The 285,585-nt window shown below is 43.2% G+C and overlaps 2 protein-coding genes, 1 long non-coding RNA gene and 1 pseudogene across 3 annotated transcripts; 1 reads left to right on the top strand and 3 right to left on the bottom strand.

The window, feature by feature from the left end:
* Positions 1–73,068: 73,068 nt before the first annotated feature.
* LOC117512873 (solute carrier family 26 member 9-like) lies at positions 73,069–137,814 on the bottom strand. The gene is made up of 21 exons (XM_034173112.1): positions 137,791–137,814; positions 137,186–137,319; positions 136,863–137,002; positions 125,763–125,873; positions 125,461–125,636; positions 125,195–125,359; positions 124,961–125,113; positions 124,768–124,850; positions 124,510–124,657; positions 124,312–124,425; positions 116,536–116,613; positions 93,104–93,199; positions 92,911–93,017; positions 92,722–92,791; positions 92,549–92,641; positions 89,727–89,873; positions 89,402–89,638; positions 89,253–89,307; positions 88,439–88,566; positions 85,189–85,257; positions 73,069–73,352 (listed from the first exon to the last, which is right to left on the bottom strand). The coding sequence occupies exons 1-21, from the start codon at positions 137,812–137,814 to the stop codon at positions 73,341–73,343; spliced, it is 2,340 nt and encodes a 779-aa protein (XP_034029003.1). The 3' UTR covers positions 73,069–73,340.
* Positions 137,815–167,880: 30,066 nt separating this feature from the next.
* Positions 167,881–212,572, bottom strand: LOC117511515 (solute carrier family 26 member 9-like). The gene is given in 21 exon segments (XM_034171527.1): positions 167,881–167,906; positions 172,690–172,744; positions 172,852–173,076; positions 173,192–173,338; positions 173,436–173,528; positions 173,609–173,678; positions 173,789–173,895; positions 173,983–174,078; positions 182,394–182,471; positions 191,243–191,356; positions 191,441–191,588; positions 191,699–191,781; positions 191,892–192,044; positions 192,126–192,290; positions 192,383–192,558; positions 192,686–192,741; positions 192,743–192,794; positions 208,665–208,887; positions 208,982–209,098; positions 211,303–211,758; positions 212,276–212,572. Coding segments are annotated over 21 exon segments (2,937 nt in total).
* An 11,171-nt stretch (positions 212,573–223,743) lies between these two features.
* On the top strand, positions 223,744–249,221 carry LOC117511514 (annotated as a pseudogene).
* Positions 249,222–252,158: 2,937 nt separating this feature from the next.
* LOC117511707 lies at positions 252,159–254,025 on the bottom strand. The gene is made up of 3 exons (XR_004561049.1): positions 253,938–254,025; positions 252,300–252,302; positions 252,159–252,171 (listed from the first exon to the last, which is right to left on the bottom strand). It is a non-coding gene; the product is annotated as an uncharacterized LOC117511707 (long non-coding RNA).
* Positions 254,026–285,585: the final 31,560 nt, after the last annotated feature.

The following is a 285,585-nucleotide window of genomic DNA, read 5'->3' as shown; positions in this document are numbered from 1 at the left end:
CTTGGGGTACTTTTTGATCCTATGTTGTCCTTTGGCCCTCACATTAGAGACATTACGAGGACTGCCTTCTTCTGCGAAACATAGTGAGGATTCGTCCCATCCTGTCTATGGCTGATGCTGAGACTTTGATACATGCATTTATTTCTTTCAGATTGGATTATTATAATGCTTTATTTTTTGGTCTACCACAGTCTAGCTTTCAGGGTCTTCAATTAGTGCAGAATGCTGCTGCCAGACTTGTGACACAAAGTGGAAGGTTTGACCACATTACACCCATTCTGGCGTCCCTTCATTGTGAAGCAGCAGGACCTTCATGGCCGGGATGACGGTGGAGATCGAACCCACGCAGCTCACACAAAAGACCGTTTCTCTACCAGGTCAGCCAAAGGGGAACTCCCCGTTAGCCAAGCTAGCGGGAACGTCTTTTCAATTGGGACCCGGCACTTTCATCCCGCTACACATCTCCCCACCATTTTTGACTTCGTCCCGAAGTCACAGGTGCATGTTAGCATACTCTCTGATCCACATCCTGTTCTGCGTGTTGTATTTTAACATAATATCTTTTTAACTTTTCCCCTCCTTTTGTTGTTTTACTTGTGTAGTGTGTGTGGGTTATAACATTCCTGGCTACATTCCTTCTTGGCATAACATACGGAATGGCGATTGGAGTCGGCTTTTCCATGTTGGTTGTGGTATTCAAGACCCAGTTGTAAGTACACAACATATGTATAAATCTCACTGCAATGGAAAAAAAAAAGTTCATCACAGAGAGGGTTGAAAGGTGTTTCTTAATGTGTTACACATGATAATAATGTGTTCCTCACAGTCGGAATGGTTCAGCACTGGTTCAGATCATGGATACAGATATCTACAGAAACCCCAAGATGTACAGTCAGGTATGACAATAAAATATTTCTGTGTAAACTGGTCAATAATCACAGTGTAAAAGGAAGTTATTCATGTTATCACTCCTCAGGGTGTTCATGTAACAGGTGTGAAAATTGTGACCTACTGCTCTCCGCTCTACTTTGCAAATGCAGAATTATTTTTCCAGAAGGTCATCAAGAAGGTAACAGTGACCAAATATGTGCACTCAACATATAATTCTGCTGATTTTTTTCTGCTGATTTTTTCTGATCTGGATATCAATGTTATGTATTTTCTTTTCATTGATAATAAGCAACAAGCACTAACTGTTACACAGCTATTATCACACACCCTCAAGTTTCAATTTCCTCTGCCAGAGTAATCCCTTAAGTGATGAAAGGGGAAACTGCTAGATAAACTTTTCCCATGGGGTTGAGAATTTTTGCTCCCTGGTCCCCAGGGGCGTGCTGGGAACATTTTTTCAGCCCGGGAGTTTCATATCCAACCGGCCCAAAAACCGCCAGCGCACAGCGATAATAAGAGTTCTGCTGTGGCATTTAAATCCAGCATTTATGTGCTGAGTGACTGTGAAAATTGGGTGGCTTATAATGAAAAGTAAAAGCTAGTTAGTTAAAACAAGAACGGTATTGTTAACTCACCATTTTTGGCCCCTTTTCAGCCAATTTTTTACTCCTGCGAGAATTTTTTGGATCGCGCCGAGTTTCAGCTTAATCGTGCGTCCTGCATCGTGCAGACTACATGGAGTAACGAGCTGCGTTTAACATCTCACAACCACCTCCCGATGGGGAATCATATGGTCGGATGAATATCAACCCTGTTTGATATTTTGGTCGGCCGTCGTGACTCGTGAGGGTTCTACAAGCGTCTACGTGCTGATTACGTCGCGCACTGTGCATGTGCAAACACCTGAGAGAGCAAACAGTGATCTCATGTAAAGTCTTATGTTTTTTTTTTGTTTTTTTTTTATTGCGTTCCCTCGCAATAACCTAATATCATATTAAAGTTCATGCCTATCAGCGCGTACAGTGAGTGGAATCAGGTGGGGGGAGAGTGAACGTATATGAACGCGCGCACACACACACACACACACACACACACACACACACACACACACACACACACACACACACACACACACAGCAGACAATAACAGGATTCACGACAGATGAGGGAATAAGTTGCTACACCTTGCGCAGCTGTATGACTCCGTATGAAATATAGTTTATTTATACAACAGTGTAAGTAGCAACACTTGTTATGAATGTTTGTTTTCTTTTTGTCCTCTCTCACGTTGCTGTCTGCTGTGTGCACGCGCGCGCGTATGCGCTCAGTCTCCACCCACCTGATTTCACTCACTGTGCGCGCTGATAGGCATGAAATAAATAAAAAAAAAAGAAAAAGAAACGCGACCCCGACGTGTGGTTTTTGAAGGTACAATGTGAGCAGTCAGATCGGATCATTGCATCGGGCCGTACAGTGTGACAACATGAATCGTGCGCTCTGAACTTTTAAACCCTGCGGTTTTGTCGCACAGTTTGAGCTGGAGCCGAGTACAACGATTAAAAATATCGTACAGTGTATGCCCAGCCAAGTCAGTGTCTTTTTCTTTTTCTTAATCTAGCTTTTTCAGCTCCACCTGGCTTTTTTCTGTCCATCTTTTCCTTCACGGCCCACTCCTCCTGTACTTACGAGTAGCGCAAGTCCCATCTGAGCGCACAGGGCTGGTTGGACTGAACTAACTGTAATGAATGCATAGGGGTGTTAAACGTGTAATGGGATGTCCCTACCTCGGGCTTTGGAAAAAGATAACGTTGCAAAAGAAGCAGTCTTAACTTATTTTCTTGTGAATTTTCGTGATTGTAAGACATTTATAACACTTAATGTCTTCTCTTTAAGATACAGCAGCCCAAGTGTCTTGCTGTGTAGCCTAACAGTGGTGGTCATATATGTATGTATATATAAACACCCCCTCACAACGGCTCCAGGTTGGACCAGCCCACCGGGAAAACTCCCGACTCTCCCGATTACCCAGCACGTGGTAGCTGGTCCCTATCCTCCTCTGATATCAAACAGATTAGTAGGCTTGTAAATACCCATGTAGACACACAATTACACTTGTCTCGTTTGTAAAAACATGTTTGTATGTATAAGCTGAGAAATAAAGGGAGCTTCTCCTTCCTGTTGCAAATACTGTAAAGGTGCAAATATTTGCGTGGGATTTATTATGCGAATTTTGCGAGTTAAACAAGGTCACCAAATTAAATAGCGCTATTTTAATACATAACGTACATATACGTACATATTCATAATGCAAACGCTAATATTAATACCGCTAAATATGAGGTCTGTTAGAAAACTATCCGACCTTTTTGTTTTTTGCAAAAATTATATGGATTTGAATCATGTGCACTTGCATCAGCCAAGCTTGAACCTTCGTGCACATGCGTGAGTTTTTTCACACCTGTCAGTTGCGTCATTCACAACCGACAGGCAGGTATAAAGTTTGAATGAATGTTATCTTGGTTCTTCCTGGGTGGTTCTTATGGCAACTGATCCAATCCCAAGCAAGGACTATTTGTATATAAAAATGTATTTCCTAAAATGATACATTTTGGGTTTCAAATGAAATTTATGTAGCTTTTTACCCCTCGAAATCCTCAAAAAGCTTCTGCTTCGGGGAGCTTCGCCACCCTGATCCCCCACGAGGGTGTTGCCCCTCGACCCCACCGGGGGCCCTGTGGCCCACTGGACCCCCAACTCAAGGATTTGAACCCCCCCTTTCACATTCCTATATACGGCCCTGCTCAAGGTGGGCCAGGTTTCTATGAACACATACATATGGTGCACAAGTTTTTACTTTGGCCTGGTTGTGTTTAGACTGGATTGGACCCTGGAAAACTTATCATGGCCAGACAAAAACTGTTAAAGAAACAACAGAAAGAGAAAGCAAAAGAAGAGAAGAAACAGGCGGCGGCAAGAAAAAAACAGAAGAAACACACCTCGGTGGGTCAAATGAACACTCAGGTGGGATGAAGCAACACATCAAACACTCTTTTGTTCCAAAAAGCATTAATTTGTGCATATACAGAGTATGTTTTCAATTTAATTGAAGACCACATCTCAGCTTGAGCTGCAGGAAGACGTCAATAGGACAGATGACGGTACCAACCAAACAGATGCGCCCATCAGCTACATCAACATGAGCTACAGTGCCTCTGAGCCAGACGAGCAGACACCCAGTCCCCCAGCAGACACACTGGAATCCCCACCAGTGCCCTTCCACACCCTCATCCTGGATCTGTCAGGGGTCTGCTTCATAGACCTCATGGGTATCAAAGTACTGATAAAGGTTGTAAACCTGTCATCAGAAATAAATCTTTATGATTAACATAATGAAATATTGCTGATTTTTTTTATCTTGTTTTCTTAATTCTCCACACAGATGAACTCACACTACTCAAAGCTTGGCATTAACCTGTACCTGGCTCACATTCAAGGTAAACACAGATGTGATTAAAAGTAGAACGCCAGTGCTACTAGTTATTATAGCTGAATCAATCTCAACTATACTGACACATGGCAATGTTACTGTTGTCATTTGGTGGGCAAAAAACTGCTGAATTGAAACATGCAATTGAATTTTAATATTTTTAACAATCTCATGAAAACAGGAAACAGCAAAGTGTCAGGTTCTGTGATCAGGAATGGTTGGACACACACGCAGAACACAGACACCAAGGTTTGATTTTCAAAAGGCTTTAGTGAGTACACAAGCAAAGGTTGCCACACAAAAAGGCAGTCCAAAAATAGCAACAGTGTCAAGATAATTGGGCTAAAGGCAAGGTCAAAAAACAGGCAGGGTGGTCACAAAACATAGCAAGGCAATCAAAAAGAGGACTATGAAACATGCTTAAAGCAAAGGCGGTGAAGCACAAGGATCACACAAATGAATTTTAATATTTTACACAATCTCATGTGAAAACATGAAACAGCTAAGTGCATCTGCACTGTGTCACTGTTCGTCTTCAATCATCTTTGAGGGCTCCTTCACAAATAGTACGAATAAGTGCAAATCAGGGCGAATCACAGAGGAACAGGTCGTATGAGCGAACCACGAAAACACTGAGCTGAGGGGCAGACATGAATGATGTGGGCATGATACATGCTGTGATCTTGTCTGCAGCTCAGGTCTATGAGGATCTGGAGGCCGGAGGGGCCTTTGATGACGGCAATATTGTTCGCAACAACATCTTTCCCTCTGTGCATGATGCCATTCTCTACGCTCAGCAGCATTCTGCAGTCTCCCAAAAAGTAAGTATGACTGTATCAAAGTGTATCATCTTTAAAGCTCCTGTGGTTAATCAGAGGGGCGGAGTGATTAAGAAGTGAAGAAAACAGGGTTTGTTTTCAAAGCAATAAATCTTTCTTTTGTTTGTGGCTTTTGTCACCTTGTCTGGTTCAACAAATGACTTCACAAATATGACACAGGTGTTTGTGGCACATGACCAAAAATGCTGCAACTAACAAAGTTCCAAATCCCTGCAAAGTAATGCTGTCTGTTGTATGTAGTGTTGATTGTGTCTGTTGAACGTGGGCGACCTTTTTGGCGAGTCGACAGCAGCATGAAGAGTTTGTAATAGGGGGATTGCATATCCGCCATATTGGACTTTGGTCACACAGGGGATTGTGGGAAATTTGTGCACAGACACGCTCAAGAAGTAAGCAAAAGTTCAGAATGCTGGGGATTACTTGTTGGGTCCCTGGATGCGTCAATAACCACCTCAGGGATAAACATGTTGTGAAAGTGTAGGAACACGGACCCACAACAGGGGGCGCTAAATGAACGGACAATGGATAAGCCAAACAGTAACAATTTAATGTTGTGAAGTGCACAACGGAATACAGACAAACACAGTTTTGGTACCACAGACAATTAAATGTTAAGTGACGTGTGGGCAGGCTTTAGGATAGGAGACGTCCGTCTAGAACCGAGCCGGATCCCACACAGCCTTCACCGCCAACGGATCTGAAGAACACCGGAGCCGCCAAGTCCTGAAGCCCCAGGTGGCCACCGTCTCCAGCTGTCAGACCGGGTACTGCTGGCAGAGAACAGAAACAGTTTAGATGAGTGTGAGTTCGCACATTCAGTAATTCCACCGTCTGTGTTCTTTAGGGAGGGAGCACCTCCATCTCCAATCACACACTCGTGCAGCTCCTGTCTAATCACTTATCTGGTTGGAGTGTGAAGCGAAGCCGTCGCTGATCACACCAAACGCCAATTCCCCAAATAAGGCAACACCACAGGAAAACGGCTGCAAAAAGAGTTCAGACTATTTGTCAGAGTTGAATACAGCAGAGAAGTTACCTCCAAGGTAGCTGATTTCTTGGCGGGGAGGTGGAGTTGCAGTCCGGCCTTTATGGTGGTGGTGGTATGATGTGAATGAGTGACAGCTGGTGCTGATGAAGGGTGACAGCTGTCACTCCCGGTTGCTATGACGCCCTCCTGCTTGAAGCCCGCACTTCAAGCAGGGCGCCATCTGGTGGTGGTGAGCCAGCAGTACCTCCTCTTCAGCGGCCCACACAACAAAACATGTGAACTTCTATGTTTTTCCTAAGAATGCAACACTTGTGGAAACAAGTGGATTCACAATATTGGACAGACTGGAAATGAGGGAACGTTTAGTAAGTTCAAAACAACATTAACTCAAGTCTGCAGCAGTCAGAAATCCTACATGGTCGACACACCATTATAATAGTTCTGTCCATAACTTGTGGTGAAATCGTGGCCACCATTTGATGCAGTTAGTAAATTCCTCCTGAAATCCCCCAACCCCCTTCACCCAGAGCAGCTTCCTCCTGCTGCATTTTCGTGCAGAATAAATTCTTACTTTCTTTCTTTCTCCGAAGGTTCAGAGTCCCATCCAATGAGAAATGTTTTTGCAGAGCACATTTACTGATCTGAAAGATGTGTATCCAACATTATATCCATTACATCAGTTATTTAAAAGGCCAAATATTAAGCATTTTATGACCATTTGATATAAAACTGCTAAATATGTGTAATTAGTCAGAACCTACCTCGATCAGATCCGTTTTCTTGCCTTTTCAAGTTGAAATTCTGTATTTTAACCATCTTGAATGACAAGACAACCAAATGACAGACATGCAGTGAATACAACAGCTAGCAGCCTGTGTAGCTGCGGGGCTCTGATCACTTCCTCTCTCACTTGTTTTATGATGAAATAATAATTATATCTGTTGCTGAGATAGATGATGACTGACCTTAATTGTGGGAAACGCCTTGAGGGAACTTTGTTGTGATTTGGCACTATATAAATTACAATACGAGGTCTGTCCATAAAGTATCGTACCTTTTTATTTTTTTTTAAACTATATGGATTTGATTCATATGTTTTCACGTCAGACAAGCTTGAACCCTCGTGCGCATGCGTGAGTTTTTCCACGCCTGTTGGTGACGTCATTCGCCTGTGAGCACTCCTTGTGGAAGGAGTGGTCCTGCCCCGTCGTCGGATTTTCATTGTCTGGAAATGGCGGAATGATTTGGGTTTTTTTCCATCAGAATTTTTTCAGAAGCTGTTAGAGACTGGCACCTGGAAACCATTCGAAAAATTTATCTGGCTTTCGGTGAAAATTTTACAGGCTTCACAGAGAATAAGGTCTGTTACTACAGCTTTAAGGACCCCTTTAAGGACGCTCGGCGCACCGCACTCCGAGCTGCGACGACGCGGCACAAGCCACCAGATCATTTCTAAACGGATGGCTCTGTGGATACGAGACCGTCATGTGCTCTTTCTCTGGTTATCACAAGAGCTGGACATCAGCCATTTTCCGGCAGATTTCACTTTTAACAAGAGATTTTGTCATGGAAAGCCGCGCGGAGGCTTCGCGCGTCACGACCGATTCGCTTTGGAAGTGAGACAAAGGAACACCTCCGTTTCGGCGTGTCAGAGGACAAGTTTGGACATGTCTATCTCGGCTTTTAATGCTTACCAGGCCAGTAAGTATCAGTGAAATTGTGAAGAGCTCATTATAATACTCTCCATGCAAGCATGTGTTGTTGGGTGTCATAGCTATGTCATCTAATGTTGGAACATCTCTCTCTCTCTCTCTCTCTCTCTGTCTCACTCACTCACTCTGTGTGTGTGTGTGTGTGTGTGTGTGTGTGTGTGTGTGTGTGTGTGTGTGTTGTGTGTGTGTGTGTGTGTGTGTGTGTATGTGACATCTGTTCGGTGACAACAAAAAGCACTCTTTTAGGAGTGTTTTTTTCTTGTACAATAATATTATATTGCTGGTTTGTCCATCTGGAGTTAAAAGATGAACCTCAAAACGTCTGGACACAAAGCCCAAGTTGAAACATGTCAGAGTTTCCCTTTCAATGGTCTCGCTGTGTCACTGATCAAGTAGTTTTCTATTATGATTTCAATGTCACTTTTTTGTTCACTTTTTAGCCACTGGAGCAAATAACAGAAACAGATGAACTTGCTCTTACCATTAATGATGACAACGATGGATTGCAGGTATTTCTGCCTTTTCCAGACTGATACAAAATGAGTGTTATAATTATTTTTATCCATCATCAGGCCATTACACTCTGCACTACTCACATTTATTCAAGGAGCAGGTATGTTTCAGTACTGTTGACAGGATTATCAGAACTTCGCCAAATTGATGCCAGGGGTGAATAAATGCAAGAGGGGTGTAGCAACCGATGATATAATAATGGCCAATAATGGAATACTTGCCAATAACATAATAATTGTGGCCATTTTAAATGTAATAAAGCCAGTAACGTAATAACATTTTGCCAATATATTCCATTTTTGGCAGGTTATTACATTATTGGCACAGCATTAAAAAAATCCTTTGGAATGTAATAACTACAGCCAATAATGTAGTAATACATAAATATGACTACATTTCTTAGGGGAAAAAAAAATTATATATATATATATATATATATATATATATATATATATATACATATATATACATACACACACACACACACACTTTTTTTTTACTTATTTATTTGGCATACAACTCGTCAATAACAAAAACTGATATACAAGACAATTCCACAGTGACATGTGTGACCAAAAAGGGGGTGAGCAGAAGGAAAGCTTATAAACGCCCACCCCATATATACACATTACCTACTCCCTCTGATGTATTGACGAAGAAACCTCAAGCAGACCAGACTCTAAGGGGTGACCCTCTGCTTGGGCCATGCTACAAACACATTTAACAACACAAACTCAAATCCCATTATCATAAACATATCAAGTGAACACTGTCTGTTTGTCTACATACATATTTAGTATACATGTACAGTGAGGAAAATAAGTATTTGAACACCCTGCGGTTTTGCAAGTTCCCCCACTTAGAAATCATGGAGGGGTCTGAAATTTTCATCTTAGGTGCATGTCCACTGGGAGAGACATAATCTTAAAAAAAAAATGCGGAAATCACAATGTATGATTTTTTAATAATTTATTTGTATGTTACTGCTGCAAATAAGTATTTGAACACCTACCAACCAGCAAGAATTCTGTCTCACACAGACCTGTTAATTTTTCTTTAAGAAGAGAAATATATTATTCTTTAATGGAGTAAGGATGATTCTGAGAAAGCTCAGAACTACACAGGAGGTCCTGGTCAATGACCTGAAGAGAGCTGGGACCACAGTCACAAAGATTACATTAGTAACACATGATGCTGTCATGGTTTAAAATCCTGCAGGGCAGCAAGTTCCCCCTGCTCAAGCCAGCACATGTCCAGGCCCATTTGAAGTTCACCAGTGACCAACTGGATGATCCAGAGGAGGCATGGGAGAAGGTCATGTGGTCAAATGAGACCAGAGTAAAGCTTTTTGGAATCAACTCCACTTACCATGTTTAGAGAATGAGAACAACCCCAAGAAAACCATCCCAACCATGAAGCATGGGGGTGGAAACATCATACTCTGGGGGTGCTCTTCTGCAAAGGGGACAGGACGACTGACCGTATTGAAGGGAGGATGGATGGGGTCATGGATTGCGAGATTTTGGCAAACAACCTCCTTCCCTCAGTAAGAGCATTGAAGATGGGTCATGGCTGGGTCTTCCAGCATGACAATGACCCCAAACACACAGCCAGGGCAACTAAGGAGGGGCTCTGTAAGAAGCATTTCAAGGTCCTGGAGTGGCCTGGCCAGTGTCCAGACCTGAACCCAATAGAAAATCTTTGGAGGGAGCTGAAACTCCAAACCTGAAAGATCTAGAGAAGATCTGTATGGAGGTCCACAAATTGAACTCTTTATTTGACTGCCTGTCACAGGTGAAGAAGTGGCTTAATGGAAACCGTCTACAACTAAACTCTGAAAAAACTGAGACACTTATTGTTGCCCCTGACAGTGCTGTACCTGTTATCAGGAGCCTCCTTGGTGACTTGGGCTTAACGGCAAAAACAAGCCTTAGAAACCTTGGCGTTATTTTCGATGAAGGAATGTCTCTTGCTCAGCATGCAAGCAAGCCTGTGAAGAATTGCTTCTTTCAACTGCGAAATATCGCCAAACTTAAACAATTGGTGTCACAGAAAGAATTAGAGGAAATCATCCATGCCTTTGTCTCCACGCGGTTGGACTATTGCAATAGCCTGTTCACTTGCCTGGGTAAGAAGGAGATAAATCGGTTGCAGTATGTCCAGAACTCTGCTGCGAGGCTTCTGACCTGCACCAACAGGAGAGCCCACATCACGCCTATCTTGGAATCCCTCCACTGGCTCCCTGTTGCCTCCACAATTAATTTTAAAATCTTGGTTTTGACTTTCAGAGCACTACATGGTCAGGCTCCTGATTACATTGCTGACTTGATTCAGCCCTACACCTCAGCCTGCAGCCTCAGATCTTTAGGTCAGAACCTGTTGATGGTTCCTCGAACCTGCTTTAAAACTCGAGGAGACCGATCTTTTAAAGCCGTAGCGCCTCATCTCTGGAACGAACTCCCTCTGTCCCTGCGATCCCTGGACTCTGTTGAGATGTTCAAAAAGCAACTAAAGACTCTACTTTTTAAACAGGCTTTTCATGGCCAATAATCATTTAGTACTGAGTGTGTATTTTTACTGTATATTTTTATTGTTTTACCTTGTAAAGCGCTTTTCCCCTGTCTGTGAAAAGCGCTATATAAATAAAGTTTACTTACTTACTTACTTACTTACACAATATCACCATTTCCCGCAAATATTGTTCACAAACCAGTCTAAATCTGTGATAGTGAGCACTTCTCCTTTGCTGAGATAATCCATCCCACCTCACAGGTGTGCCATACCAAGATGCTGATTAGACACCATGATTAGTGCACAGGTGTGCCTTAGACTGCCCACAATAAAAGGCCACTCTGAAAGGTGCAGTTTTATCACACAGCACAATGCCACAGATGTCGCAAGATTTGAGGGAGCGTGCAATTGGCATGCTGACAGCAGGAATGTCAACCAGAGCTGTTGCTCGTGTATTGAATGTTCATTTCTCTACCATAAGCCATCTCCAAAGGCATTTCAGAGAATTGGGCAGTACATCCAACCAGCCTCACAACCGCAGACCACGTGTAACCACAGGCCCAGGACCTCCACATCCAGCATGTTCACCTCCAAGATCGTCTGAGACCAGCCACTGGGACAGCTGCTGAAACAATCGGTTTGCATAACCAAAGAATTTCTGCACAAACTGTCAGAAACCATCTCAGGGAAGCTCATCTGCATGCTCGTCGTCCTCATCGGGGTCTCGACCTGACTCCAGTTCGTCGACGTAACAGACGTGAGTGGTCAAATGCTCACATTCACTGGCGTTTGGCACGTTGGAGAGGTGTTCTCTTCATGGATGAATCCCGGTTCACACTATCCAGGGCAGATGGCAGACAGCGTGTGTGGCGTCGTGTGGGTGAGCGGTTTTCTGATGTCAATGTTGTGGATCGAATGGCCCATGGTGGCAGTGGGGTTATGGTATGGGCGTCTGTTATGGACGAAGAACACAGGTGCATTTTATTGATGGCATTTTGAATGCACAGAGATACCGTGACGAGATCCTGAGGCCCATTGTTGTGCCATCCAAGAACATCACCTCATGTTGCAGCAGGATAATGCACGGTCCCATGTTGCAAGGATCTGTACACAATTCTTGGAAGCTGACAATGTCCCAGTTCTTGCATGGCCGGCATACTCACCGGACATGTCACCCATTGAGCATGTTTGGGATGCTCTGGACCGGCGTATACGACAGCGTGTACCAGTTCCTGCCAATATCCAGCAACTTCGCACAGCCATTGAAGAGGAGTGGACCAACATTCCACAGGCCACAATTGACAACCTGATCAACTCTATGCGAAGGAGATGTTTTGCACTGCATGAGGCAAATGGTGGTCACACCAGATACTGAATAAAACAAAACTGCACCTTTCAGAGTGGCCTTTTATTGTGGGAAGTCTAAGGCACACCTGTGCACTAATCATGGTGTCTAATCAGCATCTTGATATGGCACACCTGTGAGGTGGGATGGATTATCTCAGCAAAGGAGAAGTGCTCACTATCACAGATGTAGACTGGTTTGTGAACAATATTTGAGGGAAATGGTGATATTGTCTATGTGGAAAAAGTTTTAGATCTTTGAGTTCATCTCATACAAAATGGGAGCAAAACCAAAAGTGTTGCGTTTATATTTTTGTTGAGTGTATATATATATATATATATATATATATATATATATATATATATATATATATATATATATATATATATATATATATATATATATGAAACTGCAGCTCATTCAGCTGCCTTATTATAGCAAATATTTCCTTGCAACAAAGACTGCAGACTCCAGCAGCCAGCTGAACTCAGCACAGATGTATGGAGAGACATCCATGCTGTTAATGTCTGAAAGGAAATGCTTTTGAAAAAACTATAGATTTTTTTCAATCTATATCCAGAGATCAAGGATCCACCATGTCGAGTTTATTTATGTCCAGATATTAAGGATCCACCATGTCGAGTTTATTTCTGTCCAGATATCAAGGATCCACCATGTAAAGTTTGTTTATGTTCAGATATCAAGGATCCAGTGACCAATTTCATATTTATTTACGTTAAGACTCAATAAAATGTTGTTGACATAGAAAACCTCTAAAGCGTACTTGTAGCACACAGAAAATTCACAGGCGGTATCGCTAAGGGGAATCGATAAGCAATCAGATTGATAAGCGGAATCGATAATGGTATTGATATTAATCGTTTTATCAATATCGATAAAATGTATAAGCTGCAATTTACGGATGATCTGACTCCTCGACAAATTGCAAAAATAATCACTGACTAGTCAACTATCAAAATAGTCATTTGTGGCAGCTCTAGCATGCAGACTCACAGAAACTGGAGCTGGAGTAACAAAAGGCTTTATCTGGAGAAACTGGCACAGATTCAGTAATCAGTGTGGCGGAGTAAATAGGTAGACGTAATTTTGAGGATGGTCAAAGCAAGCTGGGTTCAGTGGCACAGAGTAGCAATGTTGTCAGGACTGAGGCAGAATCAGTCAAAAAAACAAGCACAGGTCAAAAAAGCACAATGAGTCCAAGTATACAAGGGCTGAGGCAAAAAACGGTCTAACACAAGGCAAGGTCTTACACAGTTAAGCAAAAGGTCAGGAGCAAAACAAAAACATGCACGGCTTAAATAACAGTGTGTGATTAAGGAAAGTGAAAACAGCTGTGTGAGAACGTTCAGGAAGGAGACAAAGCTGATGGAAGCAGGAGCAAGAGAGCGCAGTAAAATAAACACTAAGCAGACAGAAACAGAGGCACAGAAGAAAGAGACAAAGATGAAGCAAACAAGGTGCAAGAGAGTGCATTAAAGTAAACACTAAGCAGATAGAAATAAAGTGGAAGGTGAGTTCCAAACATAATGCAAAAAAAAAAATCTACACATGGAAGAAGCAAAGAAACAAAACCAGGAAAATAAAGGTGAGAACTTAATAGTGATCAACAAGACAATTAAAGGCTGGGGTTGAAAGTACAACACAATTAAAATGTGAAAAACAGAAATTACAAGCAATGACTACAGTGGTAGAAATGCAAAATTAAACCAGTGACTAAAGTAATCCTAAGAAGAAATCAAAGACAGGGAATCAAGGCTGGGGTCTTGGACACAGACAAAACCAAGATGAAAACCCAGACAACGGGGCAGATCATGACACATTTGCAGCCACTTAAAGGTTCATCTCATCAGTCAAGTCAGTCACATGGCTTTGCTAGCTTGACGTGAATTTGCTACTCCATTTCCATTTGGTAGTCAAATGCGAGTGCTGCAGAAAATATTTCCCTTTGTGCATGCAACATTTTATGTGGTTCCTGCACAGAAAATAAAACCCAATCAACCCAATTTAGTCCCATCAGTTGCTCCCTTGTCGTGGTTGCCACAGCAAATCCGAGGTGGATCTGCATGTTGAATTGACACAAGTTTTAGGCCAGATGCCTTTCCTGATGTAATCCACATTAGATGGAGAAATGTGGCAGGGGTGGGATTTGCACTGGGAACCTTCTGCACTGAAACCAAGTGCATTAACCAACTGGCCACCAACCCTGCGAAACATGATACTATTTTAGAGATAGTATTACCTTATCAGCTCCAGCAGCCGGTCTGCTCTGTCTGAGCCTGATCCCGTCAGATCTCAAAAGCTAAGCAGTGCGACATCTGGTTAGTACTTGGATGGGAGACCTCTTTGGAACAGTGGCTGTGTGTTTCTCCAGGTAAAACTAGAGTTGCGTCAGGAAGGGCATCCGGCGTAAAACTTGTGCCAAATACCAGTGCGGATCTGGCTCTATCTGCTGTGGCGACCGCGAACAAAAAGGGAGCAGCTGAATGGACAACAACAACATTATCTTATCAGCTCCAGTTATTACATTTTCATCTAACACCAAGCAAACACACTAATAAGATTATCAGAATTCTAAATATAGATTTAGATATAAATATGATGACTATGCCATCCACTATACTTATTTTTGATGAACAAATGGCACAAAAACTACAAAAAAAAAAATATTTCCAAGAAATCCAGTCCTATTTATGTGTTACATTTTACACATTACATTATCGGTTACTGTTATTACATTTCAAATTATTTTTTTATGCTGTGCCAATAAAGTAACAACCAGCCAATAATGTAATGACATATAACATTATTGGCAAAATGCTACCACCTTATTGGTTCATAAACTTTACATTATTGGCAAGTTATTACGCTATTGGCTTTATTACATTTAAAATACCCAAAATTATTTCATAATTGACAAGTATTACATTATTTGCCCTTATTACATTATTGGTTGCTACAAGCTTATTGTGAAATGTTTAAATTTGGTTTAATAAATGTTTTATTGGCATATTGAGCTGTTTTGTTCTGGAGTAATTTTCAGACTTCATTAATTGGGGTTAATTTGTGGATTTTAATTGCTAAACTGCTCAAGAATACTCACAAGTGTCAAAACAAACCAATTTATACACAATTATGTCCATTCACTTGCAATTATATAACATAACCTAACATTTGCATGTGCTCCATAATTAAATGTGAGTAGAATATTTACAAGTACTTTTATTTTTCCAGGAAATGATTTGAAGAGCAGCTTTTCACTTGAAGAAGAGCTGACGAGGACTCGGTAAAAAAATACTGCACTATCATTTGTTATGTATGGAACGTAATCATTGTCAGAATGTATATTTTGCATGTTTGTATTTTATTTATAATATGTTTGTCCTTGCGAGCCTCTGCTGTCAAGAGTCAGTGGCTTCATCAGCGAGGAGCGTTACAGACCTGTTCCAGAGTGGACTCATCAATAAGCTGGGGGTGAATGAGTGGGAACATATTTGTGGTGTGAGACCGCTGAACGTGCAGACACACAAAAGTGTAGCTGTAATTAACTGAGCCACAGCTGTGAGGTGCAGGCAGACGCATTCTGCCTTGGACCCTGTAAAAGAGGAAATAAGGCAAAACAGAAATAAAACAAGGAAACATCAGCATCACTTTATTGTCTCGTGAAAACTGCTGCAGACCACAAATACAAATTCAGTAAGGAAGAATGAAGTGACAGCCACATAAACAGTGGTGGGCACAGTTCCGCTAATCCGCTAATTATCAAAGATAATGTTTTCATTATTGGATTAGCTTTTCAGATAACTGTGAAAACCATCATCGGAAATTTTGGTCCAGTAATTTTTAAATCGCTAACATTTTTGCTGGTTAAGTAAATAAAGCTTTAACAGATAAAAATCTTTGTTAAATCTGATATCAAATATTTCAGCACTTAGCTGTTTTGTAGGAGATAAACAGCTCTGTTCTCTATAAACCAAGAAGAGCTGGTTTCAGAATAAACTGCTTTATCCTCTAGCATGAGCATCAAACTATTCACAAGATCATTGCTCCTGACACCAGCAACATCACCCAAGTCATCCAGAGGCATACAGTTTTAACTTATGGTTAAAATTTTAACCAAACTAATTTCGGGCATGTTTTTTAAATTAACATCATTTCTGAAGTTTTAGAATGTGAAAATATCAGCTATATGTTTTAGTTTTAAAATACTGCACTAATTTTGAAGGTATTAGTGTGGACATGCTCTGCCCAGTGCATTATGGGTACAGTCACAACAGGAGAAATGCATTTGAGACGCTTTGGTCAGGCTCCACAAGGACAACAGCATTAAACTTTTTGTATATTGTGCCTAAAACTCTCATGAATATATTATCTGGGTTTTTAGACATTGTTACTTGTTATTGTGTTTATTTTAAATGTCAGAAGAAGCTCAGGTTGCTTTTCCATTATTTTCCTGTTTGCTCTATGGTCTCTACTGCCATCTACTGGCCAGTAGTTTTCATGGCAGAATTCGCCCTAAGTATTGAGATATCCCATAAATTACAATTCTTTGCACACCTGAGAGCTGTTGCAGCCTCTTACTGCAGCTAAAGAAATAAAACTATACATTTTGGTTGTGTAATGTATAAATTATATATTGTGTAGCACTTTGAGATTTCTTTGAAATGTAAGGTGCAATACAAATAAAATGTATTATTATTATTATAATGTTCATTTACAATTGTCGTTGTGGATTTTGTTGCTTAAAAAAAGGTACACAAAGGATTATGGATAAGGGGCTGAGTGTCTGGGTGCCTTGTAGATGGCAGTGTTTTATACATTTTGACCCCGGTTACATCAGACGGTTTTCAAATCACAGCTTTACTTAGTTGGCTTTTGCAAATGGCTTATTTTTTTTTACACATAAATAAAATGCCATATTTTACAAAAGCACATTTAAATACCAACACACACGTCACGTCATACTCACATGTTGATTTTTACATAGAATAAAGAAGTCAACCAATCAGTGTTAGTGGAGGCTCATTTCCCCATAATCCCTTTGTCATCTGTCTGTGTTTGTTACAAAACTTCAGAATTACTGCATTATTTAAAATTAACAGATATGTGTTATATTTTAACATGGTTGATGTTGACCCAGGGGGCATCCTGGGTCAACACTTTTCCAGATGCCCCCTGGAAGCCTTGCTGGAGAGGTGTTCCGGGCACGTCCCATTGGGAGGAGGCCCCGGGGAAGACCCAGTACACGCTGGAGGGACTACATCTCTCAGCTGGATTGGGAACGCCTTGGGGTTCCCCTGGGGGAGCTGGGGGAGGTGTGTGTGGATCGGGAGGTCTGGGCGGCTTTGCTTGAGCTGCTGCCCCCGCGACCCGACTCCGGATAAAGCTGAAGAAAATGGATGGATGGATGGATGGTGTTGACCCAGCTGTTATGCCTACTGGCATTAGTAAAGAGGGGCCGGCCGGGGAGGATGGTTTTCGGACTGTCATCGGGTGGAGGAAGTCACATGGGGCTCGACGGAAGTCACGTGGGGCACAGTGCCCGGTTGTGGCACCCAAATTATATTCGCCTGTGCGAACTATGTACCGATTTTCTCCTGTGGATATGCCTGATGTCAGTCTTTTGAGCCCACGGACTTCCACTCCTGTCCCCAGGCTGAAACGTCTGTGTTAGTGATAGGGGATTCCACCACCCGTAAGGTTGAGTTGCAAACGCCAGCTGATGTTCAGTGTTTTCCTGGGGTGAGAGCTCCTGACATTTCCTCTTACCTCAGGATACTAACACTGCAAAATGGTAAACAGACCAAGAAACATGACATGAAATACAGTCATATAGTTATTCATGTTGCCGCAAATGATGTTAAGATGAAGCAGTCAGAAATCACAAAAATGAATATAGAGAGGACTTGTGGCCTTGCTAGAAGGTCATGTCAGCATCGATTAATAGTTTCTGGTCCCCTCCCCTCCCGGGGTGGTGATGAGGTTTTTAGCAGGCTGTTATCCTTAAATAAGTGGCTAGCACAGTTTTGTACACAACACGGTTTTGGTTTTGTCGATAACTGGCCTTCGTTCTGGGACCGGCGTGATCTCTTGATGCCGGATGGCTTTCACCCTACTAGAGAGGGAGCTGCCATCTTGTGCGGAAATATAGATAGGGCTCTGTAGGGAGGGTAACACTTGGAGTATACAGCAGGTCGCAGAACATGGGATGAATGTGGGTGTGGGATCCACTAGTTTAGCGAGGAATTTAGTGTGGACAATCCAAGGTGCTGAAAGTGTTTTTTTTTTTTTGGGAGGGAGATTTATCAGATTGAGACTGTGGCCTGCTCCTGTAGACGTGTTCGTAGAATTTACAGAGGGATATGTTTTTCAAATTTAGTACCTATTACTACATTGGATGACATTGGAGTCGAGGCCTGCTGGATGTTCCTGCTGTATTAAATATTTCATGTCTGATGCCTGCTATCTGTGTGGAGTGTATCAGGCCTAAACCTATTTTTAGGTACCTTAGAAGTGTTATTTTGGAACCACCAATAAACCCAAATAGTCCAATTGTCAACTCTGCCGAGGTCCTTAGTTTGGGTCTTATAAATGTTAGATCATTGTCTTCAAAAGCTATGTTGATCAATGATTTCATTGTGGATCATCATTTGGATATGATTGGTTTGTGTGAAACCTGGCTTAAACCTACAGTTGTTTTCCCCTAATTGAAGCATGCCCACCGGCATACACATTTAGTCATGTTTCCTGTGGTATGAAGCAAGGCGGGGGTATTGATTTTATTTATAAGTCTAGGTTTACGTTAGTAACTGTTGGGGGTCACAGGTATGGATCGTTTGAGCATCTGATTCTCTGCTCTGCCCATGATGTTACATATTGTTTGGGTCAGAAGTATGGAGATCAGTCGTGTTGTCATTGTTTATAGGCCCCCTGGCCTTTATTCTGAATTCCTGGATGAATTTGGTGAGTTTATTTCTAACTTGTCAACTAATGCTGATAACATTTTGATTATGGGTGATTTTAACATTCATATGACTCGGCCTTCTGATCCCCTCTGTAAATCATTTATGGAGATTGTAGATGCGTTGGAATTTCAGTGTATTCAGGGCTCGACACATATTAGTGGTAATACCCTGGATTTGGTTCTGGTACGTGGTATTGCTGTCATGAATATTGGTATACTGCCCCTTGCATCGGTGGTCTCTGACCATTCACTTATTAAGTTTGCATTTACATTACTGCGTTTAGTGGAGCAACAACCTGGCCTATTACTGCGGCGATGTATTAAACCTTCAACTAGGACTGAACTTGAAGCCAGATTGCTTGGTCTTTTAGCTTCAACTTTGCAGAATGCTCAATCAGTGGACAGTCTGGTGGATGGTTTGAATTCGGGACTCAAAACTACACTTGATGAGATTGCGCCTCCTTTATTAAGGCCTTGCCTTCCCAAAGTGCAGTTGCCTTGGTTTAATGGTTACTTGCGGGACTTCAGGCAGAAGGCTAGATTTCTGGAACAGAAGTGGCATGGCTCTAAATTAGAGGTGTTCCACTCTGCATGGCATGATGCAGTTGCAGAGTATAAGCATGCACTATGGACTACAAAGCAGGCTTACTATTCGGATTTGATCAATTAAAATAAGCACAACTCAAAGTTTTTGTTTGATACTGTAGCATTTCTTATCCATGGTCAATCACCTGTTAGTCCTTCTCCATTTATAGCTCAAGACTTCTTGGAGTACTTTGAGAAGAAAATAGAAGACATTAGATTGAGCATATCTAAACATGCTTTGGCTCAATCTCTGCACCCTGCTGTGGAGGTGGGTGTTACAAATGAGGTGACACCTAGATTTACAGAATTTGATACTATTTCACTAGACACGGTAGCAAAGCTTGTGACGTCTACAAAAAGCACAACCTGCCTATTTGATCCTATACCAACAAAATTGTTTAAGGACCTGTGGCCCGTTCTTGGGCCGACTGTGCTGGAAATTGTTAATCTTTCATTAAGCTCTGGTTCTGTGCCTGGGTGTTTTAAATCTGCAGTGAGCAGTAACCATTGCTTAAGAAATCTGGTCTTGACCCTGGTATATTGAGTAATTACAGGCCGATATCAAATCTGTCATTCTGTTCTAAAATTCTGGAAAAAGTGGTCTCGTGGCAGCTTGTAGACCATCTTACTGAGAATGATCTTTTTGAGCCACTTCAGTCTGCTTTCAGAAAACATCACTCCACAGAGACAGCGCTTACCAGAGTGGTGAATGATTTTCTGTGTGCAATGAATTCAGACACCAGAATGGTTTTAGTGCTTTTGGATCTTAGTGCTGCGTTTGATACTGTGGATCATCATGTTTTACTTGATAGGCTGGAAAATCACTTTGGGATTAATGGAAGTGTTCTTGCTTGGCTGACATCATACTTGTCCAGTCGATCTTATTGTGTTGTGTATAATAACACTACTTCTGGTCTTGGTAAAATGAAATTTGGGGTTCCACAGGTGTCTGTGTTAGGCTCCTTGCTTTTATCACTTTATGTAGTGCCCCTTGGGCATATTCTGCGACATTACGGGATTGCCTTTCATTGTTATGCTGATGATACTCAATTGTACATGCCGGTAACTGCTGGTAATCGTGCCCATATAAAAGCCTTGGAAGATTGCTTTATATCTGTGAGAAGTTGGTTGGATGGTTCTTGGTCCAGCCAGACATCGGCATCATTTTGACCAGTTGGCGCTTAATTTGGGTTTGTGTGTTGTGCATCATACGGACAAAGTGAGAAATCTTGGAGTACTTTTCGATCCTACATTGTCTTTTGGCCCCCACATTAGAGACATTACAAGGACTGCCTTCTTTCATCTGCAAAATGTGGCGAGGATTCGTCCCATCCTGTCTATGGCTGATGCTGAGACTTTGATACATGCGTTTATTTCTTTCAGACTGGATTATTGTAATGCTTTATTTTCTGGCCTGCCAGACTTTTGACACAAAGTAGAAGGTTTGACCACATTACTCCCATTCTGGCATCCCTTCATTGGCTACCGGTTTCTGCCTGATCGGATTTTAAAATTTTATTGGTGGTTTATAAAATTGTTCATGGACTGGCACCTTCCTACCTGGCGGACTTGGTTAAGCCCTACGTACCTGCGCGGCCCTTGCATTCGTAGGTCGCAGGGCTTCTGTGTGTTCCGAGGATGAACAAGAAGTCTGTGGGGTATAGAGCCTTCTCCTACCGTGGTCCGACTCTTTGGAACGATCTACCTGCTGTTATTGGGCAGTCTGACACGGTGGAGACTTTTAAATCAAGACTGAAGACCCACTTTTTTAGACTGTCTTATCATTAATTTAATCTGTTTGTGTTTGTTTTGTAATTTCTTTTTATTCTACTGTGTTTAATCTTTTTATTGTACTTTTCTTGTTTTTAATTTTGATTTTAGATAATTTGTGTTGTGAATTGTGTGAAGCGCCTTGGGGCGACTTTGTCGTGAGTTGGTGCTATATAAATTAATAAATTGAAATTTAATTGAATTAACTTTGTACAAATGACGGAATTGACATTAATGGAATTATTCTATGAATTATGAATTTTATTTGTAATTCAAAAACCATAAGTCAGCACAACTTTATTTTCCAAGACCTCCGCCTCATGGCAACACTGCTATTGAGTAGAGAGTTGACCTTTGTGGTTTCTCCAAATGGTTTCACTGCTGCAAGCTATGTAGTAAACAGGAGCTTCCACCAGTGGGCAGGACACTGAAAGACAGAAGTACTGTCTCATTGTTTGGGTCTGTGATTACTTTAATGCTACCAGAAGCGATTGTCGTGTTAAAACTCAAAATCAGCTTGTTAGTAATTGCAAGTGTACCGGAAACAGTACTGAAAGTTATCTGTAGCTTCCGATAAATTTTTGGGTGGTTTATCGGTTTAGCCTTATAAAAGATAACTTTTAAGTTAACTAATTATCTGTTATTAAAGCTGTATCGAAGTGGTTAGCTGTGCACACCACTGAACATTAATAACACCAGAACTTAACAGCGTCGGGACTCTTTGAAATACATGGTTATAGTCAAATTATATTTGGTCAACACGTGCTCAAATTACAGCAGTGTGAGTGCATTCATTGATGTGAAGTTGTGGTCTTATAAGAAATGACAAGCTTTGAAGTTGTGGTCTTATAAGAAATTACAATCTTTCTCTGGCCACCAGGCTTAATTTGGAGCACGGTGAAAGTCTCTTATTACTTAATGAGTTTATTGTAAAAGCAGAAATACCATTGGTGAGAACATATAATGCAAAATATAAAAACAATTAAATGCAGTGACCATATTATATTAGTCAGATAATTAATTATTTGAAAAAGACTGTAAATTATTTCTATGGGTGCTGTCATTTTGTGTGGGAAAATAGAAGCTGAAGAAATTAAAACATCAAAATACATGTCAGATTGAATCCAGTGATATAATTTAAATATGTATTTTTTGTATTTCAGATATCAACGTCATCATCATCACGTTCACAATCCAACAAAGTCCAGTTCTAATATAAACGGGATGTGGCCACATTGAATGACAGCTCATGTATTCTCTTGCTTGCTTCTACTGGTGGTTGGCTCTCACTGCGGTATTGTATCACTTCCTGTTCCGGAGCACAGCGGTGTTTTTCTGTATCTGTTAGCTGTTTAATCTGCACAGTTAGATTGATCTTCTTATCTAGATTACGATTTGTTTCCCAGTGTAATCTTTACATGCCTTAACTAAAGCACTCCTTCTGCTGAATCACCTCTAAATTATTTACACATTATTCACTTTGCGTGTTTTTAGGAATCCGCTAGCTTAGCGTAGCTACTAGCTCTTAGCCGATTTAGCATGGCGGCTTCTCCTGTCTCTCCCGCACTTTTCTGCTCTGGGTGTGAAATGTTTAGTTATTCCTCGGCCTCCTTTAGCAGTAACGGTACTTGTAATAAGTGTAGCTTATTCGTAGCTTTGGAGGCCAGGCTGGGCGAATTGGAGACTCGGCTCCGCACCGTGGAAAATTCTACAGCTAGCCAGGCCCCTGTAGTCGGTGCGGACCAAGGTAGCTTAGCCGCCGTTAGTTCCCCCCTGGCAGATCCCGAGCAGCCGGGAAAGCAGGCTGACTGGGTGACTGTGAGGAGGAAGCGTAGCCCTAAACAGAAGCCCCGTGTACACCGCCAACCCGTTCACATCTCTAACCGTTTTTCCCCACTCGACGACACACCCGCCGAGGATCAAACTCTGGTTATTGGCGACTCTGTTTTGAGAAATGTGAAGTTAGCGACACCAGCAACCATAGTCAGTTGTCTTCCGGGGGCCAGAGCAGGCGACATTGAAGGAAATTTGAAACTGCTGGCTAAGGCTAAGCGTAAATTTGGTAAGATTGTAATTCACGTCGGCAGTAATGACACCCGGTTACGCCAATCGGAGGTCACTAAAATTAACATTAAATCGGTGTGTAACTTTGCAAAAACAATGTCGGACTCTGTAGTTTTCTCTGGGCCCCTCCCCAATCGGACCGGGAGTGACATGTTTAGCCGCATGTTCTCCTTGAATTGCTGGCTGTCTGAGTGGTGTCCAAAAAATGAGGTGGGCTTCATAGATAATTGGCAAAGCTTCTGGGGAAAACCTGGTCTTGTTAGGAGAGATGGCATCCATCCCACTTTGGATGGAGCAGCTCTCATTTCTAGAAATCTGGCCAATTTTCTTAAATCCTCCAAACCGTGACTATCCAGGGTTGGGACCAGGAAGCAGAGTTGTAGTCTTACACACCTCTCTGCAGCTTCTCTCCCCCTGCCATCCCCTCATTACCCCATCCCCGTAGAGACGGTGCCTGCTCCCAGACTACCAATAACCAGCAAAAATCTATTTAAGCATAAAAATTCAAAAAGAAAAAATAATATAGCACCTTCAACTGCACCACAGACTAAAACAGTTAAATGTGGTATATTAAACATTAGGTCTCTCTCTTCTAAGTCCCTGTTGGTAAATGATATAACAATTGATCAACATATTGATTTATTCTGCCTAACAGAAACCTGGTTACAGCAGGATGAATATGTTAGTTTAAATGAGTCAACACCCCTGAGTCACACTAACTGTCAGAATGCTCGTAGCACGGGCCGGGGCGGAGGATTAGCAGCAATCTTCCATTCCAGCTTATTAATTAATCAAAAACCCAGACAGAGCTTTAATTCATTTGAAAGCTTGTCTCTTAGTCTTGTCCATCCAAATTGGAAGTCCCAAAAACCAGTTTTATTTGTTATTATCTATCGTCCACCTGGTCGTTACTGTGAGTTTCTCTGTGAATTTTCAGACCTTTTGTCTGACTTAGTGCTTAGCTCAGATAAGATAATTATAGTGGGCGATTTTAACATCCACACAGGTGCTGAGAATGACAGCCTCAACACTGCATTTAATCTATTATTAGACTCTATTGGCTTTGCTCAAAAAGTAAATGAGTCCACCCACCACTTTAATCATATCTTAGATCTTGTTCTGACTTATGGTATGGAAATAGAAGACTTAACAGTATTCCCTGAAAACTCCCTTCTGTCTGATCATTTCTTAATAACATTTACATTTACTCTGATGGACTACCCAGCAGTAGGGAATAAGTTTCATTACACTAGAAGTCTTTCAGAAAGCGCTGTAACTAGGTTTAAGGATATGATTCCTTCTTTATGTTCTCTAATGCCATATACCAACACAGTGCAGAGTAGCTACCTAAACTCTGTAAGGGAGATAGAGTATCTCGTCAATAGTTTTACATCCTCATTGAAGACAACTTTGGATGCTGTAGCTCCTCTGAAAAAGAAAGCTTTAAATCAGAAGTGTCTGACTCCGTGGTATAACTCACAAACTCGTAGCTTAAAGCAGATAACCCGTAAGTTGGAGAGGAAATGGCGTCTCACTAATTTAGAAGATCTTCACTTAGCCTGGAAAAAGAGTCTGTTGCTCTATAAAAAAGCCCTCCGTAAAGCTAGGACATCTTTCTACTCATCACTAATTGAAGAAAATAAGAACAACCCCAGGTTTCTTTTCAGCACTGTAGCCAGGCTGACAAAGAGTCAGAGCTCTATTGAGCTGAGTATTCCATTAACTTTAACTAGTAATGACTTCATGAGTTTCTTTGCTAACAAAATTTTAACTATTAGAGAAAAAATTACTCATAACCATCCCAAAGACGTATCATTATCTTTGGCTGCTTTCAGTGATGCCGGTATTTGGTTAGACTCTTTCTCTCCAATTGTTCTGTCTGAGTTATTTTCATTAGTTACTTCATCCAAACCATCAACATGTTTATTAGACCCCATTCCTACCAGGCTGCTCAAGGAAGCCCTACCATTATTTAATGCTTCGATCTTAAATATGATCAATCTATCTTTGTTAGTTGGCTATGTACCACAGGCTTTTAAGGTGGCAGTAATTAAACCATTACTTAAAAAGCCATCACTTGACCCAGCTATCTTAGCTAATTATAGGCCAATCTCCAACCTTCCTTTTCTCTCAAAAATTCTTGAAAGGGTAGTTGTAAAACAGCTAACTGATCATCTGCAGAGGAATGGTCTATTTGAAGAGTTTCAGTCAGGTTTTAGAATTCATCATAGTACAGAAACAGCATTAGTGAAGGTTACAAATGATCTTCTTATGGCCTCGGACAGTGGACTCATCTCTGTGCTTGTTCTGTTAGACCTCAGTGCTGCTTTTGATACTGTTGACCATAAAATTTTATTACAGAGATTAGAGCATGCCATAGGTATTAAAGGCACTGCGCTGCGGTGGTTTGAATCATATTTGTCTAATAGATTACAATTTGTTCATGTAAATGGGGAATCTTCTTCACAGACTAAAGTTAATTATGGAGTTCCACAAGGTTCTGTGCTAGGACCAATTTTATTCACTTTATACATGCTTCCCTTAGGCAGTATTATTAGACGGTATTGCTTAAATTTTCATTGTTACGCAGATGATACCCAGCTTTATCTATCCATGAAGCCAGAGGACACACACCAATTAGCTAAACTGCAGGATTGTCTTACAGACATAAAGACATGGATGACCTCTAATTTCCTGCTTTTAAACTCATATAAAACTGAAGTTATTGTACTTGGCCCCACAAATCTTAGAAACATGGTGTCTAACCAGATCCTTACTCTGGATGGCATTACCCTGACCTCTAGTAATACTGTGAGAAATCTTGGAGTCATTTTTGATCAGGATATGTCATTCAAAGCTCATATTAAACAAATATGTAGGACTGCTTTTTTGCATTTACGCAATATCTCTAAAATCAGAAAGGTCTTGTCTCAGAGTGATGCTGAAAAACTAATTCATGCATTTATTTCCTCTAGGCTGGACTATTGTAATTCATTATTATCAGGTTGTCCTAAAAGTTCCCTAAAAAGCCTTCAGTTAATTCAAAATGCTGCAGCTAGAGTACTGACGTGGACTAGAAGGAGAGAGCATATCTCACCCATATTGGCCTCTCTTCATTGGCTTCCTGTTAATTCTAGAATAGAATTTAAAATTCTTCTTCTTACTTATAAGGTTTTGAATAATCAGGTCCCATCTTATCTTAGGGACCTCGTAGTACCATATCACCCCAATAGAGCGCTTCGCTCTCAGACTGCAGGCTTACTTGTAGTTCCTAGGGTTTGTAAGAGTAGAATGGGAGGCAGAGCCTTCAGCTTTCAGGCTCCTCTCCTGTGGAACCAGCTCCCAATTCAGATCAGGGAGACAGACACCCTCTCTACTTTTAAGATTAGGCTTAAAACTTTCCTTTTTGCTAAAGCTTATAGTTAGGGCTGGATCAGGTGACCCTGAACCATCCCTTAGTTATGCTGCTATAGGCATAGACTGCTGGGGGGTTCCCATGATGCACTGTTTCTTTCTCTTTTTGCTCTGTATGCACCACTCTGCATTTAATCATTAGTGATCGATCTCTGCTCCCCTCCACAGCATGTCTTTTTCCTGGTTCTCTCCCTCAGCCCCAACCAGTCCCAGCAGAAGACTGCCCCTCCCTGAGCCTGGTTCTGCTGGAGGTTTCTTCCTGTTAAAAGGGAGTTTTTCCTTCCCACTGTAGCCAAGTGCTTGCTCACAGGGGGTCGTTTTGACCGTTGTATGGCCTTGCCTTACAATATAAAGCGCCTTGGGGCAACTGTTTGTTGTGATTTGGCGCTATATAAAAAAATTGATTGATTGAAATTGATTGATGTATTCTGCTTTTATTTTTTTTGTGTGTGTTGTTGCTCAGGCTGCAGCTCCTGTGAAGGCCTGTATTTTTTGCGCGTTATTATTAATGTTGTTGTCGTACATTCGGCTGCTCCCATTCTGTTTGGGGTCGCCACAGCGGATACAAGCAGATCCGCATCTGTATTTGGCACAAGTTTTACACCGGATGCCCTTCCTGACGCAACTCCAGTTTTACCTGGAGAAACACACACCACCGCTTGTGTTCCAAAGAGGTCTCCCTTCCAAGTACTAACCAGACCCCACAGTGCTTAGCTTCTGAGATCTGACGGGATCAGGCTGACACAGAGCATTATTGTTAATATGTGTAATAATATAGCCTGTGTTGTGGTTAATTCTACAAACTGATCATCTAAAGACATGTATGGGCCTGGAACTGTCATGTGAAATTAATAATGTGTGGCAGAGCATGTTGACATCTAAGATAAGATAAGACTTTATTGATCTCACAGTGTAGAAATTCACGTTACGTCAGCTCTTAAAAAAACACACAAGATGGGTGCGAGTAGAGGAAAATGTGCAAGGAAAAGCAATAATAATACTTGTAACAATACAATAAAATAAGAAAATGAGGTAGAAATAGTATATATATATACATATATACATTCAATTATTCTTAGTAAATAATGATTAATAAGCTTACTTTTTAAGTGAACACAGCTTGATTATTGCACATTTTCAAGTGCTAGAATAGTGTTTTGCAAGTGACCTGAACTAAGTATGACTTTACATTTTAGATCCCAAATTATTAGTAACTCATAAAGTAAGTGTTTTTGGCAGATTGATCAAAACTAAGATAACCACACTTATTATTTAAAGTTAACTCATTATGGGGTAATGGGCTCTTTGCGCCAGGAAGAGAAGATGCAATACTTAAAACATGGGCATCCAGAGGACTTAAATCAATTAATTTGCAATGTCTGATGTATTTAGGTCCTTTTGGGAATTACAATCTAAGTTTAATCTGGATAAAAAAAACACTACTTTACTTGTGTACATATGTTACACCTGTGCAATTAAAGAAATACAATAAACCATACTGGACATATGGACAAAGTGTGAGTCAAGAGTAACATTAATACATTGTATGTGGGAATGCAGGCAAATGCAAATATTTTGGGAGGAGGTAAAGAATATAATTGAAAAGATCATTTTTCAACAAATTATATGAGACCCAAAATTATTTCTGATGGTTCTTTACCCAGAGAAGCATAACTACAGCAAAACTGAATGTGCATTTATAGATCTCAGTGTTTTGACAGCAAAAAACGTGCACCACCTTGACTTGGAACGTCAGGAGACCCAGCGCCTCCCTGTGGTTAAATCAGATGTTATCTAACTTACCATTTGAAAGAATAACATACGAGGTCTATTAGAAAAGTATCTGACCTTATTATTTTTTCAAAAACCATATGGATTTGAATCACGTGTGATTGCGTCTGACAACCTTGAACCCTCGTGCGCATGCGTGAGTGTTTCCACGCCTGTTTGTTGCGTCATTCGCCTGTGAGCAGGCTTTGAGTGAGGAGTGGTCCACCCCTCTCGTCGTTGTTTCATTGCCAGGAAATGGCAGAATGATTTGGGCTTTTTTTTCCATCAGAATGTTTTCAGAAACTGTTAGAGACTGGCAGTTGGAAACCATTAGAAAAATTTATCTGGCTTTCGGTGAAAATGTTATGGGCTTGGTAGAGAATAAGGAGTGTTACTGTCGCTTTAAGGACGGCCCCCAGCGGCTGTGGGGCGCGCCGTGCTCCGAAGCCAACATCAACAGGCTGAACGACCATTTCATTTCTAAACGGATGGCTGTCTGGATCCGTGATCATCGTGTGCCATTGCTCTGGTTATCACAAGAGCTGGACATGAACCATTTTCTGGCAGATTTCACTTTTAACAAGAGATTTTGTCATGGAAAGCCAAGCGGAGGCTTCGCGCGTCACATTGGATTCGCTACTGGAGCGAGACAAAACCACCTCCGTTTTGGTCTCACAGGACGGCTTTGAGATGGCGTTCAGACAGCTGTCAGTGGTTTTTCCGTCGAGTGATTATCCGAGAAATTGTGGATGTGCCTGGACATGCCAGAACATGTCCCGTGAGGCTTCATCACGGCGTTGCTTTGCGCCATGCGGCACCACCGCGACGCGCAAAGCCTCCGCTCCTCTTTCCATGACAAAAACTCCTGTAACAGTGGAATGTGCCGTTCATTTCCAAACTGGACGCTGTGTTTTATCCAGGGCGTCGTCTGACTAGCACAGGAATTGTGAAAAGACGTGGACATCAGCACTTTTTCGACACATTGAGACAGACGTGTGGAGGAATTCCGCGCATCACGGCGGTGCCGCATGGCGCAAAGCAACGCTGTGATGAAGCCTCACGGGACATGTTCTGGGGTCCTGATTACTCAAAACCTTATAAGTAAGAAGAAGAATTTTAAATTCTATTCTAGAATTAACAGGAAGCCAATGAAGAGAGGCCAATATGGGTGAAATATGCTCTCTCCTTCTAGTCCCCGTCAGTACTCTAGCTGCAGCATTTTGAATTAACTGAAGGCTTTTCAGGGAACTTTTAGGACAACCTGATAATAATGAATTACAATAGTCCAGCCTAGAGGAAATAAATGCATGAATTAGTTTTTCAGCATCACTCTGAGACAAGACCTTTCTAATTTTAGAGATATTGTGCAAATGTAAAAATCAGTCCTACTTATTTGCTTAATATGAGCATTGAAGGACATATCCTGATCAAAAATGACTCCAAGATTTCTCACAGTATTACTAGAGGTCAGGGTAATGCCATCCAGAGTAAGGATCTGGTTAGACACCATGTTTCTAAGATTTGTGGGACCAAGTACAATAACTTCAGTTTTATCTGAATTTAAAAGCAGGAAATTAGAGGTCATCCATGTCTTTATGTCTGTAAGACATTCCTGCAGTTTAACTAATTGGTGTGTGTCCTCTGGCTTCATGGATAGATAAAGCTGGGTATCATCTGCGTAACAATGAAAATTTAAGCAATGCTTTCTAATAATACTGCCTAAGGGAAGCATGTATAAAGTGAATAAAATTGGTCCTAGCACAGAACCTTGTGACTGTAATGTCACGCCATGAAAGACGTGGCGCGTAATATTGTAAAATTTATATGTTCTATAAATGAACTGCTTGCACGCACATATCACTGTATGTCTGTCAATTGATCAAAACTAACGTGACACCAAAGAGGTTATATGTGAAACCCACCTTCCTTGTCGTCATTACGAAGCCAGTGGAGTAGCAATTTCTCATCCCTGCTTACCAAATATTCTGCAATATCCACAGTTTCAGACTCTGGACTTCGTCTAACCATCCATCAGTTGCCTTCAAGGGGTCAGAAATTTGTTTGTCTCCAATTATCAACAAGAACTGGTCATTTTCAACAGCAGCTCACTCTTCTTCCTTTGTCGGCACCAGTGGCAGTTTCTGTAACAATGCAGCACACCCAAGTGCAGCCAGCTCTTCTTTCCGTTTCTGTCCACTGCCGTACGTAGTCCTGGTTGTAACAGACAATCCACGGAGCTTACAAAAATGCTTTAAATCGTCAACTTTCCAGCAGTTAAAATGATCCAAATCACAGCACTCCTCACTGCTTTCCGCCGTCATAGCATGTGGGTTGGTAGCTGAAAAATTTAGCATACCCATAATGCACTGCGCGGCCCAAGATGTGCACTTTGCTTATTGTCCTTATAGGGAGGAAATGTCCATGCATAAATGTCCATTATGGAGAAGGATGTAGGTAAGTCAGTGTTCAGTCGGAAGAAAGAGCTCGGCTTCAGCTCAGCAGTAAACAGAACAGAGAACATGCAGCAGTAGTTGAGAGGTTTCACAGACATGGCTTCTCTCCGGTATCAGAAAACATAGCAGGCTGTATCAGTATTTTCCGGTACTTGAATTATGTTGGTATCAGAAGCCGATACCGATAATGAATCGGATCGGTCCCAACCTTAGATTGTATGTTTACAGTGTTATTGTATGAGTTGTTTAACGTGTTAGTATTTATGTTAGTTGTCTATTGAATTGTATCAGAATTAGGATGACTAGATGTAAAAATGGGAACAAATATGTTGTGTGGGCCGCTGAAGAGGAGGTACTGCTGGCCCACCACCACCAGTCGGCGCCCTGCTTGGAGTGCGGGCTTCAAGCATGAGAGGGCGCCGGAGCCATTGGAAGTGACAGCTGTCACTTGTCAACCACACCAGCTGTCTCTCATCAACCACCTCATAAGAAGCGGATTACAACTCCACCTCCTCGCCGAGAAATCATCTACCACTAGAGGTAATCTTCTCTGCTGTATTTTCTGAGTGTTTTTTCAAATTGTGATCTGTGTGCAGCCGTACACCTGTGAAGTCTGTTGGAGATTGGATTGGCGGATAGTGAGAGGACGACGGTCTTCGTCTCTCACTCCATCCAGAAGAGGGACAAACAGGAGCTGCACGAGTGATAACGTATCTGGAGGTGGAGGTTTTCCCTCCCGGAGGAATTGTGTGTAAAGATTGCTGGGCGTGAGGACTCACACTCACCGTCATCTGTTTCTTGTCTGCCAGCAGTACCAGGGCCGACAACGGAGGACAGAGACCACCTGGGGACTCAGGACTTGGCGGCTCCAGTGTTCTTCAGGCCGTTGGTGGTGGAAGCAGTGTGGGCCCCGGCTCTTCAATCACCAGAGGTCTCCTATCTTCGAGCCTGCCCACAGTCCTCTTGTGTACAATTGGCATCCATTATTTTTCTGTCTGTATTCCGTTGTGTGCCTTCACAACATTAAATTGTTACTCCTTTTCTTATCCATTGTCCGTTCATTTGCGCCCCCTGTTGTGGGTCCGTGTTACGACACCTTCACAACAGGATTTCTCGGCCATTCGTCATGGATCCCGAGGGGCGTCAACCACAGCTTGAACAGCCAATGGGAGAACAAGGAGCGCAGGCGTCAGCAGGAGGCGTGGTAAGTGATCTGCAGCAAATCCTTACCGCTTTCACCGCTCAGTTACATCTGGTAACCAAGCAAAATGCAATCCTCAGTCGGAGGATGGAGGCTCTCACCGCCAGAGTGGAAGCACGCGAGTCGAGCGTCGCTGCAGTGTCTCCTCCTGCTGGCCCGGGACCTAATACAGACGTTCCACTGGCCGTTCAACAACCCCCCCCACCATCCCCTGAAACTTACATAAGCCCTCCCGAACCGTACGGAGGCTGTGTCGAAACGTGCGCAGACTTCCTAATGCAGTGTTCGCTCGTTTTTGCACAGCGTCTGGTTATGTACGCATCAGACGCCACCCGGGTGGCTTATGTAATTAATCTGCTTCGAGGTGAGGCACGCGCTTGGGCTACAGCACTCTGGGAACAGGATTCATGGCTTCTGACATCATACGCTGGGTTTATACGGGAATTCAAACAAGTGTTTGATCATCCCAACAGAGGCGAGACCGCCTCGACCGTGCTGCTGTCAATGAGACAGGGGCGTCGGAGCGCAGCTGATTACGCTGTCGACTTCCGCATCGCGGCTGCGAGGTCTGGCTGGAATGACGTTGCGCTCCGCGCTGCCTTCATAAGCGGACTGTCTCCAGTACTGAAGGAGCATTTACTGGCTAAGGACGAACCGCAGGATTTCGACGGGCTTGTCAATCTGGTTATACGCTTAGACAACCGCTTAAATGAACACCGTCGGGAGCAGGCCGGGGGGCGTGGCCGGGCACAAGCCGTCCCTCTCTCTTCCGGGTCCGAAGGGGTGACGTCGTCCCCACGTTCCATTGCCAGAGGGCTCCGTGTGGCAACAGCTCCCCCTGCTGACGAAGCTATGGACACGAGCAGGGCCAAAGTGAGATCTGATGTCAGACAAAGGAGGCTGGCCCGCGGGGAGTGTTTTTACTGTGGCTCATGTGAGCACATGTTAAAAGACTGCCCCAAACGGTCAAACACCAACGCCCGTCCTTAGAAACTGGGCTAAGGGTGGGCCATAACATGTACACGGGGAAACCCCGCAGATCAGCACAAATCCCAGTGATAATCCTGAGCGGGGATTTAACCCTTCACGCCCCAGCACTGGTAGACACGGGGTCAGAAGGGAATCTGTTGGATAGCAGATGGGTAAAGGAAGTAGGGCTCCCTCTAGTGGCTCTGCCTTCGCCTTTGAAGGTACGGGCACTAGATGGCACTCTACTCCCGTTAATCACACACCGGACACAGCCCGTGACTCTGGTTGTGTCTGGGAATCACAGGGAGGAGATCGTGTTTTACGTGACACCTTCTATCTCCCGAGTGATTTTGGGTTTTCCTTGGATGGTGAAACACAATCCCCGGATCGATTGGCCGTCTGGGGTAGTGGCGCAGTGGAGCGAAGCCTGCCACCGGGAGTGTTTAGGATCCTCGGTTCCACCCGGGATCACGGCTAAGGAGGAGGTTAAAGTCCCTCCCAATCTGACGGCGGTGCCCGAGGAGTACCATGATCTGGCTGATGTTGTCAGCAAAGATCTGGCACTCACTCTTCCCCCGCACCGACCGTACGATTGTGCCATTGATTTGATTCCGGACGTTGAGTATCCGTCCAGTAGACTGTACAACCTCTCACGTCCGGAACGCGAATCAATGGAGACCTACATCCGGGACTCCTTAGCCGCCGGATTGATCCGGAACTCCACCTCCCCGATGGGTGCGGGCTTCTTTTTTGTGGGTAAGAAAGACGGCGGACTCCGTCCATGCATCGATTACAGGGGGTTGAACGAGATCACGGTTCGCAATCGATACCCATTGCCCCTCTTGGATTCGGTGTTCACGCCCCTGCATGGAGCTCAAATATTCACCAAACTTGATCTTAGGAATGCGTACCACCTGGTTCGGATCCGGAAGGGAGACGAATGGAAGACGGAATTTAACACCCCGTTAGGTCATTTTGAGTACCTGGTCATGCCGTTTGGTCTCACCAATGCGCCCGCGACGTTCCAAGCATTGGTTAACGACGTCTTGCGGGACTTCCTGCACCGGTTTGTCTTCGTATATCTGGATGATATACTCATCTTTTCTCCGGACCCTGAGACTCATGTCCAGCATGTACGTCAGGTCCTACAGCGGTTGTTAGACAACCGGTTGTTTGTGAAGGGCGAGAAGTGTGAGTTTCACCGCACTTCTTTGTCCTTCCTGGGGTTTATCATCTCCTCCAACTCCGTCGCCCCGGATCCGGCCAAGGTTGCGGCGGTGAGGGATTGGCCCCAACCAAAAAGCCGTAGGAAGCTGCAACAGTTCCTCGGCTTTGCAAACTTCTACAGGAGGTTCATTAAGGGTTACAGTCAGGTTGTTAGCCCCCTGACTGCCCTGACCTCCACTAAGGTCCCCTTCACCTGGTTGGACCGGTGCGAGGCCGCATTTAGGGAGTTGAAACGCCGGTTTTCGTCTGCGCCAGTTCTGGTGCAGCCTGATCCTACTCGCCAGTTTGTAGTGGAGGTGGACGCCTCAGACTCAGGGATAGGAGCCGTGCTGTCCCAGAGCGGGGAGTCCGATAAAGTTCTCCATCCTTGTGCCTACTTTTCCCGCAGGTTGACCTCCCGCCATCCCAGGGCAACACTGCCATACTGACGATAGTGGACCGGTTCTCCAAGGCGGCCCACTTCGTGGCCCTCCCGAAGCTCCCAACGGCCCAGGAGACAGCAGACCTCCTGGTCCACCACGTCGTGCGTCTGCATGGGATACCGTCGGACATCGTCTCGGATCGTGGTCCCCAGTTCTCCTCGCAGGTCTGGAGGAGTTTTTGTAAGGAGCTGGGGGCCACCGTACGTCTCTCGTCTGGGTATCACCCACAGACGAACGGCCAGGCAGAGCGGGCGAACCAGGACTCAGAACAGGCCCTTCGCTGTGTAACCTCCGCGCATCCAGCCGCCTGGAGTAACCATCTGGCCTGGATCGAGTACGCTCACAACAGCCAAGTGTCATCTGCCACCGGCCTCTCCCCTTTTGAAGCATGTCTGGGCTACCAGCCCCCATTGTTCCCACTTGTGGAGGGAGAGGTCGGGGTACCCTCGGTCCAGGCCCACCTGCGGAGGTGCCGCCGGGTGTGGCGGACCGCCCGTTCTGCCCTGTTGCGGGCCCGGACGAGGGCTAAGGCCCATGCAGATCGCCGGCGATCCCCGGCCCCTGCATACCAACCGGGGCAGGAGGTGTGGTTATCCACTAAGGACATCCCGCTCCAAGTGGCATCCCAAAAACTGAAGGACCGTTTCATTGGACCATTCCCCATCGCCAAGATCCTCAGTCCGGCCGCAGTGAAGCTGACACTCCCGGCTTCACTGCGGATCCACCCGGTTTTTCATGTCTCTAGACTCAAGCCATACCACGCCTCACCACTCTGCACCCCTGGACCTGAGCCACCTCCTGCCCGAATCATCGACGGGGAGCCGGCATGGACTGTTCGTCGGCTCCTGGACGTCCGTCGGATGGGCCGGGGTTTTCAGTACTTGGTGGACTGGGAGGGGTACGGACCCGAAGAACGCTCCTGGGTGAAGAGGAGCTTCATCCTGGACCCGGCCCTCCTGGCCGATTTCTACCGCCGACACCCGGACAAGCCTGGTCGGGCGCCCGTTGAGGGGGGGGTCCTGTTGTGTGGGCCGCTGAAGAGGAGGTACTGCTGGCCCACCACCACCAGTCGGCGCCCTGCTTGGAGTGCGGGCTTCAAGCATGAGAGGGCGCCGGAGCCATTGGAAGTGACAGCTGTCACTTGTCAACCACACCAGCTGTCTCTCATCAACCACCTCATAAGAAGCGGATTACAACTCCACCTCCTCGCCGAGAAATCATCTACCACTAGAGGTAATCTTCTCTGCTGTATTTTCTGAGTGTTTTTTCAAATTGTGATCTGTGTGCAGCCGTACACCTGTGAAGTCTGTTGGAGATTGGATTGGCGGATAGTGAGAGGACGACGGTCTTCGTCTCTCACTCCATCCAGAAGAGGGACAAACAGGAGCTGCACGAGTGATAACGTATCTGGAGGTGGAGGTTTTCCCTCCCGGAGGAATTGTGTGTAAGGATTGCTGGGCGTGAGGACTCACACTCACCGTCATCTGTTTCTTGTCTGCCAGCAGTACCAGGGCCGACAATGGAGGACAGAGACCACCTGGGGACTCAGGACTTGGCGGCTCCAGTGTTCTTCAGGCCGTTGGTGGTGGAAGCGGTGTGGGCCCTGGCTCTTCGATCACCAGAGGTCTCCTATCTTCGAGCCTGCCCACAGTCCTCTTGTGTACAATTGGCATCCATTATTTTTCTGTCTGTATTCCGTTGTGTGCCTTCACAACATTAAATTGTTACTCCTTTTCTTATCCATTGTCCGTTCATTTGCGCCCCCTGTTGTGGGTCCGTGTTACGACACCTTCACAACAAAATAAGTGAAAACTTCTTGAACATGTAATTTGCAATATGTAAATTGTTAACTATTATTCAATTTCAATTTATTTCCTTTATATAGCGCCAAATCACAACAGAGTTGCCTCAAGGCGCTTCACACAGGTAAGGTCTAACTTACCAACCCCCAGAGCAACAGTGGTAAGGAAAAACTCCCTCTGAGGAAGAAACCTCAAGCAGACCAGACTCAAAAGGGGTGACCCTCTGCTTGGGCCATGCTACAAACATAAATTACAGAAATAATTCACAGAACAATTCACGGACGAATATACAAGAAATTGCTGTTGGTGCACAGGACAGGAGGATCGCCAACACAGACACAAATCCCATCTCTGGATGGAGCTGCACCTTAAACAGAGAAAAAACAGAATCAGGCATCAGAAAGACAAAAAAATACTGTATAATTTGCCAGCATTAATCAACAAGAAAAACAGAAGAAATACTAAGGTGATTGCCGGCAGCTAGCCATAAGATTCACTAAAAGACCAAGAATTTAGGTGAAGTTGAGGCCGCGGCCCACTTCAATTACTAATAACATGAAATAAAAGAGTAAAAAGCGTTAAACAAAACTGTACCAGTATGCTAGCCATATGAAAGAGAAAATAAGTGCATCTTAAGTCTGGACGTGAAAGTCTCCACAGAATCTGATTGTTTTATTGACGCAGGGAGATCATTCCACAGAACAGGGGCACGATAAGAGAAAGCTCTGTGACCTGCCGACTTCTTATTCACCCTAGGGACACAAAGTAGTCCTGCACCCTGACAATGTAAAGCCCGGGCCGGTACGTGAGGTTTAATTAGTTAAGCTAGGTAGGGAGGTGCCAGTCCATGAATAATTTTATAGGTTAGTAGCAGAACCTTAAAATCTGATCTCACTGGGACAGGAAGCAAGTGAAGAGATGCCAAAATGGGTGTAAATGTGGTCAAACTTTCTACTTCGTGTCAAAAGTCTGGCTGCAGCATTCTGAACCAATTGGAGAGCCCTAATGCCAGACTGCGGTAAACCAGAAAATAGAACATTGCAGTAGTCCAATCTAGAAGAGATGAACGCATGGATCAGGGTCTCAGCATCAGCCATAGACAGGATGGGATGAATCTTCGCTATATTTCACAGGTGGAAGAAAGCAGTCCTAGTAATATTTCTAATATGGAGACCAAAGGACAACGAAGGACCAAAAATTACCCCAAGGTTCCTCACTTTGTCAGTGTGCTGTATGACACACGAGCTGAGGCTGAGTGTTAACTGGTCAAATTGATGCCGATGTCTCACTGGACCAAGAACCATCATTTCAGTCTTTTCAGAGTTTAAAAGTAGGACGTTTCTAGACATCCAACTTCTCACTGCTGCAAGGCAATCTTCTAAGGATTTTATGTGAACGAGATTACCAGCAGTTATCGGTACTGCTATGCAGTATCATCTGCATAGCAGTGAAAGGTAATCCCAAAATGCCGCAATATGTGCCCAAGGGGTGCTATATAAAGGGAGAAAAGCAGGGGGCCTAAGACAGACCCCTGAGGAACCCCAAATTTCAAGGCACTAAGGTTAGAGGTAGTGTTACTGTACAAAACACAGTGAGAACGACTGGTCAAGTATGACGTCAGCCATGCAAGGGCACTCCCAGTAATCCCAAAATGATTTTCCAGCCTATCAAGTAGAATATGATGATCCACTGTATCAAATGCAGCACTGACATCTAACAGCAGCAGAACCGTAGTGGTGTCTGAATCCATTGTAAGCAGAAGATCATTCACCACATTAGTGAGAGCCGTCTCTGTGGAATGATATTTTATAAAGCAGACTGCAGTGGCTCAAAGAGATTATTCTCAGTAAGATAGTTACTTATAGATAGATATTACAAGCTGCCGTGACACCACTTTTTCCAGAATTTTAGAGCAAAATGATAGATTTGATATCGGCCGATAGTTTGTCAATACACTAGGGTCAAGATTAGGTTTCTTAAGTAATGGTTTAATCACTGCAGATTTGAAAGGTTTAGGAACAGATCCAGAAGTTAAAGAAAGATTAATAATTTCCAGTACAACTGGCCCAAGAGTGGGCCACAGGTCCTTAAACAGTTTTGTTGGTATAGGATCAAATAAACAGGTTGTGCTTTTTGTTGACGTTACAAGTTTCATCAGCATGTCTAGACAGATACTATCAAATTCTGTAAATCTAGGTAATACCACAGTAGTGGTGCCCACCTCAATAGCAGGGTGTAGTGGCTGGGTTAAGGCATGCTGGGATATGTTCAACCTAATGTCATCTATTTTCTTCTCAAAGTAATCTAGGAAATCTTGTGCTGTAAAAGGACAGCGAGCTACAGGTGGTTGTCCATGAATAAGTGTTGCCACCGTGTCAAACAAGAACTTTGAGTTATGCTTGTTTTTGTTGATCAGATCAGAGTAATAGGTCTGCTTTGTAGCCAATAATACATGCTTATAGTCTAAGATAGTATCACGCCACACAAGGTCAAATGCTTCTAATTTTGAACAATGCCATTTCCATTCTAGACCTCTTGCTTTATGCTTGAGGTCACACAGGTAATCATTGAACCAAGGAGACTGCGATTTGGGGGAGCGCGGTTTCAACACAGGTGGTGCAATCATGTCGAGTGTTGTTTTGAGCACTGAGTTTAAACTATCCAGAAGTCTGTCTACTGACTGGGTATTGGTCAAAAGTGAGGCTAAGACATCAGGCAGTCTAGCTTCTAGTTCAGTCTTAGTTGAGGAGTTGATGCATCGCCGTAATGATAAAAAAGGTTGTTGTTCCACTAAACATGGCAGTGAAACTGTAAACTTAATAAGTGAGTGATCAGAGACCACTGATGTAAGAGGCATGACGTCAATATTTGTGACAGCAATACCACGTGCGAGAACCATATCCAGGGTATTTCCACTAATATGCGTCGAACCCCGAATGCATTGCCGAAATCCTAATGCATCCACAATTTCCATAAATGATTTGCAGAGGGGATCAGAAGGCTTATTTATATGAACGTTAAAGTCACCAATGATCAGAATGTTATCTGCTCTCATTGACAAGTTAGAAATAAACGCAACAAATTCATCTAAGAATTCAGGGTATGGGCCAGGAGGCCTATATACAGTGACAATACAACTGATTTTTATTCTTCAGACCTTGGCAATGCGTAATATCCTGAGCGGAGCGGAGAATCAGATGCTCAAACGAGTTATATTTGTGACCCCCAACAGCTAATAAGCTAAACCCAGATTTATAAATAAGAGCTACACGAGGGACGTGACTAAATGTATATGCTGGTGGGCAGGCTTAATTTAAGGGGAGGACAGCTGTAGGTTTAAGCCAGGTTTCACATAACCCAATCATATCTAAGTGATGATCAATAATTTAATCATTAATCAACAGTGATTTTGAGGACAGTGATCTTATGTTAATAACGCTGAATTCCTCCGCACGTCTGTCTCTATGTGCCGAAAAAGTGCTGATGTCCACATCTTTTCACAATTCCTGTGCTAGTCAGACGGCGCCCCGGATAAAACACAGCGTCCAGTTTGGAAATGAATGGCACATTCCACTGTTACAGGAGTTTTTGTCATGGAAAGAGGAGCGGAGGCTTCGTGCGGTGCCGCATGGCACAAAGCAACGCCGTGATGAAGCCTTACAGGACATGTTCTGGCATGTGCAGGCACATCCACAATTTCTCGGATAATCACTCGATGGAAAAACCACCGACAGCTGTCTGAACGCCATCTCAAAGCCATCCTATGAGACCAAAACGGAGGTGGTTTTGTCTCGCTCCAGTAGCGAATCTATCGTGACGCGCGAAGCCTCCGCTCGGCTTTCCATGACAAAATCTCTTGTTAAAAGTGAAATCTGATGGAAAATGGTTGATGTCCAGCTCTTGTGATAACCAGAGAAATTGCACACGATGGTCACGGATCCATACAGCCATCCGTTTAGAAATGAAATGGTCGCTCAGCCTGTCGATGGCGGCTTCGGAGCGCGGCGCACCACCAGTTGCTCTGGGCTGTCCTTAAAGCGACAGTAACACTCCGTAATCTCTTTGAAGCCCATAAAATTTTCACCAAAAACCATCTGAATTTCTCGAATGGTGTCCACTTTGATGTCCCTCACAGTTTCTGAAAAAATTTTGATCAAGCAAAGCGGCAGTCTCTGAGCCATTCCTAAACAATGAAAAAAACGACGAGAGGGGTGGACCACTCCTCACTCAAAGCCTGCTCACAGGCGAATGACGCAACCGACAGGCGTGAAAAAACTCACGCATGCGCACGAAGGTTCAAGCTTGGCTAACGCAATCACACGTGATTCAAATCCATATGGTTTTTGAAAAAAATAATAAGGTTGGATACTTTTCTAATAGACCTTGTACGTTTAGATTAAACTGCAAGTTCATCTTATAAAAATAATGTAATGAGCCTTTTCATGAAAATGATGCATTAAAGCTGCCTCCACATGCCCTGAAATATGATGCTCAGATTTGATGTAGCGTCACCAAATGGAGCAGAAGATTCATAATGAAACATTTAATTGCTTTGATACTTTAAGTGTAACCCATCAGAAACCACTCTGATGTTTCACTTTATTTTTATTTGCCAATAATAACATTACATCCGGATGGCTCTCTCTGATTCCACTGTAAGCAAAGCGAAATGAAGCAGTGTTTCATAAGCGTCAGACTCTGCATGCTTCAGATAACAAATCAGTTTTTGCTGCAGCAGACAGACTTGAAGGAGAACCTTGAGTCCAAGTTAAGTATCAAGTCTTTGAATTCTTTTCACAAGTCAAGTCTTAAGTCACTGTTTTTGGGACTTAAGTGTAACTTGATTCCAAGTCTCAAACTTAAGTCCTTATGTCAGGATCATATTCACACATTATGTCCTCTTAGTGATGCAGTAACCTTATTTTAAGGAGGTTTTTTTATTTTATTTATTTTTGTACTCTTGATGACACTGAAAAATGAATAAACTGGATAAAAAAACAAGAGCATTTATTTTCTTCATACTTTAGTTCATCTTTGGCAGGAAAGACTAAGATCTTTGTCGTCATTTGAAATATGTTCTTCAGTCACGTTTGCCACATAACGAGGTCATGAAGGACATTCACATGCAAGGCAGCACTGGATGAGGACAGAGATGAAAAAAAAATGAATATAAATGAAGTGCGAAAAGATTGTATCAACATCACAAGATTTCAGTATGACGTTAAAAGTACATTTTTTTTCATCTAACTCAAAGGACACCCCTATAAACAAAACATATTTTACAAGACCTGTCGCCCCATTTTGATCACTGTCTTTCTCTCTGTCACACGTGCACATCAAAATGTCCACATTCAGGTCAAATCTGTGAGAAACAAGGCTGTACTGAGACTGTGATAAAACACAGCCCTGGCATTCGGCCACAACAAATGCACAGATGTCGAAAGGTTTATGAACCCTTGACCTTTAACATGTTTGAGGGTGTTTTTGTGGCATCACAAAAATGAATAAATAACAAATTTAAAAAATCTGGCTTTTTGAATTTAAAAATGTCAACATAATGCCCTTTAAACTCACAATGAAAAGTAATCTATACATAATGATGGTGTGGATGAGTATCTGCACCCTTTCGTGTAACCATCACTTTTACATCCAGTTTCCGTGTACCATCATCATCATCATGTGTGCATCAAGGGGTGGATACATGAATATTTCAAGACACTGATTATGTGTTGGACTTCATTTCACTGTTAGGTTTGCATCTCATGTGCTTTCTGGCAAAACGTGGCTGAACTCTCCAGTATTCTTTTTCAGAAAATCCTTCTCTATACATTTTCATGATGAAGTTGTATAACTGTATCAACCCCAAAGAACAACAGTGGCATGTGAAGTTGGTCCTGTGCCTGTCCTGTCACAACACTGCCAACTGTCCAGTGAGATCAGGATGACTGGCAAATTGTTCCCACATTAAGTTCACCACCATCCATTCAATCATCCCTCCAATCCTGCACATGCCCTCAAGGTCCCTGGAGTTAGGGGTCCAATTCAGCGAACTTGAGGATGAATGTTTCATTGAACAACATCTCAGTCTGCAGTTCATGCTCCCCCTGGGAGAACTCATCCAGGCGAATGCCTCGGACAGCCGGCATTTGGCTCTGTTGATACACAGGACTGCTCCTGTCCATGTCTGTCTCCCAGGGAATCACATGGAACACATTCAGTAACACATAGCTGACGCCATTAAACCATTTTGTTCCAGGCTATCCTGAGTGAAAAGTCTCAAATCACCCTCAAATCATAATCTGGTCTACCTGCTGCAAGCTGCATAATAAACTTTCCCTGCTATGGTTCTCCACACCTGTCCTTGCTGGAGTACCTCTCAAAAATATGGATCTGAAGGAGGTCTTCAGTAAGACTTGGGCTACTGCTCTGACACAACACAACACATAGACTATCACCCAGGGCCAATTTCACCCTATGGACATTGTAGTAGCTTCTCTTCAGAAATGAGCTCCAGTGACCATCAAAACAGGTAGCCCCTTCCTTTTCTGTCTTCATCATTTGATGTTTTGCAGGAAGCTCCTATTTTCACAAAACTAGAGTTGAGAAATGCACATTATCTACTGAGAATAAAGGAAGGAGACAAATGGAAGATGGATTTAACACCCATGGTGTGAATATTTGGTCATGCCGTTTGGGCTCTCCAGTATCCCAGGCCTTTTCCAGAAGCTTGAGAGCTCTGTGTTTTCTGACAGTTTGTAAATTTTTGTATTTGTGATTTTAAATGGCATTTTCATCTTTTGCAAAGAAAACAGAGCATGTCAACTTTGTCATTTTGGACTATCAGTTATCTATGAAAGCAGGGAAGTGCAAATTTCACAAGAATACTGTTTCTTTCTTGCTGGTGTGGTGTCATCTGAAAGACTGGGGCAGATCTGGCTTCAGTGAGCGCTGTTATGGATTGGCCCATTTTAGGAAACCTGAAGCAACTGCAACGCTTCTTAGGGTTTGTCAATGTCTATCACTGGTTTGTTCAACCAGTTCAGACATTGACAAACCAGTTGTTCACAGTTGCATTGTTGCTCCATTACACCAACTAACCTCAACTCATGTCAAAGTTAAGTGATCTCCAGCCACAGGCCAAGTTTTCTCCTTTGCCCCAGTCCTGATCATGATGTACCATCTCAGCAATTTATTGTTGATATTAATAATAATATGTATAGCATCTTAACAAGAACAAAGTGCTTCACAAACCAAATGACACTGCCACAAAGTAATTTAAAATGAATTACATAAAACAAAATCAATACACTGAACATTTTAAACCATCAAGAGTTGTAGGCAGCCAAGAAAAGGTATGTTTGTAATCTGGATTATAAAGTGTCAGTAGAACTCGACAGCCTAATCTCAGCCGGCAGTTTATTCTACAGCCACAGTGCATGAAATAAAAATGATCGACCGCCCGCTGATTTCTTTCTCACCTTACAGACACATAGCAGGTCACCCTCCTGTGATCACAGGACACGTAACGGCACATGTGCCGGAATCAAAGTGGCCATATAGGACGGGGCACAGCCATGAAAAATCTGAATTCAACAACAAAACCATGAAATTAGCACTTGCATGAACACACAATCAATGAAGAAATGCCAGCACTTTGTTCAAGTCAAAACATAACGATGCATCCGACATGGGAATTTGGTCCAGTTTGCCTCAGCATTATGTTGTGGAAAACAAAGTGTTGTTCAGGAAGAGATTATGATGTGGAGAATCAGGAGCTGCTGGCAGCTACACTGGCATTTGAGGAATGGTAACAATGGTAACAAGGGGGTCACTCAGCCTTTCATCACGTGGACTGATCATAGGAAGCAGCAGTATTTACACTCGACACACAGACTGAACTCTCAGCAGGCCAGATGGACACACATTCACTTGAAATTTGTTCTTCTGTCACATTTGCCACATCAAGAGGACATGAGGGAGATTCACATGTAAGACAGCACTAGATCAGGGCAGAGATAATGATGAACATGAAGCGTGCAGGGGTGTGTCATTGCAAGAACAAGAATTCAGCAGAAAGTCACAAGTACATTTTTTTCAGCCACCCGAAAGGACACCAACATAGTTTATGAGAGGTGTTTATAAATCTGAATCACTGTCTTTCTATGTTACTTCTGCATATCAAAATGTCCATCTTCAGATCAAATCTGTGAGAAACAAGGCTGGACAGAGACTGTGAGACAAAAAAAAATAAAATAAAATAAAAAACAGCCATGGTATTTGGCCTAAACCAACCCACAACAAACAGTCAAACCATGTGCACACCTTCAATCCATGTGGTGTTAAGTGTCTTGGCTGTCTTTGTCTAAAAGGCCGTCTTTGCCCATGAGGTTTGGTGGATGAGACACAATCATCAGGTGGCTGAGGAAAAAAATCTCATCGAGAGGAAAGCTGCAGTTGTCATAGCTTTCAGTGGGAAAAGAAGAGAAAGAGATTAATTATTGAGCCTCACAAACACGATCACCATCATAAATCCAGAAAACTACAAAACTGCTGAATAATTCTGAATTGTATTATAATAATAATTAGTTGTAGTAGTTGTAGTAGTATTCTCACCTTGTTAAAGAGCAGCTTTTTCATCATGACCCTGCAAGTTTGTCAATGAGAGTGTCAGAGGTCAAGGTCATCAGAATGTCTTTTTATTGGCCTCCAATTTTCTCCTGAGTCTGTCAGAGTGTGAGTGACAGTGTCAGATGAACTTGAACACAAGACCAAGTATATAGTATCCATCTGTGAGCAGATTGAACAGTCTTATAGTACGTATGTAGAACTAGAAGCACTCAGAGAGTGCAAACCTCCGCCAAGGCCATGGGGTCACTGACGCCATAACATCTACACGCTGTGGAATCATTGAACTTAAAAAAGTCTAACAATGATGTTTGCTCAGTAGTAAAAAAAAGTTTCATCTGCTGTGACTGGATAGCATGTATCCTTAGCGCTTGGCATCCCAGTTTATTGCAACTTGCACCTTTCCCAGAAGCTGCTGTCATCTGAGCACTGATATTGATATTGCATGTGCTTATAGACAAAAACAAATAAGAGACAAAATTCAATTTATTATTCAACTAAACTGCAAATATATGAATTTTTGAACATTTATGAAACACTTCTCTAAACAAGGCCATACGGTCACTGACCGTAAAGAGATTCCCTCCTTGGCACAGTGATCTATTTCTTTTTGTCTCTTTCTCTAAAATTGTATATAATAATCATTAGATTATTAATATATAAACAAAAAACAAATTTAAGAAATATTACAATTTGAAAACAAATGCACCCAAACGTGATGACAGCTGCAACTGCTTAATGCTAACTTTTAACATTGAAAATGCCATAGACATGCTAACGCGTTAGCATCGTGATCCGGATCACCACTAAAATTTAATCACTTGTTCCTCTTGTCATTTCCAACCACTCCACAAAATTTCATCAAAATCTGTTCAAAACCTTTTGAGTTATCCTGCTGACAAACAGACAGACAGACAAACAAACAAACGCAACCGAAAACATAACCTCCTTGGCGAAGGTAATGACACTTGGAACAGGAGGTACAGGTTTTGGTGATAACCTGTTAACCCCAAAACGTGAATCAGCTGCAAATCATGAATTTTACACAAAACGTTAATTGCAAAACGTGAATATCTCCCAAAACATGAACGTGGGTCTCTCAAGATGTGAAAATCATTTATGATATACATGTTTTTTTTTTGTTTTTTTGTTTTTTTTGTTTTAATTAGTTTATGGATTTCAGTTTACAGATCAGTTACTGCAGGAAACCTTGCTCGCAAATCCTATCACCACAAAAATTATTTTTTTTTGGGGGGGGGGGGGGGGGGGCACTACAACCGGTAAGGTTGGGAGGTGATCCTAGCGGGCTTTCACTTCTTATGTCAAGAGCCCGGTCCCGCTGGGTGCGTCCCGCTCCGGGAACATCGGGTGAATAGTTTGACTGGGATGGTCCACCTGTCAAATAGTAATGAAGGTGTCAAACTCACAGAGGACAGAAACCTCCCCCTCTGGTAAATGACTCAGTAATCTTAAGAGAAATGTTGTACAAAAACAAACACTAGTTTCTAAGCTCGGGAAGGTAGACAACGAGCTACAATCTTATTTTTATCCATATGACCCATCCTCTCAGCTGAAAAAATAACATTGATCTGAATGAGCAGACCGCTGAGAAACAGAAGCGTAGGGACCGTCTACAAAGTGCAAAAATGAAAAGAGACATCAGAAAAATATTGAATACATTCAGGTGTGGTGTCATCAAATTCACTGAACATATCAGTGCACTCCTGCTGGTTATACTACAGCACTCAGTTTAGAAAAATGTCATTGTGAAAAACTTTGGAGAATTTTTTTTACTGTATAAATTTTCATTGTTACTGTATAACGTGTCATGACACAAAACCTTCTGCACACATCAGTGGGGTCCTGCTGGTTATATAACAGCACTCAGTTTGGAAAAATGTGCAAAAATTTAATTTACTGATTTTTTATCATTAAAATTGTTGTGTGTTGGAGGGTTTGGCTGGATGTTTTTGTGTTGTTTTCTTTTCTTTGCTCTCCAGGTGGTATGCAAACTGGTTTTTGTCTGTGGAGATGGTGCTGGCAGAAGCATCCTTCACCCTCATCAACATTATTGGCTGCACTTGTGGAGGATGTCCACATGCAGGCCTAATGACTCGCAGCACCTGTGGATGATGCTCACGTGCAGACTTAAGGACTTTCAGCTGAAGCAGATAATTAGATGGCGTTCTGCATTTAAGCCATGAGTGGTTCAAGCAGAATTGCCGGGAACTCGACTTTGTGATGTTCGTTTGTGAGACGCTGAGGACCGCGCCTGGGTTTGACACATCGTGCCTGTGAAGGAGGATGGGTGAGGGACACATGCTGTCAGCACACATCAGAGGTGATTGATTGTCTGAATAAGTGTTAATAGTAATTTGGTATTTTGTTACGCAGTATATTTGAACATTGATGAGAATTGTGCAGCTCGCTTCTCACGCCCATGGCGTGCGGACTGATGATCCTCCACCTGTTGTGAGAAGCTGCTCATTTACATAAAGCTTAAAGTCAGACCTGAATGTGTTGCTGATAGTGTGTGCCTTTGAAGGATATTAGTTGTAGCTGTTGACTTACCTCACCTCTTCTATCCTTCACAGAGTCAGTTTGTCGTGTCCACCTGGGGGGTGTTTGGCGGTGAATTTGAGTCCAGAAGCGCCAGGCTTTGATCCCTTTGGGCGCTGGAGAGCGCGCCATCCTTCACTCCGCCAGACAAGCTATATATTATGTTGTACACACTTGTTGCACGGAAAGAGAAATAAATGTTTTGTTTTTGGAACCGCTTTCTGGTTATTTAGCGCTGGGTTCAGTCAGACACAGGTCCGCTCCTCAACCCGCGTCGGCACATAACAGTAGTTCCCGGCCATTCTAAAATGGACCCAGCGGCAGAAGCGATTCCATTTGCCGAAAGACTCCAAGAACACTTGGAGAAAATATGGGAGCAATTACAGCATCTCGCAAACCAAATTAAACAAACAGATGCCCGCGTTACGGAGCTTGCAGCGCAAGCCGTTCTGCTTCCTGCTGCTCCAGCTGCGGTACCAGCGATACCGGTGCAGATAACTCCGTCACCCAGAGATTCGGCTTCCGAACCAATTATTTGTCATTTGGAGCCTTATGCGGGAAACACTGAAGCCTGTGCTCCGTTTTTGATGCAATGTTCTCTGGTTTTTGCTCAGCGACCAGCTTCCTTCTCTTCTGATGGTAGCCGTGTCTCATATGTGACAAATTTGCTCCGATGTGACGCCTTAGCTTGGGCCACTGCGTTGTGGAGTAATAATTCTCCATTGTTAGGATCCTTTAAGGATTTCTCCCGGGAGTTCCAATTGGTTTTTGACCATCCGGTGAAAACAAATACCGTTGCTCAACGGTTGCTGAATCTCAGGCAGGGGAGGCGGAGTGCGGCGGATTATTCCGTGGATTTCCGAATTTTTTCTGCTCAGTCCGGTTGGAATACCGCAGCTTTAAGAGGAGTATTTGTGGATGGTTTGAACGAGTCATTAAAAGATGAGCTAGCAGTCCGTGACGAACCAAATGATTTAGATGAGCTAATATCTTTGGTTATTCGTCTAGATGATCGGATAAAGGAGTGTGGACGCGAGAGAGGGCGGACATCAGAGCGGGTCTTTTTGTCTCGGGGCTTTCCCCGACACAGATCTGGGCTGCCTCTTCTTCGCCCCACTGAGACTCCTCCGACGGGACCTCTGGCTCCTCTTGTGGATGAGCCCATGCAGCTCGGAAGAGGTGAAGCCGCCATATTGCCCCGTCACACAAGCGTCAAGAAAGATAGTGATGACGTATCTCCAGGTGTTCTGGGACAGGCACAATAATGGACACACACACACACAAAAAAATTAGTTATATGGGCTGTTTTTGTTGTTTTTTTGTGAGGGGTTATAAATTGTTTGGGTGTTTAGAGGCGTTTCTGGTGGAGTGAACGACTGGCGGGTCGAAGCTCGGCTGGACTCAGCCAATCGTCGTTTTTTATCATTTGAACTTAGGTATTTTCTGTTTGGGATTGGGTCATTTTGTTTTGTTGTTTTTTATTTCCCTGCTTCCCTAACCCCAACCTCACTTGCCCTAAGACCGTTCGTCTTGTGGGTTGTGGGGTGGTGCAGGTTGGTCACGCTGAGTGTTTCTCAGAAGACCTCTGCACCTGGGGGGGGGTTGTCAGGGGCGTTTTTTTTGGGTTTGGTTGGGGCCCGGTTCCACTCCAGCCTCGGTGGGCCTTTGACCGTTCGTCATTGGTGTTACCGGGGTGTGGTGCAGCGGGAACATACCTCAGTCGGAGGGGTGGGCTGATCTGTTGCTGTTCGCCATTTCGGTAGTTCCGCCCCTCCCGATAGGCTGGTGGTATGGTCGGGTAGGGGCACCGGACGTATTTCCGGTTTTCCGCTGCGCTTCGGGGTTGGGACCGGCTTAGTTTTTCCTGTTTCCTTCCCCGACTTAGTAATTTTGTGCCGTTCGTCAAAATGGAGCTAACGACTGGCTCTGGGAGTGATCTGGGGTCTTCCGGGGTGCTGGGGGAGGTAACAGGGTTTTCTAGTTGTTTTATTTGCCCCTGGGGTGTTTTAATGAAGTCCGCCGGGGGTTGGATTTTTGTGTTTTTGTGCTTTCTTCCAGGTTCCACCTCCAGGGTTGATGGGACGGTCCTCTGGGGGGGGGGGGGGGGGGGGGGGGGGAATTAATTGTGGGGCCAACTCACCAAGTGTGGCCGGGTCTGGGGTTCCTGGGTTGTGGGGAGGGGGCCTCCTGGGGTTGATGGTACGGTCCTCTGGGGGGCGCTGCTCCTCCATGTAAACCTGGGGACCTCTGTGGGATTCCGGTTTTGGTTGTCTCTCCTAGAACTGGCGGTAAAGGTCTTCTGGGGGGGGTTGGGCTGCATATCGTTCTGGGGGGGTTGGTTGTTATTTTTCTTTGTGAATTTGTTTTTGTATTGTGTTGTTGGGGCTGTGTTGGGTTTTTGCATTTGGGAGTTTTTCTTTTCTTCCCGGGGTTGGATGGGATGGTCCCCTGGGGAGGTTTTGGGTGGGTTTTGTGTTTTTTTTTTTGTATGTTGGGTTGTATGTGGGACTTTTTTGGGGTTTTGTTGATGCCAGCCGGCCTTCCAGCCACGGTGCCCTGTCCTGCTGTCTGCTGTGGACCTTGGGAGCGTTACGCCGTCTGCTTGCTGTCATGGACCCCGGAGGGGGGTGCTGTTCTCGGGCCTGGTCTGTTCGGTCGCCGGGAGGCTTCCCGTTGATGGGGGGGTACTGTTGTGTGTTGGGGGGTTTGGCTGGATGTTTTTGTGTTGTTTTCTTTTCTTTGCTCTCCAGCTGGGTGCGTCCCGCTCCGGGAACATCGGGTGAATAGTTTGACTGGGATGGTCCACCTGTCAAATAGTAATGAAGGTGTCAAACTCACAGAGGACAGAAACCTCCCCCTCTGGTAAATGACTCAGTAATCTTAAGAGAAATGTTGTACAAAAACAAACACTAGTTTCTAAGCTCGGGAAGGTAGACAACGAGCTACAATCTTATTTTTATCCATATGACCCATCCTCTCAGCTGAAAAAATAACATTGATCTGAATGAGCAGACCGCTGAGAAACAGAAGCGTAGGGACCGTCTACAAAGTGCAAAAATGAAAAGAGACATCAGAAAAATATTGAATACATTCAGGTGTGGTGTCATCAAATTCACTGAACATATCAGTGCACTCCTGCTGGTTATACTACAGCACTCAGTTTAGAAAAATGTCATTGTGAAAAACTTTGGAGAATTTTTTTTACTGTATAAATTTTCATTGTTACTGTATAACGTGTCATGACACAAAACCTTCTGCACACATCAGTGGGGTCCTGCTGGTTATATAACAGCACTCAGTTTGGAAAAATGTGCAAAAATGTAATTTACTGATTTTTTATCATTAAAATTGTTGTGTGTTGGAGGGTTTGGCTGGATGTTTTTGTGTTGTTTTCTTTTCTTTGCTCTCCAGGTGGTATGCAAACTGGTTTTTGTCTGTGGAGATGGTGCTGGCAGAAGCATCCTTCACCCTCATCAACATTATTGGCTGCACTTGTGGAGGATGTCCACATGCAGGCCTAATGACTCGCAGCACCTGTGGATGATGCTCACGTGCAGACTTAAGGACTTTCAGCTGAAGCAGATAATTAGATGGCGTTCTGCATTTAAGCCATGAGTGGTTCAAGCAGAATTGCCGGGAACTCGACTTTGTGATGTTCGTTTGTGAGACGCTGAGGACCACGCCTGGGTTTGACACATCGTGCCTGTGAAGGAGGACGGGTGAGGGACACATGCTGTCAGCACACATCAGAGGTGATTGATTGTCTGAATAAGTGTTAATAGTAATTTGGTATTCTGTTACGCAGTATATTTGAACATTGATGAGAATTGTGCAGCTCGCTTCTCACGGCCGTGGCGTGCGGACAGATGATCCTCCACCTGTTGTGAGAAGCTGCTCATTTACATAAAGCTTAAAGTCAGACCTGAATGTGTTGCTGATAGCGTGTGCCTTTGAAGGATATTAGTTGTAGCTGTTGACTTACCTCACCTCTTCTATCCTTCACAGAGTCAGTTTGTCGTGTCCACCTGGGGGGTGTTTGGCGGTGAATTTGAGTCCAGAAGCGCCGGGCTTCGATCCCTTTGGGCGCTGGAGAGCGCACCGTCCTTCACTCCGCCAGACAAGCTATATATTATGTTGTACACACTTGTTGAACGGAAGGAGAAATAAATGTTTTGTTTTTGGAACCGCTTTCTGGTTATTTAGCGCTGGGTTCAGTCAGACGCAGGTCCGCTCCTCAACCCGCGTCGGCACATCACAAAAATAAGTCATAAAATGAGCAATAAAATTCACCAATTCACTAAAATTCAATTTTAAACATTTTGACAAGAAGCAGAAAGTTTCTTCTTTGGCTTTGTGTCTCTGTGAGGTTTGATTGTACAGTTCTGTTTCTAACATACAAATTATTTACAAATTATTTGTCCTGAAGGTTAAAAAGTCTGCAGGCCAGAGAGCCTTCTGTTATCGTACACCTGTCCTGTGGCATGAGCTCCCTGCAGAGACCTAAAGCAGTCAGATTTTGTGAAGACATTCAGCATAGCAGGCTGACATCATTAAATAGGTGGCTGGCGCAGTTTTGTAGACAGCAAGGCTTTAGCTTTATTGATAACTGGCCTTCATTCTGGGGCTGCCATGGCCTGCTGATGCCGGATGGCCTCCACCCTACCGGGGAAGGCGCCGCCATCTTGTCTGCGAACATAGATAGAGCTTTACAGGGAGGGTAACATTAGGAATCTACAGCAGGCCACGGAGCAGGTGATTAGAGACCCTGCAAGGCTTATGACAAATGTGGATGTGGAATCCATTAGCTTAGCGGGGAAATTAGTGCAGAAAATCCACTATGGTGATAGTGCAGTTTATCTGCCAGGGAGGGAAATTCAACAAGTTGAGACTGTGGCCTGCTCCCGTAGACGTGTCCATAAAAATCATAGAGGGATATGCTTTGCAAACTTAATACCCATTACTATATTGGATCATGTTGAAATTGAGGATGGCCCAGTGGTTGTTCCACTAATAGCAAAGATTTTGTGTCTGCTACCTACAACGCGCGTGGAATGTCTTAAACCTAAACCTACTTCTAGGCATCTTATATATGCCACTCTGGAACAACCCCTAAGCCCAAACAGCTCAACTGTCAACCCCAATTGATTTCCTTAGACAGGGTCTCATTAACATAAGATCACTGTCCTCAAAATCACTGTTGATTAATGATTAAATTATTGATCATCACTTAGATATGATTGGGTTATGTGAAACCTGGCTTAAACCTACAGCTGTCCTCCCCTTAAATGAAGCCTGCCCACCAGCATATACATTTAGTCACATCCCTTGTGTAGCTCTTATTTATAAATCTGGGTTTAGCTTATTAGCTGTTGGGGGTCACAAATATAACTCGTTTGAGCATCTGATTCTCCGCTCCGCTCAGGATATTACGCATTGCCAAGGTCTGAAGAATAAAAATCAGCCGTATTGTCACTGTATATAGGCCTCCTGGCCCATACCCTGAATTCTTAGATGAATTTGGTGCATTTATTTCTAACTTGTCAATCAGAGCAGATAACATTCTGATCATTGGTGACTTTAACGTTCATATAAATAAGCCTTCTGATCCCCTCTGCAAATCATTTATGGAAATTGTGGATGCATTAGGATTTCGGCAATGCATTCGGGATTTCAATCAATCAATCAATCAATCAATCAATTTTTTATATAGCGCCAAATCACAACAAACAGTTGCCCCAAGGCGCTTTATATTGTAAGGCAAGGCCATACAATAATTATGTAAATCCCCAACGGTCAAAACGACCCCCTGTGAGCAAGCACTTAGCTACAGTGGGAAGGAAAAACTCCCTTTAAACAGGAAGAAACCTCCAGCAGAACCAGGCTCAGGGAGGGGCAGTCTTCTGCTGGGACTGGTTGGGGCTGAGGGAGAGAACCAGGAAAAAGACATGCTGTGGAGGGGAGCAGTGATCGATCACTAATGATTAAATGCAGAGTGGTGCATACAGAGCAAAAAGAGAAAGAAACAGTGCATCATGGGAACCCCCCAGCAGTCTACGTCTATAGCAGCATAACTAAGGGATGGTTCAGGGTCACCTGATCCAGCCCTAACTATAAGCTTTAGCAAAAAGGAAAGTTTTAAGCCTAATCTTAAAAGTAGAGAGGGTGTCTGTCTCCCTGATCTGAATTGGGAGCTGGTTCCACAGGAGAGGAGCCTGAAAGCTGAAGGCTCTGCCTCCCATTCTACTCTTACAAACCCTAGGAACTACAAGTAAGCCTGCAGTCTGAGAGCGAAGCGCTCTATTGGGGTGATATGGTACTACGAGGTCCCTAAGATAAGATGGGACCTGATTATTCAAAACCTTATAAGTAAGAAGAAGAATTTTAAATTCTATTCTAGAATTAACAGGAAGCCAATGAAGAGAGGCCAATATGGGTGAGATATGCTCTCTCCTTCTAGTCCCCGTCAGTACTCTAGCTGCAGCATTTAGAATTAACTGAAGGCTTTTTAGGGAACTTTTAGGACAACCTGATAATAATGAATTACAATAGTCCAGCCTAGAGGAAATAAATGCATGAATTAGTTTTTCAGCATCACTCTGAGACAAGACCTTTCTGATTTTAGAGATATTGCGTAAATGCAAAAAAGCAGTCCTACATATTTGTTTAATATGTGCTTTGAATGACATATCCTGATCAGAAATGACTCCAAGATTTCTCACAGTATTACTAGAGGTCAGGGTAATGCCATCCAGAGTAAGGATCTGGTTAGACACCATGTTTCTAAGATTTGTGGGGCCAAGTACAATAACTTCAGTTTTATCTGAGTTTAAAAGCAGGAAATTAGAGGTCATCCATGTCTTTATGTCTGTAAGACAATCCTGCAGTTTAGCTAATTGGTGTGTGTCCTCTGGCTTCATGGATAGATAAGCTGGGTATCATCTGCGTAACAATGAAAATTTAAGCAATACCGTCTAATAATACTGCCTAAGGGAAGCATGTATAAAGTGAATAAAATTGGTCCTAGCACAGAACCTTGTGGAACTCCATAATTAACTTTAGTCTGTGAAGAAGATTCCCCATTTGACGCACAGTAGTGGAAATACCCTGGATCTGGTTCTCGCACGTGGTATTGCTGTCACGAATATTGTCACGAATATTGCACTTGACCGAGACGGACGCACTTTTCTCTTTTCCCTCCCTCCTTATCTTTCCTGCTTTTGTGGCGTGTTGTCTGTGAGGCTGCAGCGTTGCTCTTCTGGAAACGACAAAAATGGATCTGTTAAAGTGGTCTCTGAACGCAATTGACACTATTTTTTCTACAAGATCTTCGGGAGCGGAGGACCCGACCTGTCCTGCTGGGACGCATGTGATGGGTTACGTGATGGACTCGTGGAGGAGATGGCAGGTCATGTGCCTTTACATGCTTTCTGTGGAGGACGTTGAAGATGTGTACATATTTGTCTTGGTGGTGACCGGCTTTCTGATGTGTGGAGCGGGGCACTTGCTGGTTTACCGGAAAATCAAGAAAGTGGAAGCAGCTTTGATTGGTCGTTCCAAGCTGCCCTATATGATTGATTCGATTGGGAAGGCTGTGGCTGCGCAGTCGGCGGGGGTTAACCGCGCATTGGATGACATCTCTGGGAAGATTGCAGCCCTGGAAACCCGCTTTGACCGTCTGTGAAGACCACATTCTACATTTCAGATGCATTGGGAGCCACTCTGTTCTCAGAACTGTGGAATCTTTCAGGCGTCTGTTAATCTGGCTATTCATTTGGCTTCCCCAAATACAGCTGCACTTCAAGGTCACTGTGATAAGATACCTCCTCAGAAGAACAACACTCTTATGCCTCGCTCCCTGGTCTTCCCCCCTCCCCTCAGCTTCTCCAGCCCTGACGTGAACTGTGGACTGTCCAGGACTTTCTCAGCCTGCGCAGGGCTGTTCCCTCCCCCCCCCCCGACTGCCGAACAAGGCTGTCGACGGCGCCGAAACTGGCTGCCTTCCGGAGTGTTCTGATAAACTGGTCCTTTCAAATCTCGGTTGTCGTCCTGTGTCCTTGTTTTGTCTCTGTGATTATTGTTTTTTTGTGCCGATGGGATTTGTTTTTTCCTCATTGCCGCTGTGTAATGCAGCGGCTATGAGGGGTTTTTTTTCTTCTCCTTTTCCCTCGTGTTTTGCTTCATATATATGTTTTATGTACTGGGCCGGCCTATGTGTTGTGTGTTATGTGTGTTGTTTGTTATGGGTCGGTGTTGGTTTGCTCAGCCCTGCTGTTGACCAAGGCAGGGATGTACATCTGGAGCTGGTCCCCGGGCGCCTAATGGCGACCTCTGCTCCTACTGGCAAATAGGATGGGTTAAATGCAGTAGCCACATTTCATTGTGCAGGAAAGTTCTTCTGTTCTGTGCATATGACAATAAAATTTCCTTGATCCTTGATCATGCCTCTTACATCAGTGGTCTCTGATCACTCACTTATTAAGTTTACAGTTTCACTGCCATGTTTAGTGGAACAACAACCTTATTTATCATTACAGCGATGCATCAACTCCTCAACTAAGACTGAACTAGAAGCTAGACTGCCTGATGTCTTAGCCTCACTTTTGACCAATACCCAGTCAGTAGACAGACTTCTGGATAGTTTAAACTCAGTGCTCAAAACGACACTCAACATGATTGCACCACCTGTGTTGAAACCGCACTCCCCCAAATCGCAGTCACCTTGGTTCAATGATTACCTGTGTGACCTCAAGCATAAAGCAAGAGGTCTAGAACGGAAATGGCATTGTTCAAAATTAGAAGCATTCTACCTTGTGTGGCGTGATACTATCTTAGACTATAAGCATGCATTATTGGCTACAAAGCAGACTATTACTCTGATTTGATCAACAAAAACAAGCATAACTCAAAGTTCTTGTTTGACACAGTGGCAACACTTATTCATGGACAACCACCTGTAGCTCGCTCTCCTTTTACAGCACAAGATTTCCTAGATTACTTTGAGAAAAAAATAGATGACATTAGGTTGAACATATCACAGCATGCCTTAACCCAGCCACTACTGTGGTATTACCTAGATTTACAGAATTTGATAGTATCTGTCTAGACATGCTGATGAAACTTGTAACGTCAACAAAAAGCACAACCTGTTTATTTGATCCTATACCAACAAAACTGTTTAAGGACCTGTGGCCCACTCTTGGGCCGATTGTACTGGAAATTATTAATCTTTCTTTAACTTCTGGATCTGTTCCTAAACCTTTCAAATCTGCAGTGATTAAACCATTACTTAAGAAACCTAATCTTGACCCTAGTGTATTGACAAACTATGGGCCGATATCAAATCTATCATTTTGCTCTAAAATTCTGGAAAAAGTGGTGTCACGGCAGCTTGTAATATCTACGAGGTATCTTATAAAACTAACCGGCAGTTTTATAAAAAAAAAAAAAACTATATGGATTTGATTGACATGCGATTACACCAATCATGCTTGAACCCTCGTGCGCATGCGTGAGTGTTTTCACGCGTGTCGGTGACGTCATTTCCCTGTGGGCAGGCCTTGAGTGAGATGTGGTCTAGAAACGTCCTACTTTTAAACTCTGAAAAGACTGAAATGATGGTTCTTGGTCCAGTGAGACATCGGCATCAATTTGACCAGTTAACACTGTGTGTCATACATCACACTGACAAAGTGAGGAACCTTGGGGTAATTTTTGGTTCTTCATTGTCCTTTGGTCTCCATATTAGAAATATTACTAGGACTGCTTTCTTCCACCTGTGAAATATAGCGAAGATTCATCCCATCCTGTCTATGGCTGATGCTGAGACCCTGATCCATGCGTTCATCTCTTCTAGATTGGACTACTGCAATGTTCTATTTTCTGGTTTACCGCAGTCTGGCATTAGTGCTCTCCAATTGGTTCAGAATGCTGCAGCCAGACTTTTGACACAAAGTAGAAAGTTTGACCACATTTACACCCATTTTGGCATCTCTTCACTTGCTTCCTGTCCCAGTGAGATCAGATTTTAAGGTTCTGCTACTAACCTATAAAATTATTCATGGACTGGCACCTCCCTACCTATCTGAACTAATTAAACCTCACGTACCGGCCCAGGCTTTACATTCTCAGGGCGCAGGACTATTTTGTGTCCCTAGGGTGAATAAGAAGTCTGCAGGTCACAGAGCTTTCTCTTATCGCGCCCCTGTTCTGTGGAATGATCTCCCTGCGTCAGTAAAACAATCAGATTCTGTGGAGACTTTCACGTCCAGACTTAAGATGCACTTATTTTATACAATATATATTATATTTTATACCATATACTTATTGCAAATTACATGTTCAAGAAGTTTTCACTTATTTGTTCCCATTTTTACATCTAGTCATCCTAATTCTGATACAATTCAATAGACAACTAATATAAATACTAACACGTTAAACAACTCATACAATAACACTGTAAACATACAATCTAAGGTTGGGACTGATCCGATCCATTATCGGTATCAGCTTCTGATACCAACATAATTCAAGTACCGGAAAATACTGATACAACCTGCTATGTTTTCTGATACCGGAGAGAAGCCATGTCTGTGAAACCTCTCAACTACTGCTGCATGTTCTCTGTTCTGTTTACTGCTGAGCTGAAGCCGAGCTCTTTCTTCCGACTGAACACCGACTTACCTACATCCTTCTCCATAATGGACAATTATGCATGGACATTTCCTCCCTATAAGGACAATAAGCAAAGTGCACATCTTGGGCCGCGCAGTGCATTATGGGTACGCTAGATTTTTCAGCTACCAACCCACATGCTATGACGGCAGAAAGCAGTGAGGAGTGCTGTGATTTGGATCATTTTAACTGCTGGAAAGTTGACGATTTAAAGCGTTTTTGTAAGCTCCGTGGATTGTCTGTTACAACCAGGACTACGTACGGCAGTGGACAGAAACGGAAAGAAGAGCTGGCTGCACCTGCGTGTGCTGCATTGTTACAGAAACTGCCATTGGTGCCGACAAAGGAGGAAGAGCGAGCTGCTGTTGAAAATGACCAGTCCTTGTTGATAATTTCTGACCCCTTGAAGGCAACTGATGGATGGTTAGACGAAGTCCAGAGTCTGAAACTGTGGATATTGCAGAATATTTGGTAAGCAGGGATGAGAAATTGCTACTCCACTGGCTTTGTAATGACGACAAGGAAGGTGGGTCTCACATATAACCTCTTTGGTGTCACGTTAGTTTTGATCAATTGACAGACATACAGTGATATGTGCGTGCAAGCAGTTCATTTATAGAACATGTAAATTTTATAATATTATGCGCCACGTCTTTCTTGGCGTGACATTACAGTCACAAGGTTCTGTGCTAGGACCAATTTTATTCACTTTATACATGCTTCCCTTAGGCAGTATTATTAGAAAGCATTGCTTAAATTTTCATTGTTACGCAGATGATATCCAGCTTTATGTATCCATGAAGCCAGAGGACACACACCAATTAGCTAAACTGCAGGATTGTCTTACAGACATAAAGACATGGATGACCTCTAATTTCCTGCTTTTAAACTCAGATAAAACTGAAGTTATTGTACTTGGCCCCACAAATCTTAGAAACATGGTGTCTAACCAGATCCTTACTCTGGATGGCATTACCCTGACCTCTAGTAATACTGTGAGAAATCTTGGAGTCATTTTTGATCAGGATATGTCCTTCAATGCACATATTAAGCAAATAAGTAGGACTGCTTTTTTACATTTACACAATATCTCTAAAATTAGAAAGGTCTTGTCTCAGAGTGATGCTGAAAAACGAATTCATGCATTTAGTTCCTCTAGCCTGGACTATTGTAATTCATTATTATCAGGTTGTCCTAAAAGTTCCCTGAAAAGCCTTCAGTTAATTCAAAATGTTGCAGCTAGAGTACTGACGGGGACTAGAAGGAGAGAGCATATTTCACCCATATTGGCCTCTCTTCATTGGCTTCCTGTTAATTCTAGAATAGAATTTAAAATTCTTGTTGTTACTTATAAGGTTTTGAATAATCAGGACCCCAGAACATGTCCCGTGAGGCTTCATCACGGCGTTGCTTTGCGCTATGCGGCACCGCCGTGACGTGCGGAATTCTTCCACACGTCTGTCTCAATGTGCCAAAAAAGTGCTGATGTCCACGTCTTTTCACAATTCCTGTGCTAGTCAGACGACGCCCTGGATAAAACACAGCGTCCAGTTTGGAAATGAACGGCACATTCCACTGTTACAGGAGTTTTTGTCATGGAAAGAGGAGCGGAGGCTTTGCGCGTCGCGGTGGTGCCGCATGGCGCAAAGCAACGCCTTGATGAAGCCTCACGGGACATGTTCTGGCATGTCCAGGCACATACACAATTTCTCAGATAATCACTCGACAGAAAAACCACTGCCAGCTGTCTGAACGCCATCTCAAAGCCGTCCTGTGAGACCAAAACGGAGGTGGTTTTGTCTCGCTCCAGTAGCGAATCCATCGTGACACGCGAAGCCTCCGCTTGGCTTTCCATGAAAAAATCTCTTGTTAAAAGTGAAATCTGCTGGAAAATGGTTGATGTCCAGCTCTTGTGATAACCAGAGAAATTGCACACGATGGTCACGGATCAAGACAGCCATCCATTTAGAAATGAAATGGTCGTTCAGCCTGTCGATGGCGGCTTCGGAGCGCGGCGTGCCCCACAGCCACTGGGGGCCGTCCTTAAAGCAACAGTAACACTCCTTATTCTCTACTAAGCCCATAACATTTTCACCGAAAGCCAGATAAATTTTTCTAACGGTTTCCAGCTGCCAGTCTCTAACAGTTTCTGAAAAAAGTCTGATGGAAAAAAAGCCCAAATCATTCTGCCATTTCCTGGCAATGAAACAACGACGAGAGGGGTGGACCACTCCTCACTCAAAGCCTGCTCACAGGTGAATGATGCAACCGACAGGCGTGGAAACACTCACGCATGCGCACTAGGGTTCAAGCTTGTCTGACGCAATCACACATGATTCAAATCCATATGGTTTTTGAAAAACATAATAAGGTCGGATACTTTTCTAATAGACCTCGTATGTTATTCTTTCAAATGGTAAGTTAGATAACATCTGATTTAACCACAGGGAGGCGCTGGGTCTCCTGACATTCCAAGTCAAGGTGATGCACTTTTTTTGCTGTCAAAACACAGAGATCTATAAATGCACATTTAGTTTTGCTGTAGTTATGCTTCTCTGGGTAAAGAACCATCAGAAATAATTTTGGGTCTCATATAATTTGTACAATGTACAATAAGCAAAAAGCTGCAGCCTGAGCAACAACACACACACAAAAAATAAAAGCGGAATACATGAGCTGTCATTCAATGTGGCCACATCCCGTTTATATTAGGAGAACTGGACTTTGTTGGATTGTGAACGTGATGATGATGACGTTGATATCTGAAATACAAAAAATACATATTTAAATTATATCACTGGATTCAATCATACATGTATTTTGATGTTTTAATTTCTTCAGCTTCTATTTTCCCACAAAAAATGACAGCACCCATAGAAAGAATTTACAGTCTTTTTCAAATAATTAATTATCTGACTAATATAATATGGTCACTGCATTTAATTGTTTTTATCTTTTGCATTATATGTTCTCACCAATGGTATTTCTGCTTTTACAATAAACTCATTAAGTAATAAGAGACTTTCACCGTGCTCCAAATTAAGCCTGGTGGCCACAGAAAGATTGTAATTTCTTATAAGACCACAACTTCACATCAATGAATGCACTCACACTGCTGTAATTTGAGCACCTGTTGACCAAATATAATTTGACTATAACCATGTATTTCAAAAAGTCCCGACGCTGTTAAGTTCTGGTGTTATTAATGTTCAGTGGTGTGCACAGCTAACCACTTCGATACAGCTTTGATAACAGATAATTAGTTAACTTAAAAGTTATCTTTTATAAAGCTAAACCAATAAACCACCCAAAAATTTATCAGAAGCTAAAGATAACTTTCAGTACTGTTTCCGGTACACTTGCAATTACTAACAAGCTGATTTTGAGTTTTAACACGACAATCGCTTCTGGTAGCATAAAAGTAATCACAGACCCAAACAATGAGACAGTACTTCTGTCTTTCAGTGTCCTGCCCACTGGTGGAAGCTCCTGTTTACTACATAGCTTGCAGCAGTGAAACCATTTGGAGAAACCACAAAGGTCAACTCTCTACTCAATAGCAGTGTTGCCATGAGGCGGAGGTCTTGGAAAATAAAGTTGTGCTGACTTATGCTTTTTGAATTATAAATAAAATTCATACGGATAGAATAACTCCATTAATGTCAGTTCCGTCATTTGTACAAAGTTAATTAAATTGAATTTCAATTTATTAATTTATATAGCACCAACTCACGACAAAGTCGCCCCAAGGCACTTCACACAATTCACAACACAAATGATCTAAAATCAAAATTAAAAACAAGAAAAGTACAATAAAAAGATTAAACACAGTAGAATAAAAATAAATTACAAAACAAACACAAACAGATTAAATTAATGATAACACAGTCTAAAAAAGTGGGTCTTCAGTCTTGATTTAAAAGTCTCCATCGTGTCAGACGGCCCAATAACAGCAGGTAGATCGTTCCAAAGAGTCGGACCACGGTAGGAGAAGGCTCTATACCCCACAGACTTCTTGTTCATCCTTGGAACACACAGAAGCCCTGCGACCTGCGAATGCAAGGGCCGCGCAGGTACGTAGGGCTTAACCAAGTCCGCCAGGTAGGAAGGTGCCAGTCCATGAACAATTTTATAAACCACCAATAAAATTTTAAAATCCGATCAGGCAGAAACCGGTAGCCAATGAAGGGATGCCAGAATGGGAGTAATGTGGTCAAACCTTCTACTTTGTGTCAAAAGTCTGGCAGCAACATTCTGTACCAACTGAAGTCCTCAAATGCTAGACTGCGGCAGGCCAGAAAATAAAGCATTACAATAATCCAGTCTGAAAGAAATAAACGCATGTATCAAAGTCTCAGCATCAGCCATAGACAGGATGGGACGAATCCTCGCCACATTTTGCAGATGAAAGAAGGCAGTCCTTGTAATGTCTCTAATGTGGGGGCCAAAAGACAATGTAGGATCAAAAAGTACTCCAAGATTTCTCACTTTGTCCGTATGATGCACAACACACAAACCCAAATTAAGCGCCAACTGGTCAAAATGATGCCGATGTCTGGCTGGACCAAGAACCATCCAACCAACTTCTCACAGATATAAAGCAATCTTCCAAGGCTTTTATATGGGCAAGATTACCAGCAGTTACCGGCATGTACAATTGAGTATCATCAATCAATCAATCAACTTTTTTCTTATATAGCGCCAAATCACAACAAACAGTTGCCCCAAGGCGCTCCACATTGCAAGGCAAGGCCATACAATAATTATGAAAAACCCCAACAGTCAAAACGACCCCCTATGAGCAAACACTTGGCCACAGTGGGAAGGAAAAACTCCCTTTTAACAGGAAGAAACCTCCAGCAGAACCAGGCTCAGGGAGGGGCAGTCTTCTGCTGAGACTGGTTGGGGCTGAGGGAAAGAACCAGGAAAAAGAGATCGATCACTAATGATTAAATGCAGAGTGATGCATACGGAGCAAAAAGAGAAAGAAACAGTGCATCATGGGAACCCCCCCACAGTCTACGTCTAAAGCAACATAACCAAGGGATGGTCCAGGGTCACCCGATCCAGCCCTAACTATAAGCCTTAGCGAAAAGGAAAGTTTTAAGCCTAATCTTAAAAGTAGAGAGGGTATCTGTCTCCCTGATCTGAATTGGGAGCTGGTTCCACAGGAGAGGAGCCTGAAAGCTGAAGGCTCTGCCTCCCATTCTACTCTTACAAACCCTAGGAACTACAAGTAAGCCCGCAGTCTGAGAGCGAAGCGCTCTAATGGGGTAATATGGTACTACGAGGTCCCTAAGATAAGATGGGACCTGATTATTCAAAACCTTATAAGTAAGAAGAAGAATTTTAAATTCTATTCTAGCATTAACAGGAAGCCAATGAAGGGAGGCCAACACGGGTGAGATATGCTCTCTCCTGCTAGTCCCCGTCAGTACTCTAGCTGCAGCATTCTGAACCAACTGAAGGCTTTTTAGGGAACTTTTAGGACAACCTGATAATAATGAATTCCAATAGTCCAGCCTAGAGGAAATAAATGCATGAATTAGTTTTTCAGCATCACTCTGAGACAAGACCTTTCTGATTTTAGAGATATTGCGTAAATGCAAAAAGGCAGTCCTACATATTTGTTTAATATGCGCTTTGAATGACATATCCTGATCAAAAATAACTCCAAGATTTCTCACAGTATTACTAGAGATCAGGGAAATGCCATCCAGAGTAACGATCTGGTTAGACACCATGCTTCTAAGATTTGTGGGGCCAAGTACAATAACTTCAGTTTTATCTGAGTTTAAAAGCAGGAAATTAGAGGTCATCCATGTCTTTATGTCTGTAAGACAATCCTGCAGTTTAGCTAATTGGTGTGTATCCTCTGGCTTCATGGATAGATAAAGCTGGGTATCATCTGCGTAACAATGAAAATTTAAGCAATACCGTCTAATAATACTGCCCAAGGGAAGCATGTATAAAGTGAATAAAATTGGTCCTAGCACAGAACCTTGTGGAACTCCATAATTAACTTTAGTCTGTGAAGAAGATTCCCCATTTACATGAACAAACTGTAATCTATTAGACAAATATGATTCAAACCACCGCAGCGCAATGCCTTTAATACCTATGACATGCTCTAATCTCTGTAATAAAATTTTATGGTCAACAGTATCAAAAGCAGCACTGAGGTCCAACAGAACAAGCACAGAGATAAGTCCACTGTCCGAAGCCATAAGAAGATCATTTGTAACCTTCACTAATGCTGTTTCTGTACTATGATGAATTCTAAAACCTGACTGAAACTCTTCAAATAGACCATTCCTCTGCAGGTGATCAGTTAGCTGTTTTACAACTACCCTCTCAAGAATCTTTGAGAGAAAAGGAAGGTTGGAAATTGGCCTATAATTAGCTAAGATAGCTGGGTCAAGTGATGGCTTTTTAAGTAATGGTTTAATTACTGCCACCTTAAAGGTCTGTGGTACATAACCAACTAACAAAGATAGATTGATCATATTTAAGATTGAAGCATTAAATAATGGTAGGACTTCCTTGAGCAGCCTGGCAGGAATGGGGTCTAATAAGCATGTTGATGGTTTGGATGAAGTAACTAATGAAAATAACTCAGACAGAACAATCGGAGAGAAAGAGTCTAACCAAATACCGGCATCACTGAAAGCAGCCAAAGATAACGATACATCTTTGGGATGGTTATGAGTAATTTTTTCTCTAATAGTCAAAATTTTGTTAGCAAAGAAAGTCATGAAGTCATTACTAGTTAAAGTTAATGGAATACTCAGCTCAATAAAGCTCTGACTCTTTGTCAGCCTGGCTACAGTGCTGAAAAGAAACCTGGGGTTGTTCTTATTTTCTTCAATTAGTGATGAGTAGAAAGATGTCCTAGCTTCACGAAGGGCTTTCTTATAGAGCAACAAACTCTTTTTCCAGGCTAAGTGAAGATCTTCTAAATTAGTGAGACGCCATTTCCTCTCCAACTTACCGGTTATCTGCTTTAAGCTACGAGTTTGTGAGTTATACCACGGAGTCAGACACTTCTGATTTAAAGCTCTCTTTTTCAGAGGAGCTACAGCATCCAAAGTTGTCTTCAATGAGGATGTAAAACTATTGACAAGATACTCTAACTCCCTTACAGAGTTTAGGTAGCTACTCTGCTCTGTGTTGGTATATGACATTAGAGAACATAAAGAAGGAATCATATCCTTAAACCTAGTTACAGCGCTTTCTGAAAGACTTCTAGTGTAATGAAACTTATTCCCCACTGCAGGGTAGTCCATCAGGGTAAACGTAAATGTTATTAAAAAATGATCAGACAAAAGGGAGTTTTCAGGGAATACTGTTAAGTCTTCTATTTCCATACCATAAGTCAGAACAAGATCTAAAATATGATTAAAGTGGTGGGTGGACTCATTTACTTTTTGAGCAAAGCCGATAGAGTCTAATAATAGATTAAATGCAGTGTTGAGGCTGTCATTCTCAGCATCTGTGTGGATGTTAAAATCGCCCACTATAATTATCTTATCTGAGCTAAGCACTAAGTCAGACAAAAGGTCTGAAAATTCACAGAGAAACTCACAGTAACGACCAGGTGGACGATAGATAATAACAAATAAAACTGTTTTTTGGGATTTCCAATTTGGATGGACAAGACTAAGAGACAAGCTTTCAAATGAATTAAAGCTCTGTCTAGGTTTTTGATTAATTAATAAGCTGGAATGGAAGATTGCTGCTAATCCTCCGCCCCGGCCCGTGCTACGAGCATTCTGACAGTTAGTGTGACTCGGGGGTGTTGACTCATTTAAACTAACATATTCATCCTGCTGTAACCAAGTTTCTGTTAGGCAGAATAAATCAATACGTTGATCAATTATTATATCATTTACCAACAGGGACTTAGAAGAAAGAGACCTAATGTTTAATAGACCACATTTAACTGTTTTAGTCTGTGGTGCAATTGAAGGTGCTATATTATTTTTTCTTTTTGAATTTTTATGCTTAAATAGATTTTTGCTAGTTATTGGTGGTCTGGGAGCAGGCACCGTCTCTACGGGGATGGGGTAATAAGGGGATGGCAGGGGGAGAGAAGCTGCAGAGAGGTGTATAAGACCACAGCTCTGCCTCCTGGTCCCAACGCTAGACAGTCACAGTTTGGAGGATCCCAAAAAATTGGCCAGATTTCTAGAAATGAGAGCTGCTCCCTCTAAAGTGGGATGGATGCCGTCTCTCCTAACAAGACCAGGTTTTCCCCAGAAGCTTTGCCAATTATCAGTGAAGCCCACCTCATTTTTTGGACACCACTCAGACAGACAGCAATTCAAGGAGAACATGCAGCTAAACATGTCACTCCCGGTCTGATTGGGGAGGGGCCCAGAGAAAACAACAGAGTCCGACATTGTTTTTGCAAAGTTACACACCGATTCAATGTTAATTTTAGTGACCTCCGATTGGCGTAACCGAGTGTCATTACTGCCGACGTGAATTACAATCTTACCAAATTTACGCTTAGCCTTAGCCAGCAATTTCAAATGTCCTTCGATGTCGCCTGCTCTGGCCCCCGGAAGACAATTGACAATGGTTGCTGGTGTCGCTAACTTCACATTTCTCAAAACAGAGTCGCCAATAACCAGAGTTTGATCCTCGGCGAGTGTATCGTCGAGTGGGGAAAAACGGTTAGAGATGTGAACGGGTTGACGGTGTACACGGGGCTTCTGTTTAGGGCTACGCTTCCTCCTCACAGTCACCCAGTCAGCCTGCCTTCCCGACTGCACGGGGTCTGCCAGGGGGGAACTAACGGCGGCTAAGCTACCTTGGTCCGCACCGACTACAGGGGCCTGGCTAGCTGTAGAATTTTCCACGGTGCGGAGCCGAGCCTCCAATTCGCCCAGCCTGGCCTCCAAAGCTACGAATAAGCTGCACTTATTACAAGTACCGTTACTGCTAAAAGAGGCCGAGGAATAACTAAACATTTCACACCCAGAGCAGAAAAGTACAGGAGAGACAGGAGAAGCCGCCATGCTAAAACGGCTAAGAGCTAGTAGCTACGCTAAGCTAGCGGATTCCCAAACAGGGAATCCGACACTAGACAGGCTGTGGAGCAGCACAGGTAACGCACGACAACAGTGCTAAAATAAAATAAAAATCCACTAGACAGGCTGTGGAGCAGCACAGGTAACGCACAACAACAGACTTATCATCAGCATAACAATGAAAGGCAATCCCGTAATGCCGCAGAATATGCCCAAGGGGCACTACATAAAGTGAGAAAAGCAAGGAGCCTGACACAGACACCTGTGGAACCCCAAATTCCATTTTACCAAGACCAGAAGTAGTGTTATTATACACAACACAATAAGACCGACTGGACAAGTATGACGTCAGCCAAGCAAGAACACTTCCATTAATCCCAAAGTGATTTTCCAGCCTATCAAGTAAGACATGATGATCCACAGTATCAAACACAGCACTAAGATCCAAAAGCACTAAAACCATTCTGGTGTCTGAATTCATTGCACACAGAAAATCATTCACCACTCTGGTAAGCGCTGTCTCTGTGGAGTGATGTTTTCTGAAAGCAGACTGAAGTGGCTCAAAAAGATCATTCTCAGTAAGATGGTCTACAAGCTGCCATGAGACCACTTTTTCCAGAATTTTAGAACAGAATGACAGATTTGATATTGGCCTGTAATTACTCAATATACCAGGGTCAAGACCAGATTTCTTAAGCAATGGTTACTGCTCACTGCAGATTTAAAACACCCAGGCACAGAACCAGAGCTTAATGAAAGATTAACAATTTCCAGCACAGTCGGCCCAAGAACGGGCCACAGGTCCTTAAACAATTTTGCTGGTATAGGATCAAATAGGCAGGTTGTGCTTTTTGTAGACGTCACGAGCTTTGCTAGCGTGTCTAGTGAAATAGTATCAAATTCTGTAAATCTAGGTGTCACCTCATTATTAACACCCACCTCCACAGCAGGGTGCAGAGATTGAGCCAAAGCATGTTTAGATATGCTCAATCTAATGTCTTCTATTTTCTTTTCAAAGTACTCCAAGAAGTCTTGAGCTATAAATGGAGAAGGACTAACAGGTGACTGACCATGGATAAGAAATGCTACAGTATCAAACAAAAATTTTGAGTTGTGCTTATTTTTATTGATCAAATCCGAATAGTAAGCCCGCTTTGTAATCCATAGTGCATGCTTATACTCTGCAACTGCATCATGCCATGCAGAGTGGAACACCTCTAATTTAGAGCCACGCCACTTCTGTTCCAGAAATCTAGCCTTCTGCCTGAAGTCCCGCAAGTAACCATTAAACCAAGGCAACTGCACTTTGGGAAGGCAAGGCCTTAATAAAGGATCTCATCAAGTGTAGTTTTGAGTCCCAAATTCAAACCATCCACCAGACTGTCCACTGATTGATCATTCTGCAAAGTTGAAGCTAAAAGACCAAGCAATCTGGCTTCAAGTTCAGTCCTAGTTGAAGGTTTAATACATCGCCACAGTAATAGGCCAGGTTGTTGCTCCACTAAACGCAGTAATGTAAATGCAAACTTAATAAGTGAATGGTCAGAGACCACCGATGCAAGGGGCAGTATACCAATATTGATGAGAGCAATACCACGTACCAGAACCAAATCCAGGGTATTACCACTAATATGTGTCGAGCCCTGAATACACTGCTGAAATCCCAACGCATCTACAATCTCCATAAATGATTTACAGAGGGGATCAGATTCATATGAATGTTAAAATCACCCATAATCAAAATGTTATCAGCATTAGTTGACAAGTTAGAAATAAACTCACCAAATTCATCCAGGAATTCAGAATAAGGGCCAGGGGGCCTATAAACAATGACAACACCACTGATGTCCATACTTCTGACCCAAACAATATGTAACATCATGGGCAGAGCGGAGAATCAGATGCTCAAACAATCCATACCTATGACCCACAACAGTTACTAACGTAAACCTAGACTTATAAATAAAATCAATACCCCCGCCTTGCTTCATACCACGAGAAACATGACTAAATGTGTATGCCGGTGGGCATGCTTCAATTAGGGGAAGAACAACTGTAGGTTTAAGCCAGGTTTCACACAAACCAATCATATCCAAATGATGATCCACAATGAAATCATTGATCAACATAGCTTTTGAAGACAATGATCTAACATTTATAAGACCCAAACTAATGACCTCGGCAGAGTTGACAATTGGACTATTTGGGTTTATTGGTGGTTCCAAAATAACACTTCTAAGGTACCTAAAAATAGGTTTAGGCCTGATACACTCCACACAGATAGCAGGCATCAGACATGAAATATTTAATACAGCAGGAACATCCAGCAGGCCTCGACTCCAATGTCATCCAATGTAGTAATAGGTACTAAATTTGAAAAACATATCCCTCTGTAAATTCTACGAACACGTCTACAGGAGCAGGCCACAGTCTCAATCTGATAAATCTCCCTCCCAAAAAAAAAAAAAAAACACTTTCAGCACCTTGGATTGTCCACATTAAATTCCTCGCTAAACTAGTGGATCCCACACCCACATTCATCCCATGTTCTGCGACCTGCTGTATACTCCAAGTGTTACCCTCCCTACAGAGCCCTATCTATATTTACGCACAAGATGGCAGCTCCCTCTCTAGTAGGGTGAAAGCCATCCGGCATCAACAGATTACGCCGGTCCCAGAACGAAGGCCAGTTATCGACAAAACCAAAACCGTGTTGTGTACAAAACTGTGCTAGCCACTTATTTAAGGATAACAGCCTGCTAAAAACCTCATCACCACCCCGGGAGGGGAGGGGACCAGAAACTATTAATCGATGCCGACATGACCTTCTAGCAAGGTCACAAGTCCTCTCTATATTCATTTTTGTGATTTCTGACTGCTTCATCTTAACATCATTTGCAGCAACATGAATAACTATATGATTGTATTTCATGTCATGTTTCTTGGTCTGTTTACCATTTTACAGTGTTAGTATCCTGAGGTAAAAGGAAATGTCAGGAGCTCTCGCCCCAGGAAAACACTGAACATCAGCTGGCGTCTGCAACTCAACATTACGGGTGGTGGAATCCCCTATCACTAACACAGACGTTTCAGCCTGGGGACAGGAGTGGAAGTCCGTGGGCTCTAAAGACTGACATCAGGCATATCCAGAGGAGAAAATCAGTTCATAGTTCGCACAGGCGAATATAATTTGGGTGCCACAACCGGGCACCGTGCCCCACATGACTTCCGTCGAGCCCCATGTGACTTCCTCCGCCCGACGACAGTCTGAAAACCATCCTCCCTGGCCGGCCCCTCTTTACTAATGCCAGTAGGCATAACAGCTAGGTCACCATCCATCCATCCATCCATTTTCTTCCGCTTTATCCGGAGTCGGGTCGCGGGGGCAGCAGCTCAAGCAAAGCTGCCCAGACCTCCCGATCCACACACACCTCCCCCAGCTCCTCCGGGGGAACCCCAAGGCGTTCCCAAGCCAGCCGAGAGATGTAGTCCCTCCAGCGTGTACTGGGTCTTCTCCGGGGCCTCCTCCCAATGGGACGTGCCCGGAACACCTCTCCAGCGAGGCGTCCAGGGGGCATCTGGAAAAGTGTTGACCCAGGATGGGTCAACATCAACCATGTTAAAATAAAACACATATCTGTTAATTTTAAATAATGCAGTAATTCTGAAGTTTTGTAACAAACACAGACAGATGACAAAGGGATTATGGGGAAATGAGCCTCCACTAACACTGATTGGTTGACTTCTTTATTCTATGTAAAAATCAACATGTGAGTGTGACGTGACGTGTGTGTTGGTATTTAAATGTGCTTTTGTAAAATATGGCATTTTATTTATGAGTAAAAAAAAAAGCCTTTTGCAAAAGCCAACTAAGTAAAGTTGTGATTTAAAAACCGTCTGATGTAACTGGGGTCAAAATGTATAAAACACTGCCATCTACAAGGCACCCAGACACTCAGCCCCTTATCCATAATCCTTTGTGTACCTTTTTTTAAGCAACAAAATCCACAACGACAATTGTAAATGAACATTATAATAATAATAATAATACATTTTATTTGTATTGCACCTTACATTTCAAAGAAATCTCAAAGTGCTACACAATATAAAATTTATACATTACACAACCAAAATGTATACTTTTATTTCTTTAGCTGCAGTAAGAGGCTGCAACGGCTCTCAGGTGTGCAAAGAATTATAATTTATGGGATATCTCAATACTTAGGGCGAATACTGCCATGAAAACTACTGGCCAGTAGATGGCAGTAGAGACCATAGAGCAAACAGGAAAATAATGGAAAAGCAACCTGAGCTTCTTCTGACATTTAAAATAAACACAATAACAAGTAACAATGTCTAAAAACCCAGATAATAAATTCATGAGAGTTTTAGGCACAATATACAAAGAGTTTAATGCTGTTGTCCTTGTGGAGCCTGATCAAAGCGTCTCAAATGCATTTCTCCTGTTGTGACTGTACCCATAATGCACTGGGCAGAGCATGTCCACACTAATACCTTCAAAATTAGTGCAGTATTTTAAAACTAAAACATATAGCTGATATTTTCACATTCTAAAATTTCAGAAATGATGTTAATTTAAAAAACATGCCCGAAATTAGTTTGGTTAAAATTTTAACCATAAGTTAAAACTGTATGCCTCCGGATGACTTGGGTGATGTTGCTTGTGTGGTGTCAGGAGCAATGATCTTGTGACTAGTTTGATGCTCATGCTAGAGGATAAAACACTGTCTTCTGAAACCAGCTCTTCTCGGTTTATAGAGAACAGAGCTGTTTATCTCCTACAAAACAGTTAAGTGCTGAAATATTTGATATCAGATTTAACAAAGATTTTTATCTGTTAAAGCTTTATTTACTTAACCAGCAAAAATGTTAGCGATTTAAAAATTACTGGACCAAAATTTCCGATGATGGTTTTCACAGTTATCTGAAAAGCTAATCCAATAATGAAAACATTATCTTTGATAATTAGCGGATTAGCGGAACTGAGCCCACCACTGTTTATGTGGCTGTCACTTCATTCTTCCTTACTGAATTTGTATTTGTGGTCTGCAGCAGTTTTCACGAGACAATAAAGTGATGGAACTGCTGATGTTTCCTTGTTTTATTTCTGTTTTGCCTTATTTCCTCTTTTACAGGGTCCAAGGCAGAATGCGTCTGCCTGCACCTCACAGCTGTGGCTCAGTTAATTACAGCTACACTTTTGTGTGTCTGCACGTTCAGCGGTCTCACACCACAAATATGTTCCCACTCATTCACCCCCAGCTTATTGATGAGTCCACTCTGGAACAGGTCTGTAACGCTCCTCGCTGATGAAGCCACTGACTCTTGACAGCAGAGGCTCGCAAGGACAAACATATTATAAATAAAATACAAACATGCAAAATATACATTCTGACAATGATTACGTTCCATACATAACAAATGATAGTGCAGTATTTTTTTACCGAGTCCTCGTCAGCTCTTCTTCAAGTGAAAAGCTGCTCTTCAAAGCAATTCCTGTAAAAATAAAAGTACTTGTAAATATTCTACTCACATTTAATTATGGAGCACATGCAAATGTTAGGTTATGTTATATAATTGCAAGTGAATGGACATAATTGTGTATAAATTGGTTTGTTTTGACACTTGAGTATTCTTGAGCGGTTTAGCAATTAAAATCCACAAATTAACCCCAATTAATGAAGTCTGAAAATTACCCCAGAACAAAACAGCTCAATATGCCAATAAAACATTTATTAAACCAAATTTAAACATTTCACAATAAGCTTGTAGCAACCAATAATGTAATAAGAGCAAATAATGTAATACTTGTCAATTATGAAATAATTTTGGGCATTTTAAATGTAATAAAGCCAATAGCGTAATAACTTGCCAATAATGTAAAGTTTATGAACCAATAAGGTGGTAGCATTTTGCCAATAATGTTATATGTCATTATATTATTGGCTGGTTGTTACTTTATTGGCACAGCCCTTCCTAACGCAACTCCAGTTTTACCTGGAGAAACACACAGCCACTGTTCCAAAGAGGTCTCCCATCCAAGTACTAACCAGATGTCGCACTGCTTTGCTTTTGAGATCTGACGGGATCAGGCTGAGACAGAGCAGACCGGCTGCTGGAGCTGATAAGGTAATACTATCTCTAAAATAGTATCATGTTTCGCAGGGTTGGTGGCCAGTTGGTTAATGCACTTGGTTTCAGTGCAGAAGGTTCCCGGTGCAATCCCACCCCTGCCACATTTCTCCATCTAATGTGGATTACATCAGGAAAGGCATCTGGCCTAAAACTTGTGTCAATTCAACATGCAGATCCACCTCGGATTTGCTGTGGCAACCACGACAAGGGAGCAACTGATGGGACTAAATTGGGTTGATTGGGTTTTATTTTCTGTGCAGGAACCACATAAAATGTTGCATGCACAAAGGGAAATATTTTCTGCAGCACTCGCATTTGACTACCAAATGGAAATGGAGTAGCAAATTCACGTCAAGCTAGCAAAGCCATGTGACTGACTTGACTGATGAGATGAACCTTTAAGTGGCTGCAAATGTGTCATGATCTGCCCCATTGTCTGGGTTTTCATCTAGGTTTTGTCTGTGTCCATGACCCCAGCCTTGATTCCCTGTCTTTGATTTCTTCTTAGGATTACTTTAGTCACTGGTTTAATTTTGCATTTCTACCACTGTAGTCATTGCTTGTAATTTCTGTTTTTCACATTTTAATTGTGTTGTACTTTCAACCCCAGCCTTTAATTGTCTTGTTGATCACTATTAAGTTCTCACCTTTATTTTCCTGGTTTTGTTTCTTTGCTTCTTCCATGTGTAGATTTTTTTTGCATTATGTTTGGAACTCACCTCCCACTTTATTTCTATCTGCTTAGTGTTTACTTTAATGCACTCTCTTGCACCTTCAATCAATCAATCAATTTTTTTTTTTATATAGCGCCAAATCACAACAAACAGTTGCCCCAAGGCGCTTTATATTGTAAGGCAAGGCCATACAATAATTATGTAAAACCCCAACGGTCAAAACGACCCCCTGTGAGCAAGCACTTGGCTACAGTGGGAAGGAAAAACTCCCTTTTAACAGGAAGAAACCTCCAGCAGAACCAGGCTCAGGGAGGGGCAGTCTTCTGCTGGGACTGGTTGGGGCTGAGGGAGAGAACCAGGAAAAAGACATGCTGTGGAGGGGAGCAGAGATCGATCACTAATGATTAAATGAAGAGTGGTGCATACAGAGCAAAAAGAGAAAGAAACAGTGCATCATGGGAACCCCCCAGCAGTCTACGTCTATAGCAGCATAACTAAGGGATGGTTCAGGGTCACCTGATCCAGCCCTAACTATAAGCTTTAGCAAAAAGGAAAGTTTTAAGCCTAATCTTAAAAGTAGAGAGGGTGTCTGTCTCCCTGATCTGAATTGGGAGCTGGTTCCACAGGAGAGGAGCCTGAAAGCTGAAGGCTCTGCCTCCCATTCTACTCTTACAAACCCTAGGAACTACAAGTAAGCCTGCAGTCTGAGAGCGAAGCGCTCTATTGGGGTGATATGGTACTACGAGGTCCCTAAGATAAGATGGGACCTGATTATTCAAAACCTTATAAGTAAGAAGAAGAATTTTAAATTCTATTCTAGAATTAACAGGAAGCCAATGAAGAGAGGCCAATATGGGTGAGATATGCTCTCTCCTTCTAGTCCCCGCTAGTACTCTAGCTGCAGCATTTTGAATTAACTGAAGGCTTTTTAGGGAACTTTTAGGACAACCTGATAATAATGAATTACAATAGTCCAGCCTAGAGGAAATAAATGCATGAATTAGTTTTTCAGCATCACTCTGAGACAAGACCTTTCTAATTTTAGAGATATTGCGTAAATGCAAAAAAGCAGTCCTACATATTTGTTTAATATGCGCTTTGAATGACATATCCTGATCAAAAATGACTCCAAGATTTCTCACAGTATTACTAGAGGTCAGGGTAATGCCATCCAGAGTAAGGATCTGGACACCATGTTTCTAAGATTTGTGGGGCCAAGTACAATAACTTCAGTTTTATCTGAGTTTAAAAGCAGGAAATTAGAGGTCATCCATGTCTTTATGTCTGTAAGACAATCCTGCAGTTTAGCTAATTGGTGTGTGTCCTCTGGCTTCATGGATAGATAAAGCTTATTTAAACAATACCGTCTAATAATACTGCCTAAGGGAAGCATGTATAAAGTGAATAAAATTGGTCCTAGCACAGAACCTTGTGGAACTCCATAATTAACTTTAGTCTGTGAAGAAGATTCCCCATTTACATGAACAAATTGTAATCTATTAGACAAATATGATTCAAACCACCGCAGCGCAGTGCCTTTAATACCTATGGCATGCTCTAATCTCTGTAATAAAATTTTATGGTCAACAGTATCAAAAGCAGCACTGAGGTCTAACAGAACAAGCACAGAGATGAGTCCACTGTCCGAGGCCATAAGAAGATCATTTGTAACCTTCACTAATGCTGTTTCTGTACTATGATGAATTCTAAAACCTGACTGAAACTCTTCAAATAGACCATTCCTCTGCAGATGATCAGTTAGCTGTTTTACAACTACCCTTTCAAGAATTTTTGAGAGAAAAGGAAGGTTGGAGATTGGCCTATAATTAGCTAAGATAGCTGGGTCAAGTGATGGCTTTTTAAGTAATGGTTTAATTACTGCCACCTTAAAAGCCTGTGGTACACAGCCAACTAACAAAGATAGATTGATCATATTTAAGATCGAAGCATTAAATAATGGTAGGGCTTCCTTGAGCAGCCTTGTAGGAATGGGGTCTAATAAACATGTTGATGGTTTGGATGAAGTAACTAATGAAAATAACTCAGACAGAACAATCGGAGAGAAAGAGTCTAACCAAATACCGGCATCACTTAAAGCAGCCAAAGATAACGATACGTCTTTGGGATGGTTATGAGTAATTGTTTCTCTAATAGTTAAAATTTTGTTAGCAAAGAAAGTCATGAAGTCATTACTAGTTAAAGTTAATGGAATACTCAGCTCAATAGAGCTCTGACTCTTTGTCAGCCTGGCTACAGTGCTGAAAAGAAACCTGGGGTTGTTCTTATTTTCTTCAATTAGTGATGAGTAGAAAGATGTCCTAGCTTTACGGAGGGCTTTTTTATAGAGCAACAGACTCTTTTTCCAGGCTAAGTGAAGATCTTCTAAATTAGTGAGACGCCATTTCCTCTCCAACTTACGGGTTATCTGCTTTAAGCTACGAGTTTGTGAGTTATACCACAGAGTCAAGCACTTCTGATTTAAAGCTCTCTTTTTCAGAGGAGCTACAGCATCCAAAGTTGTCTTCAATGAGGATGTACATACAGAGTTTAGGTAGCTACTCTGCACTGTGTTGGTATATGGCATTAGAGAACATAAAGAAGGAATCATATCCTTAAACCTAGTTACAGCGCTTTCTGAAAGACTTCTAGTGTAATGAAACTTATTCCCCACTGCTGGGTACTCTATCAGAGTAAATGTAAATGTTATTAAGAAATGATCAGACAGAAGGGAGTTTTCAGGGAATACTGTTAAGTCTTCTATTTCCATACCATAAGTCAGAACAAGATCTAAGATATGATTAAAGTGGTGGGTGGACTCATTTACATTTTGAGCAAATCCAATAGAGTCTAATAATAGATTAAATGCAGTGTTGAGGCTGTCATTCTCAGCATCTGTGTGGATGTTAAAATCGCCCACTATAATTATCTTATCTGAGCTAAGCACTAAGTCAGACAAAAGGTCTGAAAATTCACAGAGAAACTCACAGTAACGACCAGGTGGACGATAGATAATAACAAATAAAACTGGTTTTTGGGACTTCCAATTTGGATGGACAAGACTAAGAGTCAAGCTTTCAAATGAATTAAAGCTCTGTCTGGGTTTTTGATTAATTAATAAGCTGGAATGGAAGATTACTGCTAATCCTCCGCCCCGGCCCGTGCTACGAGCATTCTGACAGTTAGTGTGACTCGGGGGTGTTGACTCATTTAAACTAACATATTCATCCTGCTGTAACCAGGTTTCTGTAAGGCAGAATACATCAATATGTTGATCAATTATTATATCATTTACTAACAGGGACTTAGAAGAGAGAGACCTAATGTTTAATAGACCGCATTTAACTGTTTTAGTCTGTGGTGCAGTTGAAGGTGCTATATTATTTTTTCTTTTTGAATTTTTATGCTTAAATAGATTTTTGCTGGTTATTGGTGGTCTGGGAGCAGACACCGTCTCTACGGGGATGGGGTAATGAGGGGATGGCAGGGGGAGAGAAGCTGCAGAGAGGTGTGTAAGACTACAACTCTGCTTCCTGGTCCCAACCAGGAAGATTCTTGAGAGGGTAGTTGTAAAACAGCTAACTGATCACCTGCAGAGGAATGGTCTATTTGAAGAGTTTCAGTCAGGTTTTAGAATTCATCATAGTACAGAAACAGCATTAGTGAAGGTTACAAATGATCTTCTTATGGCTTCGGACAGTGGACTTATCTCTGTGCTTGTTCTGTTGGACCTCAGTGCTGCTTTTGATACTGTTGACCATAAAATTTTATTACAGAGATTAGAGCATGTCATAGGTATTAAGGGCACTGCGCTGCGGTGGTTTGACTCATATTTGTCTAATAGATTACAGTTTGTTCATGTAAATGGGGAATCTTCTTCACAGACTAAAGTTAATTATGGAGTTCCACAAGGGTCTGTGCTAGGACCAATTTTATTCACTTTATACATGCTTCCCTTAGGCAGTATTATTAGACGGTATTGCTTAAATTTTCATTGTTATGCAGATGATACCCAGCTTTATCTATCCATGAAGCCAGAGGATACACACCAATTAGCTAAACTGCAGGATTGTCTTACAGACATAAAGACATGGATGACCTCTAATTTCCTGCTTTTAAACTCAGATAAAACTGAAGTTATTGTACTTGGCCCCACAAATCTTAGAAGCATGGTGTCTAACCAGATCGTTACTCTGGATGGCATTTCCCTGATCTCTAGTAATACTGTGAGAAATCTTGGAGTCATTTTTGATCAGGATATGTCATTCAAAGAGCATATTAAACAAATATGTAGGACTGCCTTTTTGCATTTACGCAATATCTCTAAAATCAGAAAGGTCTTGTCTCAGAGTGATGCTGAAAAACTAATTCATGCATTTATTTCCTCTAGGCTGGACTATTGTAATTCATTATTATCAGGTTGTCCTAAAAGTTCCCTAAAAAGCCTTCAGTTGGTTCAGAATGCTGCAGCTAGAGTACTGACGGGGACTAGCAGGAGAGAGCATATCTCACCCGTGTTGGCCTCTCTTCATTGGCTTCCTGTTAATTCTAGAATAGAATTTAAAATTCTTCTTCTTACTTATAAGGTTTTGAATAATCAGGTCCCATCTTATCTTAGGGACCTCGTAGTACCATATTACCCCATTAGAGCGCTTCGCTCTCAGACTGCGGGCTTACTTGTGGTTCCTAGGGTTTGTAAGAGTAGAATGGGAGGCAGAGCCTTCAGCTTTCAGGCTCCTCTCCTGTGGAACCAGCTCCCAATTCAGATCAGGGAGACAGATACCCTCTCTACTTTTAAGATTAGGCTTAAAACTTTCCTTTTCGCTAAGGCTTATAGTTAGGGCTGGATCGGGTGACCCTGGACCATCCCTTGGTTATGTTGCTTTAGACGTAGACTGTGGGGGGGTTCCCATGATGCACTGTTTCTTTCTCTTTTTGCTCCGTATGCATCACTCTGCATTTAATCATTAGTGATCGATCTCTGCCCCCCTTCTCGGCATGTCTTTTTCCTGGTTCTTTCCCTCAACCCCAACCAGTCTCAGCAGAAGACTGCCCCTCCCTGAGCCTGGTTCTGCTGGAGGTTTCTTCCTGTTAAAAGGGAGTTTTTCCTTCCCACTGTGGCCAAGTGCTTGCTCATAGGGGGTCGTTTTGACCGTTGGGGTTTTTCATAATTATTGTATGGCCTTGCCTTGCAATGTGGAGCGCCTTGGGGCAACTGTTTGTTGTGATTTGGCGCTATATAAGAAAAAAGTTGATTGATTGATTGAACCCTGGATAGTCACGGTTTGGAGGATTTAAGAAAATTGGCCAGATTTCTAGAAATGAGAGCTGCTCCATCCAAAGTGGGATGGATGCCGTCTCTCCTAACAAGACCAGGTTTTCCCCAGAAGCTTTGCCAATTATCTATGAAGCCCACCTCATTTTTTGGACACCACTCAGACAGCCAGCAATTCAAGGAGGACATGCGGCTAAACATGTTTGCTTCATCTTTGTCTCTTTCTTCTGTGCCTCTGTTTCTGTCTGCTTAGTGTTTATTTTACTGCGCTCTCTTGCTCCTGCTTCCATCAGCTTTGTCTCCTTCCTGAACGTTCTCACACAGCTGTTTTCACTTTCCTTAATCACACACTGTTATTTAAGCCGTGCATGTTTCACTGTTTGTTGCCAGTTCGTTTGACCTTGTCTGCGTTCCAGCCTTGTTTTGCTCCTGACCTTTTGCTTAACTGTGTAAGACCTTGCCTTGTGTTAGACCGTTTTTTGCCTCAGCCCTTGTATACTTGGACTCATTGTGCTTTTTTGACCTGTGCTTGTTTTTTTACTCTGATTCTGCCTCAGTCCTGACAACATTGCTACTCTGTGCCACTGAACCCAGCTTGCTTTGACCATCCTCAAAATTACGTCTACCTATTTCCTCCGCCACACTGATTACTGAATCTGTGCCAGTTTCTCCAGATAAAGCCTTTTGTTACTCCACCTCCAGTTTCTGTGAGTCTGCATTCTAGAGCTGCCACAAACGACTATTTTGATAGTTGACTAGTCAGTGATTATTTTTGCAATTTGTCGATGAGTCAGATCATCCGTAAATTGCAGCTTATCACATTTTATCGATATTGATACCACGATTAATATCAATACCATTATCGATTCCGCTTATCAATCTGATTGCTTATCGATTCCCTTAGCGATACCGCCTGTGAATTTTCTGTGTGCTACAAGTACGCTTTAGCGGTTTTCTATGTCAACAACATTTTATTGAGTCTTAAAGTAAATAAATATGAAATTGGTCACTGGATCCTTGATATCTGAACATAAACAAACTTTACATGGTGGATCCTTGATCTCTGGACATACAGTAAATAAAGTCTACATGGTAGATCCTTGATATCTGGACATAAATAAAGTCGACATGGTGGATCCTTGATATCTGGACATAAATAAACTCGACTCGATCCTTGATCTCTGGATATAGATTGAAAAAAATCTATAGTTTTTTCAAAAGCATTTCCTTTCAGACATTAACAGCATGGATGTCTCTCCATACGTCTGTGCTGAGCTCAGCTGGCTGCTGGAGTCTGCAGTCTTTGTTGCAAGGAAATATTTGCTATAATAAGGCAGCTGAATGAGCTGCGGTTTCATATATATATATATATATATATATATATATATATATATATATATATATATATATATATATATATGTGTGTGTGTGTGTATGTATGTATGTATGTACGAGGTCTCTTAGATAATAAACCGACCCTTTTATTTTTTTTTTAAATATATGGATTTGAATGACATGCGATTACACCAATCATGCTTGAACCCTCGTGCGCATGCGTGAGTTTTTTCACGCGTGTCGGTGACGTCATTTCCCTGTGGGCAGGCCTTGAGTGAGATGTGGTCCCGCCCTCTCGGCTGAATTCCTTTGTTTCACACGCTGCTCGAGACGGCGCGCGTTGCTTTATCAAAATTTTTTCTGGACCTGTGAGGAATATCCGAGTGGACACTATTCGAGAAATTAAGCTGGTTTTCTGTGAAAAGTTTAACGGCTGATGAGAGATTATGGGGTGTTTCTGTCGGTGTAAGGACTTCCCACGGAGCGGGACGTCCTGCAGCGCTTCCAGGCGCTGTCGTCGGCCTGTTTCGAGCTGAAAACATCCTAATTTAAGGCTTAATTCACCCAGGACATCGTGAGAGAACAGAGAAGATTCAGAAGAGGCCGGCATGAGGAATTTATGCGGACATTCCACTGTTTAAGGACATTTTTTTAATGAAATTTTAATGAAATTCGCCGAATCGTTTCCGTGACGACTCGGCAAATCTGTGTGCGCCGCGACAGGAAAAACACCTCTGTGTTGAAAACCATTTGTAGAATTCAGGCGGCTTTTAATGGCTTTCAACAAGTCAGTAACTGAGAAATTGTTTAACAGCTTGGGCATGTTCCAACTTGCCCGTTAAGATTTCCAACGGAGGTGTTTTTCCTGCCGCGACCCCCCGCGGTCGGGTCCAGCCCGACATGCGACTCTGCCCGCACGTTCTTTCATTACAAAATGACCGTTAACAATGGAATGTCCGAATAAACTCCTCATGCCGACTTCTTCTGAAAGTTCTCTGTTCTCTGATGACTTACTGCGTCAACAGAGCCTGAAATGTGGAAGTTTTCAACTTGAAACGGCGAGACGCTACCGCCTCGAAGCGCAGATCGCCGTCAGGCGCCGTGGACCGTCCTTAAAGCGACACTACCAGACCAAAATCTCTCATCAGCCGTTAAAATTTTTACCGAAAACCAGCTGAATTTATTGAATGGTGTCCACCCAGTTGTGCCTTACAGTTTTGAAAAAATTTTTATCAAACAAAGCAACAGTCTCTGAGCCATTCCTAAACAATGAAAAAATCGACGAGCGGGTGGAGGACTCCTCACTCAAAGACTGCCCACAGGCGAATGACGTAACCGACAGGCGTGAAAAAACTCTCGCATGCCCACGAGGGTTCAAGCATGTCTGATGTAATCACACGTGATTCAAATCCATATGGTTTTTGAAAAAAATAATAAGGTCGGATACTTTTCTAATAGACCTCGTATGTATGTATGTATATATATATATATATATATATATATATGTGTGTGTGTGTGTGTATGTATGTGTGTATATATATATATATATATATATATATGTTAAGTAAGTAAGTAAACTTTATTTATATAGCGCTTTTCACAGACAGGGGTCACAAAGTGCTTTACAAGGTAAAAAAATAAAAATATACAGTAAAAATACACACTCAGTACTAAAAGATTATTGGCCATGAAAAGCCTGTTTAAAAAGTAGAGTCTTTAGTTGCTTTTTGAACATCTCAACAGAGTCCAGGGATCGCAGGGACAGAGGGAGTTCATTCCAGAGGAGGTGCTACGGCTTTAAAAGATCGGTCTCCTCGAGTTTTAAAGCAGGTTCGAGGAACCATCAACAGGTTCTGACCTAAAGATCTGAGGCTGCAGGCTGAGGTGTAGGGCTGAATCAAGTCAGCAATGTAATCAGGAGCCTGACCATGTAGTGCTCTGAAAGTCAAAACCAAGATTTTAAAATTAATTCTGGAGGCAACAGGGAGCCAGTGGAAGGATTCCAAGATAGGCGTGATGTGGGCTCTCCTGTTGGTGCGGGTCAGAAGCCTCGCAGCAGAGTTCTGGACATACTGCAACCGATTTATCTCCTTCTTACCCAGGCAAGTGAACAGGCTGTTGCAATAGTCCAACCGCGTGGAGACAAAGGCATGGATGATTTCCTCTAATTCTTTCTGTGACACCAATTGTTTAAGTTTGGCGATATTTCGCAGTTGAAAGAAGCAATTCTTCACAGGCTTCACAGAGCAAGAGACATTCCTTCATCGAAAATAACGCCAAGGTTTCTAAGGCTTGTTTTTGCCGTTAAGCCCAAGTCACCAAGGAGGCTCCTGATAACAGGAACAGCACTGTCAGGGGCAACAATAAGTGTCTCAGTTTTTTCAGAGTTTAGCTGCAGACGGTTTCCATTAAGCCACTTCTTCACCTGTGACAGGCAGTCAAATAAAAAGTTCAATTTGTGGACCTCCATACAGATCTTCTCTAGATCTTTCAGGTTTGGAGTTTCAGCTCCCTCCAAAGATTTTCTATTGGGTTCAGGTCTGGACACTGGCCAGGCCACTCCAGGACCTTGAAATGCTTCTTACAGAGCCCCTCCTTAGTTGCCCTGGCTGTGTGTTTGGGGTCATTGTCATGCTGGAAGACCCAGCCATGACCCATCTTCAATGCTCTTACTGAGGGAAGGAGGTTGTTTGCCAATATCTCGCAATCCATGACCCCATCCATCCTCCCTTCAATATGGTCAGTTGTCCTGTCCCCTTTGCAGAAGAGCACCCCCAGAGTATGATGTTTCCACCCCCATGCTTCATGGTTGGGATGGTTTTCTTGGGGTTGTTCTCATTCTCTAAACATGGTAAGTGGAGTTGATTCCAAAAAGCTCTACTGTGGTCTCATTTGACCACATGACCTTCTCCCATGCCTCCTCTGGATCATCCAGATGGTCACTGGTGAACTTCAAATGGGCCTGGACATGTGCTGGCTTTTTTTTAAGATTATGTCTCTCACAGTGGACATGCACCTAAGATGAAAATTTCAGACCCCTCCATGATTTCTAAGTGGGAGAACTTGCAAAACCGCAGGGTGTTCAAATACTTATTTTCCTCACTGTACATGTATACTAAATATGTATGTAGACAAACAGACGGTGTTCACTTGATATGTTTATGATAATGGGATTTGAGTTTGTGTTGTTAAATGTGTTTGTAGCATGGCCCAAGCAGAGGGTCACCCCTTAGAGTCTGGTCTGCTTGAGGTTTTTTCGTCAATACATCAGACGGAGTTTTTCCTTACCACTGTCGCCTGTGTGCTTGCTCTGGGGGTAGGTAATGTGTATATATGGGGTGGGCGTTTATAAGCTTTGCTTCTGCTCACCCCCTTTTTGGTCACACATGTCACTGTGGAATTGTCTTGTATATCAGTTTTTGTTAATGACGAGTTGTGTGCCAAATAAATTAAAAAAAAAAAAAGTGTGTGTATGTATATATATATATATATATTTTTTTTTTTTTTCCCTAAGAAATGTAGTCACATTTATGTATTACTACATTATTGGCTGTAGTTATTACATTCCAAAGGATTTTTTTAATGCTGTGCCAATAATGTAATAACCTGCCAAAAATGGAATATACTGGCAAAATGTTATTACGTTACTGGCTTTATTACATTTAAAATGGCCACAATTATTATGTTATTGGCAAGTATTCCATTATTGGCCATTATTATATCATCGGTTGCTACACCCCTCTTGCATTTATTCACCCCTGGCATCAATTTGGCGAAGTTCTGATAATCCTGTCAACAGTACTGAAACATACCTGCTCCTTGAATAAATGTGAGTAGTGCAGAGTGTAATGGCCTGATGATGGATAAAAATAATTATAACACTCATTTTGTATCAGTCTGGAAAAGGCAGAAATACCTGCAATCCATCGTTGTCATCATTAATGGTAAGAGCAAGTTCATCTGTTTCTGTTATTTGCTCCAGTGGCTAAAAAGTGAACAAAAAAGTGACATTGAAATCATAATAGAAAACTACTTGATCAGTGACACAGCGAGACCATTGAAAGGGAAACTCTGACATGTTTCAACTTGGGCTTTGTGTCCAGACGTTTTGAGGTTCATCTTTTTACTCCAGATGGACAAACCAGCAATATAATATTATTGTACAAGAAAAAAACACTCCTAAAAGAGTGCTTTTTGTTGTCACCGAACAGATGTCACATACACACACACACACACACACACACACACACACACACACACACACACACACACACACACACACACACACACACACACACACACACACACACACACACACAGAGTGAGTGAGTGAGACAGAGAGAGAGAGAGAGAGAGAGAGATGTTCCAACATTAGATGACATAGCTATGACACCCAACAACACATGCTTGCATGGAGAGTATTATAATGAGCTCTTCACAATTTCACTGATACTTACTGGCCTGGTAAGCATTAAAAGCCGAGATAGACATGTCCAAACTTGTCCTCTGACACGCCGAAACGGAGGTGTTCCTTTGTCTCGCTTCCAAAGCGAATCGGTCGTGACGCGCGAAGCCTCCGCGCGGCTTTCCATGACAAAATCTCTTGTTAAAAGTGAAATCTGCCGGTAAATGGCTGATGTCCAGCTCTTGTGATAACCAGAGAAAGAGCACATGACGGTCTCGTATCCACAGAGCCATCCATTTAGAAATGATCTGGTGGCTTGTGCCGCGTCGTCGCAGCTCGGAGTGCGGTGCGCCGAGCGTCCTTAAAGGGGTCCTTAAAGCTGTAGTAACAGACCTTATTCTCTGTGAAGCCTGTAAAATTTTCACCGAAAGCCAGATACATTTTTCGAATGGTTTCCAGGTGCCAGTCTCTAACAGCTTCTGAAAAAATTCTGATTGAAAAAAACCCCCAAATCATTCCGCCATTTCCAGACAATGAAAATCCGACGACGGGGCAGGACCACTCCTTCCACAAGGAGTGCTCACAGGCGAATGACGTCACCAACAGGCGTGGAAAAACTCACGCATGCGCACGAGGGTTCAAGCTTGTCTGACGTGAAAACATATGAATCAAATCCATATAGTTTAAAAAAAAATAAAAAGGTACGATACTTTATGGACAGACCTCGTATTGTAATTTATATAGTGCCAAATCACAACAAAGTTCCCTCAAGGCGTTTCCCACAATTAAGGTCAGTCATCATCTATCTCAGCAACAGATATAATTATTATTTCATCATAAAACAAGTGAGAGAGGAAGTGATCAGAGCCCCGCAGCTACACAGGCTGCTAGCTGTTGTATTCACTGCATGTCTGTCATTTGGTTGTCTTGTCATTCAAGATGGTTAAAATACAGAATTTCAACTTGAAAAGGCAAGAAAACGGATCTGATCGAGGTAGGTTCTGACTAATTACACATATTTAGCAGTTTTATATCAAATGGTCATAAAATGCTTAATATTTGGCCTTTTAAATAACTGATGTAATGGATATAATGTTGGATACACATCTTTCAGATCAGTAAATGTGCTCTGCAAAAACATTTCTCATTGGATGGGACTCTGAACCTTCGGAGAAAGAAAGAAAGTAAGAATTTATTCTGCACGAAAATGCAGCAGGAGGAAGCTGCTCTGGGTGAAGGGGGTTGGGGGATTTCAGGAGGAATTTACTAACTGCATCAAATGGTGGCCACGATTTCACCACAAGTTATGGACAGAACTATTATAATGGTGTGTCGACCATGTAGGATTTCTGACTGCTGCAGACTTGAGTTAATGTTGTTTTGAACTTACTAAACGTTCCCTCATTTCCAGTCTGTCCAATATTGTGAATCCACTTGTTTCCACAAGTGTTGCATTCTTAGGAAAAACATAGAAGTTCACATGTTTTGTTGTGTGGGCCGCTGAAGAGGAGGTACTGCTGGCTCACCACCACCAGATGGCGCCCTGCTTGAAGTGCGGGCTTCAAGCAGGAGGGCGTCATAGCAACCGGGAGTGACAGCTGTCACCCTTCATCAGCACCAGCTGTCACTCATTCACATCATACCACCACCACCATAAAGGCCGGACTGCAACTCCACCTCCCCGCCAAGAAATCAGCTACCTTGGAGGTAACTTCTCTGCTGTATTCAACTCTGACAAATAGTCTGAACTCTTTTTGCAGCCGTTTTCCTGTGGTGTTGCCTTATTTGGGGAATTGGCGTTTGGTGTGATCAGCGACGGCTTCGCTTCACACTCCAACCAGATAAGTGATTAGACAGGAGCTGCACGAGTGTGTGATTGGAGATGGAGGTGCTCCCTCCCTAAAGAACACAGACGGTGGAATTACTGAATGTGCGAACTCACACTCATCTAAACTGTTTCTGTTCTCTGCCAGCAGTACCCGGTCTGACAGCTGGAGACGGTGGCCACCTGGGGCTTCAGGACTTGGCGGCTCCGGTGTTCTTCAGATCCGTTGGCGGTGAAGGCTGTGTGGGATCCGGCTCGGTTCTAGACGGACGTCTCCTATCCTAAAGCCTGCCCACACGTCACTTAACATTTAATTGTCTGTGGTACCAAAACTGTGTTTGTCTGTATTCCGTTGTGCACTTCACAACATTAAATTGTTACTGTTTGGCTTATCCATTGTCCGTTCATTTAGCGCCCCCTGTTGTGGGTCCGTGTTCCTACACTTTCACAACATGTTTATCCCTGAGGTGGTTATTGACGCATCCAGGGACCCAACAAGTAATCCCCAGCATTCTGAACTTTTGCTTACTTCTTGAGCGTGTCTGTGCACAAATTTCCCACAATCCCCTGTGTGACCAAAGTCCAATATGGCGGATATGCAATCCCCCTATTACAAACTCTTCATGCTGCTGTCGACTCGCCAAAAAGGTCGCCCACGTTCAACAGACACAATCAACACTACATACAACAGACAGCATTACTTTGCAGGGATTTGGAACTTTGTTAGTTGCAGCATTTTTGGTCATGTGCCACAAACACCTGTGTCATATTTGTGAAGTCATTTGTTGAACCAGACAAGGTGACAAAAGCCACAAACAAAAGAAAGATTTATTGCTTTGAAAACAAACCCTGTTTTCTTCACTTCTTAATCACTCCGCCCCTCTGATTAACCACAGGAGCTTTAAAGATGATACACTTTGATACAGTCATACTTACTTTTTGGGAGACTGCAGAATGCTGCTGAGCGTAGAGAATGGCATCATGCACAGAGGGAAAGATGTTGTTGCGAACAATATTGCCGTCATCAAAGGCCCCTCCGGCCTCCAGATCCTCATAGACCTGAGCTGCAGACAAGATCACAGCATGTATCATGCCCACATCATTCATGTCTGCCCCTCAGCTCAGTGTTTTCGTGGTTCGCTCATACGACCTGTTCCTCTGTGATTCGCCCTGATTTGCACTTATTCGTACTATTTGTGAAGGAGCCCTCAAAGATGATTGAAGACGAACAGTGACACAGTGCAGATGCACTTAGCTGTTTCATGTTTTCACATGAGATTGTGTAAAATATTAAAATTCATTTGTGTGATCCTTGTGCTTCACCGCCTTTGCTTTAAGCATGTTTCATAGTCCTCTTTTTGATTGCCTTGCTATGTTTTGTGACCACCCTGCCTGTTTTTTGACCTTGCCTTTAGCCCAATTATCTTGACACTGTTGCTATTTTTGGACTGCCTTTTTGTGTGGCAACCTTTGCTTGTGTACTCACTAAAGCCTTTTGAAAATCAAACCTTGGTGTCTGTGTTCTGCGTGTGTGTCCAACCATTCCTGATCACAGAACCTGACACTTTGCTGTTTCCTGTTTTCATGAGATTGTTAAAAATATTAAAATTCAATTGCATGTTTCAATTCAGCAGTTTTTTGCCCACCAAATGACAACAGTAACATTGCCATGTGTCAGTATAGTTGAGATTGATTCAGCTATAATAACTAGTAGCACTGGCGTTCTACTTTTAATCACATCTGTGTTTACCTTGAATGTGAGCCAGGTACAGGTTAATGCCAAGCTTTGAGTAGTGTGAGTTCATCTGTGTGGAGAATTAAGAAAACAAGATAAAAAAAAATCAGCAATATTTCATTATGTTAATCATAAAGATTTATTTCTGATGACAGGTTTACAACCTTTATCAGTACTTTGATACCCATGAGGTCTATGAAGCAGACCCCTGACAGATCCAGGATGAGGGTGTGGAAGGGCACTGGTGGGGATTCCAGTGTGTCTGCTGGGGGACTGGGTGTCTGCTCGTCTGGCTCAGAGGCACTGTAGCTCATGTTGATGTAGCTGATGGGCGCATCTGTTTGGTTGGTACCGTCATCTGTCCTATTGACGTCTTCCTGCAGCTCAAGCTGAGATGTGGTCTTCAATTAAATTGAAAACATACTCTGTATATGCACAAATTAATGCTTTTTGGAACAAAAGAGTGTTTGATGTGTTGCTTCATCCCACCTGAGTGTTCATTTGACCCACCGAGGTGTGTTTCTTCTGTTTTTTTCTTGCCGCCGCCTGTTTCTTCTCTTCTTTTGCTTTCTCTTTCTGTTGTTTCTTTAACAGTTTTTGTCTGGCCATGATAAGTTTTCCAGGGTCCAATCCAGTCTAAACACAACCAGGCCAAAGTAAAAACTTGTGCACCATATGTATGTGTTCATAGAAACCTGGCCCACCTTGAGCAGGGCCGTATATAGGAATGTGAAAGGGGGGTTCAAATCCTTGAGTTGGGGGTCCAGTGGGCCACAGGGCCCCCGGTGGGGTCGAGGGGCAACACCCTCGTGGGGGATCAGGGGGGCGAAGCTCCCCGAAGCAGAAGCTTTTTGAGGATTTCGAGGGGTAAAAAGCTACATAAATTTCATTTGAAACCCAAAATGTATCATTTTAGGAAATACATTTTTATATACAAATAGTCCTTGCTTGGGATTGGATCAGTTGCCATAAGAACCACCCAGGAAGAACCAAGATAACATTCATTCAAACTTTATACCTGCCTGTCGGTTGTGAATGACGCAACTGACAGGTGTGAAAAAACTCACGCATGTGCACGAAGGTTCAAGCTTGGCTGATGCAAGTGCACATGATTCAAATCCATATACTTTTTGCAAAAACAAAAAGGTCGGATAGTTTTCTAACAGACCTCATATTTAGCGGTATTAATATTAGCGTTTGCATTATGAATATGTACGTATATGTACGTTATGTATTAAAATAGCGCTATTTAATTTGGTGACCTTGTTTAACTCGCAAAATTCGCATAATAAATCCCACGCAAATATTTGCACCTTTACAGTATTTGCAACAGGAAGGAGAAGCTCCCTTTATTTCTCAGCTTATACATACAAACATGTTTTTACAAACGAGACAAGTGTAATTGTGTGTCTACATGGGTATTTACAAGCCTACTAATCTGTTTGATATCAGAGGAGGATAGGGACCAGCTACCACGTGCTGGGTAATCGGGAGAGTCGGGAGTTTTCCCGGTGGGCTGGTCCAACCTGGAGCCGTTGTGAGGGGGTGTTTATATATACATACATATATGACCACCACTGTTAGGCTACACAGCAAGACACTTGGGCTGCTGTATCTTAAAGAGAAGACATTAAGTGTTATAAATGTCTTACAATCACGAAAATTCACAAGAAAATAAGTTAAGACTGCTTCTTTTGCAACGTTATCTTTTTCCAAAGCCCGAGGTAGGGACATCCCATTACACGTTTAACACCCCTATGCATTCATTACAGTTAGTTCAGTCCAACCAGCCCTGTGCGCTCAGATGGGACTTGCGCTACTCGTAAGTACAGGAGGAGTGGGCCGTGAAGGAAAAGATGGACAGAAAAAAGCCAGGTGGAGCTGAAAAAGCTAGATTAAGAAAAAGAAAAAGACACTGACTTGGCTGGGCATACACTGTACGATATTTTCAATCGTTGTACTCGGCTCCAGCTCAAACTGTGCGACAAAACCGCAGGGTTTAAAAGTTCAGAGCGCACGATTCATGTTGTCACACTGTACGGCCCGATGCAATGATCCGATCTGACTGCTCACATTGTACCTTCAAAAACCACACGTCGGGGTCGCGTTTCTTTTTCTTTTTTTTTTATTTATTTCATGCCTATCAGCGCGCACAGTGAGTGAAATCAGGTGGGTGGAGACTGAGCGCATACGCGCGCGCGTGCACACAGCAGACAGCAACGTGAGAGAGGACAAAAAGAAAACAAACATTCATAACAAGTGTTGCTACTTACACTGTTGTATAAATAAACTATATTTCATACGGAGTCATACAGCTGCGCAAGGTGTAGCAACTTATTCCCTCATCTGTCGTGAATCCTGTTATTGTCTGCTGTGTGCGTGTGTGTGTGTGTGTGTGTGTGTGTGTGTGTGTGTGTGTGTGCGCGCGTTCATATACGTTCACTCTCCCCCCACCTGATTCCACTCACTGTACGCGCTGATAGGCATGAACTTTAATATGATATTAGGTTATTGCGAGGGAACGCAATAAAAAAAAAAACAAAAAAAAAACAAGACTTTACATGAGATCACTGTTTGCTCTCTCAGGTGTTTGCACATGCACAGTGCGCGACGTAATCAGCACGTAGACGCTTGTAGAACCCTCACGAGTCACGACGGCCGACCAAAATATCAAACAGGGTTGATATTCATCCGACCATATGATTCCCCATCGGGAGGTGGTTGTGAGATGTTAAACGCAGCTCGTTACTCCATGTAGTCTGCACGATGCAGGACGCACGATTAAGCTGAAACTCGGCGCGATCCAAAAAATTCTCGCAGGAGTAAAAAATTGGCTGAAAAGGGGCCAAAAATGGTGAGTTAACAATACCGTTCTTGTTTTAACTAACTAGCTTTTACTTTTCATTATAAGCCACCCAATTTTCACAGTCACTCAGCACATAAATGCTGGATTTAAATGCCACAGCAGAACTCTTATTATCGCTGTGCGCTGGCGGTTTTTGGGCCGGTTGGATATGAAACTCCCGGGCTGAAAAAATGTTCCCAGCACGCCCCTGGGGACCAGGGAGCAAAAATTCTCAACCCCATGGGAAAAGTTTATCTAGCAGTTTCCCCTTTCATCACTTAAGGGATTACTCTGGCAGAGGAAATTGAAACTTGAGGGTGTGTGATAATAGCTGTGTAACAGTTAGTGCTTGTTGCTTATTATCAATGAAAAGAAAATACATAACATTGATATCCAGATCAGAAAAAATCAGCAGAAAAAAATCAGCAGAATTATATGTTGAGTGCACATATTTGGTCACTGTTACCTTCTTGATGACCTTCTGGAAAAATAATTCTGCATTTGCAAAGTAGAGCGGAGAGCAGTAGGTCACAATTTTCACACCTGTTACATGAACACCCTGAGGAGTGATAACATGAATAACTTCCTTTTACACTGTGATTATTGACCAATTTACACAGAAATATTTTATTGTCATACCTGACTGTACATCTTGGGGTTTCTGTAGATATCTGTATCCATGATCTGAACCAGTGCTGAACCATTCCGACTGTGAGGAACACATTATTATCATGTGTAACACATTAAGAAACACCTTTCAACCCTCTCTGTGATGAACTTTTTTTTTTTTCCATTGCAGTGAGATTTATACATATGTTGTGTACTTACAACTGGGTCTTGAATACCACAACCAACATGGAAAAACCGACTCCAATCGCTATTCCGTATGTTATGCCAAGAAGGAATGTAGCCAGGAATGTTATAACCCACACACACTACACAAGTAAAACAACAAAAGGAGGGGAAAAGTTAAAAAGATATTATGTTAAAATACAACACGCAGACTATGGTTTTGACTTACAGAGTCTAATTTGTTCTTCTTCCAGAGGTAATAGGGGTCAGACAGCTGGAGGAATAATTTCTTCATAGTGACGACAATCATAACTGCCAACACCGACTGTAGAAACACACAACTCACTACGCTTGTCATTCTGCATTTTTATAGATTACACTCAGATCGGTAAATAGTTTGCCTCTGTACAGCACTGCAATAGAATTCAAATGAGACAATCAACGTGTACGGTGCATCTGGAAAGTATTCATAGCACTGCACTTATTCCACATTTTTTGTTTCAGCCTTATTCCAAAATGAATTAAATGAATGATTTCACTGATTAACTGATTCCATCTGCTCAAAGTGATATTAATCAGTGAGATCACCTGGTGGAGTCAGTGGCTGCAAAGAAAAACTGCACCCTCTTGGCCTTTTCTAGAACGAGTTGCCCACCCCTGCCTACAGTGAAGCATGATTTGAAAAAAAAAAAAAAAAAAAATTCATGTTGTCTTTGTAGGGTGTTGTGAGTAGAATTTTGAGGAGAAAAAATATTTCACTCCATTGTGGATTAAGGCTGTAACAGACCAAAGTGCGGAAAAAGTGAAGTGCTGTGAATACTTTTGAGATGCACCGTACTTGTTCTTTTGACTTAGGTTTTATTCAAGGGATTTACAGTATCCGACTGCTTTATGTGCACCGGGAGATCGTTCCACAGAGCAGGGGCACAATAAGAGAAAGCTCTGTGACCGGCGGACTTTTTATTCACGCTAGGAACACAGAAAAGTCCTGCACGCTGCGAACACTGGACCCGAGGCAGTATGTAGGGCATAACCAGGTCAGCCAGGTAGGGAGGTGTAAGTCTGTGAACAATTTTATAGACCAGTAACAAAACCTTAAAATCCAATCTCGCAGAGATGGGAAGCCAGTGAAGGCATGCCAAAATGGGTGTAATATGGTCAAACGTTCTGCTTCGTGTCAAGAGTCTGGCAGCAGCATTGAAACAGCTGAAGCAGCTGAAGACCCCTAATGCTGGCCTGGGGTAGACCAGAGAATAGAACATTGCAATAGTCCAGTCTAGAAGAGATAAATGCATGTATCTGAGTCTTAGCATCAGCCATAGGCAGGACGGGACAAATCTTGGCTGTATTTCGCAGATGGAAGAAAGCAGTCCTCATCATGTCTCAAATATGGAGGTCAAAAGACAATGTAGGATCAAAAATTACCCCAAGGCTCATCACTTTGTCCATAGGATGTATAACACATAAACCTAGGCTAAGCGCTAGCTAGTCAAATTGATGCCAATGCCTCACTGGACCAAGGACCATCATTTCAGTCTTATAAGAGTTTAAACATACGAAGTTACCAGACATCCAACTTCTCAATGATGCAAGGCAATCTTCAAAAGATTTTTTTTATGTGAATGAGTTTACCAGCAGTTATCAGCATGTACAATTGAGTATCATCAGTATAACAATGAAAGCCAATCCCAAAATGCCGCAGTATATGCCCAAGGGGTGCGGCATAAAGGGAGAAAAGCAGGGCACTTAAAACAGATTCCTGTGGAAACCCAAACTTCATGTCAGTAAGACTTGAGGTAGTGTTATTGTACAAAACACAGTGAGAATGACTGGACAGGTATGACGTTAACCATGCAGGGCACTTTCAGTAATCCCAAAATAATTCTCCAGCCTATCAAGTAAAATATCACCACCTTCCTAAAATAATGACCTAAATCGTGTTTTGGAAAATCTGACTTAAGCCTCAGTCACAACCCATTTTAGGAGTTTTTAATCCTGCAATCACCTGGTTCCTGTAGGTCCTACATCTCGTATAAGATTTATTTTTTATCTTTGTAGTCTTACTACGATGGTACAGACATTGTAAGGCCATTGTACAAGTGGCAAGATGATTGTGCATTTGTCTTGAGATAAACCGGTGGACTTGATGCTACCTGTTGTACAGACATTGTACTATGATCTTGAGATTGTAGTAGGCAGTGTTGTGAAAAGTAACTTTGAGAAGTTACTTTTTTAGTTACTTTTTTAGTTGCTTTATACAGTTGCTCTATGCAGTTAGTTCATTAGCGGCATTATGCAATTACTTTATTAGAATCTGCCGAAAACTTGCAACTAATAAGGTAACGAGTAATGTAACTTGGTTAGTTATAAGATTGAGCAATCAGCAAAGTAACTCATCAGCAAAGTAAGTAATAGTTACTTTTCTGAGTACTAAATCTTAAAAATAACCAAATTAGATTATGAGTAACTTTATTAATTACATTCAGCAGCTGCCAACAAGGTGTCCGCAGCTGCTAATGAACTAACTGTATGAAGTAACTGTAAAATATAACTGTATAAATTAACTAATGAAGTAACTTTCCAAAGTTACTTTCCCCAACACTGGTAGTAGGACTGTTGTAGGAACTGCCCAATTGCCTTTTATGTCTTACATTTATTGTAGCTATCTCACGTTGCCTGTACTTACATAGTACAAAGACCATACATGTCTTACAACCTTTGTACTGCCATCCTGCAATAAGACTGACATATTGTCGATGGTGTGTATATATATATATATATATATATATATATATATATATATATATATATATATATATATATATATATATACTCAACAAAAATAAAAACGCAACACTTTTGGTTTTGCTCCCATTTTGTATGAGATGAACTCAAAGATCTAAAACTTTTTCCACATACACAATATCACCATTTCCCTCAAATATTGTTCACAAACCAGTCTAAATCTGTGATAGTGAGCACTTCTCCTTTGCTGAGATAATCCATCCCACCTCACAGGTGTGCCATATCAAGATGCTGATTAGACACCATGATTAGTGCACAGGTGTGCCTTAGACTGCCCACAATAAAAGGCCACTCTGAAAGGTGCAGTTTCATCACACAGCACAATGCCACAGATGTCGCAAGATTTGAGGGAGCGTGCAGTTGGCATGCTGACAGCAGGAATGTCAACCAGAGCTGTTGCTTGTGTATTGAATGTTCATTTCTCTACCATAAGCCGTCTCCAAAGGCGTTTCAGAGAATTTGGCAGTACATCCAACCAGCCTCACAACCGCAGACCACGTGTAACCACACCAGCCCAGGACCTCCACATCCAGCATGTTCACCTCCAAGATCGTCTGAGACCAGCCACTCGGACAGCTGCTGAAACAGTCGGTTTGCATAACCAAAGAATTTCTGCACAAACTGTCAGAAACCGTCTCACGGAAGCTCATCTGCATGCTCGTCGTCCTCATCGGGGTCTCGACCTGACTCCAGTTCGTCGACGTAACAGACGTGAGTGGTCAAATGCTCACATTCGCTGGCGTTTGGCACGTTGGAGAGGTGTTCTCTTCACGGATGAATCCCGGTTCACACTGTCCAGGGCAGATGGCAGAGAGCGTGTGTGGCGTCATGTGGGTGAGCGGTTTTCTGATGTCAAATGTTGTGGATCGAGTGGCCCATGTGGCGGTGGGGTTATGGTATGGGCAGGCGTCTGTTATGGATGAAGAACACAGGTGCATTTTATTGATGGCATTTTGAATGCACAGAGATACCGTGACGAGATCCTGAGGCCCATTGTTGTGCCATACATCCAAGAACATCACCTCATGTTGCTGTTGTGAAAGTGTAGTGACACGGACCCACAACAGGGGGCGCAAATGAACGGTCAATAGATGAGCCAAAAAGTAACAATTTAATGTTGTGAAGGTGCACAACGAATATACAGACAATCTCAGAATCTGATAACAGTCAATCCACAAAGGTGACGCGTGGGCAGGCTCGCGGATAGAAGACGTCTGTCCTGAGAAGAGCCAGAACCACACGATTTCCGCCGCCACCAAACCTGGTGAATACTGGAGCCACCAAGTCCCGAATTCCCAGGTGATCACCGTCCCCGACTGCCGGATCTGGTACTGCTGGCGAAGAGCAAAGACAGTCAAGTGTGGGTGTGTGTACACCCCGTAACAACAACGGTGGGAATGCCACCTCCACCTTTAACACACACTCGTGCAGCGTCTGTTTAACCACTTATCTGACGGGACGTAGGACGAAACAGTCGCGACCCACGCCTGTCCTCTGGTTGACAGCTGCAACACAATAGCACTTGGAATCACTTAATGCTGGCAGAGAAAGTTACCTCCATAGAAGTACGATATCTCGGCGATGAGGTGGAGATGACGTCTGGGTTTTATGGAGTGAGATGATGAAGAATGAGTGACAGCTGTCAGGAAATAATGAGTGACAGCTGTCACTCCCGGCTGTGTCCGTGGCGGCAGCGCCCTCTCGTGCCTGAAGCCCGCACTTCAGGCAGGACGCCCTCTGGTGGTGGGCCAGCAGTACCTCCTCTTCTGGTGGCCCACACAACAGGACCCCCTCTCAATTGGCGCCTCCTGGCGCCCGACCAGGCTTGTCGGGGTGTCGACGGTAGAAATCGGCCAGGAGGGCCGGATCCAGGATGAAGCTCCTCTTCACCCAGGAGTGTTCTTCGGGTCCATACCCCTCCCAGTCCACCAGATATTGGAACCCCCGGCCCGTTCGACGGACGTCCAGGAGCCGGCGCACTGTCCAAGCCGGCTCCCCGTCAATGATCCGGGCAGAAGTCGGCGCCGGACCGGGAGCACAGAGGGGTGAGGTGTGGTACGGTTTGATTCTGGAGATGTGGAACACCGGGTGGATCCGCAGTGAAGATGGGAGCTGAAGCTTCACTGCGGCAGGGCTAAGGACCTTGAGAATGCGAAATGGGCCGATGAACCTGTCCATCAGTTTAGGTGACTGTACCTGCAGTGGGATGTCCTTCGTTGACAACCACACCTCCTGCCCGGGCTGGTATGCAGGGGCCGGGGACCGCCGGCGGTCTGCATGGGTCTTGGCCCTCGTCCGGGCCTTCAACAAGGCAGAACGGGCGGTGCGCCACACCCGACGGCACCTCCGAAGGTGGGCCCGGACCGAGGGCACACCGACCTCTCCCTCCACCACGGGAAATAATGGGGGCTGGTACCCCAAACACACCTCAAATGGGGAGAGGCCAGTAGCAGAAGACACCTGGCTGTTATGCGCATACTCGATCCAGGCCAGGAGGTTGCTCCAGGCCGTCGGGTGCGCGGATGTTACACAGCGGAGGGTCTGTTACAGCTCCTGGTTGGCCCGCTCTGCCTGTCCGTTCGTCTGTGGATGGTACCCGGACGAGAGGCTTACGGTGGCCCCCAGCTCCCTGCAGAAACTCCTCCAGACATGAGAGGAAAACTGGGGACCACGATCCGAGACTACATCAGTCGGGATCCCGTGCAGATGGACGACGTGGTGGACCAGGAGGTCCACTGTCTCCTGGGCCGTAGGGAGCTTCGGGAGGGCCACAAAGTGGACCGCCTTGGAGAATCGGTCCACTATCGTGAGGATGGTGGTGTTGCCCTGGGACGGTGGGAGACCCATGACAAAATCCAGGCTGATGTGGGACCAGGGGCGATGAGGCACAGGAAGCGGTTGGAGTAGACCTTGGGACTTCCTGTGGTCAGCCTTGCCCCTGGCACAGGTGGTGCAGGCCTGGATGTACTCCCGGACATCGGCCTCCATAGACGCCCACCAGAAGCGCTGCCGGACAACTGCCACGGTCCTTCGCACCCCCGGATGACAGGCGAGCTTGGAACCGTGACAGAAGTCCAGGACCGCAACCCTGGCCTCTGGTGGGACGTATAGTTTGTTTCTTGGTCCAGTTCCCGGGTCCGGGCTTCATGCCAGGGCCTCCCGGACGATCTTCTCCACGTCCCAGGTGAGGGTGGCCACGATAGTGGACTCAGGCAGGATGGGCTCCGGTGGATCCGACAGTGCAGTTTTGACCTCCTCTTCGTGTACCCGGGACAAGGCATCTGACCTCTGGTTCTTGGTCCCGGGGCGATAGGTGATCCGGAAGTCAAAACGCCCGAAGAACAGTGACCAGCGGGCTTGCCTGGGGTTCAGCCGCTTGGCGGTCCTGATATACTCCAGGTTCCGATGGTCAGTGAAAACTGTGAACGGCACAGACGCTCCCTCCAACAGGTGTCTCCACTCCTCAAGAGCCTCTTTCATCGCAAGGAGTTCTCGATTGCCGACATCATAGTTCCGTTCAGCCGGGGTCAACCTGCGAGAAAAGTAGGCACACGGGGGAAGAACCTTATCGGTCTCTCCGCTCTGGGATAGCACGGCTCCTATCTCTGAGGCAGAGGCGTCCACTTCAACCACGAACTGGCGGCTAGGGTCGGGCTGCACCAAAACTGGCGCAGTAGAGAACCGTCGTTTCAACTCCTTGAACGCGGCTTCGCACCGATCCGACCAGGTGAAGGGGACTTTTGGAGAGGTCAGGGCTGTCAGGGGGCTAACTACCTGACTGTAGCCCTTAATGAACCTCCTATAGAAATTAGCGAAGCCGAGAAACTGTTGCAGCTTCCTACGGCTTGTTGGTTGGGGCCAATCTCTCACCGCCGCAACCTTGGCCGGATCAGGGGCGACGGAGTTAGAGGAGATGATAAACCCCAGGAAGGACAAAGACGTGCGGTGAAACTCGCACTTCTCGCCCTTCACAAACAGTCGGTTCTCTAACAACCGCTGCAGGATCTGACGTACATGCTGGACATGGGTCTCAGGATCCGGAGAAAAGATGAGAATATCGTCCAGATATATGAAGACGAATCGGTGCAGGAAGTCCCGCAAGACGTCGTTTACCAAGGCTTGGAACGTCGCGGGGGCGTTGGTGAGGCAGAACGGCATGACCAGGTACTCAAAGTGACCTAACGGGGTGTTAAATGCTGTCTTCCATTCGTCTCCCTTCCGGATCCGAACCAGGTGATACGCATTTCTAAGATCCAGCTTAGTAAAGATTTTGGCTCCATGCAGGGGGGTGAACACGGAATCCAACAATGGCAACGGGTATCGGTTGTGAACCATAATCTCATTCAGCCCCCTGTAATCAATGCATGGACGGAGTCCGCCATCTTTCTTGCCCACAAAAAAGAAACCTGCACCCATCGGGGAGATGGAGTTCCGGATCAGCCCGGCAGCTAATGAGTCCCTGATGTAGGTCTCCATTGATTCGCGCTCAGGTCGTGAGAGGTTGTACAGCCTGCTGGATGGGAACTCAACGCCTGGAACCAAATCAATGGCACAATCATACGGACGGTGCGGGGGAAGGGTAAGTGCCAGCTCCTTGCTGAAGACGTCAGCAAGATCGTGGTACTCAACCGGCACTGTCGTCAGATTGGGAGGGACTTTGACCTCCTCCTTAGCATGTAAACCGGGAGGAACCGAGGATCCTAAACACACCCGATGGCAGGTTTCGCTCCACTGAACCACTACCCCAGACGGCCAATCAATCCGGGGATTGTGTTTCAACATCCATGGGAAGCCCAAAATCACGCGGGAGGTAGAAGGAGTTACAAAAAACTCAATCTCCTCCTGATGGTTTCCAGACACCACCAGAGTTACTGGTTGTGTCTTGTGTGTGATTAAAGGGAGGAGGGTGCCATCTAGTGCCCGCACCTGCAATGGCGAAGGAAGCGCCACCAGAGGGAGCCCTGCCTCCCTTGCCCATCTGCTGTCTAGCAAATTCCCTTCTGACCCCGTGTCCACCAGTGCTGGGGCTTGAAGGGTTAAATCCCCGCTCAGGATTGTAACTGGGAGTCGTGTGGCAATCTGTGTGTGTCCCACATGAATGTTATGACCCCCCCTTAGCCCAGTCTCTAAGGGCGGTTGTTGTCGTTGTGGCCGTTTGGGGCAGTTTTTCTGTATGTGCGCCTTTGAGCTGCAGAGAAAACACTCCCTGCGGACCAGCCTCCTCATTCTGTCATCTGTTCTCGGTTTGGCCCTGTGCGTTTCCCTAGCAACGTCAGCAGGGGGAGCTGTTGCCCCACGGAGCGCTGCGGCTGTGGAGCGTGGGGAGGGCGGCCCCTTTTCGAACCCGGAAGGGAGAGGGACGGCGCGTACCCAGCCACATCCTTCGCCTCGCTCCCGACGGCGTTCCTCCAACCGATTGTCTAACCGTATAACGAGATTGATAAGCCCATCTAAATCCCGCGGTTCTTCCTTAGCTACCAGATGCTCCTTCAGTCCGTTTATGAAGGCAGCGCGGAGCGCAACGTTATTCCAGCTGGACCTCGCAGCCGTGATGCGGACGTCGACTGCATATTCGGCTGCGCACCAGCGCCCCTGTCGCATTGACAGCAGCATTGTTGAAGCGGCCTCTCCTCTGTTAGGGTGATCAAACACTGTTCTGAACTCCCCCACAAACCCAGTGTATGCTGATAACAACCGTGAGTTCTGTTCCCAGAGCGCCGTAGCCCAGGCGCGTGCCTTACCCCGAAGCAAGTTAATAACATAAGCCACCTTGCTGGCGTCAGACGCGTACGGGTCGTTGTGCAAAGACGAGCGAACACTGCATCAGAAAGTACGCGCACGTCTCCACACAACCCCCGTATGGCTCTGGGGGACTTATGTATGCTTCAGGGGATGGTGGGGGGGTTCGTTGAATGACCAGTGGAATGTTAATATCCGGCACCGGGTCGGCAGGAGGAGGAGCCGCAGCAGCGCTCTCATCGCGCGCTTCCACCTGTGCGGTGAGAGCCTCCATCCTGCGATTAAGGATGACGTTTTGCTCGGACATCAAATCCAGCCGAGCGGTAAAGCGGTGAGGATTTGCTGCAACTCACCGAGCACGCCTCCTGCAGACGCCTGTGCACCCTGCTCTTCCATTGGCTGTCCAACAGATGGGTGACGCCCCTCGGGATCCATGACGCTGGCCGAGATATCCTGTTGTGAAAGTGTAGTGACACGGACCCACAACAGGGGGCGCAAATGAACGGTCAATAGATGAGCCAAAAAGTAACAATTTAATGTTGTGAAGGTGCACAACGAATATACAGACAATCTCAGAATCTGATAACAGTCAATCCACAAAGGTGACGTGTGGGCAGGCTCGAGGATAGAAGACGTCTGTCCTGAGAAGAGCCGGAACCACACGATTTCCGCCGCCACCGAACCTGGTGAATACTGGAGCCGCCAAGTCCCGAATTCCCAGGTGATCACCGTCCCCGACTGCCGGATCTGGTACTGCTGGCGAAGAGCAAAGACAGTCAAGTGTGGGTGTGTGTACACCCCGTAACAACAACGGTGGGAATGCCACCTCCACCTTTAACACACACTCGTGCAGCGTCTGTTTAACCACTTATCTGACGGGACGTAGGACGAAACAGTCGCGACCCACGCCGGTCCTCTGGTTGACAGCTGCAACACAATAGCACTTGGAATCACTTAATGCTGGCAGAGAAAGTTACCTCCATAGAAGTACGATATCTCGGCGATGAGGTGGAGATGACGTCTGGGTTTTATGGAGTGAGATGATGAAGAATGAGTGACAGCTGTCAGGAAATAATGAGTGACAGCTGTCACTCCCGGCTGTGTCCGTGGCGGCAGCGCCCTCTCGTGCCTGAAGCCCGCACTTCAGGCAGGGCGCTCTCTGGTGGTGGGCCAGCAGTACCTCCTCTTCTGGCAGCCCACACATCAGTTGCAGCAGGATAATGCACGGCCCCATGTTGCAAGGATCTGTACACAATTCTTGGAAGCTGAAAATGTCCCAGTTCTTGCATGGCCGGCATACTCACCAGACATGTCACCCATTGAGCATGTTTGGGATGCTCTGGACCAGCGTATACGACGGAGTGTACCAGTTCCTGCCAATATCCAGCAACTTCGCACAGCCATTGAAGAGGAGTGGACCAACATTCCACAGGCCACAATTGACAAGCTGATCAACTCTATGTGAAGGAGATGTGTTGCACTGCATGAGGAAAATGGTGGTCACACCAGATACTGACTGGTATCCCCCCCCAATAAAACAAAACTGCACCTTTCAGAGTGGCCTTTTATTGTGGACAGTCTAAGGCACACCTGTGCACTAATCATGGTGTCTAATCAGCATCTTGCTATGGCACACCTGTGAGGTGGGATGGATTATCTCAGCAAAGGAGAAGTGCTCACTATCACAGATTTAGACTGGTTTGTGAACAATATTTGAGGGAAATGGTGATATTGTGTATGTGGAAAAAGTTTTAGATCTTTGAGTTCATCTCATACAAAATGGGAGCAAAACCAAAAGTGTTGTGTTATATATATATATATATATATATATATATATATATATATGGGAAGAACATCAGATAAGAACATAAACACAAGCCTAGTTGTCGACATCTTCATCATCGGTTGGTGATCTCAACACAAGCCTAGTTGTCATCATCTTCTTCATCGGCATCTATAGTTGCTGACAGTGGATCAAGCAGCCAACCCTTCATACCTGGATCATTCCCACACAATGCTTTTATGCCTCTTACAATCATTGTAGGAGGATCCTACTAGCAGTACAGTTATTGTACAATGATCCTACTAGTAGTACAATTATTGTACAATAATCTTACAAATCCTAAGAATAACATTGGGGATTCATTTTTAGGGTTTAATTGTACATACATCTTACAATGGTCTTACAACTCTTACAGTGGTCCAACAATGATTGTACCATCATCTTGGAATAAATTTTATCTGTACAGCTCTTAGAAAATGTTGAGCATGATTGACAGTGGCCCTAAGATAATAAGACGACTCTAGGACCACTCTAGGAACAAAAGTATCCTGGGATGATTGTACAATCATTGTAGGATTTGGCAAAAAATGGTCTTAGACCAGTCTTAGAAGCTCTTACGATGGGTTGTGACTGAAGCTTTAGGCCATTATTTTAGGAAGGTGACGATATGATGATCCACGGTCGGGGTGGGTTGTATAAAGGATATATTCGGTTCACGGTATGCATTTGGCCGATGGTAGAGATTTACACTGCACTGATCAATCACGGTAATGCTCATTGATAGTGTCATCGTATCTTCCTCAGTGACTCTCAACGACTAGAAAAGGCTGCATTCAGTGTTTTGGTCACAGGCTCCATCTCCACCTCAGCAGATTAAATCTTCTCCTTGTATAAGAGTGTAAAATTATGCAAGTTATTTTAACCCTCTGGAGTCACCTGACTGAATTTGGACATGTAAAAGTCACATGAGAGAATTAAACAATTTCCCATTAAATTCACTTGACTCAGTCTCTGTTTCAATGTGTTTTAAAAGTACACTGTTCAAGCTTTATACAAGTTTTTAAATTATTTTAAAAAGCCTACTATAACCTGAATTATGATTAGTAATTTCCGCAATGTTTTTTGAGAATTTTATGGTCATATTTGGTGCGCGTATTTGCAGAAAGCTGCACTAAACAGTCTCACATTTCCTCATTCAACTGCATTGAGAGCTCCATATCAGGGCAGGGGAGCGGAGAAAAAAAAAAACACCTTCCGTGTTATCATTGGTGGAACCCCATGACATGAGCCAATCAGGATCATCAACCCACGTGGTGATGTCTGTGAGGTCTTTCTGGAAAAAACACCATCAAAAGCAGACAAACTAACACTGCCTCCTGCTGGACAGAAGCAGGAATGGTGAAATGAGATCATTGCAACGCACAAAAATACATGTCTAACAAGTCAGAGAATCAGGCGCTCAAAATGAATTATATCTGTTCCGTGTTGATAACCATTTGTAAAATCCAGGCGGCTTTTGGTGGCTTTCAGTTGAGTGAGTATCTGAGAAATTGTTTAACAGCAGGGCATGTTCCAACTTGTCCTTAAGGCTTCCAACGGAGGTGTTTTTGCTGTTGCGGGCGCGCGGCGCCGGCTGCGAGCTGACGCGCCAATCCGTCTACACGTTTTTCATTAAAAAAACTCCTTTAACAGTGGAATGTCCAGATAAACTGCTTATTCCGACCACTTCTGAAAGTTCTCTGTTCTCTCACGACGTCCTGGGTCAACAGAGGCTTAAATTTGGAGGTTTTCAGCTTGAAACAGGATGACGACGTCGCCTCGGAGTGCGCAACATCCCGCTCCATGGGAAGTCCTTACAGCGATAGAAACAATCCAAAATCTCTCATCAACCATTAAAATTTTCACCGAAAACCAGCTGAATTTCTCGAATGATGTCCACTCGGATGTGCCTCACAGTTTTTGAAAAAAATTTGATCAAGCACAGTGCCAGTCTCTCAGCAACGTCTCAGACAAAGGAATTCCGACGAGTGGGTTGGACCACTCCTTCCACAAGGCGTGCTCACAGGCGAATGATGTCACCGACAGGCGTGAAAAAACTCTCGCATGCCCACGAGGGTTCAAGCTTGGCTGATGTAATCACACGTGATTCAAATCCATATGGTTTTTTAAAAAAATAATAAGGTCGGATACTTTTCTCACAGACCTCGTATAGGGGGCACTCAAAGTCTGGTCATTTTGCAAAATTGACTGTATTTAAAGGCCAATAACCCTCTGCGCCATCAAGACCCCAGCAAGATTTCAATGTTATCAACAAATATAGGCCCTACTCTATCAAATGCAACTGAAAAAAAAAGCATTGAGGCCTTGATGGCACTGGCCTCCAGGGGGAGCCAAAGTACTTGACTTGCCCAATTTTGCGGACGTTTAGCGCCACCTGGTGGCCCATGCCATCAGCCCTTTTTTCACAAAATTTGCAGGAGTGGATAAACCAACATCTCTGCTTTGTATAACAGTTAGCAGAATTTTGGGGACTCCTCTTATATTGATTTTATTGTTATGTTTCGGACGCGGTCGGAGCACCGACCCAGCGTTTGAAAGGACCCAGCATAAAATAAGCAGAGCACGGTTCAAAAGATAACAGAATTTAATAAACATAACAGTGTGTGCAGTGCTAAACAACTAAAAAGTCCGCGATCTGGTGAGGTGGAAACACGGCGCGCTCTCAACAGCGCAAACGGTCCAGAGCCACAGCAGTTCGGACCCAGGGACCCTGCTGACACCCCCCAGGTGGCCGCGACAAACCAAGTCTGTGAAGAAAGAAAACATGAGGTGAGTCCAACTCCACACAGAGAGACACAACTCAAAGATGCACGCAATCAGCAAACACTTCCTGGCTTAAATCTATACATCAGCTTCTTACCCTGCAGGCACGGAACAACTCAGTTCAAATCTCCACTGCAGCAGAAGCTGATTAGACAATTAGCATAACGTGACAGCTCACTAACACAAGGTGTGAGGGACACCAAATCCACTGTCATTACTTCATAAAAGTCACCAAAAACCGAATTACCTCAGGAAGTGTGCTGAAGAGCGTGAGACCTCACCCAATCCTCCTTCACAGACTGTGGCGTCAGACCTGGAGCGGTCTCTGCGTCCGTGATGGTGAGATTGTTCTCCTGACGTCGATCTCACACGTCTGCTCACAAGATCGAGTCTCTGGCAATCACACACTGTGCATTCAAGGTTTAAATGCAGCAATCTCTGATTAAGACAAAATACACCACAGCTGTGAGTCCTGATGACCTGCATGTGAAAATAAGCCTCAGGTGTTCAGGGTGAGGTCCTAATGCTCAGCCACTCAGTCCTGAATGCATACCACCTGGTGGGAGAAACAGAAAACAAAACCCAAGCCAGCCAAACACCCCAGCCCACAACAGTACCCCACCCTCACGGGAAGCCTCCCGGCAACCACATGGACCTGGGCCAGAAAAAACAAAGCCCCCTCCAGGGACCATGGCTGGAATGTTGGCTGGGAACAAAAAACACCTCCTGCAGCTTCAGTTTCGGCTCCTTGTGCTGACGATCCAGCTGGGAAAGGCCCGTCTCCAGGAGCTGTGCGTTACTGTGCTCTGACGACAGCTCCATCATCAGCTGCTCCACCATGCAGTCATTGATCATCTCAATGTTGAGCCTCTCCAGCTCTTCCCTCAGCTGGATAACGCACGCTTCCAGCCGCCTCTTCTCTGTCAACAGGGAACTCTGTGCCGAGACCATCACTCTCATCCTGGAGCTCATCCTTTCTCACCCTGAGCTTGTCTGCAGTAGACTGCTTCGCAGCTGACACTCCAGTGCAGAGATATCCTTTGTTGACTTTAATGGTCTTGCCCTCTGTTTCATTTAGCAAACCAGTTAGAGTCTCCACCTCTGACTGCATCTTTGCGTTCATTCCTGTCGACTCTTACTTTAGTTGTTCACTTTGCATAATTTTGGCCAGGAGTTCTTGAACCTGTGCACTCAGCCTTCTTCCGACTATGTGTTAAAGTCTGCTTAGTCATAAGACAAAAAAAAAGACAAACACAAACAACCATACCAACCCCCCCTCCCCAGAGGACCATCCCATCAAACCCCGGGAAGAGGAGAAAAGAAAAAACACAACCCAAACTTAAGCTTGCAAAAAAAAAAAAAAAAAAAACGCTAACATCCCCCCGCCCCCGGACGACATGTAGGGACCAACACCCCCCAGAGGACATCCCGCCAGCTCCAGGAGTAATAACCACAGCCGAGGTCCCTCTGGGATCCAAAGTCACCCACGGGGACTCCCAGCGCCTCCCAGAGGACCGTTCCATCAAACCCCAGGAGACGCCCCCCCTCATGACTAACAGACCCAGCCCCGGCCGTCTACGGCTAGATGGACCCACAGCCCTTTCCCCCCCAGAGGACACCACAGTCACACCCTGAGGGTGGAAACTGGGGGAAAAAAAAAACAAAAACTTACAAACAAAACAACCCCAACCCCACCCCCTCAGCGCAGTGGAAACTGGAAGTACGTCCAGTGTCACCAACCACGACTATACCCCAAAAGTCAACCGGGAGGAGTGGAACAGCGGTAATGGCATACAGCACAAGACGGCGCCACCCCTCCGACTTTTAAACCAGCCACCAGCTGCGGGTATATTCCACTGCCCCAAACCTCAGCTACGCCGATGGTGTACGGCTCAAAGACGCGCTGAAGCCGGAGGTGGAACAGGGAATCAACAAAAAAAAACACCCCGAACCCCCCCCCCCCCGGGTGCAGAGGTTACCTGGGAAACGCCCAGCACAACCAAACTGCACCACCCCAGCAACGCCGACAACCTACGGCTCACACGGCTGGGGCCAGAGGAGAAGACAGGGAAGTAAAAAAAAAAAAACCCAAACCCCCCCCCCTGGTGCAGAGGTTACCTGGGAAACGCCCAGCATAACCAAACTGCACCACTCCAGCAACGCCGACAACGTATGGCTCACACGGCTGGAGCCAGAGGAGAAGAGAGGGAACAACAAAAACAAAAAAAAAAGAAAAAAGAAAAAACAACCCAATTACCCCCCCATCACCCCCCAGAGGACCGTCCCATCAAACCCTGGGAGGTGAAACCAAAAGAAATAAAAAAGAAAGACCAACAGACAAACATAAAGTCACCTGGGTCAAACTATGCTCCAGACAGCCTGCATTTCAACTCCACCAGACCACAGACAGTGCTTTAAAACCCACAAAAACAACAAATTAACCCCTGATAAAAACACCTCATACTAAAACAAGAAACAGATAATAGACCAATAAAAAAAAACTAACATTGGCCTACGTCGTCAAGTGCAAAGAATGGAAAAACATTGTTTTCCATCCTTTGAACCTGAACGGTAATGTGACTCTGTCACCAACAGAGGGACCCAAAGTGCCAAATAAGAAAATCCCTGTCGTAACAGAGTAAAAACCCATTCACACTGCTGTAAATAACAGCAGGTTATACCAAACAGCTTAAAGTGCAAACTAAATACCACCGGGGCTGCTACAACAGGCGTCGGAGCCAGCTGCACAGGAGGAGACGGGGCTACAGCCGTAACAGCGGGGTGCGACGCGACCCAAGCTGTAAACTCCGCCATGCGCGCACCAACGCGCACAACCCGGGCGCAGAGCACCCGCAACTGATCCCGGATCAACTCCAACATCTGCTGCAGCCTTCCCGGCAAAAATACCGTCTCTGCTTCCGCTGGTCCATTGTTAAATGGCCAGAGACTACTGTTATGTTTCGGACGCGGTCGGAGCACCGATCCAGCGTTTGAAAGGACCCAGCATAAAATAAGCAGAGCACGGTTCAAAAGATAACAGAATTTAATAAACATAACAGTGTGTGCAGTGCTAAACAACTAAAAAGTCCGCGGTCTGGTGAGGTGGAAACACGGCGCGCTCTCAACAGCGCAAACGGTCCGGAGCCACAGCAGTTCGGACCCAGGGACCCCGCCGACACCCCCCAGGTGGCCGCGACAAACCAAGTCTGTGAAGAAAGAAAACATGAGGTGAGTCCAACTCCACACAGAGAGACACAACTCAAAGGTGCACGCAATCAGCAAACACTTCCTGGCTTAAATCTATACATCAGCTTCTTACCCTGCAGGCACGGAACAACTCAGTTCAAATCTCCACTGCAGCAGAAGCTGATTAGACAATTAGCATAACGTGACAGCTCACTAACACAAGGTGTGAGGGACACCAAATCCACTGTCATTACTTCATAAAAGTCACCAAAAACCGAATTACCTCAGGAAGTGTGCTGAAGAGCGTGAGACCTCACCCAATCCTCCTTCACAGACTGTGGCATCAAACCTGGAGCGGTCTCTGCGTCCGTGATGGTGAGATTGTTCTCCTGACGTCGATCTCACACGTCTGCTCACAAGGTCGAGTCTCTGGCAATCACACACTGTGCATTCAAGGTTTAAATGCAGCAATCTCTGATTAAGACAAAATACACCACAGCTGTGAGTCCTGATGACCTGCCTGTGAAAACAAGCCTCAGGTGTTCAGGGTGAGGTCCTAATGCTCAGCCACTCAGTCCTGAATGCATACCACCTGGTGGGAGAAACAGAAAACAAAACCCAAGCCAGCCAAACACCCCAGCCCACAACATTTATACCCCTTTAAATTCTGGTCATTGGTCAGACATTTGTCTCTCGATCTGCGTCATCTGCAGTACAAGAGTTCATGCATGACTTACTTGGATATGCCTCAGATTGCCTTTTCCCTTGGCAGACTTGAGGATTTAGGTATGGGAAAAATAACTTCAGGAAATTTCTTATGTTCTATTGAACAGGACGTTTTCACAAGCCTATTGCCAAGCAACTGATACAAGTACACATGTAATGGATTGACTGTACATAAGGGAAGGAGAATCAAAAGAAAATATCATCAGATCATACATCCATACATGTGGTAATTAAATCAAATTTAAATTAAATTTATTAATTTATATAGCACCAAATCATGACTAGTCGCCTCAAGGCTCTTCACAAACATCATTAAAAAGCAACATAAAATTAATTAAGATCAAAACACAATAAAAAATTTAAAACATAAAAACTAAAAGGAATAAAATAAATAAAAAAGAAATAAAAGAAATAGTCCAGAAAGTCCTGTGCTGAAAAGGGAGAACGACCAACAGGTGGCTGTCCACGAATAAGAAATGCCACCGTATCAAACAAAAACTTTGAGTTATGCTTGTTCTTGTTGATCAATTCAGAGTAATAGGTACTGCTTCATAGCCATTAAAAGCATGCTTATAATCTAAAATAGCTTCACGCCACACAAAGTGGAACACCTCTAGTTTAGAACTACGCCATTTCAGATCCAACCCTCTAGCCTTCTGCCTAAGGTCATACAAGTAAGCACTGAACCAAGGTGTCTGTGCCTTTGGAAGGCATGGCCTTAATAGAGGACGCGCATTCTTATCAAGTGTGGTTTTTAGCACTAAATTGAAGCTATCTGCGAGACTGTCCACTGACTGAAAATAAATCGAGCTTGAAGTTAAGATCTCCGGCAGTCGAGCTTCGTGTTCAGTCCAAGTTGAAGGTTTAATACATCGTCGCAATAATAGGCAAGGTAGAGTGTAATTGTAAACCTAATAAGGGAGTGGTCAGAGAGGCAGGATGTCGATATTTGTGACAGCGAGGCCACGCGCGAGAACCAAATCCAGAGTATTACCACTGATATGCGTTGAATAATAAATGAACTGCTGAAATCACAATGCATCCACGATTTCCATAAATGATTTACCAAAGGGATTTGAGGGCTTATTTATATGAATGTTAAAATCACCAATAATCAAGATGTTGTCTGTGGTAATTGACAGACTAGAGATTAATGCACCAAATTCATCTAAAAATCAGAGTATGGGCCAGGAGGCCTATAGACAGTGACAATATAACATAGCTGATTTCCATTTTTATGACCCTGACAATACTTAGCATCATGGGCATAACGGAGAATCAGATGTTCAAATGAGTTATATTTATGACCGCAACAGTCAATAAAGTAAACCTGGATTATAATTAAAAGCAACACCCCCGCCTTTCCTCACGTCACATGAAATGTCACTAAAAGTGTACGCCAGTGGGCAGGCCTCATTCAGAGGAAGGAGAGCTGTGGATTTAAACCAGGTCTCACATAATCCAAGCATATCCAGATGATGATCCACAATTAAATCATTAACCAGCAATGACTTCAGAGACAATGATCTGATGTTAATCAGACCCAAGCAAAGGATCTCGTTGGGATCATCAAGTTTTAATGAAGTGATGCAGCCAGTGACGTAGCGTGTTTCAGTGGCCGAAGGAGCTCAGGTGAAACATCGCATCTGCGAGCCCGCAGTAGACAGCACCGGTGTAAAATCTCCACAGCCCGGTGAGAGGCAGCAACAGGAAGCTGCGGCAAAATGGGCACAGATTTGGCGGAGCCAGTCCGGTCATCAGACAGGACAGTCCAGTTACGATAGGACAAATCCAGCAGCCTCTCATGCGCAGCTCGTGCTCCCATGCCCCAGAATATCGTCCATCCCAGAGGAGGCGAAGATCAGACCCTCTAGTAAAGGCTGCCAGGTAGGACTTCAATTTCACCGATGCACCACTCCGCTTTCCGCGCCTTCTAAAGCACCTCCTCTGAAGAGGAGCACAAGGAAAACGGAGCAGGTGCAGCGGGACCTCCATGAACACAGGTGGCAGAGCAGGGCGGGGTCCTCCCAGCCCAGACCCAGACGACAGCAGCGGCTCACAAAGAGCATTAATGTTCAAGAGAGACTGACGATTATACACAGCCAAGGCAGAGATGTCCCAGCAAAACACACAAAGCAATGAAACAACTGCAAACAGCAAAAAACCCAATGAGCGGTATAGACAGGGCTGACGGCATGCCAAACACACAGGCACCATCTTGCTCACAAAGTAATTAATGCAATTGGGCTAGCGAGCATGTGTTCAATGACCTGATTGAAATTGTAAACCTAATAAGTGAGTGGTTAGAGACCACCAATGCAAGAGGCGTGATATCAGTATTCATGACAGCAATACTACGTGCAAGAAACAAATCCAGGGTATTTCCACTAATGTGTGTCAAGTCCTGAATGTACTGCTGTAATTATAATGCATCCACAATTTCCACAAATGATTTGCAGAAGGGATAGGAAGACTTATTTATATGAATGTTAAAGTCACCAGTAATCAAAATGTTGTCTGCACTGACAGGTTAGAGATGAATGCACCAAAGTCATTGAATAATTCAGAGTATGGGCCGGGGGGGTCTATATACAGTGACAAAATAACACGACTGATTTCCATTTTTCTGACCCTGGCAATATGTAGCATCGTGGGCAGAGTGGAAAATCAGATGCTCAGATGAATTATATTTGTGACTCTAAACAGCTAAAAAGGTAAACCTAGATTTAGAAATAAAAGCAACACCCCCACCTTGATTCACATCATGAGGGATGTGGCTAAATATGTATGCCAGTGGGCAGACCTCATTTCAGGGAAGGACAACTGTAGGTTTGAGCAAGGTTTCACATAACCCAATCATATCTAAGTTATGATGCATAATTAGATCATTAATCAACAATGATTTTGAGGATAGTGATTTGATGTTAATGAGACCCAGACTAAGGACCTCAGAGGGGTTGACAGTTGGAATGTTTGGATTTAGGGGTGGTTCCAGAGTAACATACAGTGAGGAAAATAAGTATTTGAACACCCTGCGGTCTTGCAAGTTCTCCCACTTAGAAATCATGGAGGGGTCTGAAATTTTCATCTTAGGTGCATGTCCACTGTGAGAGACATAATCTAAAAAGGAAAATTCTGAAGTCACAATGTATGATTTTTTAATAATATATTTGTATGTTACTGCTGCAAATAAGTATTTGAACACCTACCAACCAGCAAGAATTCTGGCTCACACAAACCTGTTCATTTTTCTTTAAGAAGCCCTCTTATTCTGCACTCTTTACCTGTATTAACTGCACCTGTTTGAACTTGTTACCTGTATAAAATACACCTCTTCACACACCATAGCCAAGACCAAAGAGCTGTCTAAGGACACCAGGGACAAAACTGTAGACCTGCACAAGGCTGGGATGGACTACAGGACAACAGGCAAGTAGCTTGGTAGAAGACAACAACTGTTATGATTATTTATTAGAAAGTGTAAGAAACACAACATGACTGTCAATCTCCCTCGGTCTGGGATTCCATGCAAGATCTCACTTTGTGGGGTAAGGATGATTCTGAGAAAGGTCAGAACTACACAGGATGACCTGGTCAATGACCTGAAGAGAGGTGGAGCCACAGTCACAAAGATTACATTAGTAACACATGATGCTGTCATGGTTTAAAATCCTGCAGGGCAGCAAGGTCCCCCTGCTCAAGCCAGCACATGTCCAGGCCCATTTGAAGTTCACCAGTGACCATCTGGATGATCTAGAGGAGGCATGGGAGAAGGTCATGTGGTCAGATGAGACCACAATAGAGCTTTTTGTAAACAACTCCACTTACCATGTTTAGAGGATGAGAACAACCCCAAGAAAACCATCCCAACCGTGAAGCATGGGGGTGAAAACATCATACTCTGGGGGTGCGCTTCTGCACAGGGGACAGGACGACTGCACCGTATTGAAGGGAGGATGGATGGGGTCATGTATTGTAAGAGCATCGAAGATGGGTCATGGCTGGGTCTATCTCACTTACAGAGTTTAGGTAGCTACTCTGCACTGTGTTGGTATATGGCATTAGAGAACATAAAGAAGGAATCATATCCTTAAACCTAGTTACAGCGCTTTCTGAAAGACTTCTAGTGTAATGAAACTTATTCCCCACTGCTGGGTAGTCCATCAGAGTAAATGTAAATGTTATTAAGAAATGATCAGACAGAAGGGAGTTTTCAGGGAATACTGTTAAGTCTCTATTTCCATACCATAAGTCAGAACAAGATCTAAGATATGATTAAAGTGGTGGGTGGACTCATTTACTTTTTGAGCAAAGCCAATAGTGTCTAATAATAGATTAAATGCAGTGTTGAGGCTGTCATTCTCAGCATCTGTGTGGATGTTAAAATCGCCCACTATAATTATCTTATCTGAGCTAAGCACTAAGTCAGACAAAAGGTCTGAAAATTCACAGAGAAACTCACAGTAACGACCAGGTGGACGATAGATAATAACAAATAAAACTGGTTTTTTGGGACTTCCAATTTGGATGGACAAGACTAAGAGTCAAGCTTTCAAATGAATTAAAGCTCTGTCTGGGTTTTTGATTAATTAATAAGCTGGAATGGAAGATTGCTGCTAATCCTCCGCCCCGGCCCATGCTACGAGCATTCTGACAGTTAGTGTAACTCGGGGGTGTTGACTCATTTAAACTAACATATTCATCCTGCTGTAACCAGGTTTCTGTAAGGCAGAATAAATCAATATGTTGATCAATTATTATATCATTTACCAACAGGGACTTAGAAGAGAGAGACCTAATGTTTAATAGACCACATTTAACTGTTTTAGTCTGTGGTGCAGTTGAAGGTGCTATATTATTTTTTCTTTTTGAATTTTTATGCTTAAATAGATTTTTGCTGGTTATTAGTAGTCTGGGAGCAGGCACCGTCTCTACAGGGATGGGGTAATGAGGGGATGGCAGGGGGAGAGAAGCTGCAGAGAGGTGTGTAAGACTACAACTCTGCTTCCTGGTCCCAACCCTGGATAGTCACGGTTTGGAGGAATTAAGAAAATTGGCCAGATTTCTAGAAATGAGAGCTGCTCCATCCAAAGTGGGATGGATGCCGTCTCTCCTAACAAGACCAGGTTTTCCCCAGAAGCTTTGCCAATTATCTATGAAGCCCACCTCATTTTTGGACACCACTCAGACAGCCAGCAATTCAAGGAGAACATGCGGCTAAACATGTCATGATTGGGGAGGAGCCCAGAGAAAACTACAGAGTCCGACATTGTTTTTGCAAAGTTACACACCGATTTAATGTTAATTTTAGTGACCTCCGATTGGCGTAACCGGGTGTCATTACTGCCGACGTGAATTACAATCTTACCAAATTTACGCTTAGCCTTAGCCAGCAGTTTCAAATTTCCTTCAGTGTCGCCTGCTCTGGCCCCCGGAAGACAATTGACTATGGTTGCTGGTGTCGCTAACTTCACATTTCTCAAAACAGAGTCGCCAATAACCAGAGTTTGATCCTCGGCGGGTGTGTCGTCGAGTGGGGAAAAACGGTTAGAGATGTGAACGGGTTGGCGGTGTACACGGGGCTTCTGTTTAGGGCTACGCTTCCTCCTCACAGTCACCCAGTCGGCCTGCTTTCCCGGCTGCTCGGGATCTGCTGGAAGGGAACTAACGGCGGCTAAGCTGCCTTGGTCCGCACTGACTACAGGGGCCTGGCTAGCTGTAGAATTTTCCACGGTGCGGAGCCGAGTCTCCAATTCGCCCAGCCTGGCCTCCAAAGCTACGAATAAGCTACACTTATTACAAGTACTGTTACTGCTAAAGGAGGCCGAGGAATAACTAAACATTTCACACCCAGAGCAGAAAAGTGCGGGAGAGACAGGAGAAGCCGCCATGCAAAATCGGCTAAGAGCTAGTAGCTACGCTAAGCTAGCGGATTCCTAAAAACACGCAAAGTGAATAATGTGTAAATAATTTAGAGGTGATTCAGCAGAAGGAGTGCTTTAGTTAAGGCACGTAAAGATTACACTGGGAAACAAATCGTAATCTAGATAACTAGATCAATCTAACTGCGCAGATTAAACAGCTAACAGATACAGCAAAACACCGCTCTCTGTATCCATTTTGTGACTTCTTTTCTGACTCCTGACATTATTGGTGCCGACATGAATTACTATGTGACTGTATCTCATACCATGTTTCTTAGTCTGTCTACCCTTCTGCAGCATCAGCACCCTGAGGTGGGAGGTAATGTCAGGAGCTCTAGCCCCAGGAATACTCTAAGAGGTCAATAGGTCAGATTCTTTTTACTATTTTTATGTTCATATGGCCAAGGTTATTTTAGCATTGTGCTATTGTTAGAATGTGTAACTGGTGATGCAACAGCCAAAAGTTGCACATCACACAGTTTCTTCAACTACAGCTACAGAAGCCTGTAAGTAGAACAAAATAATTAAAGTTGAAAGTCTACACTTCAGACACAGCTTGGTTGTTTAATTTTGACTTTGTTGTGGTGTGTTGTGTTTTACAGAAGCAAGCTTGTAAAAATTATCTCACTGTCCAAAATATACTCAAATAAAATTCACAACAGTATTTTCACCTACTTTTGGTAGTGGTTTCAGGTAGACTCCCAAGAAAAGCAAAGTAACCAGGACGATCAGCATCATGGACAGGTTAGCAATCTATAAAAGAATGCAGCAGAGTTGTTTGCAGTTTGTTTGTGTTAAATTTCCAGTGTTAAGACATTTCAATATTGACTGTTTAGGTTTGGTGTTAATTTCAACTGAATTTACACCTCACTGGTATTACCCCTTGAAAGGCATATCTCACACCAACCAACCCTATCTTTAAAAAAATTATATACCAGATTATTAATCATGACTTTCAACTCTAACTTCTGAAAGTCCTGATGTCGTTGATAAAAATAAAATTAACCAGACAGCGTCTGAAAAATTCACACAGATTCAGAGCTATTTTTAGCCATAAAAATGCATAACCTCAGGTGCTACCTGTTAGCTGTCGGAAGGTCACTCCACCTGTGTTCAGATACAGTCCACCTCATGTTTTACTCCAGTACACACAGTCAATCTGGGCTGTTTTTTCTCCAAATGTAATATGGCTTTACTATGGCTTTAATTTGGTTTTCAAATCAAATATTTGTATTTTTCGATCAACATTTGTCTGTTGAACTTGGGACTCTTGCGAGGGTGGTCATATCTCCTCCTCTCTCCTGTATCTCTGCTCCAACCTTCAAAGTCCCTACTTCACCGGAGTGTAAATTCTTCAAACTGTGTTTGGATTAACCATGGAATTGATCAGCTGGTTTCTGAATGCTATTGACACCATTTTTTCAACAAGGAAATCAGGGCTGGGGGATCCTGCGTGCCCAGATGGAACGTACCCGGCGGGCTATGTTCTCGATGCCTGGGAGAAGTGGCGTGTTGCGTGCATGGTACCAATCTCTGTGGAGGACATCAAAGATTTATTCATATTTGGTTTTATTGTGGGAGGGCTGGTGCTTATTGGTTTATGTGCCGGAGAATTGGCAAGACGGCTGCTACCAGAACCACGACCCCTCACCTGTACATTATAATTAATGGGATGCCCAGCTCGTTCACAGTTTCTCGGATAGTCACACAACTGAAAAGCCACCGAAAGCAGTCTGACTCTTCTGAATGGTGCAAGAGCTGGGCATGTCACAACATGACCGCTCCCCAGCCTGCTGCTGGCTAACGTACGGTCGCTGGAAAACAAACTGGACGAGTTGCGGGCGAGGATTACAGCACAGAGAGAGACTAGACAGTGTTGTGCTTTGATTTTCACCAAGACGTGGCTCACAGAGACCGTCCCGGACTCTGCCGTTCAGCTGGAAACACATTCATTGTTCCGAGGGGACAGGACAGCGGATTCCGGTAAGAGTGCAGGAGGAGGTGTGTGTGTTTATATAAATAACTCTTGGTGTAGAAATGCTCGAACTGTGCAGAAATACTGCTCACCTGATCTGGAGTTTCTATTACTGGAATGTCGCCCCTTTTATCTACCGAGGGAGTTTACCAGTGTATTTTTAGCCGCTGTTTACATCCACCCGGGCGTTAACTACACAACAGCACTCAGTAAACTGCATGACGTCATCAGCGTGACAGAGACCGCTCACCCAGACGCCGTTTGCATAATCGTCGGAGATTTTAACAAGGGCAACCTAAAGACTGTACTCCCCAAATACTACCAGCATGTGGACATTCCCACCAGGGGTTAAAATATATTGGACCACGCATACAGTAATATCCGTGGCGCTCTGAGGGCAGCACCACGCCCCTCATTTGGCAGCTCTGACCACATCTCTTTGTTCCTGTACCCAGCTTACAGACAGAGACTTAAACAATCGAATCCTGTCACCAGACAGGTGCAGCTATGGTCACCAGAGGTTGAGAGCACTCTGCAGGACTGTTTTGCTAAAACAGACTGGGATGTGTTTAGAACCGCGGCCATCCAGGAGGATTCTTCTGTTAGCGTAGTAGAATATGCTGAGTATGTATCTGGGTATATCAGCACCTGTGTTGAGAACATCATACCCACCATACAAGTCAAGAAGTTCCCCAACCAGAAGCCCTGGATTAATACCGAGGTACTGCGCTTACTGCGTGCTCGCACTGCTGCATTTAAATCTGGCAACGAGGCTGAGCGCAAAGCCGCACAATATAGACTGAAGAAGGCCATAAGAGCGGCCAAGAGGCAGCATAGAGAGAAGACAGAGAACTTCTACTCCAATGCTGACCCCAGGAGGATGTGGCAAGGTCTGAACCACATCTCAGACTTCAGAACCGGCTCCAGGACCACCACCATCAGCTCTTCAGACAGCCTCCTGGAAGACCTCAATGTGTTCTACTCATGCTTTGAGAGCCCCACCTCCACCTGTACCACATCCATAGATCATACACACACTTCGGCTGCCCAACCTCCCTCCTCCCCTCTCGTTATCACACCAGCCCAGGTACACAGAGCACTGAGGAGTATTCGGCTCTGGAAAGCTGTTGGCCCGGATAACATACCTGGTCGTGCCCTCAGAGCGTGTGCCAACGACCTGACTGACGTTCTTACCTCCATCTTCAACCTTTCCCTCAGTCAATGCACTGTTCCCACCTGCTACAAGACCACCACCATCATCCCCCTCCCCAAGAAGAACCCCCCATCTTGCCTGAATGACTACAGGCCAGTGGCACTCACTCCAATCATTATGAAGTGTTTTGAGAGAGTGGTACTGTCATACATTCAGGGCTGCATACCGGACATCACAGACCCCCTGCAGTACGCTTACAGGCACAACAGGTCAACTTCGGATGCCATTGCCGCCGCCCTGCACACCTCCCTCTCCCACCTGGAAAATAAAGACTCTTACATCAGAGTACTTTTCATTGACTACAGCTCTGCTTTCAACACGGTCATCCCTCACAAACTCACCTACAAATTGTCTGCCCTTGGACTCCACCCCACCCTCTGTGACTGGCTTCTGGACTTTCTGACTGGCAGACCACAGTCTGTCAAGATTGGGAATAGGACCTCAGCCAGCATCACCACCAACATCGGTACCCCGCAGGGCTGCGTCCTCAGCCCTATTCTCTACACCCTCTTCACCTATGACTGTGCCGCCTCTCACCCCGACAACACCATCATAAAGTTTGCTGACGACACTGCTGTGATTGGACGCATCACCGGCGGAGACGAAGCAGCTTACAGGAGGGAGGTGGAAGGCCTGGTGACATGGTGTGGAGTCAACAACCTCACCCTGAACACAGATAAAACCAAGGAAATGATAGTGGACATGAGGAGGGAGAGGGAACCTCATCAGCCACTGTCTATCCAAGGTCGCGAGGTGGAGAGAGTGAGCAGCTTTAAATATCTGGGGGTCCACATCAGTAGTGACCTCACTTGGACACTTAACACCACACAGGTGGTAAAGAAGGCTCAGCAGCGGCTGTACTTCCTGAGGAGGCTGAGGAAATTTGGCATGTCACCCAAGATTCTCAGCAACTTCTACAGTTGCGTCATTGAGTCCATTCTCACCACCTCGATTACTGCGTGGTATGGCAGCTCAACGGTGAATGACCGCAAACGCCTGCAGAAAGTAGTGAAGACCGCATCAAAGATCACAAGGACGCCACTACCATCTCTGCAGAGCATCTACCATCGGAGAGTCCACAATAGAGCTGCCGCCATCATAAAAGACCCTACACATCCCCAATACGGACTGTTCACACTGCTGCCTTCAGGACGGAGGTTCAGGAGTGTGAAATGCAAAACCACCCGCTTCAAAAACTCTTTCTACCCCACTGCCATCAGACTGCTGAATGCTGCTAAGGACTGAGCAGACCCCCTGGGGTCACTTCACACTGTTACTGCACCTTACTGTTACTGTTACTTTACTTTTAATGCTTAATGCTTTTAATGCTTTTAATGCTTTTTTTTTTTTTTAATGCCTATTTTGACTATTATTATAGACACCCGGTGAGAGCAGCAAAGAAGAGAATTTCATTGCACAGGGAAATACGTTTCTTACTGTACATATGACAATAAACCTTTTGAACCTTTGAACCTTGAACCTTCAACACAGTGGTGCTTTTGCTGCACCATCAGCTTTGTGCCCAAGCCATCGGCATGAATTTTGCTGCAACTCTTTTCATGGCCAAATCTTCTGTCACAGTGGAATGTGCCGAAAAAGTGCTGATGTCCACCTCTTCCACAATTTCTCGGATAGTCACATGATGGTCCCACATTACCACAGCGTTCACTTTGGAAATGATCCGGTCATTTCAGCTTGTTGATGGCTGCCCGGAGCGCGGCACGGTCTCCACCGTTGTGTGGATGTCTTTAAACCAGTTGTACCGCTCCTTAATCTGTGTGATGCACATAGCATTGTCACCGAAAGCTGTCTAAATAATCTGAATGGTTTCCACCTGGCTGTCGCCCAGTTTCTGGCAAAATTTGATGCAGTCGCGCTGCTCCAGTCGTTCCGCCATTTCCTTGGAAAGAAAAAAATGACGAGAGACTACACCCATCCTCACACTGCTTACAAGCAAATGACGCAACTGACAGGCGTGAAAAAATCACGCATGCGCACGAAGGTTCAAGGTTGGCTCATGCAAGCACACGTGATTCAAATCCATCAGGTTTTTGAAAAAAATAACAAGGTCTGATACTTTTCTAACAGACCTCTTAGAATAAAAAGAAATTACAAGGCAAACATAAAACAAATTAGATTAATGATAAGACAGTCTAAAAAAAGTGGGTCTTCAGTCTTGATTTAAAAGTCTCCACTGTGTCAGACTGCCTAATAACTGCAGGTTGATCGTTCCAAAGAGTCGGAACAAGGTAGGAGAAGGCTGTATACCCCACAGACTTTTTGTTCACCGCCGGAACACACAGAAGCTCCGCACCCTGTGAACGCAAGGGCCGCGCAGGTATGTAGGGCTTAACCAAGTCCGCCAGGTAGGAAGGTGCCAATCCGTGAACAATTTTATAAACCAACAACAAGACTTTAAAATCCGATCTGGCAGAAACCGGAAGCCAATTGTAGCGGGATGAAAGTACCGGGTCCCAATTGAAAAGATGTTCCCGCTAGCTTGGCTAACGGGGAGTTCCCCTTTGGCTGACCTGGTAGAGGAACGGTCTTTTGTGCGAGCCGTGTGGGTTCGATCCCCACCGTTGTACCGGCCACAAAGGTCCTGCTGCTTCAATCTGGCGTCACGAACAGGATGTGGATCAGAGAGTATGCTAACATGCACCTGTGACTTCTGGACGAAGTCAAAAATGGTGGGGAGATGTGTAGCGGGATGAAAGTGCCGGGTCCCAATTGAAAAGACGTTCCCGCTAGCTTGGCTAACGGGGAGTTCCCCTTTGGCTGACCTGGTAGAGGAACGGTCTTTTGTGCGAGCTGCGTGGGTTCGATCCCCTCCGTCATCCCGGCCACGAAGGTCCTGCTGCTTCACAATGAAGGGACGCCAGAATGGGTGTAATGTGGTCAAACCTTCCACTTTGTGTCAAAAGTCTGGCAGCAGCATTCTGCACTAATTGAAGACCCTGAAAGCTAGACTGTGGTAGACCAAAAAATAAAGCATTACAATAATCCAATCTGAAAGAAATAAATGCATGTATCAGAGTCTCAGCATCAGCCATAGACAGGATGGGACTAATCCTCACTATGTTTCGCAGAAGAAGGCAGTCCTCGTAATGTCTCTAATGTGAGGGCCAAAGGACAACGTAGGATCAAAAAGTACCCCAAGATTCCGCACTTTGTCCGTATGATGCACAACACACGAACCAAAATTAAGCACCAGCTGTTGAAATTGATGCAGATGTCATCATTTCAGTCTTATCAGAATTCAAGAGTAGGAAGTTACTAGACATCAACTTCTTTAAAATTAAAATATATGTGTTATATTTTCACTTTGTAAAATGTCAGATTTGACATTAATGTAGTAATGAGGGGAGGTGATGGGCGAGTGGTTAAAGTGTTGGGCTTGAGACCAGAGGATCCTCGGTTCAAATCCCAGCCTGACTTGAAAATCAGTAAGGACCCTTGGGCAAGGTCCTTAATCACCTACTTGCTCACGGTGTGTAGTGGGCGCTTTGCATGGCAGCAGCCTGACATCGGGGTGAATGTGAGGCATTGATGTGTAAAACCCTTTGAGCATCTGATGCAGATGGAAAAGCACTATATAGAAGCAGTCCATTTACCAATTACCATTTAGTTATTCTATCTGGATTTATCTGATTTATAAATCAAAACCACAAGTGAAACATGCTTTCCTTTTCAGGACGTCAGCCTCATGGCTGGACTGCTGTATGCTGCAAATGGAAATGACTTTTTTTTTTTGGAGCAGACTGGCATCCAGCTCCCTTCTGTTGGGGTATAGTTGAGCTCAGCTCCTCTCAGCTGTCTGACTGCTGCAAAATACGTAGCAGACAGGAACCAACGTGTATGATTTTTAGGGTTCACAAATGTTTATCAGAGTAACTAAGGGCCCTGTCCCACTGGCGTTTAGGAGGATTTGCAGATGGAATGCGCACAAAAGTGGCCCACATCTGCCAAACAACCGCAATATCCGTGTAACATTCCTGTATGAGTCGGCCGACATCCGAACACGTCCGTGATCATCCGCAGAGGCACGCATGTCCGCAGCCAGGATTTTTGAGCGACTCAAAAATCGTGATGTGGATGAGATCTGCATCACTTCCTGAACACATACTGAAGACATTTGCAGGACATGCACAACCAACGCGCCGCATATCCGCTGTCATCCGCTGATATCCGCAACCGACGGGTTGGTGTGGCTTGGCGGCGGACCGGGACGGCGTGCAAAACAGATATAACGCGTGCCCAGCACGTTCACATTACGGTCACAACTGGAATGTTGCACATGCAGACAGAGTGGGCACGGATGAGGCGAGTGCATCACGGCTGCTATGCCTCTCATGGGGGCGCCTCCGCGGTTGCCTTCACTTCTATTCCCTGTTATATCCACTTTTCTTCCTCATGTATTCGCTGTGCACTACGTGATCCACCCCGGGACATTTGTCATTTCCGCCCACCTTTGTTGCGGACGCTCAGCTTTTGTCTCCTCATTTCATGTGCAAATCCTCCTAAACGCTAGTGGGACAGGGCCCTAACTATGAAAATATTACAGGAACAAAATTTAGTGCAAGCTAATTGGTCCGTTGATGGTTGTTGAAGTTAGCTGAAAAGCTAATCCGCTAACAAAACAGTTAGCTTTACTTATTAGCAGAGGTGAATATCTGTGAGCAGCAATATGGTTTCATACAAAGAAAGCACACTACAATGCAATGTTTGCTCTGAGAACACTGTTGGAGATGTCTAGAGAAGGCCAAAAGGAGTTACACTGTGTGTTTGTGGATTTGTGCCCACCACTGTCAATAATTATACTGGACATTAAGACATTTCTTCTTTTTTTTTTTATTTCCCTCTCATTCATGGTTGGAGTTCAACACCTGCAGAAAGGTGAAAGAACACTTTGTGATTTTACACTGTCTGGTGTAAATGTGGTTGTAATTAACAGCACAATCTTCACACTTTGCACTGATGTACTGTACAATGTGTCCCATTGTTTTCCATTTTTTTTGCATTTGATGAAAGAGCGCTCCCACTGGCGCTTCAGTACAGTTAAAGACAAACAGAGGATTTGTTGAAAAAAGAAAAATAACTGGTGCAACACAGGAATAAGTGCCAGAAAATTTAATAAAGGTGCTGAAAGCAAAAAGTGTTCAAGAAGATTTGTTGAGTTTGAATGAAGGCTTACAGTCTTTGACACTTATACCTCGGCCTAAAAAACAGTTCTGAATGCTTACAGTGAGACAGCAACACTCACCTGTGATGTTCCCCCGCCACTGTCTATCGCCAAAGTGACAGACAAGACACAACTAACTGCTTGGCTCTGGAAGAAGGACCCAAAGAAATTGCTGCAGCCAAGAGCCAACATTTCCTATAAAGGGATACACAGAATTTAATTTCAAAATGTTGACTATTTTAAAACTCAAAAGAGCTCTGTTCTTTGTTTCCTTTTTACCTGGTTGGGATCCACATCATAGCCATGCAGGGCTGACAGCATCCTGCCTGAAGTGTAGACACTGACGTACCCCAATATTGCTAACGAGAAGGCAGGACCCAACATGTCGCTCCACATACTCACTTGTGGCAACACAGGTGCTTGAATCCTGAGAAATAAGTTAGTGACCTCAAAGACAGAAATATTTGACAGGTTTATGTTACATTTTAAGAACTGAACTAATGATGAACTCAGATTTCATTCATGTGTGTGCTTTACCCCAAAGGGACTTCTCCCACTACATCCATATGGTAAATCTCTGGAAGATTGAGAGAACCTGAAATAGCTGTGGCCACGATCACCTTTGCAGGACAAAATGAAAGTGATTAACCTCCTCCACCAGTTCTAGATCAAATCAGACAGAAATGAAAATGTACTTTTGTGTACTGAAAGAAATAACTGAAGTACTTACAATAATGATGTGGACAGGAATTGGAAATGGCAACTTATGGCGGTAGCGTTCACTCAGCAACTTCACTGGAACCAGCACAACAATAGTGACCACAGCAAACAGTAGGGAGGCTACATTGGTCTCAAGAATGGATGTTAAAATATGAATTAATGTCTGCCAGAAATGGATGAAAATTTAATTAAATAAGTTTGATTTACAAGCAAAGAATCGTAGGTGTAACTCTGAGTGACTTACAAAGACATCAGCTGCTGGATCTTTAAAAGGCGGCACCTTAAGACCAAAAATGAACTTCAACATCCCAATGAATATCTTGATTCCGACAGCAGTCAAGAAGCCCCTGATTAAGGAGTCTGACAGATAGATGGCGATGAACCCAAACTGTGTAAGACTGAGGCCGAGCTGTAAAGCCATGAAATGTTCTTGCTGAGTCACTTACACATTAAGACAAGCTGCTTGCTGAAGTTTGGTTATAATTTATGAGGATGTTGTGGGGCTTTTACCTGAATGACTCCTGTGAGGCACATCAGGGTTCCAGATATTCTCATACGGGCCTCATACATCCTGTCTGTGTCCACTATTGTAGCATTCAGAGTGGTATTAAAATAACTGAAGTCAGACTCTGGGGCCAACTGAAGACACACCGAGCCGACCATCACGCTAAACAAGGCTAGTGTACCTGAAGATAGGAAATAGATTCATTGCAATATTGCAAAGAAAGCAGACTGCAGCCTATCTGCGGTGTGGAGTTTTGCAAACTTATTACTGTCATCACAGAAATTGGCAAAGATGAACCTTGATTTACCTAAAACCATCAGGTGACTAGTGCCCAAGAACAAATAAGGGAACAAGGGGAAGAAAGAGGAATAGAGACCGTTGACAGGTGGAAGTTCTCCCAAAAGAGCAGATGCCATTCCTGCAAAGAAAGGAAATTTTTGTTAATAAATATGAACTACATCACCATAAAATATGGAGAAACATCTCAACAAACAAGCCTCTGTCTGACAAGTATAAATTAGATGGGGTGTTCTGGAGAGCCAGGAGAGGAAGAGGTTAGAGAAATTAATGTTTTCTGAGAACGACCTCATGTGGAGAACACCACTAATAATACCAGACTTTGTTTTGAGATGAAAGAAAAAGTGTGCAACATTAGCATGTGTAAACGCATATTGAAACACAGTTGAAAGAGACATCCCGAACTGTAGGCCAATCTCAGGGTCCAGTCATACTTAGTAGGAATGAGCAGGAATCGAGCAGAATCAGGGAATGGGAAAAAAAAGCCAAAATTTGAGACACATTCTGGAGGGACAGATATTCTGGCAGCTGTGTATACGAGAGCATGAATGCCTTATGAATGAGGATTTGAGCCACACTTGGGCAAATTCGTACAGCCTTCAGCAAATTCGTGCGGGCAGATCACACGCACTGTACACTTGTGTTGTGCTCGTGTTGAAAAACAGTTGAACGGCAGTCGAGGTGCAGTCTTACCACAATCTGACTGCAGTCGTAATATTCGTATGGCAATCCGTACACAATTTGAAGCATTCAGAGAGCGTTCAAGGGGTTGTTTGAATTGTCCGAGCATGTCGAATCCTGGCTTAATATCTAGACACCTCCCCATCACACTAGAGCACAAATGAGGCTGAATGCCGCATGAATGGACAATCAAAGTATAGTCAGATCAATTTGAGCGACATTTGAAAACCTTATACAGCATTGGAGAGTGGTTCATGTTAGTTTAACAGTGTTGTTAGTGTTATTGCTTCATTGTGTTTTCGTAGTTCAATTCCTTTAGTTTTTAGATGTGTGTTATGTTGCTCTTACTATGAGTGAGTGAGTAAATTGTTATGTTGGTACCATGAGTGAAATGTGTACTGTTTTTAATGTCTTCTGCCACCATCTGCTGCCTCTACTGGTGGTTGGCTGTCACTGCGGTATTGTATCACTTCCTGTTCCAGAGCACAGCGGTGTTTTGCTGTATCTGTTAGCTGTTTAATCTGCAAAGTTAGATTGATCTAGTTAACTAGATAACGATTTGTTTCACAGTGTAATCTTCACGTGCCTTAACTAAAGCACTCCCTCTGCTGAATCACCTCTAAATTATTTACACATTATTCACTTTGTGTGTTTTTAGGAATCCGCTAGCTTAGCGCAGCTACTAGCTCTTAGCCGGTTTAGCATGGTGGCTTCTCCTGTCTCTCCCGCACTTTTCTGCTCTGGGTGTGAAATGTTTAGTTATTCCTCGGCCTCCTTTAGCAGTAATGGTACTTGTAATAAGTGTAGCTTATTTGTAGCTTTGGAGGCCAGGCTGGGCGAATTGGAGACTCGGCTCCGCACCTTGGAAAATCCTACAGCTAGCCAGGCCCCTGTAGTCGGTGCGGACCAAGGTAGCTTAGCTGCCGTTAGTTCCCCTCCGGCATATCCCGAGCAGCCGGGAAAGCAGGCCAACTGGGTGACTGTGAGGAGGAAGCGTAGTCCTAAACAGAAGCCCCGTGTACACCGCCAACCCGTTCACATCTCTAACCATTTTTCCCCACTCGGCGACACACCCGCCGAGGAACAAACTCTGGTTATTGGTGACTCTGTTTTGAGAAATGTGAAGTTAGCGACACCAGCAACCATAGTCAATTGTCTTCCGGGGGCCAGAGCAGGCGACATTGAAGGAAATTTGAAACTGTTGGCTAAGGCTAAGCATAAATTTGGTAAGATTGTAATTCACGTCAGCAGTAATGACACCCGGTTACGCCAATCGGAGGTCACTAAAATTAACATTGAATCGGTGTGTAACTTTGCAAAAACAATGTCGAACTCTGTAGTTTTCTCTGGGCTCCTCCCCAATCGGACTGGGAGTGACATGTTTAGCCGCATGTTCTCCCTGAATTGCTGGCTGTCTGAGTGGTGTCCAAAAAATGAGGTGGGCTTCATAGATAATTGGCAAAGCTTCTGGGGAAAACCTGGTCTAATTAGGAGAGACGGCATCCATCCCACTTTGGATGGAGCAGCTCTCATTTCTAGAAATCTGGCCAATTTTCTTAAATCCTCCAAACCGTGACTATCCAGGGTTGGGACCAGGAAGCAGAGTTGTAGTCTTACACACCTCTCTGCAGCTTCTCTCCCCCTGCCATCCCTCATTACCCCATCCCCGTAGAGACGGTGCCTGCTCCCAGACCACCAATAACCAGCAAAAATCTATTTAAGCATAAAAATTAAAAAAAAAAATAATATAGCACCTTCAACTGCACCACAGACTAAAACAGTTAAATGTGGTTTATTAAACATTAGGTCTCTCTCTTCTAAGTTCCTGTTAGTAAATGATATAATAATTGATCAACATATTGATTTATTCTGCCTTACAGAAACCTGGTTACAGCAGGATGAATATGTTAGTTTAAATGAGTCAACACCCCCGAGTCACACTAACTGCCAGAACGCTCATAGCACGGGCCGAGGCGGAGGATTAGCAGCAATCTTCCACTCCAGCTTATTAATTAATCAAAAACCAAGACAGAGCTTTAATTCATTTGAAAGCTTGTCTCTTAGTCTTGTCCATCCAAATTGGAAGTCTGATAGTTGACCTGGCTGGCGCCAAAGAAATGCATTAAAATCATAACTCTCTAGTCTGGTTGGTGTCAAAAATGTGTTAATGACAATGAAACAGCAATGAACCCTCCTGCTGGGGGGCGCCAGCCGGTAGAAAGCAATGGTTTTTTAAAAAAACAGTTATTAGCCTGTCTGAACATAATGGTGGAAACTGTCATATAGGAATAATTAGCTCTACACCTGCTCACGGTGAACTAAAGTTTGCTTCCATTAGAAAACCATGTTTGGAGAATGAAATAAATAAAATATCGGAGGAGGAGTGATGCCTGCGGGTTTTCCTATAAAAGATGAGCATGGTTGGAACACATTCAGTCTTTCTAGAGGGCTCAGTTTGTGCAAGTATTCTGCTCTGCTGAACACTTGAATAAACTTAAACTCTGTGCATTTTATCCTGTCCAAGGCTGAGTTATTGTAAGTGTTGTGTCCCCTCTCTTGCAAACCACCTACAGTCATTTTTGCATTATCCAAGAAGGCATTCTGGGCTGAACAGAGAAAAGGACCATGACATAAATTGGCGAGCCAGCCAGGATGGACCAGAGGCATCACGGCGACCTGGGTCGGCCCGGACCAACCTTCCAGAAAGTAAAATAGGAAGTGATCACAACAAAAAGGTAAGCAGAAACCTTTTATAAAATCTGCACGCTCTGGAGGATTGAGTCTGGATTCTGCCCAAGTCACAGGTGAAATTTTTGTAATTGTAATTGTCTCTTACCCAGAAGAACCTGGAATAGAGAATTGATAAGAAACCAAAAAAAGAAGAAGATAAGATTGACAAAAATTCTCAGGCCTTTTGGACAGAATGCTCAGAGACTGAATGTGTGTCCCCGGGTAAGAGAGTGTCTGTGTGAGTGAAATGTTAGGAATGTCATGAACTCTGGTGCGGATAGAGTGCATGAGACAGATCTGCGTGAGACTAACCTGGATGCTTGGGAACAATTGATCTTAAATTTCTCAATAACATGCTGGCTGATAGCATGTGCTGTGTTTCTAGGAGGGTTAATTTGGTTAACAGTACATGCTGAGAATAAGTAAAAGAAAAGTAAGAGGTAACATAAGTGTATTTATAGGAAAAGAGACTGAAGCAGAAAAAGTAGTGTGGAATTTGTTAGTCGCAGTCCAGATGTTGTGAAGCAAGACAGAGAATCATACCATCAGTTTGTCAAACACACCATGTCTGCCACGACACAAGATACTATTAATTCCATTATGAAGTTAAATTAAACATGGGAAATAATCAGGGGTGAAAGTAAGAGCTTCACGCACTCCCATTATATTAAATATATTAATATTAAAGACTGCTCTTAGCCCACCTGCAGGGTTGCTTTTACGGAGCACATTTCTGACAAAATTTCAAATAAAATAAATAAAAAGAAACAGCCACACCAGACAGGGTGAAAGTAAGATTGTTCAATCATTTCTGGAACAAGTTGAAAGAAATCTGAAAACACTACACTGGAATGTGGAGTATATTGTAGAGAAATTAATCTCATTTGTGTATATTCTTATAGTATTAGAATATACAATGTCAAAGCGACTGTCATGTCACCCACCAAATTGAGAGAAAAAGCATTTCCATTGTATGAATTTGTTGTAACAGAATATCTCAGGATGTAAACCTGATGTGAAGAAAAAACGTGAGGCTAATTAAGGGATAAATTGAGACTTATGAAAGTGAGACTTCTAATTGAAATGCTAAATGAATGGTGAGATATTTATCATGACAACGCATTCAGGTAGTAAAACTGAAGTCACTACTTTACAGAATACAGATCGACACAAAACATAAATCACTTTCTAAACTGTATTCAGTAATTTTAGTCATTTCCTCACATCATTAATATTACATATAATCCTCACTTATGAAAGCTCACTGCACAATCAGGTTGTTGCTGCACCCGAACGATGCACAAATGGCACTTTCAGATCACTTTAACCCAAATTTAAGTCAACGAATCATTGATGTCTACTTAAGGTAATGCCTGACGAGTGTAATAATGCTAAGCAAGATGGCGACTGCCTGAAAAAAGCTCACTGGCTGCATTCGCAATCTAGTGGATTAAATAGAAATCTGTTGTGAAAGTGACGTGACACGGACCCACAACAGGGGGCGTAATGAACGGGACAATGGATAAGCCAAAAAGTAACAATTTAATGTTGTGAATCGCAACAACGATGTACAGGACAATAACAATATAGTGACTGTCAATCATACACCAGGTGACATGTGGGCAGGCTCGACGATTAGAAGACGCCCTGGCGAGAGAGAAGCCGGATCCACACAGCTTCCACCACCAATGGAGCTGAAGAACACCGGAGCCGCCAAGCCCTGCGCCCAGGTGGCCGCTGTCTTCAGCAGTCAGACCCGGTACTGCTGGCAGAAAACAAAGACAGTCCAGATGAGTGTGAGGACGCACACTCAGTAATCCCACAGTCTGTATGCAGTAAGGAGGGAGCACCTCCACCTCCAATCACACACTCGTGCAGCTCCTGGTTAACCACTTATCTGGGTTGGGGTGTGAGGCGAAGCCGTCGCTGTCACACCAAACGCCAATCCCACGGACAAGGCAACACTCCAGGAAAACGGCTGCAACAGAAGTTCAGGTTATTACACAAAGTGTCAGTCAGCAGAGAAATTACCTGATTGGTAGTTGATTTCTCTGCGGGGAGGTGGAGTTGCAGTCCGGTCTTTATGGTGGTGGTGATGAGTAGTGGATGAGTGCAGCTGGTACGGATGATGAGTGACAGCTGTCACTCCTGGTCGCTCCGACGCCCTCTCGTGCTTGAAGCCCGCACTTCAAGCAGGGCGCCATCTTGTGGTGGTGGGCCGCAGTACCTCCTCTTCAGCGGCCCACACAACAGGACCCCCCCCCCTCAATGGGCGCCTCCTGGTGCCCGACCAGGCTTGTCCGGGTGACGGGTGTAGAAGTCGGCCAGGAGGGCCGGGTCCAGGATGAAGCTTCTCTTCACCCAGGAGCGCTCTTCGGGGCCATAACCCTCCCAGTCCACCAGATACTGGAACCCCCGGCCCTTTCGACGGACGTCCAGGAGCCGGCGTACCGTCCACGCGAGCTCCCCGTCAATGATCCGGGCAGGAGGCGGCGCTGGTCCCGGGGCACACAGTGGGGAGGTATGGCAGGGCTTGAGTCTTGACACATGAAGCACGGGGTGTATCCGCAGTGAAGCTGGCAACTTCAGCTTCACTGCGGCCGGACTGAGGACTTTGAGTATTGGAAATGGTCCGATGTACCTGTCCTTAAGTTTCTGGGATTCCACCTGCAGGGGGATGTCCTTAGTGGATAGCCAAACCTCCTGCCCGGGCTGGTATGCAGGGGCCGGGGAACGCCGGCGGTCTGCATGGGCCTTAGCCCTCGTCCGGGCTCTGAGCAGGGCAGAGCGGGCGGTACGCCACACCCGACGGCACTTCCTCAGATGGGCCTGGACCGAGGGCACCCCGACCTCTCCCTCCACCAGTGGAAACAATGGGGGCTGGTACCCCAAACACACCTCAAACGGGGAGAGGCCGGTGGCAGATGAGACTTGGCTATTATGAGCGTACTCGATCCAGGCCAGATGGTCACTCCAGGCCGTCGGGTGCGTGGAGATCACACAGCAGAGGGCCTGCTCCAGTTCCTGGTTAGTCCGCTCTGCCTGCCCGTTTGTCTGGGGGTGGTACCCAGATGAGAGACTGACGGTGGCCCCCAGTTCCCTGCAGAAACTCCTCCAGACCTGGGAGGAGAACTGAGGACCACGTTCCGAGACAGTGTCTGATGGAATCCCATGCAGACGCACGACGTGGTGGACCAGGAGGTCTGCAGTCTCCTGGGCCGTCGGGAGCTTCGGGAGGGCCACGAAGTGGGCCGCCTTGGAGAACCGGTCCACTATCGTTAAGATGGTGGTGTTGCCCTGCGACGGCGGGAGGCCCGTGACAAAGTCCAGGCCGATATGAGACCAGGGGCGACGAGGCACAGGCAGAGGCTGGAGGAGGCCTTGGGCCTTGTGATGGTCAGCTTTGCCCCTGGCACAGGTGGTGCAGGGCCTGGACATACTCGCGGACATCGGCTTCCATAGACGCCCACCAGAAGCGCTGCCGGACCACTGCCACGGTCCTTCGCACCCCTGGGTGACAGGAGAGCTTGGAACCGTGACAGAAGTCAAGGACCGCAGCCCTGGCCTCTGGTGGGACGTACAGTTTGTTCTTCGGACCTGTCCCCGGGTCCGGGCTCCGTGTCAGGGCCCTCCCGGACGGTCTTCTCCACGTCCCAGGTAAGGGCGGCCATGACAGTGGACTCGGGGATGATGGTTTCAGAGGGGTCTGACAGCTCGGTCTCCTCTTCGTGCACCCGGGACAGGGCGTCAGATCGTTGGTTCTTTGTCCCGGGGCGGTAGGTGATCCGGAAGTCAAAACGCCCGAAGAACAGCGACCAGCGGGCTTGCCTGGGGTTCAGACGCTTCGCGGTCCGGATGTACTCCAGGTTCCGATGGTCCGTGAAAACCGTAAATGGCACCGATGCTCCCTCCAACAGGTGTCTCCACTCCTCAAGAGCCTCCTTCACCGCAAGAAGTTCCCGATTGCCGACGTCATAGTTCCGTTCAGCTGGGGTCAACCTGCGGGAAAAGTAGGCACATGGATGGAGAACCTTGTCGGACTCCCCGCTCTGGGACAGCACGGCTCCTATCCCTGAGTCAGAGGCATCCACTTCAACAACAAACTGGCACTTGGGATCGGGCTGCACCAGAACCGGTGCAGCCGAGAACCGGCGTTTCAACTCCCTGAACGCGGCTTCGCACTGATCCGACCAGGTGAAGGGGACTTTTGTGGAGGTCAGGGCTGTCAGGGGGCTAACTACCTGACTGTAGCCCTTGATGAACCTCCGTTTGAAATTTGCAAAACCGAGGAACTGTTGTAGTTTCCTACGGTTCGTTGGTTGGGGCCAATCTCTCACCGCCGCAACCTTGGCCGGATCAGGGGCGACGGAGTTGGAGGAGATGATGAACCCCAAGAAGGACAAAGAAGTGCGGTGGAACTCACACTTCTCGCCCTTCACAAACAGCCGGTTCTCCAACAACCGCTGTAGGACCTGATGTACATGCTTGACATGGGTCTCAGGATCCGGAGAAAAGATGAGTATATCGTCTAGATATACGAAGACAAACCGATGCAGGAAGTCCCGCAAGACGTCATTAACCAATGCTTGGAACGTCGCGGGTGCATTAGTGAGGCCGAACGGCATGACCAGGTACTCAAAGTGACCTAATGGGGTGTTAAATGCTGTCTTCCACTCGTCTCCCTCCCGGATCCGAACCAGGTGATAAGCATTCCTAAGATCCAATTTCGTGAAAATTTGGGCTCCATGCAGGGGCGTGAACACTGAATCCAACAGAGGTAACGGGTATCGGTTGCGAACCGTGATCTCGTTCAGCCCTCTGTAATCAATGCATGGACGGAGTCCGCCATCCTTCTTGCCCACAAAAAAGAAACCAGCACCCATTGGGGAGGTGGAGTTCCGGATCAACCCGGCAGCTAACGAGTCCCGGATGTAGGTCTCCATTGATTCGCGTTCCGGACGTGAGAGGTTGTACAGCCTGCTGGACGGGTACTCAGCGCCCGGTATCAAATCAATGGCACAATCGTACGGACGGTGCGGGGGCAGCGTGAGTGCCAGATCCTTGCTGAAGACGTCAGCAAGGTCATGGTACTCGGCTGGCACCGCCGCCAGATTGGGGGGGACAAAAACCTCCTCCTTAGCTGTCACACCGGGTGGAACCGAGGATCCTAAACACTCCCGGTGGCAGGTTTCGCTCCACTGAACCACAACCCCAGACGGCCAATCAATCCGGGGATTGTGTTTTAACACCCATGGAAAACCCAAAATCACTCGGGAGGTAGAAGGTGTTACATAAAACACAATCTCCTCCCTGTGATTCCCAGAGACCACCAATGTCACTGGCTGTGTCTGGTGTGTGATTAGTGGAAGAAGGGTGCCATCTAGCGCCCGCACCGACAATGGTGACGGTAAGGCCACTAGAGGGAGCCCAACCTCCTTTGCCCATCTGCTATCCAGCAGATTCCCCTCCGACCCCGTGTCCACCAGTGCTGGGGCGTGAAGGGTTAGATCCCCACTCAGGATCGTGACTGGGATTCGTGCAGATCGTCGGGGTTTCCCCACGTGGGTGTTGTGACCCACCCTTAGCCCAGTCTCTAAGGACGAGTGCTGTTGTTGTGACCGTTTGGGGCATTCTCTCTGTATGTGCTCTGGAGAGCTGCAGAGAAAACACTCTCCACGGATCAGCCTCCTTTGTCTCTGATCTGATCGTTTTTTGGCCCTGCTCGTTTCCATAGCAACATCAGCAGGGGGAATTCTGCTCCCAAAGCGCCGTAGCCCAGGCGCGTGCCTCTCCTCGAAGCAAATTGATCACATAAGCCACCCGGCTGGCGTCTGACGCATACATGACGGGACGCTGTGAAAAGACGAGCGAGCACTGCATCAAGAAGTCCGCGCACGTCTCCACACAGCCTCCGTACGGCTCCGGAGGGCTTATGTATGCTTCAGGGGAAGGTGGGGGGGTTCGTTGAATGACCAGCGGAATGTCTGTTTCTGGCACACGGTCAGGAGGAGGTGCTGCAGCAGCGCCCTGAGCACGCGCTTCCACCTGGGCGGTGAGAGCCTCCATCCTACGATTGAGAACACTGCTCTGCTCGGTAACTAAGTTCAACCGAGCGGTAAAGGCGGTTAAGATGTGCTGCAGCTCACCCAACACGCCTCCTGCCTGTGCACCTCGCTCTCCCATTGGCTGTTAAAAGCGATGGTTGACGCCCCTCGGGATCCATGACGCTGGCCGAGAAATCCTGTTGTGAAAGTGACGTGACACGGACCCACAACAGGGGGCGTTAATGAACGGACAATGGATAAGCCAAAAAGTAACAATTTAATGTTGTGAATCGCACAACGATGTACAGACAATAACAATATAGTGACTGTCAATCATACACCAGGTGACATGTGGGCAGGCTCGACGATAGAAGACGCCTGGCGAGAGAGAAGCCGGATCCACACAGCTTCCACCACCAACGGAGCTGAAGAACACTGGAGCCGCCAAGCCCTGCGCCCCAGGTGGCCGCTGTCTTCAACAGTCAGACCCGGTACTGCGGGCAGAAAACAAAGACAGTCCAGATGAGTGTGAGGACGCACACTCAGTAATCCCACAGTCTGTATGCAGTAAGGAGGGAGCACCTCCACCTCCAATCACACACTCGTGCAGCTCCTGGTTAACCACTTATCTGGGTTGGGGTGTGAGGCGAAGCCGTCGCTGTCACACCAAACGCCAATCCCATGGACAAGGCAACACTCCAGGAAAATGGCTGCAACAGAAGTTCAGGTTATTACACAAAGTGTCAGTCAGCAGAGAAATTACCTGATTAGTAGTTGATTTCTTGGCGGGGAGGTGGAGTTGCAGTCCGGTCTTTATGGTGGTGGTGATGAGTAGTGGATGAGTGACAGCTGGTACGGATGATGACTCCTGGTCGCTCCGATGCCCTCTCGTGCTTGAAGCCCGCACTTCAAGCAGGGCGCCATCTTGTGGTGGTGGGCCAGCAGTGCCTCCTCTTCAGCGGCCCACACAACAGAAATCTATGTTGTAAACCAAAGCTACATCAGTGCAAGCCAGACAACCGGCCATTTTGGAGTGGGAATTCCCACTAACAAAACAGCCAATAGGAGAGCAGCCACTCCAAAGTGATGCTGACGTCAGCGTCTCGGCCGCCAACCAATCACAGGCTAGGAGAGAGAGGCCAGTATCTGGCCTAATTCAGGCCGGTTGTCGAGGTACATCAGTGCATAGAACAACACTGCCATCTACTAGCTGACAGTGTTGCTTTGTGTGAATCGAGATCAATTTGTTGGAGGATCTGTGCGAATTTGCAGTATGAATGTCTCAAAATTACAGAACAGAACAAAGTGATGAATGTGTGTGATCACTCATCCACAAGTGCTGAATAACACTTCACAAACAGAATTTTCAGTTTTACAAATGCCTTTTCTTTTTCTTTTTCTTTTTTTTTACAAATGAAGAATTATATATTTACAAATACACACTTATTTGTTAAAACCAACACACAAGTTACAAATCGGAAACCAAATCAAGGAATATTTGTAGATCACTCTGCGCATTTGCAGGTATGAATGAGACAAATTTAACTCCATACAATTCAAACAATCCTTATTAATGCAGCAATCAAGTCTGGTACAAAAAATGATACACTCCACATCCGACAATCTGGCCAAACTTTCATCTCTAGAAGACTGACCTTGGGTGACCTGAATGGTCCCACCATAGACCCCACTGATGACATCATGAAGCAGTTTTTCCTTCACTTTGTACTTGGGAAGCCACTTCAGTATCGGCAGGCGTCTGAATAACAGTGCCTTCAGTTTGGCTGCAGAGCATCTGACAGAAACAAACTCAACTTTTCTGGTTGTTGTTTGAAAAAAGTTAGGAACAAATGTTGACATTTTGCACTGAAAGATTTCTATGGTCTGTTCTGTTGTCAGAACATGACCCAGAGGTTTTCAGAGGGCAGATTCATTTCATATGATGACACTGAGATCATGTTCTGCACTGTTACATTACCTGAACTTTTTCTTCACTTTGTCTCCTAAAGGAAACTGTCGGCTCTTCTTGTCAAACTGTTTGTCAAAGTCCGGCAGAGTATATGCAGGCCTGTCAATCACATAACGTAGGCTGTCCTTTTGCATGGTGCCAACCTACTCAGAACACATGACCTCAGTAATTCAAGTCTTCAAAGTCTTCAAAGTGCACTTTAAAATATGCAAAGACTAACATTCATACAATACTTAACTTAATTTGCCACCCAACCCAGTGGTGGAACAAACTGACAAATGTCCTCTACTTTCAAGATCTTGAACATGCGCTTCTTTTCTCACTCTACCTTCCTTTGCCTTCTCAGTTTTCACTTTCTGGTGCTGTATGTACTTCCATTTTTTTTTCATTTGGTGCATACATTAAATTTCCCATGACCCCACATTGAGTCCAGATCCATAGGGTGCGAGATCACATTTTAGGGGTGTTGAATGTTGCAGTTGTGTCAAGTATAAAATATGAACAGACTTTTGTAATTTAAGAAATTTACATGGTTCAGCACAAAAAGGTTTGATCCTGATGTCTGTACCATGATCATATCTTGACAAAATTAGTATACAAACAAAATACTGTACCTTATTGTTGTAGTGCAAGTGCATCTGCCTGTTGGAGTCAGATCTGCTGATCATTTATGCTTTGGCACCTTCTGGGTGGAGCAAAAAAACAAGCCTTACAGGAAAATGTTGTTGAACTCATGATGATGTAGCAATGTGAAAATCAGATTGAGAGTATGTTCTGGCTTGGATAGTGGGGATTCTGCTTTGGCTGATCTGGTAGAATGATGTGTTTGACTCCCACAGGGTGCCAGAAAGATATGCCACGTAGTTACAAATAATACGTTACAAAATACACATACACGTTACAAGTTGAAAAGTTGGTTATATTAACAATAAACTGACATTTTATGAGTTCAATTTCTATACAGCACCTTCACATTCACACACATTTAATGCCAGACACATTTGATTTGATTTATTTCAATCAGCAAACTCATGCAATAACAGAAAATAAATGAATGAATAGACAAAATAAAATAAAAAAGAAAACATAATGAATACACTGAAAAAACAAAACATGTAGCTACAGCTGGAGCTAAACCACTTCCAAATGTTGTGTGTTGGGGGGTGTGGCTGGACATTTTGGTGCTGTTTTCTTTTCTTTGCTCTCCAGGTGGTATGCAAACTGTTTTTTTTCTGGGGAGAAGGTGCTGGCGGAAGAGTCCTTCACCCTCATCAGAACTATTGGCTGCACCTGTGGAGGATGTTCACGTGCAGGCCTAACAACTTGCAGCACCTGTGGATGATGCTCACGTGCAGCCTTAAAGACTTTCAGCTGAAGCAGATAATGAGATGGCGTTCTGCATTTAAGCCATGAGTGATTTGAGCAGAATTGCCGGGAACTCGACCTTGTGACGTTCGGTTGTGAGACGCTGAGGACCGCGCCAGGGTTTGACACATCGTGCCTGTGAAGGAGGACGGGTGAGGGACACATGCTGTCAGCACACATCAGAGGTGATTATCGTCTGAATAATCGTTAATAGTAATTTGGCGTTTTGTTACGCAGTATATTTGAACATTGATGAGAATTATGCAGTTTGCTTCTCACTGCCGTGGCGTACGGATAGATGATCCTCCACCTGTTGTGAGAAGCTGCTCATTTACATAAGGCTTAAATTCAGACCTGAATGTGTTGCTGATAGTGTGGGCCTCTGAAGGATATTTGTTGTAGCTCTGTTGACTTACCTCACCTTTTCCGTCCTTCACAGAGTCAGTTTGTCGTATCCACCTGGGGGGTGTTCGGCGGTGAATCTGAGTCCACAAGTGCCGGGCTTTGAGCCATTTGGGCGCTGGAGAGCGCGCCGTCCTTCACCTTGCCAAGACAGCTAAATATTTATGTTGTACAGGAATTATTGCAGATGAGGGGGAATAAATTTGTTTCTTGGAACCGCTTTCTGGTTATTTAGTGCTGGGCCATTGTCAGATGCTGGTTTGGTTCTCTGACCCGCGTCAGCACATAACACCAAAGTCAATAAAAACTGACTTACATAAACCATATTATCCATAAAATATGGTTTGACATTTAAAAAGTGTAAAATAGGTGGTGGTGGGCACAGTTCCACTAACAGCTAATTAGCAAAGCCCCCTTATTTTGGGCATGGTTTCGCTTTTCAGTTAAATTAGAAATCTATAGTCTTAATCGCAGATACCGCCATCTTTGCTTTGCACAATGCATTCTGGGAAGGGAAGGGGGAAAATTAACAGTGACGTTTCCTGACTTCACTACATTCACAGTGGAATGACTGAAAGATTTGTCCAAATGTTGTCCAAAACAGTTACCTTTCCAAGACTATTATCTCTTTTGTCAAAGGCTTTGCTTTCCCTCCTTTCGTTGGGCATGTGTGGAGGTGATCATTGTGACAGAAATAATTCAAGTTTTTATGTTTGTCTTCATAAATATTACCACCGATCATCTGGATATATTTACATGTTAGCTTCCCGTGCTAGCTCTGTCATGAAGTTTATTTGTCTGCAGAGATTGTGTTCATAACTTAACCTTACATCATTGTTATTTAAGACTAATCTATCAGCGTGATATGACGACAGAAAGACTGCGTTCACAACTGCATCGCTTCACATTAATCAGTGAAACACAGACATAAAAACTTCTCTGTCTTCATATCGCTATGACAGATTAAATGAATGAATGAAGTGAATTTATGTTGCATAAAAAACACACACATAAAGAAAAATTAAGCCACAAAAAATATAAATTGAGAAATAAATGCTTGAAAAGGAGTAGGAGGAAGTAAACACTTATAAAAGACAATCCCCCATTTCAGGATTCATATATTAAAATAAATGTCAACAACAAAAATTATCTAATGTTCTGTTGTGAACGTAGTCTCTGCTGACAAACTTCATGATGGAGTTCACACGGGAATCTTAACGTGTAAATTAGTTAATCCAGGTGGTCAGCTGTAATGTTTTGAAAGAGAGATGTAAAATCTTGAGTTGTTTCTGGTGCAGTGATCACCTCCACACAACCCGAACGAAAGGAGGAGAAGCAAAGTCTTTGACAAAGGAGATAAACGTGCTGAAAAGGCAACTATGTTGGACTCCTTTAAGAAACCTTTCAGGTATTCCACCATCAACATAGTAAAGTCAGGAGATGCAACTGTTGTTTGTCCCTTTGCTTTCCCAGAATGCAATGTTTCGCACACAGCAAAGATGGTGGTATCTTCAACGGAGTCCATGGGTGGACTGATTAGCTGAAAAGAAATTTAGTTCAGCTAACTTCAACTCAGCTGTCTTTTAGTAAAAATGTAATTTAACATTCAGAAAAGTTTGGAAACCCTAAAGTCACACTTGTGCCCCTGTTGGAGCTCAAAGTATCACCTGGATGAGATTGAAAAACAGGAAGACAATCAAATGCATTAATTACATTATTCTGTGTTTATAGTATTTTGTATATAGTGTTTTTTATTTCTTTCAATTTTCAGTTTATTTTCAATTTATTTTCATTTATATAGCGCCAAATTACAACAGAGTTGCCTCAAAGCGCTTCACACAGGTAAGGTCTAACCTTACCAACCCCCTTACATTACCAATTCTTACTTGTTCTGTAGTGTGAATAAACAGTGTGATGAATGGAAATTAAAGTTTAATTTCATTTGTTTGTTTTATTATTTCTTGATCATAATATGATTTCGGCATATGCTAACCCTTTTTGGAACCTCCATGTTTACACTTCATGATGTTAAAGTTTCAGCTCTTTAGATCTGGTTATAGGTGTTTTACATAATAATAATAATAATAATAATAATAAACTGAAACTAAAGATATACAGCAGACTTTTCGATGAACTGTGCACCACTGAATGAATTGAATAGAAAGAAAAAAATGACCAGTTACTTACAGAATTTCTGACATAATTTCCTTTGTGGTGTAGCACTACTTTGTTTGCCCAGTAGGAGGAGCCTAACTCCCATCATTCAGCTGTTAACTGCATTTCCTTTGGCTGTTCCATTAAAGAGCACAGTCTGAGTGTATGCATTGTTTCTGAGCCTGTTTTTTTAATCATTCTTTGTATTTTTTCTGAGACCACACACACACCTGAGTGAAAATGCTGCTGTGTGTATAACCAGATAACGTATCCTTGTGGGTGTGGTGGGGTTTCAACACCAGATCAATCGCATTTGAGACCAAAGGGCAACCAGGTCAGCCAAAGGGGAGGTCACCAGAAGTCAAGGAACATCTTTGACCTCAGTTTTTGGTCTCTTTAATTCCATGTGAACCGTTTGTGTTTTTTGTCTATGACAAAGTGAGTGCAATGATTTAATTTCCTTTACAAGTACTCCTGTGCACTAAAAAAGTGAAACACAGTGTACTTCATTCAAAGTACTTATTTACATTGGCCTAATGGAAAATTGTGGTTTCCAGTTTAAATCTGCTGGAATCACTTTATAAAATTATAAATATTCATTGTGAGAAACAAAAAAAAATAGCTGTAACAAATTACATCAATGTTTTATTTTTTTATATACGAGGTCTGTTAGAAAAGTATCGGACCTTTTTATTTTTTGCAAAAACCTGATGGATTTGACTCACGTGTGCTTGCATGAGCCAACCTTGAACCTTCGTGCGCATGCGTGAACTTTTTCACGCCTGTCGATTGCATCATTTTCTGGTAAGCAGCCTTTGTGTGAGGACGTGTGTGGTGCGCTCGGCGGATTTTCATTCATTTCATTCCGTATTCCGGTTTCTGAATCATGAGGAATAACCCGTTTACATGCTTAAGCAGACAGAGTTACTCCTGTATACATGGTCATTGGTATCATTTGCAATATCCCCATCTAAACAGCCACGCACATCTTCCACCGGTGCTTTATTTAGTCTGGCGGTCATGCAAATCCTGCTTCGCGTAACTTTTCGGCCACCTTCTTGTAAATGTCGCTATCTCGGTACTTTCTACTGTCAATAAAAGAGATTTCCCTGGCACCTCTGCCAGATCTGGGGTTGGGCTGGGGGCCCGGTGGGGTCGGTGTGGGTGGTCTCTTCCCCTTGCCGCGCCTCTCCCTCTGCCTGCTGCTTGGGGTTGGGCCTCATGTGTCACACCCTTTTAATGCACTTTACCAGGTTAGCACCTCCACACACATCATATTGGGTTGTAAATAGCACATTGTAGGGTTCACATGATTTGTGGTAGGGTGTTGGGGATGGGTTTGCACGGCAGTCTGTGGAGATTGCAGCCTTCCACTGCAATCTCCATCCGCAACCCCTGCCTTGCAATTTTAATGCACACACATTCCTTCTACATGTTTAGTAAACACCTTCACCAATTTGGAGTCGGGGTCACTTGGCGATGGTGGGTTTGCAGAGCAGGCTATGGCACAGCGGTGTGCCGTGGCCACCCATGGCAGTCTGCCACCTGCCATCTCTTGCCCTGCTTTTAATGCAACACTTAATCTTTGCACACTTAGGGGGTTGTACACAGCAAGGGAGATTAATTGTAACAACTATGGTGGGGTTGGTAGGTAGGGTGAGTGTGGCACGTGGGGTTGGCCCCGGGTGCCTGTGGTCGTCTGGGGTAGGGGGTCTGTCTCGCCGGATCTGCCGTGGTCCCCTGGCCCTGCTCTGGGCCTGTGGGGCCCAGGGTCCCGCAGCACATTGTGGGGGTGGGTGGTGGCGGTGGGGCGCAGGTGTTGCTACTGGGGGCGGGCGGCTGCTGGGGGGATGGGGAGTCGTGGTCTCCGCGGGATGGGTCTCGCTCGGGCGGTCTCCTGGTCATGGGCTTTGGTGGCTGGGGTGGGATCTGGGGTGAGGGGTAGGTTGGGGGCTTGGGGGTCACTACTGGCTGCGCTGGGGTGCCTGGCTGTTGGGAGGCCTTCAGCTCTTCCTTGCCCCGGGGTAGGGCCTCACCTCTTGTCTGGGGGCTGGGCCCCACCCTCGTGTGGCTCAGTGGTCTCTACCTTGTGCTTTGGATTTAGTTGCGGTGGCTCCTTTGCTCCCCGTCTTTGCCACCGTGCCCTTCCGCTGCCCCTTTTCTCCTGTTTCCCCCGGGGTCCTGCGTCCTGGACCCACTTCCATTGTCGCTCGTGGCCGGCCGTGTGGCTTCTGACGTGCCGAAGTGGTCCACGTCATATGGTAAGGTTCTGTACTCTTGTCTTGGCCCAACACACCAGCCACAGTAGTGATCAGATATTTAGCTTTGATCTGGGTCTCTGTGTGTGGATGGTTGCGTGTTTGTGGCCGTCACCACAATTCGGTTTTTGGATGCTCTTAAGGGGATTAACATTATGGTGTTCTAGATTAGTGTATTGATGCTCACTAATTAGACAACAGACTGTTGCTGTCACTGTTTGTTCATGTGTGGTTGTTTGTCATAGTATGTCATATGGTTGGGGCCCCGTCTTCTTGGTGTCTCATGTCATAGATATTGTCTTCACCACTTGTCTCTCGTTCTTGTCTGTCTTTGTGTTATTTTGGTGGTCGGCCCTTCCTGATAGAAGCTGTCGGTTGGCTTTGAGTAGGATGTTGTAGGCTGATCGGGAAGGGCGGATGGGGGTCACACACACACCACATTCACTCATGCACTACATACCTTATGTTTTGCAAGAATAAATTGCATATATGTGTATTAATGTTCATAAATGGTTCTGCAAGTGTGGCATTTACCATTACTATATATGCAGACTTGGGAGAAAAAAAAAAAATACATAAAAGATACTAATGAAGTACTCGGTTTCCTCCTCGCTCCAAAAGTGTGGTGCTGTGCTGCCGCGTCTGGATTTCCCCATGCTTGTTTACCTCTGCTTCTGTGGTGTCTGTTGGGTTGCATGCGCCGCATACAAGTAGTTGCTGTACTCAAAAGACCAAGATTCCTTGCAGATAGGACATGCGCAGAACACAAAATAATGTTCCTTGCTATGAGGATATTCCGATGTGTGTTTATATGACCTGATATTCGGGTTAGAAAAGGAGTAACCCAGGGGTCATATTCAGACTTTTAAAAACCGGAATATGAGCATATTCGGGTTTTTGCAGGTGTTTACATGGCCGTGCGCAACCAGGTTATTGCTAATATTCCGGTTATGAAAGGGTTATTGGCTACATGTAAACGTAGTCATTGAAAACCTGTAAAGCCTACTTTTAGTACACAAAAAAATTCACAAGAGGTATCGATAAGGGAATCGATAAGGAATCGGATCGATAAGCGGAATCGATATTGAGAAAATCTTATCGATACCATCCTTAATAAACACAGGGGCGAAGTCAAGGATCATCGACATGCCAGTCTGCAACATCGGCACTGGCGAGGCGATTTTCGATACACTTCATGAAGTTCTGAGGTATGTTTTATTTTGTTCATTATATTCAATTTATTTTTCATTTTATTAATGTATCTCCACTAGTGACACATAGTTCTTGTTTCTGTAAAAAATAACTAAATTTGACACATTCAGTTCTATAGAATTCAGCTTGACCCATGAATACTAGATCTCTATTGTTTGAAATTCAGCTGTGGAGGAAATACTAATGATCCTGACTTTAAAGTCATTGTGGCAATATGTGGACAAAAACCCAGTTATGTGATACTGCTTTGCGGTTGTGTGTACTGTAATAAAACGATTTTTGTGTGATTTGGAGGTTATAAGGATTTTGTGTTGATTTAATCGATTATCTCACTTGGTTATACAGATGGACCCTCAAAGTGGTTTAGTTTCATATATTTGAAATGTTTGTGTAAAAGCGGCGCCACATTTTGGATTCGAGAGCGCAAAGAGCGCTGCATTTGGTTGCTTTTCAGTGGTTGGTGGTGGTGAGGCTTTAGCCATAAATGACTGTTATGTTTCACAAGAGCCTGACTGTTGTGTTTAACAGAAAAGTCTTTGTGGGTCTTCCTGGAAAAAACTGAACGACAACTTTCTTTACAGCTTTTTACATCCACCTGTCATCCCGTCACCGACTGCTCCGCCAGAGGTGGATCCAACCATTTAAAGGCGCTGAGGCCCCCTCCTGGTTTATTCAGACACCCCACTGGCTTTCTTTTTTTGTCGCTGTTTCGCTCTTCACTTGTTTTGGATTTTACTTTTACTCAATACTTAGAAATTCTTATTTATATTAGTGATACACCAGAGGTGCATAGTAGAGAAGCTTGAATCTTCGACTGGACTGGGTTGCTTGACGTGAGGACGTTTCGCTTCAAATCACAGAAGCTTCCTCAGCTAAAATTCTTGCTCTGGTAGTCTGACTTCTGTCAACAAAACCAGAAGTCAACAAAAGCTGGAGTTTTTAACCTAACCAGACCCCTCCTACTGAGAGGCCAACTGCTATAGGCTAGTGACTAAACAATAGCTCTAATTATGTTGGGAAGGTGTCGTAGCACGGACCCACAACAGGGGGCGCAAAGGAACGGACAATGAATAAGCCAATGAGTAACAATTTAATGTTGTGACAACACACAACTAAATTCACACAAGATATAAATAGACAATTAACACCAGGTGACGTGTGGGCAGGCTCGAAGATAGAAGACCCCCGACGAGAGATGAGCCGCGTCCCACACGGCTTCCACCACCAACGGCCTGAAGAACACCAGAGCCGCCAAGTCCCGAGTCCCCAGGTGGCCTCTGTCTTCAGCTGTCGACCCTGGTACTGCTGGCAGAAAACAAAGACAGGATGGATGAGTGTGAATTCGCACACTCAGTAATCCCACAGTCTGTACACAGTCAGGAGGGAGAACCTCCACCTCCAAGTAGGAACACACTAGCAGCTCCTGTTACCACTTATCTGGATGGAGTGAGATGCGAAGACGTCGCTTCTCTCACTACACGCCAACCCAGCAGAGTGCACCACAGGAAAAATGGCTGCAAAACAGATCAGACGTAAGTCACAGTAGGGATACAGCAGAGAATATTACCTCTTCGGTAGTTGATTTCTCGGCGGGGAGGTGGAGTTGCAGTCCGGCTTATGTAGTGGTGTGAATGAGTGACAGCTGGTGTGATGAGTGACAGCTGTCACTTCTTCTGGGTCTGGCGCCCTCTCGTGCTTGGAGCCCGCACTCCAAGAAGGGCGCCCTCTGATGGTGGTGGGCCAGCAGTACCTCCTCTTCAGCGGCCCACATAACAAATTAGCACCTATTGTGCTCTAGTTAGCACTCTCGTAATGATGGGATGGAAGCCTCCCCTGATGGCTCCCTTGATGACTCTCCTGATGACGTGAATGACTCATTACCATGAACAAAGACTGAAACTGCTTTGACCTGAGTACCCCATTGTAAACAGGGGATAAAGCATGTCTGAGACCCGCCCCCCGGTTAAGGCTGGGTTTCAACTGTTTTACAAAGAATGCTTCCTTGATTCCTCTCTCAAACCATTTCTTCTCTCTGGTTAAGATTTTAACTTCCTTGTCCTCAAACGTGTGGTTAGTGTCTTTCAGGTGGAGATGAACTGCAGACTGAGGTCCACTGGTGACCTCTCTGCGGTGCTGGTATAGCCTTTTGTTTAAAGGTTGCTTAGTCTCACCTATGTAGCTTTCATTACAGTTTTCCTGACATCTGATATAATACACTACATTGCTCTGTTTGTAACTAGGGATCCTGTCCTTAGGGTGAACTAATTTCTGTCTCAAGGTGTTAACCGGTTTAAAGTAAACTGGGATTCAAGCTTCAAGATTCAAGATTCAAGCTTCTCTACTATGGAAACCACCTGGACAACTGAGAGCCTACACAGAAACCAGAGGTACATATACACAATACCTACCACAACAGTTAACACCCATTCTTTTCCATATACACTCAACAAAAATATAAACACAACACTTTTGGTTTTGCTCCCATTTTGTATGAGATGAACTCAAAGATCTAAAACTTTTTCCACATACACAATATCACCATTTCCCTCAAATATTGTTCACAAACCAGTCTAAATCTGTGATAGTGAGCACTTCTCCTTTGCTGACATAATCCATCCCACCTCACAGGTGTGCCATATCAAGATGCTGATTAGACACCATGATTAGTGCACAGGTGTGCCTTAGACTGCCCACAATAAAAGGCCACTCTGAAAGGAGCAGTTTTATCACACAGCACAATGCCACAGATGTTGCAAGATTTGAGGGAGCGTGCAATTGGCATGCTGACAGCAGGAATGTCAACCAGAGCTGTTGCTCGTGTATTGAATGTTCATTTCTCTACCATAAGCTGTCTGCAAAGGCGTTTCAGAGAATTTGGCAGTACATCCAACCAGCCTCACAACCGCAGACCACCTGTAACCACACCAGCCCAGGACCTCCACATCCAGCATGTTCACCTCCAAGATCATCTGAGACCAGTCACTCGGACAGCTGCTGAAACAATTGGTTTGCATAACCAAAGAATTTCTGCACAAACTGTCAGAAACCATCTCAGGGAAGCTCATCTGCATGCTCGTCATCCTCATCGGGGTCTCGACCTGACTCCAGTTCATCGTCGTAACCGACTTGAGTGGGCAAATGCTCGCTGGTGTTTGGCACATTGGAGAGGTGTTCTCTTCACGGATGAATCCCGGTTCACACTGTCCAGGGCAGATGGCAGACAGCGTGTGTGGCGTCGTGTGGGTGAGCAGTTTTCTGATGTCAATGTTGTGGAGCGAGTGGCCCATGGTGGCGGTGGGGTTATGGTATGGGCAGGCGTCTGTTATGGACGAAGAACACAGGTGCGTTTTATTGATGGCATTTTGAATGCACAGAGATAGCGTGACGAGATCCTGAGGCCCATTGTTGTGCCATACATCCAAGAACATCACCTCATGTTGCAGCAGGATAATGCACGGCCCCATGTTGCAAGGATCTGTACACAATTCTTGGAAGCTGAAAATGTCCCAGTTCTTGCATGTCCCAGTTCTTGCATGGCCGGCATACTCACTGGACATGTCACCCATTGAGCATGTTTGGGATGCTCTGGACCGGCGTATACGACAGCGTGTACCAGTTCCTGCCAATATCCAGCAACTTTGCACAGCCATTGAAGAGGAGTGGACCAACATTCCACAGGCCACAATTGACAACCTGATCAACTCTATGTGAAGGAGATGTGTTGCACTGCATGAGGCAAATGGTGGCCACACCAGATACTGACTGGTATCCCCCCCAATAAAACAAAACTGCACTTTTCAGAGTGGCCTTTTATTGTGGACAGTCTAAGGCACACCTGTGCACTAATCATGGTGTCTAATCAGCAAAGTAGAAGTGCTCACTATCACAGATTTAGACTGGTTTGTGAACAATATTTGAGGGAAATGGTGATATTGTGTATGTGAAAAAAGTTTTAGATCTTTGAGTTCATCTCATACAAAATGGGAGCAAAACCAAAAGTGTTGCGTTTATATTTTTGTTGCGTGTATATACCTCATAAGTAAAAAAAAACACATGAATATTTGTACTCTGTTTTAGCTCCAGCTCCAAATTGTTGCACAAATTCATCCCACAGACTGACTTCCCATGGTGGTGCCAACATTGTTTTTTTTTTTTTTTTTGTTATGTTGTTCTCCTCTCAAATAATAAATACTTTCTCTTTCTTTAAACATAGCATGGATATTGTTTGGAAGTAGATCATTACTTGCTTTGAACATAATTTGTGCTGTCTTGAAATTTATCAAATCCATAAACTTCATGGTGGATGACTTTAAAGACAAGTTCATGTGTTCTCTGTATCCTACACCGTTTACTATCCTTACGGCCCTATGTCGACTGCTCTGAGGCTGCTGTCCAACGTTTTCAGACTGCACCATGACAACGTTTGAATGTGGGCTGATTCGTCATCCTGACACCATTTGGCTTCATTCGTGTTATGTGTGATGGGGGACTAAGAAAGAAGACGGAAAAAAATAAGTGAGTATATAAAGGGCAAAATGTGTGTGAGACCAGATGACCTGATCAGGACAAATGAAATCCGAACACAAAGAAGCTCACCGAACAGACAACACTGTAAATGCTAACTTTTTTTTAACCACAAAATTTTATCAAAGGTTTTGTCCATGACAGTACAACATCACATGAGTCTCACTGTTGCGCGATTGTTCTACATGGCATTAAACAAGAACATCAAAAACACACAAAACAACAACAACAACAAAAAAAATAAAGTAAAAGAAAAATGAGTAAATAAAAAATAAAATAGCCAAAGCTTCTCTCAGCAACTAAGGTAATTCAGTTTTTCAACTTGGCCCACAATACTGGAATCTGATCCCAGAAAAAAGTACACATATATTTACTTAAACCATGGAACTGCATAGTGTACAGTCTCAGTAGTCCACAGTTTCATCTGTTAGGTTCACATCCCTTATAAAATTAATAAAAGGTCTCCAGATCTTCTCAAACAACTGTTGCTTTGATTTATGAATATATGTTATTCTTTCAAGTGGTAAGTTAGATAACATCTGCTTTAACCACAGGGAGGCGCTGGGTCTCCTGACGTTGTTCCAAGTCAAGGTGACGCACTTTTTTTTCCTGTCAAAACACTGAGATCTATAAATGCACATTCAGTTTTACAACAGTTATGCTTCTCTGGGTAAAGAACCATCAGAAATAATTTTGGGTCTCACATAATGTTTTTTAGAAATAATCTTTTTCAATTATATTCTTTACCTCCTCCCAAAATATTTGTATTTGCCTGCATTCCCACGTACAATGTATTAATGTTCCTCTCGACTCACACTTTCTCAATATGTCTCGTATGGTTTATTGTTTTTATTTAATTGCACAGGTGTAACATATGTACGCATAAGCCATTTAAATTTTAAGTCTAACACAACTATTTATGGAGATTGTATGAGATTTAGCACATGCTTTTTCTTTGCTCATTTAAAATTTGTGTCACATCTTCATTCCAGGACTTATGTTTTGAACTCTCTTTTGTGTTAGAAATCAACATGAAATTTTTACATCAGACTCTGGAGGATAAAGGTCATTAATTGATTTAAGTCCTCTGGATGCCCATGTATTAAATATTGCAAGAGCCCATTACCCCATATTGGACTGAGTTAACTTTAAATTTAATAAGAAATAATAAGTGTGGTTATCTTAGTTTTGATCAGTCTGCCAAAAACACTTTGTTTACGAGTCACTAATAATTTTGGGATCTAAAATGCAAAGTCATACTGAGTTCAGGTCACTTGCAAAACAGTATTCTAGCACTTGGAAATGCACAAAACATTATGTGATAATTTCACATGACACAGTTTCAGGCTCATACATTTCTTTAGATGATCAGTTTGGAGAATTAACCACAACACAAGGTATATTATTACAGATATTAAGAATGATGCTCTGTGTCAGCCTGATCCCATCAGATCTCAGAAGCTAAGCAGTGCAGGATCTGGTTAGTACTTGTATGGGAGACCTCTTTGGAACACCAGCAGCTGTGTGTGTTTCTCCAGGTAAAACTGGAGTTGCGTCAGGAAGGGCATCCGGTGTAAAACGTATGCCAAATACTGAGCAGCCGAATGGACGACAACAACAACATTAATAATAATGCTCATAAAAGAGAGGCTTCACAGGAGCTGCAGCCTGAGCAAAAATACACACACAAAAAATAAAAGCTGAATACATGTGCTGTCACTCAACGTGGCCACATCCTGATTATATTAGGAGAAATGGATTTTGTTGGATTGTGATGATGATGTCGATTTCTGAAATACAAAAAATACATATTTAAATTATATCACTGGATTCAATCATGTATTTTGATGTTTTAATTTCTTCAGCTTCTATTTTCCCACAAAAAATGACAGCACCCATAGAAAGAATTTACAGTCTTCTTCAAACAATTAATTCTCTGATTAATATAATATGGTCACTGTGTTTAATTGTTTTTATCTTTTGCATTATATGTCCTCACCAGTGGTATTTCTGCTTTTACAATAAACTCAAGTAAAAAGAGACTTTCACCGATCTCCAAATTAAACCTGGTGGACACAGAAAGCTTGTAATTTCTTATAAGTCCATAGTTGGCACATGTGTACCAACAGATGTGTGCCCAGAGCACTTACTCCTTGTGTTCCAATGATTGCTATTTGCTCAATGTCCCCAAAATTCACACTGAGTTAGTTAAGCAATCCTTCAAGTACTTTGCACCTGCTGCCTGGAACTCACTACAGAGTACTTTGAACGTGAGGGAACTAACTTCTCTTGGAACATTTAAAAACATTATGAGGGACATAGTATCTGCCTCATATGGTTCTTGTTCTTGCTTATGAAAGCCCCATATTAACTCTATGATGTGACCAGACTGTATTTGTCTGTTTTATTGTTGTCTGATTCTGTGTTCTCCTTTTGAAACTTAATGTTTTTAAGCTCCTTTCTTGGCCAGGATTCCCATGGAAAAGAGATCTTTGTGTCTAATGGGATCGACCTGGTTAAATAAAGTTTTTAAATTTAATTTTTTAATTTAACAACTTCACATCAATGAACACACTCACACTGCTGTAATTTGAGCACCTGTTGCACAAATACAATGACACTGTTTAGTTCTGGTGTTCTTTATGTGGCTGTCACTTCATTCTTCCTTACTGAGAATAAATGTATTTGTGGTCTGCAGCAGTTTTCACGACACAATAAAGTGATTGATGATGTTTCCTTGTTTTATTCCTGTTTTGCCTTATTTCCTCTTTTGCAGGGTTCAAAGCAAAATGTGCATCTGCCTGCACCTCACAGCTGTGGCTCAGTTAATTACAGCTACACTTTTGTGTGTCTGCACGTTCAGCGGTCTCACACCACAGATGTGTTCTCCCTCATTAACCCCCAACTTATCGATGAGTTCACTCTGGAACAGGTCTGTAACGCCCCTCACTGGTGAAGCAACTGACTCTTGACAGCAGAGGCTCGCAACGTCAAACATATTATGAACATAAAGATGCAAAATATACATTCTGGCAATGATTAAGTTCCACACAACAAATAGTGCAGGATTTTTTTACCGAGTTCTCGTCAGCAATTCTTCAAGTCAAAAAATGTTCCTCAAAACATATTCTGTAAAAATACGAGTACTCGTAAATATACTACTCACATTTAATCATGGAGCACGTGCAAATGTGAGGTGATGTTATACGAGGTCTGTTAGAAAAGCAACGCACCTTTTTATTTTTTTCAAAAACTATATGGATTTGAATCACATGCGATTACATCAGACAAGCTTGAACCCTCGTGTGCATGCGTGAGTTTTTTCACGCCTGTCGGTTGCGTCTTTCACCTGTGGGCAGGCTTTGAGTGAGCACTGGTCCACCCCTCCCATCGGAATTCCTTTGTCTGACAACTTGCTGAGAGACTGGCACTTTGCTTGATCAAAATGTTTTCAGAAACTGTGAGACACATCCAAGTGGACACCATTCGAGAAATTCAGATGGTTTTCAGTGAAAATTTTAACGGCTGATGAGAGATAAAGGAGTGTTACTATCGCTTTAAGGACTGCCCACGGCACCGGACGGCACGCCGCGCCCCGAGCCACCGTCGTCAGCCTGTTTCAAGCTGAAAACTTTCAAATTTAAGGCTCTGTTGACCCAGGACGTCGTGAGAGAACAGAGAAGTTTCAGAAGAGGTCGGGATCAGCAGTTTATCCGGACATTCCACTGTTAAAGGAGATTTTGTAATGAAAGACGTGCGGACGGATTCGTGCGTCGGCATGCAGCCGCTCATGGCGCGGCGCCACAGGAAAACACCTCCGTTGGAAGCCTTACAGGACAAGTTTGAAAATGCCCAGCTGTTAAACAATTTCTCAGATACTCACTCGACTGAAAGCCATTGAAAGCTGCCTGAATCTTACGAATGGTTATCAACAAGGAGGTTTTTTCCTGTGGCACCGCACCATGAGCCGCTGCGTGCCGACGTGCAAATCCATCCGCACGTCTTTCATTACAAAATCTCCTTTAACAGTGGAATGTCTGGATAAAATGCTGATCCCGACCTCTTCTAAAACTTCTCTGTTCTCTCACGACGTCCTGGGTCAACAGAGCATTAAATTTGGAAGTTTTCAGCTAGAAACAGGCTGACGACGGCGGCTCGGGGCGCAGCATACCGTCCGGCGCCGTGGACAGTCCTTAAAGCGATAGTAACACTCCTTAATCTCTCATCAGCCGTTAAAATTTTCACCAAAAACCATCTGAATTTCTCGAATAGTGTCCACTTGGATGTGTCTCACAGTTTCTGAAAAAATTTTGATCAAGCAAAGTGCCAGTCTCTCAGCAAGTTGTCAGACAAAGGAATTCCGACGGGAGGGTTGGACCAGTGCTCACTCAAAGCTTGCCCACAGGCGAATGACGCAACAGACAGGCGTGAAAAAACTCACGCATGCGCACGAGGGTTCAAGCTTGTCTGATGTAATCGCACGTGATTCAAATCCATATAGTTTTTGATAAAAAATAAAAAGGTACGATACTTTTCTAACAGACCTCATATAATTGCAAGTGAATGGACATAATTGTGTTTTGACACTTTTTTTGGCAGTTTTTCTCACAATTAAAATCCACAAATTAACCTCAATTAATCAAGTTTGAAAATTACCCCAAAAACAAAACAGCTCAATATGCCAACAAAACATTTATTAAACCAAATTTAAATATTTAACAATAAGCTTGTAGCAACCGATAATGTAATAATGGCTAATAATGTAATAAAGTTTGAGCAAATACGGTAATAGCATTTTGTCAATAATGTAATACTTTATTAGATTACTGGCTGGTTATTACATTATAGGCACAGCATAAAGAAAATCATTTGAAATGTCATAACTGTAACCGATAATGTAATAACACATACAACCTAAATTCCAATGAAGTTGGGACGTTGTGTAAAATGTAAATAAAAACAGAATACAATGATTTGCAATTCCTCTTCAACCTATATTCAATTCAATACACCACAAAGACAAGATATTTAATGTTCAAACTGATAAAATGTATTGTTTTTGTGTAAATATTTGTTCATTTTGCAAAGGACACCTGCAACACCTTTCAAAAAAGCTGAGACAGTGGTATGTTTACCACTGTGTTACATCACCTTTCCTTCTAACAACACTCAATAACTGTTTGGGGGAAGTCTCTGAAAAAGACGTTGCTTGGATAGCAGCATGTGTTGCTCCCAAATCTGGATGTACCTTTCAGCAGTGATGGTGCCATCACAGATGTGTAAGTTGCCCATGCCATGGGTACTAACACACCCCATACCATCACAAATGTTTTTTTTTCCTCTTTTGTCCAGAGGACACAATGTCCATGATTTCCAAAAGCAATTTGAACCACAGACCACAGCACACTTTTCCACTTTGTGTCTGTCCATTTCAAATGAGCTCGGGCCCGGAGAAGGCGGTGACATTTCTGGATGCTGTTAATGTACGGCTTTCGCTTTGTGCTGCGACCAGGATGAAAAGCACATTACTCCTCCTGAGTCCGAGGTTCGACTATCGGTCGGATTCTCCTCTCCAGCACACTGGAACAGACCTTACTGGGGAGGCTGAGGAGTGTGATCCCCCTGGAGTTGGAACACACCCTCTGGTCCTCCTTCTTAAACAGAGGGACCACCACCCTGGTCTGCCAATCCAGGGGTACTGTCCCCAACCGCCACGCGATGTTGTAGAGACGTGTCAACCAGGACAGTCCCACAACATCCAGAGACTTAAGGTACTCAGTACGGATTTCGTCCACCCCAGGAGCCTTGCCACCAAGGAGCTTTCTGACCACCTCGGTGACTTCGGCCTGGGTGATGGATGAGTCCGCCTCTGAGTCCCCCGTCTCTGCTTCCTCTTCGGGAGACGTGACGATGGGATTGAGGAGATCCTCGAAGTATTCCATCCACCGCCCAACAACGTCCCCAGTCAGGGTCAACAGCTCCCCACCTGCACAATAGACAGTGTTGGCGAAGAGCTGCTTCCGCCTCCTGAGGTGTCAGACGGTTTGCCAGAATTTCTTTGAGGCTGACTGATAATCCTCCTCCATGGCCTCTCCGAACTCCTCCCAGACCCGAGTTTTTGCCTCTGCGACTGCACAGGCTGCAGCACGCTTGGCCTGCCAGTACCTGTCAGCTGCCTCTGGGGTCCCACCTGCCAACAACAACAAGTAGGACTCCTTCTTCAGCTTGATTTCATCCCTTACTTCCAGCGTCCACCACCGGGTTCGGGGATTGCCGCAGCGACAGGCACCAGAGACCTTGTGACCACAGCTGCAGGCGGCCGCATCGACAATGGAGGTGGAGAACATGGTCCACTCGGACTCCATGTCTCCAACCTCCCCCAGGATCTGGGAGAAGCTCTACCGGAGGTGGGAGTTGAAGACCTTGCTGACAGAGGGTTCTGCCAGTCGTTCCCAGCAGACCCTCACGATACGTTTGGGCCTGCCAGGTCTGACCGGCTTCCTCCCCTCCCAACGGATCCAACTCACCACCAGGTGGTGATCAGCCCCTCTCTTTACCCGAGTGTCCGAGACACGTGGTCGAAGGTCAGATGATACGACTTCAAAGTCGATCATCGACCTCCGGCTCAGGGTGTCCTGGTGCCACGTGCACTTATGGACATCTCTGTGCTTGAACATGGTGTTCATGATGGACAAACTGTGGCTAGCACAGAAGTCCAACAGCTGAACACCACTCGGGTTCAAATCAGGGAGGACGTGCTTCCCAATCATGCCCCTCCAGGTCTCACTGTTGCCGCCCACGTGGGCATTGAAGTCCCCCAGGAGAACAATGGAGTCCCTGGTCGGAGCACTATCTAGTACCCCTCCCAGAGACTCCAAGAAGGTTGGGTACTCTGCACTGCTGCTTGGCCCATAGGCCGAGACAACAGTGAGAGACCTGTCCCCAACCCGAAGGCGTAGGGAAACGACCCTCTCGTTCACTGGGGTGAACTCCAACACATCGCAACTGAGCTGGGGAGCAATAAGCAATGCTACCCCAGCTCGCCACCTCTCCCCATGAGCAACGCCAGAAAAGTGAAGCATCCAGCCCCTCTCCAGAAGTTGGGTACCAGAGCCCAAGCTGTGTGTGGAGGTGAGCCCGACTATCTCTAGTTGGTACCTCTCAACCTCCCGCACAAGCTCAGGCTCCTTCCCCCCCAGCAAGGTGACGTTCCACGTCACAACAGCCAGAGGCTGTGAGCGCGGACCGGGCCGCCGGGCCACCCGCCCTCGACTGAAACCCAGTCTTCTTTGCACCCAACCCCCATGGCCCCCTCAGCAGGCGGTGAACCCACAGGAGGGCAGGCCCACATTGCTCTTTCGGGCTGAGCCCGGCGGGCCCTGTGGGCTAAGGCCTGACCACCAGGCGCTCGCGTGCTAGCCCCAACCCCAGGCCTGGCTCCAGGGTGGGGCCCCAGGTCCGCCATACTGGGCGATGTCTCAGTCCTTGATTTCGTGTCGGTCATCGGAGCTTTTGAACTGCCCTTAGTCTGGCCCGTCACCCAGGACCAGTTTGCCTTGAGAGACCCTACCAGGGGCATGAAGCCCCCGAAAACGTAGCTCCTAGGATCATCCGGGAATGCAAACTCCCCCACCACGGTAAGGTGGCAGTTCGAGGGGGAGGTATATATATATATATATATATATATATATATATATATATATATGTCGTGGTTTTATTCAGTATGATTCAAGTGTAGGATAAGGAATTAAACAGTGTTAGCTAAACCTGATATAAAAAATATAAAAATTAAAAGTAGGTCCCTAATGACAAAATAAAAGCTTTGTGAACAATGTATACTAATCTACTGAGTTCATCAGCATGGTTTACTACAAAATATCAACGTTAACTGTACACTGGGCCTGTGCATTGTACACAAACTCTTTGCAGGTCACTGTTTAGAGGTGAAAAGGGAATAACTTTGTCTTTAACACCATTGCAGGTATTTTAGAAGCTTGATGATGAACCTGGGTTTCTACCTAATGGTGATTTTCAGTCTATAGCTAACCCTTTGCTTGACATGGTTGAGAATGCTGGCAATGAGCATGGAGTTCAATACCTATCTTCTGAGATGTTATCAAGAATCACTGGATTTTCTCTCAAGCAAGATATGTCAATGCTTGGGACATTCAATTGAGTCTCACTCTTATTCCATGAACTGTGAGCAGCATTTCATCCAAACCTATACATAAAAGAATCACTTGCAAAGAGCTTACAACTGGACAAAAAAAGGTGACTGTTCCATGAGGATTATGAAGCTTTATAAGGCTGTTGGACTCAGCAATGGTCTAAGCATATGAATAAAACAGTTCTTTGGCAACAACATACGATGGATGAAAGCCATCTTCTTGGTAATGTTGCTTTTGGCCATTACAAAGTTAAGCACATATACTTGAAGAAGTTATGCCAATTTTATGTTGATATTTTTCCTTCTGTTCAACTCAACACTTTTTGCATTTGTAAATGAGTGTTCATATTCTGTGTTGTATATTGAGGTTAAGTGCCATATAGTGCCTTGTAGTGCCATTCCAGTTTAAATGCAGTTTTGAGTTTTAACTGAGGACTGAATTGTTTTCCCTTGTGTTTGAAAAAAAAAAATTCTAATGAAAAATGTTTTCCAAGAAATACATTTGGCAAATTAATTTGACAATGCAACATCCAACAGAGGCACTGACATGAAATTCAGAATTTACATATTGAAGCAAATAAATTCTAAATATAGATTTTGAACAAGAAATAATTCTCAAATTGGCTCTTACAACCATATTTAAGGAGAGAGAGTGCTGCGTGATGAAGCGATGTGATGACTGTGTCATCTATGTCTATTTTTGATGAGCAAACTGCACAAAACTTCAAAAAAATATTGTATTTCCAAGAAATGCAGTACTATTTATGTATTACTACATTATTGGCTGTCAATAATGTAATAACCAAAATGTTATTACCATATTGGCTCAAAAACCTTTTTACATTATTGGCGAGTTATTACGTTACTGGCTTTATTACATTTAAAATGGCCAAAATTATGTTATTGGCAAGTATTACATTATTGGCCATTATTACATTATCGGTTGCTACACCCCTCTTGCATTTATTCACTCCTGGCATTGATTTGGCAAAGTTCTGATAATCTTGTCAACAGTACTGAAACATACCTGCTCGTTGAATAAATGTGAGTAGTGCAGAGTATAATGGCCTGATGATGGATAAAAATAATTATAACACTCATTTTGTATCAGTCTGGAAAAGGCTGAAATACCTGCAATCCATCGTTGTCATCATTAATGGTAAGAGCAAGTTCATCTGTTTCTGTTATTTGCTCCAGTGGCTAAAAAGTGAACAAAAAAGTCACATTGAAATCATACTAGAAAACTACTTGATCAGTGACACAGCGAGACCATTGAAAGGGAAACACTGACATGTTTCAACTTGGGCTTTGTGTCCAGACGTTTTGAGGTTCATCTGTCTGAGTGGTGTCCAAAAAATGAGGTGGGCTTCATAGATAATTGGCAGAGCTTCTGGGGAAAACCTGGTCTTGTTAGGAGAGACGGCATCCATCCCACTTTGGATGGAGCAGCTCTCATTTCTAGAAATCTGGCCAATTTTCTTAAATCCTCCAAACAGTGACTATCCAGGGTTGGGACCAGGAAGCAGAGTTGTAGTCTTACACACCTCTCTGCAGCTTCTCTCCCCCTGCCATCCCCTCATTACCCCATCCCCGTAGAGACGGTGCCTGCTCCCAGACTACCAATAACCAGCAAAAATCTATTTAAGCATAAAAATTCAAAAAGAAAAAATAATATAGCACCTTCAACTGCACCACAGACTAAAACAGTTAAATGTGGTCTATTAAACATTAGGTCTCTCTCTTCTAAGTCCCTGTTGGTAAATGATATAATAATTGATCAACATATTGATTTATTCTGCCTAACAGAAACCTGGTTACAGCAGGATGAATATGTTAGTTTAAATGAGTCAACACCCCCGAGTCACACTAACTGTCAGAATGCTCGTAGCACGGGCCGGGGCGGAGGATTAGCAGCAATCTTCCATTCCAGCTTATTAATTAATCCAAAACCCAGACAGAGCTTTAATTCATTTGAAAGCTTGTCTCTTAGTCTTGTCCATCCAAATTGGAAGTCCCAAAAACCAGTTTTATTTGTTATTATCTATCGTCCACCTGGTCGTTACTGTGAGTTTCTCTGTGAATTTTCAGACCTTTTGTCTGACTTAGTGCTTAGCTCAGATAAGATAATTATAGTGGGCGATTTAACATCCACACAGATGCTGAGAATGACAGCCTCAACACTGCATTTAATCTATTATTAGACTCTATTGGCTTTGCTCAAAAAGTAAATGAGTCCACCCACCACTTTAATCATATCTTAGATCTTGTTCTGACTTATGGTATGGAAATAGAAGACTTAACAGTATTCCCTGAAAACTCCCTTCTGTCTGATCATTTCTTAATAACATTTACATTTACTCTGATGGACTACCCAGCAGTGGGGAATAAGTTTCATTACACTAGAAGTCTTTCAGAAAGCGCTGTAACTAGGTTTAAGGATATGATTCCTTCTTTATGTTCTCTAATGCCATATACCAACACAGTGCAGAGTAGCTACCTAAACTCTGTAAGGGAGATAGAGTATCTCGTCAATAGTTTTACATCCTCATTGAAGACAACTTTGGATGCTGTAGCTCCTCTGAAAAAGAGAGCTTTAAATCAGAAGTGTCTGACTCCGTGGTATAACTCACAAACTCGTAGCTTAAAGCAGATAACCCGTAAGTTGGAGAGGAAATGGCGTCTCACTAATTTAGAAGATCTTCACTTAGCCTGGAAAAAGAGTGTGTTGCTCTATAAAAAAAGCCCTCCGTAAAGCTAGGACATCTTTCTACTCATCACTAATTGAAGAAAATAAGAACAACCCCAGGTTTCTTTTCAGCACTGTAGCCAGGCTGACAAAGAGTCAGAGCTCTATTGAGCTGAGTATTCCATTAACTTTAACTAGTAATGACTTCATGACTTTCTTTGCTAACAAAATTTTAACTATTAGAGAAAAAATTACTCATAACCATCCCAAAGACGTATCGTTATCTTTGGCTGCTTTCAGTGATGCCGGTATTTGGTTAGACTCTTTCTCTCCGATTGTTCTGTCTGAGTTATTTTCATTAGTTACTTCATCCCAACCATCAACATGTTTATTAGACCCCATTCCTACCAGGCTGCTCAAGGAAGCCCTACCATTATTTAATGCTTTGATCTTAAATATGATCAATCTATCTTTGTTAGTTGGCTATGTACCACAGGCTTTTAAGGTGGCAGTAATTAAACCATTACTTAAAAAGCCATCACTTGACCCAGCTATCTTAGCTAATTATAGGCCAATGTCCAACCTTCCTTTTCTCTCAAAAATTCTTGAAAGGGTAGTTGTAAAACAGCTAACTGATCATCTGCAGAGGAATGGTCTATTTGAAGAGTTTCAGTCAGGTTTTCGAATTCATCATAGTACAGAAACAGCATTAGTGAAGGTTACAAATGATCTTCTTATGGCCTCGGACAGTGGACTCATCTCTGTGCTTGTTCTGTTAGACCTCAGTGCTGCTTTTGATACTGTTGACAATAAAATTTTATTACATAGATTAGAGCATGCCATAGGTATTAAAGGCACTGCGCTGCGGTGGTTTGAATCATATTTGTCTAATAGATTACAATTTGTTCATGTAAATGGGGAATCTTCTTCACAGACTAAAGTTAATTATGGAGTTCCACAAGGTTCTGTGCTAGGACCAATTTTATTCACTTTATACATGCTTCCCTTAGGCAGTATTATTAGACGGTATTGCTTAAATTTTCATTGTTACGCAGATGATACCCAGCTTTATCTATCCATGAAGCCAGAGGACACACACCAATTAGCTAAACTGCAGGATTGTCTTACAGACATAAAGACATGGATGACCTCTAATTTCCTGCTTTTAAACTCAGATAAAACTGAAGTTATTGTACTTGGCCCCACAAATCTTAGAAACATGGTGTCTAACCAGATCCTTACTCTGGATGGCATTACCCTGACCTCTAGTAATACTGTGAGAAATCTTGGAGTCATTTTTGATCAGGATATGTCATTCAAAGCGCATATTAAACAAATATGTAGGACTGCTTTTTTGCATTTACGCAATATCTCTAAAATCAGAAAGGTCTTGTCTCAGAGTGATGCTGAAAAACTAATTCATGCATTTATTTCCTCTAGGCTGGACTATTGTAATTCATTATTATCAGGTTGTCCTAAAAGTTCCCTAAAAAGCCTTCAGTTAATTCAAAATGCTGCAGCTAGAGTACTGACGTGGACTAGAAGGAGAGAGCATATCTCACCCATATTGGCCTCTCTTCATTGGCTTCCTGTTAATTCTAGAATAGAATTTAAAATTCTTCTTCTTACTTATAAGGTTTTGAATAATCAGGTCCCATCTTATCTTAGGGACCTCGTAGTACCATATCACCCCAATAGAGCGCTTCGCTCTCAGACTGCAGGCTTACTTGTAGTTCCTAGGGTTTGTAAGAGTAGAATGGGAGGCAGAGCCTTCAGCTTTCAGGCTCCTCTCCTGTGGAACCAGCTCCCAATTCAGATCAGGGAGACAGACACCCTCTCTACTTTTAAGATTAGGCTTAAAACTTTCCTTTTTGCTAAAGCTTATAGTTAGGGCTGGATCAGGTGACCCTGAACCATCCCTTAGTTATGCTGCTATAGACGTAGACTGCTGGGGGGTTCCCATGATGCACTGTTTCTTTCTCTTTTTGCTCTGTATGCACCACTCTGCATTTAATCATTAGTGATCGATCTCTGCTCCCCTCCACAGCATGTCTTTTTCCTGGTTCTCTCCCTCAGCCCCAACCAGTCCCAGCAGAAGACTGCCCCTCCCTGAGCCTGGTTCTGCTGGAGGTTTCTTCCTGTTAAAAGGGAGTTTTTCCTTCCCACTCTAGCCAAGTGTTTGCTCACAGGGGGTCGTTTTGACCGTTGGGGTTTTACATAATTATTGTATGGCCTTGCCTTACAATATAAAGCGCCTTGGGGCAACTGTTTGTTGTGATTTGGCGCTATATAAAAAAATTGATTGATTGATTGATTGATCTTTTTACTCCAGATGGACAAACCAGCAAAATAAAGCTATTGTACAGGGCAAAATAAAAACACTCCCATGAGAGAGAGAAAGAGAGAGAGAGAGAGAGAGAGATGTTCCAAAATTAGATGATATCAATATGACACCCAACAACACATGCTTGAGGAGGTGAGGTTTATACCTGGGTAACTATTTTACACACCAGCCAAAGAGGGCAAATCAGAGAAAGATTGAATGGTATAGGAAAAGGAAAAAAAAATGTTTTTTTCATTGCAGACAGTATAAGCCAAACAAAAGCAAGGTCCAACATCAGAGGGTAAAGCTTAGACCAACCATTCAGGTCACCCCAACCAACAATAAAACAAAGAGGAACGAGAGCTGTGCTCAGAGAGCACAAGTACCTCCACCAACAGAGTAGTTACTTTTGATGTCACTCTATGAAATAAAGTTTAACTGAACTGAATCTTAAAAATGATTAAATTCAAGTTGGATCAAACATTTCTGAAAGAGTTCTGGCATGAAGCCAACAGTGTCCTGCAAGTGGTTCCACATAAAAAAATCCAACTAAAGGTGAATCAAAATGAAATTTCTGAATGGTGAAATTCCAAGTCGGGTCTAAACTGATTTTCATGTTTTGTGTGACCTTGAAATTTGAAATGTGACCTTGCAAAGTGAATTCACTGTATTGTTGGACCCAATACACCACTTCCACACATCATATTTAAATACAGATTATAAATATTTTGGGTAAACTTTGACCTTGACCAAACTTTTGAAGGTCCAAGGTCAATCAGAAACTGTCTCCCTAAGCGAAGCAACATGAGCCAAACTGTCATTTTATGTTGTGAGTAGTTCTGAAGTTATATCTGATTATGTGATTTTCACTTTTTGCGTGACCTTGACCTTGAAACTTGAGGTATGACCTTAAAAAATTAACTCACACTATTCTTGGATTATCTGAACCATATGTCCAAATTTTATGATGATAGATGCCCATGTGACTGTTAACAAACCTGGCTGATTAAACAATTTTCACTTTTTGCACGACCTTGATGTTGAAACTTGAGCTTTGACCTTGAAAAATGAGCTCTCTATTCTAGAGGTCTCTCAACCGTAAGTCCAAATTTTATGATTATAGATGCAGAACTGTGCCTGTGAGACTGTTAACTAAGCAACAAATGATCAAATGATTTGTGTTGTGTGGGCCGCCAGAAGAGGAGGTACTGCTGGCCCACCACCAGAGGGTGCCCTGCCTGAAGTGCGGGCTTCAGGCACGAGAGGGCGCAGTCGCCGCACAGGAGCAGCCAGGGTGACAGCTGTCACGCATCACCTGCAACAGCTGTTACCACTCATTTGATCAGCAGGGGAATATCAGCAGGACGACGTCTCCACCTCTTTGCCGAGATATCGTTCTACCTGGAAGGTAACGTACTCAGCTAACTGTGTGACAGTAAACCTTCTTGTGACTTTGTGCGTTGTAACAGACTTCTTTTCCAACGAGAGGTGGAGGTAGTTTTCCCTGCCGTGCGGATTGCTGGGTGCAAACGCGCCCTCGTTTAATTGTCTCTTTGTTCCTCGCCAGCAGTACCAGGTCCGACACGCGGAGGCAGTGGCCACCTGGGAATTCGGGACTTGGCGGCTCCAGTATTCCCGGGGTCTGGTGGCGGAGGAAATCGTGTGGTTCCGGTTCTACTTTGGACGGACGTCTCCTATCTTCGAGCCTGCCCACACGACACCTTTTGTGATTTGGCTTTTTGTCCATTATTGTAATCTGTTGTATTTGTTGTGCCCATTCACAACAGTAAAGTGTTGTTATTTGACTTCCTCCATTATACTCTCCCACAGGGCTAAATCAACTCAACACAGTGTAAAATCAACTCTTATTGGAGAAGAACTTGAATTGATAAGCTGGTGTCGCCGGCCAAACGGTCCACCCTAAAAATCGGTGAGTCCTTCCCAGTGGTGGGCACAGATAACCAAAAAAATAACTTCGATAACAGATAATCAGATAACTGAAAAGTTATCTTTGATAAAGATTAAATGATAAACCACCCAAAAATGTATCGGAAGTTACCAATAACTGATAAATTCCAGTATTGTCTCTGGTACATTTGCAACTACTAACAAACTGAATCTGAGTTTTAACACCACGATCGCTTCTGGTAGCATCAAAAGCGACAAAAGACCCAAACAATGAGCCCGCACTTCTGTCTTTGAACAGCTTGCCCCCTGCTGGAAGCTCTTGTTTACTACATGGCTTTCAGCACAGATGCAAGCTACAAGCAGCCGCAAATCCCAGCTCTCTACCCAATCACAACATTCCAGTCAGGCGGAGGTCTTGGAAAATAAAGCAATGCTGAGTTATGGTTTGGTGTATAAATAAAATGAATACTGATAGAATAACTCCATTAATGTCAATTCTGTCATTTGTACCAAGTTAAAATATAACATATATCTTTAAATGTTGAATAATGCACTAATTCTGAAGTTTTGTAACAAACACAGACAGATCGCAAAGGATTGTGGGTAAAATGTGCCTCTGCTAAACAATGATTGGTTGAGTCATTCATTATGTAAACCAACACGTTAATGTGATGTGTGTCATGTGTTGGTTTTAACAGATAAATGTGCTTTTGTAAAATATTCAATTTTTTTATTTGTAAAAACAGGCATTTTTACGGAGCCCTGGAATTGTCATTGCAAGATGTTTTGCATGTGGAGAGAATGTGCGCTCATTTTATTATATTGTGCGCACGTTTTATTATATTGTGCGCACATTTTATGATGCTGTGTGCACGTTTTATTATATTGTGCACATGTTTTATTATATTGTGTGCTTGTTTTAAGCATCGTTTGAGTAAAACAAGTGCATGATCTACTTAAACGTGGCCACAATTTGTAAAACATGCACTCAGTATTGTCTTGACACATAAATGTTGGCAATTAGCCAACAAACCAGGAGACAGTGTAATACATTTCCCCATTCGAAATGGATCTGGTCAGAGTGTATCATCATGGTTTGGGCGCAGAAGGACATATAGAGAATTCTAGCTGCCCAGCATGACACCATCTGGAGTTTAAGCACATTAAAACGGAAGGGTCTCCCGTCGTCAGGATGACAATTTAGGTCATATTATGAAGTTCATTTTGAATGAAAGGAAAACGTGCACACATTTTATTAATTTGAGGGCTCAATTAAAGGAAAACATGCGCACAAATTATCACAGCCAGGAAAACATGCGCACATTTTATTTATTTTTATTTTATTTGAGAGCATGTTTATTCATTCGTGGGCTCAATTAAAGGAAAACGTGCACACAAATTATCATGGCCAGAAAAACTCCCATTGAGAGTTTTTATAAATTAAGTTTGAAAAAAAAGCTTCTGTTTACGTTTTGCTTCTGGAAACACGAGTCCGACGTGTGGTTTTTGAACGTACAATGGGCCTCATGTATCAATGTTTTCCTACGGCGATATTTGAGCATATATGGGGTGTACACCAAAACGGCTGCGCTACTTGGCATTTATCAATGTGGTCGCTGGCGTACGCTGCGCTGAAAATATACACCAGGTCGAGAGGTGGCGTAAATTATACACCAAAATGAACCAGCGCTGGAATCCACATAAAAATTAAGATGATCAACATGATAAACAGTGCCATTATACAAATCAATGCATATGTTACATAAATAACACTTACCTGATTATACTACATAATAATTAATACAAATCCCGCTGTTGCGGGATTGTTATGGAGCACGATCCGTGGCCATACAGCGCTGATAGGAAGGAAAGCGCTGCTCACCTTTTTCTCCAGACTTCGAGCCTGGAGCCAGAGCAGCTCTGAGCTTAACTTCATGTGGTGTGATCGTTTTAGATAATGGTATTGATAATAACAACTGTAGTTTCGTCATTCCCTTAATTCGCCCGTGCTGCAACCAGGTTTTGTTGTCTCCATTCAGTTGTTACAATAAAATACAGAAATACATTTAAAAAATAAAGAAACCTGACAGATTAGGCATGTCTTATTTACTGAGCAAGCAAATATCCACATGTCAAGAATTATTGACATGTGAAAAGAGAATACAGTGGTCCCTCACTATAACGCCGTTCACCTGTCGTGGCCTCGGAGTCTCGCAGAGTATTTAGTCCAATTTTGCATGCCTTTTTTTTTTACAGTGTTCTGTGTTCTGCGTATCTGTTTATAAGAATCTTGTTGCCCAGAAGAGAAAAGAGCGCCAACAACTACTCATAACTGTGTTAGTCACACGGAAACAGACACCTAAAGCGAGGTTTGACTCAGTGGAAAAGGCGCGGCGCCAGGACGCAGAGGCCTGATCTGTGAAATACTGGTCAGTCACTATTAATAATTTCTTATGTGTCCGACCTCGGTCGTTGATCGTTAAAATTAATTTGTTTGTTCTAAATGCCATCATAATTATTTATAGGAAAACGTTCTATTTTTTTTTCTCAAACAAATGTTTGGGCCTGAAAACAGTTTGGTATTATTTTCTTAATAAGGTTTGAACTTTGAGAGTGTTTACACACGACAGAAAAGTGAGAAAATGTTCATGCCTGATTGAGAAAGTGTATAAAGTGGTTTTACAGCTTTAAAAGGTCTATAATAATTGTAAAAAATAACGCTGACTACGTCACGGTTTTGCGTATTATGGGCTATTTTTAGAATGTAACTCAAGCGATTAATGAGGGACCACTGTAACACTTTATTGATTATATACTACAAAACAATTGATACGACGGCCGCTTTTGACGCTTTATTGGCACGCGTCGTGATTGGTGCAGTTCTTTTTCATTGCCGTCTTTCCGGCTTCCATGTCGTAAAATGAGGGTGTGTCTGAAGCGGAGTCTGAATATTTATGGGCGTGTTTATTATAATTATGATCGTTTCCACCCGGCACATTTATCAAGATCACGTCAGGCGTACGCCAGAAATGGGCAGGTGCGCACTGCTTGATACATGTCACGGCGACTTTGGTGTATTTCAAGTTTACGCCGTAAATTTACGCCACAAGTGTACAACATTGATACATGAGGCCCATTGTGTTCCATGGGAGGAGCTGCACCACATCGTGCTACTGATTTTGAGGAAAATGAAGTAAAAATCTGATGTATACAATCCCAATTCCAATGAAGTTGAGATGTTGTGTAAAATGAAAATAAAAACAGAATACGATTTGCAAATCCTCTTCAACCTATATCTCTAGACAAAAAAACCTATTTTGTTGTCAAAACCTACTCAAAACCTATTTTTTATTCTCTTTCTTATGGATAGTTTTTATTTTTATTTGTTTTATTCTTTTACTTCTGTTTTTATTTATGTATTTGAATTTTTTATTCATTTTTAATTATGTATTCAATTTTATGTTGACTTGTTTTATGTAAGGCGCCTTGAGACAGCTTTTGCTGTGATTTGGCGCATTATAAGCTAATTAAATTTAATTAATTAATTAAATTAACAAGGCACTATAATGGACTTAATGAACGAAATTCAGGAACTGAAAAAGCTTAATCAGGAGCGACAAAGTAAAATTAATTTTCTAGAGACACGTGTGGCAGACTTAGAACAATATACACGAATTAACGATGTGATTATTTCTGGGATGACACTCAAACCACTTTCTTATGCCCATGCTCTGAAGGGGAAACAGAGAGAAGAGGACATCAATGAGCAGAGGACCTCAACTGAGGCTCAAGTCGCTCTGTTTCTTCAGAGTAAAGACATTCATGTTGACAGAAACTGTATTGAAGCATGTCACACCCTACCATCTCAGAATCCAAGAGTTAGTTCTGTGGTAATAATGAGATTTGTTAATAGAAAGAGCAAAATCGATCTACTGAGACAGGGAAAAAATTTAAAGGAACAAATGTGTACATTAATGAGCACCTCACAAAAGTCAATGCGGAGCTGGCCAAAAGGGTAAGGTTTCTTAAAAAACAAGGAAAGATCATGGCTACATGGACATCCAACTGCAAAGTATATGTTAAAACAAATGGCACACCGGAAGAGGCTCAGGTTGTTTGCATCAGACGACCTGAGCAGTTGGAAAGTCTGTGGTATGAATTGAAATTGGTTGGCCCAGGGATGGTATTTTCATGCAATCATGTATTTATTAGGAGCAATTACACTTTGCATTTACTAGTTCTTTCATTTAAATGATGTTTCAGGTACCCTTTAAAGGAATCAAATTTGCTCTATTGAACATATGCAGCTTATAATACAAAGTTAGTGAATTATCTTTCATTTTATTGAAATCAAACATTCACATAATGGCTGTTACAGAGACACATTTGGATGAAACTATAGAAGATAACATTTTGGCAAAAGAAGGTTACAACATATTCAGATTTGACAGAAATAAATATGGAGGAAGGACTGCATGTTACATTCAAAGTCATATCCCAGTCAAAATAAGCACAGATCTTGGTATGCCTGGAATAGAAGCGCTGTGGCTTCAAGTGCATCTTCCACATCGTAAACCTATTCTAATGCGCTGTTTGTACCGACCACCAAGTGCTAATGTTGAATACTTGAACAATGTTTGTACAATGATTCAGAAAGCTACTGATACAAACCATGAAATGTTTATTTTTGCCGATATGAACATTAATTGGCTTTCTGAGAACTGTTCAATGAAATCACATCTAAGTAGCACAATCACAGTATGCAATCTAGTTCAGATGGTAAATTTACCTACAAGGATTAGAACCAATAGAGATGGGTTAACCACATCTACATGTATTGATCATGTTTATACAAATTGTGCTGAAAAGTGTTTTAGTATGATTTCAGAACCTGTAGGCTTCAGTGATCACAATATAATTGCTTTCTCTTTTAAAACAAAAATACCACGAGCTGGACCTGAAGTCATTTTAAAAGAATGTATAAATCTTTTTCAGAACTTGACTTTATCCATGATGTGGAAAATGTAAAGTGGGATCTGGTGCTTCAGAACACACATGCCGAGCATGCATTAAATATTTTTTGTAAGTTATTCACAGAGGTGTGTGATAAACATGCCCCAATAAGAAAACTTTGTGTAAGGTCCAACAGGTTCCCTTGGGTGGATCAGAGTTTGAGGCAAGTAATAAAGCAAAGGGATCAAATGAAAAAAGTTGCTGTAGTGTCTTGTAGCTCCAGAGACTGGCAAACTTATCATTTATTGAGAAACAAAGTAACAAAAATTAACAGGCAAAAGAAAAAAACTGTACTATCAGACAAAATTTAAAGAATGTGGTGATAATAGTAAACAAATATGGAGGATGATAAATGAACTTATGTGTCGAAGCAAAACAAGTAAAATATCTTCATTTATTGAGCTGAATGGAACATTCATTACTAAACCCTTTGAATTGCAAACTACTTCAGCAAGTATTACTAGGACAACGTAAAAACGATCAGAAATGAGCTGCCCTCAGTTGGTGGGAAAATGTCAGAAAAATTCATAACTAATCAAATTATGTATGGTAAGAGTTGTTCATTTGTTTTTAAATCTGTTAATGACAATGAAATTCAAAAATTACTGGAAAATATAAATTGTGAGAAACCATGTGGAATTGATAACATGGATGGAAAACTTTAAAAAATTGTAGCTACATCAATAGCCAGGCCGGTAAGCTATATTTTCAGTCTATGTTTTGATGAATGTATTTATCCAGATCGATGGAAAATAGCAAAAAATATTCCTCTAACAAAAAATTCCAAAGAGCCACTGACTGGGCAGAACAGCAGACCAGTAAGCATCTTACCTGTCCTGAGTAAACTGTTGGAGGGGATTATGTTCAAACAGATTCAGAATTATTTTGAAGTAAATCATCTTCATTCTGATTCCCAGCATGCCTATAAAGAAGGCTACTCAACAAGTACAGCACTTACAGCTCTGACTGATGACCGGCTGACAAACTGATGACAAACTGATGATGACAGACAAATTGACTGTAAGCAACTGATAGGAATTGCATTTCTGGACTTTAGTGCGGCCTTTGATCTAGTCGATCATGAACTTCTAATTGGGAAATTATCAGCATATGGATTTAAAAGCTCTGCTTTATGTTTTTTAAGAAGTTATTTGGTCGACAGAAAGCAATGTGTTGCTTTCAATGGTTCATTTTCAGATACTGTGACCCTAACATGTGGCATTCCACAAGGCAGTTGTCTTGGTCCTTTGCTGTATAGTATTTTTGTAAATGATATGTCATATATTTTACATAGGGCCCGTATGACTGTATATGCAGACGATACAACAATATATGTTTCTGCTTCTAGCCTGGATCAGGTCAATAGCACTTTACAAAAAGAGCTAATGTTGACTTATGACTGGGTGGTGGGAAACAGGTTAAAATTGAATGTGTTAAAAACTAAGCGTATGATTTTAGGCTCTAAACACACCTTAAGAGACACCCCGAAGTTAAACCTCTCTCTGCACAATCAATTATTAGAACAAGTGACTGAGATAAAATTGCTTGGGGTGACTTTGGATCAAAGGATGTCTTGGACAACATATATTAATAATATTGTGACCAAAATGAGCAGCAACAACTTTTTAATTCGATGCAATGCTCAATTTATGTCAACAGCAACAAGGAAATTAGTTTTACAGTCTTTATTGTTGTGTCATTTAGACTACTGTTCTGTTGTGCGGTCAAAGGCTGCTCTCAAAGACCTGAACAAACTCCAGATAGCACAGAATTGAGCAGCAAGACTCGCTCTAGGCTGTTCCTTTTCGAACCAGTGTTAACATCCTACATCACAAACTGTCATGGATGACAGTGAGGGAGAGACTGGCCTGTTCTTCTGTGGTTTCTTTGCAAAAAATTTGGACCACACACAAACCTTTTAGCCTGTTCTCTAAACTTCAACTCACTGGTAACAGGCATGAGTTTAACACAAGACAAGCTACTAGTTCTATTTTTGTTTTGCCTAAATACATTTATATATCGATCCATCTTATATTGGAATCAGATGCCTCCATATGTGAGGTTAATACGAAATCATATAGTTTTTAAAGCAAATCTTATGAAATGTATACTCAACAAGACAGTTCTCCTAATGTCGTGAATGTAGTGTTGGTGTTTGTTTTGTGAAGAATTAACTGTTACTTGTGTATGTTCTGTGAATTGTACAGTTGGTGCTTGTGAGTTGTATAAATTGTAATACTTTGATGTAATTATAATATTTTTATTTGAGAATGGACCCCAGGAAGAATAGTCTCTACTTTGGTAAAGACTAATGGGGATCCTTAAATAAAGAAATAAAGAAATTGACAAGCTGCTCCAGGTGAAACGGACCGTCAGAGCATAACACACAGCGGGCGATCTGACTGTCATGTCACCCACGTGAGCTCTGTTCCATATGACACGGTGTCTGTCCTGCGGCGTGCCGTTCACAAGACACACGTGTCGGACAGGACATGCACGCGGGGCCAGCTGGACACACCGCCAGCAGATGTGGACATGATAAGAGCACACTGCTTCATCATTCATGTCATTTCATGACTGTACGTCTGTGACCATGGGTCATCTACAGAGGAACAGACAGACCATACTTGTATTGCCCGCTTGATAAGAGGGATTCCTGCACCTTTTACAGGACAGTGATGGTAGCTCAGTGGTAACGTTTCAGGTTGGCAATCAGGGCTTTTGGAAATTGCAGATTCGAATCCCATGGCTGGCATGCATTTTTTTTGTCCCCAGCATCTGCGCGATGTGGTTACACATTGTGCAGCTGCTCGCACTGTGTTGCCATGTGCATGAAACCATCTCAGCGGCATCAATCATGCCTGCCTGTCGGTTCGATGTTTTCATGGTTCGTTCATATAAGCTGTTCTGCCGTGATTCGCCCTGATTTGTACTTATTCGTACTATGTGTGAAGGGGCCCTCAAAGATGATTGAAGACGAACAGTGACACAGTGCAGATTCACTTAGCTGTTTCCTGTTTTCACATGAGATTTTCTAAAATATTAAAATTCATTTGTGTGATCATTGTGCTTCAGGGCCTTTGCTTCCAGCCTGTTTCATAGTCCTCATTTTGATTGCCTTGCTGTGTTTTGTGACCACCCTGCCTGTTTTTTGACCTCACCTTTAGCCCAATTATCTTGACACTGTTGCTATTTTTGGACTGCCTTTTAGTATACTGACCTTTACTTGTGAACTCACTAAAGCCTTCTGAAAGTCAAACCTTGGTGTCTGTGTCCTGCGTGTGTGTCCAACCATTCCTGGCTACAGAACCTGACATTTAGCTCTTTCCTGTTTGTCTGTTTACTGATTGTCAAAAATATTAAAATTCAAATGCATGTTTCAATTTAGCAAATTGTTGCCCACCAAACTACAACTGTAACATTGCCATGTGTCAGTACAGTTGAGGAGTGACTTAAATGACAAGTAGCACTGGCATTCTACTTTTATTGTACTGTCTTTACCTTGAATGTGAGCCAGGTACAGGTTAATGCCAAGCTTTGAGAAGTTTGAGTTCATCTGTGTAGAGAATAAAGAAAACAAGATTTAAAAAAAATCACCAATATTTCATTATGTTAATCATAAAGATTTATTTCTGATGACAAGTTTACAACCTTTATCAGTACTTTGATGCCCTTGAGGTCTATGAAGCAGACCCCTGATAGATCCAGGATGAGGGTGTGGAAGGGCACTGGTGGGGATTCCAGTGTGTCTGCTGGGGGACTGGGTGTCTGCTCATCTGGCTCAGAGGCACTGTAGCTCATGTTGATGTAGCTGATGGGAGCTTATAGTTGGTTGGTACCATCGTCTGTCCTATTGACGTCTTCCTGCATCTCAAGCTGAGATGTGGTCTTCAATTAAATTGAAAATATACTGTGTTGAACTTTGACTTTTAAAAAGTTCTGTATATGCACAGATTAATGCTTTTTGGAACAAAAGAGTGTTTGATGTGTTGCTTCATCCCACCTGAGTGTTCATTTGACCCACTGAGGTGCATTTGCTCTGTTTTTTTCTTGCCGCCGCCTGTTTCTTCTCTTCCTTTGCTTTGTCTTTCTGTTGTTTCTTTAACAGTTTCTGTCTGGCCACGATAAGTTTTCCAGGGTCCAATCCAGTCTAAACACAACCAGGCCAAAGTAAAAACTTGTGCACCATATGTATGTGTTCATAGAAACCTGGCCCACCTTGAGTGCACATATTTGGTCACCATTACCTTCTTGATGACCTTCCGGAAAAATAATTCTGCATTTGCAAAGTAGAGTGGAGAGCAGTAGGTCATGATTTTCACACCTGTTACAAGAACACCCTGAGGAGTAACAACATGAATAACTTCTGTTTACACTGTGATTATTGACCAATTTACACAGAAATATTTTATTGTCATACCTGACTGTACATCTTGGGGTTTCTGTAGATATCTGTATCCATGATCTGAACCAGTACTGAACCATTCCGACTGTGAGGAACACATTATTATCATGTGTAACACATTAAGAAACACCTTTCAACTCTCTCTGTGTTGAACATTGTGTTTCCATTGCAGTGAGATTTATGTTGTGTACTTACAACTGGGTCTTGAAAACCAGGACCAACAAGGAAAAACCGACTCCAGTCACCATTCCATATGTTATGCCAAGAAGGAATGTAGCCAGGAATGTTATAACCCACACACACTACACAAGCAAATGAACAAAAGGAGAGGAAAAAAGTTAAAAAGATATTATGTTAAATATAACATGCAGGCTGTGGTTTTGACTTACAGAGTCTAATTTGTTCTTCTTCCAGAGGTAATAGGGGTCAGACAGCTGCAGTAATAATTTCTTCATAGCGATGACAATTATAACTGCCAACACCAACTGTAGAAACACACAACTAACTCACTACACTTGTAAATCTGCATTTTTACAGATGACACTCAGATCGGTAAATAGCAATAGAATTTAAATGAGACAATCAACATGTACAGCACATCTGGAAAGTCTTCACACTGCTGCACTTTTTCCACCTTTTTTATTTCAGCTTTATTCCAAAATTAATGAAATTCATGTTTTTTTTTTTTTTTCAAAATTCTCCACATAATACCGCATAATGGTAATGAGAAAAATAATTTTTTGAGATTTTTGAAAATTTATATTAAAAACAAACAAACAGAGAAATCATATGTACGTAAGTATTCACAGCCTTTGCTATGAAGCACAAAATTTAGCTCAGGTGCATCCTGTTTCCACTGATCATCATTGAGATGTTTCTACATTTTAATTAGAGTCCTCCTGGGGTAAATTCAGATGATTGGACAAGATTTGAAAAGGCACACACCTGTCTACATAAAAGGTCCCACATTTGACAGTGCATGTCAGAGCACAAACCAAGTATGAAGTCAACTGTCTGTAGACTTCTGAGACATGATTGTCTTGAGGCACAAATCTGGCGAAGGGTACGAAAACATTTCTGCTGCTTTGAAGGTCCCAATGAGCACAGTGGCCACTGTCAGCTGTAAACTGAAGAAGTTTGGATGAATCAGGACTCTTCCACGTTAAAATCTGATCTCGCAGAGACAGGAAACCAGTGAAGGGATGCCAAAATGGGCGGAGTGTGGCCAAACTTTCTGCTTCGTGTCAAGACTCTGCCAGCAGTATTTTGAACCAGCTGAAGACCCCTAATGCTGGACTCCGGTAAACCAGAAAATAGAACATTGCAATAGTCCAATCTCAAAGCGATAAATGCATGTATCAGAGTCTCAGCATCAGCCATAGACAGGATGGGACAAATCTTTGCTATATTTCGCAGGTGAAAAAAAGCAGTCTTCATAAAATTTCTAAAGTGGAGGTCAAAGGACAATGTAGGATCAAAAATTACCCCAAGGTTCCTCACTTTGTCCAAATGATGTATAACACACGAACTTAGGCTAAGCACTAGCTGGTCAAATTGATGCCGATGTCTCACTGGACCAAGAACCATCATTTCAGTCTTATCAGAGTTTAAAAGTAAAGAAGTTACTAGACATCCAACTTCTCACTGATGCAAGGCAATCTTCTAAGGATTTTATGTGAATGAGATTACCAGCAGTTATCGGCATGTACAATTGATTATCATAAGCATAGCAATGAAAGGCAATCCCAAAATGCCGCAATATATGCCCAAGGAATGCTAGGAGGAGAAAAGGGAGAAAAAGCAGGGGGCCTAAAACAGATCCCTGTGGAACCCCAAACTTCATGTCAGTAAGATTAGAGGTAGTGTTATTGTAAGAAACACAGTGAGAACGACTGGACAGGTATGATGTTCACCACAAAAGGGCACTTCCAGTAATCCCAAAATAATTCTCCAGCCTATCAAGTAAAATATGATCCACAGTAGGCGTGGGATGTATAAACGATATATAATCGGTTCATGGTATAAATTTGGCAGACGGTAGAGATTTAGACTCCTTCAGTCACGGTAATGCTTGTTGATAGCGTCATCGTATCTTCCACAGTGACTCTGAACGACTGGAAAAGGCTGCAGTCAGTGTTTTGGTCACAGGCTCCATCTCCACCTCGGCAGATTAAAACGTCTCCTTGTAAGAGTGTAAAATTATAATTTATTTTAACCCTCTGGAGTTGCCTGACTGAATTTGGTCATGTAAAAGTCACAAGAGCGAATTAAGCAATTGTCCCATTAAATTCACCAGACTCGGTCTGTGTTGCAATGCGTTTTAAACGTACACGCTTCAAGCTTTATATGAGTTTTTAAATTATATTAATAGCGTCGTGCAGCGGCATGAAGCTGGCTCATGGTACAGGGCGTCCTACACAGGAAGTGCCAAATTTCAAATCCACAGTAAAACAGGAAATGTTCAAATGTCAAACACTTCCTGGATTAACAGACGAGATCCCATGGAATCTTGCGGGAACTAAGTGGTAAACTCACACTCAAACAGGAAGTGCCAAATTTTCAGTCACAGTGAAACAGGAAATGTCAAATGTTGAACACTTCCTGGCCTGAGTGGAGTGACAGCGGAGAACGGGGTTTCACTGGACTCCCCTGAAATCTGATTGGATACAGACGAACAACATGTTACGGCACCACACGTCAGGTTGAAAGACCTGCATTTTGAAATTAGTCACTTTGACTGCTAGGTTCCTCCTGTCCAGTAGTTAGTGCTGTGTACCACAAAAGTTCTAATCCACCATAGTAGAAGAAGAAAAATGTTTGCTTCAGATTTGAACTGAACACGTCGTTTGAACGTCTAATCACACCAAACTTATACTGGTGAGTAAACAACCATATTTTATGCCAGAAATGAGGTCCAGGTTGTTAAAAGCAGCATTTCTCCTTTAATTTGGGTTGTCTTATATACACGTTTAAGCTAACAGACAGCAGCTGGTTCATGCTCTGTTGGCTTATTAGTGCAGCAGATAACTGAAACAATCCTTCAAATGGTGATACAAGCATCAAATTCAGCACAAATACAGCTGGAGGAAAATTAATGGAGAAACTTTAACATTTGACCCCTGTACATTCAGTCACAGATTGTCCAAACTATACCTTTTTGGAATCTTTATGATCAGGCAAATAATTTCAATTCAATTTCAGTTTCAATTAATTTTCATTTATATAGTGCCAAATCACAACAGAGTTGCATCAAGATGCTTCACACAAGTCAGGTCTAGCCTTACTAACCCCCAGAGCAACAGTGGTAAGGAAAAACTCCCTCTGAGGAGGAAACCTCAAGCAGACCAGACTCAAAGGGGTGACCCTCTGCTTGGGCCATGCTACAGACATAAATTACAGAACAATTCACAGAAACAATTCACAAAACAAATATAATGGAAATGCTGTTGGTGCACAGGACAGGGGGGTTTCCAGCACAAATACAATTCCCATCTCTGGATGGAGCTGCACCTTAAACAGAGAGAAAACACAGAACCAGGCATCAGAAAGACAAGAAATACAGTATAATTTGTCAGCATTAGACATCAAGAAAAAAAAACAAGAAATACTAAGGTGATTGCCGGCCACTAGCCCAAAGCTTCACTAAAAGACACAGTATTTAGGTAAAGCTGAGGCTGCGGCCTGCTCCGTTTCCCAATAAAATGAATTAAAAGAGTAAAAACTATACCAGTATGCTAGCTATATGAGAGGGAAAATAAGTGCATCTTAAGTCTGGACTTGAAAGTTTCCACAGAATCTGACTGTTTTATTGACACAGGGAGATCATTCCACAGAACAGGGGCACAATAAGAGAAAGCTTTGTGACCCGCAGACTTCTTATTCACCCTAGGGGCACAAAGTAGTCCTGCACCATGAGAACGCAAAGCTTGGGCCGGTACGTAAGGTTTAAATAGGTCAGCTAGGTAGGGAGGTGCCAGTCCGTGAACAATTTTATAGACTAGTAGCAGAACCTTAAAATCTGATCTCACTGGGACAGGAAGCCAGTGAAGGGATGCCAAAATGGGTGTAATGTGGTCGAACTTTCTGCTTTGTGTCAAAAGTCTGGCTGCAGCATTATGAACCAATTGGAGAGTCCTTAAGCTGGACTGTGGTAAACCAGAAAATAGAACATTGCAGTAGTCCAATCTAGAAGAGACAAACGCATGGATCAGGGTCTCAGCATCAGCCATAGACAGGATGGGACGAATCTTCGCTATATTTCGCAGGTGAAAAAAGCAGTCTTCGTAAAATTTCTAATGTGGAGGTCAAAGGACAATGTAGAATTACCCCAAGGTACCAAATTACCCCAAGGTTCCTCACTTTGTCAGTGTGATGTATGACACACGAGCCTCGGTTAAGCATTAGCTGGTCAAATTGATGCCAATGTCTCATTGGACCAAGAACCATCATTTCAGTCTTATCAGAGTTTAAAAGTAGGAAGTTTCTAGACATCCAACTTCTCACTGATGCAAGGCAATCTTCTAAGGATTTTATGTGAATGAGATTACCAGCAGTAATCGGCATATATAACTGAGTATCATCAGCATAGCAGTGAAAGGTAATCCCAAAATGTGCCCAAGGGGCGCCATATAAAGGGAGAAAAGCAGGGGGCCTAAGACGAACCCCTGTGGAACCCCAAATTTCATGTCACTAAAGTTAGAGGTAGTGTTACTGTACAAAACACAGTGAGAACGACTGGTCAAGTATGACGTCAACCATGCAAGGGCACTCCCAGTAATCCCAAAATGATTTTCCAGCCTATCAAGTAGAATATGATGATCCATGGTATCAAGCACTGAGATCTAACAGCACAGAGATCTAACAGCACCAGAACCGTAGTGGTGTCCGAATCCATCGTAAGCGGAAGATCATTCACCACTTTAGTGAGAGCCGTCTCTGTGGAATGATATTTTCTAAAAGCAGACTGCAGTGGCTCAAAGAGACTATTCTCAGTAAGATAGTCCATGAGCTGCCGTGACACCATTTTTTCCAGAATTTTAGAGCAAAATGATAGATTTGATATCGGCTGATAGTTTTTCAATACACTCGGGTCAAGATTAGGTTTCTTAAGTAATGGTTTAATCACTGCAGATTTGAAACATTTAGGAACAGATGCAGAAGTTAAAGAAAGATTAATAATTTCCAGCACAGTCGGCCCAAGAGTGGGCCACAGGTCCTTAAACAATTTTGTTGGTATAGGATCAAATAAATAGTTTCGGCAGCATGTCTTGTGAGATACTATCAAATTCTGTAAATCTAGGTAATACCTCAGTAATGGCACCCACCTCAATAGCAGGGCATAGTGGCTGGGTTAGGGCATGCTGGGATATGTTTAACCTAATGTCTTCAGTTTTCTTCTCAAAGTAATCTAGGAAATCTTGTGCTGTAAAAGGAGAGCGAACAACAGGTGGTTGTCCATGAATAATAATAGTCTAAGATAGCGTCAAAACATACCCCCCTATGATTTTTAAGGACACGTCTGCGGAAGCAGGCCACAGTCTCAACCTGATAAATTTCCCTCCCTGAAAATCGAATATCACCACAGTGGGTTTTCTGCACTAAATTCCCCACTAAGTTATTGGATTCCACATCCACATTTGTCATAAGCCTTGCAGGGTCTCTAATCCCCTGCTACTTGGCCTGCTGTAAAATCCTAATGTTACCCTTCCTGTAGAGCTCTATCAATGTTTGCAGACAAGATTGGACAACGACAATAAAACTCAGCCATCATCCATCATCCAAGACTGCGGCGCCTTCCCCAGTAGGAAAAAGGTTGTCTGGCATCAGCAAGTCATGGCGACCCCAAAACAAAGACCAGTTATCAATAAAACTAAAGCTTTGCTGTCTACCAAACTGTGCCAGCCACCTATTTAATGAAGTCAGCCTGCTAAACGCCTCATCATTACCCCAGGAGGGGAGGGGACCAGAAGCTACGAATCAATGCCAAAACATCTTTCTGGCAAGATAACAAGTCCTCTCTATATCAATTTTTGTGACTTCTGAATGCTTCATCCTGACATCATTCGTTATGTGTCGGACGCAGCCCGGAGAACCGATCAGCGTTTGAAGGACCCAGTATAAAATAAGCAGAGCACGGTACAATGGATAACAGAGTTTAATGAACATAACAGTGCTGTGAAAAATATAAAAGTGCGCGGTCTGGCGTGGTGGATTGCGGTGCGCTCCCAGCAGCGCTAACGGTCCGGAGCTAGAACTGGTTCGGACCCAAGGACCCCGCCGACACCCCCCAGGTGGCCGCGACAAACCGAGTCTGTGAAAGAAGGAATCATTATGTGAGTCCACACTCAACACACAGAGAGAACGCTCAAAGGTGCACAAACAGCAAACACTTCCTGGCTTAATTACTAATCTGCTTCCCACCCTGCAGGCATGGAACATCCAGTTCACAAACTCACTGCAGCGGAAGCTGATTTAAACGACCAACATACAGCTCAATATAATAAGGTGTGAGGGACACCACATTTACTGACTGTATAAATGTTAGTCACAAAATCTAACGTACCTCAGGAAGTGTGCTGACGAGCATGAGACCTCACCCTCTCCTCTTTCACAGACCATGCATCAAACCTGGACGTTCTCTGCATCCACTGATGATGAGATGGCTCCCGAGACGACGATCTCACCCGTCTGGTCACAAGGTCGAGTCTCTGGCAAAAACACACTGTGTACTCCAGTCTTAAATGCCACCATGTTCCAATCCATGTAGATGCACCACAGCTGTGAGTCCTGATGAGCCGCAGGTGATCAGGGTGAGGTCCTGATAAACTCAGCTACACAGCCACTCAGTCCCACATGCAAGCCACCTGGAAGGAAAAACAAAAGACAGAAACAAAAAGGCAGCCAGGCCCCCTAGCCATACAACAATCATTGGCACCGACGTGAATAACTATGTGACTGTATCTCATGTCATGTTTCTTAGTCTGTCTACCCTTCTGCAGCGTCAGCAGCCTGAGGTGGCAGGCAATGTCAGGAGCTATAGCCCCAGGAATACTCTAAGAGGTCAGTAGGTCACATTGTTTTTCCTATTTTTATGCTCATACGGCCAAAGCTACAGCTACAGAAGCCTATAAGTAAAACAAAATAAAGTTGAAAGTCTACACTTCAAACCCAGCTTGATTATTTAATTTCAACTTTGTTGTGGTGGTTTACAGAAGCAAGTTGTAAACATTGTCTCACTGTCCGAAATACGAGGTCTGTCCAAAAAGTATCGGACCTTTTTATTTTTTGCAAAAACCATATGGATTTGAATCACGTGATTGCATCAGCCAAGCTTGAACCTTTGTGCGCATGCGTGAGTGTTTTCACGCCTGTCGGTTGCGTCATTCGCCTGTGAGCAGGCTTTGTGTGAGCAGTGGTCCACCCCTCTCGTCGGATTTTTATTGCGAATAAATGTCTGAACGATTTGGAGCTTTGCTGCATCAATTTTTTTCCAGAAACTGTGAGAGACCTCCAGGTGGACACCGTTCGGAAAATTAATATGGCTTTTCACATTCCACTGTTACAGGAGTTTTTTTCATGGAAAGAAAAGCGGAGGGACACGCCACGGAGCAGTTCATTACGCGGCACAAAACCACCTCTGTGTTGGTCTCACAGGACGGCTTTCAGGTGGATTTCAGACGGCTGTCGGTGGGTTTTCAGTCGTGTGACTAACCGAGAAATTGTGCATGAGCTGGACATGCCAGAACATGTCCTGTGAGGCTTCATCATGGTGTTGCTTTGTGCCATGCGGCTCCACCGCAACGTGCGGAATTCCTCCGCTCCTCTTTCCATGACAAAACCTCCTGTAACAGTGGAATGTGCCGTTCATTTCTAAACTGGACGCTGTCTTGATCCGGTATGTCGTCTGACTAGCACAGGAATTGTGAAAAGACGTGGACATCAGCACTTTTTCGGCACATTGAGACAGACGTGCAGAGGAGTTCCGCGTGTCGCGGTGGAGCCACATGGCGCAAAGCAACGCCGTGATGAAGCCTCACAGGACATGTTCTGGCATGTCCAGCTCATGCACAATTTCTCGGTTAGTCACACGACTGAAAACCCACCGACAGCCATCTGAAATCCACCTGAAAGCCATCCTGTGAGACCAACACGGAGGTGGTTTTGTGCCGCGTAATGAACTGCTCCGTGGCGTGTCCCTCCGCTTTTCTTTCCATGAAAAAAACTCCTGTAACAATGGAATGTGCCGAAAAAGTGCTGATGTCCACGCCTTCTGCCTTTTTGTGAAAGTCAGACGACGTCCCGGATCAACAAAGCCTTCACGTTGGAAATGATCTGGTTGTTTCAGCGGGATGTGAGCCTGTCGATCGGCGCTGGGAGCGCGGCGCGCTCTCAGCAGTTGTGGGCCATCCTTAAAGCAGCAGTAACACTCCTTAATCTGTGTAATCCCCACAAAATCGTCCCTGAAAGCCATATTAATTTTACGAACGGTGTCTACCTGGAGGTCTCTCACAGTTTCTGGAAAAAAATTGATACATCAAAGCTCCAAATCATTCAGACATTTATTCGCAATAAAAATCTGACGAGAGGTGTGGACCACTGCTCACACAAAGCCTGCTCACAGGCGAATGATGCAACCGACAGGCGTGAAAAAACTCAGGCATGTGCACGAAGGTTCAAGCTTGGCTGATGCAATCACACGTGATTCAAATCCATATGGTTTTTGCAAAAAATAAAAAGGTCTGATACTTTTTGGACATACCTCGTACACTCAAATAAAATTCACATCAGTATGTTCACCTACTTTTGGTAGTGGTTTCAGGTAGACTCCCAAGAAAAGCAGTGTAATCAGGATGACCACCATCACGGACAGGTTAGCAATCTATAAAAGACAGCAGCAGAGTTGTTTGCAGTTGGTTAGTGCTAAATTTCCAGTGTTAAGACATTTCAATGTTGACTGTTTAGGTTTGGTGTTCATTTCAACTGAATTTACACCTCACTGGTGTTACCCCTTGAAGGGCATATCTCACATCAATCAGCACTATCTTTTAAAAAATTATACAGTATACCAGATTATTAATCATGACTTCCACTTCTGCAAGTCCTGATGTAGTTGATAAAAATAAAATTAGCCAGACAGCATCTGAAAAATGCACAGAGATTCAGAGCTGTTTTAAGCCATAAAGGTGATGTAACCTCAGGTGCTGACTGTTAGCTGTCTGAAGGTCACTCCACCTGTATTCAGATACAGTCCACTTCATGTTTTACTCCAGTACACACAGTCAATCCAGGTTATTTTTGTCTCCAGTTGTAATATGACTTTAATATGGCTTTAATTTGGTTTTCAAATTAAATATTTGTATTTTACGATCAACATTTGTCTGTTGAGCTTGGGACTCCGGTGAGGGTGGTCGTATCTCCTCCTCTCTCCTCTGTCTTTGCTTCAACCTTCAAAGTCCCTACTTCTGTGAATTCTTCAAACTATATTTGGATTAACCATGGAATTGATCAGCTGGTCTCTGAACGCTATTGACACCATTTGTTCAACAAGAAATTCAGTGCTGGGGAACCCTGCATACCCAGATGGAACCTACCCTGCGAGATATGTCCTCGACACCTGGGAGAAGTGGCATGTTGCGTGCTTGGTACCACTCTCTGTGTAGGATGTCGAATACTTATTTATATTTGGTTTTATTGGAGAAGGGCTGTTGCTTATTGGTGTATGTGCTGCCCTGACCTACCGGAGAATTGGAAAAACGGCTGCTACCAGAACCATGACCCCTCACCTGTCCATCATGATTAATGATGGATAGGCGATACAGTCTCAGACTGCGTTAACCCTTGAACTAAGATGTAAGTTGGAAAACATAATGTACACCTTGCAAAGGAAGATGTCGGAGACCAGGGAATTCTCATAAATTGAATTTGGTCGGTCAGAGGAGCTGCAAATGTGTTTTTCTGCTCAACCCTAAACATGGCAGGCTTATCAGCCTCTGAAGGTCAAAACGCCCCGCTGTTTTTCTCCAGAAGAATTTCTACAGCCTTGGTGAACCATTCAGATCTTTATCTTCTGCTGTCCCCAACAGTCTGATGTTGTCAAGGCAACTCCAGACATTATGCACACACTGACAGAAACTGATACAAACTCATCTATCTGATACAAACTCATCTTCATAAATGACGCATGCCACCTCTCTCTCCCCCTCCCCTACCACCCACCCTTTGCCTCCACCCTGCTGCTCCCCCCAAGCTTGCAGCTGCAAGGGGCACTGCTGCAACTCCCCCCCCCCCCCCCCCCCCCCACACACACACACACACACACTCACAGTGCATCAGTTCAGATGATGGACTGTCTTAAAGTTTAGCGTACATCAGCAATCAAATGTATATTTATGGTTGTTTTAATTCTGATATGTGCCATTATTACGTTCAACTTTTAATAATTGTGGATTCATTGTATCTTTGTCTGAGGTGACTGGGTGTGAAGACGTTTTGCTGCACTTGTCATGACAATAAATCTATCTATCTATCTATCTATCTGTCTGTCTGTCTGTCTGTCTGTCTGTCGCTGCCTCTTTGTAAACCCACAGTGTGTTCAGAAAAAACAAAGCAACAAAAAAAATAAAACATCAGATACGTCTCAATAAGACTGAATGATAGTGATTCCATTCCTTGAAAGTGGTGTCTCTGATTTCACTCCTGTTGTGTTCACACACAGAACCATGTGCAATTCCACTGTGTGGCACTGTCTTTTCTTCACAAGAAAACAGCGTTCCTCTACACCCTCCTTTGGACTTCTCCTGGTGGCTTTGCTTAGCTTAGCCATCGGTTTAGCTCATCTTAGCCAATAACGCGAAACATCTGGATGCTAGTCTATGTCACAGTTCTCCTGTTAACAGCGATAACTCATTGTACGACTGTCCAACTCATGATCATAGAAGCGGGTTCCTCAGGGAGACTCACCGGCATCCAGCACATAGCATCTTAGCTTAACTTCGTGTGACACAACGCTGCAGCACAAACCACAAACACGGCTGATTCCACAAGGCAACATGCTTTGTTAGAGTTCACAAAGGTAAAGGATAACCGTGGTTAGATCCGTTTTTGAAGACCATTCTCACATTCTGGTTGGCTTCACCTCTGCTCTGTCCCAGCTGGACTTGTTAAAAAACCTCTCATTTTCCTCCTCAGAATATTACCTTGGGAAAATCTATCCATCTAATTTGCAACAATAGTCGTGTGACTTCATCCTTGCAAAACACACATTTTAACAGTTTTGACGTATTCATTATCAAAGCACATAAAAAACAGATTTCACGCTGTAAAAAAATTATGACTTCCCCCATTAATTTTCGGGGTGTGGGCGGAGATAATGTCACCAAAGTTCATATTCCTGACAACTTGAGGTTTCTGAGCATTTATCACAAGCAGAGAAATCAAGCTAATTTTCCCATGTTTATGACTTAATTTCTAGGTGCATATGACATCAAAAATAAAATGAAATACATCAATATTTTCATGAGTCTTTATTTATTTATCATAGTCATTTCATTTGACATTTTATTTACTGGTGATGCACACTTTAATATTAGATGTGCATTACACAGTGTTAATTCAACTCTGTACTGTTTATAATTAAATGACAAATGATGGGATAAAGTAATCTGTTATCTGTGGTCATCTCTTGGAAGGGCCACTGAGTCATAACCAGTAAGCTGTAGGTTTGAACTGTGCCTACAGTCTGTTTCTGTGGAGTCTGGGTTTTATCAGGTCTATGTTGCCACAGTTCGAACATAGGTTACTAAAAAACACATTTACAACCTTGATTCAGAAAAAAGTTGGGACGTATGGAAAATGCAAATTTAAAAAACAGCAATTATTACCCGAGGCCATCAAATATGGTCATTGGGCATTGCGAATACTTTGCGTCCCTCCATCCGTCTGTCTGTGTGTCTGTGCTCAGCATAAGTCCAGTCCTATTACTGCCAGAGTCTTCAAATTCACAGGGAACATTCTTGGGACACAGTCCTTGGCCAAGTTCAAATATGGCTGACCTATTTTAAGAGGTATTTTAAGAGATTAAAAGGTCACATTTTGTTTCAATCTGTTCCATTTTGTGTTTGAGTGGCAGGGGTGACAGCCAATCAGAGTAGAGCTGCACCGTGACATCAGTGGCTGGTCTCTCCAAAACCACTTAGTTTTGTGTGTTTATATACATATCTATCATATATTATGTAAAAGCTAGAGAGAAATAAACACTTCTAAACCTGAAAACGCTGCTTTTGGAACCTAACTTGTAAATAACCTAACTTATTTACAAGACATTTCACAGACTTAGCATGGTGACATCACAGGCTGGTAGCTGGTTGCAAAACTCTGTTTCGTTTGTGTGTAAATGTAACCTATTTGTTATATATTCTGTAGAAGCTAGTGAGAATGAACACTTCTAAAATTGAAAACACTGTTTCTGTAACCTGATAACACCTTTAGAGTCATTTACACGGCATTTTGTGGATGTTAGCATCCATGCTAACTTCCAGGAACTCAGAGCTAATTTGCTATGGAGTTATTTGTCTCATTAATATCTGCAAATGCACAGAGGATCAGTGGTGGGCACAGCTAAATGAAAATTTAGCTTCGATAACAGCTAATCCGCTAACTGAAACGTTAACTTTTTTAATGCTAAACTGCTAAAAAATTAGCATAAGTTACAGCTAAATGCTAACCTTTAGTATTGACTCAGTACACTGTCAGCTACTGGTAGCCAGTTTCGAGTTTAAGCACCGCAGGGGCTTCTGAGGAAATTCAAAGGCAATCACAAACCTGAAACAACCAAGTCAGGGCTTTTGTCTTTATTCACCCTGTCAGCTGCAGCAAAGACATGTCACTTACTTTTCACACACAACAATACAGACGGTGGCAGGAGACATCAAATGCAAAGCACTTTTCACTCATGGTTTCATTTATAAAAAACTAATTCTGGACAGTTTATCAACATTAACAGTAGCTCTGTCATTTTTACAAAGTGAAAATATCACACATATATTTTAAAGTAATGTGCTAATTCTGAAGGTTTGAGCGTGAACCAACACACGCACCAAATGGCATTATGGGAAATCTGTCTCCTCCAACTCCCACCCCCAAGGTCAAAATCCATAGAACACAGTGCTGTCAGTTTGTTTGTGCAATGTTCATGTCTAGTTCACAAGATGTATGCATGCCACAGACATTGCACACAACAATATTTCCTTTGTGCTCCTTGAATGGGATCTAGTGGAGGTACACATCCGTGACACAGTCAGGACATGCTGGAAGAAGAGAACGCTCATATTAACGTTATATTTTTACGTCCATTATGGCCCCCGAATTGTGGACGATGTGTGGACGAAAACTGCGAAACAGCACAAAACAGTTCGAAATTAGCACACCATGAAACCGCACCGACGAGCAGGCATGCACGACGCCAGCACGATGGTTCGTGCACGCGAAGGTGTCTGTCGAGCAGGAACAGCAGCTCACGCTGCTGCAGCTGCTCTCATTGGGCCTCATGTATCAACGTTGCATACGGCGATATTTGAGCGTATATGGGGTGTACGCCAAAACGGCTGCACTACTTGGCATTTATCAATGTGGTTGTTGGCGTACATTGCGCTGAAAATATACACCAGGTCGAGAGGTGGTGTAAATATATACCAAAATGAACCAGCGCTGGAATCCACATAAAACTGAAGATGATCAACATGATAAACAGTGCCATTATACAAATCAATGCATATGTTACATAAATAACACTTTCCTGATTATACTACATAATAATCAATACAAATCCCGCCTTTGCGGGATTGTTATGGAGCACGATCCATGGTCACAGCGCAGACAGGAAGGAAAGCGCTGCTCGCCTTTTTCTCCAGACTTCGAGCCTGGAGCCAGAGCAGAGCTGAGCTTAACTTCATGTGGTGTGATCGTTTTAGACTATGAAATTGATAATAACAACTGTAGTTTCGTCATTCCCTTAATTCGCCCGTGCTGCAACAAGGTTTTGTCGTCTCCATTCGGTTGTCACAATAAAATAAATACAGAAATACATTTAAAAAATAAAGAAATTTGACAGATTAGGCGTGTCTTATTAATTGAGCGAGCAAATATCCACATGTCAAGAATTATCGACATGTGAAAAGAGAATACAGTGGTCCCTCGCTATAATGCCGTTCACCTGTCGTGGCCTCGGAGTCTCGCGGAGTATTTAGTCCAATTTTGCATGCCTTTGTTTTTACAGTGTTCTGTGTTCTGCGTATCTGTTTATAAGAATCTTGTTGCCCAGAAGAGAAAAGAGCGCCAACAACTACTCATAACTGTGTTTGTCACACGGAAACAAACACCTGCAGCCAGGTGTGAGTGGGAAAGGGCGCAGCGCCAGGACGCAGAGGCCCGATCTGTGAAATATTGGTCAGTCACTATTAATAATTTCTTATGTGTCCAACCTCGTTCGTTGATCGTTAAAATGAATTCGTTAGTTCTAAATGCCATCATAATTATTTATAGGAAAACGTTCTATTTTTATTTCTCAAACAAATGTTTGGGCCTGAAAACAGTTTGGTATTATTTTCCTACTAAGGTTTGAACTTTGAGAGTGTTTACACACGAGAGAAAAGTGAGAAAATGTTCATGCCTGATTGAGAAAGTGTATAAACTGTGTAGTGAGGGGTTTTACAGCTTTGAAACGTATATAATAATTGTAAAAAATAACGCTGACTACGTCGCGGTTTCACGTATTACTGGCTATTACTTTTTAGAACGTAACTCCAGCGATTAATGAGGGACCACTGTAACACTTTATTGATTATATACTACAAAACAATTGATACGACGGCCGCTTTTGACACTCTATTGGCATGCGTCGTGATTGGTGGAGTTCTTTTTCATTGCCGTCTTTCCGGCTTCCATGTCGTAAAATGAGGGTGTGTCTGAAGCGGAGTCTGAATATTTATGGGCGTGTTTATTATAATTACGATCGTTTCCACCCGCCGCATTTATCAAGATCACGTTAGGCGTACGCCAGAAATGGACAGGTGCGCACTGCTTTATACATGTCACGCCGACTTTGGTGTATTTCACGTTTACGCCGTAAATTTACGCCACAAGTGCACAACATTGATACATGAGGCCCATTGTGTTCCATGGGAGGAGCTGCACCACATCGTGCTACTGATTTTGAGGAAAATGAAATAAAAATCTGATGTATACAACCCCAATTCCAATTGTAGAAGAATTTTTAGGTCCATATTTGAACTGTGATGAACTATCAGTGTCCTGATCCGAACTGTATGTCCTCTGGTTGAACTAGCAGGTGTTCAACCCAAAAAAAGGGCTCTATTAGTCATTCAGTCTGTCAGGGGCTTTCCAAGGCCTTTTAGGTGCTTTCCCGCAGGCCACGTGCAGGGGCCTCAGGCCAGCTGCACGTGTGACTGAGGCCACGTGCGGGGGGGGGGGCCTCAGGCCAGCTGCACCTGTGGCTGAAGGTCTTTTAAAAAAATCAGTTGTAAATCCTTCATGCTTTAATGGGAGCGTTTGTCACATTGAAATAATGGCCTAACACCTGCTTAGGGTTCACTAGAGGACGCTTCCAATAGAAAACCATGTCTTGGGAATGAAATAAATAAAAAAGTTGAAGGAGGAGCGATGCCTGCGGGTCTCCAATAAATAGACGAGCGCGGTTGTCATATTCAGTCTCTCTAGAGGACTCAGTTTGTCTAAGCGCTGTGTTGAAGGCTTAAATAAACTTAAAAACTCTGTGCATTTTATCTTGCTTAAGGCTGAATTATTCTAAAGTGTGTCCTTTTCTAGCATATCACTTGCAATTAGTTTGTGTTATCTAAAAGATGACATCCTGAGAAGACTAAAGACGAGCCACGTCACAATGAAGTTGAGATGTTGTGTAAAATGAAAATAAAAACACAATACAATGATTTGCAAATCCTCTTCAACCTATATTCAATTGAATACACCACAAAGACAAGATTTAATGTTCAAACTGATGAACAGTATGGGGGCACTAACACGCCCCCATACCGTCACAAATGCTGGCTTTTAAACTTTGCTCTGGTAACAATCTGGATGGTCTTTTTTCTCTTGTGTCCAGAGGACACGACGTCCGCGATGTCCAAAAACAATCTGGGCCCAGAGAAGGTGGCGGTGTTTCTGGATGTTGCTGATGTATGGCTTTTGCTTTGCATGGTAGAGTTTTAACTTGCACTTGCAGATGTAGCAATGAACTGTTTTAACTGACAATGGTTTTCTGAAGTGTTCCTGAGCCCACGCGGTAAGATCCTTTACACAATGATGTCGGTTCATAATGCAGTGCCATCCAAGGGATCAAAGGTCACGGGCCGTCAATGTTGGTTTTTGGCCTTGCCGCTTACGTGGAGAAAGTTCTCCAGATTCTCTGAATCTTCTGATTATTTTATTTTTTCATGCAATTGTTCACAAAGTGGTGATCCTCGCCCCGTATTTGCTTGTGAATGGTTGAGCCTTTTGGAGATGCTCTTTTTATACCCAGTCATGACACTCACAATTAATGTCCTCAGTTCCCAAACGTTTATTGAGTGTTGTTAGAAGGAAAGGTGATGTAACACAGTGGTAAACATACCACTGTCCCAGCTTTTTTAAACATGTTGTAGGCATCCATTTCAAAATGAGCAAATATTTGCACAAAAACAATAAAGTTTATCAGTTTGAACATTAAATATCTTGTCTTTGAGGTGTATTCAATTGAATATATGTTGAAGAGGATTTGCAAATCATTGTATTCTGTTTTTATTTCCATTTCACACAACGTCCCAACTTCATTGGAATTGGGGTTGTAAATCAAAACCATAAGTAAAACATGCTTTCCTTTCTGGACGTCTGCCTCACGGCTGGACAAATGACTTCTGTTTTTTTTGTTGTTGTTGTTTTTTTGCAGCAGCCTGGCAGCCAGCTCCATTCTGCTGGGGTAGAGTTGAGCTCAGCTCCTCTCAGCTGTCTGACTGCTGCAAAATATGTTGCAGACAGGAACCAACATGTATGATTTTAGGGTTCACAAATGTTTTTCACCATTACAAACTATGAAAACATTAGTGAAATAAAATTTAGCGCAAGCTAATTGGTCCACTGATGTTTTTTTGAAGAAAGTTAGCTGAAAAGTTAATCCTCTAACAAAATATTTAGCTTCTCTAATTAGTAGAGGATCGTAACTGTGCCCACTACTGCCAATAATTATATTGGACATCAAGACATTTCTACTTTTTTATTTCTCTCTCATTCATGGGTGGAGTTCAACACCTGCAGAAAAGTGAATGAACACTTTGTGATTTTACACTGTGCTGTCACACCAATGTGGCATCAATTTGGTTGTAATTAACAGCACAATCTTCACATTTGCACTGATATGCCTGAACACTGGAAATTTAACAGTGATAAATTTGCTGTGTAGAATGTCTCCCATTGTTTTCCTTTTTTTTCCATTTGATGAAAGAGTGCCCCCACTGGCACTTCAGTGCAGTTAAAGACAAACAGAGGATTTGTTGGGTTTGAATGAAGGCTTACAGTCTTTGACACTTATACCTCGGCCTAAAAAACAGTTCTGAATGCTTACAGTGAGACAGCAACACTCACCTGTGATGTTCCCCCGCCACTGTCTATCGCCAAAGTGACAGACAAGACACAACTAACTGCTTGGCTCTGGAAGAAGGACCCAAAGAAATTGCTGCAGCCAAGAGCCAACATTTCCTATAAAGGGATACACAGAATTTAATTTCAAAATGTTGACTATTTTAAAACTCAAAAGAGCTCTGTTCTTTGTTTCCTTTTTACCTGGTTGGGATCCACATCATAGCCATGCAGGGCTGACAGCATCCTGCCTGAAGTGTAGACACTGACGTACCCCAATATTGCTAACGAGAAGGCAGGACCCAACATGTCGCTCCACATACTCACTTGTGGCAACACAGGTGCTTGAATCCTGAGAAATAAGTTAGTGACCTCAAAGACATAAACATTTGACAGGTTTATGTTACATTTTAAGAACTGAACCAATGATGAACTCAGATTTCATTCATGTGTGTGCTTTACCCCAAAGGGACTTCTCCCACTACATCCATATGGTAAATCTCTGGAAGATTGAGAGAACCTGAAATAGCTGTGGCCACGATCACCTTTGCAGGACAAAATGAAAGTGATTAACCTCCTCCACCAGTTCTAGATCAAATCAGGCAGAAATGAAAGTGCACTTTTGTGTACTGAAAGAAATAACTGAAGAACTTACAATAACGATGTGGACAGGAATTGGAAAAGGCAACTTATGGCGGTAGCGTTCACTCAGCTCCTTCACTGGAACCAGGACAACAATAGTGACCACAGCAAACAGTAGGGAGGCTACATTGGTCTCAAGAATGGATGTTAAAATATGAATGAAGGTCTGCCAGAAATGGATGAAAACAGAATTAAATAAGTTTGATTTACAAGCAAAGAATCGTAGGTGTAACTCTGAGTGACTTACAAAGACATCAGCTGCTGGATCTTTAAAAGGCGGCACCTTAATATCAAAAATGAACTTCAACATCCCAATGAATATCCTGATTCCAGCGGTGGTCATGAAGCCCCTGATGAAGGTTTCTGACAGATAGATGGTGATGAACCCAAGCTGTGTAAGACTGAGGCCGAGCTGTAAAGCCATGAAATGAGTCACTTACACATTAAGACAAGCTGCTTGCTGAAGTTTGGTTACAATTTATGAGGATATTTTGGGGCTGTTACCTGAATGACTCCTGTGAGGCACGCCAGCATTCCAGATATTCTCATACGGGCCTCATTCATCCTGTCTGTGTCCACTCTTGTAGCATTCAGAGTGGTATTAAAATAACTGAAGTCAGACTCTGGAGCCAACTGAAGACACACCAAACCGACCATCAAGCTGAACACGGCTACTGTACCTGATGACAGGAAATAGATTCATTGCAATATTGCAAAGAAAGCAGAGTGCAGTCAATCTGCGGTGTGAAGTTTTAGAAAGTTATCACTGTCATCATGAGAAATTGGCAAAGATGCGCCTTGATTTACCTAAAACCATCAGGTGACTTGTGCCCAAGAATAAATAAGGGAACAAGGGAAAGAAAGGAATAGAGACCGTTGATAGGTGGAAGTTCTCCCAAAAGAGCAGATGCCATTCCTGCAAAGAACGGAAATCTTTTTAACAAATATGAACTACATCATCATAAAATATGGCAAAACATCTCAACAAACAAGCCTCTGTCTGACAAGTATAAATTACAGTAGTTGGTGATGTTCTGGAGAGACATCAGAGGAAGAGGTTAGAGAAATTAACATTTTCTGAGAACTTCTCATGTGGAGAACACCACTAATTACACCAGATGTTATTTTGAGATGAAAGAAAAAGTGTGTAGCATTAGCATGCAAACACATGTTTGCAGTTGAAAGAGATTTCAACCTGGATACTGTTTTACAAGACACGTATCAAAGTGTAGGCCAGTCTAAGGGCCCAGTCATACTTAGTAGGAACGAGCAGGAATCAAGCAGAATCAGCCAGAATGGGGAAAAAAGCCAAAATTTGAGAAACATTCAGGATGGACAGATATTCCGGCAGCTGTGTATACCACCGTCACACTCGAGCACAAATGCCTTACAAATGACGATTCGAGCCACACTTGGGCAAATTCGAGCTACATTCAAACCCCTCGCACAGCATTCGTACAGCAGTCGGCACATTCATGTGAGTATGTCACATGCACTCGACACTTGTGTTGCACTCGTTTTGAAAAACAGTCGAATGGTAGTCGAGGTGCAGTCGTACCACAAACTGACTGCAGTCGTAATATTTATATGGTAATCCATACGCAAGTCAAAGAATTCAGAGAGCATTCGAATGTTTGTTCAAATTGTTTGAGCATGTTGAATCCTGGCCAAATATCTAGACCGTGCCAGCACACACCTCCCCGTCACACTAGAGCACAAATGAAGCCGAATGGCGCATGAATGGGCATTCCAAGTACAATCGGACGAGTTTGAGCTGCATTTGAAAACCTCATACAGCATTGGTGAGTGGTTCATGCTAGTTTAACAGTGTTGTTAGTGTTATTGCTTTATTGTGTTTTTGTAGTTCAATTGGTTTAGTTTTTAGATAAGAGTTATGTTGCTCTTACCATAAGTGAGTGAGTTAAGTGTTATGTTGGTACCATGAGTGAAATGTGTACTGTTTTCAATGTGTTCTGCCACCATCTCTTAAAAGCACCTGCATACAGCAGAATGCAGAAAAGACAAACATGTATGTGTGCATACAATTTTAACCACGCACAAACTGAGAGCTGACATTTGCTGTGTGGGTCAAGAATGCACGGCACCAAAACCAAGTACTGATAGGACTAATATTTTTAGAGAAGCTATATATAACAGCTAACAACAATGGACACTGATATTTACATTTTGGACTCACATGCCAAACCAGCAGGGGGCGGTAAATCATCTATATATTAAAGGCATCTACATATTGAGGCTAGAGACAGGTAATTCCAGGACACGGTGCCCTGGAATTGCCTGTCTCTAGCCTCACAGAGGAGTTTAAATGCACCAAAGTTAGGCTGAACATGACCCCAGCTGAGTCACAAGATGAAAAGATCAGAGTAGCTGCTCCCAGACTGGCAACTGGGAAGAAGTGGATCCCATCTGAGGCCGTACATCAGGCAAAATCTGATCTCAGACATAGAGACATTGCAGGCCAGGTGCAGCATGGAAGAGGTGTGTTTGCACTTGGGGCAAGTCGACCCACATGGCACAAGGCAACATCAACCCAAAGGAGAAGGCTTGTGGTTGCTCAGGTGCGGCAACAAGAGGAGGCAGACAGATGCGCAAAGGCAGTTTCACAGTCCAAACAGGGCCAGTGGACTAGCTAGGAAAACCTGGAGCATCGAAAGCTTACATGGAAGGATCTTTGGGAGATGGAAGGAAGCCAAATCAGCTTCATCATCAGAGCCACCTATGATGTTCTTCCTACAACCAAGAACTTAAGCCAGTGGTTTGGAGAAAATCCTTCTTGTGCGCTTTGCCAACCACTGCAACACTGAAGCACATGCTCACTGGCTGCAAAACCAGTTTGTCCCAAGGCTGCTATACCTGGAGACACAACCAGGTCCTATGACAACCGGCAGTCACCCTGGAAGGAAGGAGAACTACCAACAATACTCTCCCTCCACCAGTACACTCAAACACCACCTCTTTTTTAAGAGCAGGACAACTCCCAGCAAATCCATCTGCAAGGACAGAAGCGACTCTCCTTGACACTGCCTGGGACTGGAGAATGGAGGGGGTATAGCAGAGGGGGGCACACCTGAGATGCCAGGTGGCACTGTTGAGCCCTCTGGAGGTGTCGTGGGCCTTTCAACGAAACACTGATGAAGGAGGGCACCCACCTGAAGACCCCAATGAAGCGATTACCCCTACCTCATTCTAAACCAAGAGCTGATTATCAAAGGGATTGTACAACCTAGTCCTATAAGCTCAACAATTAAAAGCATGACAGTATGATTTTATTCAGTAAGTTCAATGTACGTATATAATATAATTGTAAGTTAAAAACACATAGATGACACAACAAAATGAAAACACTTTTTTCCATTGTGGTCCATTTAAAAAACCCAAATAACAAAATATAATAATAATAATAATAATAATACAGTGTGTATATGATAACAACAAGGCAGCACGATGGCTTAGTGGTTAGCACTGTTGCCTCAGAGCGAGACGGTCGTGGGTTCAATTCCCGTGGCCTTTCTGTGTGGAGTTTGCATGTTCTCCCTGTGTTTGCGTGGGTTTCCTCCGGGTGCTCCGGTTTCCTCCCACATACAAAGACATGCAGTTAGGTGGATTGGACTCTTTAAAATTGTCCGTAGGTGTGTGTGTGGGTGTGTCTGTGTTTGTTTGTCTGTTTGTGGCCCTGCAACAGACTGGCATCCTGTCCTGGGTGTACCCCGCCTCACGCTCTATGACTGCTGGGATAGGCTCCAGCCCCCAGCAACCCTTAATTGGACTAAGTGGTAGAAGATGAATGAATGAATGAATGAATGATAACAACAACCTAAATAATTTATAAAAACAGTAAGACAGTAAATTAACATTAAAAAATACATAATTAACAGGAAATAAATGAGTTGAGTTCTTCTAAAAAATGTTGAGGTCTAGCATCAAATGTTCTAAAAAGATTCTAGAATCACACACCATTCTAACTCATTGTAGAAATTTTGCACAATTTATTACCATCCTTGAAAAATGTCAGGTACCTCTTTTATAAACACTACCCAATCTAGAGCCCATGGATCCCCACAGGCAGCACGCTAGTGGATGTACAGTGAGTCAAATAAGTATATGATCCACTTTCAATTTTGCAAGTTTTCCCACTTACAAAGAATGAACAGGTGTGTAATTTTTATCGTAGGTACACTTCAACTATATGGTATAATTTTTAAATAATTAATTTGCCCTTTATTGCAAGAAATAAGTCTTTGATACAGTAGAAAAATAGTATACAAATATTCAATTTTTTTGAGTTCAATGGTACGAATATTTCATGATTCTTCACCTCGATGAATGGTATCTTCCAGCTTTCACAGAATTAAATATTTGTTCCATTGAGAGAATGTAAAAACATTCATTATTTGTTTTATATAATGGCTAAAATAGCTCGTCATTTGATATTTGATTAATTTATAAATAACAGAAAAGGGACTTGCATTTTGGTGTTCCACTGCTGCTAAAGTCCAACATGAACTTTAAATAGGAGTCCAAATTGTAACGTGTAGTCCGGTGATGCTGTGCACTGACTTCGTACTTCCATAAAAAAAAGACTGTATAGCTCCTCAATCCAGCCAAAAATCACGTCAGCTTTTCAGCTTTTCATCTGAACAACTCTTCATGCATCCAGACGGCTTACAGCTGAGTGGATTTTGTGTGTGTTACAAGAACAAGCACCGTCAGTTAGCTCAATCAAATCGTAGTCCTGCTACTGTCATTGTCCCACATGTGAGCGGTGTGTGCGCACGCTTCACAACCAGGACGCCGCTTGTGCGCATGTGTACTACCAAAAAAATATATATATACGAGTATATATACTGTGTCCTTCTCAGTGCAGTAAAAAAAAATCATGTCAGAAATTAGTCCAGCTTTTTTATTCTAACTTCCTGCTTAACAGCCTCCAGACAGCTTACAGCACAGTGGATTTGTTTTGTGTGTGTGCGTGCGTTGTGTGTGTGCGTGCACATGTGTATGTGCAGGGGTGTGTGTGTGTGTGTGTGTGTGTGTGTGTGTGTGTGTGTGTGTGTGTGTGTGTGTGTGTGTGTGTGTGTGTGTGCAGAGTGCAATGGTACCAAACGTATGGAACCAAATTTCCACTCTAAATGGAACCATTGTCAATAAGCGAAGTGCACATTTGGGCCGCGCGGTGCATTATGGGTAGGCTAAATTTTTCACCTATCAACCCACATGCTATGACGGCGGAAAGCAGCGAGGAGTACTATGATTTGGATCATTTCAACTGCTGGAAAGTTGACAATTTAAAGCGTTTTTGTAAGCTCCGCGGATTGTCTGTTACAACCAGGACTACGTACGGCAGTGGACAGAAATGGAAAGAAGAGCTGGCTGTCCTTGCGTATGCTGCATCGGTACAGCAACTACTGTTGGTGCTGACAAAAGAGGAAGAGAGCACTGCTGTCGAAAATGACCGGTCCTTGTTGATAGTTGGAGACAAACAAATTTCTGACCCCTTGAAGGCAATTGATGGATGGTTCGATGAAGTCCAGAGTCTGAAACTGTGGATACTGCAGAATATTTGCTAAGCAGTGATGAGAAATCGCTACTCCGCCAGCTTCATAATGACTACAAGGAAGGTGGGTCTCACATATAACCTCTTTGGTGTCACGTTTGTTTTGATAAGTTGACAGACATACATGCAGTTTGTTTATAGAACATGTCAATATTACAATATTACACGGCACATCATTTATGGCACGACATTACAGTCATAAGCCAATGCACGAAAACGGCGTCATCAACCACATTATAATTCAGCACGGCTTCAGGATATTGACAAAATAAATGTGTGCAAGAAACTTACAATTTTAGTCCATCTTTTACGTCTGTCTGGATCTTTCTTTTCTGTGGAGAAATTGTGAAGAATGAACGGAGGTTTACAACCACATTTCTTCTTCTTTCCGTCTTTCGGTGGACTCGGCAGAGCTTTGCAATCGTGTGTTTTCAGCCAACTTTCAAGACTATAAATTCTGTTCAAGCATTTGTGACAGGGTTTTCTATATATTATCAATATTGGTGTTCAATGTATATTATCAAATATTAATGTCTTCACTTTGATGTACTCTCTGTGATCATGTCTTTGATGCTGTTCTCTATTTTTCATATATACATATATGCATGTGTGAGAGTTCATGTACCATTATTCCTTTAAATAATTACTTATTGTCAAAGCAATCATATACGCTGAACTGCTCAAGTGATCATTAAAACTGTCAAACGAGAAAGTGAGCAGATGATCTTTGGGTTAGTCAATGTGCAGACTGTTTTGCTAGAATGTGCAGACTGTTTTGCTAGAGTTATGTTTTTGCTAAGCGCAGATGTGCATCTTTAATTAACATTCAGCCTTGAGGGAATAGCAGTGTGACCAGAACGCTGGTTCAGGGCTGGACATTATTATGGGAAGCCTAGGAGACTGAGGGCTCAAAGCCACAACAGTTTTCATATCAACGTGAGACCAGATTTTGTGTCTTTCCATTGTTTTGTGATATTGTCACTCCTATATGCTTATATGTAACTATATTCAATAAAAAGGAGAAGCAAATGGGCGGGGTCTTCAGAGCAGATGACAGTTCTTGATGAAGGAGCTCCTCGTTTGTTCTCTCCTCATCAGGAAAAGAAATTCAATGTCTCCTGCGTGATCATTTTCTGTGTGTGTAAACTGAGTTGTTCTTTCCAGGTCCAACTCTGAGGAACTCTGACATCTTGGTCCTTCGAGCCAGATGCCAGTAGACTGGAAACTCATTGGCCCGTGACGGAGAACGCCTGTGGAAGTCCACGGCCGCGGCACGGGAACCAGTTCCTGCAGACCCTTTTCCGGTGGATGGGTCTCCTCCCTAACGGGTCGACGCTTACCAGGGTGAAGGCATACGGACTTCAGCGGTGGTGACAGAGTGTGATCACGGGTGAGACTGCTTTTCTTTACGTGCACGTGTGTGTGTGTGGCTGTGAGTCACCACGAGGAAAAACCCTGTAATGTCTTTTCTGGTTTGTCTCTTGGCTTAAACCAGAGGTCTCAAACTGGTTCCAGAAAGGGCCAAGAGGGTGCAGGTTTTCTGTGCAACCACCCACTCCAGCAGGTGATTTCACTGATTAACATCACTTTGAGCAGGTGAAATCAGTTAATCAGTGAAATCACCTGCTGGAGTGTGTGGTTGCACAGAAAGCGTGCACCCTCTCGGCCCTTTCTGGAACCGGTTTGAGACCTCTGGCTTAAACACTGTAAAGTGTGAGGCTAAGGCCTGGCCGTAAAGCGTTAAATTTTACTCTCTGAGACAGAAAGAGAAAAGTCAGGTGGCACAGCAATTAAAGACCATCTGTTACGGAGCTGCGTGCTCGCGCTGCATTCCCGCTGTGTCAGACACCTGATGTGGCTGTTGGCTCCAGATTGAGCCGGCAGCGGTTACAATTGGCAATTAATAAAGCAAGAGACTACTAAAAGACCACTTTCAGGTCCGGAACAGCGTGTAAAAACTGTACAGTGTTAGGTCAGTGAAACCTTCAGTGGACGAGCCGTAAAATTCTGATATAAAAACCGGTTGGAGCAGAAGCGTGATAACAGCGGAGCTAAAACGTGGTAACAGCTGAAGCGCAGCGGTGTGAATGTGTTTGTGTGAGTGTGCTTTTATGACTGAGGACGTGCGCAACTGAATCATGGTTGCCTGTCACCAGTTTTAACCCACTGGCAGAAACGAAGCCCTGTCTGTGAAGTAGGTTGTAAACGTTCTATACGCACCACACCTGTTTGTGAGCCTACGAGCCTGAAAAGAAGCCCTAAGCAACGTCGCCCACCTTTTGAGGTCGAAGTGGTGACACTTTTCAGGCTGATCGGCGAGAGACAGAGTGAGATAGAGAATAACAGCCTGTTTGTTTAGATCTCCCTATGAGATAACCCCACAAACAGCTAAAATGGGTAATTGCTGTTGTTCTCACAGTAAACATGACACACAACCACAGTCTAATGATTTCAGTTATATGGAGGTTAAATATCCCGGGTTGTCTAAACATTTAAACATGTGGTTAAAAACAGTGAACTCCACTGTTGAGGCTCTAAAAGGCATAAGGGCGGAGTTGACAGCTTTGCGGAACATGAAAATGCAAGATAGGATGGCTTTAGATCAATTGACTGTGGCTTCAGGTGGGCTATGTGCCATGGTGGGTGAAAGCTGTTGCATGTTTATTCCTGACAACAACAACGATGGGGGGTCCATTAGCTTGACTATTCAAAATTTTACGTTGTTAAGGTGCACTGTAGTTGGAGACTTTGTTACAAACAGTAGCTGGACCTCGTGGCTCTTCTCAGGATCGTGGTACCACATCCTGTTGAGAATGCTCACCCCACTCGCTGTTTTTCTAGGCGTACTGGGTGTTGTGATTTGTTGCGTAATCCCTATTGTGCAGTCGTTGGTTCAACGGATGATTTCCACTACAGTTGATGGTTTGCTGCTGGACCGTGACTATATTTTCCTGTTGCAATCGCATGATGCTCCAGGTTGCCCCGTCTACATTGGGCGTCCTGTCAATTGTGTTCTTTATTTCCTCTGGGTGTAAGGTTTTGATGTTTCTATGAAAATGATCGGGCCACTGAAAGTCCACAGTTGGAGGCGGTGGCTTTGTGATGTTGAGTATGTAGACATTGAAATTAGATAAACAGGGGGGAAGAATGACAGGGTTTTCTATATATTATCAGTATTGGTGTTCAATGTATATTATCAAATATTAATGTCTTCACTTTAATGTACTCTCTGTGATCACGTCTTTGATGCTGTTCTCTATTTTTCATATATACATATATGCGTGTGAGAGTTTGAAAACAGCACAATGCGCACCTGTCATTATTGTATACATTGCGTAAGGTTTAAAGCCCTTGAAACAATCCCTGTAAGCCTTAACGTTCATAGTCCACTAATGCAACTGTATAGGAAATTCAATAAGAGCGGTGTGAGTTTGGCAGTTGGAATTTTTGCCCCGTTTGAACCACGCATGCGCAGATGCATTGCGCACTTTGCTTATTGTGTTGGTAGCACCCCTTTGAGTCTGCTCTGCGTGAGGGTTCTTCCTCAAATCAGCGGAGGACGTTTGTCCTTGCCACTGTCACCTGTGTGCTTGCTCTAGGGGTTGGTAAGGTTCCATCTTACTTGTGTGAAGCACCTTGAGGCAGCTTTGTTGTGATTTGGTGCTATATAAATTAAATAAATTGAAACTGAATTGAACAAGTGCATTAAAGAAAAACTAACAAACAAAAAGCAAAAAATCTAACTGGAAGCTACACCATCATCTCCCGCAGACAAGACATATGCCAGGAGGGGACATTTATTCAAAGTCAGTCCCACATTTGTACAGCCACTATTTGTCAAAACAAATACAGAAGAGGATCAGACTATTTACATTATAGACTTGAATGAATTTGTTAGTCACAGTCCAGATGTTGTGAAGCAAGACAGAAAATCATATCATCAGTTTATCAAACACACCATGTCTGCCACGACACGAGATACTGGTCTGATCCTTCAGGGGTGAAAGTAAATGTTTCATGTGCTCCCATTATATTAAAGATATTAATATTAAAGACTGATCTGAACCCACCTGCTATTACGCAGCGCTTCTCTGCCAAAATTTCAAATAAAACAAAAAGAAACAGCAACACCAGCCAGGATGGAAGTAAGATTGTTCAATCATTTCTGGACCAAGTTGAAACAAATCTGAAAACACTACAATGGAATGTGGAGTATATCGGAGAGAAATTAATCTCATTCGTGTATATTCTTATAGTAGTAGAATCAGTGGTGGGCACAGTTCCGATAATAGATAATTATTTAAGATAATGTTTTCATTATTGGATTATCTTTTTAGATAACTTTAAAAACCATTATCAGACTAATTATCTTCCAATAAGTTTTTGTCCGATAATTTTTAGACCGATAACATGGTAAACAAAGCTGAACAGCGGCAAACATTTTTAAAATTTAGAATCAGTTGAGCACCTACCTGTTAAAAATTTTAACACCATACTGATATGCAGGCAATATCACCCAAGTCATCCAGAGGCATACATTTTTAACTTATGGTTCAAATTTTAACCAAACTAATTTTGGACAAGCTATTTAAAATTACTGTCATGTCTGAAGTTTTATAAAGTGAAAATATCAGATATATGTTTTAGTTTTAAAGTAATGTGCTAATTTTTAAGGTTTTAGTGAGCACATGCTGTGCCCAGCAGTGCATTATGGGTAGGACAGGGTAATCTCAGTACGTTCACGATAGGACAAATGCATTTCAGACACTCTGTTCAGGCTCCATGGACAACAGCATTAAACTCTAGTGCCTAAAACTCTTGTGAATATATTGTCTGGGTTTATAGATGTCATTGTGTCTGTGTTTATTAAATTCCAAGCATCTTAAATGTAGCAGATACGGAATACCTGGAATTTTGTTTTGGCAAGTTTTCAAGGCCTCAACTACCATCTACTGGCCAGTAGTGTTCATGGCAGTTCATGGCAGTATTCGTCCTGAAGCTGAGCAGACACTATGATATTTTTAATCACTGTACTCGGTTTCAGTTCAAACTGTACAACAGAACCGCACACAGTGTAAAAGTTCAGAGTTCCCGAATTATGTTCTCACACACATTGTACATTCAAAAACCACACGTAGAACTCGTGTTTCCAGAAGCAAAACATAAGCTTTTTTTTCAAACTTAATTTACAAAAAACTCGCGATGGGAGACATCAAAGTTTAAAAACAAAACAACAAAAAAACATTACAAGACAGCTCTGCGGTGTTTGCACATGCACAGTGCGAGTGGTTGGATGCTTGTAGCTCTTCAGCAGCAGGATACCCTCACAATGGCCGACCAGAATACATCAAACAGGTTTGATTTTCATTCGACCATACGATCGGCGATCAGGAGGTGGTCATAAGATGTTAAACGCAGCTTGTTACTCCATGTACACTACACAATGCAGGACGCATGATTAACCTGAAACTTGGTCCAAAAAATTCTCGCACTAATGAAAAATCATCTGAAAAAGGGCCAAAACTCAGACAGTGTAAAGCCAACATTTATGTGTCAAGACAATATTGAGTGCATGTTTTACAACATCATAAAATGTGCGCACGGCACTAATAAAATGAGCGCACATTCTCTCCACATGCAAAACATTTTGCAATGACACTTCCAGGGCTCTGTAAAAATGCCTGTTTTTACAAAAAAAAGGAATGGTTTACAAAAGCACATTTATCTGTAAACACCAACACATGACACACCTCACATTAATGTGTTGGTTTACATAATTAATGACTGAACCAGTCAGTGTTTAGCAGAGGCACTTTTACCCAGAATCCTTTGCAATCTGTCTGTGTTTGTTACAAAACCTCAGAATTAGTGCATTATTCAACATTAAAAGATATATGTTATATTTTAACTTTGTACAAATGACAGAACTGACATTAATGGAGTTATTCTATCAGTATTCCCACCAAACCATAAGTCAACATGATTTTATTTTCTAAGACCTCCGCCTGACCGAAGCATTGTGATTGGTAGAGAGCTGGCTTTGTGGCTGTTCTCAGCTTGCGTCTGTGCTGGAAGCTGTTTAGTAAACAAGAGCTTTCAGCAGGGGGCAGGATGTTCAAACATCGAAGTGCAGGCTCATTGTTTGGGTCTGTTGTCGCTTTTGATGCTTCCAAAAGCGATCGTGGTGTTAAAACTCAAATTCAGCTTGTTAGTAGTTGCAAATGTACTAGAGACAATACTGGAATTTATTGGTTATTTTGTAACTTCTGAAACATTTTTGGGTGGTTTATCTTTATCAAAGGTAACTTTTCAGTTATCTGATTATCTGTTACCGAAGTTAATTTTTTGGTTATCTGTGCCCACCACTGAGTAGAATATACAATGTCAAAGTGACTGTGATGCCACCACCAAATTGAGAGAAAAAACATTTCCATTGTATGAATTTGCTGTAACAGAAAATATCTCAGGATATAAAACCTGATGTGAAGAAAAAGTGTGAGGCTAATTAAGAAGGGATAAATTGAGACTTATGAAAGTGAGACTTCGAACTGAAATGCTAAATGAATGGTGAGATATTTATCACGACAAAGCATTCAGGCAGTAAAACTGAAGTCACTACTTTACAGAATACAGATCGACACACACACACAAAAAAATTTTTTCTAACCTTTATTCAGCAATTTTAGTGATTTCCCCACATCATTTATTACCTCCACCAAGGAGGTTATGTTTTTGGTTGAGTTTGTTTGTTTGTTTGTCTGTCTGTTTGTCAGCAGGATAACTCAAAACGTTTTGAACGGATTTTGATGAAATTTTGTGGAGTGGTTGGAAATGACAAGAGCAACAAGTGATTACATTTTAGTGGTGATCCGGATCACGATCTGGATCCAGGAATTTTTTAAAGGATTCTTCAGCATTGCGGGATAGGGGGAATTTTGACATTCTAGTTTGACATTCTAAAGCGCCTTGGGGCAACTGTTTGTTGTGATTTGGCGCTATATAAATAAAATTGATTTGATTTGATTTGATTTTAGTTTGTAACTCCACAAAAACAAGGCAGACAGGCTTGAAAAAAATTAGGGTGTAACAAAGTCAAATGTTCTATCAAACAACAAAGTTTGGTGATGATTGCATTCGGATTCTGGATCTGGTGCAAAAATATAGGGAAAATAGAAAATGTGTCAGTGTGAGGTGACAAATGAAGCTAGAGATGCACAACTAACACCAAATTGTAGCTGAATCTGTACTGATTCAGTAAGGTGTCATCAGATTTGATGTAGCTTCAAATGTTATGGCGCTAGATCCAGAAGAAAACCACCATTACTGAAAAATCGCTTTTATACAATAACTTTTGAACTAATAAAGACATAAAAGTGATTCCAAGTTCTAGTGGTATGTTTTCATAGTCAAGGATGTCAAATATAAAGGAAAGAAAAGTGTATGTATCATAGTTTTGGTTGTAACACTGAATTGTTGAATAGATCACTGTGCCAAGGAGGGAATCTCTTAAGGGTCAGTGACCCTGTGGCCTTGTTAGTAAACGATGTCAAATACAACACACTGCAAAGAGGAAATCCCTCATTACAAACTATACAGGGCTGGAGAGCACAATTAATTTATTAGATGAAGGACTATCATTTGGCATTATTATATTTTAGTGGCAATGAATATCACTATCCAGATTACTTCACTTAGCAAAAGCAAAGTGTTGAGTCAGCAGTATACTCAGCAGTGGTTAAGTTCTGGTTCAGTGCACATCACTGAACAAAGTACACAAGGTGCAAAACCCACTCCCAGGTGTTGATGAATCACACCTAGGATCCAGAAAACCCAGAGGCTGACATCAGCACCTTACTGTCACATATATTCTGCTTCAGTGCACTTCACTGAATATACGAGGTTTATTAGAAAACTAACCGGCAGTTTTCTAAAAAAAAAACTATATGGATTTGAATCATGTGCGATTACACCAGACATGCTTGAACCCTTGTGCACATGCGTGAGTTTTTTCAGGCGTGTTGGTGACGTCATTCGCCTGTGGGCAGGCTTTGAGTGAGCACTGATCCAGCTCTCTCGGCTGAAATCCTTTGTCTGAGACGCTGCTGGAGACGGCGTGCGTTGCTTTATCAAAATTTTTTCAGGATCTGTGAGGGATATCCGAGTGGACACTATTCGAGAAATTGAGCTGGTTCTCGGTGAAAAGTTTAACGGCTGATGAGAGATTGTGGAGTTTCTTTCACTTTAAGGACAGCTCACAAAGCGGATCGGCGCGGCGCGGTCGGAGGTGGTGTCCGTCTGGCTGTTTCGAGCTGAAAACATCCTAATTTAAGGCTCTGTTCACCCAGGTCATCGTCAGAGAACAGAGAACTTTCAGAAGAAGTCGGCATGAGGAGTTTATGTGGACATTCCACTGTTAAAGGAGATTTTGTAATGAAAGAACGTGCGGGCAAATTCGCCGAGTCACCGCAAATCCGTCTGCGCCGCGAGAGGAAAAATACCTCCGTGTTGAAAACCATTTGTAAAATTCAGGCGGCTTTTGATGGCTTTCAACAAGTGAGTATCTGAGAAATTGTTTAACAGCTGGGCATGTTCCAACTTGTCCGTTAAGGTTTCCAATGGAGGTGTTTTTCCTGTCGCGACCCCCCGCGGTCGGGTCCGGCCCAACATGCGAATCTGCCCGCACATTCTTTCATTACAAAATCTCCTTTAACACTGGAATGTCCGCATAAACTCCTCATGCCGACCTCTTCTGAAACTTCTCTGTTCTCTGACGACGACCTGGGTGAACAGAGCCTGAAATGTGGAAGTTTTCAGCTTGAAACAGCGAGACGACGCCGCCTCGGAGCGCATATCGCCATCAGGCGCCATGGGCCGTCCTTAAAGCGACACTTACACACCAAAAACTCTCATCAGCCATTAAAATTTTTTACCAAAAACCAGCTGAATTTATCGAATGGTGTCCACTCAGTTGTGCCTTACAGTTTTTGAAAAAATTTTGATCAAACAAAGCAGCAGTCTCTGAGCCATTCCTAAACAATGAAAAAATCGACGAGAGGGTGGGCCACTCCTCACTCAAAGACTGCCCACAGGCGAATGACGTAACTGACAGGCGTGAAAAAACGTTTGCATGCCCACGAGGGTTCAAGCATGTCTGATGTAATCACACGTGATTCAAATCCATATGGTTTTTGAAAAAAATAATAAGGTCGGATACTTTTCTAATAGACCTCGTATAGAAGGTGCACTTCATTATGTAGCACATGCAACACTTAAAAAATAGTTATATTTCAGAATTTACTGTTATTTATTTAGAGAAGTGTTTCATAAATGTTAAAAATTCATATATTTGCAGTTTAGTTGAATAATAAATTGAATTTTGTCTCATTTGTTTTTGTCTATAAGCACATGCAATATCAATATCAGTGCTCAGATGACAGTAGCTTCTGGGAAAGGTGCAAGTTGCAATAAACTGTGATGCCAAGCGCTAAGGATACATGCTATCCAGTCACAGCAAATGAAATTTTTTTTACTACTGAGCAAACATCATTGTTAGACTTTTTTAGGTTCAATGATTCCACGGCATGTAGATGTTATGGCGTCAGTGACCCCATGGCCTTGGCGGAGGTTTGCACTCTCTGAGTGCTTCTAGTATTACATATACTCACTTATGAAAGCTCACTGCACAATCAGCTTGTTGCTGCATCTGAACGCTGCACAAAATGCCACTTTCAGATCACTTTAACCTAAATTTAAATCAATGCATCATTGATTTCTATTTAATCTAATGCCTGACAATGTGTAGTAACACTAAGAAAGATGGTGGCTGCCTGGCAAAAGCTCACAGGCTGCAACCAGCATCTAGTGGATTAAACAGAACTCGATGGTGTAAACCACAGCTACATCAGTGCATAGCCCGACAACCGGCCTGAATTAGGCCAGATACTGGCCTCCATTTTTGAGTGGGAATTCCCACTCCTAAACAACCAATAGGAGTGCAGCGCCGGAATTCCCACTCCTAAACAATGAATAGGAGAGCAGCGCTTGCACCACTCCAATGTGATGCTGATGTCAGTGTCTCGGCAGCCAACCAATCACAGGCTAGGAGAGAGAGGCCAGTATCTGGCCTAATTCAGGCCAGTTGTTGAGCTACATCAGTGCATAGACAGCCCAGTCTCATGGTTTTTTCATGCTCCCGTGATGAAATTAGTCAAATTTTCATGATTTTTTTTTAAACTCACTATTACTAACCCTACCCCTACCCCCAACCCTAACCTCAACCATAACCTAATCCTACTCCTTCCCCCCACCCTAACCGTAACCACCCCAACACCCCCCTGCTTCACTTTTAATTTCATGCAGCCATCACAGAATGAATTAGAATGAATTAGTGCTGCCGTGACGAAAATGAGGCGCTTTTCATCACAATATCATGAACCAATAGATTAATGTATATTTCACACTGCTGAATCACGACTTGCCATGAGACCAGGTTGTGCATAGAACAACACTACCATCTACTTGTTGACAGTGTTGCTTTGTGTGAATCGCGATCTATTTGTTGGTGGATCTGTCAGATTTGCTGTAAGAATGTCTCAAAATTACGAAACAGAGAAAAGTGATGAATGTGTGTGATCACTCATCCACAAGAGCTGAATAACACTTCACAAACAGAATTTTCAGTTTTACAAATGCCTTTTTTTTTTTTTTTACAAATGAAGAATTATATAGGACCGTGTTTGCGTGGGTTTCCTCTGGGTCCTCTGGGTTAGGTGAATTGTAATATTTAAACTGACCATCGGTGTGCAAGTTGGTGTGAACGGGTTTGTCTGTCTGTGGCCCTGTGACAGACTGGCGTCCTGTCCTGGGTGTACCCTGCCTTTCACTCTATGACTGCTGGGATAGGCTCCAGCCCCCTGCATCCCTTAATTGGACTAAGCGGTTGAAGATGAGTGTGTGCGAAAAATTATATATTTATATATTATATATAAATAAAAAAGCAACAGTAAAAGTAAAAAGCAACACACAAGTTACAAATCGGAAACCAAATCAAGGAATATTTGCAGATCACTTTTTGTGCATTTGCAGGTATGAATGAGACAAATTTAACTCCATACAATTCAAACAATCCTTATTAATGCAGCAATAAAACTCAAAAAGTGATACACTCCACATCTGACAATCTGACCAAACTTTCATCTCTAAAAGACTGACCTTGGGCGACCAGAATGGACCCGCCATTAACCCCACTGATGACATCACGAAGCAGTTTTTCCTTCACCTTGTACTTGGGAAGCCACTTCAGTATTGGCAGGCGTCTGAATAACAGCACCTTCAGTTTGACCGCAGAGCATCTGACAGAAACAAACTCAACTTTTCTGGTTTGTTCTTTGAAAAAAGTCAATGACAAATGTTGACAATTTGCACTGAGACATTTCTATGGTCTGTTCTGCTGTCAGAACATGACCCAGAGGTTGTCATATGATGACACTGAGATCGTGTTCTGTACTGTTACATTAACTGAACTTCACTTTGTCTCCTAAAGTAAACTGTCGGTTCTTCTTGTCAAACTGTTTGTCAAAGTCCGGCAGAGTATATGCAGGCCTGTCAATCACATAACGTAGGCTGTCCTTTTGCATGGTGCCAACCTACTCAGAACACATGACCTCAGTAATTCAAGTCTTTAAAGTCTCCAAAGTGCACTTTAAAATATGCAAAGACTAACATTCATACAATACTTAACTTAATATGCCACCCAACCCAGGGGTGGAACAAACTGCCAAATGTCCGCTACTTTCAAGAAGATCTTGACCATGCGCTTCTTTTTTCAGTCTGCCTTCCTTTGCCGTCTCAATTTTCACTTTTTGGTGCTGTATGTACTTCCATTTTTGCACTTGGTTCATACATTAAATTTCCCATGACCCCACATTGAGTCCAGATCCACAGGGTGCAAGATCATATTTTAGTGGTATTGAATGTTGCAGTTGTGTCGAATTTTAGACTATTGTGTTAATATATTGTAATTTATGAATTTTAATTTATTTATGGTTAAATTATTTGATGTACCTAGGGACTGCAGATGCAAATTAGCTATTTAGCTATAATCTGGTACAACTCATCTTTGCTTTGATGAACGTAATGATGCTGTACACCAGTGTTTCCCAACCTTTTTTGGCCTGAGTACCCCCTGAGCCTTCTTGTCACACCACGAGTACACCCTCACACATATGCGTTGATGATGAATGAATGAATGAAAATGAATGAATGAATGAAAACTGTTTATTTCGAACATTTGATACAACAACAATTACAAGATAGATCAGTAAAGACAACAACAAAAAAGTTCCTACTGTGTACCCAACATGTCCGAAAAGGGGTAGGGTGAAGCATCAGCTTATTTATCCCTACCCCTTCTTCCCCACAACCAGTAATACCCTTTGCCACATATACACATAGATTCCTACACACCTAAACCGATATCAATATATATATATATACATATACATACACATACACATATATATATACATACACACATCAACATACATACATATATACATACACATATATACACATATACATATATACACATATATATACACAAACATAAATATACACCTACACATACCTACTTACATACAAAATACTATATATTTACAAGCCGAAGCAAAAAACAAAAACACCCTAACCCTCATTACCCTTCCTCCTCCCTATACCTAGAAAAAACCATATTTTTGTACCGCTGTTTGAACTGGTTCATGCTTGGACATTGCTTGAGCCCCACTCCCAATCTGTTCCACATCCTCACCCCACAGACAGAAATACAGAAACCTTTTAATGTTGTTCGTGCCCACTGATGCTTTAAATTAAATTTTCCCCTCAGACTGTAATCCCCTGATCTGTTAAAAAGCATATTTTTAATATTTGCTGGAAGTAAATTGTTTATTGCTTTATACACAATTTGTACTGTTTGAAAATGAACCAAGTCTGTGAATTTTAAGAATTTGGATTGTAAAAATAGTGGATTTGTATGATCTCTATAGCCAGTATTATGAATAATTCTTATAGCTCTTTTCTGCATTACTGATAGTGATTGTGTTGTACCTTTATAAGTATTACCCCATACCTCTGCACAGTACTGTAAATATGGTAAAACCAGTGAGCAGTAAAGAATGCGGAGTGAGTTGTGGTCCAGAATATGTTTCTCCAAAAGTAGAGCACAACACAGTGGTTATTACATGAAAATCATTTTATTTAATCTCCTTAACTTTAACATAAAATTCTCAGGCTTTCTCTCTCTCTTTTTAACCTTAATTCAACATAAGAATAAAGATTTTTTTTTTTCTTGGAATATAAATAATTAACAAAAATATTATAAATACTAAATCAAAATAACCTTTCTTTTGTTATATCTAACTTAAACAAGAAACATTTCTCTTTTTTTAAGAATACATTAACATAACTCATGTAACATTCATCACAAAACTGGAGTCTCCTTCATAAACAGTCCTCCATAAACAGGCTTTTTAATAGTTAATATCTGAAACAAAACCTTCATCAAAATACTACTGTAGTATAATCTGGTCTTTAGTGAGACACTTGAGCTTGCTTGTCTTTCATCAGCTTTGCTAGATCTGGGGACAATGTGGAAACAGCTGCTAGCAGGCTGTTCTCCACATCCAGCCTGTTCCTCTTATTTGTTTTTTATGTGTGTCAGAGCTGAGAAGGTCACCTCACACATATATGTTGACCCAAAAGGTAAAAGTTCAATCAGTGCATGTTTTCCCAATTCAGGATATTCCTTCTCCACATTACACCAAAACTGTGTCAATGTCTTTTCTCTGTGTGCCACTTTCAGGCCCCGCTCAGAGGACACATCCAGCAGCTGCTCCTGCAGCCTTGCGGGAAGCTTGTTGCTGCTCTCAATTGGGGTGAATGGGTCCCTCACCCAATCCAGGCTTTCTGACTTGTTATCAATATCCTGAAAGTTTTGGTTAAAGTCTGAGTTGAGTTTGGGTAGATGTTCTTCCACCAGTTTTACCACTGGAGCCCTGGTGACATCAGTAGTGGCAAGATGTGCATGAAGTAATGAGAAGTGGCTCACATCACCCTCCTCACATTTCCTTTGCCACAGATTGAGCTTTTTTGTGAACCCTTCCACTTTCTCATACATCCTCAGGACGTGTGACTCCTTGCCCTGGAGTGAGAGGTTGAGCTCGCTGAGTTTGGTAAACACTTCAGCGAGATATGCCAGACGTGCCACCCAATTGGCATCCTCAAACACCACAGCAAGAGGATGCAGCTGCTCCTTCAAAAATGCAAAAACTTCACTGCGAAGTTCTTAAAGCCTCAGTAGCGTTTTCCCACGAGACAGCCAGCGGACGTCTGTGTGAAGCAGTAGCTTGTTGCGCGCCACTCTTGTGGCAAAGAGTTTCGAACAGTCTGTGATTTAGTGGCCAGGATTGGATGAAGTTGATCATCTTCACAGCGTCATCCATAACAGCATTTAGATCGGGGCTCATTCTCTTACTAGCCAGTGCTTCGCGGTGGATAATACAATGCATCCATTTAATGTTGGGGTTTACCTTTTTCACTTGTCCGAATAGTCCCTTCACGCTCCCAGTCATTGCAGCCGCGCCATCAGTACAGATGTGGCTGCATTGTTTCCACTGTATATCATGATCTTTGAAAAAACTGTCAATAACCTGAAACATTTTCTCCCCGGTTGTCTTTCCTGGCAGTCTTTTGCAAAACAAAATATGCTCGTTTATGTCTGACACATCTTTGTAACGAACAAAGGCCAGGAGCTGCGCTTCTCCACTCACATCTGTCATTTCATCCAGCTGCAAAACAAACTGACCGGCTCGTTTTATTTTGTCCACGACTTGTCCCGCAATATCAAGAGCCATATCATCAATCCGATGGGCCACGGTGTTGTTTGACAGGGGAACTTTCTTGAATGTCTCAGCTGCTTTTTTGTCTATCATTATTTCAGCCATGCGAGTCGCTGCAGGGAGAATTAGTTCTTCAACAATTGAGTGAGGAGTTTTTGTTTGTGCCACAAGCAGCGATACCGCGTAAGACACCTCCAGGGCTTTGCTCGACACAGTAGTGGCTTTCATCATTGTATTCTGAATCTGACCTGACTTCAATTCTGACAGCTTTCAGTTGTAGTACTCTTCAGTTTTCCCTACTTTTGCAGGGTGCTTGGTGCTCTGGTGTCGCTGCAAATGTGCTGGTTTCATTGCACTGTTAGCCAGAATTTCACCACAGAAGAAACACTGAGGCTGCAGTAGTTCCGAAGACATTGACGTGGTGAAACCAAACAAAATGTAGTTTTCATTGTACTGCCTAGGTTTAGCTTTGGCCTTTTTCTTGCGTTTCTCTGCTGTCTCCTCCAAACCCCCTGGATCCAGAGAAACTGGACGTTTTAACCATTTGTCCATCTGCAGGTAGCAGCCAGACTTTTTGTAGACGTTATCGGTTGCTATGCTTTTGTATTTTGTGTCACAGGTCATTGTCTTCCCGGGCAAACGAGTTGTAGCGCAAACGTACCGTTATTGATGAGCTCGAAATGACACATTGCTGAGAAGATATATCTCTGACATTTTATTAAATAAATAGAATATTACTAAATTCCACAGCAGACATTCACGAGTTAGCTTGGGACTACGCTTTTGTGTGACACCTTAAAAAAAAAAAACTCTCTGTGCGCCGCATACCCCCTGCAGTACCTCCGCGTACCCCTAGGGGTATGTGTACCCCCGGTTGGGAAACACAGCTGTACACTGTCCCTCAAATAAATTAATAAACTAAACAAAAAAAGAAATAAATAAACTAAGTAGTCCCTGGGAGGGGTACTAGATAGCGCTCCGACTGGGGACTCCATTGTTCTCCTGGGGGATTTCAATGCCCATGTGGGCGGCGACAGTGAGACCTGGAGGGGGGTGATCGGGAAGCACGGCCTCCCCGATCTGAACCCGAGTGGTGTTCAGTTGTTGGACTTCTGTGCTAGTCACAGTTTGTCCATCACAAACACTATGTTCGAGCACAAGGGTGTCCATAAGTGCACGTGGCACCAGGAACATCTAACACCGCTTGTTTGGCACTTAGAAAATGTGTGGCCATTTGCACTGTTAGTACGACAACAGTCAGCAGAGGATCACTGTCAAGCTGGATGTGAAATTTGTCTAAGTGCCCCCACAAGTGTGGCTTTGCAAACAGACAGTGACACATTGGTGTGTGTGCTGAACTGACAGAGGGTGTCTCCACCAACAGGAGCAGCTGTGGAGATCTGTGGTTCTGGACGTCATGGCTGGGGAACATGAACTGTGTTTGGATGGACATGAACTAACATCTGTCCACTGTGACGCGCCTGTGTCTGCTTGCTGTTCTCCCGTGGACATACATAAAAACATATATCGCTGTTGCAATGGGCTGCAGTGAGCACATGCACATTGACAGGATGCCCCAGGTGAAATGGACCGTCAGATCATAACACACAGTGGGCAATCTGAATGTCACGTCACCCATGTGAGCTCTGCTCTACATAGTGCAGTGTCTGTCCTGCGGCGTGCTGTCCACAAGACACGTGTGCCGGGCAGGACACGCGCGGGGCTGGCTGGACACGCTGCCAGCAGATGTGGACATGATAAGAGCACCCTGCTTCTCATTCATGTAATTTCATGACTGTACATCTGTGACCATCAGTCATCTACAGAAGAACAGACTTGTATTGATAAGAGGGATTCAATAAAATGTGGTGTTTTATATGGTGTGTGGATGTATTTTTTTTAAATACATCCATGTCCTTCTTAATACCAGGCATTTTCCCGCATTTTCCCGTGATGGTAGCTCAGTGGTAAAGTTTCTGGCTGGCAATCAGATCTTTTGGAAAGTGCAGGTTCGAATTCCGTGGGTGGCATGTATTTTTTATTTTTTTATTTTCACAGCGGCTGTGCAATGTGGTTACACATGCTTTTCACACAATGTCCCAACTTCACTGGAATTGGGGTTGTAAGCTGACTTGCCATCTCCTCTTGCATTCACTGTCTGAAAAGTTTCTGCAGCAGTCTGCAGGTGGACTGAACCATTTAACATAAATACGGGGGTGGGGTGAGTGTTGTGAAATGTTTCAGAAATAAATAAACAGTGTTATCAATACATTCTAAATAAAATATATGTGTCATTGTAAGTTTAAAATTGAATGCCATATTATTTTGTCAATATTATCGGTGTATTAGGGGCCCCTGTCAATCTTGTGCCCCTAGAAACCTTCTCCTTATTTTCCCCTTTTCAGTGCCCCTGCACACTAGGGTTGGTATGTTAACATGTGCACTTAGTAGCATACACAGTCATATTAACCATGATTAATGTTAACAATTACTGGCTGATGATAGCTTTTAGTTACATGGAGTGAGCATCAACTACTCCTCAGCAGAATTAACTATGGTCAGGCTGACCACATATGCGAACACTGAAGCTAAAATACTTCACCAAGCATGTAGGTATAACACTTCTTAGATGTCATAGTGGTGTTCACAAGCACATCTTGACCCAACAAAACATCAGAAAGGGTCACGATGAATTCTCATAATAATAAAATGCTAAGAATGTTGCTCTTCCAGTGCCACATAACACTTCGTGTGAAGGCGTTACCAAGATGTTGCCACAATGTAGCCGTGGCTGTTTTTGTGGAGGAAAGCATGCCAAAATCTCCGATAAATACAAGGAAGAACATGCATTTTAATCAATATGTAATAATGTTTATGACAAACTGATGCAGCTAAAGAGGAGGAGTGTCTGCCATCACATGATCTTGAACGTGACTTGGCAGCTTCTTGGCATTGTCTTTATGTTGCATTTGTGACAGCATCTTGCACGTTTGTGGTTGTTGTTTTCCTCCCGTATCACCAAAAACATTCATGACTCTGCAAGATGCTGTCATGAAGACACCAAGACATTGATATGATGCGTCAAGACTGTGAAAATATTTTATATTTTCAAAAATTGACATGTGAGTCATCCAGGCACATGATGACGCATCATCATGTATTAGAACAGGGGAGGGCAATCATGTGCCATGAAGGGCCGAAGCACTGCAGGTTTTCCTTGCTACCAATCACCACAGCAGGTGATTTCATTGACAACCAGGTGTTTATGTTCAAGGGAGAAGCTCATCAGCAACCCACCTGCTGAGGTGATTGGTTGCAAGGAAAACATGCAGTGTCTCGGCCCTCGTTGCCCACCCCTGTATTAGAAGATGGCGCCTTTTGTCAGCAAGACATCAATTGAGCTCACAGAGTCTTAGATCAGCCGACAACATAAGGTGTAGTGTAAAACAGTATCCAGGTTGAAATCTCTCTCAACTGCGAACACGTTTGCACATGCTAATGTTAAACACTTTTCGTTCTTTCATTTCAAAACAACTTCTTTTCCTTTCGGCTGCTCCTGTTAGGGGTCGCCACAGCAGATCAATCGTTTCCATCTCACCATGTCCTCTGTAACTTCCTCTGTCACACCAACCACCTGCATGTCCCCCTCAGCACATCCATAAACCTCCTCTTTGGCCTCCCTCTTCTCCTCCTGCCTGGTGGCTCCATCCTCAGCATCTTTCTCCCTATATACCCTGGGTCCCTCCTCTGCACATGTCCAAACCATCTCAATCTTGCCTCTCTGACTTTGTCTCCAAACCATCCCACCTGTGCTGTCCCTCTGATATGTTCATTCCTAATCTTGTCCATTGTCGTCACTCCCAAAGAGAATCTCAACATCTTCAGCTCTGCCACCTCCAGCTCTGCCTACTGTCTTGTAAACTTTCCCCTTCACTCTTGCTGATATTCTTCGGTCACAAATCACTTCTGCCACCTTTCTCCACCCACTCCACCCTGCCTGCACTCTCTTCTTCACCTCTCTACCACGCCCTCCATTACTTTGAACAGTTGACCCCAAATATTTAAACTCATCTACTTTCACCACTTCTACTCCTTGTAACTGCACTATTCCACTGGGCTCCCTCGCATTCACACACATGTACTCAGTCAAGCTTTTTCGAAGTCCAAAAACACACAATGTAACTCTTTCTGGCCTTCTCTGTACTTCTCCATCAATATTCTCAGAGCAAACATTGCATCTGTAGTGCTCTTTCTTGACATGAAATCATATTGCTGCTCACAGATCTTCACCTGTTTTCTAAGCCTAGCTTCTACTACTCTTTCCCATAACTTCATGCTGTGGCTGATCAACTCAACGTCTGATATTAATTAGATAATTAGTGGTGTTCTCCACATCAGGTAGTTCCTAGAGAACTTTAATCTCGCTCACCTCTTCCTCTGTTGCCTCTCCAGAACACCCCTAACTATAAATATAAACGCAACACTTTTGGTTTTGCTCCTATTTTGTATGAGATGAACTCAAAGATCTTAAACGTTTTCCACATACACAATATCACCATTTCCCTCAAATATTGTTCAGAAACCAGTCTAAATCTGTGATAGTGAGCACTTCTCCTTTGCTGAGATAATCCATCCCACCTCACAGGTGTGCCATATCAAGATGCTGATTAGACACCATGATTAGTGCACAGGTGTGCCTTAGACTGTCCACAATAAAAGGCCACTCTGAAAGGTGCAATTTTGTTTTATTGGGGGGGGGGATACCAGTCAGTATCTGGTGTGACCACCATTTGCCTCATGCAGTGCAACACATCTCCTTCGCATAGAGCTGATCAGGTTGTCAATTGTGGCCTGTGGAATGTTGGTCCACTCCTCTTCAATGGCTGTGCAAAGTTGCGACGATGAACTGGAGTCAGGTCGAGACCCCGATGAGGACGACGAGCATGCAGATGAGCTTCCCTGAGACGGTTTCTGACAGTTTGTGCAGAAATTCTTTGGTTATGCAAACCGATTGTTTCAGCAGCTGTCCGAGTGGCTGGTCTCAGACGATCTTGGAGGTGAACATGCTGGATGTGGAGGTCCTGGGCTGGTGTGGTTACACGTGGTCTGCGGTTGTGAGGCTGGTTGGATGTACTGCCAAATTCTCTGAAACGCCTTTGGAGACGGCTTATGGTAGAGAAATGAACATTCAATACATGAGCAACAGCTCTGGTTGACATTCCTGCTGTCAGCATGCCAATTGCACGCTCCCTCAAATCTTGTGACATCTGTGGCATTGTGCTGTGTGATAAAACTGCACCTTTCAGAGTGGCCTTTTATTGTGGGCAGTCTAAGGCACACCTGTGCACTAATCATGGTGTCTAATCAGCATCTTGATATGGCACACCTGTGAGGTGGGATGGATTATCTCAGCAAAGGAGAAGTGCTCACCATCACAGATTTAGACTGGTTTGTGAACAATATTTGAGGGAAATGGTGATATTGTGTATGTGGAAAAAGTTTTAGATCTTTGAGTTCATCTCATACAAAATGGGAGCAAAACCAAAAGTGTTGCGTTTATATTTTTGTTGAGTATAATTTATACTGGTGAGGCAGAGGCTTATTTGTTCATCTATCTCTCCATATTTTATGATGATATAGTTGATATTTAAAAAAGATTTCCATTCTTTTCAGGAATTGCATTTGCTCTGTTGGGAGAACTTCCTCCTGTCAATGGTCTCTATTCCTCTTTCTTCCCCCTCATCCCTTATTTGTTCTTGGGCACTGGTCACCAGATAGTTTTAGGTAAATCAGGATTTATCTTTGCTGATTTCTCATGATGACAGTTCTAAGTCTGTTTTATTTGCAATATTGCATTGAAAATATTTTCCGTGTTCAGGTACATTATCCGTGTTCAGCATGATGGTCGGCTTAGTGTGTCTTCAGTTGGCCCCAGAGTCCGACCTCACTTATTTTAATACCACTCTGAATGCTACAATAGTCAACACATACAGGATGAATGAGGCCCATATGAGAATATCTGGAATGCTGGCATGCCTCACAGGAGTCATTAAGGTAACGATGCCACAGAATACTCATAAAATATAACCAAACTTCAGTGAGCAACGTGTCTTACTTTGTAAGTGACTCTGGAAGAACATTTCTTACCTTTACAGGTTGGCCTCAGCTTTGTGCAGTTTGGATTTGTTGGCATCTATCTGTCAGAATCATTAGTCAGGGGCTGTTTGACAGCTACAGGATGGAGGATCCTCATATCAGTAATCAAGTATATCTTTGGTATTAAGGTGCTGCCTTTTAAAGATCCAGCAGCTGCTGTATATGTAAGCGACTCAAAGTTACCCCACGATTCTCTGCTTGTAAATCAAAGTCAGTATTATTATTATCCATTTCTGGCAGACCTTCATACATGTTTTAAAGTCACTTCTTCAGACCAACGTAGCCTCACTGCTGTTTGCTGTGGTCAGTATTGTCATCCTGGTTCCAGTGAAGGAGCTGAGTCAATGCTACCACCATAAGTTGCCATTTCCAATTCCTGTTGACATTATTGTTGTATGTACTTTAGGTTATTTTATACGAGGTCTGTGATAAAAAAAAAAGTGGTCCTTTTTATTTTTTCAAAAATAAATGGATTTGATTCATATGTTTTTACGTCAGACAAGCTTGAACCCTCGTGTGCATGCGTGAGTTTTGTCATGCCTGTCGGTGATGTCATTCGCCTGTGGGCAGGCTTTGAGTGAGGTGTGGACTCCCCCTCCCGTCGGAATCTCTTTGTCTGAGACGCTGCAGGGAGACGGCGCGCGTTGCTTTTTCAAATTTTTTCAGGACCGGTGAGGGATATCCGTGTGGACACTATTCGAGAAATTCAGCTGGTTTTCGGCGTAAAGTTTAACGGCTGATGAGAGACTGTGGAGTTTCTTTCGCTTTAAGCACAGCCCACAAAGCGGATCGGCACAGCGCGGTCGGAGGTGGCGTCTGTCTGGCTGTTTCGAGCTGAAAACATCCTAATTTAAAGCTCTGTTCACCCAGGACGTCGTCAGAGAACAGAGAAGTTTCAGAAGAAGCCAGCATCAGGAGTTTACCTGGACATTCCACTGTTAAAGGAGATTTTGTAATGAAAGAACGTGCGGACGAATTTGCCCAGTCGGATCCGTGACGACGTGGCAAATCCGTCTGCGCCGCGACATGAAAAACACCTCCGTGTTGAAAACCATTTGTAAAATTCAGGCGGCTTTTGATGGCTTTCAACAAGTGAGTATCTGAGAAATTGTTTAACAGCTGGGCATGTTCCAACTTGTCCGTTAAGGTTTCCAACGGAGGTGTTTTTCCTGTGGCGACCCCCCGCAGTTGGGTCCGGCCCAACATGCGAATCTGCCCGCACATTCTTTCATTACAAAATCTCCTTTAACAGTGGAATGTCTGGATAAACTCCTGATCCCAAATTCTTCTGAAAGTTCTCTGTTATCTCACGACGTTTTGGGTCCACAGAGCCTGAAATTACGAAGTTTTCAGCTTGAAACAGCGAGACGACGACGCCTCGGAGCGCATATCGCCGTCAGGCGCCATGGGCCATCCTTAAAGCAACAGTAAAACTCCAAAATCTCTCATCAGCTGTTAAAATTTTCACCGAAAACCAGCTGAATTTATCGAATGGTGTCCTGTTGGGAAAGTGTAGGTACACGGGCCCACAACAGGGGGCGCAAATGAATGGACAATGGATGAGGTCAAATAACAACACTTTACTGTTGTGAATGGGCACAACAAATACAATCAGATTACAACAATAGACAAAAGCCAAATCACAAAAGGTGTCGTGTGGGCAGGCTCGAAGATAGGAGACGTCTGTCCAAAGCAGAACCGGAACCACACGATTTCCTCCGCCACCAGACCCCGGGAATACTGGAGCCGCCAAGTCCCGAACTCCCAGGTGGCCACTGCCTTCACGTGTCGGACCTGGTACTGCTGGCGAGGAACAAAAGAACAATTAAATGTGGGTGCGTCTGCACCCAGGAATCCGCACGGCAGGAAAACTACCTCCACCACTCCTTGGAAAAGGAGTCAGCTAAACAACTCACAAAAGTCACAAAAGATCACTGTTAACCAGTCAGCTGAGCACGTTACCTTCCAGGTAGAACGATATCTCGGCAAGGAGGTGGAGGCGTCGTCCTGCTGATATTCCCCTGCTGATCAGATGATGGGTAACAGCTGTTGCAGGTGATGCGTGACAGCTGTCACCCTGGCTGCTCCTGTGAGGCGACTGCGCCCTCTCGTGCCTGAAGCCCGCACTTCAGGCAGGGCGCCCTCTGGTGGTGGGCCAGCAGTACCTCCTCTTCTGGCGGCCCACACAACAGTGTCCACTCAGTTGTGCCTTACAGTTTTTGAAAAAACTTTGATCAAACAAAGCAGCAGTCTCTGAGCCATTCCTAAACAATGAAAAAAAACGACGAGAGGGTGGGCCACTCCTCACTCAAAGACTGCCCACAGGCGAATGACGTAACCGACAGGCGTGAAAAAACTCTTGCATGCCCATGAGGGTTCAAGCATGTCTGATGTAATCACACGTGATTCAAATCCATATAGTTTTTGAAAAAAAATAATAAGGTCCGTTACTTTTCTCACAGACCCCGTATATAAACAAAACTGCACTTTCATTTCTGTCTGATTTGATCTAGAACTGGTGCAGGAGGTTAATCACTTTCATTTTGTCCTACAAAGGTGATCGTGGCCATAGCTATTTCAGGTCCTCTCAATCTTACAGAGATTTACCATATGGATGTAGTGGGAGTCCCTTTGGGGTAAAACAAACATACAAATGAAATTTCATTTTATCATTGGTTCAGTTCTTAAAATGTAGCATAAACCTGCCATATGTTGATGGAATTTTAATTTGATTTCTCAGATTTCCAGCACCAGTTTTGCCTCAGGTGAGTCTATGGAGTGACATGTCGAGCGCTGCTTTCTCATTAGCAATATTGGGATATGTCGTCTCCTATGGTACAGCCAGAGCACTGTCAGCCCAGCACGGCTATGATGTAGATCCCAATCATGTAAAAAACTAAAACAAAATAGTATAAAGCAGAGTTCCTTTCAATTTTTTCACTTTAAATTCTGGCCTTTACTTTGTAGGAAATGTTGGCTTTTGGCTGTTGCAATTTCTTTGGGTCCTTCTTCCAGATCCAGGTGGTCTCCTGTGCTCTGTCTGTCACTGCAGCGATAGACAGTGTTGGGGAAATTCACAGGTGAGTGATGTATTCTCGCTGTAAGCATCTGGAACTGTTGTTTAGTCTAAGGCGTATGTGTAAGCCTTCATTCAAACCCAGAAAATCCTCCCATCTTTAACTGTGTGCCAGTGGGGGCGCTGTTTCACTAAACTGTAAATAACATGAAATCTATTGGAGATATTTTATAATAATTACCAAAACAAAAGGTCATCCTAGATGCATATGGTTGATCTCCCTTGAAATCTATTCTAATGTAATTACATTTTTTTCCACAAATCTGATTGTTTAATCATGTGACATTTCAGACCATAAAATATCACATTGACAATGGAAAAATATTAAAACTGTTTCACATTTGATGTGTTACTCCATGTCCTGTCCCTGCACACTGCTACGCAGATGTAAATAATGGCGCTGCCAGTTGAGAGCGAGAGAAACTCCCGGGGCAATGCTGCTGAAATGTATTAATTTAAAATACCATACGTATAAGTATTGATGTGGATTCTGCTCACAGAATTTCCAGTTTGGCATGAAGATGCTGTTGCTACGGTAAGCTTTGACAAGCCGATCACACCCTTTGTCTGCATAACAGTTTAACTGAATTATATTATTATGCGGATTAAGATGTAGCATTCAGTGGTGGACACAGATCTGTGCAAATGTTGGAACTGGATTAGAATGGGAATAACCCTCTTGTATTTGATGATTTGTAGACGTTAATGCTGGATTACGGTCACAAATAGCGACTCAATTTGCTACCATAAAATCCAGCATTAACGTCTGCAAATCATCAGACACAACAGGGTTATTCCCTAATTCAACTCTTTCTTGACACAACTTCATCTTCTCTACTAAATTTAATTCAAATCTGTGGCCTTTTTGACAAAAATAAATAAATAAATAAAAATCAAAAACAAAAATCTGCAATGGAAAATCATTACTTGCAGCATATACATAAATCTAGAATAGACATCCACACTGTTAAATTTAATGCTTACAAAATGTGTGTATGCCTACGAGAGGTTTAATCAGCGAGTCAAAGGCTTGAATATTAAGACATTTCTTTTATGCCAATTTTCAGTCAAAAATGACAGTGAATGGGCATATGTCATATATACCCCCTCAACGTAAGGGAAAAAAATGCAATTAAATGGTGGCACCCCTGTTCAGATCAGTGCAATAGGGGTGACAAAATAAGCCATTTAATGTCTGTTTCCTATTTGGATTTTGAGTCAGATTCTGGTACTGAATAGGCTGATTTGTATACTATGATTTATTTGCCCTAAATCAGCTGAATTCTACTTTTCACAAATTTTAAGTTCAGTTCAGTTCATCATTTTTTATTTTTTATCATTTTATTTTATTCACCACACAATCACAATATGGAAGTGGGAATGTGCTGCAGTAATATGCCACCATTTGGGGGATTTTAGCGAAACAAAAAAAAAAAAACAGAAGGAAAGGGTATATAAATTATATGTCCCCTAAAACTAGACAAATCTGTGATTTAACAGTGTTACTTTCATTACATTTGGTGGAGCAAGAATGATGTTATAAGCAATTTTAAGAGATGCTGCCTGTTTGAATTCTTGGCCCCCAGCAGTGATATGCCGTTGGCAATTTTAAGCAATTCCAGTAGTAAAGGGTATAATTCACATTCTGCAAATGTACTGTAGACAAAATTTGTGATTTAACAGCGATGCTCCCATTAAATTTAGCATCACAGGAGAAATGTCACCATTTTTAAGAGTGGATTTTGACTCAGAACATGGAATGAAATAGCTGAACCTGCATATAACGACATTTTCAGCTTCATATCAACTAAAGCTGACTTTTCATAAAATCAGCATGCAGTTATGTGAAACCACACTATTCTACCTTTTTTTCAAGCCAAAGATACAAAGGATTGTCCTATACCTGAAAGAAACGAGTGTCGAAAAAATAAGTATGCAACACTGCCATCTGGTCTGTGTTCTAGGTTGAGCTGCCAATTTCCTCAACAGGCCTCAGTGATTGGCCCGTTGAGTACTGGTCATGGACTTGGATGAGTAAATGCCTAGTTGTTCTCAGACCGGGTCCAACTACAGTTGTGTAGTTGACAGTTGACACTGAAATTCCTTAATACTGGAAATTTAAGACTGAGAAACTGCAAACAAGTCTGCTGCTGTCTTTCATAGATTGCCAGTCTGTGTGTGATGCTGGTTGTTCTGTTGCCTTTGCTAGCCTTGGGAATCTACCTGAAACCACTACCAAAAGTAGGTTCACAGAATGTTAAAAATTTCATTTGAATAATTTGACATTTTTGCACAGTGATGACAGTATTTGTATTTGTGATTCGCTACACCATTATGATGAAGTTGAAATGAAAAACGCTGTGTTTGGAGTGCAGACTTTCAATTTTAATGCGTTAGTTTTAGTTGGTTATAACCTTCTGTGACTGTGACTGGAGGACGTGTGCATTTGGTATCCTTTCTCTTTTGTATCAGCAGTTACATACTCTAAAAATCAAAATGCTATATTTACTTAATATAGTTATTGTTAGGAAAAATTACCTAAAAACTCTGACACAGACAACAAATGAGACACCAGGGAAAACAGATTTCAGTTTCTAAGATCTTTTGTTATTTAAAGCTTTAAAAGGTAGATGTCATATAGAGTGTAGGTCTGAAGACAAGTCCAGGTACATTCAGTTTTCATGCCACTTATATGCCAAAGTTCATTGAATGAAATCATTTTATAGTGGCCTCTCTTCATTGGCTTCCTGTTAATTCTAGAATAGAATTTAAAATTCTTCTTCTTACTTATAAGGTTTTGAATAATCAGATCCCATCTTATCTTAGGGACCTCATAGTACCATATCACCCCAATAGAGCGCTTCGCTCTCAGACTGCAGGCTTACTTGTAGTTCCTAGGGTTTGTAAGAGTAGAATGGGAGGCAGAGCCTTCAGCTTTCAGGCTCCTCTCCTGTGGAACCAGCTCCCAATTCAGGATCAGGTGACCCTGAACCATCCCTTAGTTATGCTGCTATAGACTTAGACTGCTGGGGGGTTCCCGTGATGCACTGTGTTTCTTTCTCTTTTTGCTCTGTATGCACCACTCTGCATTTAATCATTAGTGATTGATCTCTGCTCCCCTCCACAGCATGTCTTTTTCCTGGTTCTCTCCCTCAGCCCCAACCAGTCCCAGCAGAAGACTGCCCCTCCCTGAGCCTGGTTCTGCTGGAGGTTTCTTCCTGTTAAAAGGGAGTTTTTCCTTCCCACTGTCACCAAGTGCTTGCTCACAGGGGGTCGTTTGACCGTTGGGGTTTTTATGTAATTATTGTATGGCCTTGCCTTACAATATAAGGTGCCTTGGGGCAACTGTTTGTTGTGATTTGGCGCTATATAAATAAAATTGATTGATTGATTGATAGTATAAGACAGTCAGTATTAAAGTCTGGTCTGCTTGAGGTTTCTTCCTCAGAGGGAGTTTTTCCTTACCACTGTTGCTCTGGGGGTTGGTAAGGTTAGACCTTACCTGTGTGAAGCACCTTAAGGCAACTCTGTTGTGATTTGGCACTATATAAAGGAAAATAAATTGAAAATTGAAAAATTCCCGATCGATCGTTCATCATGCATTGATGAAATAATGTCTCGTCTCATCACACAGCATAAGACAATCAGTCACATAGACTGTTTCTGCTTCTCCCTTCATCATGCATTGATTAACGAATGTCTCACCTCATCAATCTTATCTATACTCTAGTTCCCTCATCCATGGCAATGTTCTGCAATACAACCTTTAGCACATAAAACATTTCAATACACTGAGTGGTAAATGCTATCACAGCAAACTTGCACAGCAGTAATAAAATGGCAATCTATTAGTCAATTATTAAGACAAATTATAACGGTAAATACGAGGTCTATTAGAAAAGTATCCGACCTTATTATTTTTTTCAAAAACCATATGGATTTGAATCACATGTGATTACATCAGACATGTTTGAACCCTCGTGGGCATGCAAGATTTTTTTCACGCCTGTCGGTTACGTCATTTGCCTGTGGGCAGTCTTTGAGTGAGGAGTGGCCCACCCTCTCATTGTTTTTTTCATTGTTTAGGAATGGCTCAGAGACTGCTGCTTTGTTTGATCAAAAGTTTTTCAAAACTGTAAGGCACAACTGAGTGGACACCATTCGATAAATTCAGCTGGTTTTCGGTAAAAATTTTAACGGCTGATGAGAGATTTTGGTCTGGTAGTGTCACCGTAAGGACGGCCCACGGCGCCTGACGACGATCTGCGTTTCGAGGCGGCAGCGTCTCGCTGTTTCAAGTTGAAAAAGTTCCACATTTCAGGCTCTGTTGACCCAGTAAGTCATCAGAGAACAGAGAACTTTCAGAAGAAGTCGGCATGAGGAGTTTATTCGGACATTCCATTGTTAACGGACATTTTGTAATGAAAGAACGTGCGGGCAGAGTCGCATGTCGGGCCGGACCCGACCGCGGGGGGTCGCGACAGGAAAAACACCTCCGTGGAAACCTTAACGGGCAAGTTGGAACATGCCCAAGCTGTTAAACAATTTCTCAGTTACTCACTTGTTGAAAGCCATCAAAAGCTACCTGAATTTTACAAATGGTTTTCAACACGGAGGTGTTTTTCCTGTCGCGGCGCACACAGATTTGCGCGCACGTCTTTCATTAAAAAATGTCCTTAAACAGTGGAATGTCCGCATAAAGTCCTCATGCCGGCCTGTTCTGAATCTTCTCTGTTCTCTCACGACGTCCTGGGTAAATTAAGCCTTAAATTAGGATGTTTTCAGGTCAAAACAGGCCAACAACGGCGCCTGGAAGCGCTGCAGGACGTCCCGCTCTGTGGGAAGTCCTTACACTGACAGAAACACCCCATAATCTCTCCTCAGCCATTAAACTTTTCACCAAAAACCAGCTTAATTTCTCAAATAGTATCCACTCGGATATTCCTCACAGGTCCAGAAAAAATTTTGATAAAGCAACGCGTGCCGTCTGGAGCAGCGTGTGAAACAAAGGAATTCAGCCGAGAGGGCGGGACCACATCTCACTCAAGGCCTGCCCACAGGGAAATGACGTCACCGACACGCGTGAAAAAACTCACGCATGCGCACGAGGGTTCAAGCATGAATGGTGGAATCGCACGTCATTCAAATCCATATAGTTAAAAAAATAAATAAAAGGGTCGGTTTATTGTCTAATAGACCTCGTATATTTGACAGGGCATTAACATTCACTTTTGGAACAGTTATGTCAAACCGGTCCCACAAAACTTGATTTGTTTTGTCAAATAGGAAACATAATATACAATTACTTGTAACAGTTTGTTCCAATTTCCTTTTTTCATTTAAACAACTAAACTTTTATAGGTCTGGTTGACAGAAATTGTATAAGTACAGCATTTCATGTCATTGAGTGTACAGATTGATGATGGAGTGGCACAGAGAAGGCTTTTCTGAAAAAGAAGATGGAGAATTTTAGGCTACAGTTTGCCTTAAGGCACACGGGAAACTCAAGCCCTGATGGGATGTATTTACTTGTATGAAAATCTTTTTCTGTTCCACTCTAAGGTGAAGCTCTGACTGTACATTGTGCAAGTTGTGTCTGTTGAATTATCAAATTCTCCATTTGCGTCTGTAGAAACTGATACCTTCTTAAGAGTTATTATGGGTGTCTTGAAGTCTATGACATAGTTGGTGGCTTGTAAATGTTCATGTTTCTGTTCTCTGATGTGTCTAAAGAAACCTGGCTGTAAAAGTGATAATTCATATGAACAATAATCTTTATATTTTGTTTGTCCAAATACTTATGAGCAGAATTAAAGCTGCAAGTCTACGCTACAAGCACACTTTGATTTTTTTTTTTCCCAACTCCATTGTGGTGTACAGAAACATGATTTAAAAAAACGCATCACTGTCTAAACATTTACAGACCTGAGTGTAATCCTTCAAAATGCAGATTGATAGGCATGGTGACTAAATTGTGTGTTTCTACAGTCGGTGCTGGCAGCTCTGATTGTAGTTGTCCTCAAGAAATTACTCCTTCATCTGTCTGACCCCTATTACCTCTGGAAGAAGAACAAATTAGACTGTAAGTCAAATGGCCTGAATGTGGAATTTTAGTATCATATGTGTTGTTAACATTCATTATTAACACCTCGTTATTTTATTTGTGTAGTGTGTGTGGATTGTGTCATTCCTCACTACGTTCTTTTTTGGCATAACATATGGTGTTGCTGCTGGAGTCAGCTTTTCCATGCTGGTTGTGATATTCAAGACACAATTGTAAGTACACAACATGTAATCCTCACTGCAATGCAGACAAAATATCAAGTGTATGAGATGGAAAGAGTTGAAAGATATTTATAAATGTACAACCCTAAAGCAGAAAAAGGTGGGACAGAATGGAAAATTTACTTTGATATTTCACTGCAGACAGTATGAACCTGGTATTTCATGTTTTGTGTGTGTGTGTGTGTGTGTGTGTGTGTGTGTGTGTGTGTGTGTGTGTGTGTGTGTGTGTGTGTGTGTGTGTGTGTGTGTGTGTGTGTGTGTGTGTGTGTGTGTGTGTGTGTGTGTGTGTGTGTGTGTGTGTGGTCACCTTCATCCATTTCCTGCATTTTAAGCCTGCAACACATTCCAAAAAAAAAGTCGGTACGAGGTCAATTTAGGATTATTAATGAAGTACAAACATTAAACTATTTACATGTTATTTCAAACTGGTGATGTGAAGATGTGATTGCAATCATTATTTGTTACAAATGGAGTATTAGTGGAGCAGGTAACAGAATATTTGCAGAGGAATCCTTCAAATCTGGTTACAAGCACCAAGGTCTGACTGTGTATACCTTTTGGTATATATTTTAGAGAAATAACATTAGCCATTTGAATTCTCAATAGGGGGCCAAGTAGGGGGCAATTGAAGAACTGCATAGGGGTCAAAAAAAATGTTCCAATCATATTTAAAGCTATACCACATTATGTGTCTGATCACAAAGATTCCAAAAAGATATAGTTTGGACTATCTGTGACTGAATGTTCTGGAGTTATGGGGTAAAAACAGCAAGCATGGTGACAAAGATCACTTTTATTTTGTACAGGGGTCAAAAGTTAAAGTTGCTCCAATTGTGGTAAAACATGATGCAAATTATTGGTTGAGTTAGTAGGATTTTAAAAAGGAATAGTTTGCACCAGGTGTCATGCTTAGTTATCATGTTACGGGGTAACATACAGTAGTGTTCAGAATAATAGTAGTGCTATGTGACTAAAAAGATTAATCCAGGTTGTGAGTATATTTCTTATTGTTACATGGGAAACAAGGTACCAGTAGATTCTCACAAATCCAACAAGACCAAGCATTCATGATATTCACACTCTTAAGGCTATGAAATTGGGCAATTAGTAAAAAAAAAAGTAGAAAAGGGGGTGTTCACAATAATAGTAGAATCTGCTGTTGACGCCACAAACTCAAAACTTATGTTCAAACTGCTTTTCTAGCAATCCTGTGAATCACTAAACTAGTATTTAGTTGTATAACCACAGTTTTTCATGATTTCTTCACATCTGCGAGGCATTAATTTTGTTGGTTTGGAACCAAGATTTTCCTCATTTACTAGTGTGCTTGGGGTCATTGTCTTGTTGAAACACCCATTTCAAGGGCATGTCCTCTTCAGCATAAGGCAACATGACCTCTTCAAGTATTCTGACATATCCAAACTGATCCATGATACCTGGTATGCGATATATAGGCTCAACACCATAGTAGGAGAAACATGCCCATATCATGATGCTTGCACCACCATGCTTCACTGTCTTCACTGTGAACTGTGGCTTGAATTCAGAGTTTGGGGGTCGTCTCACAAACTGTCTGTGGTCCTTGGACCCAAAAAGAACAATTTTACTCTCATCAGTCCACAAAATATTCCTCCATTTCTCTTTAGGCCAGTTGATGTGTTCTTTGGCAAATTGTAATCTCTTCTGCACGTCTTTTATTTAACAGAGGGACTTTGCGGGGGATTCGTGCAAATAAATTAGCTTCACACAGGCATCTTCTAACTGTCACAGCACTTACAGGTAACTCCAGACTGTCTTTGATCATCCTGGAGCTGATCAATGGGTGAGCCTTTGCCATTCTGGTTATTCTTCTATCCATTTTGATGGTTGTTTTCTGTTTTCTTCCACGCATCTCTTTTTTTTTTTTTTTTGTCCATTTTAAAGCATTGGAGATCATTGTAGATGAACAGCCTATAATCTTTTGCACCTGCGTATAAGTTCTCTCCCCCCCCATCAAATTTTTAATCAAACTACGCTGTTCTTCTGAACAATGTCTTGAACGTCCCATTTTCCTCAGGCTTTCAAAGAGAAAAGCATGTTCAACAGGTGCTGGCTTCATCTTTAAATAGGGGACACCTGATTCACACCTGTTTGTTCCACAAAATTGACAAACTCACTGACTGGATGCCACACTACTATTATTGTGAACACCCCCTTTTCTACTTTACGAATAGCCCAATTTCATAGCCTTAAGAGTGTGCATATCATGATTGCTTGGTCTTGGATTTGTGAGAATCTACTGAATCTACTGGTACCTTGTTTCCCATGTAACAATAAGAAATATACTCAAAACCTGGATTAATCTTTTTAGTCACATAGCACTACTATTATTCTGAACACTGTCCTCAGTTCCCAAACACTTAAGTGTTGTTAAAGGAAAGATGATGTAACATAGTGATAAACATACCACTGTCCCAGATTTTTTGAAACGTGTTGTTGGCATCCATTTCAAAATGAGCAAATATTTGCACAAAAACAATAAAGTTTATCAGTTTGAACATTAAATATCTTGTCTTTTTGGTGTATTCAATTGAATATAGGTTGAAGAGGATTTGCAATCATCATTGGAATTGGGGTTGTACCTTCCCAATTTTTTCTGATTTGGGGTTGTTTTACACAATATAATCATATGTACATCTTCATAGTCAGAATGGTTCAGCACTGGTTCAGATCATCGATACAGATATCTACAAAAAAAAAACAAAATATACAGTCAGGTATGAAAATGAAACATACTTCTGTGACAATTAGTCCGTAATCACAGTGTAAAAGGAAGTAACTTATGTTGTCACTCCTCAGGGTGTTGCTCTGACTGGTGTGAAAATCGTGACCTACTGCTCTCGATCTATTTTGCAAATGCGGAAATATTTCACCAGAAGGTCATCAAGAAGGTAAGGTGAGCCAGGTATTAATGAATTCATGCATGTGGTGCATGAGTGTTTAGTTTGGCATGTTTGTGTTTAGACTGGATTGGACCCTGACAAACGTATTGTGGCCAGACAGAAACTGCTAGAGAAACAACAGAAAGCAAAAGCAAAAGAAGAGAAGAAACAAATGGCCTTTACAAAATGGAGGAAACGCTGCTCACTGGTATGAACATTCACTCACATACGAATGCTCAGGTGGGATTAGGCAACACATCAGATATGCCTTTGTTCTAAGAATCACAAGTTTGTGCAGAACTTTTTAGAATCAAAGTTCAATCTGGAACATCAAAGGATTTGATATTTTATTGTATGTATTTGACTTAATTCTAGGCCCCATCTCAGCTTGACCTGCAGGATGATTTCAAAATGAAAGAAGACGGTACCAGTCAACTGGAAGCTCCCATCAACTACATCAACATGAGCTAAAGTGCGTCTGATCCAGACGAGCAGACACCCAGTCCCCCAGCAGACACACTGGAATCCCCACCTTTCCACACCCTCATCCTGGATCTGTCAGGGGTCTGCTTCATAGACCTCATGGGCATCAAAGTACTGATAATGGTTGCAAATTTGTTAACAGTAGTAAATCTTTGTGATTAACACATTGAAATATTGGTGATTTAAAAAAAATGCTTGTTTTCTTTATTTCCCACACAGATGTACTCAAACTACTTAAAGATTGGCATTAACCTGTACCTGGCTCACATTCAAGGTAAATGCAAACGTGATCGCAACTGTTCAGTTTACTGGAACAGTTGGCACAGCAGTAGTAGTGTGGACATTGATACACTGAGACCCTCAGTGCCACCACAGCTGCATCTGGAGAGCTACGCTCAGAGCAGTTACAAATATAGGCGACAAGCAGTTGGCGTATGTCACTTGATGGGAGCTCCCCGGGCATGTTCCGCTCATGGTTACTTGGTGCTAATGTGCATAAAGTTTGAATAGGTTGTATAAGACGGGGAAACCCAAAGCTGTCATGATGAACCTTTGCTCCATGCTTGACTGGACCACAGGACCAAAGTTCAATTGATTTGTTTCAGTCCAACATCTTTCACACTGACATTCCTGTATCACTAGTTAGCATGCTAACATCTCCATCATGAAATACAAGAGAACCAATGCCAAATATTAGATTTATGCCCAAATACAGTCATCTTGGTGCATATTCTGCCATCTTGGATTATTTTGTTTGAGCACGCAGCTATTGTACAGTGTATCCAAAAAGTATTCACAGTGCTTCACTTTTTCCACATTTTTATGTCACAGCTTCATTTCAAAATGTATGAAATTCATTCCTCAGGATTCTACACACAATACCCCATAATGGAATGTGACAAAAGGTTGTTTTTTCTAGATTTTTGCAGATGTATTAATGTCAGAGCACAAACCAAGCATGAAGTCAACGAAATTGTCTGTAGACCTCCGAGACAGGATTGTCATGAGGCACAAATCTGGGGAAGGATACAGAAACATTTCTGTTGCTTTGATGGTCTCAATGAGCACAGTGGCCTCCATCATCCATAAATTCATCCAAAGAAGGTCAGAGTCACCAGGACTATTCCTAGAACTGGCCGCCCATCTAATCTGAGCGATTGGGGGAGAAGGGCCTTAGTCAAGGAGGTCACCAAGAAATCAATAGTCATTCTGTCAGAGCTCCCACATTCCTCTGTGAAGAGAGGAGAACCTTCCAGAATGGCAACCATGTCTGCAGCAATTCACCAATCACCTGTATGGTAGAGTGGCCAGATGGAAGCCACTCCTCAATAAAAGGCACATGGCAGCCCACCTGGAGTTTACCAAAAGGTACCTGAAGGACTCTTAAACCATAAGAAACAAAATTCTCTGAGACAAAGACTGAACTGTTGGTGTGAATGTCAGGCGTCATGGTTGGAGTAAACCAGGCACCATCCCTACAGCATGGTGGTGGCAGCATCATGCTGTGGGGATGTTTTTCAGTGGCAGGAACTGGGAGACTAATCACGATTGAGGGAAAAATGAATGCAGCAATGTACAGAGACATCCTGGATGAAAACCTGCTCCTGAGCACTCTTGACTTCAGACTGGAGTGACAGTTCATTTTTCAGCAGAACAAGGATGCTAAGCACACAGCCAAGATATCAAAGGAGTGGCTTCAGGACAACTCTGTGAATGTCCTTGAGTGGCCCAGCCAGACTCCAGACCTCAATCAGATTGAACATCTCTGGAGAGATCTGAAAATGGCTGCACACCGACGCTCCCCATCCAACGTGATGGGGCTTGAGAGGTGCTGCAAAGAGGAATGCACAAAACTGCCCAAAGATAGGTGCACCAAACTTGTAGCATCATAGTCAATTAGTCTTGAGGCTGTATAATTGCTGCCAAAGATGCATCAACAAAGTATTGAGTAAAGGGTGCAAAGACTTATGTACACGTGATTTCTTAGTCTTTATTTTTAATAATTTTGCAAAAATTTACAAAAACCTTTTTGATATTGTCATTACGGGGTGTTGTGAGTTGAATTTTAAGGGAAAGAAAGAATTCACTCCATTTTGGAATCAGGATGTAAAATAACAAAATATGGAAAAAGTGCAGCGCTGTGAATACTTTCCGGATGCACTGTACAGTAGTGTTATGTGAGTAAAAAGATTAATCCAGGTTTTGAGTATATTTCTTATTGTTACATGGGAAACAAGGTACCAGTAGATTCAGTAGATTCTCACAAATCCAACAAGACCAAGCATTCATGATACGCACACTCTTAAGGATATGAAATTGGGCTATTAGTAAAAAAAAAAAGTAGAAAAGGGGTGTTCACAATAATAGTAGCATCTGCTGTTGACGCTACAAACTCAAAACTATTATGTTCAAACTGCTTTTTTAGCAATCCTGTGAATCACTAAACTAGTATTTAGTTTTTAATTTTGTTGGTTTGGAACCAGGATTTTCCTCATTTACTAGTGTGCTTGGGGGTCATTGTCTTGTTGAAACACCAATTTCAAGGGCATGTCCTCTTCAGCATAAGACAACATGACCTCTTCAAGTATTCTGACATATCCAAACTGATCCATGATACCTGGTATGCGATATATAGCTCAGAGTTTGGGGGTCGTCTCACAAACTGTCTGCGGCCCTTTTATCCAAAAAGAACAATTTTACTCTCATCAGTCCACAAAATATTCCTCCATTTCTCTTTAGGCCAGTTGATGTGTTCTTTGGCAAATTGTAACCTCTTCTGTACATGTCTTTTATTTAACAGAGGGATTTTGTGGGGGATTCTTGCAAATAAATTAGCTTCACACAGGCGTCTTCTAACTGTCACAGCACTTACAGGTAACTCCAGACTGTCTTTGATCATCCTGGAGCTGATCAGTGGGTGAGCCTTTGCCATTCTGGTTATTCTTCTATCCATTTTGAAGGTTGTTTTCCGTTTTCTTCCACACGTCTCTGTTTTTTTGTCCATTTTAAAGCATTGGAGATCATTGTAGATGAACAGCCTATAATTTTTTGCACCTGCGTATAAGTTTTCCCCTCTCCAATCAACTTTTTCAACAGGTGCTGGCTTCATCCTTAAATAGGGGACACCTGATTCGCACCTGTTTGTTCCACAAAATTGACGAACTCACTGACTGAATGCCACACTACTATTATTGTGAACACCCCCTTTTCTATTTTTTTTTTACTAATAGCCCAATTTCATAGCCTTAAGAGTGTGCATATCATGCTTGGTCTTGTTGGATTTGTGAGAATTTTCTGAATCTACTGGTACCTTGTTTCCCATGTAACAATAAGAAATATACTCAAAACCTGGATTAATCTTTTTAGTCACATAGCACTACTATTATTCTGAACACTACTGTACGTCACACTCACATCATGCTGCCTACACTGGGATTGACATTCACTGTTTTACATTGCTCAGCATTTGAATAAAATAGACATCTTGTCTGTTTTGGTCCTGCCTAGTTGGCGGCAAAGTGACAAATAGCCTCTCGTGGCTGTAAAATGCCCACTTTGATTGAAAATGAACGTCATCTGGGGGCTGTGCCTGTCGCTTGTAGCTAATGTGACCAAAGCAGACAGGATTGTGTGTAAGAGAATTTTCTTATTAGTGTTTATGTTGGTACAGTCTTATGTGTGCACATAATGCCCAAATGCCTTATTCATGCCTTCTGTCTCAATGTCAATGTTTGTTGCTTAGGTCAAACAAAAACAACTTCTGCATACCTCATGCATGAATGATAATCAAAAATAAAATCAAGGAGATGTGCAATATTGATATGTCACTTCAGAACAGGGAGCTGCTGCGGGAAAGTGACCTGTGAGATTCTCAGACATGGATATGCATAGTTATGATGCTGCATTCACATGGTGCCAGTAGAAATTGGTGCTACTTGTCAATGTAGCTGAATCACTTCAACTGTTTTCACAAGACTTTAATCTTACCATTGTTACTTGGAGGACATAAATTTGCTTAATTGAAATATGAAATTGCATTTTAACATTTTGCACAAGGCAATAACTGAGTTCATCTACACAAAAATAATGAGTGCGGCAGTTTGTCTTCAATCACCTTTGACAATGAAGCAACATCAGTTATATCTTTGCAGCTGAAGCAAATGAAAACAGCTGAAAATTTTCAATAGTAGGTCATAGAGATGTCAAGACTATTCAGAGACCTCAGCACAGAAAATACACAGCTGGTAAGTGCAAAGTACCTTTATTCACGTGTACAAAAATCAAAGCGGAACTCAAAAATGGCAAAAGTAAAAACAAAAGAACAGTGATCAGAAGATCCTCAGAAAACACTCATCCCACAAACAGAACACAAAACAAGGACAATGGAGAAGCTGTGTCGTGTCATGATACATGATGTGATCTTGTCTGCAGCTCAGGTCTATGAAGATCTGGAGGCCGGAGGTGCCTTTGATGACGACAGTATTGCTCGCGGCAACCTCTTTCTTTCTGTGCATGACGCCGTTCTCTATGCTCAGAAACACTCTGGAGTCTGCTCAAAAGTAAGCCTGACCCTTACAAAGCGTATTATCTTTAAAGCGGGGCGGGGAGTGATTAAGAAGGGAAAAAAAGATTTTGTTTTCAAAGCAATCAATTTTCCATTTGTTTGCAGCTTTTTTCACCTGATCTGGTTCAACAACTGACTTTAAACATGTCACACAGGTGTTTTTAGCACACGACCAAAAGTGCCACAACTAACAAAGTTCTAAATCTCTGCATTGTAATGTTGCTTTGTGCAATGTTGATCCTGCCTAATGAATGTGGGCGACCTTTTCAGCCAGCTGACAGCAGCACCAAGAGGGTTTTTAAAAATGGGTCTGTCGGACACAGTTAATATGGAAAACAATGTTTGCAGGATCAGACATCTTTAATTTATAAGATTCATTGAGTCGGTCGATACACGTCGTCAGTGTCAACTGGAAACTATGGTGGTGATATTTCATGAACAACACCATTACCAATAAATTTAAAGTAAGAGTTAATTACATATTTATATTCATCTGCTGTCAGGTATGCAGCATAGGATTCAAACACTTTGGTTTTCTGAACAAATATGGTGTACTGAAAGTGCATAAAGGCCCTGAAGGCTCTGACTTCACTCTCCTTTGGCAATAATAGTCCTTATGACAACATTCCTGTTCCAAAGTGGCAGTAGGTTGACATTAGTTCATTCATTCATTCATTCTTTTTCTACTGCTTATCTGGATCCAGGTTGCGTTGGCAGCAGACTAAGCAATGCCACCCACACTTCCCTGTCCTTGGTAACCCAGTATCATGCCAGTTCATGATGGCATCACAAAACGGAAATGAAGCTATTACTTTGTGATACCGTCACGAAATATGCCACATTTTTGTGAGCATATCATGAAATGCAGGGTGACGCGGCGTGGTGGTGGTGGTGGGGTCTGTGGGGGTTATGGTTAGGGATAGGGGTAGGGTTAGAAATAGTAAAATTAAAAACGCATCACAATAGTGTGAGACTGGGCTGATCGTTGGCCAAGTCCTGTAACTTCCCAGGGATCCTGAGGCATTCCCAAGACAGCTGAGAAACATAATCCCCCCAGCATGTCCTGGGTCTTCCCCGGGGCCTCCTCCCACCTGGCCATGCCTGGAAGAACTCTCTTGGGAGAAAACCAGGGACCATCCTCAGCAGATGCCCGAACAACCTCAGCTACCTCCTTTCAATGCGAAGAAGCAGCCGCTCTACTCTGAATCCCTTCCAGATAGTTGAACATCTCACCCTGTCCAGGAGTGTAAGCTCTGATGCCCGACAGAGGAATGTCATTTGTATCAGCGACCTTAATCTTTTGGTCGTTACCCAAAGCTTACGACCATAGGTGAGGATAAGAGCATAAATTGACTGGTAAATTGAGAGTCTAATCTTCTGGCTCTGCTCCTTCTTCGACACAAACAGCCCAGTACAGTGTCCGTAAAACATTAGATGCCATCCCAATCTGTCTATCAATCTCATGCTCCGACTTACCCCCACTGATGGAAAAGAACCTGAGATACTTAAACTCCTCCACTTGGGGACCCAGTTATGGGAAAATTCAAAACTGTTCCACTTTCTAATTGAAGTGGGAAGCTCAGGCATCTGCAACATAACATTCAGTAAATGCCTGTCTTCCATAGGAATCACTAATGCAACAAGAGCAATCTGATTTCTGACATCTGCCAATCCGGAGCCGCATCACCTCTAAAATTCAGTGGCGTCTTCCATGTCCTAATATGTATCTTTAGTGCAAATTTGGTGAGAATCCGTGAAGTAGTTTTGACATAATCCTTAAAAGCCTATAAACTAATATGTATCTTTAGTGCAAATTTGGTGAGAATCCGTGAAGTAGTTTTGACATAATCCTTAAAAGCCTATAAAGTGAAATCCTGAGCCAGAACCTGATCTGGATCTGGATCACCTCCAAAATTTAATGGAGTCTTCCATGGCCTAATATTTAATTTAACCAGGTTAGTCCCATTGAGATCAAGATCTCAAGTTTCAAATTCACTTAACCTGCATGTCTCTAGATGTGGGAGGAAACCGGCGCACCCGAAGAGAACCCACACAAACACGAGGACAACATGCAAACTCCACACAGAAAGGCCACAGGTGGGAATGTTGTGTGGGCCGCTGAAGAGGAGGTACTGCTGGCTCACCACCACCGGATGGCGCCCTGCTTGGAGTGCGGGCTTCAAGCACAAGAGGGCGCCAGAACCACTGGGAGTGACAGCCGTCAATCATCCTCAACACCAGCTGTCACTCATCATCTCATCATCACCATCACCATAAAGGCCGGGTGGCGACTCCACCTCCTCGCCGAGAAATCTCCTACGATACAAGGTAATCTCTCTGCTGACTTATCCGTCAAATAATAATCTGATCTGTTTTGCAGCTGTTTTTTCCTGGTGGTATTTCCTTGACTGGATTTTCGGAGCTGCACGTGTGTATGATTGGAGGTGGAGGCTCTCCCTCCACAAGAATCAATAATCAAGGTTGCTGGGTGTGAGGATTCACACTCACTACCTTCTGTTTTTTCTGCCAGCAGTACCAGGGCCGACAACGGAGGACAGAGACCACCTGGGGACTCGGGGCTTGGCGGCTTCGGTGTTCTTCAGGCCGTTGGTGGTAGAAGCGGTGTGGGTCCCGGCTCTTCATTCATCTGAGGTCTCCTATCTTCGAGCCTGCCCGCAATCCTCTTGTGTGTGATTGGCAGTACCTTTGTTTATTTTACGTTGTGTTCTTGTGCAACATTAAATTGTTACTCCTTCCCTTATCCATTGTCCGTTCATTAGCGCCCCCTGTTGTGGGTCCGTGTTACGACACCTTCCCAACAGGATTTCTCGGCCATTCGTCATGGATCCCGAGGGGCGTCAACCACAGCTTGAACAGCCAATGGGAGAACAGGGAGCGCAGGCGTCAGCAGGAGGCGTGGTAAGTGATCTGCAGCAAATCCTTACCGCTTTCACTGCTCAGTTACAGCTGGTAACTGAGCAAAATGCAAGCCTCAATCAGAGGATGGAGGCTCTCACCGCCAGAGTGGAAGCACGCGAGTCAAGCGTCGCTGCAGTGTCTCCTCCTGCTGGTCCGGGGCCTAATGTAGATGTTCCACTGGCCGTTCAACTACCCCCCCCACCGTCCCCTGAAGCTTACATAAGTCCTCCTGAACCGTACGGAGGCTGTGTGGAGACGTGCGCAGACTTCTTGATGCAGTGTTCGCTCGTTTTTGCACAGCGTCCAGTCATGTACGCGGCAGACGCCACCCGGGTGGCTTATGTAATTAATCTGCTTCGAGGTGAGGCACGCGCTTGGGCTACAGCGCTCTGGGAACAGCAGTCATGGCTTCTGACGTCATACGCTGGGTTTATACGGGAGTTCAAACAGGTGTTTGATCATCCCAACAGAGGCGAGACCGCCTCGACCGTGCTGCTGTCACTGAGACAGGGGCGTCGGAGCGCGGCCGATTACGCTGTCGACTTCCGCATCGCGGCTGCGAGGTCGGGTTGGAATGACGTCGCGCTCCGCGCCGCCTTCATAAGCGGACTGTCTCCAGTACTGAAGGAGCATTTACTGGCTAAGGACGAACCGCAGACTTTCGACGGGCTTGTCACTCTGGTTATACGCTTAGACAACCGTTTGAATGAACACCGTCGGGAGCAGGCCGGGGGGCGTGGCCGGGCACAAGCCGTCCCTCTCTCTTCCGGGTCTGACGGGGTGACGTCGTCCTCACGCTCCATTGCCGGTGGGCTCCGTGTGGCAACAGCTCCCCCTGCTGACGAAGCTATGGACACGAGCAGGGCTAAAGTGAGATCAGATATTAAACAAAGGAGACTGGCCCGCGGGGAATGTTTTTACTGTGGCTCATGTGAGCACCTGTTAAAAGACTGCCCCAAACGGTCAAACACCAACGCCCGTCCTTAGACACTGGGCTAAGGGTGGGCCATAACATGTGCACGGGAAGTTCCCGCAAATCAGCACGAATCCCAGTGGTAATCCTGAGTGGGGATTTAACCCTTCACGCCCCAGCACTGGTGGACACGGGGTCCGAAGGGAATCTGTTGGATAGCAGATGGGCAAAGGAAGTGGGGCTCCCCCTAGTGGCTCTGCCTTCGCCCTTGAAGGTACGGGCACTAGATGGCACTCTACTCCCGCTAATCACACACCGGACCCAGCCTGTGACCTTGGTTGTGTCTGGGAATCACCGGGAGGAGATAGTGTTTTACGTGACATCTTCTACCTCCCGAGTGATTTTGGGTTTTCCTTGGATGGTGAAGCACAATCCCCGGATCGATTGGCCGTCTGGGGTCGTGGTGCAGTGGAGCGAAACCTGCCACCGGGAGTGTTTAGGATCCTCGGTTCCCCCCGGAATGACGGCTAAGGAGGAGGTTAAAACCCCTCCCAATCTGACGGCGGTGCCAGGGGAGTACCATGATCTGGCTGACGTCTTCAGCAAAGATCTGGCGCTCGCCCTTCCACCACACCGACCGTACGATTGTGCCATCGATTTGGTTCCGGGCAGTGAGTTCCCGTCCAGTAGGCTGTACAATCTCTCACGTCCGGAACGCGAATCAATGGAAACCTACATCCGGGACTCCTTGGCCGCCGGGTTGATCCGGAACTCCACCTCCCCGATGGGTGCTGGTTTCTTTTTTGTGGGCAAGAAAGACGGCGGACTTCGTCCATGCATCGATTACAGGGGATTGAACGAGATCACGGTTCGCAATCGATACCCATTGCCCCTCTTGGATTCGGTGTTCACACCCCTGCATGGAGCCAAAATATTCACCAAACTCGATCTTAGGAATGCGTACCATCTAGTTCGGATCCGGAAGGGAGATGAATGGAAGACGGCATTTAACACCCCGTTGGGTCATTTTGAGTACCTGGTCATGCCGTTCGGTCTCACTAACGCCCCCGCGACGTTCCAAGCCTTGGTTAATGACGTCCTGCGGGACTTCCTGCACCGGTTTGTCTTCGTGTATCTGGATGATATACTCATCTTTTCCCCGGATCCTGAGACCCATGTCCGGCATGTACGTCAGGTCCTACAGCGGTTGTTAGAAAACCGGCTGTTTGTGAAGGGCGAGAAGTGTGAGTTTCACCGCACTTCTCTGTCCTTCTTGGGGTTTATCATCTCCTCCAACTCCGTCGCCCCGGATCCGGCCAAGGTTGCGGCGGTGAGGGATTGGCCCCAACCAACGAGCCGTAGGAAGCTGCAACAGTTCCTCGGCTTCGCAAACTTCTACAGGAGGTTCATTAAGGGTTACAGTCAGGTCGTTAGCCCCCTGACCGCCCTGACCTCCACCAAAGTCCCCTTCACCTGGTCGGACCGGTGCGAGGCCGCGTTTAGGGAGTTGAAACGCCGGTTTTCATCTGCTCCAGTTCTGGTGCAGCCTGATCCTACTCGCCAGTTTGTAGTAGAGGTGGACGCCTCAGACTCAGGAATAGGAGCCGTGCTGTCCCAGAGCGGGGAGTCCGATAAGGTTCTCCATCCTTGTGCCTACTTTTCCCGCAGGTTGACCCCCGCTGAACGGAACTATGACGTGGGCAATCGAGAACTCCTCGCGGTGAAGGAGGCTCTAGAAGAGTGGAGACACCTGTTGGAGGGGGCTACGGGGCCTTTCACGGTTTTTACGGACCACCGGAACCTGGAGTACATCCGGACCGCCAAGCGGCTGAACCCCAGGCAAGCCCGCTGGTCCCTGTTCTTCGCACGCTTTGACTTCCGGATCACCTACCGCCCCGGGACCAAAAATCAACGATCTGATGCATTGTCCCGGGTGCACGAAGAGGAAGCCAAGGTCGGGTTGTCGGACCCCATCGACACCATCCTTCCCGAGTCCACTGTCGTGGCTACCCTCACCTGGGACGTGGAGGAGATCGTCCGGGAGGCCCAGACTAAGAACCCGGACCCGGGAAACGGTCCGAAGAATAGACTCTACGTTCCACCAGAGGCTAGGGCTGCCGTCTTGGACTTCTGCCACGGATCCAAGCTCTCCTGTCATCCTGGAGTGCGTAGGACCGTGGCAGTAGTCCAGCAGCGCTTCTGGTGGGCGTCACTGGAAGCCGACGTCCGGGACTACGTCCAGGCCTGCACCACCTGTGCCAGGGGCAAGGCGGACCATCGCAAGACCAGGGGTCTCCTCCAACCCCTGCCTGTGCCTCATCGCCCCTGGTCCCACATCGGTCTGGACTTCGTCACGGGCCTCCCGCCGTCCCAGGGCAACACCGCCATACTGACGATAGTGGACCGGTTCTCCAAGGCGGCCCACTTCGTGGCCCTCCCGAAGCTCCCAACGGCCCAGGAGACGGCAGACCTCCTGGTTCACCACGTCGTGCGTCTGCATGGGATACCGTCGGACATCGTCTCGGATCGTGGTCCCCAGTTTTCCTCGCAGGTCTGGAGGAGTTTTTGTAAGGAACTGGGGGCCACCGTGCGTCTCTCGTCCGGGTACCACCCACAGACGAACGGCCAGGCAGAGCGGGCGAACCAGGAACTTGAACAGGCTCTTCGTTGTGTCACCTCCGCTCACCCGGCGGCCTGGAGTAACCATCTGGCCTGGATCGAGTACGCTCACAACAGCCAAGTATCCTCTGCCACCGGCCTCTCCCCCTTTGAAGCGTGTCTGGGCTACCAGCCCCCGTTGTTCCCACTTGTGGAGGGAGAGGTCGGGGTACCCTCGGTCCAGGCCCACCTGCGGAGGTGCCGCCGGGTGTGGCGGGCCGCCCGCTCTGCCCTGTTGCAGGCCCGGACGAGGGCCAAGGCCCATGCAGACCGCCGGCGTTCCCCGGCCCCTACATACCAACCAGGGCAGGAGGTGTGGCTATCCACCAAAGATATCCCGCTCCAGGTAACCTCCCACAAACTCAAGGACCGCTTCATCGGGCCGTTCCCCATCGCCAAGATCCTCAGTCCGGCCGCAGTGAAGCTAACTCTCCCGGCTTCACTGCGGATCCATCCGGTTTTTCATGTTTCCAAACTCAAGCCATACCACACCTCACCGCTCTGCTCCCCCGGACCCGACCCACCTCCTGCCCGGATCATCGACGGGGAGCCGGCATGGACCGTTCGTCGGCTCCTGGACGTCCGTCGGATGGGTCGGGGCTTTCAGTACTTGGTGGACTGGGAGGGTTACGGACCCGAGGAACGCTCCTGGGTGAAGAGGAGCTTCATCCTGGACCCGGCCCTTTTGGTCGATTTCTACCACCGACACCCAGACAAGCCTGGTCGGGCGCCAGGAGGCGCCCGTTGAGGGGGGGGTCCTGTTGTGTGGGCCGCTGAAGAGGAGGTACTGCTGGCTCACCACCACCGGATGGCGCCCTGCTTGGAGTGCGGGCTTCAAGCACAAGAGGGCGCCAGAACCACTGGGAGTGACAGCCGTCAATCATCCTCAACACCAGCTGTCACTCATCATCTCATCATCACCATCACCATAAAGGCCGGGTGGCGACTCCACCTCCTCGCCGAGAAATCTCCTACGATACAAGGTAATCTCTCTGCTGACTTATCCGTCAAATAATAATCTGATCTGTTTTGCAGCTGTTTTTTCCTGGTGGTATTTCCTTGACTGGATTTTCGGAGCTGCACGTGTGTATGATTGGAGGTGGAGGCTCTCCCTCCACAAGAATCAATAATCAAGGTTGCTGGGTGTGAGGATTCACACTCACTACCTTCTGTTTTTTCTGCCAGCAGTACCAGGGCCGACAACGGAGGACAGAGACCACCTGGGGACTCGGGGCTTGGCGGCTTCGGTGTTCTTCAGGCCGTTGGTGGTAGAAGCGGTGTGGGTCCCGGCTCTTCGTTCATCTGAGGTCTCCTATCTTCGAGCCTGCCCGCAATCCTCTTGTGTGTGATTGGCAGTACCTTTGTTTATTTTACGTTGTGTTCTTGTGCAACATTAAATTGTTACTCCTTCCCTTATCCATTGTCCGTTCATTAGCGCCCCCTGTTGTGGGTCCGTGTTACGACACCTTCCCAACAGGGAATACATCCCATGACCTTCTTGTTGTGAGGCAACAGTGCTAACCACTAAGCCACCATGCTGCCACGGTGGCTGCCAATATGTATCTGTTGAAAATTTTGTCAAAATCCGTGCAGTAGTTTTGACGTAATCCTGCTACAGTAATCCTTCAAAGCCTGTATAAAGTGAAACTTGAACCAGAATCCGGATCTGGAGCCAGATCACCTCCAAAATTTAATGGAGTCTTCCATGGCTTAGATGTACCTGTGGTGAAAATTTCATCAAAATCTGTGCAGCGGTTGTGGCGTAATCCTGCTAACAGACAGACCGACAGACAGATAAATAAACGCCGATGATTTTATTACGTCCTTGGTGAATGAAATTAAATGCACTTCACACCACATCATAAAAAAAAACAATATACATATTTCTGTAATGGTGTTTTTGACTCTGTATGACATCATCACATGACCTCTGTGTGAATTCTTTATGAAGTCTTCATACCAATCAATGACATCATTTTTTGCTAACCTTGACCTTTAATCAAACTACTCCAAAAATCTAATCACCTCTCAATATCTATCCAAGTAATATTCTCACAAGGTCAAAGGAAATCTTTCCAGCTGTTGTCATTTTGTCTACAGACACATAGACACACGTACACCAGTGAAACTAATACGTTGCTATCTCGGCTTCATTAATGCACAGGTTAAAAAGAAAAGCTATTACTCAATACAGCATCAAAAACTGCATTGAGAGCAAACTAAATCATCAGACTTTGCATGAACACAAAGGCACTCTGTCAGATGGAACTTGTGAAAAAAACAGAATTGTGCACAGAGATAAAGGTGATGTTTCACTGCTCGTTGGACTGGTTTAACCTGCCAAAGTCTGCTTCACAATCCAGAGACCTGTGAGTAATAAACTGAGAGCTCAAGACATATTCCACAGCAAGGTGATTTTTTTTTTCCAAAGTCATCTTCCTTAGATCTACATCAGGAATGCTCATGTTGAAAAGGGTGAAAATTCTATATATTATATTATATATATTATATTTATATAGCGCCAAATCACAACAAACAGTCGCCCCAAGGCGCTTTATATTGTAAGGCAAAAGCCATACAATAATTACAGAAAAACCCCAACGGTCAAAACGACCCCCTGTGAGCAAGCACAGTGGGAAGGAAAACTCCCTTTTAACAGGAAGAAACCTCCAGCAGAACCAGGCTCAGGGAGGGGCAGTCTTCTGCTGGGACTGGTTGGGGCTGAGGGGAGAGAATCAGGAAAAAGACATGCTGTGGAAGAGAGCAGAGATCAATCACTAATGATTAAAAGCAGAGTGGTGCATACAGAGCAAAAAGAGGTGAATAAAAAGAAACACTGGGTGCATCATGGGAACCCCCCAGCAGTCTAATTCTACAGCAGCATAACTAAGGGACGGTTCAGGGTCACCTGATCCAACCCTAACTATAAGCTTTTTCAAAAAGGAAAGTTTTAAGCTTAATCTTAAAAGTAGAGAGGGTGTCTGTCTGCCTAATCTGAATTGGGAGCTGGTTCCACAGGAGGGGAGCCTGAAAGCTGAAGGCTCTGCCTCCCATTCTACTCTTACAAACCCTAGGAACTACAAGTAAGCCTGCAGTCTGAGAGCGAAGCGCTCTATTGGGGTGATATGGTACTATAAGGTCCCTTAGATAAGATGAGACCTGATTATTCAAAACCTTATAAGTAAGAAGAAGAATTTTAAATTCTATTCTGGAATTAACAGGGAGCCAATGAAGAGAAGCCAATATGGGTGAAATATGCTCTCTCCTTCTAGTCCCTGTCAATACTCTAGCTGCAGCATTTTGAATTAACTGAAGGCTTTTCAGGGAACTTTTAGGACAACCTGATAATAATGAATTACAATAGTCCAGCCTAGAAGAAATAAATGCATGAATCAGCATCACTCTGAGACAAGACCTTTCTAATTTTAGAGATATTGCGCAAATGCAAAAAAGCAGTCCTACATATTTGCTTAATATGCGCATTGAAGGACATATCCTGATCAAAAATGACGCCAAGATTTCTCACAGTATTACTGGAGGTCAGGGTAATGCCATCCAGAGTAAGGATCTGGTTAGACACCATGTTTCTAAGATTTGTGGGGCCAAGTACAATAACTTCAGTTTTATCTGAATTTAAAAGCAGGAAATTAGAGGTCATCCATGTCTTTATGTCTGAAAGACATTCCTGCAGTTTAGCTAATTTGTGTGTGTCCTCTGGCTTCATGGATAGATAAAGCTGGGTATCATCTGTGTAACAATGAAAATTTAAGCAATGCTTTCTAATAATACTGCCTAAGGGAAGCATGTATAAAGTGAATAAAATCGGTCCTAGCACAGAACCTTGTGGAACTCCATAATTAACCTTAGTCCGTGAAGATGACTCCCCATTTACATGAACAAATTGTAAACTATTAGATAAATGTGATTCAAACCACTGCAGCGCAGTGCCTTTAATACCTATGGCATGCTCTAATATCTGTAATAAAATTTTATGGTCAACAGTATCAAAAGCTGCACTGAGGTCTAACAGGACAAGCACAGAGATGAGTCCACTGTCTGAGGCCACAAGAAGATCATTTGTAACCTTCACTAATGCTGTTTCTGTACTATGATGAATTCTGAAACCTGACTGAAACTCTTCAAATAGACCATTCCTCTGCAGATGATCAGTTAGCTGTTTTACAACTACCCTTTCAAGAATTTTTGAGAGAAAAGGAAGGTTGGAGGAAGGTTGGAGATTGGCCTATAATTAGCTAAGATAGCTGGGTCAAGTGATGGCTTTTTAAGTAATGGTTTAATTACTGCCACCTTAAAAGCCTGTGGTACATAGCCAACTAATAAAGATAGATTGATCATATTTAAGATCGAAGCATTAATTAACAGTAGGGCTTCCTTGAGCAGCCTGGTAGGAATGGGGTCTAATAGACATGTTGATGGTTTGGAGGAAGTGACTAATGAAAGTAAGTCAGACAGAACAATTGGAGAGAAAGAGTCTAACCAAATACCAGCATTACTGAAAGCAGTCGAACATAAAGATATGTCTTTGGGATGGTTCTGAATATTTTTTTCTCTAATAGTTAAAATTTTATTTGCAAAGAAAGTCATGAAGTCAAAGTTAAAGGAATACTCGGCTCAACAGAGCTCTGACTCTTTGTCAGCCTGGCTACAGTGTTGAAAAGAAACCTGGGGTTGTTCTTATTTTCTTCAATTAGTGATGAATAGTAAGATGTCCTAGCTTTATGGAGGGCCTTTTTATAGAGCAACAGACTCTTTTTCCAGGTTAAATGAAGATCTTCTAAATTAGTGAGATGCCATTTCCTCTCCAGCTTACGGGTTATCTGCTTTAAGCTGCGAGTTTGTGGGTTATACCACGGAGTCAGGCACTTCTGATTTAAGGCTCTCTTTTTCAGAGGAGCTACAGCATCCAAAGTTGTGCTCAATGAGGATGTAAAGCTATTGATGAGATAATCTATCTCACTCACAGAGTTTAGGTAGCTACTCTGCACTGTGTTGGTATATGGCATTGAATTATACCATTGAATTATACCTTTATATTCATGGGTTGGCAGAAAAGTTCTGCCTCCTACACAGTTATTTTGCTTACATGAATCACATATCTACTTAAAGTTTGGAATGTTCTCTGTTCAGCAGTGACATGACTTTTCCATGTAGACACCTTCCCTTTCTACAAACATGCATTGTCATGGTGAAGAACTGGCAGGTAATGTCCACACATGCACATCTATGGTCAATTTAGAATCATCAATTCAACTAGTCTGCATGTCTTTGTATGTGGGAGAAAGCTGAAGCACCCAGAGGGAACCCAGATGAACATGCAGACTCCACACAGAAATGACCAGGTGGCAAGTGATCCCAGAACCTTCTTGCTGGGAGGCAACAGTGCTAATCACTATGTCACCCTGTGTGTGTGTGTGTTTGTGTGTCTCCCCAATTCCAATGAAGTTGGGACGTTGTGTAAAATGTAAATAAATGCTTAAAGAACACCTAATTGGAAACAGGTGAGTCATGATTGGGTATAAAAGGAGAATCTCCAAAAGGCTCAGCCATTCACAAGCAAAGATGGCTGAGGATCACCACTTTGTGAACAACTGTGTGAAAAAATTGTCCAAGAGTTTAAGAACAATGTTTCTCAATGTTCAATTGCAAGGAATTTAGGGATTCCATCATCTACAGTCTATAATATAATCAGAAGATTCAGAGAATCTGGAGAACTTTCTACATGTAAGCGGCAAGGCCGAAAACCAACATTGCATGCCTGTGACCTTCGATCCCTCAGGTGGCACTGCATTTAAAACTGACATCATTGTGTAAAGGATCTTACCGTGTGGGCTCAGGAACACTTCAGAAAACCATTGTCAGTTAACACAGTTTGTCGCTACATCTACAAGTGCAAGTTAAAACTCTACCATGCAAAGCGAAACCCATACAGTAACAACATCCAGAAACACTGCCGCCTTCTCTGGGCCCGAGCTCATTTGAAATGGACAGATACAAAGTAGAAAAGTGCTGTGGTCTGATGAGTCCACATTTCAAATTGTTCTTGGAAGTCATGGACGTTGTGTCCTCTGGACAAACAAGGAAAAAGACCATCCAGATTGTTACCAGTGCAAAGTTCAAAAGCCAGCATCTGTGATGGTATGGGGGTGTGTTAGTGCCCATGGCATGGACAACTTGCACATCTGTGATGGCACCATCAATGCTGAAAGGTACATCCAGGTTTTGAAGCAACACATGCTGCCATCCAAGCAACATCTTTTTCAGGGATGTCTCTGCTTATTTCAGAAAGACAATGCCAAGCCACATTCTGCATGTGTTACAACAACGTGGCTTTGTCCTTGTCCATCTATGACTTGTTCCAGTAGCCCATTTCTCATCAGTATGTCCTGGTTCCCCAACAACTGACGTGGCCCTTGTTAACCTGGATAACATCCAAGCCAGTAGAGTTTAATTTATGTCTCTCACTCATGGTTTAAGGGAGTAGTATGGGGGGGTCTTGAATGGGAACCCTTAATGGATGTATGTTAGACTGGGGTTAGAACCCCAATCTGTTGTTCCAAAAATACCAATTCTACTACTACACTATCCAACTGATGTCAAGACACAAAAACTCCAAACAAAAATCCAGTACTCTGAGGCTCTCTAAGCAATGGAACAAGGGAGGGAGAGGATTGTGTGTCAGAGCTGTGCACCAAAATGAGATAAATAGCATCTATGAATACATCAGAAAGATAGCAACCTGAGAACAGCTGGTACAAGAGTGCCTCAGACAGCTGAAGACAGATGGTGATAAGGCAGGAGGCAAGGATCATCAACACGAAGACCATTTGATGTATCTTCAACAGATAGAGGAAGTGGCTGACATCAAGAAGTCCTACCAGTGACTAGAAAAGGCTGAGCTAAAGGACAACACAAAGGCTCTGATCATGGCAGCACAAGAACAAGCCTGAAGTACCTGATCCATAAAGGCAGGAGTCTACTACATCTTAAAGGAACCAAGTTGCAGGCTGTGTAAATGTGGCCCAGAGACGGTTCAGCACATAACAGCAGGATGCACGATGCAAGCTGGGACTGCGTACAATGAGAGGCACAACCAAGTGTTGGAAATAGTATACAGGAACATCTGTATCATATGTCATGCTGGGTCACTTAGTATCAAGTACTCTCCATTATAATTTGGCTGTAAATATTCTTATTCATTTTGTGGCTGCAGATGGAGCAAAAAAACAAGTGAACTTACCTATTAATGATGACATCATTGTATTACAGGTATTTTTGCCTTGTCCAGACTCATAAAGCAACTGCTACCTTCTTATTTGTATCCATCATCAAGCCATTATGCTCTATTTACAAGTACTTTTACTTTTACAGGAAATGTTTAAAGCAGCAGCTTTTACCATGAAGAAGAGGACTCCACAAAAATACTGCACAATGAGCTGTTATGTGTGCAAATGAATCATTGCTGGAATGTATGCTGTACATTAAAAAAAAAAACAAAAAAAAAAACACTAATTTATGCCAATAAAATGTTTGACTTTGTGGCTGGCTGCAGTCATGAGTCTTTGGCTTCACCAGTGGGGGGCATTGCAGGCCCGATTAAGCGCAAGCTCATCAACAAGTTAGGGGGTAATGTGTGGGAGCCCATTCCTCACCAACTGTAGTGTGAACCCGCTGAGCATGCAGACATGCAGAAGTGGAGCTGTAATTAACTGAGAGTGTGCACGACCACAGCTGTGAGGTGCAGCCAGACACATATTGTGCGTCGGCCCCTGCGGGGGTGGAGAAAAGGCCAAACAGCAATCTTCTTTGTCTTTCGGCTGTTCCCGTTAGGGGTCGCCACAGCAGATCAATCGTTTCCATCTCACCCTGTCCTCTGTATCTTCCTCTGTCACACCAACCACCTGCATGTCCTCTCTCAGCACATCCATGAACCTCCTCTTTGGTCTCCCTCTTCTCCTCCTGCCTGGTGGCTCCATCCTCAGCATCCTTCTCCCTATATACCCTGGGTCCCTCCTCTGCACATGTCCAAACCATCTCAATCTCGCCTCTCTGACTTTGTCTCCAAACCGTCCCACCTGAGCTGTCCCTCTGATATGTTCATTCCTAATCTTGTCCATTCTTGTCACTCCCAAAGAGAATCTCAACATCTTCAGCTCTGCCACCTCCAGCTCTGCCTCCTGTCTTTTTGTTAGTGCCACTGTCTCTAAACCATACAACATAGCTGGTCTCACTACTGTTTTGTAAACTTTCCCCTTCACTCTTGCTGATATTCTTCGGTCACAAATCACTCCTGCCACCTTTCTCCACCCACTCCACCCTGCCTGCACTCTCTTCTTCACCTCTCTACCACACTCTCCATTACTTTGAACAGTTGACCCCAAATATTTAAACTCATCTACTTTCACCACTTCTACTCCTTGTAACTGCACTATTCCACTGGGCTCCCTCTCATTCACACACATGTACTCAGTCTTGCTTCTACTGACTTTCATTCCCCTTCTCTCCAAAGCATATCTCCACTTCTCCAGACTAGACTCAACTTGCTCTCTACTCTCACTACAGATCACAATGTCATCTGCAAACATCATAGTCCATGGGGACTCCTGTCTGATCTCATCTGTCAACCTGTCCATCACCACTGCAAACAAGAAAGGACTCAGAGCTGATCCTTGGTGTAATCCCACCTCCACCTTGAATGAGTCTGTCATTCCGACTGCGCATCTCACCGCTGTCACACTATTCTTGTACATGTCCTGTACTACCCTAACATACTTCTCTGCCACTCCAGCCTTCCTCATACAATGCCACAACTCTTCTCTTGGCACCCTATCATAAGTCCACAAAGACACAAGGTAACTCTTTCTGTCCTTCTCTGTACTTTTCCAACAGTATTCTCAGAGCAAACATTGCATCTGTAATGCTCTTTCTCGGCATGAAACCATATTGCTGCTCACAGATCTTCACCTGTTTTCTAAGCCTAGCTTCTACTACTCTTTCCCATAACTTCATGCTGTGGCTGATCAGCTTTATGCCTCTGTAGTTACTGCAGCTCTGCACATCACCCTTGTTCTCGAAAATAGGAACCAGCACACTTCATCTCCACTCCTCAGGCATCCTCTCACTTTCCAAGATTTTATTAAATCTGGTTAGAAACTCTACTGCCATCTCTCCTAGACATTTCCATGCCTCCATTGGAATGTCATCTGGACCAACTGCCTTTCCACTCTTCATCCTCTTCATAGCAGCTCTCACTTCTTCCTTGCTAATCTCTTTTACTTCCTGATTTACTCTCACCACATCATCCAGCCTTTTCTCTCGCTCATTTTCTTTATTCATCAACTCTTCAAAATATTTCCTCCACCTTCTCAGCACACACTCCTCACTTGTCAGCACATTACCATGTGCATCTTTTACCACCCTAACCTGCTGCACATCCTTTCCAGCTCTGTCCCTTTGTCTGGCCAATCGGTACAAGTCCTTTTCTCCTTCCTTACTATTCAACTTCTTGTACAGCTCGCAATATGCCTTTTCCTTTGCTTTTGCCACTTCTCTTCTCGCCTTACGCCGCATCTCCTTGTACTCCTGTCTACTTTCTTCATCTCTCCGACTATCCCAAAACTTTTTCGCCAACCTCTTTCTCCTTATGCTTTCCTGGACCTCTTCATTCCACCACCAAGTCTCCTTGTCTTCCTTCCACTGTCCAGATGTCATACCCAGTACTGCCCTAGCTGTCTCCCTCACCACATCTGCAGTACTCTTCCAATTGTCCAAAATTGCTTCCCCTCCAACTAGTGCTTCTTTCACCTGCTCGCTAAATTTCACACAACAGTCTTCCTCCTTCAGCTTCCACCATCTGATCCTTTGTTGAGCTCTCACTCTCTTCTTCTTCTTTACCTCTGAAGTCATCCTACAAACAACCATCCTATGCTGTCTAGTGACACTCTCTCCTGCTACCACCTTACAGTCTATGATTTCTTTTAGCTTGCATCTCCTATAAAGAATGTAGTCCACCTGTGTGCACCTTCCTCCACTTTTATATGTTACCCTGTGCTCCTCCCTTTTCTTAAAGTAGGTATTCACCACAGCCATTTCCATCCTTTTTGCAAAATCAACTACCATCTGTCCTTCCCCATTCCTATCCTTGATACCATATCTACCCATTACTTCCTCATCACCTTTGTTCCCTTCACCAACATGCCCATTGAAGTCTGCTCCTATCACCACTCTTTCATGCTTGGGCACACTCTCCACCACCTCATCTAACACACTCTAGAACTCTTCTTTCTCCTTCATCTCACAACCTACCTGTGGGGCATATGCACTGATGATATTCATCATCACTCCTTCATCACCCTTCCAACTTCACACTCATCACCCTGTCAGACACTCCCTTAACCTCCAACACACTTTTAACATACTCTTCCTTTAAAATGACCCCAACACCATTTCTCTTTCTGTCCTCACCATGGTACAACAACTTGTACCCACCGCCGATGCTCCTGCTCTTACTTCCCTTCCACTTGGTCTCTTGCACACACAATATGTCTACCTTTCTCCTCTCCATCATATCAGCCAGCTCTCTCCCTTTACCAGTCATACTACCAACATTCAAAGTCCCCACTCTCATTTCCACCCTTCTAGTTTTCTTCTTCTCCCGCTGTTTGTGGCAATGTTTTCCTCCTCTTCTTCGTCGTCGTCTTCGCAAAGCAGTAGCCCAATTTCCACCGGCACCCTGTTGGGCAATAGCACCAGTGGCGGACGTTGTTAACCCGGGCCGCGACCGATCCGGTATGGGAATTCGATTCTGAGTCTGCATAGTTGGGTTGGCTTGTTTTACGCCGGATGCCCTTCCTGACGCAACCCTCCTCATTTATCTGGGCTTGGGACCGGCACTCAGAATGTACTGGCTGTACACCCCATGTGGCTGAGTTCCAAACAGCAATGAAAAAAGGAAACCGTAACATCAGCAGTTTGAGCACTTTATTGTCTTGTGAACACTGCTCTGGACAACAGTTTCATTTATTCTCAATCAGGGAGAATAAAGCTACAGCCACATAGCACCAGCACTTAACAGTGTCTGGATTTTTTTAAATATGTGGCTAAGCCAGAATTGTATTTGGGTCACATAACATTGCATAATCTAAAGCGCTTACAAATTTGTCCGAAGGTGATCTGGAACACATCTATCAACTGTTGCTGAATTAGCCCTGCAAGTAATTACATGCTTACCGCAAGTAATTACAAGTGACAGCTGTAATTGGAAAGTCTCATCATTTAATGTGTTTACTCTGTCACCAAGTCATTTCTTCTCTCAGTTTTTCATGTCTGTCTTGTACCTTATGACATGCTGTAGTTGTTTGGCATTACCATACGTTTCACAGTGTCCTGTGTTCGGAAGTATGGACTGCCTGATTTACTAAATGTTTGCCCATGTAAAAGTGTGCACAAACACCATTGCACTCGCAAATACAGTACATCTGCATGCTGAGCTGCTAACAGAGCGGCTTGCATATGTCAAATGTGCAAAATAGTATGTATTGTCAATTTAGTGTGTTTGCCTTCCTCAATATGCAATATGGAGTTTGTCCACCTGAGAGCACAAAATTATGGGAGGAAACATGCAAATGGGTGATGTTTGTACAGGCAACATGATTTATCAAGGTCAAAAGAAATTTAGTGGGTGCTGATAGCATCTGGAGTTTGCAACTTTGAAACCATAACATTGACTGATTGCACTTGACAGAGTGCTGTTCCAGTACAGAGACTGCACAGAATAAAAAAACAAAAAAACAAATCTTTCATTGTAAACATCTGGCATACTTAGCTTTGTTTTGTGCTTGTTTCTTTAAGAAATGTATCCATGTGTAACAGGTACGCCAAAAAAAAAAAAGAAAAGATGCACGTATGAGAGCATTGTGCATCCTTTGTGGACAGCCGTGATGCCCCATACAGACAATGATATGTGCAAATAGAGACATTTATTCAAAAAGAAATAGGCAAAAAATAAAAGTTAGAATGAATGATTTTTTTTGTTTGTTTGTTTTGTTTTGTTTTTGACAGTATTGTGGTTTAGTGGTTAGTACTGTTGCCTCACACCAAGAAGGTTGTGGGTTCGATTTCCACCTGGGGCGTTTCTGTATAGAGTTTGCATGTTCTTTTCACACTTGCATGGGTTCCCTCCAGGTGCTCCGGCTTCCTCCCACATCCAAAAGCATGCATGTTAGGTGAATTTGAAACTTTAAAATGACAGTAGGTGTGCGTGCAGGTGTGAATGTGTTTGTTGATCTGTATATATGTGATGTCCTGCCCTGTACCCCAGCTCATAGCCTAAGACTACTGGGATAGGTGCCAGCCCCCACCCCCGTCACCCTTAACTTGAGTAAGCGGGTACAGAAAATGGATGGATGGATCTTTTGATTATGTTTTAATTCTGTGCAGCCCCTTTGCTGGAACAGCAGTCTGGAAATGCAGGATGTTAAGTGCAATCAGATAACATCAAGGATTCAAAAATGACATAGTATTATTTTCTTTATTTTATTTTTTGTTGTTGTTTTTGATTGCCAGCATGTGAACAGAATTATGCGTTAGAGTTTGTGTGTATCACATACTGCAGGCGAATGTGCTGCTGATCAAAGAAATTATTTAAAAGAAGGTCACCTCTGGATTTGAGGACATTCTCGTTGACAATGAGAATCTTGGATCCATGGAGCAGCTTGCCAGAGGAAGTGTTAACAGCACTTACTGTAATCAGCTTTAAACTTACATCAAACATTAGAGAAATGATCATAGTAAATAATACAGACTGCAATAAAATAATTTAAGTCAAAATCAATTAAATGTAAATATACTGCTATTTGAGTAATGAGTGTTGTCCATGTATAATAGATCTTGATAAAGAGGTACCTTGCACCTGCATCAATTAATTCCATTTATGTGACTCTTTAATTTCATTTTGCACTTAGGGCCATTGTACAAACTCGTCATTTACATACTGCTGTCAAAATCTAACACCTTGTCCCTGTTGTGACACTTGGACAACAGATCAAGTAGGGGATTGCCTGTATATGGTGGGGACCTTGTGTGCCCTGTGGCCACTAGGCTAGATGTGAGTGACAGAAGACACTCTGTCTCCAACTCACAAATGAATGCCATGCAACTGTCATGACGGCTTATGCCAACACTCAAGATCAACAATGAAGAGAGGGAAACCATGCCAAGGTGGACACCATTTTGTTTGCGATCCCAGTATCCTACAAGATCATTCTCCTCAGTAATTTCAATGCCCGAGTCAGACAGGACCACCAGCAGAGGAATAGAACCATCAGGAGAAAAGGAGTGGGGAAGTGTCAACGATGCCCTGCTCCTCGCAAAGAGTGCCAAATACAATCTTGTCATCATCAATACCATATTCAGGCAAACATTCAAAGTCGCCTGGCAAGACTCACTTGAAGCATTGGCACCTACTTGACAACACTACCACCTAAAAGTGCAACCAGAAATATGTCCTGTTCATCAATGCAATGACTGGCATAGAGGACTGTTGGAAGGGTCATTGTTCTGTTCCAGGATCCAGCTGAACATTCACTCCAATAGGAAGCCTGGACAATGCAAAACTGTCAAAAGTTTCAACATGGCCATACCACACAGTGGGCCACATTTGCGTGGCCCGCCCAAATATAAAGCACAACCACTGTCTGGGTGCGTTTGCAGTGGGGAAAGTTCGAATGGCGGTCAAAGTGCAGTTTGACTGCAGTCTCAGTATTCAAAACACCTGAACATGGTCAGCTGACATACCGCAATGGCCTGCCAATACAGATCCTGGCCGAATGCCCTGGATGTGGCACGGATAAGCTGGAACACACCTGAGTGCCTCCACAATGTCCCAAGTGGGGGCCGAATGCAACACCGATGTGAGTTGAATGTCCCAAGTGGCCCCTCAATGCAACACAACTGTGAGCCAAATGTGCCGAGTGGCCCCCACCAAAGCAACACCACTCGCTTGGGCATAAACTGTGGTTAGACCACAGTGACCTCAACAGTGGACAGTATTGAAAGGCACACACACACACACACACACACATACACCAAATCACATTGAGAGAACCCAATAAAGCATGAAAAGTCCCAGATAAGACAATGCCTCACAACCCATGTAACTGTGCCCGTGGATGTGCATTATGACACAAAATTGCTTTTTCAATTTCAATTTATTTTCATTTATATAGCGCCAAATCACAACAGAGTTGCCTCAAGGTGCTTCATACAAGTAAAGTCTAACCTTACTAACCCCCAGAGTAGCAGTGGTAAGGAACAGCTCCCTCTGAGGAAGAAACCTCAAGCAGACCAGACTCAAAGGGGCGACCCTCTGCTTGGGCCATGCTACAGAAACAAATTAGAGAACAACACAAAATGAATATACAGGAAATGTTGTTGGTGCACAGGACAGGGGGGTCTCCAGCACAAATACCACACCCATCTTTGGATGGAGCTGCACCTTAAACAGAGAGAAAAAAAACAATCAGGCATCAGAAAGACAAGAAATACAGTATAATTTGTCAGCATTAAACAAAAAGAAAAGCAGATCGCTGGCCACTAGCCCTAAGCTTCACTAAAAGACCCAAAGTGAAGGCTGCGGCACACTCCATTTCCTCATAAAAAGAATTAAAAGAGTAAAAAGTGCAGAACTATACTAAGTGCAGAACTATACTATGCCAGTAGGCTAGCCATACAATAAGTGCGTCTTAAGTCTGGACTTGAAAGTCTCCACAGAATCTGACTGTTTTATTGATGCAGGGAGATCATTCCACAGAACAGGGGCACGATAAGAGAAAGCTCTGTGACCCGCAGACTTCTTATTCACCCTAGGGACACAAAGTAGTCCTGCACCCTGTGAACGCAAAGCCTAGGCCAGTACATAAGGATTAATTAGGTCAGCTAGGTAGGGAAGTGCCAGTCCATGAACAATTTTATAGACTAGTAGCAGAACCTTAAAATCTGATGTCACTCAGACAGGAAGCCAGTGAAGGGATGCCAAAATGGGTGTAATATGGTTGAACTTTCAACTTCGTGTCAAAAGTCTGGCTGCAGCATTTTGAACCAATTGGAGAGCCCTAATGCTGGACTGTGGTGAACCAGAAAAATAGAACATTGCAATAGTCCAGTCTAGAAGAGATAAAGGCATGGATCAGGGTCTCAGCATCAGCCATAGACAGGATGGGACGAAACTACAGTATATTTCGCAGGTGGAAGAAAGCAGTCCTTGTAATATTTCTAATGTGGAGGTCAAAGGAAAATGTAGGATCAGAAATTACCCCAAGGTTCCTCACTTTGTCAGTGTGATGTATGACACACGAGCCTAGGCTAAGAGTTAACTGGCCAAATTGATGCCGATGTTTCACTGGAACAAGAACCATCATTTCAGTCTTATCAGAGTTTAAAAGTAGGATATTTCTACACATTCAACTTCTCACTGATGCAAGGTAATCTTCTGAGAATTTTATGTAAATGAGATTACCAGCAGTTATCGGCATGTATAACTGAGTATCATCAGCATAGCAGTGAAAGGTAATCCAAAAACGCCACAATATTATTGTGTGTTGGGGGGTTTGGCTGGATGTTTTTGTGTTGTTTTCTTTTGTTTGCTCTCCAGGTGGTATGCAAACTGGTTTTTGTCTGTGGAGACAGTGCTGGCAGAAGAGTCCTTCACCCTCATCAGCATTATTAGCTGCACCTGTGGATGATGCTCACGTTTAAACTTAAAGACTTTCAGCTGAAGCAGATAATGAGATGGCATTCTGCATTTAAGCCATGAGTGGTTCAAGCAGAATTGCCGGGAACTCGACCTTGTGACGTTCGTTTGTGAGACGCTGAGGACCGCGCCAGGGTTTGACACATCGTGCCTGTGAAGGAGGACGGGTGAGGGACACATGCTGTCAGCACACATCAGAGAGTCAGTTTGTCGTGTCCACCTGGGGGTTGTTTGGCGGTGAGTCTGGGTCCAGCAGCGCCGTCCTTCACTCCGCCAGACAAACCACATATTTGTGTTGTACACTAATTATTGCACTGGAGGGGAAATAAAATCGTTTTGTTTGTGGAACCGCTTTCTGGTTATTTAGCGCTGGGTTCAGTCAGACATTGGTCCGCTCCTCAACCTGCGTCTACACATAACAGTAGTTCCCGGCCATTCCAAAATGGACCCAGCGGCAGAAGCGGTTCCGTTTGCCGAAAGAGTTCAAAAACACTTGGAGAAAATATGGGAGCAATTACAGCATCTCGCAAACCAAATTAAACAAACAGATGCCCACGTTATGGAGCTTGCAGCACAAGCCGTTCCGCTTCCTGCTGCTCCAGCTGCGGCACCATCGATACCGGTGCAGATAACTCCGTCACCCAGAGATTCGGCTTCCGAACCAATCATTTGTCATCCGGAGCCTTATGCGGGAAACGTTGAAGCCTGTGCTCCGTTTTTGATGCAAAGTTCTCTGGTTTTTGCTCAGCGACCGGCTTCCTTCTCTTCTGATGGTAGTCGTGTCTCATATGTGACAAATTTGCTCCGAGGTGACGCTTTAGCTTGGGTCACTGCGTTGTGGAGTAATAACTCTCAATTGTTAGGATCCTTTAAGGATTTCTCTCGGGAGTTCCGCTTGGTTTTTGACCATCCGGTGAAAACAAATACCATTGCCCAACGGTTGCTGAATCTCAGGCAGGGGAGGCGGAGTGCAGCGGATTATTCCGTGGATTTCCGAATTTTTTCTGCTCAGTCCGGTTGGAATGCCGCAGCTTTAAGAGGAGTGTTTGTAGATGGTTTGAACGATCCATTAAAAGACGAGCTAGCAGTCCGTGACGAACCAAAAGATTTAGATGAACTAATATCTTTGGTTATTTGTCTAGATGATCGGATAAAGGAGCGTGGACGCGAGAGAGGACGGACATCAGAGCGGGTTTTTTCCGTCTCGGGGCTTTCCCCGACACAGATCTGGGCTGCCTCTTCTTCGCCCCACTGAGACTCCTCCGACGGGAACTCTGGCTCCTCTTGCAGATGAGCCAATGCAGCTCGGACGAGCTGAAGCTGCCATATTGCAGAGAAGCTGCAGAGAGGTGTGTAGTCTTACACACCTCTCTGCAGCTTCTCTCCCCCTGCCATCCCCTCATTACTCCATCCCCGTAGAGACGGTGCCTGCTCCCAGACCACCAATAACCAGCAAAAATCTATTTAAGCATAAAAATTCAAAAAGAAAAAATAAAGCACCTTCAACTGCACCACAGACTAAAACAGTTAAATGTGGTCTATTAAACATTAGGTCTCTCTCTTCTAAGTCCCTGTTAGTAAATGATATAATAATTGATCAACATATTTATTTATTCTGCCTTACAGAAACCTGGTTACAGCAGGATGAATATGTTAGTTTAAATGAGTCAACACCCCCGAGTCACACTAACTGCCAGAATGCTCGTAGCACGGGCCGAGGTGGAGGATTAGCAGCAGTCTTCCATTCCAGCTTATTAATTAATCAAAAACCCAGACAGAGCTTTAATTCATTTGAAAGCTTGACTCTTAGTCTTGTCCATCCAAATTGGAAGTCCCAAAAACCAGTTTTATTTGTTATTATCTATCGTCCACCTGGTCGTTACTGTGAGTTTCTCTGTGAATTTTCAGACCTTTTGTCTGACTTAGTGCTTAGCTCAGATAAGATAATTATAGTGGGTGATTTTAACATCCACACAGATGTTGTTCTTGTTCTGACTTATGGTATAGAAATTGAAGACTTAACAGTATTCCCTGAAAACTCCCTTCTGTCTGATCATTTCTTAATAACATTTACATTTACTCTGATGGACTACCCAGCAGTGGGGAATAAGTTTCATTACACTAGAAGTCTTTCAGAAAGCGCTGTAACTGTTGTATGGCTGGGGGGCCTGGCTGCCTTTTTGCTTCTGTCTTTTGTTTTTCCTTCCAGGTGGCTTGCATTTGGGACTGAGTGGCTGTGTTGCTGAGGTTATCAGGACCTCACCCTGATCACCTGCGGCTCGTCAGGACTCACAGCTGAGGTGCATCTATATGGATTGGAACATGGTGGCATTTAAGACTGGAGTATACAGTGTGTATTTGCCAGAGACTCGACCTTGTGACCAGACGGGTGAGATCGTCGTCTCGGGAGCCATCTCATCATCAGTGGATGCAGAGAACGTCCAGGGTTTGATGCACAGTCTGTGAAAGAGGAGGGGGTGAGGTCTCACGCTCGTCAGCACACTTCCTGAGGTACGTTAGATTTTGTGACTAACATTTATACAGTCAGTAAATGTGGTGTCCCTCACACCTTTTTATATTGAGCTGTATGTTAGTCATGTATCGGCTTCCACTGCAGTGGAGTTATGTGAACTGGATGTTCCATGCCTGCAGGTTGGGAAGTTGATTAGTAATCAAGCCAGGAAGTGTTTGCTGTTTGTACACCTTTAAGTGTTCTCTCTGTGTGTAGAGTGTGGACTCACATAATGGTTCCTTCTTTCACAGACTCGGTTTGTTGCGGCCACCTGGGGGGTGTCGGCGGGGTCCTTGGGTCCGAACAGCTTCTGGCTCCGGACCGTTAGCGCTGCTGGGAGCGCACCACGCCAGACCGCACTTTCTGTTATTTTTGTATCACTGTTATGTATTAAATTCAGTTAGCCTTTGTACCGTGCTCTGCTTATTTCATACTGGGTCCTTCAAACGCTGGTCGGTTCTCCGAGCTGCGTCCGACACATAACAGTAACTAGGTTTAAGGATATGATTCCTTCTTTATGTTCTCTAATGCCATATACCAACACAGTGCAGAGTAGCTACCTAAACTCTGTAAGTGAGATAGAGTATCTCGTCAATAGTTTTACATCCTCATTGAAGACAACTTTGGATGCTGTAGCTCCTCTGAAAAAGAGAGCTTTAAATCAGAAGTGCCTGACTCCGTGGTATAACTCACAAACTCGCAGCTTAAAGCAGATAACCCGTAAGTTGGAGAGGAAATGGCATCTCACTAATTTAGAAGATCTTCACTTAGCCTGGAAAAAGAGTCTGTTGCTCTATAAAAAAGCCCTCCGTAAAGCTAGGACATCTTACTACTCATCACTAATTGAAGAAAATAAGAACAACCCCAGGTTTCTTTTCAGCACTGTAGCCAGGCTGACAAAGAGTCAGAGCTCTATTGAGCTGAGTATTCCTTTAACTTTAACTAGTAATGACTTCATGACTTTCTTTGCTAATAAAATTTTAATTATTAGAGAAAAAATTACTCATAACCATCCCAAAGACGTATCGTTATCTTTGGCTGCTTTCAGTGATGCCGGTATTTGGTTAGACTCTTTCTCTCAGATTGTTCTGTCTGAGTTATTTTCATTAGTTACTTCATCCAAACCATCAACATGTCTATTAGACCCCATTCCTACCAGGCTGCTCAAGGAAGCCCTACCATTATTTAATGCTTCGATCTTAAATATGATCAATCTATCTTTATTAGTTGGCTATGTACCACAGGCTTTTAAGGTGGCAGTAATTAAACCATTACTTAAAAAGCCATCACTTGACCCAGCTATCTTAGCTAATTATAGGCCAATCTCCAACCTTCCTTTTCTCTCAAAAATTCTTGAAAGGGTAGTTGTAAAACAGCTAACTGATCATCTGCAGAGGAATGGTCTATTTGAAGAGTTTCAGTCAGGTTTTAGAATTCATCATAGTACAGAAACAGCATTAGTGAAGGTTACAAATGATCTTCTTATGGCCTCAGACAGTGGACTCATCTCTGTGCTTGTTCTGTTAGACCTCAGTGCTGCTTTTGATACTGTTGACCATAAAATTTTATTACAGAGACTAGAGCATGCCATAGGTATTAAAGGCACTGCGCTGCGGTGTTTTGAATCATATTTATCTAATAGATTACAATTTGTTCATGTAAATGGGGAATCTTCTTCACAGACTAAGGTTAATTATGGAGTTCCACAAGGTTCTGTGCTAGGACCAATTTTATTCACTTTATACATGCTTTCCTTAGGCAGTATTATTAGACGGTATTGCTTAAATTTTCATTGTTACGCAGATGATACCCAGCTTTATCTATCCATGAAGCCAGAGGACACACACCAATTAGCTAAACTGCAGGATTGTCTTACAGACATAAAGACATGGATGACCTCTAATTTCCTGCTTTTAAACTCAGATAAAACTGAAGTTATTGTACTTGGCCCCACAAATCTTAGAAACATGGTGTCTAACCAGATCCTTACTCTGGTTGGCATTACCCTGACCTCTAGTAATACTGTGAGAAATCTTGGAGTCATTTTTGATCAGGATATGTCATTCAATGCGCATATTAAACAAATATGTAGGACTCCTTTTTTTGCATTTACACAATATCTCTAAAATTAGAAAGGTCTTGTCTCAGAGTGATGCTGAAAAACTAATTCATGCATTTATTTCCTCTAGGCTGGACTATTGTAATTCATTATTATCAGGTTGTCCTAAAAGTTCCCTGAAAAGCCTTCAGTTAATTCAAAATGTTGCAGCTAGAGTGCTAACGGGGACTAGAAGGAGAGAGCATATCTTACCCATATTGGCCTCTCTTCATTGGCTTCCTGTTAATTCTAGAATAGAATTTAAAATTCTTCTTCTTACTTATAAGGTTTTGAATAATCAGGTCCCATCTTATCTTAGGGACCTCATAGTACCATATCACCCCAATAGAGCGCTTCGCTCTCAGACTGCAGGCTTACTTGTAGTTCCTAGGGTTTGTAAGAGTAGAATGGGAGGCAGAGCCTTCAGCTTTCAGGCTCCTCTCCTGTGGAACCAGCTCCCAATTCAGATCAGGGAGACAGACACCCTCTCTACTTTTAAGATTAGGCTTAAAACTTTCCTTTTTGCTAAAGCTTATAGTTAGGGCTGGATCAGGTGACCCTGAACCATCCCTTAGTTATGCTGCTATAGACTTAGACTGCTGGGGGGTTCCCATGATGCACTGTTTCTTTCTCTTTTTGCTCTGTATGCACCACTCTGCATTTAATCATTAGTGATTGATCTTGCTCCCCTCCACAGCATGTCTTTTTCCTGGTTCTCTCCCTCAGCCCCAACCAGTCCCAGCAGAAGACTGCCCCTCCCTGAGCCTGGTTCTGCTGGAGGTTTCTTCCTGTTAAAAGGGAGTTTTTCCTTCCCACTGTCGCCAAGTGCTTGCTCACAGGGGGTCGTTTTGACCGTTGCGGTTTTTACGTAATTATTGTATGGCCTTGCCTTACAATATAAAGCGCTTTGGGGCAACTGTTTGTTGTGATTTGGCGCTATATAAATAAAATTGATTGATTGATTGATTGATATTGCCCCGGTCACATAAGCGTCAGGAAAGATAGTGATGACGTATCTCCAGGTGTTCTGGGACAGGCATAAAAATGGACACATAAAAAAAAAAAAAAAAAAACACCCTTTGGTTGTTTAGTTATTTGGGCTATTTTTTATTTTTTTTTGTAAGGGGTTATAAATTGTTTGGGGATTTAGAGGCGGTTCCAGAGGAGTGAACGACTGGCAGTTCGGAGCTCGGCTGGACTCAGGTGATTGTTTGTTTTCATTATTTGGACTTAGGTATTTTCTGTTTGAGGATTGGGTCGTTTTGTTTTGTTGTTTTTTATTTCCCTGCTTCCCTAACCCCAACCTCACATTGCTCTGAGACCGTTTTGTCTTTTGGGTTGTGGGGTGGTGCAGGTTGGTCACGCTGAGCGTTTCTCAGAAGACCTCTGCACTTGGGGGGGGGGGGGGGGTTGTCAGGGGTGGTTTTTTGGGCTTGGTTAGGGCCCGGTTCCTCTCCAGCCCCGGTGGGCCTTTGACCGTTCGTCATTGGTGTTACCGGGGTGTGGTGCAGCGGGAACATACCTCAGTCGGAGTGGTGGGCCGATCTGTTGCCGTTCGCCATTTCGGTAGTTCCACCCCTCCCGATAAGCTGGTGGTATGGTCGGGTTGGGGCACCGGACGTCTTTCCGGTTTTCCGCTGCGCTTCGGGGATGGGACCGGGTTAGTTTTTCCTGTTTCCTTCCCCAGCTTAGTAGTTTTGTGCCGTTCGCCAAAATAGGGCTAACGATAGGCTCTGGGAGTGATCTGGGGTCTTTCGGGGTGCTGTGGGGGGGTAACAGGGTTTGCCAGTTGTTTTATTTTGCCCCCGGGGTGTTTTAATGAAGTCCGCCGGGGGTTGGATTTTTGTGTTGTTATGTTTCCTTCCAGGTTCCACCTCCAGGGTCGATGGGACGGTCCTCTGGGGGGAAATTGATTGAGGGGGCCGATTAACCAAGTGTGGCCAGGTCTGGGGTTCCTGGGTTGTGGGGAGGGTACCTCCTGGGGTTGATGGTATGGTCCTCTGGGGGGCGCTGTTCCTCCGTGTAAACCTGGGGACCTCTGTAAGATTCCGGTTTTGGTTGTTCTCTCCTGGAACGGTAAAGGTCTTCTGGGGGGGGGCTCTGCATATTGTTCTGGGGGGGGGGGTTATTTGTTATTTTTCTTTGTGAATTTATGTTTGTCTTGTGTTGTTGGGGCTGTGTTGGGTTATTGCATTTGGGGGTTTTTCTTTTCTTCCCAGGGTTGGATGGGACGGTCCCCTGGGGAGGGTTTGGGTGGGTTTTGTGTTTTTCTTCTATGTTGGGTTGTATATGGGACTTTTTGGGGGTTTTTGTTGATGCCAGCCGGCCTTCCAGCCGCGATGCCCTGTCCTGCCGTCTGCTTTCTGTCATGGACCCCGGAGGGAGGTGTTGTTCTCAGGCCTGGTCTGTTCGGTCGCCGGGAGGCTTCCCGTTGATGGGGGGGGTACTGTTGTGTGTTGGGCAGTTTGGCTGGATGTTTTTGTGTTGTTTTCTTTTTTTTGCTCTCCAGGTGGTATGCAAACTGGTTTTTGTCTGTGGAGACAGTGCTGGCAGAAGAGTCCTTCACCCTCATCAGCATTATTAGCTGCACCTGTGGATGATGCTCACGTGTAAACTTAAAGACTTTCAGCTGAAGCAGATAATGAGATGGTGTTCTGCATTTAAGCCATGAGTGGTTCAAGCAGAATTGCCGGGAACTCGACCTTGTGACGTTCGTTTGTGAGACGCTGAGGACCGCGCCAGGGTTTGACACATCGTGCCTGTGAAGGAGGACGGATGAGGGACACATGCTGTCAGCACACATCAGAGAGTCAGTTTGTCGTGTCCACCTGGAGGGTGTCTGGCAGTGAGTCTGGGTCCAGCAGCGCCGAGGCTTCAATCCTTTTGGGCGCTGGAAAGCGCGCCATCCTTCACTCCGCCAGACAAACCACATATTTATGTTGTACACTAATTATTGCACTGGAGGGGAAATAAAATCGTTTTGTTTGTGGAACCGCTTTCTGGTTATTTAGCGCTGGGTTCGGTCAGACGTTGGTCCGCTCCTCAACCTGCGTCTGCACATAACAAATATGTGCCCAAGGGGTGCTATATAAAGGGAGAAAAGCAGGGGGCCTAAGATGGACCCCTGTGGAACCCTAAATTTCATGTCACTAAGTTAGAGGTAGTGTTACTGTACAAAAAACAGAACGACTGGTCAAGTATGACGTCAACCATGCAAGGGCACTCCCAGTAATCCCAAAATGATTTTCCAGCCTATCAAGTGGAATATGATGATCCACGTGATCAAATGCAGCACTGAGATCTAACAGCACAAGAACCGAACCATAGTGGTGTCCGAATCAATTGCAAGCAGAAGATCATTCATCACTTTAGTGAGAGCCGTCTCTGTGGAATGATATTTTCTAAAAGCAGACTGCACTGGCTCAAAGAGATTATTCTCAGTAAAATAGTCTACGAGCTGCTGTGACACCACTTTTTCCAGAATTTTAGAGCAAAATGATAGATTTGATATCGGCCGATAGTTTTTCAATACACTAGGGTCAAGATTAGGTTTCTTAAGTAATGGTTTAATTAGTTTAATGCCGATTTGAAACATTTAGGAACAGATACAGAAGTTAAAGAAAGATTAATAATTTCCAGCACAGTGGGCCACAGGTCCTTAAGCAGTTTTGTTGGGTACAGGATCAAATAAACAGGTTGTGCTTTTTGATGATGTTACGAGTTTCATCAGCATGCCTAGGGAGATATTCTCAAATTCTGAAAATCTAGGTAATACCTCAGTAATGGCGCCCACCTCAATAGTAGGGTGTAGTAGCTGGGTTAAGGCATGTCTTCTATTTTGTTCTCAAAGTAATCCAGGAAATCTTGTACTGTAAAAGGAGAGCAAACTACAGGTAGTTGTCCATGCATATGTGTTGCCACCGTGTCGAAAAAGAACTTTGAGTTATGCTTGTTTTTGTTGATCAAATCAGAGTAATAGGTCTGCTTCGTTGCCAGTAATGCATGCTTATAGTCTACCTAAGATAGCGTCACGTCACGCCAGGTGGAATTCTTCTCATTTTGAACAACGCCATTTCCGTTCTAGACCTCTTGTCTTATGCTTGAGGTCACGCAGGTAATCATTGAACCAATTTGACTGTGATTTGGGGAGTGCGGTTTTAACAAAGGTGGCGCAATCATATCGAGTGTAGTTTTGAGCACTGAGTTTGAACTATCGACAAGACTGTCTACTGATTGTGTATTTGCCAAATGTGAAGCTAAGACATCAGGCAGTCTAGCTTCGAGTTCAGTCTTAGTTGAGGAGTTGATGCAGCGCCATAGTGATATATAAGGTTGTTGTTCCACTAAACATGGCAGCAAAACTATAAACTTAATAAGTGAGTGATCAGAGACCACTGATGTAAGAGGCATGATGTCAATATTCGTGACAGCAATACCACGTGCGAGAACCAAACCCAGGGTATTTCCACTAATGTGCGTTGAGTCCAGAATGCATTGCCGAAATCCTTATGCATCCACAATTTCCATAAATGATTTGCAGAGGGGAACAGAAGGCTTATTTACAGGGTGGGCCAATAAAGTATGTTACCACTTTTTAAATTCATACAATTTCCAAAATAACAAAGATTTCTTTCATTTTCAGAAACATCAATTCCTGAAAATGAAAAAGAAATTTGGAGAATCCCTCTTGAGATGTGTGGCAATGTCATCACAAACTTCAATGTGTGTGTTGCAGCTGTAATCCAAAGAAGACGAGCGTGGACTGGACATGTCATCAATTATTGAACTGTGTGGAAGACAAGAGACAAAGTAGGAAACCTTTGGTATCAAATGTTAATTTGATGCTTCTGTTACAAGTCTGTAAATAAAATTTTCGAATAAGTTCTCATTTCAAAAACTTGTGTACGATCAAAAAGTGGTAACATTTTATTGGCTCACCCTATATGAACATTACAGTCACCAATGATCAGAATGTTATCTGCACTAGTTGACAAGTAAGATATGAACGCACCAAATTCATCTAAGAATTCAGAATGTAGGCCAGGAGGCCTATATACAGTGACAAAGTAATGGGTAATTCTTTAACTACGGGCACTATTGGCCTTGTAAATGTAATTTCCACCACACCATTGCCTTACAATATAAAGCGCCTTGGAGCAACTGTTTGTTGTGATTTGGCGCTATATACATGTGCTCTGATGTCACTGTTTATCTCCATAGAAACTACCCAAACAATCTTTCATACAAACTGTTTAAATGGACATTACAGTGTTGTGGTGGAAATTACGGCAATAGTGTGGGACAACTACATTTTGTTTAAAAAAATCACAACAGTTGTATGACATTGAATACCCCAATTATGTTTTGATTATTTTACTGATATTTTATTCAGAGATATTTTAAAACACTAGAAAAAAAGTTTTTTTACCATTCATTTTTATCATTGAAGATCAAAAGTCTGGGTGTGGGACAAGCACAAAACGGCAATATTTGCATATAATGATGCTGAAAAAAGGTGAAAAAGTCATCATAGACTACTAGAACAAATTTCTTAAAACACTTTCATTGTAAAGATAACTATAAAAGTGTGAAATTTCCCCTTTTTTCTGTTTTTCATACAATATGATCAAAGGACATAAGTGCCCGTAGTCTAAGAATCATCCTAATACGGCTGATTTGCATAATATCCTGAGCAGAGCAGAGAATCAGATGATCAAACGAGTTATATTTCTGACCCCCCAACAGATAATAAGCTAAACGTAGATTCATAAATAAGAGCAACACCCCCGCCTTGCTTCGCATCACGAGGGACGTGACTAAATGTACATGCTGGTGGGCAGGCCTCATTTCAGGGGAGGACAGCTGTAGGTTTAAGCCAGGTTTCACATAACCCAATCATATCTAAGTGATTAGATATGTGCGCTTTGGGGATTGAGCTGGTGCATCAAAGTTAAAGAATGTCAAAACAGAGTCTATTTATTGTACACCCTTTTAATTGGGTTAATTAGAAAATGATATCAGTTTTTGGGGGGTTTTTTAGGGGGGGGAGTTGGAGTTTGTTGGGAAAGTGAAGTACACGGACCCATGCCAGGGGGCGTAAATGAACGGCCAATAGGAAGTCAGAATAAATAATTTATTCTGCAAATGTACACAAACAACCAAATATGCTTTTAGTCTGTCAATCACAAACTCAGTGATGAGTGGGCAGGCCCGAGGGTAGGGGACGACTAACCAGAGAAGAGTCGGGACCCACGAGGTTCCACTGTCAAGGGAGACCTGCAACACACCGGAGCCGCCAAGTCCTGAGTCCCCAGGTGGCCACCGCTTCCAGCTGTCAGATCCGGTACTGCTGGCAGGAACAGACACAGGTTAAAGGTGGGTGTGTGTACACCCAGCAAACAGTCAGCAAAAGTACAGTTCCTTCCTGAGGGAAAAACCTCCACCTCCAAACACAGGAACACAGAGTACTGCTGTGCCTTATGTATCACTTAATCAAAGTCTGAAGTGAGGAGTGGAGACGCCAACTCCTCCAACTTCCACAAACTCGGCTACAAGCTGCAAGTGTACAAAAAGGTTACGACTGCAAAAAGCTCTGCTGCAAAAACGTGTGCGTACGGCACAGAACGGCTGAGTAGTTTACCTGAAGGGTAAGCAGATAACTCGGCAGAGTTGTGATGTCGCTCCCAGGCTTTTATGGAGTGGTGTGTAGATGAGATGATAACTGACAGCTGTCAGTACCGGTGCTCCTGGTGCTCCTGAGAGGCGACTGCACCCTCTAGTGCCTGAAACCCGACGACAGGCAGGGCGCCCTCTGGTGGTGAGCCAGCAGTACCTCCTCTTCGGGCGGTCCACACAACAGAGTTATTGTTTTAACAAACTTAAAAAGGATGGACCAATTAGACCATTTACTCACTTGAGGCTGTTTACAAAGCCTGGGAATGAAAAACATCATGTATATAAATTTGAGACAAAGTTGTTTCCCATGACACCATCTGGCTTGGTGGGATGACCATGTTGACACTTTGTTGCCCTGTCATTTAGTTTATTTTTCATCTGTTGTCTCTCCAAGACATGATAATCATTGTTTTCCTTTCGGTACCAAGATTCACATTTGGAGCACTTACAAAAAAAAAAACAACAAAAAGGAACAACCGTTGTTCAGATGTGCTGCATCTTTGTAATACTAGATGGTGGCACATACGATAAGCCACTTATGTAACGTTAAATTCACATTAATCAAGTCACAGCATTGGTGGCGTTATCAGACTAATGGTGTGTTCGCAGGTCTCTCCTGCTTCTTGAACAAAACAGTTCATAAATCATGATTGTGCAATGTCAGCACAACGCACTGTGGTTGGACAGTGTTTGTTTGCAGGGTCGCTGAGAGCAAATCTGACCTCTGATGGCTGGTTTTAATTAATGCAGTGTATTGTCTCATTCCAGTTGTTCAACAGCAATTAAATGCACCAACAATGGAACCTTCTCTGGTGATTAATTAAGGCATAAAATTATTGAATCTGCCTCTGAGAGGAGGATTAATTATTTATAGTTAAATTAAGCTACCACTCCGTGTCTGTCGGAAATAACTACTCAACCTGTTTGCCATTAGTACTTTTCTCTTTAATGGCTTGTAAACCTTGATTATTTTATTTACAGCCATGTTCCATGTCCATTAGTATTTGGACACAGTATTTGAGTATTGAACACAATTTTGTGTGCAAATGTTGCGAGTTTGCCTCTGCACATCACCATACTGGAGGTAAACTGAAACAATCAAGATGTGCTTATTGTTAATTCAAGGGGTTTAACAATAATAATAACAACAATGCAAAAAGTCATTGTTTTTCTGTTCCTGTAAATCACATTGTATGATTTTTAAATAATTAATTTGCATTTTATTGCATAAAATAAGTATTTGACCCCAGAGAAAAACAGAGCTTAACAGTTGGTACAGAAACATTTGTCTGCCATTACAGAGGTCAGACGTAGTTCCTGTAGTTCTTGACCAAGTTTTCACACAAAGCAACAGGGATTTTGGTCCACTCCTTCATACAGATCTTCTCCAAATCTTTCAGGTTTGGAGTTTCAGCTCCCTCCAAAGATTTTCTATTGAGTTCAGGTCTGGAGACTGGCCAGGCCACTCCAGGACCTTGAAATGCTTATTACGGAGCCCCTCCTTAGTTGCCCTGGCTGTGTGTTTGGGGTCACTGTCAAGCTGGAAGACCCAGCCATGACCCATCTTCAATGCTCTTACTGAGGGAAGGAGGTTGTTTGCCAAAATCTCGCAATACATGACCCCATCCATCCTCCCTTCAATACGGTGCAGTCGTCCTGTTCCCTTTGCAGAAGAGCACCCCCAGAGTATAATGTTTCCACCCCCATGCTTCACAGTTGGGATGGTTTTCTTGGGGTTGTTCTCATTCTCTAAACATGGTAAGTGGAGTTGATTCCAAAAAACTCTATTCTGGTCTCATCTGACCACATGACCTTCTCCCATGCCTCCTCTGGATCATCCAGATGGTCACTGGTGAACTTCAAACGGGCCTGGAGATGTGCTGGCTTGAGCAGGGGGACCTTGCTGCCCTGCAGGATTTTAAACCATGACAGCATCATGTGTTACTAATGTAGTCGTTGTGACTGTGGTCCCAGCTCTCTTCAGGTCATTGACCAGGTCCTCCTGTGTAGTTCTGAGCTTTCTCAGAATCATCCTTACCCCACAAAGTGAGATCTTGCATGGAACCCCAGACCGAGGGAGACTGACAGTCATCTTGTGTTTCTTCCACTTTCTAATAAATAATCATAAAAGTTCTTGTCTTCTACCAAGCTGCTTGCCTGTTGTCTTGCTAGTTAGTAGGGGGTCAAATACTTATTTTATGCAATAAAATGCAAATTAATTATTTAAAAATCATACAATGTGATTTTCTGGATTTTTTATTTTTTTTTAGACAGTTGAAGTGTACCTACGATAAAAATTACAGACCTCTCCATTCTTTGTAGGTGGGAAAACCTTCAAAACTAACAGGGGGTCAAATACTTATTTTCCCCACTGTATATATATATATATATATATATATATATATATATATATATATATATATATATATATATATATATATATATATATATATATGTCTGTCTGTGTGTGTGTGTGTGTGTGTGTGTGTGTATTTTTGTATCTGTGTTTATCTGTGCATGTATGTATATATGTGTGTATACATTTCTTATTTTTAATTTTAATTTAATTTTTATTTTTATTTTTAGGGATGGGTATTTCTAAGCTTTGTTTCTGGCCACACCCTTTCAGTCACATGGGTACGTTATTGAGTTGTTTTGTTATGAGTTTTTGTTATTGCTGATTTGTGTTTCCATTAGGCTGCTCCCGTTTTTGTTTGGGGTCACCACAGCGGATACAGCCCGATCCGCACTGGTATTTGGCACAAGTTTCATGCCGGATGCCCTTCCTGATGCAACTCCAGTATTACCTGGAGAAACACACACACATCTGCCGGTGTTTCAAAGAGGTCTCCCATCCAAGTACTAACCAGATCCTGCACTGCTTAGCTTCTGAGATTTGACAGGATCAGGCTGACACAGAGTAGACCAGATGCGTTATTGTTGATTTGTGTGCTGAATAAATAAATTCATTCATTCTACACGCATATGTAATATATGGATCAGATCTGTTTGGAGTCAACAGTTCAACAATTAAGACTCAGGAGACTAGAGACTGTTAAACATTTGTTCCATAGATATGTTTCACAAATGGAAGTCAATCTTTTTGGCTGGTCCTGCTCCTGAGAGCATCAGGATACATCAAACATGGATCTTGCTGTTGGAGGAAGGCACATGTGGAACCTACCCCTGCCATTAGGCAGGGACTAACTGGTGGTTGCATGGCGAATAAGGGCACGGGCCTGGCCAGTAACGTTGACATCACACAGGGACCAACCAGTGGTGGCCAAGTGGATGAGGCAGAGCCATGATCCACACCCTGGCAACAGACCAGGGCCATAATAGATGGCGGCAGGGTGGAGAAGGGCATGCTCTGGGATAGCAACAGGAACCAACCAGTTGCAGTGGGGTGGAGGAGACAGAGTCCTGGTCAGTGACTGCAGTCAGCAGAGAGGCGAGTCATGATTGACATCTTTAAATGGCTTTATGGCTTTGACATTTCCTATTGGTTGAGGTTGATGACTACCTTGTGGAACAGCTGCTTCTGATGAGTTATACAGCTGTTACTGATTAGGCAAATCTGAATGAAGGCTTTGAAATCTCAGTTTTCCTGGTTGAACTTTCACTATGCTACATTTTTCAAAAAGATAGTGTGTCTGTACAAGAAAGACCATTGTGAGGTATATCTAGTGACTTAGAAATGTTTATGTATTCATGTCCAGATTTCTGTAAAGAAAACTGGCAGTAAAAATTAATTAACTATCTGAAAGGACATGATCTTTATGTTACACTACCACGTAAATTTTAATTTGAACTTGCAGAAAAATACCTTTATAATTTTAAATTAAATGCATACTGTTTATGTGCCAAAGAAAGGAACAATCCATTTCACCAGAACTATCATATGTCAATGCTGAACCATGAAGACAAACAGCATGATGAGCAGATAATTTGACCATCAAGACAAAGACAGATGTGCAGCTATTGTGAAGTGCAGATTCACATGTGTTTTTTACCCCTGTGGAGGTCATTACACAGAGCGTATAGTGCAGGTGGCTCTCTTGTCTTTTTATTAGATAAAACCAACGGTGTGATGACAGGTGATGCGCGCTCCTCACGGCGCTCTTGAGCATCAGCGGAGAAATTAAACATGAGGGTGCAAAACAACGCCATGTGGTTTAACGTGAAGGCAAGTCATTAGAACACTGCAGCATTTCACAGCACCGGAGGAAGGCCCAATGCACTCCAGCATGACGGCAGGGGTAGTAACAGTGTTATTACACAGTCAGAGTTTAATAGCTTATATATGATTTATTATACTCAGGAACAGGGTGAGAGGAACTCGGAGGAGAGCTGATGCTCCTTTGCATTGAAAGGGGCAGGTTGAGGTGGTTTGGGAATCTGGTGAGGACTCCACCTGGTCGTCTCTCTTGGGAAGTCTCCTAGGCACATCCAACTGGGAGGAGACCCAGGGGAAGACAGAAGACACACTGGGCGGATTATATCTTCCAGCTGGCTTGGAATCCCTCAGGAGGAGTTAGAGGGCTTGGCTTGGGGGAGCTGCGTGTCCACTGCCATCGCAGTCCGACTTGGACAAGTGTCAGAAAAGGAATGCATAGTATTTATGCCTCCATGAATGCACTCATGAATTTAATTAAGTCCAACTTGAAAATTATAGTGGAGAGAAAACTGTTGCATTGTTTTGTGGACATGTTTATTTATATTTAGGTTGTGCTTAATGTGTAACTATATGTGCTGTAATAAATAACTGCATATGATTATACATACTCGTATAGAATACTGAGCTATGCTGAATTTGCGTTTTCTGCTCTGATTACTGCACAATTTTAAAAAGCAGTTAAGTAAAAGGCACACAGTCAAAAAAAAAAAAAAAAAAAATCCCCAACACCTGTGTTGTTTCTGAAAGCTTCAGATGACTGAGTTTCACACATCTGTTCACAGCTAGAGAATGCAGGCTGATTTAACACGTCCAATTTCAACAGCCTCAAATTATTTGTTTCTGAAAAGATTCAAGCTTGCAAGATATTACACACACACACACACACACACACACTAGAGCACTTGATGAAATTCTACTGAAACTGCATTAATTCTATTGTAGGCATTACATTGTAGGCATAACATTAATGGTAAATGTCCACTATGTGAAGGCATTGCTCCATTTCAAGAACCTTGAGACATGACAATGTCCAACCTGCTGCTTCAAGTAGTAAATGCATGCTTTTGTTAGTGAGGTTTAGAAATGTGTGAAGTATCTATCTATCTATCTATCTATCTATCTATCTACCATGCATCTAGAAAGTATTCACAGCGCTTAACTTTTTCCACATTTTGTTATGTTACAGCCTTATTCCAAATTGGAGTAAATTCACCCCCCCCCCCCCCCCCTCAAAATTCTACTCATGCCCCATAAAGGCAACATGAAAAGTTTTGAAATTTTTGCAAATGTATTCAAAATAAAAAGAACTCACACGTACATAAGTATTCACACCCTTTCCTAAAAATGTGTTGATGCACCTTTGACAGAAATTGCAGCCTCGGGTCTTCTTGAATATGATGCCTCAAGCTTGGCACAACTATCTCTGGGCAGTTTTGCCCATTCCTCTTTGCAGCACCTCTCAAGCTCCATCAGGTTGGATGGGGAGAGTTGGTGCACAGACATTTTCATATCTTTCCAGAGATGTTTAATCAGATTCAGGTCTGGGCTCTGGCTGGACCACTCAAGGACATTCACAGAGTTGTCCTGAAGCCACTCCTTTGATATTTTGACTGTGTGCTTAGGGTCATTGTCCTGCTGAAAGTTGAACCGTTGCCCCAGTCTGAGGTCAAGAGCAGGTTTTCATCCAGGATGTCTCTGTACATTGCTGCATTCATCTTATCTTCAAACCTGACTAGTCTCCCAGTTCCTGCCACTGAGAAACATCCCCACAGCATGATGCTGCCACCAAAATACTATAGGGATGGTGCCTGGTTTGCTCTAAACATGATACCTGCTCATTCACACCAGAGAGTTTAGTCTTTGTCTCATCAGACCAGAGAATTTTGATTCTCATGGTCTGAGAGTCCTTCAGGTGCCTTTTGGCAAACCCCAGGTGGGCTGCCATGTGCCTTTTACTAAGAAGTGGCTTCCATCTGGCCACTCTACCACACAGGCCTGACTGGTGGATTGCTGCAAAGATGGTTGTTCTTCTGGAAGGTTCTCCTGTCTCTATACTGTAATACTGGAGCTCTGACAGAGTGACGACTGGGTTCTTGGTCACCTCCCTGACTAAGGCCCTGATCGCTCGGTTTAAATGTGCGGCCAGCTCTAGGAAGCGTCCTGGTGGATCCAAACATCTTCCATTTACAGATGATAAAAAGTCTGCAGGTCACAGAGCCTTCTCTTATCATGCACCTGTTTTGTGGAATGATATCCTATGTCAATAAAGCAGTCAGATACCTGTAGAGACTTTCAAATCTTGACTTAAGATGCATTTATTTTCCCATTTGTATGGTTGGCATACTGGCATAGTACTGTACTGTGCTTCCTATCATTTTAAAGTCATTTTAATAGCAACAGAACAGGTCTATGCCTCAGCTAATTCAGGGTCTGTTCGTGAAGCTTAAGGCTAGCGGCTGCTGATCACCTTAGTAATTTCTCTGTTTTCCGGTTGATTTACTGCTGATGAATTATACCTTAGGTATAGTTTTTCCTGCCTTCTGATTCTGCTCTTTTTCTCTCTGTCCAAGGTACGCATAGCATCGCTTAGGGCCCCGTCACACATAGTGCTAAGTTTGGACGAAGTGTGCACTTAGTGCGCATGACGTAGGAATCGTGTGCAAACTGTGTGAAATTGTCGCTGCCTCAAACGCCTCGTACACCTGTTGCTACAACAATTTGCACACTCCAGCGGCTGAATCACAGAGTGTGCACTGTACGAACCCATTGCACCCTCTCACGGCAGGTGTCAGCCAAATTACAGGTGACATGCATGAACATCTAACACTGCTCGCATGGCACTTGCCAGTCACACTGTTGGCACGACAACAGACTGCAGACTGTCTACTGTCGTACTCGCTGTGAAATTCGTCTAAGTTCCCCACAACTGTGGAGTTGCTGAGATATGCCGTCAGCTCCCCCCACAACGTGTGTGTGTGTGTATGTCGCACGCTTCCCTGCTCCACCCCAACACGTGCATGTGTGTGGTTCACACGGCCCCCCAGGCGAGGCGCGTCTCATCTGATCAGAGAGTGACACTTTGGTCTGTGCTATGAATGGACAGAGGCGTGGCAATTGTTGACATGGCTGGTCCTGGACATCGGAGCTGCAGAACACACACCATGTTTTGACGGACATGCGCATGTGTGCGCTTGCTGTACTCACATCAAAAACATAAGAACATATACGTATCGCTTGTGACAGGCTGGAGAGCGCGCATACTGACAGGTTTAGTTGGAAAAGAGTGTCAGTTTATGTGGACACGCAGCAGGCGATCTGAACATCATGTCTGTTTGACAGGACAGTGAGTGGGGCGCCACAGGACCATATGGCCAACAATACGACAAATACGCCACTTTCAGTCACATATCAGCAGAATTACACCATAGTAACCACTGTTTTTTCAGTTATCACAGCACTTTTCTTCTTTTTTTTAGAAAATACGTATGTCTGCCAGTTGATTTTAGCCATTTCACGCTCCTGTTATGAGACAGTGGTTGTGGTGCAGTGGTGAAGTTGCTGTCTGGTGATCAGGTGGTGTCAGTTCAAATCTTGGGAGTGGTGGGGATGTTTTTTTTTTGTTTTTTTTTACAAGGGTTGTTAACCGCAGGGTTCTGTATTGTGTCCCCCTTTATGTGTTATTTATATCAACCCAGTGATATTCACTAATTATGCAGATGGTTTTTATTTCATTTTCCTCCAAATCAGCAGCATAATGTGGTGCAGCTCGTCCCATGGAACACAATGCCGCTGTACCTGCTCGACAGACACCGTCACATGCACAAACCGTCACGCTGGCGTTGTGCAGGCCTGCCCGTCAGTGTGATGTTTTGTGGTGAGCAAATTTGAAGTGTTTCGCACTTTTTTGCTGTATTTGTCCAAACACCATCCAAACTTTGCACTATGTATAATGGGGCCTTTAGGATTGCAGGACTGACCACCACAGGGTGCCGGACTGCCTGTGAGATGCCAAGCCTGTAGCTGTGCAGTCTGCATTTGGAACAGATGTTGTCGCTGGAACAGGCCCACTGACAGCATGAGGAAGCCTGGTTGACTCCTGCCTGTGGTGCAAACACCTGCGTGGATTTCTCATCAAATGAATCTTTTTTCCTTTTTAAAGTTGTGTTGTTTGGTTTCCTGTTTTCTGATTCTTCTGCTTTATAAAACTTTGCAAAAACCTTGTTACTGTTAAAATGACCTAAGTAGTGGGTCACCCCTTTGAGTCTGGTCTGCTTGAGGTTTCTTCCTCAATATCATCAGAGGGAGTATTTCCTTACCACTGTCATCTGTGTGCTTGCTCTTGGGGTTGGTAAGGTTAGACCTTATTTGTGTGAAGAGCCTTGAGGCAGCTTTATTGTAATTTGGCACTGTGTAAATAAAATAAACTGAAATTGAATTGATGGAGGACGCTGTGCTCATTGGGACCTTCAAAGCAGCAGAAATGTTTCTGTACCCTCCCATGTGCCTCGAGACAATCCAGTCTCAGAGGTGTACAGACAATTGCTTTGATTTCATGCTTGGTCATACACTGTCAGCTGTGGGACCTTATATGTAAACAGGTGTGTGCCTTTCCAAATCATGTTCAATCAATGAATTTACCCCAGATGGACTCTAATTAAGCAGTAGAATGATCTCCAGGAGTAATCAGTAGGAACAGGATGCACCTGAGCTTTGTGACAAAGGCTGTGGAATATGTGTGTACATTTAATTTCTTAGGGGTTTAAATTAAATTTGCAAAAATCTAAAAAAAAAAAAAAAAAAAAATGTCATCCATTTTAGAAGGATGTAACATTTCTGTGAAGCCTCTCAGTTGTCCAGGTGGTTTCCATAGTAGAGAAGCTTGAATCTTTGACTGGACTGGGTTGCTTGACGCAAGGACGACAAGCAGTTTCAGTCTTTTGTTCATGGTAATGAGTCATTCACGTCATCAGGAGAGTTGTCAGGAGAGCCGTCAGGAGAGGCGTCAGTCCCATTGTTAGGAGGGACAGCTACCCTGCCATTAGGAGGGTGCTAACTAGAGCACAATAGGTGCTAATTAAAGCAATTGTTTAGTCACTAGCCTATAGCAGTCTGCCTCTCGGTAGGAGGGGTCTGGTTAGGTTTAAAACTGCAGCTTTTGGGGCTTCTGTTTATTCTTCTCTACAAGAGTCAAGACAGAAGTCAGACTACCAGAGCAAGAATTTTAGCTGAGGAAGCTTCTGCGATTTGAAGCGAAACATCCTTGCATCAAGCAACCCAGTCCAGTCGAAGATTCAAGCTTCTCTACCAGGCTGTAACATCACAAAATGTGGACAAACTGAAGTGCTGTGAATATTTCCAGATGCACCATATCCATCTATGTCTTAGTTGTGATCACAATGGAATTATTTCTATTTAAATTGATGTTACTTACCCATAAGCAAGTAACTTTGTGTGTCTCCAAAAAAAAAAAAAAAAAAGCCTCATCATTATTCTCCTCATCCCCACCAATCACAATTTTCGTGATGGGTGACACGTTGGCAGAGGTGGATTTCAGCACCTTGCAAAGAGGCTCAGTAGTTCCTCAAATGAAATGGAACACTTCCTTGTGCAGGAAAATCTCTGTCAGTGCCTTTGAAAGAAGTCATTGTGTTACTTCGAGAACAATAATTAAACAGAGCCAAGATTGTGAAATCTGATCTGCAGTTTCAGTCATAACCTTCTAAACAAAACATCATCAGTTTCTGCACCATTACCGGTTATTCAACAGCATTTCCCAATAAAACACACAGACGTGCACACAACACACTGTGACGTTTACAGTTTGTGACGTGTGCTGTGAAGACAATGCTGGAATTTGAGAAAAATAAAGGAAAAGGAAATGTACATCCTAATTTATATGAGTCCAAAATATAAACTTGTTTAAAGCTACAGTTTCCAGCTTGTGATGTTTATTAGCACAAATGGAGCATTCATAACCCTCTGTTTTATAAGGTTAAAATGAGCCCTTTATATCTACATGGGAGTGGCTTAGTGGAGGTCGCCATGTTGCTACAGTAGCTCAAAAGGGACATACTTATGCTGCCTTTTACATCTTGCAGTGTGGCCTAGTGACTGAAGGAATCGGTGGCTGCTCCCCTCTACTGATCAGAAGTGATGATGTCATTGCCCCTTGACAACCACTCAGCTGGTTCTACACAAATGGATGTAGTGGGGACAAAAAGAATATCTGCGAATATCCTTCAGAGCCAGAACACGAACATGAATCGTGCAACACTGCTGATATGCATCATCATTAAAAAAAAACATTTGAAAGTTTGTTCTCACTTCAGCCCAACATGAAATCACTCTGCAGTTGTAATCTGAAAACAGTGTGCCTGATTTACTAAAGGTGTGTGTGTGTGTGTGTGTGTGTGTGTGTGTGTGTGTGTGTGTGTGTGTGTGTGTGTGTGTGTGTGTGTGTGTGTGTGTGTGTGTGTGTGTGTGTGTGTGTGCAAAAACCATACCACCCAGAAACAAATGTACAACATAAATCTACCAACGGTGCACACTGGCAACTGTATCTTTCAAATGAGCAAAATAGCAGGTATTGTCCATTTCATAAATTTGCCTTAATGAATACATAACTTGGGGTGTATCTACACCAGTGCACAAATACTGGGTGATGAACATGCAAATAGGTTGATTTAGAACATGCAATGTGATTTATCAAGTTAGAAAGCAATTTCTGCGATGATTGTATCTGTATTTAGTACGTTTGAAAGCAGGGTGTGAACTGACCCAGCGTAGACTGCAGATACACGCAACAGAAACTGGAAATAAAAACAAAACACAAGTACACTAATTTATACGATTCTCATTCAGTGTCATGTTCTCTCCATGTAAATGTGAAGATAATATATTTAACTTGGACTCAGTACATGTGCCTTGAAAAGGACCTCCATCAAGAAAACACTCATTAAATGTTGTCACCTTAAACAACTCACTCACTCATCTTCAACCGCTTATCCAGGATCAGGACACGGACCTTAAACCAACCATTTAATAATACTTCTACTAAAAATAGATATATTTATTGAGGGGCAGCATGGTGGCTTAGTTGTTTGCCCTGTTGCTTCACAGCAAGAAGGTCCTGGGATCGTTTCCCGTCTGGTCCTTTCTGTGTGGAGTTTGCATGTTCACCCTGTGTTGACTTGGGTTCTCTCTGGGTGCTCCATCTTTCTCCCACTTCCAAAGACATGAGGATTAGGTGAATGGGTGACTTTAAATTGTCTGTAGGTGTGAGTGAGAGTGAGAATGTGTTTGTCTACATGTGGTCCTGCAATGGACTGGCTTTCTATCCAGGTCTGCTTGGAGGATCCTTGGGTACCACTGGAATGACTGTGTCAAATGAGCATTTACTAATTAAGAAGAAGAAGATGATGAGGAATATTGCTTTCACTGTGAAGGAGCATCAGCTTTGACACTTTGGCCATGTGGCACGTTTCTCTATGTATGCTCCAGCATACAGGTGGCTGAGTGTTGAGGACCCCAGTAGCTGGAGAAGGCCAAGGGGACACCCATGCGTCTAGTAGCAGCAGATAGATGGTTATGTTGGAGATGTGGTTATGGGCCGGTTTCTATCCAGAACCCAAGGCGGTTCTATGGTGTTGTAAATACAGTGAAGCGAGGCACCAGCTATGCTCCCAGACTTGACTTGTTATGTGTAGGGGCGGGAATTTCGATGGAACAGTGCTGAATCCAGGCTTGTGCCACACACATTGCACCTCCTGTGAAATCGCATGCACACCATTTTCAAGGTACATTCATTTCTGATTTTGCAAATGTTCAATATAACATTTTCAGCAAAAGTGTGTGTGTGTGTACCTTATTTTGTGCAAACCTGCAAGTGGCTGATTGAATTCCAGCTTCCATTCTCAGTCACCGCTGGGGCCAAACAACACATTTTGGGTGTAAATGACCCCCAATAGCCTAAAAATAAAAAAGACTCTGATGATAAGACAGACCCCCCCACAGAGACAGACAAACACACCTTTTGAAGACATGATTTTGGGAAAATATTTTCTGAAGACCAGATATTTTTTCAGTTAATATGGAAAAGATGCTTTCATTTGATAATAATCCTAATAAACGCACACAAGTGAGGGTCTCACTCAGTGTACTGTGATGCAATATGGCATGCATGCTCTAGCACAGTGCACACCATAGAGACCTATAGAAGAAGAAGAAGAGCTAAACTGAGCGGTTGGACATTCTCACACACCCACAAAGAGGCGGCGTTGCAGTTTAGCCCATCAACAAACAATCAGTGACAAAAAAAAAGATGCAAAACAGCCAAAACACCTGAGAGCTGTGTTTATTATGGATGTGTGTACTGAAGAAAGAAAGGAAGCAACATTTCCTTCCACTAGTGTGTATTTGTAGTGATTTATAATCAGTCAAATGAGTGCAGAAATGAATGCACTTGTATGTATCACGAGTGGAAGGATGGTTCAGAATCCAATGTAGAGATAACACCAGTATGCAAGGGTCAAAGGTCGGCACACAGGAGAGCAGTCTACAACTGGCAGCAGTGTCTGTAAGGAGATAGGCAGGAGAGCAGTCAGAGAGGCAATGAAAGGTCCAAAAACATGAGAGGCAATTAACAGCAAAAGTGTCCAGAGAGCAAGCAAAGTCATACATTCACAAGAGGCAAATAAAGGTCGGCAACAAGAGGACAATCACTTGGAAATACTAGAAGCAAAGGCAAGAAGACAGCAACAAAGTACAAACATTCAAGTCCCACAGAGGCGGAACACAGGGGTATAAATACACACAGAAGGCAATCACACAGATGGAAAACAGGTGAGGGTAACCACTAACTGGAAACAGCTGCATGGGGAAGGGACACAGAAGAAAGTGAACATACAAGGAAACTGTGACAATGTAATGAGATCGATACTTTAGTTTCAGTTGCATTCAGAAAAGAAGTGTACTGAAGGGAACAAAAAAATGTTTTATTTTGCGTTGTATTTCCTGAAACACATTATACTCAAAACTTGCAGGATCCAAGGTGGATCTGCATGTTGAATTGGCACAGGTTTTACGCAGGATGCCCTTCCTGACACAACTCCACATTACATGGAGGAATGTGGCAGGGAAGGGGTTTGAACCAGGAACCTTCAACAATCCAGAAAAGAAGTGCAATGAAGGGAGAAATTCTATTTAATTTTTGTGTTATAGTTTCTAAACACTCTACCTGAAAAACTTTTTTTTTTGAGTGATCATTTTGTACATTTTGTTGATTTAAGAAAAAAAAATCCAGACTTGACAATGTATTGGAAAAAAAAAATTTGTTACCATTCTGCTGTTTCTGAACAAAACCTTTTATTATGATAGTAAAGAATTTTCTATTTGCCTATAAACTTTGACCAAATTCTGTCCTGGGTTTTAACTAATGAATAATCCAAAGAAAAAAAAAATCACAAAAATATTTAAAGGTCATAAAAATTCATTCAGATTAACAATTTCATGATGCATCCACCTTAATTATTAAAAAGTATCAGTATCAGTACCAGTATCTGCGATACTGATACTGTATTTATGTGGTGTCAGATCTATACCAAATCTTACAGTATCACACACCACTATTCTCCATACTTAAAAATCAATTTTTGGACACCAGGATTGTCCAAATTGGTCCATGTGATAGGACTCTGTGCCATCCAACATGCCTCAGTAACTCTCTCAACAGCGAGTTATGTCTGAGGAGTATTTTGCAAAACCTGGTGCTTATATCACCATTTATTTCAGTTACCAAAGCCCCTTCTTTTTTAAGTATTGTCACTTCACACCCACTGGGTGGCACTGTGGATTCATTCGCAGACCCACAGAGCTGCTCCTGCCTGATAAGCAGTAAAAACTTTTGAACAAGTCTCAGCTTCCCGCGAGGAACCCATGAAAGACAAAGTTGTGAAAGCTGCAGCCAAGGTGATTAAAAAGAGCCTGACTTTAAAGGCGCTGGCATTGTGATCTTGTTTCCTGTGATCCATATATACTGAGAAAAGTGAGAGTGATGGTTGAATGGGGACTGCAGCAGCTTCGCAGCTCTGCAGATGAATGAAGATGCAAATGGAGGGAGTTAAGGTCTTTAGTGACACTAAGCACACCCCAGAGGCCTTGGCACAGAACGCTCAGCCTCAGCACATCAAGGACGCATCACCCCCCCATCTCCACCCCAACCCTGCGTCTGAACGTCCCCTCGGCACGCATCACATCCTGTCCGTCTGGATTCTCATCCAGACAAACAGTTGAGTCCTTAAGGGGAGCTGAGCTGCCGTCGACGGACAGATGTGCCCTCCCCAGAGAATCTGGGTTTGATAAGCTTCCTGCTGCACAAATGATTAAATACCCCCCCAACACACACACATACAACCCCTGGCAAAAATTATGGAATCACCGGCCTCGGAGGATGTTCATTCAGTTGTTTAATTTTGTAGAAAAAAAGCAGATCACAGACATGACACAAAACTAAAGCCATTTCAAATGGCAACTTTCTGGCTTTAAGAAACACTATAAGAAATTAGGAAAAAAAATTTGTGGCAGTCAGTAACTGTTACTTTTTTAGACCAAGCAGAGGGAAAAAAAATATGGAATCACTCAATTCTGAGGAAAAAATTATGGAATCATGAAAAACAAAAGAACGCTCCAACACATCACTAGTATTTTGTTGCACCACCTCTGGCTTTTATAACAGCTTGCAGTCTCTGAGGCATGGACTTAATGAGTGACAAACAATACTCTTCATCAATCTGGCTCCAACTTTCTCTGATTGCTGTTGCCAGATCAGCTTTGCAGGTTGGAGCCTTGTCATGGACCATTTTCTTCAACTTCCACCAAAGATTTTCAATTGGATTAAAATCCGGACTATTTGCAGGCCATGACTTTGACCCTATGTGTCTTTTTGCAAGGAATGTTTTCACAGTTTCTGCTGTATGGCAAGATGCATTATCATCTTGAAAAATGATTTCATCATCCCCAAACATCCTTTCAATTGATGGGATAAGAAAAGTGTCCAAAATATCAATGTAAACTTGTGCATTTATTGATGATGTAATGACAGCCATCTCCCCAGTGCCTTTATCTGACATGCAGCCCCATATCATCAATGACTGTGGAAATGTACATGTTCTCTTCAGGCAGTCATCTTTATAAATCTCATTGGAACGGCACCAAACAAAAGTTCCAGCATCATCACCTTGGCCAATGCAGATTCGAGATTCATCACTGAATATGACTTTCATCCAGTCATCCACAGTCCACGATTGCTTTTCCTTAGCCCATTGTAACCTTGTTTTTTTCTGTTTAGGTGTTAATGATGGCTTTCGTTTAGCTTTTCTGTATGTAAATCCTATTTCCTTTAGGCGGTTTCTTACAGTTCGGTCACAGACGTTGACTCCAGTTTCCTCCCATTCGTTCCTCATTTGTTTTGTTGTGCATTTTCGATTTTTGAGACATATTGCTTTAAGTTTTCTGTCTTGACGCTTTGATGTCTTCCTTGGTCTACCAGTATGTTTGCCTTTAACAACCTTCCCATGTTGTTTGTATTTGGTCCAGAGTTTTGACACAGCTGACTGTGAACAACCAACATCTTTTGCAACATTGCGTGATGATTTACCCTCTTTTAAGAGTTTGATAATCCTCTCCTTTGTTTCAATTGACATCTCTCGCGTTGGAGCCATGATTCATGTCAGTCCACTTGGTGCAACAGCTCTCCAAAGTGTGATCACTCCTTTTTAGATGCAGACTAATGAGCAGATCTGATTTGATGCAGGTGTTAGTTTTGGGGATGAAAATTTACAGGGTGATTCCATAATTTTTTCCTCAGAATTGAGTGATTCCATATTTTTTCCCTCTGCTTGGTCTAAAAAAGTAACCGTTACTGAATGCCACAATTTTTTTTCTTGATTTCTTATAGTGTTTCTTAAAGCCAGAAAGTTGCCATTTGAAATGACTTTAGTTTTGTGTCATGTCTGTGATCTGCTTTTTTTCTACAAAATTAA

The sequence above is a fragment of the Thalassophryne amazonica genome, chromosome 6 (assembly GCF_902500255.1).
Source record: "Thalassophryne amazonica chromosome 6, fThaAma1.1, whole genome shotgun sequence".
Classification (NCBI taxonomy): Eukaryota; Metazoa; Chordata; class Actinopteri; order Batrachoidiformes; family Batrachoididae; genus Thalassophryne; species Thalassophryne amazonica.
This window is presented reverse-complemented; position numbering and strand designations above follow the sequence as displayed.

What these genes read in the sequence shown, in the direction of transcription:
- LOC117512873 (XM_034173112.1), bottom strand. Translation starts at nt 137,814, where the DNA reads ATGCACTTGCACTACAACAATAAG. An exon ending in ACTTGCACTACAACAATAAG is followed by an intron (nt 137,320 to 137,790) that starts GTACAGTATTTT and finishes TGTTCTGAGTAG; the next exon opens with GTTGGCACCATGCAAAAGGA. An exon ending in ACCCCAAGATGTACAGTCAG is followed by an intron (nt 92,642 to 92,721) that starts GTATGACAATAA and finishes ATCACTCCTCAG; the next exon opens with GGTGTTCATGTAACAGGTGT.